The sequence below is a fragment of the Narcine bancroftii genome, chromosome 4 (assembly GCF_036971445.1).
Source record: "Narcine bancroftii isolate sNarBan1 chromosome 4, sNarBan1.hap1, whole genome shotgun sequence".
NCBI lineage: Eukaryota > Metazoa > Chordata > Chondrichthyes > Torpediniformes > Narcinidae > Narcine > Narcine bancroftii.
In genome coordinates this window covers 25,556,655-25,829,501 of record NC_091472.1, presented here as the reverse complement: position 1 = coordinate 25,829,501, position 272,847 = coordinate 25,556,655, and the positions used below count along the sequence as shown (strand labels likewise).

Here is a 272,847-nt window from a genome sequence, read left to right as displayed (position 1 = left end):
AATAATCAACCATTTTACCCATTGGCCAAAAGCCATACCCCTACCCACTTGCGCCAGAGCCTTTTAATCCACTGGGTCACACGTTTCGGAGTCCCAACACCTATCACTTCGGACCAAGGGGCTTAGTTCACTTTCTCGCTCTGGGCTGACCTTACCAAGTTCTGCAGCACCCAGTTGCAGGACACCACGGTTTACCATCCTCAGACAAATGGTCTGGTCGAGCATTTCCACCATCACCTGAAGGCAGCCTTAAAAACTCAACTACAATACCCGAATTGGATGGATGAACTCCCATGGGTGCTCTTAGGCATCCACACAGCACTGAAGGAAGACCTATCAGCCACATCCGCTGAGATGGTGAATGGGTTTCCACTTACCATTCCTGGGGACATTCACTTCAAAACCCCCGCCCCACAGCCTAGTGCCCTAGACATCCTCCAGTTATTGAGGGTTCAAGCAGGTAAACAGAAGCCCCTCGCCATCTTCCCGACATGGCTCTCTACCCTGCCACATCCTCTTGGATCTACAGTCCACCGACTATGTTTTTGTGTGGAGAGGACAGTAAGGGATACCCCTACAAAGGTCCATTCAAGGTGTTGTAGTGGGACAGTGTTATTTTTACACTGGGCATTAGCAGGTGACAGGACAAGTTCACGATCAACCGCCTCAAGGCAGCGCATCTGGACTCAGGACACTCTGTCCCAGATCCCCAGGTCAGATGCAGAGGCCACCCGCCCAAAGACAATAACCTTCTCAGAGGGCGGCAGAGATTCTGGGGGAGGTGGTGGTGTAGCGGGGCCGAGTGACTGCATGGTTAGACGGGCTGAATTGCCGCCCCAGTGGTCCGACTCAAAATGGTGCAGGTCCCCCTTCACTCTTGAGGTGAAGCTTACAGTAAACGACATGTGTTGCCCGGGGACATCACTGCTTCCGAGTGGTGCACCACCGGTCAGGGAGTGACGCTGCAACGTGCTGATGTGACTTCCAGAAGCTGGCACACACTTCACTAGAAGTGGGTGTTTCCCTGCGCGGAGCTCGAGGAATTCAAACAATTAAATCAGTTACCAGTTCACCCTCACACCGTGTGGACGTCTCTTGATTCCGTAGTGCTACAGTGGCATATATATAAAAAAAAATTATTAGATATCAAGAAATTATTCTAAGAAATTTAATAAACGCTCAAAATAATTATTCTGTTTTTGGAAAATAGTTATTGTTTCTTATATTAGCTTTGCAACATTTTGAAGTATATGATGGCATTGCAATGGGATTAAGCATTGTTTACATTGACCATAATCTATGAGTAAAATCAAAAATAAGTACAGATGATTTTAAAAAATATTTTATTTATAAAAGAATCAACCACGGTTACAAAAAATGAAGTATAACAATATATCAAAATTTAAACATGGTTACAGAAATATAAACGAAATAAGAATCTACCAAAAAAACCAAACCCCCCTCCAAACCTAAAACTGCATCCTCGCTCTATCCTACATCTAAACCCCCTACCCACCTAAAAAAGAAAAAGAACACCAAACACAATTCATTTTATATATGATAAGGAGACCCAGCAGCACTCAAAACCCTATCCTAAATTTTCAAATTAAAATTATCCAAATATAGGCTCCAAACCCTTTTAAATGCATAATATTGATCCATTAGATTACAAATTAGGAAAGCACAATCTTAATTCCAAATGCCATCTTTGTAAATGAAGATCCATTTGATCTTTCCATGAAATAGCTATTCGTTTCCTTGCCACTGCTAAAGCTATTCTCAAAAAAAACCATTTGAAATTTATCTAATTTATGAAACAAACCCAATTCACTAATATCTCCAATTAAAAAAATGTTTGGCTCTAAAGAAAATTTTATTTTAAAAATATTTTGTAAGCAGTCTCTTACCCTACACCAAAAACCCCTAAGTTTATCACAAGATCACACTGAGTGTAAAAACATACCTTTCTGTTCATTACAACAAAAACACTAATCAGGGACACTCAGATTATATCTTTTCAAATGTTCTGGAGTCAAATATAATTGATGTATAAAATTATAGGTTACAAGTCTATACCTAACATTTACAATTTTTGTCATATTATCTCTACAAATATTTCTCCAATTATTATTTTCAAAGTCAACACCCAAGTCCTTCTTCCATTTAAGTCGTAATTTATGCAACTCAATTTTGGACATTTTCTGCTGCAATAATTTATACATTTCAGAAATAAAACCTTTCTTCCCTCCATCATGAACTAACATTTCAAATTTCGAGTCTTTAGATCAAATCAGGTGTCTCCAAAAATAATCATACATTGACTTAATTCGATCAGAACAAAAAGATGTGAGTACGTATTTGATATTTTTCCTTCAACCTTTCAAATGATAAAAAATGACTCAATTCAAAGAAGTAAATTTGTCGTCTTAATTCCTTTCTGATCCCAAATTTATTTATTTTTTTATAATTTTTCTCACTGTGAATCATATCAACCAAAATATGTACAAATGTATCTCATTAAATTTACACAGTGGTCTTTTCTCCCCTTTCCCTCCCTCCCCTCTACTCACCCCCCTCCAATACACATATTTAACATATACAATAAAACCATAAAACAATATTTTCACACAAAGGAAAATAAACAAGAAAAATGCGTCGTCTATTTATTACACACTGAATCTAGTCATTTTGTCTTAACATTTTCGTAATCATTTTGGGGGATGGAAGTCACAGGCAAGCTCTCTCTCTCTGATATGTTCCATGTACGGTTCCCAAATTTGTTCAAACATTGTGACTTTTATTTTTTAAATTATATGTTGTTTTTTCCAATGGAATACATTTATTCATTTCCATGTACCATTGCTGTATTCTCATGCTCTCTTCCATTTTCCAAGTTGATTTTTTTTGCTACCGCTAAGGCTATCATAATGAATTTGTTTTTGCACTTTATCCAATTTGAGGCCTAATTCTCTACTTCTTATGTTGCTTAAAAGAAATATCTCTGGATTTTTTGGTATGTTATTTTTTGTAATTTTATTTAATATCCGATTTAATTCTTCCCAAAACGTATTTACTTTTGTACATGCCCAAGTTGCATGTAATGTTCCCATTTCCTTCTTACAGAGAAAATATCTATCCGATAATGTTGAATCCCATTTTTAAAAAATTTTTGAGGAGTAAAATATAACCTGTGTGACTAATTATACTGTAACATGCATAACCTTGTGTTTATTGTATTCTTCATAGTTCCAGAACATAACTTTTCCCATACTTCATTTTTTATCTTTATATTTAGATCATTTGCCCACTTCTGCTTAGGTTTATAGTTTATTTCATTTTCCTTATCTTGCAGCTTAATGTACATGTTGGTTATAAATCTTTTGATTATCATTGTGTCTGTAATCACGTATTCAAAGCAGCTTCCTTCTGGTAATCTCAAGCTGTTTCCCAATTTATCCTTTAAATAAGCTTTCAATTGATGATATACAAACATTGTACCATGAGTGATTCCATATTTGTACTTCACCTTTTCAAATGTTAATAAATTATTTCCCAAAAAACAGATTTCTATTCCTTTGATTCCTTTTCTCTCCCATTCTCTAAAGGAAAGGTTGTCTATTGTAAAAGAGATTAGCGGATTTTGCGTCAATAGTAATTTTGGTATTTCATAATTCATTTTTTTCCTTTCTAAGTGGATCTTCTTCCATGTATTAAAAAACACATATAACAAAGCTCTCTCTTCTTTTTTTTCCCCTTACTCCCTTCCTTCCCTTCTCTTTTCCCTCTTTAGATCTTTACATATACATTGTTTTTACATCTTTATATATACTTTATCACCATTCTTCATTCTTGTTACATCTGTTCATCTCTTCTCCTGTCCTGCAAACGTTCTGCAAATTCTTGCACTTTTTCTGGATCCGAGAAAAGTCTGTTTTGCTCCCTGGGTATAAATATTTTAAGCACGGCTGGATGTCTTAATATGAATTTGTAACCTTTTTTCCATAAAGTTGATTTCGCTGTATTAAATTCCTTCCTCCTCTTTAAGAGTACAAAACTTATGTCTGGGTAAAAAAATATTTTTTGACCCTTGTATTACAATGTTTTATTATCTTCTCTAATTTTATTCCTTGCCCATTCCAGTATATTTTCTCTTGTCATGTATCTCAAAAATTTTACTTAAGATGGATCTTGCTTTTTGATGTGCCTGTGGTTTCAGAGCTAATGCTCTGTGTGCCCTTTCTATTTCCATTTCTTCCTGCATTTCTGTCATTCACAGGACCTTCAGGATCCATCCTTTTATAAATTCCTTCATGTCTGTGCATTCTTCACCCTCCTTCAGGCCCACTATTTTTATGTTGTTTCGCCTACTATAATTTTCCAACATATCAATTTTCTGAGAAAACAACTCTTGTGTCTCTTTAATTTTTTTTGTCACTTTCTTCCAATTTTTCTTTTATGTCATCCACTTCCATTTCTACAGCCGTTTCCCGCTATTCCACACTCTCTACTCTTTTCCCTATTTCTGTCATTACCAGTTCTTACCTTTGCATTTTATCTTCTGTTCTTTTCATCTTCCTTTTAATTGCATTAAACTCTAATGACGACCATTCTTTTAGTGATCTCATTTGTTCCTCAAAAAAGAATTTATCTATATTCTGTTCATCAGTTTTATCTTTTATTTCTCTTTGTCCATCAGTTTTACCTTCTATTTCTCTGTGAAGATCTTGGTCTTCTTCTTCTTCTTCTGTGCCTGTATCTATGTTTGTGTCTTCTTCATTTCTTTGTGTCTGTGTCTCTTCTGTTTTTCCTGATGAGCTGCTTGTATCTCTTTTTTGGGCCTCTTCTTGCTGGGCCTCTTGTTGCTGTTCCTCCCCTCTTGGGCTGCTCGTCTGTTGTGGTTCTTGATGTTGGTCTTCTTGTCGATCTTCCCTCCGTCTGTCTTCTACGTCTGTTTCATCACACCCTCTTCTGCTGTCTTACTTACCCTCCAGCTGAGAGCCCTGGTGTCGGGCGTCTCTCAGCTGCTTGGTGTGTGACAGCCCGCTCCTCTGCTGAGCCTCCCTCCCGCCGGTGTCCTCTTTTCCTCTGATTGCGCACTGCGCACTTTTGTTTGGCTCCGAGAGCCATTTATGTAGTGCACCGGCTGGTGGGTCGTGACTCTGTAGGGCAGGTACTGACCTCGAGGATCGCGCGTTCCTCGTCACACAGCGTCTTGTTCCTTCCTGCCGGTAAGGCCTTCTTTCTTCTTCTCCAGCGTATTTTTAACTTTTTTTCCAGCTGTCCTTGCTTTCTTTCTTGGAAGCCATTTTCTTTCTCTTCTCTGTATCTTTATCTTCTATTTCTTGTACTCTATTTTTGTTATGCTTTGCTTTTTCCTAACTTTTTTTCCTATCAGTGACTCCTGATCCAAAATTTTAAGGTTATTATTAACTGTAAGGTTATTATTAACTGTAAAAGGTAAACATTTATTCTGATACAAAGGAGTATATCTAGACAATATACCTTGATTACCAAGGTCTTTATTTATCCCTTCCCAAATACCTACCAAATGAAATAAAATAGGTGATTTATAAAAACATATTCATTTACCATTCCATTAATAAATAAAACAATCTATTCTATCTTCTCCAATTCTCTTTACTTCTATATCTACCCAAGTCAAAGGACTATCCAAATCAAACATTCTATTTATAATTTTTAATTGAGCAGCTTTATAATAATTTAAAAAATTCAAAAGTTGCAAATCACCTAACTCATATTTCCATGTTAATTTATGCATAGAGACTCTCGTCAATTTTCCCTTCTATAAAAATTTCCTAACCATTCTATTCAAATCCTTAAAAAACTTTTTCGGTCTACTACAAAGAATATTTTGAAAAAAATACTGAACTCTAGGAAATATGTTCATTTTTATACAATTCACTCTACCCACTAAAGTCGATGGTAAATCCTTCCATTTGTTTAAATCTTTTATTATGGAAATTAATGATAAATAATTTAAATCAAATAATTGATCTCTATATTTATTTACCTTAATACCTAAATACTTAATTTGATTTGACCATTTAAAACCTACCACTCCTTTACAACCTGAATAATCAGCTTCAGACAATGGCATAAGGGTCAGTTAAATATATTAATACAACTCCTGCAAATAAACTAATCTTGTACTCCTCCAATCCTGATTTAATACCCTTTGTATTCCTTTCCTGTCTTATTAATTGAGCTAAAGGTTCCGACCACCAATGCAAACAATTTTGGTGATAAAGGGCAACCTTGTCTGGTAGATCTCTCCAAATTAAAAGATTCAGATAAAATTCCATTTGTCATAACTCTAGCTCTGGATTATTTATATATTGTCTTAATCCAATTTATAAACACTGATCCAATGCAAAATTTCTCCAACACTTTAAATTAAAAAAAACCCATTCCACCCTATTAAAAGCCTTTTCGGCATCCAATGATAAGACCACTGGTAAGTTGGATTCCTCCCGAGAAATATTTATTAAACTAATTAATTTAAATACATTATCTGCAGAATAGCTACCCTTAATAAAATCCATCTGATAAATATGAATCAACTTTGGTAAATACTGTGCCAATCTATTAGCCAAAATCTTAGTCAAAATTTTGTAATCAACATTCAATAACGAAATTGGTCTAAAAGAACTAGGATTCAAAGGGTCTTTATCTTTTTTAAGAATCAGCATAATAATAGCTTATGAAAATGATTCTGGAACGGATTGTGTATCTGAAACTTGTTGTAGAACTTTACCAAACACTGGAAGCATAAATTTTTGAAATTTGTTATAAAATTCCACAATAAACCTATCTTCTGCAGGAGATTTACCATTCAGCAATGAATTCAAAACCAATTTAATCGCTCTCAAATTGATTGGTTTCTCCAACTGTTCCCTAGTCCAATCATTCAATATTGGTACCTGCAATCTATTTAAAAACTTCTCCATTTTACCTTTGTCTTGTCACACTTCAGAAGTATATAACTTTTAATAAAATTCTTTAAACTGTTTAATAATATCTGGAGGTCTATAAGAAACTTACAAATTTTACTTAACTGCTTTTATCATTCTAGACATTTGCTCAGATTTCAATTGCCATGCAAAACTTTATGCATTTTTCGCCTAACTCATAATATCTCTGATTGGATCTTTGCAATAAATGTTCAGCTCCATAAGTTTATAATGTATTATATTTCAATTTTTAGAATCCAAATTAATTTTCCTCTCAATTCTAGAATAAGTATCACACTGAGCTGAATAATCTCTTTTAAATTCAACTTCCTCCATACATCAACTAAATTAAGTTCCTTCATCAAAAACAATAATTTCTTAGCCATCTTTTCCCTAAGTATCACTTTACCTGACTTATCAACCAATGGGTCTACACAACAATTAAAGTCACCCCCTATCATAATTTGATCATTAAAATATGACAAATTAAGCAAAACATCCTGAAAAAAACATCTCATCATCCACATTTGATGCATAAATATTCATCAATTCCAAGATTCTGAAAATTGTTTGCAATTAACTATCAAAACCCTTCCAACTGACTCATACACCAACTCTAAAGTAAAAGCTAAGTTCTTTTGAATTAAAATCACCACCCCTCTAGTTTTAGAATTAAAATACATAACTTGTCCAACCCAATCTCTTTTCAACTTTTGATGTTCGCTTTTCATTAAATGTGTTTCTTGCAAAAATGCAATATCAACATTAAAATTCTTAATATACATTAATACCCTCTTGCGTTTTAATCAGATTATTGAGCCCATTCACATTAAATGTAGCACATTTTAAATTGGCCGTCTAGATAATCCCCATAGTCCATGCAGCTGGGTCTCCATCTCAACCAAATAAAACAACATTTCTCCTCAAAGAATAAGAAAAAAAGAATACATATACATGTTTTAAAAAATCCCAACCCTCTTCCCCCCTCCCTTAAGTACCAAGTACTACTCCCCTAAAACATGGGTAGCAGCCCAAGCCACTAAGTAAGTGACAGTTTTGGCTGAGCTACAATGAGATTGCATCTCCCCCAGATAGATTAACCACATTATAAAAGTCCACATCTTCAAGTATGTTAAGCTCCTTCAGTTCTTTAATCACTTGATCATCAACCATCGAAACGTCTTCCGAATCACTTGAATCCTTCTGCTGCACCTCTTCCAACTGATCTTGCTCCCCTTTCTTCTTTTTTCCCTTCTGAAATCCATTTCCATGACCATTTTTCTTCCATTTGAGGTGACGGAGACCGACCTTTCTTAAGATCCGGCAAAAACTTTGTAAAGTCCAAAGCATATCTTTCATCATAAAAAAATTGAGAGTCATACCCCCCATAAATAAACTTCTAGAACTGTAGGAAATCTAAAAACACATCTATAACCTTTCTGCCAAAGAATCGCTTTCGCTGAATTAAATTCTTTACGCCTTTTAATAATATTTGACTGAGATCTGCGTAAAAAGGCTCTTCTGTCTTGAACCATCAAAGGACTTTCATGTTGCCCTGTATTCTGAACTGCCAATCTTAAAATTAACTTCTCTGTCCTGATATCTCAGTCACCTGATCAAAACGGATCGAGATAGTTGACCAGACATCCTTTTTTTTCCCAAAAGCTCCATGTGCTCTGTCCAATTCTAAACCATCTGGAAACATTTCACATCCAGTATCCATTTTTGGAAAAAATTTAACAGTTCTGACCCTTCAAAATCTTCAGGTAACTCCCACAATCTTCACATTATTCCTACGACTCTGATTCTCCACTGAATCTTCAATAAATCCGCTTTTAAATCCTCCATCTCGTAAAAGAAACATCATACATGTCAAAAAATTTTTGACATTGTCCAATATCACTGACACAATCCTCTAACTTATTTTCCATCTTCCTAACTTTTTCTTGAACTTTATCCACTACTTTTGCATATTTTGCCACATCAGCTTTAACAGTTGAAATGTCTTCCATAACATTAGCCAATTTACTGTTAACAGATGTAAAGCCCAATGAAATTTACTGTGACATTGCTTGGAACTGATTTTCAAAATAATCTTTATATTTTGAGAAGTGCCTAACCTGGCCAGCCAGATTTCTCATACATTCCTTCTTCTTGATCACGAACCAGCCCTCAGAGCTGGTCTCTCGCTGCTTCTCCTCTCTCCCTTTACTAGCTCCTTTAATTCTTTCTTTTGCCACTTTGACTCTTCTCTCCTCCTCCCATCGGGTCTGGGGCCTGCTCTCTGCTGATCCAGACTCACTGGACCCACGAGCCTGGTCCCCCCCCCCCCCCCCCCCCGGATGGAAAATACTTGGAATAGTGCACATGCGCCCAGATTCTTTAACTGCTGTAGGAGACCGTCGGACGCCATCTTGTCCAGGACTCCGTGATCTGGGCCCCAGCATCACTGTCAGGGTCACCACCTGTCAACGCTGGGTATGAGGAGAAGGAATGCTCATGGTCCCTGGTTCCAAATCCAAGGTAGGCCAAACTTCTTCCAAACTTACCAATTGTTTTAAAATCGGTTTCTTCAACATTTGAGCTCTAGTTTTCTTCATTCTTGTAGTTAGTTACTTATAATAATAAAACTTAAAAACTTTATATATTTAAAGGGTACCTGAAAAATGAGTTTTTATTCAAATCTTCTGGGAGAGATGTTCAATCACGTCTCTCCTCTACACCATCACGCCATCCCCCCACCCCCACACCAAGTACAGATTATTATTGAACTGGAGTTTAATTTTACAACAATTGCTTAGTTATAAGACATTATAATGACATTGAGATAGTATTATTGTTGATTATTTATTTAGATGTTGAAATTATATATTTCTGTTATATTTGTTTGTATTAAAAAAGTCTTAGTAAATTATATAGTTGTTATTGTATCTGTATTCTTAGTAAGTTAGCTGTGGGTTGGGAAAGGGTCACACACAGGTCATAGGATATTTATAGAGAACCAGCTTTTTATCAGAAGAACGTTCATTCTCGGAGTCCACGTGTCTTGAACAGACAGAGCTAATGGATTTCAAGTAGGTCTTAATTATTCAAGAATTGCTGAGGAAGCCATCTGTTTTTAATCAAAGCCACCTACGCCTCTTGAACAGAGATGAGGTCAGAGGTTGGTACGGATATGGAATGGTTTTTAAAAAGGAATAGAATTTTAGTAGAAATAAAACTGATGATCATGTGGTCTCCAAGAATTGGGAATCACCTTGGTGATGATTTAACTGTCACATGGAGAAATATATTACCAAATTTAGAGGTTAGGTTTGAAACAGTTCAGCTTGGAGTTCACAGAAGTCAAAATCCTATGACATACAGGAGTTGAAACCTTGTGAAAGTCATGACCGGAATTGGTGCTGTTTGTTGTGTGTTTCTCCCGGGAAAAGTAGCTTTTGAAATAAGGAAGATCATTTTGCTATCTCTTTGTAAAAGAGGACAGATTTCTACTGGGGCTAGTTTGGTGTTTGGCCACTTTGTTTATTAACCCTTGTCTGATTTGTGACTTCATCATGGAAGAGGATAACCACACTTGTTTAACCCTTGTTTGAGTTTATGAATTCATCATGGAAGAAAATAGCCATTGTGAGTAAAGAGGCCTGAAGATACAATGTTTAAAAGCACTTTATAATTATTTCTGAACTGAGAATGTAAGAATTTAAGACCTTCAAGCAAGACGAAAATGATGGTGAACTTTTAAAGACTGACTTTTCAGAGTGGGACTTTGAATCATCATACACACACACACACACACACTCTCTCTCTCTCTCTCTTACATTTGCGTATAGTGGGGTTAAACTTAAAGTTAAATTAGAAATGTTATTAATAGTTTTTTGAATATTTTTTTCAAAAAACTATACATAGTGACATTTTAAATATACAATATATTAAACATTTTCTCACAAACACAGCAAACACAAACAAAACAAAACAGTCTCTCACTCCCTTCCATACATAAAGATCCATTCATTGTTAGAGCATACATATATTTTAAGTAGATAGAGTACAGTTGGGAAACTGATTTTATATATATATAATAGTTACTTTTATACGCTTTTTGCTCCTTTTTATTACTGTACCTAGGCCCCTATGGCTTCAGATTTTTATACAAGTGTCATATTTATTCTTTAAGTTATATGTGATTTTTTTTCCATAGGTATACAGCCATTCATTTCCACAGTCCATCGTGCTCTGAATAGAGGGGAGTCAGACTTTTAAGTGATCGTGATAAATTTTTTCACTACCACCAGTGCTATTTTTATAAATGAGATTTGATATTTGGTCAATTTGTCACTTATGTCCATGAAATTATCTAATAGATATATCTCTGGGTCGCCCATGAAGACCAGTCCTGTTATCTTGGTTAATTTTTCTGCAATTTCTTGCCAAAATGGTCTCACTTTCACGCACAACCACGTGGTCTATAGAAAAGTTCCAGTCTCACTCCCACATCTGAAAGACTTTTGATCTGTGTAACGTTTGTGGGATTAGATATAATTGGTGTAAAAAATTACACTGAAGCAGTCCATATCTTGCATTTATAATTGACGTCATGCTGTCCTTAAATCAATCTGACCAAATTCTTTCTGTAATCACCACATCCAAGTCCGACTCCCATCTCTCCCTTGATCTCTGCAACCATGGTTTTGAAATTTCGCTCTGGAGAGCATAGTACATTTTTCTTATAAATTTGGATATATTCCTCATCCAAACCATTTGTTCAGTTTCATTAATTTTAGGGGGTCAACATTGGTCTCCGTCTTTTTGTTATTATGTGCCCAGAGGACTCCAAAATCCAGCAACAAAAGAAATTCACCAAGACAAATGGTTACTTAAACAAAGGTTACTTTTAATTATCTTTAAACATGAAAAAAGAATCAAGCTTTGACTTATTACTATTAACTTAACCTAACTTAACACCCTTCTTATTCAGAAAAGTTCTTTGATTCACAGTCCAATCTCACTTCTCACTCCTCCAAGTTCAATGGTCGCAGGCAATTCTTAAGACTGTGCACAGAATTTAACATTTATGAAGTTCACCAGGCTTTGGTGCTTGAAAGGTAAATGGTTACCACTTAGTAAGGTTCTTATTGGTTTTCAGAGAGAGATTTGTTACTCATTGGACACCCACAACTGATACCTTTCGATCAGTCACTTCTGTGTCTTGCCGAAGAAACTTTCCCCATCAGGGTTTTCCCGATGATAACCTCTTTCTTTCATGTCACCACAGAGTTCATTTTTGTTTTCCTTATTTCAAGTGAAACATTATACAGCCAGTCATCTCCTCTTGCATGGACCACAAGGGCTTTGACCAGACCAGAACTCACAACCCTTCTTCAAAATGTTTTTTTTTCCCACAAGTTTGCCAGCTTGTCCTGTTCCAGTCCCAGCTGCTGCTGCTGAACTGAATTCTCTCTCTCTTTCTCTCTCTCTCTCTCACACACACTCAGACCCTCTTAGAACAGCAAACTGCCCTCAGACTGACTGTGGCTCCGGACCTATTCTTCCAAATTTTATTCATCTGTTGCTTTCCAAAACAGTAACCCATTACTCCACAGCATGTTCAATCAACACCTACTTGTGAAGTCCTTATAGGCATTCTTTAAAGTTTTTGTAAAGGCACCCGGACCCTGGAATGTCTGGCTTGAGCAGAACGCTAGCATTTTAAATGAGATCTGTTTTGAAGTGCTTGTATGTGACATATTAAAAAAACCTGCCACAATTGATTTCCTTTACAAAATATTTATATACCAAATAAAATACAACATAATCCATCACACACCTAAGAATGATCTAAGATGGAGAAAACATAAAAAAAGATCCCAATGGCCACTCTGCATTTGTTTTAATTGTTCAAAGGACATGAGTTCCTTCTGTGTAACAGTCTTTAATATATCTTATATTTTTGTCATACAATGAAGTTAATATTCTGTTGCCCATGTTTATGGGCAATAACATTTTTACACATTGGTGCTTTTATTGATATCTCTTTTTCCAATACATTCATTAATTTCTTGCTATGTTCTAATCATATATATTATAATAGAGTTACCCATCTTTTTCTTTAGTGATTTGAAACTCCATTTGTAGATAATGTCCTTTGCTTTCCCCCTCCTTCACTGAGTACCTTGCCATTTGAACCCATGATGGGGGAGGGGCAGGGGGTGTTCTCTTCAGTGAAGAAGGCTGCAAGAAATCTAGCCTGTGTAGCTAGATAATATTTTTTGAAATCTGAAGTCTAAGTCCTCCAAGCCCATAGTCCCATGTCAGTTTTTTCAATGCCATACTTGGTATCTTATTATTCTATAGCAACTGTCTAATATGGTTGTTTAGTCACTTTAAAAAAAAGGTAACAAAATAGGCAGTGATTGGAAAAGATATTGCAGTCTTGGCATCACTTTCATTTTGATGCAGTTAACCCATCCCACCAAAGTAATCCATAAATCTCTCCATTTCTGTAGGTCTCTTTCTACTGTCCAAGGAGAGGAACATAATTTAGTTTGTACAGATTTTGCAAATTATGGTCAGTTGCCATTCAAAGATACGTTATTCCATCCATATTCCATTTAAATTTACTTCCTTTTTTGGTACCGTTCATATTCAAAATTTGTTAATGGCATTATCTCCCTTTTATCCATATTTATTTTGTAGCCTGATATCCTGTTACTTGTAATTTTTCCATAGATTTAGCTGGTTCTGATAGGTACAATAGCACATAATTGGTGAATAGACTGATTCTTATTGTTCTTCTTGACCAACTTTGAACCCATTTATATCCGGATCCCTTCTTATAATCTCAGCCAGTTGTTCAATTGCTAAAATAAAAAAATGTGCTGGGGACAGAGGGCATCCCTGTCTACTCGATCTACTCAAAGTGAACACTGCCGACATCTGATTATTTGTTATTATTTTAGCTGTGGTTTATGATATAAAGTTTTTATCCAATTTATAAATGTTCTGCATATACCATATTTTTCCAGTGTTTTAAATAGAAAGGGCCATTCCAAACGGTCGAATGCTTTTTCTGCATCTAGGGAGACTATAATACTTGGATTTCATTCAGATTTAGCCATGTGTATTATATTAAATAATCTTCCAAGATTATTTGAGGAATACCTTCCTTTAACAAATCCTGCTTGGTCCATATGTATCAGTTTGGCAAGTATTGTCCTAGCCTTTGCTAGTATCTTATAATCAGCATTTAACAAGGATATTGGTCTGTATGACAAAGTTTTTTGTGGGTCCCTGTTCTTTCTTTGGTAACACTGTAATAATCACATTTGAGAATGACTCCAGGAGGGTCTGTATTTCCACAACTTGGTCCAGGACATCCATTAAAAGGGGCATTAATAATTTTTAAATTGTCTATAAAACTCAGGTGGAAATTCATCCTCTCCAGGTGATTTCTTAGCCTGCAGGGTACCCAGGGTCTTTTTGATTTCTTCCCTTGTATAGGGAGTATCTAATTGTCTCCTTTCTCTCTTTTCCAGCCTTGGAAGTTTGGCATTCCACACAAATTCTTCCATTTTGTTCTCATCTCCTTGTAATTCTGATTTGTATAATTTTGTGTAATATTGTCTAAAGGTGTCATTAATATCTTTTTGCTTATGGTCTGTTTCTGTTTTTAATCGCATTTATCATTTTTGATGACTCATCTGTTTTAATTTGCCAAGTTGAAACTTTGTGCTCCCATTGTTGTTTAGTTTTTAATTAGCCTTTTCTGTCCTATATGTTTATATTGTATTATACCTTAGCTTTTTATTCTCCAGTAATTTTTATTCTTCTTGTAGTCCTGTTCTTTGATTTATTTCCTCTAATTCTTTAATTTCTCCAAACTGTTTACTTCTGCCATATGTTCCCTCTTAAGGTTCTTTGTATAGGATTTAATTGTCCCCTTAAATATGCTTTATGCGTATCCCATATCAGAAAGCTATTATTAGTAGATGGCAGATTTGTTTTACAAAATATTTCTATCTGTCTCTAAAAATTTGCAGAAGTCTGTTCTTTTAAGCAATGTAGTATTGAGACACCTTCTGTACACATTCTCTTGCTTTTCTATTGTTGCTATAGTTAATATTAATGGAGAATGGTCTGATAGAAGCCACTCTAGATATTCTGTTTTTATCACTCTACTTTTTAACTGAGCAGACATTAAAAAAAAAGTCAATCCTTGTATGTGAGTCGTGCACCCTTGAATAAAAATTGTAATCTCTCTCTGTGGGATTTAATTTCCTCCATACATCGATAAGATTTTGATCTTTCATATATGAAATTGTGGTTTTTGCTGCTTTCGCCCTCGTTATTGTTCGTGCTGATTTATCTAGTATTGGGTCCAAGCAGAAATTAAAGTCTCCTCCAACTAATATATTTTGTCTTCCTTCTGCTGTTTTTAAGATGTCCTTCATAAAGGTTTCTTCATCATAATTCGGGGCATAAATATTCATAAATGTCCATGTTTCTCCATAAATTTTACAGTATGCCAGTACATAACTTCTGACTTGATCAATGGTCCATTTTTATTAATTAGAATAGCCACCCCTTTTGCCTTTGAACCAAAGGAAGATATTATTTGCCCCACCCATCCTCTTTTTGATCTATCATGTTCCAATTTAGTAAGATCTGTTTCCTTCTAAAAGATTATATCCACTTTTAATTTCTTTAAGTATTCCAAGACCCAGGGGCGTGGCAAGATGGCGTAGGGAACAGACGTGCCTTCCAGACCTCTCCTGACTCTGATTTATTGTTTTGTCTTTAAGTGCCCGTTAAAGTTCTTTTAAAAGTTTATAAATAAGAGGTGTTGGATTAGTGCCTAATGGTTTATATGCAAAAAAAGAGGTAAAAGAAAACATTAACAGACTGTTAAAAAACTACATTTTCCGAAATTGTCTGAGCCTACTTGTTTACAAGAAGCCAGGACTCAGCATAGAATGGATCCAGAGGAGGACGTGCAGAGTTCGGCATTGAAGCTTCGTTTTAAGCCGGTGAGGCTCTTTGAAGGTCGCATTCAACAGCTTTCGGACCAAGGAGCTGGACGGGTGCCAGTATTTCACACAATGGCCACTGTGGGTGCTGTTACTCAGTCTTTGACAGTTGAATCAGCTGGGGCGCCACCAGCTGGAGAGTTAAAGAGCTGTCATTCGACTGCTACAGTGGTGGCGCTGCAAAATGCATTTTCAATTACAACGGTTTTTCCAGACATCGATTCAGTGAAGATAATTAAAGAGATTTGGCTTAAAGATAACTCTGATCTTCAGTCTCCTGGCATTGCTGGGGGAACTTTGAGAGGGATTTTTTATACAAAGTCAAACTGCTAGAAAAGATACTAAATTAAGGGAAGGGACAGAAGATCCCGTGGTCTCTAAGGAACAGCAAGACCCCATTATGCCTGAATCTACTTCTGTTGAAATGTCTGTTAAGGATCTTGAAGATAAGATGTATTCTGTATCGAGTCACTTAGCTAATTTTGTGAACCTGTTTATTTCCAAGATTAATGTGATGGCGGAAGTCATTAATGGAGCTTTTAAGCTTGAAACCATTGAAAGATTTGAAATGTGTGATCAAGGTTTAGTTGATGCACAGGATCAACTGCAAGATGAAAATAGAATAATTGAAACATTGCAGATCCAAAATAAAAATTTAGCAAAAAAGGTTGATTATTTGGAGAATCAATCTAGACGGAACAACGTGAAAATTGTTGGTTTGGCAGAAGGCATAGAAGGACCAGATCCAAGAAAATTTTTTACTGAATGGATTCCACGAGTGTTAGGACAGGATAAATACCCTGAAAGTTTAATACTGGAATGTGCTTATAGAGTTTTAAGAAGAAAATCTTTTTCAGGACAGAATCCAAGATCTGTTTTGATCCGTTGTTTGAACTATTGTGACAGAGAGACAATTTTACCTACAGTTACTAGAAATGCCCAGCAAAATAGATCTCCTTTGATGGTTCAGAATAATCCTGTTTTCTTCTATCAAGATTTGAGTCAAGAAATTATGTTTCAACGACGCGAATTTAATTCTGTGAAAGAACGGTTGTGGAAAAAAAGACATAAGGCAACATTTAGGTATTCTGCGGTACTTAAGATTTTTTAGGATGGAAATTAGCCAAAGTTCTTTGACAATCCTAAAGAGGTTATGGACTTTGCTCAGTCTCTACCAATCATGTAGTTTCAGGAACGATGTAGTCCTTCAAGGTCTCCAAAGAGAGTAGAGATGTAAGGTGGGATCCAGATTTTTAAAAGAAATGGAAGCAATGGTGACCGAAGTGGTAACGTTGATTTAAAAAAAAATAAATCTTTTATCTTTTTTTTGAGAAGAGTTTAAATAGTTTAAATAATGATGATAGTTTAATGAAATGGGAGTTGGGAGAGGGAACTGGGTGGGCACTAGTTTCCAGAAGTCATCAGCTACCTGTGAGTTATCTCACACCCAATATTTTGGGGGAGTTACCGCTTTGGGCGGTTTAAACAGGAGGAGGTAGTTGTGACCTCCGACCTGTTTTTTTTTCTTTTTAATTTTTGGGTTAAGAAGTGAAGGTTTTTTTAAATTATTTTTTTAAAAATAAATAATTTTTTTAAAACTCTTTTTGTTTTCTGATTGTAATTGAGAGGGAATTAGGAGGTTTTTTTTCTCTCCTTTTTTTCTCTTATTTTTGGGAGTTTTTTTTCTCTTTTTTCTTTTTTAAGAGGATGATGTCAGAGAAGATAATAAGTCAAAAATTGAGGATGTTGAATTAGATGAAGAGGAAGATGAGGGGAAAGGTGATAAGAAGAAAAAGAAGAAAATTAAGTACAAATACATTGAGGGAGAAGAGTTTAATAAAATTAAGTTAATTTCGATAGAGAATTTTGAAGATGTTATAAATGAAGTATATGGAGAATTTTATAAGTGTTTGAACTTTTTTTTCTTCTTTTTTATATAAGGGGAGGGGAAGGGAATAAAAAGTTTATCTGATTGTTTTTCTAAGGGATGTTTTTGTTCTCTTGATGAATTATAAAGGAAACTTTGTATTAATGGAAATTCTGTATTTATGTATTATTAATTATGATTTTTTGTTTAACAGATATGTGGTTGATATATGATTTTAATATTTGAACTTAGTTTTAAAGTGGATTTCATTTGTTAAATACAAGTATTATGTTTGATTTAAATATATGTTTAAGGGTATTATTTTAGTATTGATATTTTTTTTGCTGTTAGTAATTTTTTTTGTTAAGTTTTATCCTTTTTTTGTAAGTGGGGTTTTTTCTATTTTATTTACAACATTTTTAATTAATTCTTCACTCTATTTTGGGGGGAGGGTTGGTCTAATTTTAAATTAGATGATTAATGTTGTGTTATAATTATTGGGGGGGGGATAATTTGTATAGTTTAATGATGTAGTATTCTAATTTTTATTATCTTATTTTTTATTATTTCTTTAAATGTAATTTTTATTTTATTCATGTCATAAAATTTTAAATAAAGTTAAAAAAAAAAGTATTCCAAGACCTGTTTCCTCTTCACTGACCTGTTTTTCCCGTTAATATTAAGACTAATAAACTTTAGTTTTATCCATACCATTTTTCACACAAATATTGTTTAATAATATCTTCACCATTTTCTAAATACTGTTGTAATATTTCCCTATTAAAAGACATTTCCAACGCATACACACACGCACATCCCTATCTCTGACAGTGATGTTGACAGTAGTACCCAGAAGCCTTCTTCCAAAGAAGAAACCCTCCCAGTGCCATCTCCCCCCTCCCCCAAAGTCAGAGTTCCCACCTTGATGCTTTCCTAACCTCCTTTCTGTCTTTTTAGAGCTCTCCATATAAACCAATGTTTATTTTTTCTTTTAACAGTGAAAACACCACAGCTCAGTACATCTTTCAGTTAGTCCCATTTTGAAATGGTCTTTTCAGCCCTTTCAGCTTGTGACTTTAATCTTTTCATAACTCTCTTGACAATTCATCAATAACCTTCTGAGACATCCACCCTCAGCGTTGCTGGATAAATCAATAAATATTTAAAGTTTTAGATCACAGTTGTTTCTTTACCTCGTCAAATTCCTTTCTTTCTTTGACTAAGGCAGGGCTGAAGTTCTGGAAAAATATAACTTTTGCATTGTCCACCACTAATAGGCCATCATTATTTTTTGAATATTCATTTGCTGCTCAAAGATTGCATCTCTTTCCCAGTAACTTAAAAGTCTTATCAAGACTGGTTGTGGTCACTGTTCGCCAGTTCTTCTTGGTCTGAGGGTAGGTGAGCCCTTTCAATTTGCAGCTTTGCTTTCAACTTATTTTGTCCCAGCATTTGTGGGATCCATGTTTCAAAGAAATCCACTGCTTCTTTTCCCTCTATTCCTTCTCTCAGTCCAATGACTCTAACATTGTTATGTCAGCTAAAATTTTCCATATGGTCAATCTTGTCCATCAGTCCTTTCTTTTGTGTCCCATATTTTTGCTTTTTCTTCCAGTGCCTTCAGCCTGTCTTTTTAAGTCTTCCACAACTTCTTTAATTTCCATTACCTTCTCATCACTGATTCGATACTCATAAAATGACTGCATAAAGATTCCAATATATTCAGAATGGAGGCTATATCTTGGGCCAACTCCCCAGCTCTGCAGACTTCAGCCAGTCCCAAGGCCCCTGCTGAGTCCTTCCTCATCAGGCTTCCACTCAATGTTCCTGGCTGAGCTGTCATTTCTTCAGTTTTTGTTCTTGGTTGTCTCAGTCATTCAGTACTTGCTGTATCCATTTTTGATGATAACATTTTGGTTTTTGAGCTTTTATACTGTATTTTTAATACTTTTTGTGAATAGCTCTTTCAAAACACTTCTCATTAGTCTGGCCACATCCCTATGTTATCAATAGTTTAATAAAAAATATTATTTTGCATTTGCCATTGTCTGGTGAATTTTCCATTGCTGTGTTAGTGATAACAAAAACCATTTAGTCCCAAACATAATTAAAAGGGTTATTAGTGCGTAACAATATGCTGTGGGTGAGTGCAGCACAAAAATGTGGTGGAGAAATTCAGCAGATCACACATCTACAAGAAGTAAAGGGTAACCATCATTTCAGATCTGGGCCCTTGCTAGGAAGGAAACATGGCCATGGAAGCGCATCTGGGTGATCATGTAGTTGTAGAGCTCGAGACCATCAGGGAGAAGTAGTGAGAGAGGCACTCACAGAACATCCCTCTGAAGAGGGAGGAAAACTTAAGGATAGGTATACCTCAAAGAAACGACACAGTGGAGCAGCTGAATAGATTGAAACAAGAATGTCTGCAGATGCTGGGGTCAAGTGCAATACACAAACATGCTGGAGAAACTTAGCAGGTCACACATCCTCAATAGGAAGTAAGGGGGGGCGTGGCAAGATGGCGTAGAGTTTAGACGTCTAATCTCAACCTCTCTGGCCAGACTTTTAAGTACCAATTTTTTAACCCTTTGTTTTCAAGTTTAAACTTTTTAAATTTTAGTTTAAAGTATTAAGGAACTATTATGGCCATTAATGGTAAAAAGATTAAACCTCAAGTGCAGAAGAAGTTACATTTTCGAAGTGCTGAAGATTTGGGGCCTAGATGACTTGACACAGCTTCAGGTTTAATCTCTTCAGTGTCTAAACCTCAAAGACTGCCTGTGGGAGCTGAAAAAAAAAATGTCTACTACTCACCAAATGAAGGATGGCACTGGAATTACCCATTCTCTGGAAGAAGGTGCGTGTTCCCAAGAAATGGATCCCAATTTGGAAAGCCTTTCGATTTCAACGGAGGGAGCACGCAGGAAGACGACTCCATTGTTGGAAATACATCACGAAGCATTTCAACCTGAAGATATCACTTTCCTTCGTGATTTTGTGAAAAAGCGAGATGCCGGGGGAGACCAGCGGCGACCCCCTGAGGAAGTCGGGGTGCCGTCGCTGGGAGTCCAGACCCACAGTAAAACTTTTAAAATGCCTTTAGTTGAGTTGCAGCAGGAGCTGCAGTTACCTGGTTCTGCCACTACGTAAGAGAAAGCAGGGCTGAGCTTTTCTGATTTACAGTGTATGCAACTAAATGCAGTCATTTAGCCTTTAATGAATGAGATGGTTCAAATGATAAGTTCAGAATTGAATACAGTTAAAGCACGTGTGGATGCATCTTAAGAAGAATTTAAAACATTTCAGACTGCTTTTTTGGACTGTAAACAACAAGTGGCTTCTAACACAGAAAAAGTGTTGAAGGTTGAAAAAGCAGTCATAGAATTGGGAGAACGTGAGAAGGAGTTAGAGAGGAAAATAGACTACTTGGAGAATCAAAGCAGAAGGAATAATGTGAAAATCGTTGGTTTGCCAGAAGGTATGGAAGGACAAGATCCTCTTTGTTTTTTTTAAAGACTGGATCCCACAAGTATTAGGGCAAGAATTTTTTTCTGGAGGCTTGGTACTGGAAAGAGCTCATAGAACTTTAAGAACACCTTTACCTGGTCAACCACCGAGACCTGTAATAATTCGATGTTTGAATTATTTGGACAGAGAAGCAATACTTCGACTAGCAGTGCAAAATGTGAGACAATGACAAACTCCGTTATTGATTCAGAATAGCAGAGTTTTTTTTATCCTGATTTGAGACAAGAGCTCATTCAACTTCGACGTCGATTTAATCCAGTTAAAGAAGTTTTGTGGCGTAAAGGTTATAAGTCTACTTTTCGCTACCCGGCAGTGCTTAAGGTGTTTTATGGAGACTATCAATTTCGGTTTTTTGAGAATGATCGTGAAGCAATGATTTTTGCTGATTCATTGCCAGATATAAGAGGACAAAGACGTAGTCCACCATTGTCCCCTAAAGAAAAATCTGGTTGTTCTGGAAACAGAAGAAATGGCAGAAATGGGAAAAATGGGAATGGAAAGAGTCCAACTTCTTCTGAAATGGGATCTTCGAGATTGGAATCTCTTGGATGAAAAGAAGAATTTTCTATTTTGTTATTATGATGTTATTCATTGTTTGGCTGGGGAGGGAGAGATTTGCTCTAAGTTCTTTACTAGTCATCAGCCACTGGTGGGTGACCCACACCCAATTTTTGTTTAGGGGATTACTACCTTTTGGTCCTTTTTTTTTCTTTATTATTTTTTTATTTTCATTCTATTTAGTTTTTAAGTTGTGATTTTTTTTATTGGAGGGCCTATATACGTTAATTTGAGTTTTTATATAAAGATATTATTGGTATTTAGTAATTATAGTAGATATGTCGAAGTTGAGGTTTGCTACTTTTAATGTTCGAGGTTTAAACAGTCCGATCAAGCGTAAGCAAGTCTTGGTGTATATTAAGAAAATGAAAATTGATGTTGCTTTTTTACAAGAAACACATTTGAATGTCAAGGAAAGTATGAAATTAAAGAGGGACTGGGTTGGGCATGTATATTCTTCTTCATTTAATTCTAGGGCTAAAGGCATAGCAATTTTGATACAAAAATTTATCTTTTGAATTACAATCAATGGAGGAAAAGGCAGGATGTATTCTTAAATTGAATTGTAAGATTTTTAGTGAATTTTGGACTTTACTTAATATTTATGCTCCAAATGCAGATGATGAAATATTTATTTCAGATGCATTTTTATGTTTGGGTCAGGCTAATGATAATATTTTAGCTGGTGGTGATTTTAATTGTGTTTTTGAACCTTTATTAGATAAATCTCCGAAGAAAGTTAAGAAATCTAAGATGGCAGTTCAGGTTCAAGCGTTGATGAAAGATCTTAATTTAGTAGATATTTGGAGACGTCTTAATCCAACAGAGAAAGATTTCTCCTTTTATTCATTTAGATATGAATCGTTTTCAAGGATTGACTTCTTTTTAGTATCGGCACACTTACAAGGAAAAATACAACAAGCAGGATATAAAAGTAGGGTGATTTCAGGTCATTGTTTGTTATATTTTACATATGCTACTTCTGAGAAAATTCAAGTGGCCTATCGTTGGAGGTTTAATACAATGTTGTTAAAAAATATGGAATTTATTGATTTTTTGAAAAAACTAATTAATTTTTTTAAAAGAAAATTCTAATTCTATTCAAAGTAAGTTTGTATTATGGGATGCTATGAAAGCTTATTAGTTATACTTCTAAAATAAAAAAGAATCAATTAAATCAGTCTTGAATTAGAGAAACAGATTGAGGAGTTGGAAAAGGAATTCCAGAAAAATGCTACAGAAGATCAGAAAATAGAATTATCTAGGTTGAAATTGGAATATAATACTTTGCAATCTTATCAATTTGAATGTGTGATTAATAGGACTAAACAACGGTATTATGAATGGGGAGAGAAAACACATAAGGTATTGGTGTGGGAATTAAAGAAAGAACAGATTTCAAGGACTATTAATGCTATTAGACGGAATTCTCTTATTACTTATAAACCTCGTGAGATTAATGATGAATTTTGTAAATTTTATAAAAAGTTATATGCATCTGAAGGAAAACAAGAAACTGGATCGATTGATTTTTTAAAAAATCACAGTTAAATTTACCGATATTAGAGGATGCAGATATACAGGAGTTAGAAGAACCATTTACTAATTCAGAAATTAAAATGGCTATGATGGAAATGCCAAATGGTAAATCGCCAATCTTTTAAATTGACTCGATCAGCTCGTCAAGGTTGTCCTTTATCACCAGCTTTGTTTGCGTTAGTGATTGAACCTTTAGCACAGCTAAGACAAAATACACAGATACAAGGTATAAAAGTTTTAGACGAGGAGTATAAAATTAATTTATTTGCCGATGATGTATTGGTGTATTTAACAAACCCAGCTCAGTCATTTTTGCATTTGAAGGAGTGTTTGATACAATATGGATGTCTTTCTGGATATAAAGTTAATTGGGAAAAAAGTGAAATATTACTGGTAAGTGAAGGAGATTATTCAGTTTATAAGAATATTATTAATTTGAAAGTGACTGATCAAATTAAATATTTGGGTATAATTTTGAATGTTAATGATCATTCTTTATATAAATTATGTTTCATTAATAAAAAAAATTAAAACTGATTTGATTAAATGGAAAGATTTACCTATTAATTTATTGGGTAGGATAAATACAATTAAGATGAATATTTTTCTGTGTATGCAATATTTGTTTCAATCTATTCCGTATTTACTTGATAATATTTTTTCAAAATTTGAATAAAATGGTTAGGGAGTTTTTATGGAGGTAAATTTTCGAGAGTAGCTTTGAATAAATTAACTTGGAAATATGAGTTAGGGGGAATTACGTTTACCACATTTTCAAAATTATTATGAAGCAGCCCAACTTAAATTATTAGTTCATTGATAGATTTGGTATGGCCTCCTAGTTGGGTCAAAATTGAGATGGCAAATATTTCTGAATTTGAAATACATCAATTTTTGTTTAGATGGAATATAAATTTGTTACAGCAGTATAATGTGCCAATACTAAAACATCTAATGAACTTATGGATAACGAAAAATAAAATGATAGGCTCTAGGGGTGAATTATCGGCTTTGACTCCGTTGTATAATAATCAACTTACTTCTTTTTCAATACATAATCGAAGTTTATTGCATTGGAGATTTAAAGGTGTGAAAAATTTGGGAGATTGTTTTAAACAGGGTAAATTTTTATCTTTTAATCAGATGAGGGACAGTTTTGGTATTGATAAGAACTCTTTGTTTCTCTATTATCAAATTCGATCTTTGGTAAAACGTATGTTTGGTAGAGATATAATTTTACCTAAAATGACTAAATTTGAGACTTCTTATGAAGGTACCAGAGAAGGGTTATATTTCATCTATGTATCAAATATTACAGGATGGTATGGATAGAAAGGGCTGGGATAGATCTAAAAGTAAATGGGAAGCGGATACTGGTTTTAATTTTTCCGAGGATGATTGGTTAGATATGTTATGATAGTGTAACTAGATTGATAAATGCACGTTATGCAATGATTTAACTATAATTTTTTACATCAATTATACTTAACACCTGAAAAATTAAAAAAGTATGGTTTTCATGAATCAGGTTTGTGTTTTAGATGTGGTAATACAGTTGGAACTTTTTTTCATGCTGTTTGGTCATGTATCCTTATACAATCTTTTTGGAAGAAAATTCAATTGTTTTTAGAATACCTGTATAAGATTAAAATACTTTTAGATCCGACAGTATTTTTAATGGGTAGTTTGCAACCTCTGAAAGGCTTGGGATTAGACAAGTTTCAGCTTGCTTTTATATACTTAGCTTTATCTGTAGCAAAAAAATGTATTGCTAGTACGTGGATACAAATATGATTGATATTAATAGATGGCATAATGAGATGAGATATTGTTTAATAATGGAAAAAATTACGTGTTTTGCGTGATAATTATAGTTTTTTAATTAATAAGTGGTTGTTATATTCAGAATATTTACATTTCAATTTACATTGATTAGATATTAATATGTATATTTAATTTTTCTTTTAATATTTTTTTCTTTCTTTATGGCTCTCCTTAGGAGAGTTGGCTGAAGGGCATTTTTTTTCCTATATATAAAAAATAAGGTTCATGTTTATGGTTAATTGTTGTATATGTTATGTACTATTTGTTTTTTGAATGAATAAAGTTTAAAAAAATATAGGAAGTAAAGGGTAACCAATGCTTTGGGCCTGGGCTCAAAAGTTGGTTACCCTTTACTTCCTATGGAGGCTATGTGACCTGCTAAGTTTCTCCAGCATGTTTTGGTATTTTAATGCTGTGTGAATTACCTGCAGGAGAAAACCCAGAATAGGAAAAAATAGAGATGTTAGTGTCTTCTTGATTTTAAAAAAACATCTGCCTGGAAAATTTACAGCACCATGTCACTTATTCATCGGTATGTAATTGAAATGTGCTTTTTCCCTTGGTGAAGCAATTTCATCATTTCCAGATAACCTCACACCACCCTATACTCATCACGAGTCATCTACTCTAATTTCCACATCAGTGAAGACAAGATGTCATTCCCATGCAATGCTCCTTTTGGAGCATTACAGAGGAACTTGGATCACTTTGTTCTAGTGGGGCTATCTGTTGTTAGACACACCAATGACATTATGGTCCTAATGGAAGAGGGTACCTTGGAAGATGAGAAAGGAAGATTGATATTGGGTAATGAGGAAATGGCTGAGGCATTGTACAAATGTTTTGTGTCAGTCTTTATGGTGGAACACATGTCCAGCATGCCAAAGAGTGGTGATAGGGATGCGAAGGGAGGTGAAGGTCTTGATAAAATAATTGTTACAGAAGAGATGATAAGTAAACTAATGCGACTGAAAGTGGACAAATCCCCTGGTCCTGATGGAATGCATCCCAGGGTACTGAGGGAAATGGCAGGAGTTATAGTCGATGTGTTGGTGGTCATTTACCAACATTCTCTGGATTCTAGGCAGGTCCCAGCAGGTTGGAAGACAGCAAATGTCAAGCCACTTTTTAAAAAGGGATGTAGACAGAAGATGGGCAACTATCGACCAGTTAGCTTAACATCTGTAGTCAGGAAAATGCTTGAAGGATGAAACAGCGAGACATTTAAAATGAAGGGGTTCCATCAGACAGATGCAGCATGGATTCAGAAAGGGCAGATCTTGTTTGACAAACTTGTTGGAGTTTTTTGAGGATATAATGAGTACAATAGATAGAGAGAAACAGATTGATGTTGTACATTTGGATTTCCAGAAGGCATTTGATAAGGTGCCGTACAAGAGACTTATCAATAAGATATAGATGAATGGAGTCGGGGAAGTATATTAGCATGAATTGAGGATTGGATAACTGACAGAAGGCAGAGAGTCAGGAAAAATGGGTGTTTTTCTGATTGGTAGACAGTGCTAAGTGGGGGGGCTGCAGTGGTCGGTGCTGGGCCCACAGCTGTTCACCATTTCAATTGATGATATGGAAGAATGGATGGAGTGTAGTGTAGCCAAGTTTACAGATGACACTAAGTGGAAAAGCAAATTGTACAGAGGATCTGGAGAGGCTGCAGAAGGATATAGTTAAGTTAGGTGAGTGGGCAAAGGTCTGGCAGATGGAATCTAATGTTAGTAAATGCAAGGTCATCCACTTTGGTAGGAAAAATAAAAGAGCAGATAATTATTTAAATAGTGAAAAACTGCAGCATGCTGTCATGCAGAAAGACTTGGGAGGGCTTGTGCATGAATCGCAAAACGTTGGGTTGCAGGTACAACAGGTTATTAAAAAGGCAAATGGAATGTTGGCCTTCATTGCTAGAGGAATTTAATTCAAGAGCAGGGAGGTCATGCTCCATCTATACAAGGTACTGGTGAGGTCGCACCTGGAGTACTGTGTGAAGTTTCCATACTTGAGGAAGGATATAATGGCAGTCCAGAAGAGGTTCACCAGGTTGATCCTGGAGATGAGGGGGTTGACCAATGAGGAGAGATTAAATCATCTGGGATTATACTCACTCGAATTCAGAAGAATGAGAGATCTTGTAGAAATATAAAATCAGGAAAGGGGAAGGTAAGATGGAGGCAACTGGTAGGTGAGACTAGAGCTAGGGGACACAGCCTCAAGATTCAGGGGAGTAGATTTATGATGGAGATGAGAAAAAAAACTGTTTCCCCCAGAGAGTAATGAATCTGTGGAATTCTCTACCCAGGCAAGTGGTTGAGGCTACTTTATTAAACATATTTAAGGTTCAGTTAGATAGAATTAAGGGATATGGGGAAAAGGCAGGTATGTGGAGTTGAGTCAATGATCAGATCAACGATGATCTTAATGAATGATGGAGCAGGCTCGATGGGCCGGATGGCCGACTCTTGCTCCTATTTCTTATGTTCTAACAGTGCCAAAATCTGAAAGTTTACAAACTAATTAAATTACATCTATATCCTTTGTCCTTCCTCACATATCACTCTGGGAAGACTTTTCTCCTTCATTCCCTTCCAAAACATCCCCATTTAACAAGTTGACCAATCAACTCAGGCTCCAGATTCAACCATCACTGCAAGCAAAACTATTTTAGTTAAATCCTTCACAAAATGTCTCAGCTTCCATTCGTAATGCACTCTTCCTCCTTCCCAACAGCAGTCATCTTTTTTTTACACTGTGAACCATATCAATCAAAATACATACAAACATTTCCCTCTTAAATATACACAGTGGCATATTTTCCCCCCTACCTTCCCACCCCCCTCCCCACCCACTAAATGTTCAACATATACGATGCAATAAACCCATTAAACAATGTCATCACACAATGAAAATAAACAAGAAAATTGTGTCATCTACTTTTACACACTGAATCAAGTCATTTTGCCTTCTTATCATTTTAGGGGGTGGAGGTCCGAGGCAAGCCTTCTCTGTTTTGTTCCATGTATGGCTCCCAAATTTGTTCAAATAATGTGACTTAATTTTTTAAATATGTTATTTTTTCCAGTGGAATACATTCATTCATTTCTCTGTGCCATTGCTATACTCTCAGGCTCTCTTCTGATTTCCAAGTTGACATTATACATTTTTTTGCTACAACGTCTTTGACCTCAAATGGACCAGCCACATTCTTTGGCTTGGCTTCGTGGACGAAGATTTATGGAGGGGGTAAATGTCCACGTCAGCTGCAGGCTCGTTTGTGGCTGACAAGTCACATACTTACCAGCAAATATGATGACAGCAAAATGTCAGAGAATGTTTTGATGCATGACTCTCCGACTGGCGCGCTTTGTAGATGGTGGAAAAGTCAAGTCAATAGCACTTGCTGGAATACTTTGCACTTGTCTGGACAAGTGTAGCTCCAAAGAACACTCAAATCTGCGCTCCATCCAGAAAATTGCAACCTGTTGATGCAGCACATCATTTGCTAACAGAAGCATTCATTCACTCCATCACCTGCATACTATTCCTGTACTTTATAGAGAATTTAGAATATCATTACCTCTACATCTAGACCATTCAAAGCACACCCAAAACTGCCTCTACTAGCTTGGTAGACCATAAACTGGTTATTCTCCTGACTTAGAAGCATATCACACTTGCTTTATTATCATTAGATCTGCCTGCTCACAGAGTCGCTTTCCCATCCCCATCTCAACAAGTTAGACTGGCACTACCAGCAATGCTCAGAGCCTCAATTGTACAAATAAATCGTCCAGTCATCTCCTCTGTCCGCCACAACCCATCGCCCAAGCTAGGTGAAAGGCTGGTTCGTTTCATTCACTTGAAAACCAAATACAAGGTTAAAAAGGTAAGGGTGCCTCTCAGAAAGTTGCTAAAGACTGAAATTAATTGATATGAAGTAACATTTAATTATTTCAACTGAGACTGTCAACCGTCTGTATTTCAATTATCTCATATTTATCTGATTATCTAAAACATGATGATAATCAGCACAGAATTGCACAGTATAGAACTGCCCGGGGAAGTTAAGGTCATGGAAGGATGTAGAGGGGCTTATTATTGATGTAATTTGTGAAAACTGACTGTTCCCAGCTGATGCAATTGAGAAGCAACCTTTCAGAAAATAATCTTTACAAAAAGATGAGGAGCTGCATCAAAGCAGGAAAGATGAACATTAATACAATGTTTAAGCAATAATTCACTACTTTCCAAATAATAATAATGATTCATATCGACATCTCCAGTCCAAAATAAATTATGAAGTGCAACTTTGAGGTGGGTGTGTCAGCATTAATGAGCAGAGTTAAACCACGTGCAAAGGAACAATACCAGAAGTAAATGTATCAATAGATTCAGCAATGTATTCTATGTAGCAGTAACTATCTGCTCATTAATGCTGACACACCCACCCACATTTTTCTCTAAAACCTTCAACATCCAGACAAATTTATGAATGTAAAAAAGGCAAGTTGTTTATTATTCATTGAGAAGACCATTACTTCACAAAAACAAAAGATGGACTCAAGTGGAAATGTACAAGCAAACAAAACAGGGATGCCAGTTAAACCTCCAAAAAGTTTTCTTTGAAAGTCTTATCACTTGGGAGACACGAGGAGAGTCACTAGTGTTGAATCTGCTCTGTTACATGTGTCATTGTGTGCCTGGTAGCAGCTTTGGTAGTTTCCAAATGAGTTCTACATAGATGAAAAAAAATTGCTTCAGCATTATTATTTGCCACATTACTCTCTGCTCTTGATCACTTCATATTTAATCTGTTTTCCTCTCATACTTAAAAAAAAACGAGCGTTCGGTTGGGATAGCGGTTAGCACAACACCTTTACAGCACCAGCGATCGGGACTGGTCCGGGGTTTGAATCCCACGCTGTAAGGAGTTTGTACGTTCTCCTTGTGTCTGTGTGGATTTTCTCTGGGAACTCCGGTTTCTTCCCACCGTTCAAAACATACCTGGGGGAGGGGGGGGGGTGTTGGTTAATGGGGTGTAAAATGGGGGGCATGGACGCCTGGGTTAAAATGGCCTGTTACCATGCTGTATGTCTAAATTTAAATTTAAAAGATTAAGTTTGAAGTTACAAATAAAATTCTGCTGGAGGAACTCTGGATTGAACAACATCTGTGGGGTAAAAAGGCATTTCAGGACAAAAACCTTCAAGATTAAGTATTAAATTTGGCTGGCTCAGTAACTGCTCAACCACTTTTCCCTAATTAACTGGGCCCATGACATCAACAGCATGTTTTATGAAAATGTGCAGCACCAACTGCTGTAATAACAAAGTGGCATTCATTTCCATGGCTGAAACATTGGGATAGAATACTTACCACTTGCCCAGATGGATGCAGTCCCAAAATACGAGTTCATAATATCCAAGAAAACCAAGCAGTGGAGTTAGGTGCCAGCCTGTCATTTAACACTGCATCAACTCTTTCCACTGCGTAAAATAATGCCAAAATTATGTACTATTGCATGATGACTATTGGTTGACTAATGCATATAGTTTTAATTACAGAAATATTGTTATGTTAATTTATGATTTGTTCCTAAAACTAAATTTACATAACCAAAATGAGTTGACATTTGAATCAGTGCTGTAGATTTATTTTTCTTACAGCGCAGCATGTCAGTGTGAGTGGATTCCATATTCCCAGTCTTTCCTTATAATTGCAGTTCACTGAATCCTGCAACAGGTGATGCTGTTGAACCACGTTTCACAAACTTGGTGTCTTGGTATATTAGTCTACCATGAGGCATCAAAGCAAAAAACTTAAATCGCTTCCCCATTTCCTCAGGGTTCATTATTATATCATAGGCTTCAATTAGGCTTTTGTGTGTGGCTGGGTCAGATGTATTTTTCAGTAGTACCTAAAAAGAGGGATCAAAACAAGGGAAAATAAATCAGTTAATGAAAGACAATTGACTTAATTTCCTCAACTGAATACAAAACGCTAAAAGAAATTAAGGATATTGATGGATGGAGGAAATTAATGACCAGGCCTTAAACAGTGTCCACATGAACTTTAAAGCATTCAACCATGTCCATCACCAAAAGATTAAGGCACATGGGATGCATGGAGACCTGGTAAACTGGATTCAAAATTGACTTGGCCATAGAAAACTGAGAGTAGTTGTGCTTCTCTGGATGGAGCTCTGTGACCAGTGGTTCAACAGACAGAAAAGCTGACATCTCTGTTGTTTGTGATTGTAACAATTTGGACAAAAATGCAGGCAGCTGATCAGTAAGTTTACAGGTTATATGAAAATTGGTGCAGTTGTGGATTAGTGAGGAAGGTTGTCAAAGGAAATATTTGTTAGAATCTGAACTTATTGTCATGAACGTGTCACAAAATTCATTGTTTCGCAGCAGCGTTAACACAGATGCAAAAATTGCTATATATTACTTTTTTTGAAAAATAATCCAGTTAGTGCAAAAGAAGAGAAAAAGTGAGGTAGTGTCTCGAGGTAAATGTCCATTCAGAAATCTGAGAGCAGAAGCTGTTTTTGTACTGTTGGGTGTTCATCTTCAGGTTCTCATTCCTTCTTCCTGATGGTTGCACTGAGAGCACCACCTGGGTGGTGGAGGTCCTTGCTGCTTTCTTGAGACACCACCTCTTTTAGATGCCCTTGATGGAATGAAGACTAATGTCCATGATGGCACTGGCAGATGGAGTTTAATCTGCAAGGTGCGTTATGCTTTGGGAGGTCAAATGCATAAGTGACTAAATATTTAAGCTTCATGGGGTACATGCATAGCTCCCTGAAAGTGGCATCATCTGTGGATAGGGTGGTAAAGAAGGTATTACAGAGGAAAGAATAGTGAGGGCTATAACTAGTAAAGAGTAATGTGAATTATGCTAATATGGTAACAGGGAAACGAAGACAGGCCCGAGCGTAGAACTGTGGAATACAGAGGTGACAACACCCACGTTTCACGAACATCATTATTTTATGGCATGCACCCTTTGCTGGAATATTGTCAAGTTACACTGATAGCATACACCCATTGTTGTAACAGAAACTTAGACTCATTGTTAACCAAAGTAATTGTGGATAATTAAGCATCCTATTCTGTAATCCATCTTTATCTTGCCAGTAATTAGATCTCTGAAACTCCCGTTCTGTAATGAAACCAGTAAAACTAAATCGATCAATTTTTGTAATCATGTCCATTGAGAGTATAAAATCTGTACCAAAATCATGCACAGGAAATCAGCTGTGACTGGCCTGAGGCACATCAGTTTTAAGAAACTGTCTGTGGTTTCGAAAACCAAATCTGCATGGTATTTCTATTTGCTCCTTTAAAGGCATACTTGCCTTTATAGGTCGAAGCTTTAAATATAAAACTTGGAAGGTCATGTTGCAACTGCACTAAACTTTGGTTTGCCGTACAAATCTGCTGTAAGTTTTCCCTCTCTTACCTTAAAACTATATTTTTAGTGTATTTGATATTTCCACACTGTGAAAAAGACTATCTACCCTATCACTGCATCTCAAAATTTTATAAATGCCTTCGATGGTGCATTGAAAAACAATCCAAGTTTGTCAAACCTCTCCTTGTAAGCTAATATTCTCTAATCCAGACAACTTGGTGAAACTCTTTTTACATCTTCTCTAAAGCCTCCTCATCTTATGTTAAATGTGGATTGATAGCTTCGATTAACCTTGACAATTTCCAAGACAAAATAGAGCACTTCAAATAATATTTGTTACATGCAACAGAAATATTGAGAAAGCCAACAAATAACTCAACACGCTTCTCTGAAACTGGATTCTAGACTTCCTAACAGAAAGATTCCAGTCTGTCCAGGTCGGTAGAAGAACGTCAAGAACCTTCATCCTCAGCACTGGCATACCTCAGGGTTGTGCACTCAGCACTCTCCTGTTCACACTACTGATTGTATCACCAGATCCAGCTCCAACAGTGTCATCAAGTTTGAAATGACACTCCAGTAGTTGGCCTCATCAGCAACAACGAAGAGTAGCATGTAATGGAAGATTCTAACCTGTTTTTTTTTTAATTTGCAGCCTTTGCTTCTGCAAGGCTGAGAACCTGCTTGTGTTTTAGAATCAGCAGACATAAGCTAAATTCCACCGAGGGGACAGAGATGCTGTTATCTGAAGAAAGGACATCTGTGTACCAAGAACATTTAATCTTCCTGCTTGTTTTGGTCACAGACTGTCAGAGGCCTAGCCTTGATGCAAAATAAACCATTGTATTCAAAGTGATAAGCTGAAAATTATGTTATTCGATAGAAGCCTAGCATGCTAGCTTGCTCGCTTATCTTTCTTGCTGTGCTGGGAATAGGTGCTTGGGTAAGCAGTTTTTGGGTAATATAAGCCATGGTCCCACTGCTGAAGTTTGATACTCTCCGAGAGGTGGCAACATCTCTCAGCAAGAAGAAGAACTTCTGGAGTCCAGCCAACGTCCCGGTCAGGGGAGGTGGAGAAGCTGCTACCGGCGCCCTGACAACCTACTACAAGTGTGCAGTCGTTGCCTCACTTCGGCAGTTGGGACCAGTCCAAGCGTCGATAAGTATAGTTGGGAAGGGCTTGCATATTGAAGTGTGAAATCAGCTTTTGAATTTGTAATAAACATTTGTATAATCTGAACTGCTCTCGGTGTGTGTGTCTATTTTCTTTCAGTAGCTCAAACACTGTGACCAATCTAAAATGAACAAAATGAGAGGTATAAGTTGACCCAAGACATAGCACTACAGAGTAGAGGTGAAAAATCTCATGAAGTGGTGCAAGAGTAACAACCCCAGTCTCAATGTGGACAAGACGAAGGAGATGATTGTGGACTTCAGGCAGACTTGGAATGACCATCCTTCACAAGACATCAACATTTCTACAGTAGAGAGGGCGGAGAGCACCAATTTCTTTGGAATTTACTTCACTGGTGACCTATCATGGAAGGTGCAACATCGACTATGGTTCCTGAGAAGAACTACCAGCCACCATTATGTCAACCTATCAAGAGCGTCCTGGCCAGCTGCATCACAGTGTGATACAGTTCCTGCAGAGAAATGGATTGGAGGTCGATCCACAGGATCATAAGAGTGGCAGAGAGGATCACTGGAGTCTTGGCACCCCCCCCCCCCCCTCCAAATTGACGTGATCTACTGGCATCATTGTCTGAAGAGGGTGTGCAAAATCATCGAGGACCCCTTCCACCCTGCACACAGCATCTTTCAGCTGCTCCTGTTGGGAAAGAGATACAGGAGGATCAGAGCCAGCACCACCAGGCTGAGGAACAGCTTCTTCCCATGGGCAGTGAGAAAGCTGGACGACCAAAGGAACTCCTCACAGCAACCATCCGAGACTGTCATATTGATGGAGCAAAAATTATTTATTTATTTATTTGTACAGGTGACATACTTGCCCTGCATAAGTATTGTTTGTCTGGTCGTATGTCTGCGTGTTTTGCACTGAGGGCTGTTTCATCAGGTTGTACTTGTACATAATCGCAAGACAATAAACTTGGCATGACTTGAATGTGAGAATTAAATTTAAAATTTTAAATTTAGACATACAGCACAGTAACAGGCCATTTTGGCCTTCGAGCCAGCGCTGTCCAATTTACACCCAGTTAACCTACGCTTCTGGTAGGCTCCGAACAGTGGGAGGAAACTGGAACCCCCAGAGAAAACCCACGCAGACATGGGGAGCATGTACAAACTCCACAGTGTGGGACTCGAACCCAGGTCTCCACCTCTGGCACTGTAAAGGCATCACGCTATGCTAACCGTGCCGGTTGAGAAGATGCAAGAATGGAACAAGTTTGTGGAGAACACTCCGAATCCCCTGGACTTTTCAGAATCACATGTTGAAAATTAAAATCTCGAGAATTGTTAATATAATATTGACAATCCAAAAGCTTAGGAAAGAGGCAAAACAAGAATTTTGAAAGAAAACAACCATTAAAGACTCACCTGGAGTCTTACATCAATGCCCATATTCTTCAGAAACGCCTGCTGTGTAACTGGCCCCAAGGTGGTTACTTTGCCCCTTGTCATGTGCCGAAGGTAGCTGAAATCTACATCTGCTGTCAAGTCTGCTGTTCCAGGTGCCATGAGCACTTCATGCAGTTGATGTCCACGGAAGCCCTTTGGAAAATGATGCTCATTAAATATAATTTTGAAGCTCTTTCTGCACAAAAGTTTTATCTTTTTTAGTGGCAGTGATAAAGAGAGGAGCTAAAGTCACCTTTGAAATGTTTCACAAACAAGTTGAGGGAAACACAATCTGCATCTCAAGGCAGCAGAGAAACTCAGCAGGTCAAACAGTGTACTTTATCATGTAGCAAAGATACATAACCAGTGTTTTGGGTTTGAGCCCTTTATCAATGTATGAAAAAATGTCGAAGTACAATAGACAATAGGTGCTGGAGTAGGCCAATTGGCCCATCAAGACGGCACCGCCATTTATTGGATCATGGCATGATCTTTCTCTTTCAATAACCAATCCCAGCCGTATCCCTATAATCCTTAAGTTCCCAGCCCACAAGAGTCTTAAATCTCTTAACTCTCTCTTAAATCTATCCAGCGAATCCGCCCCCACTACCCTCTGTGGCAATGCATTCTACAGATCCACAACTCTCTGGGTAAAAAAAAAAAATCTCCTCATTTCTGTCTTAAATGGCCTTCCCTGTATTCTTAAACTATGCCCTCTAGTCCTAGTCCCTCCCATCATTGGGAACATGTACTCTGATTTCACCCTGTCAAGCACTTTGATAATCCTAAATACCTCAATCATGTCTCCCCTCATCCTTCTAAACTCTATTGCATATAATCCCAGTCTTTCTAACCTATCCACGTGTGACAATCCTGCCATCCTGGGAACTAACCTCGTAAATCTGCGTTGCACTCCCTCTATAGCACTGTGTGACCAGATGAATTTCTCCAGCATTGTGTTTTTACTTCTACCACAGTATCTTCAGTCTTTTGCGTTTTACTTTAAACTTAAAATCACATAAAAAAAATGAAGTCAATTCTGATGATAAATCATCGACTTTCCTTCACCGAAGCTGCCTGACCTGATATCTTTGCTTTCCAGCATTTTCTGCTTTTATTTCACATTTGGATTACAGTAAAAGTCCTAAAATCCAGAATGCTTGGGAATCAAGTCGGTCCAGATTTTCCAGATTCTTGAGCAGTACATCTGTGGTGTTTATGCATTGTACGTACGCAAAAGAACAGTTTGAAAAGTCTGGATTCTCAGGTGATCTGGATTTCTGGCATCTATATTTTCAGATTTTTACTGAATTTTGCTTTTTGATTTTGGTTCAATAGAAATGATTTAAAAAAAAAATGAGATCATGTTATTAGTACATTTTTCAGAATCCATTCATCATATATTAGGGCAACATGGTTAGTGTTTCAGTTAGCACAACGGTATTACAGTGCCAGTGACCCAGTTTCCTATCCAGCACTGTCTGTAAGGCATTGGTACATTTTCCCTGTGACCTGTCTGGGTTTCCTCCAGGTTTCCTCCCACTCTTCAAAACATGCAAGTTCATACATTGATTTATGTATTTCAGCACCGAAGGCTTGTGGGCCAGAAGATCCTGTTACCATGCTGTATCTCTTCCTAACTCCTATAGATATGCCTACCTCCAAATTGTCATTCAAACAAAGACACTAAGTGTTTTCATAAATTAGTTTTTCTGAAAAACAATTTTGAAAAAAGGAATTATACAAGAAACATTAATCTTTTACCGCCATTCTATTTCCATGCACCAAAACCATATTCATTAATTCATACAACATCCAAAAATCTAGCAATTGAACAATACAGCACAGTGCAGGTCCTACGGCCTTCGATGTTGTGCTGACCAATATATTCCTCCTTAAAAAAAGTACTAAACCCTCCCTACCCCATAACTCTCCATTTTTCTTTCACCAAGTGTCTGCCTAAAAGTCCCTTAAATGCCCCCAGTGTTTCAGACTCCACCACCATCGCCGGCAAGATATTCCAAGAACCCTCAACTCTGTGCAAAAAAACTGACCGATGATATCTCCCCTCAACTTCCCTCCCTTAACTTCATACTTACGTTGTTATGGACCACGGACTGACCTTTTAGACAGTCATGATTTCTGCTAAGAACTCTGTGTAACTTGAGGTATAGCTGAGTGCTGACCTGCCAATTGTTTAGATCTTTCAAGAACAAAGGGAGAATCCAGCTATGAAATAGAGGGCAGCAGAATAGCAGCTGGAGTGGCAGAGGGCAGCTGGAGAGGTGTGTGAAATGCACATGCCTCATAAGTGAAGATTTATGTTTACTGCCATGCAACATTAGTCATTTTCCTCCCAACATTCAATATAACATCCTTTGTTTTCTGTTAAAGAACTGAACTTGAACTGTGAGACTTTTTTTTTGGACTTACTTGACTGACTGACCTGGGTTTTGGGGGATTTTTCCTGTTTGAATATTGGGCACAGACTGTAATGGTCTGGGTTTTTGACATACACATTGTTTATAAATATATAACTGTAGATTTGCTCTGGTTACTTATAATGGGTTAATTGTGTTAAGACATTATATTGTTAATAGTCCTTAATCGAGTTAAAATTTAACCCTTTTGAATTGTGACTTCTGGTGTTTGCTGATCCTGCCCTGGGAAACAGGTGCTGGCTGTCCATCCTATCCATGTCTCTCATAATCTTGTAGCTATCTATCAAGTCTCTTCTCATCCTTCTTAGCTCACGGCTTTTCCCCACAAGCCTAAGTGAGTTTCTTGAGGACATAACACATAAAATTGATGAAGGTAGGGATGTAGACATGGTGCATATGGATTTTTGGGATTTGACAAGGTTGACTCATTCAGAAAGTCTGAGTCATGGGTTCCAAGGAACCTTTGCTCTGCAGATTCAGAATTGGCTTGCATGCAGAAAGCTAAGGGATGTAGTAAATGGAACTATTATGCCTGAAGGTCAGTGACTAGTGAAGTTCCACAGGGATCTTTTGTGGTGACCCCTGCTCCTTGATTTTTACAAATGACCTAGATGAAGCAGAGGGATGGGTCAATGAGTTTGCAGATGACAGAAAGGTTGGAGGTATTGTGAATAGCGTAGGAGGTTGTCATAGGTTATAACAGTATATAGACAGTTTGGCGGAAAAGTGGCAGGTGATGGATTTTGGTTGGTCAAACGAAGGCAGGTTAATGGCAGGATCCTTAAGTTTTGAAAAACAGAGGGACATTGGGTCTAAATCTATAGATCTCTCAAGGTAGCCACGCAGATCGATAGGGTAGTTAAGAAATGTTATGGTATACTGGACTTGATTAGTCAGGGGTCTGAGTTCAAGAGTCATGAGGTAATGCTGCGGTTTTTAAAAAAACGCTCTGAATTTAGACCACACTTGAAATATTGTGTTTAGTTCTGGTTGCCTTACATGCTTACACTGTGTACAGTTTATATTTTGCACGACCACTTAGTGTTAATTCTGCTGCACCTCCAGGAAAAAGGAATCTCAGGGCTGTATGTGATGTCACGTATGTACACTTTTTAGCGCACAAAGTTCTTTGAATCTATGACCTGAAATTTATACTTGCAATCTTCAAGTAATCCCAAATCAAAGAAAGCATATATCTTTGGCTTGGCTTCGCGGACGAAGATTTATGGAGGGGGTAAAAAGTCCACGTCAGCTGCAGGCTCGTTTGTGGCTGACAAGTCCGATGCGGGACAGGCAGACACGGTTGCAGCGGCTGCAGGGGAAAATTGGTTGGTTGGGGGTGGGTGTTGGGTTTTTCCTCCTTTGCCTTTTGTCAGTGAGGTGGGCTCTGCGGTCTTCTTCAAAGGAGGTTGCTGCCCGCCAAACTGTGAGGCGCCAAGATGCACGGTTTGAGGCGATATCAGCCCACTGGCGGTGGTCAATGTGGCAGGCACCAAGAGATTTCTTTAGGCAGTCCTTGTACCTTTTCTTTGGTGCACCTCTGTCACGGTGGCCAGTGGAGAGCTCGCCATATAACACGATCTTGGGAAGGCGATGGTCCTCCATTCTGGAGACGTGACCCACCCAGCGCAGCTGGATCTTCAGCAGCGACTCGATGCTGTCGACCTCTGCCAACTCGAGTACTTCGACGTTAGGGATGAAAGCGATCCAATGAATGTTGAGGATGGAGCGGAGACAACGCTGGTGGAAGCGTTCTAGGAGCCGTAGGTGGTGCCGGTAGAGGACCCATGATTCGGAGCCGAACAGGAGTGTGGGTATGACAACGGCTCTGTATACGCTTATCTTTGTGAGGTTTTTCAGTTGGTTGTTTTTCCAGACTCTTTTGTGTAGTCTTCCAAAGGCGCTATTTGCTTTGGCGAGTCTGTTGTCTATCTCATTGTCGATCCTTGCATCTGATGAAATGGTGCAGCCGAGATAGGTAAACTGGTTGACCGTTTTGAGTTTTGTGTGCCCGATGGAGATGTGGGGGGGCTGGTAGTCATGGTGGGGAGCTGGCTGATGGAGGACCTCAGTTTTCTTCAGGCTGACTTCCAGGCCAAACATTTTGGCAGTTTCCACAAAGCAGGACGTCAAGCGCTGAAGAGCTGGCTCTGAATGCATATATAAACTTTTCTGAATCAAAGAAGATGAGTCTTTAAACCTTTGACACAGATTTCATTGCATCTCACCCTCCCAAATACAACTCATTCAGACATCAGCTGTGGGCTACAAGCTACAACAACGGTTTGCATTCACGTGGCACCTTCACAGTGGTAAAATACCCAAGGGCCCATCAAAAAAAGCTTTAAATATGCCACTTGTACAGGCAATGCAGCATTAGATCAGCAAATGGAGCAAAAGAAATTGTGTAGCAAACCAAAGCCATCTCATCGATGTCTCCAATGACATTTCAAATTCTAGGAGCCGCACTGTTGGTGTAGCCGTTAGCGCAATGCCTTTACAGCACCAGTGGTCGGAACCTGGGTTCTAATCATGCACTGTCTGGAAGGGGTTTATACGTTCTCTCCATGTCTGCGTGGGTTTTCTCCAGAGGTTTCCTCCCACCATTTGAATAGTTCTGGGTATTGGTTAATTGGGTGGTACGGACTTGTGGGCCAAAATGGCCTGTTAAATTAAAATTAAGACTGGTGTTTTAACTTCACTGTATTTTGAAAACTTTTATCAATTCAATTCTAAATGCCCAAAAAAGCTTCGAACACAAAATGACTGCATTCTACCCAATAAATTTGAGAAGCAGGAAAAAAATATTACCAGACTCTGTTTAAAATTCTTAACCATCGTAAAATATTTTGAAAACAAGAATTTTAAAAAAAAATGTTCTCAACAATTATTGGAATCTACTTGGAAGCAAAAGTCAGTAGTCTTTTTTTTGGATAAAGAGACGAAGAAAGTTTTTACCAACAGTAGGTTTCATTCATGAGTGAAATGCTCATTGAAAATACTATAGTTAGCCTGGGGGAAGTAATGAATTTTGCAAAAAATTCTATTAATAAATAGAACAAGTCAATAACCTAAATTAGTCCATCATAACAATGTAACAATACATTTCACTCTCATTGACGATGAGTTTTTTTATTCAGGGCCTATCATAAACCATTCATATTGGGATCAATATTAATCAGTCCATAAGCTGGAGTCAGGAAAAAGTGGAAAACTAAAAGAATAACCTGGAAACATGTATAAACATCTACATTCTGAAATTTCAAGCTGCAAAAGAGGGAAAATGATCGCCCACAGAGGACATGGTGCAGGGGCAGGAAATATGGATTCTCACACAAGAGGCAGACACAGTTCTCATACATCACCAGGCACCAATCCACCTTGGAATAATGAAGGAGTACTACAGTGGTGGAAATACCACAATTTAAATAACGCAATGAAGGATTTTTAAAATTTCATTTCTTGGAGATACAGCATGGTAACAGCTCCCTTTGGCCGAACAAGCACATGTTGCCCAATTACATAATATGACCAATTAACCTATTAATCTGTTCACTTTGGAACATGGGAGGAAACCAGAGCAGCAGGAGGAAACCCACACAGTCATAGGGAGGACACAGACTCCTTACAAATAGTGGTGGATTTGAACCTGGGTTGCTGACGTTGTAACAGCATTGTACCAATCACTCTGCTATCGTGCTGTTGTTTGCTATTTATCCTCAAAAAAAAATTGAAATATTGCTACTTTGCTATATTTCAATTTTTGTTTTGAGGATAAATATTGTGCAGGGAGAATTTCCCCACATTTCCTCAGAGTACCATGGGACCTTTTCCTTCACAAATTCATTGGAGCGACTTCATCTCCAACATCGAAGTACTCGAGATGGCAGAGGCCGACAGCATCAAATCCACGCTGCTGAAGATCCAACTGCGCTGGGTAGGTCACGTCTCCAGAATGAAGGACCATCGCCTTCCCAAGATCGTGTTATATGGCGAGCTCTCCACTGGCCACCGTGACAGAGGTGCACCAAAGAAGAGGTACAAGGACTGCCTAAAGAAATCTTTTGGTGCCTGCCACATTGACCACCGCCACGGTTTGATATCGCCTCCAACCGTGCTTCTTGGCGCCTCACAGTTCGGCGGGCAGCAACCTCCTTTGAAGAAGACCGCAAAGCCCACCTCACTGACAAAAGACAAAGGAGGAAAAACCCAATACCCAACCCCAACCAACCAATTTTCCCTTGCAACCGCTGCAACCGTGTCTGCCTGTCCCGCATCGGACTTGTCAGCCACAAACGAGCCTGCAGCTGACGTGGACATTACCCTCCATAAATCTTTGTCCGCGAAGCCTCTAATAATACCAGCGACTCTGGTTTAGATCCTGCACTGCCTTTAAGGAGTTAGTTTGTTCTCCCAGTGTCCACGTAGGTTACCTCCAGGTGCTCTGGTTTCCTCTCACATGGGACAAGTAGGTTAATTCATCACATGGGTATATTTGGGCTGGAAGGGTCTGATCTTTAATTGAACCAATCAGTTAAAATTTGATTTGTTTTAAAATGAATCTTTCAATCATCTCAAAACAATTTATTTTGAAATCATTTGTAATAAATGATTAGTTGTTTAAGAAAAGGTATGAATGATATGACGATTAGTTAGTAAGCTATTAACTGATATTGGGCTAACATCATTATAAATTGTTGTTTGGTCCACAATCCTATGGATAACAATCTCCAAAAATATAGTTTAGCTATTATCACTAGATTCTCTCAAAATGAGAGGAAGTTTAAAAATACAAAGCTGATCAGTAGTATTGAGCATGAAACAATTCTCAGTTTTTGTTTAAATTCTCTAGCAAGTGTCAGAATGTGATGAAAATACACAGCACATAATTGGTTACAATAACATCAGCAGGCATAAATAATGTCAAGAATCAGAGGATAATTAAATGAGAGAACCATGAAGACTAAATGTATGCTTCACTGAACTTACTCTAAACGTGTCGGTCTTCGTTCCATTATGACCATAGTCAGCTATTAAAGCTGCTCCCCCATCTTCAGCGATTCGACTGGCTAGACTATGGATGATGACACCTGCCTCAGGGCAGATCTCTACATGGCTCCTTTCATCATCTCTCTGTGTATGGAAATATAAATAAAGATTTATATTATTGGAAAAAAGAACAGAAGTACAATTAATCAGTAGTACAGCCACAATGAACTTTTACAGTACAATTAAAAATAAATCAATACACCCAACCTTTTGGAAACATTCAATTATACCAATTAGTTACAGGACATCAAAATTGTATATAGAGACGCCTGACACAATGGGAAGTATAAATAAAAACTAATATATATATATTTTTTCTTCAGATGTGTTTAATGCAAGTTATAACTAAACTATAATAGCGAGGTGGGTTACTCTCAACATGGATCTTTATTAGCAACTTGTCTCATGGTCTTCTTAAATTGTACACATAATGCAGCAGATAAAGAAAAAAGAAACACAAGAGACAGCAGATGCTGGAATCTGGAGCAAAAATAAACTGCTGGTGGAACTCAAAAGATTAACTAGCATTTATGGAGGAAAAGGAATCGATGTTTCAGGTCAAAACCCTGGATCCAGACAGAGAAGAGAGGGACGGCAGCTGATATAAAGAGTTGCAGAGGGATGAGATAGAGGACTGTAGGTGACTGACATACCTAGGCAGAGTAAGAAATGATGGCCAAATGTAGCCAGTTAAGAGTAGTGGGAGGGGAGAAGTTGGGAGAGAGAGTGGTAGGTAGATAATGATTGGTGAAAGAAGACATGGTAAGGAAAATTATGGGAGCCACAGGGAGGAAGGAGAGGGTGAAGACACAGGCTGGAGGTAATGAGCAAGGACACAATAACTACAAGTACTGAAATCTGATGAGTAAGGAAGGTGATGATGGGAACCTTTGAAGGGGGAGATTGGCAGATGGAATCAGATGAGGTTTGGACAGTAGTGTGTGATGTGATGGAATGTGTTGTGTTTTATATTGTTATGGATATGATTTTGGGAAATAAAGTGTGGCAGGTTTTTTTTTAAGCGTAGGTCACATACAAACACTTCAAAACAGATCTCATTTAAAATACTGGTGCTCTGTTCAAGCTGGACAGGCAGGCTCTGAGAGCCTTTGCAAAAACTTTGAAGAGTGCCCAAGGGACTTCGCTGATGGAGTGTTGTTTTGAAAAGCAACAGATGACATAACTTGGAGGATTAGGTTCAGAGCTGAAGTCTGTCTGAGTGCTGCTTGCTGTTCTAAGAGGGTCATGTGGTTTTGCAAGCAGAGAGAGTAAAACAGATTTTCTTTCTGAGAGAGAGCGAGATCAGTTTTGCAGTGTTACAGTTCAGCAGCAGCTGGGACTGGAACAGGACAAGCTGATAAGCTTGTGGCAAAACCCCATTTGGAAGATGGGTTGTGAGTGCTTAGTTCAGCCTGGTCAAAGCCCTTGTGGTTCATACAAGAAGAGAGGACTGGCTGCCTAATGTTTCACTTGAAATAAGGGAAACAAAAAGGAATTCTGTGGTGACTTGAAAGAAAGAGGTTATCATTTGGAAAACCCTGATGGGGCAAGTTTCTTTGGCAAGACACTGAAGTGGTTGGTTACAAGAAATCAGTTGTGGGTGTCTAGTGAACAACAAATCTCTCTCTGAAAACTGACGAGAACCTTCCTGGGCGGTAATCATTCACCTTTCAAACATCAAATCCTGGTGAAATTCATAAATGTTAAATTCTGGGCACAGTCTAAAAATTGACTGCAACCAGTAAACTTGGAGGAATGAGAAGTGAGATTCGACTGTGAATCAAAGAATTTTTCTGAACTTATACACACATTTCATACACGTGCGCATAGAATTAGAAGGGGGTTAAGTTAGGTTACTCCACCAGCGTTGTCTCCGCTCCATCCTCAACATCCATTGGAGCGCTTACACCCCTAACGTCGAAGTACTCGAGATGGCAGAGGTCGACAGCATCGAGTCCACGCTGCTGAAGATCCAGCTGCGCTGGGTGGGTCACGTCTCCAGAATGGAGGACCATCGCCTTCCCAAGATCGTATTATATGGCGAGCTCTCCACTGGCCACCGTGACAGAGGTGCACCAAAGAAAAGGTACAAGGACTGCCTAAAGAAATCTCTTGGTGCCTGCCACATTGACCACCGCCAGTGGGCTGATAACGCCTCAAACCGTGCATCTTGGCGCCTCACAGTTTGGCAGGCAGCAACCTCCTTTGAAGAAGACCGCAGAGCCCACCTCACTGACAAAAGGCAAAGGAGGAAAAACCCAACACCCAACCCCAACCAACCAATTTTCCCTTGCAACCGCTGCAATCGTGTCTGCCTGTCCCGCATCGGACTTGTCAGCCACAAACGAGCCTGCAGCTGACGTGGACTTTTTTACCCCCTCCATAAATCTTCGTCCGCGAAGCCAAGCCAAAGAAGAAAAGAAAGAAGAAGTTAGGTTAGTTAAGTTAATATAGTATTAAATTAAAATGTGATTCTGTTTTCATATTTAAAGATGATTAAAAGCAACTTTTGTTTAAGTAACCATTTGTCTTGACGAATATCTATTGTTGCTGGGTTTATGGATCGTCTGGGCTCGTAGTATATGGGTGGAACCAGGGCAGGGAGGGGAATGTAAATGGGTGACAGGGGCAGGGAACAAAATGAGAAAGAGAGAGAGACACACACACTCATTAAATCTACAGGATCTACATTATTTTAAATTCACCTTAATTAATGCTTTTGAAGCAAAAGTGGCAGAGGGTGCCAGGACGAACCGAAGCTTTTCAGGTGATTGTGGTTCAATGTCAATCAGTATTTCACGCCATCCCTGTTTGGTTTTCTGTAATTTAACAATACAAAAACAAAGTGACAAGTTGAAAAGCTGTAGCACACACATTTTATTTCTAGTCTTTTGAAATGTTACACCTTTCACTGGAGTTGAATCTTATAGTAAATTCCTTTGAAAAGACTTAAAAGCATAAACAAGAAAAATGCTGCAGTAAAATACTTAATGATAATTATTTAACTTGCCTCATAGCTTACAAGAGCATATTGCATGAATGTTATGACAAACTCGATTTTAGCCCAAACACAAGATTGCCCTCTGCCTCCTCTAGTCCAGGAAATTTAAAAAAACCCAGCTTCTCCCTATTACTCAAGCTTTCAAGTCCCAGTAACATCCTGGTGAATCTCTTCTGAACTCTTTCCAACTTAATAATGTATTCCATATAGCTGGTGACTGAAAATGCATTCAATACTCCATGTGAACTCATCAATAACTTGTACAACATATGATGTTCCAACTTTTGTACTCCATACTCTGCCCAATTCAGACAAGCATGCCAAATCCCTTCTTTTCCACCCTGTCCAACCAAGTTGCCAATTTTAGTGAAATATACACCTGCATTCCTAAATCATTCTTCGTAACACCCTTCAGGGCTTTACCATTTACCGTGCAAGTTCTGCCTGTGTTTGACTTGCCCAAGAGCAATGCCTTGCCATTGTCAAGAGCTAAATTCCATTTGCAATTCTTTGGCTCATCTTCCCAATTGATCTTAATCTTGTCCTGAACTTAGACTTCCATTTTTACAACCACTAAACTACAGTCATCCAAATTGTCAATGTCGATAGCAATCAAAAGTCGACCCTGTACCAATCCCCGAAGACAAGCACACCTCTGATCACAGGCCTCTAATCAGAAAAAGCAACCCTACACTAATTCCTTCTGACTCTTTCCTCCAAACCAGTTTTTGATTCAAACACAATATATTGGAGGGACTCAGAGGGAGAAAAAGAATGTTCCACGTTTTGATTTGAAATCCTTTATCGTGACTTGGTTCAAAATGTTGACCATTCTTTTTCTCTGACTGATGCTGCTTGACCCACTGAGTTCCTTCAGCGGGTTGCATTTGGATTCAGATTTTGGCATCTGCAGTCTCCTGTGTGTCTCCAGTTTAGAATCCAAATGGCCTGCTCACCTCGGATCCAATATGATCTAACCATCAGACTACCCCACCACGCTGGACTTTGTTAAAGGTTTTGTTAAAATTCATGCCGACAACACACACGTTGCCTTCATCAGTCCTCTTAGTTTCCTTTTCAAAATGCTCAATCAAGTTTGTGAAACAAGATTTCCCAAATACAAAACCATGCTTACCCTCTGTGATCAGTCCCTGCCTATCCAAATACAGCAGAAGTTGAAAGTAGAAAATGAACAGTTAATAAAATGAAAAGAAATTGCAGCAGGATCCAACCTGATATTTTTACCACGGGATTGGAGGGTTGCGACTGTAGTTCCGTTATTTAAAAAAGGCATTAGGAGCAGGTCAAGTAATTATCGGGCAGTAAGTTTGACTTCAGTGGTGGGGAAAGTTATGGAGGGTATTCTTTGAGATTGAATATATGCATATCTGGATAGGCAGGGATTGATTAGGGGCACCAAGCATGGGTTTGTAAAGGGAAAGTCATGTTTGACAAACCTTGTTGAGTTTTTTTGAGGAGGTGACAAAAAAAGTGGATGAAGGTAGGGTGTGATCTGTTTGGATTTTAGTAAGGCTTTTGATAAGGTTCCGCATGTAAGATTAATAAGGAAGGTATATTCACTAGGGATTAGTAGAGAGATTGTGACATGGGTTCTGAGATGGCTGGAAGATAGACAGCAGAGAGTCATAGTGGACAACTGTCTGTCAGGTTGGAAGCATGTGACAAGCGGGATGCCTCATGGATTGGTGTTGGGTCCTTTGTTGTTTATCATTTATATTAATGATTTAGAGGAGGGTGTGGTTAACTGGGTAAGCAAATATGCGAAAATAGGGGGAGTGGTGGATAGTGAGGAAGGTTTTCTTGGATTATAGAAGGATTTGGTTTGTTTGGAAGAGAGGGCTGAAAGATGGCAGATGGAATTCAATGTAGACAAGTGCGAGGTGCTGCATTTTGGTAAAAAGAACCACAATAGGACATATGCAATTAAGGGGAAGGCATTGAGGTACGCAGAGGGACTTGGGGGTTATGGTACAGAGTTCATTGAAGGTGGATTCCCATGTAGACAGGGTGGTTAAGAAGGCATATGGTACGCTGGCCTTTATAAATCATAGTATAGAGTATAGGAGCTGGGAGCTGATGCTGCGGCTGTGTAAGGCATTGGTGAGGCCAGGTTTAGAATACTGTGCTTAGTTCTGATTTCCAAATTGTAGAAAGGATATAGATAAGGTGGAGAGGGTACAGAGAAGATTTACATGGATGTTGCCTGCCTTACAGCATCTAGATTACAGGGAGAGATTAAGGAAACTGGGACTTTATTCATTGGAACGTAGATGGGTGAGAGGGGATTTAATAGAGGTATTTAAAATTATGAAAGGAATAGATAAACTGGACACAAATAGACTCTTTCCCCTGAGGACAGGGGAGGTTGGAAACTTAGTTAAGGGTAAGGGGGCAAAACTTTAGGAGAAATATTAGAGGATGCTTTTTCACTCAGCGAGTGGTGGCAGAGTGGAATGATCTTCCAAAAGAGATGGTTGTGGCAGGGTCCCTTCTGTCACTTAAGAGAAGGTTGGATAGATATGAGGGGGTTGGAGGGTTATGGGCGGAGAGCAGGAGGGGGGGGAGCTAGTGGAGTTGTTCAAGTGAACTGGTGCGGACTCGAAGGGCCGACATGGTCTGTTTCTGCGTTGTAAATGTTTATATGGAAATGATATACTGCACACGCACCCACAATTGCTGTATGTTAAGTAATTCACAGCTACTGTCAAAGCTAGTCTTGTAAAAGCAGGTTTTCTATGGTGGGCAGAGTAATCAATGTTATTTCTGAATCAGTTTTGTTGTAGACAATTACTTTGTTTTTAATATATTGTCTAATAAAACCAATTCAATTAAAACTTTTCATATACAAATTGAAGTGAACAAAGTCATCCAGTAAATATATAGATTTTTAAAATAAAAGGATTAACAAAAACATTTCCAAATCTCTCAATATGATTTGAAAGATTTTACAAGATCTTTTTAACCAATTCAACTAATGTTTTAAAATTTGTTTCAATGGCCTATGGTTCGGAAGAGGAAACAAGCTCTTTTGGTTTTAAGAATAAATGTTCTTCGATGTGTGAATACATCTTATCTAATTAGCATGCCCCTTGGGTAAATCAGGTCAACAGGAATGAAAAGAGGAACTGAAGGTAAAAAATTTTTTTGCAACTTTAAATACTGATGGTTTTACCTGAAACTTGTGGATTGGAAGCACATCAAAAAACTCATGAGCAAGATAAAAGGCAAAACCTGAAAAAAGAAATGCACATTGTAAAAGTTAATGTAATTATTGAAGCAATGAAATAGATGAAAATTTTATCCAATGTTACTGCTTTAAAGCAAATAAAGGAGCATAAATCACCAGGGCCTGACAAGATATTCCCTAGGACACTGAGGGAGGCTAGTGTAGAAATTGCAGGAGCTCGGGCAGGAATATTTAAAATGTTCTTAGCCACAGGTGTGGTGCCGGAGGATTGAGGTAGTTCATGTTATTTTGTTGTTTAAATAAGGATCCAAAGGAAATCCTGGAAATTATAGGCCAGTGAGCCTGAAGTCTGTAGTAGGCAAGTTATTGGAAGGTGTTCTGAGAGATCGGATGTACAATTATTTGGATAGTCAACATGACTTTATGTGTGGTAGGTTGTGTTTAACCAATCTTAGCGAGTTTTTTGAGGTAATCAGGAAAGCTGATGAAGGAAAGGCTGTGGATGTTATCTACATGGATTTCAGTAAGGTTTTTCACAAGGTTGCACACGAGAGGTTAGTTAGGAAGGTTCAGATGTTAGGTATTCATGGTGAAGTAGTGAAATGGATTTGACAATGGCTAGATGATTGCTTCTCAGACTGGAGGGCTGTGACGAGTGGTGTGCCTCAGGGATCGGTGCTGGGACCATTGTTGTCTAACATCTATATCAATGATCTGGATGATAATGTGGTAAATTGGATCAGCAAGTTTGCAGATGACACTGAGAGTGGTGTCACAGGTGGATAGGGTTGTAAAGGAGAGCTTTTGGTATATTGGCCTTCATAAATCACAGTATTGAGTATAGGAGTTGGGATGCTATGCTACAAGACGTTGGTGAAGCCAAATATGGAGAATTGTGTCAGTTTTTGTCACCCAACTACAGGAAAGATATCAATAAGATAGAAAGAGTGCAGAGGAGATTTACAAGGATGTTCCAGACTTCAGGAACTAAATTACGGTGAAAGGTTGAACAAGCTAGGACTTAATTTGCTGGTGTGTAGAAGAATGTGGGGAGATTTGATAGAGGAATTTAAAATTATGAGGGGGATTGGCAGAGTAAATGTAAATAGGCTTTTTCCAGTGAGATACAAACCAGAGGACATGGGTTACGAGTGAAATGGGAAAATATTAAGAGAAAGATGAGTAGGAGCTTCTTCACACAGAGAGTGGTGGGAGTGTAGAATGATTTGTCAGCTAATGTGGTGAATGCAGGCTCAATTTTAGCATTTAAGAATTTCAACAGGTACATAGATGGGAGAGGTATGAAGGGCCTCTCATTCTTGGTGCAGGTCAGTGGGACTAGGTTAAAAAAAAGGTTCAGTACAGACGAGAAAGGCCGAAGGGGCCTGTTTCTGTGCTGTAATGTTCTATAGTTCTATTTAATTACAATTAAACATGCATTTAAACGTGTATCAAGCTTCAAATTCCTTGGGGTCCACATTCTCACCTGGCCCCTGAACTCCTCCATCCTGATCAAAAAGGCGCACCAACACCTTTACTTCCCATGGAGCATCAAGAAAACTGACCTCTGTCCCAAGATACTGATGGATTTTTACTGCTGTAGCATTGAGAGCATACTTATCTACGGCACCTTAGTGTGGTATGGCAAGTGTTTCATATCAGAATGTAAAGCACTCCAGCGGGTGGCGAAAACTGTCAATTAGCAATATCTATCAGAAAGGCAGCTTGGGCAGGGCAGGAAGCACGATCAAGAATGCATCTCACCTTAACTACGGACTTTTTACCCTTTTATCCGGTAGGCGCCACAGGAGCCTCTGCTCCCGATCAGCAGGCTCAGGAAGACCTTCTTTCCTGAGGCTGTGACCACACTGAGCCTTAAATCACAGCACTGAGTGGTATTGCACTGTCAGTACTTTTATACTTGTTTGTATGCTGGACGCTTGCTTTTATTCGCAATTACTTATAAATAGTACTATTCTTTGTACTTCTGGTTAGACGCTAATTGCATTTCATTGGCTTTGTATCTGTACTTGGCACAATGACAATAAAATCGAATCTAATCTAATTTGCACACATTCAGTTCCAGCTAATAAATGTATACATGAGTCTGCAGGAAAATATGTCTTACAAATTGCAGGCTGGTGATCAATGAAACAGGGTGAAACTAATAAAAGTGAAATCGAAACCAAATTCGTGGAAAAGAGTTCAATCCCACTTGAAGGTATGTTTATGATACATTTCCTGCATCATGCCTCCTTCCTTGTGTCGTACTTTGGTAACAGAAATATCACACACTTCAATTTTCTACTTTAGCCTTTTCTTAAATTTCTATGATTATTTAATAAGGAGATCATCTCACCTTTTGGTACATCCTGTAAATCCTTGTACCAGGAAATTGGAAGCCCTGTTTTGGTAATACCAGTCTTATAAACTGCAGCACTGGGATCATGCAACAAGCAGTGCTCCCCTTCAGTTAAAAGCTGTGCTTGAGTTTCACTGAGGTTTGAACTCACTTCGACCAAATGAACAGAAATCTCACGTGCCCTCAATAGAGAATTGAGTTGGCTGAAGACCTAATTTTCACCAAAAGAAAAAGTACAAACAAGTATTAACTGTTAAAAAAGAGCATTTTAAGAAGAGTGCCGAGAGAAAAAGGCAGTTAGTATGCTTGATGTGGATGGTAAAAATGGCGTTATGAATGCAAGATTGTTTATTTGGTGAATCCATCTGCATAATTTTGTTCCCTTTTTTTGTCTCTTCCACTTCATTGTTAGACCTTTTATTGTTGTTTCCCATTTCAAAGAGACTAAAATTTGACTGCTTCACAGGGAAGGGACCCCATAAACTTTGAGCAGAGACTTATGGGGTCATAGCCAAAAAGGTTGAGAATGGCTGTTCTGGAATATTAATTATCAAATCAATCTAGAAAAATAACATATAGCTAAATTTATGTAGATGCCTACAGAATAAACACAAATAGGAGTATGCTTTACCACAACAAATCACCACCATTTACTAACACAGTAAATGCTACCTAATTCCCTTAATTCTTGAATCCACCCTGTCCAAAATCCACCAACTTCAGCTTTGAATGCATTCACACTTAAGCATCCAGAGATGTCTTGGTACAGAATTCAAATACTCTGGTCCCAAAAGCTACATCCAAAGTCAATCCTTCCTAGTTCTAAATTCTCCTTCAAGAGGAAACATTATTTCATATGTATACAAAATCATCTTCCAAATAAAATAATGTATGAATCTGATTATTTATTTAGTAAAACCCCCGGTATCCAGCACCTAAGGGGATTGTAGATGGTAAGTGTATTTGCTGGCTGCTGAGATTGTATATTGTGTAATTGACAAAGTGATGACTAGGGGGCGCCCATTTTAAACTCTTTTTTTTTGCCTATTTATTATTTTCAATTTTTTTTGCAGATTGCTTGAGGCTGGCTATTGCTTGAATTCTGGATAACAGGGATTTTACTGGATTCATTTTTAAGGATGTCTTCATTCCCACAAAGCCAGCATATATTGCCTATCCCTAACTAGCCTTGAGAAGTGATATACAGGTATACTCCACTTTATGAATACAGTACTTGCTTGATGCAAATTTGCTTTTTTATGAAGAAACCTGTGTTCTCTTTTACAAAAGGATTTTCACTTTTACGAAAAAATGTGGCAAAAACAGCGAGCTGTTTATAGAGGCTGCGCGCCCACCCCAAGCAGCTCCTTCCCCAGAAACTACGATGAGATGTCAATAGATGACCCTCTTCTCTCTCTTTCTTTCTTTTTCAATCTTTTCATTGATTTTAAGAAACAATGGAGGAAGAGAATAAGATTACATTTATAGCAAAATCTCTAAGAATTAAAAAGATTACAATATACAACAATCAGTACATAATTATAGTATCTTCATTGCCCCATACTCAATCAAAGAGAAAAAAGCAAAGAAAAAAAAAATCACATTATAGTAAAACCACTTGTACAAATCTAATGAAGAAAAGAAAAAACAAAAATACTGGAAAGCCTTGGATCAGCATTAATCAAACATAAGAAGGCTGATTCTCATCCAAAAGAGAAACTTAATGGTATCAAGAATGACAATAAATCAAAGATAATGTCTGAAAATATTGTATGATATAACAGAGAAATCAAAAGTAGCACTTTTAAATATCTCCAAGTTCAAACAGGCCATGGTTTGAGAAAACCATTGAATTATAATAGGCAGAGTGGGGTCCTTCCATTTAAGAAGAATTGCTCTCCTAGTCATAAGGGTGGTAAAAGCTATCATCTGATAAGGGATTTGGTTGTAAATTAATTACAAGGAACGCTGAAAGAGTACCAAAGACATCTTTCCAATATCTTTCCAGAACCGGACAGGACCAAAACATATGGGTCAATGAAACCACTTGCAAATTACAGCTATCACAGTTTGGATTAAAATTAGGAAAAATACAGACAAGCTTGTCCTTGGATCTTCTCTCTCCTATACCCCAGTCTCCAGTACCTCCTACCACCCCAATCTTCTAACCACACTGTACATACATTATTTCTACTTTATAGGTTGTGTATTTATCATATCATTCCGGCTTTTAATAAATGTTAGTGTTATTTTAGGTTTTATGTATGGTTTGCTAGGTTATTTTTTGGGTCTGGGAACACTCAAAAAATTTTCCTATGGAAATCAATGGTAATCACTTCTTTCCTTTACACCATTTTGTTACGAGAGACTCCATAGGAATGGTCTAGTTTCATAAAGCGGGGTATACCGTACCTGGGAAACTTTCTCAAATAGTTGAAGCTTTGCTGGTGAAGATACCTGAACAATACTTTGATTAGGGAGTTCTGGTTAGACCCAGTGACAACAAAGGAACATCAATATATTTCCGAATCATGTTGGCATACGAGTAGAAGGAAACCAATTGCTGACAGTGTTTCCAGCGGGCACACACGACGATCAGTGCTGAAATGAATGAAAGTTGCAATGGATGGAGTGCCAATGAAGCAGATTGCTTCTTTCTTAATGGTGTCAAACTTCTATAATGTTTGTTTGGGCTGCAAGTATATACCTTTGTATACCTAACTTGTGCCTTATAAATTAATGCCTCGGGTCTATAGGTGTACGTTAACATGGCAGGGCCAGTGATATTTCTGGTTATCGGTGCCACAAAAAATTGATGATGAAGAAAACATTGAAAACATTACTGAATCTTACGGGTAGACTGTTTGACTCTCTCATTGTAGATGGCCATTGGTTGCCACCTGCATGTCATGAATGTTACTTGTAACATTCCAACCCACAGCTAAAGTAAAAAACACAAAATGCTGGAGAAACTTAGATGGCTGAAGTGTCCTATATCTTCTTTGGCTTGGCTTCGCGGACGAAGATTTATGGAGGGGGTAAAAGTCCACGTCAGCTGCAGGCTCGTTTGTGGCTGACAAGTCCGATGCGGGACAGGCAGACACGGTTGCAGCGGCTGCAGGGGAAAATTGGTTGGTTGGGGTTGGGTGTTGGGTTTTTCCTCCTTTGCCTTTTGTAAGTGAGGTGGGCTCTGCGGTCTTCTTCAAAGGAGGTTGCTACCCGCCAAACTGTGAGGCGCAAAATGCACGGTTTGAGGCGATATCAGCCTACTGGCGGTGGTCAATGTGGCAGGCACCAAGAGATTTCTTTAGGCAGTCCTTGTACCTTTCCTTTGGTGCACCTCTGTCACGGTGGCCAGTGGAGAGCTCGCCATATAACACGATCTTGGGAAGGCGATGGTCCTCCATTCTGGAGACGTGACCCACCCAGCGCAGCTGGATCTTCAGCAGCGTGGACTCGATGCTGTCGACCTCTGCCAACTCGAGTACTTCGACGTTAGGGATGAAAGCGCTCCAATGAATGTTGAGGATGGAGCGGAGACAACGCTGGTGGAAGCGTTCTAGGAGCCGTAGGTGATGCCGGTAGAGGACCCATGATTCGGAGCCGAACAGGAGTGTGGGTATGACAACGGCTCTGTATACGCTTATCTTTGTGAGGTTTTTCAGTTGGTTATTTTTCCAGACTCTTTTGTGTAGTCTTCCAAAGGCGCTATTTGCCTTGGCGAGTCTGTTGTCTATCTCATTGTCGATCCTTGCATCTGATGAAATGGTGCAGCCGAGATAGGTAAACTGGTTGACCGTTTTGAGTTTTGTGTGCACGATGGAGATGTGGGGAGGCTGGTAGTCAAGGTGGGGAGCTGGCTGATGGAGGACCTCAGTTTTCTTCAGGCTGACTTCCAGGCCAAACATTTTGGCAGTTTCCGCAAAGCAGGCCGTCAAGCGCTGAAGAGCTGGCTCTGAATGGGCAACCAAAGCGGCAAAAAGATAATGCAGAGAACGAAACAAAGGACTCTACATCACCTTTGTTGACCTCACCAAAGCCTTCGACACCGTGAGCAGGAAAGGGCTTTGGCAAATACTAGAGCGCATCGGATGTCCCCCAAAGTTCCTCAACATGATTATCCAACTGCACGAAAACCAACAAGGTCGGGTCAGATACAGCAATGAGCTCTCTGAACCCTTCTCCATTAACAATGGCGTGAAGCAAGGCTGTGTTCTCGCACCAACCCTCTTTTCAATCTTCTTCAGCATGATGCTGAAGCAAGCCATGAAAGACCTCAACAATGAAGACGCTGTTTACATCCAGTACCGCACGGATGGTAGTCTCTTCAATCTGAGGTGCCTGCAAGCTCACACCAAGACACAAGAGAAACTTGTCCGTGAACTACTCTTGTCCTATATGTAGCAAAGGTAAAAATACATAACCGTTGTTTTGGGCTTGAGCCCTTCATCAAACTATGAAACAATGTCGGCAGGTGTCCGAACATATGATGGGGGGGCGGGGGGTAAAGTGGGGGCATAGGCAGATGATAGGTGGAGAAGGTAGGGAGGGGACAGCAGTGATCAGGGGAAGGATGGATGGCTGGCTGGTGAAGGGGAGAGAACTGGAAAAACTGAAAAGGGGTTAGGGAAAAAAGGCAAGCAGGGTTAGAAGTCAACGTTATTGGCATCTGGCTAGAGTGTGTCCAGCCAGAAAATGCGTTGTTCCTCCCCTGTGGCCACAGGAGGTGCAAAATCTGCTCTCACACCTCCTCCTTCACCATAGTCTCGGGCCACAAACAGGCCTTTCAAATGAAGCAACACTTCACTTTTATATGCACAGGACTGATTTACTGCATCTGGTGCACCCTATATCGGAGAGACCGGACACAAATTGGGAGTTTGCTTCATTGAGCATCTCTGCTTCAACAGAGTCTTCCCAATAGCCATCCATTTCAATTCAGAGTCACACTCCCAGACTCACATGTCTATCCATGGCTTTATGTACTATCCCACCCTGACCATCCGCAGATTGGAGGAACACCACCTTATTTTCCGTCTGGCCACTCTCCAGCAAGATGGCATTATCATCGACTTCTCTGCTTTCTGCTAAACTGCTTGCCTTTTTTCCCTTTGCCCTTTCCAGTTTTTCCTCCTTCCTTCCCCTTCACCCACCCAACCATCCCTCCTTCCCCTGATCACTGCTGTCACCTCCACCCCCCTTCTCCACCTATTATCTCTTGCCCTTGCCCTCCCCCTCCCATCCTTTTGTTCGGATGCCTGCCGACATTCTTCCATACCTGGATGAAGGGCTCAAGCCCAAAACGTATTTTTACCTTTTCTACATAAAGGACATTGCTTGACTTGCTGAGTTTCTCCAGCATTTTGTGTTTTTATTTTAACCATGGCGTTTACAGATTTTCGTGATTTACTTCGGCCCATGGCTCAATGCTGTCAAGGTCCTGCCGCACATAGGTATGGGCTGTTTTATTTGCCAGAGTTGTGAATCCCACCAAACATTCTACAAAACATTTAAAGACTTATTAATAACGCCCCTCCTGAATGTAATACACCAGATTGATGAGACACAAAACTTACCAGATTCATGTAAAACAGCAATAATTACAGTAATACTAAAACAAGGGAAAGATCCACTCTCACCAGCGTCATATAGACCAATATCTTTGCTAAACACAGATTATAAAATAATAGCTAAACTATTAGCAAACAGATTAGCAGAACAGGTACCGAAAATGGTAAATTTAGACCAAACTGGATTTATCAAAAAAAGACACACAACAGACAATATTTGTAAATTTATTAACTTAATTCATGCAGTAGAAGGGAATAAAGCACCTACAGTAGCAGTTGCTTTAGACGCAGAGAAGGCCTTCGACAGAGTAGAATGGAATTATTTGTTCAAAGTATTGCAAAAATTCAGTTTACCGGAGAAGTAATATTAATTGGATTAAAGCATTATATAAGGGACCGTTAGCGAAATTGACAGTAAATGGACATGTATCAAAGCAATTTAACTTAAGCAGGTCAACGCGGCAGGGATGCCCACTATCACCTTTATTGTTTGCGCTAGCTATAGAACCACTAGCAGAATTGATAAGAATAGATAATAATATAAAAGGAATAAAAATAAAAGACAGGGAATATAAAATCAGTCTATTTGCGGATGATGTTATAGTGTACTTAACAGAACCAGAACTATCAATAAAAGAATTATATAAGAAATTGAAGGAATATGGAGAAGTGTCGGGTTACAAGATAAACGTAAATAAAAGTGAAGCAATGCCTATGAATAATGCGGATTTCTCAAAATTTAAGAAGGAATCTCCATTCAGATGGCAAATGCAAGCAATAAGATACCTAGGTGTACAAATAAACAAAAATCTAGGCCAATTATATAAACTCAATTACAATCCACTAATGAAAAAATTACAGGACGATTTAGAGCATTGGAAAGATCTACCACTAACACTGATAGGAAGGATAAACTGTATTAAAATGAACATTTTTCCAAGGATACTATACTTATTTCAGGCATTGCCAATACAACTGACAGAAAAATTCTTCAAAGAGTTAAAGAAAATAATAAGGAAATTTTTATGGAGAGGGGGGAAACTGAGGATAGCACTAGATAAATTAACAGAATGGTATAAACAAGGAGGCTTACAATTGCCAAACTTCAAAAATTATTATAGAGCCGCACAATTAAGATACCTATCAGATTTTTATCAAACAAGGGAAAAACCAGACTGGACGAGATTAGAATTAGATAAAATAGGGGAAAAGATACCTGAACACATATTATATAAATGGGACGAAAAATTGGTACAACATAGAACTTCTCCAGTATTACATCATCTCCTCAATATTTGGAAGAAGATTCATGTAGAAAGAAATAAAATAAATTATCAATTACCAAAACTTAATATTGACGCAAAATAAGCTACTCCCTTTTACAATAGACAACCTTTCCTTTAGAAAATGGGAAAAAAAGGGATTAAAAGAATAGAAAATTGTTTTTCAGGAAGTAGATTCTTATCCTTTGAACAAATGAGAGATAAGTACAATATAACTGGAGATACAGCGCTGGCATATTACCAACTGAGATCCTACTTGAAAGATAAATTAGGAAGCAATTTGAATTTACCAGAGGGAAGTAACCTTGAATATGTGATTACAGATACAATGTTAATCAAAAGATTTATAACAAATATGTATATTAAACTGCAAGAAAAGGAGAATGAGGAAACAAATGGTAAAACTAAACAAAAATGGGAACAAGATTTAAATATAAAGATAAAAAAGGAAACATGGGAGAAATTATGTTCTGGAACGATGAGAAATACAATAAATACGAGGCTACGTATGATACAATATAATTGGTTACACAGACTATACATTACACCGCAAAAGTTAAATAAATGGGACCCAACAGTATCTGATAGATGTTTTCGATGTAAAAAAGAAATGGCAACAACAATTCATGCAATCTGGACATGTGAGAGAGTAGAAAAATTTTGGGATGATCTCAGTCAGATATTAAATAAAATAACAGAAAACAATATACCAAAGAATCCAGAGATCTTTCTCCTAAGTAACATAACAAACAAAGAATTTGGAATTGATTTGGAGGATGCACAAAAAAGATTTGTTAAGATAGCCCTAGCCGTAGCAAAAAAATGTATTATGTCAACCTGGAAATTGGAAGATAATTTGAAAATACAACTATGGTATATAGAAATGAATAAATGTATTCCATTAGAAAAAATAACATATAGTTTAAGAAATAATATTGAAATATTCGAACAAGTATGGGAGCCTTACATTAAATACAATAGCGAAAACCTACTGGGGACAAACATTAGCTAAGTTGATGGAAGGAGAAGGAAAGAAAAGAATGGACTCAGTAGAATTTCTGGTGTATTTTTGTTGAATGACAACATTGTCTGACTGGCTTAATGCAACCTAGATTGTATACCTAAAATGGATGGGGGGGGGTGGGGGGGGTGGCTTGGGAGGAGGGAGGGGGGGGGAGAAAAAGTCACTGTATATGTGTGAAAAAGTAAAAGTGTATATCATGGCTAATGTGATTTATGGTGTGAAAAATAAAAAATTTTTAAAAAAATTTAAAAAAATCCCACCAAACATCTTCTAACCTTATGATGGAAGAAATGCAATTGCTGAAGCAGATGAAGATGGTAGGATCTTCTAGGACATTGCCCTGAATAACTCATGCATTACTACTCTCAGGTTGAGATAATGGGCTTCAACAAACAGAATTCCAGCAAGCCACCATCTATTTTGGGTGTTTTCCTTTTGATGGCAACCGATTTCCAGAGGCTTCTTCAAGAAACACTCAAATGCTATCATCATGTCAAGGGCTCTCATTCTCTGGAATTCTGCTGTTTGAGCCAGGACTGCGAGGAGGGCTGGCACTAAGCAGTGAAACCTAAAGTGGAAATTGGTGCTCAGGTTCTTGGAGATGTGCCAGTCAGTGAATTCTTCTGTCTATTTGCTGACGATTGACAGTAGACTGGGCAGTCATTTGAAAATTGGCCTTGTTCTGCATTTTGTGAATATGAACTTGGGGAACTTTTTACATTGTCAGGTAGATACTAATGATTGTACCAGCACAAAAAAGAAATTCTCTATAGCTTACCCTCAGAACGTCACTTGCTAAAGTGCCCCTGCCAGGTCCAAGTTCGACCAGATGAAATGCCTTTGGTTTACCAGCAGCAATCCACTCACTTATACACCAAATTCCAAGTAGCTTGGAGAGGAAGGGTAGAAAAAGAAAAATCTAGATTATTCTGAAATTCAAGTTTTGATATCCATATACAGAAATTACTAAACAAATAGCTTTAAAACAAAAGCCTTTATTTACATAGCTACTTTCAGTATATCATTAGGTACTTTAAACCCAATAAACTTTGCATTGACTGTTGTAAGATGTAATGGATCTGTGTTAATATTAATATTTAGGTTACTGTTAAAACTATATTTTATATATATCCATATATCTATATATATCTATCTATAGTAAAAGTTCATTTTGGGTGGACTAAGGATCATTTACATTCTACAGACACACATGGTTCTTTGTAGCTGGCTTCAGCATCAACAAATGCATTTGCATTTTAAACATTATTAACCACAGAAGCCAGTTTGAAAACCGAAGAGTCTGATGTTGCATTGCAAAGAGAAGAAATGAGAGGTTTTTATGATGGTTCTCGAGATAAGTGGATAACCCGAAATATCACTGGCCCTGCCATGTTAACGTATAATGGATTATTTGCTTCAATATACAAGAAGACATTTTGTTTGTAAATTCCAGGCAACCCGGAACCAGGAGAGGACCATCAAGCAAAGTTAATTACTTTGATTCTGTAAGTAAGTAGACAGAGATGTTTTTAGAACACACGTGTCAAGAGTCATTATGAACTTCAAAGACAGAAATGATGTCACATATCATGTGAAATAAGAGATTTGTGAGAAATATATTGTCAAATTCAGACAATTTTGGATCAGTTCAGAAGTCAAGATCCTGTGGGACACACACACAGGTCTTGGACCCTTGTGAAAGACAGAGTTGTATTGCAGTAACCGGATTAAGTGCTGTTATGTGTTACTCCTAATAAAAGAATACAGAAAATTGGATTTCAAAAAGGAGACTACTTTCTGACTGCTCTTTTAAGAAAATAAGGAGTGCAGCCTCATTGTGGATAAGCAAGTTTGCAGATGACAAAGATTGGTGGTGTTGTGGACAGCGAGGTAGATTACCGTAGATTAAAAGGTGATTTAGGAAGGCTGGAGGTGTGGGCTGATGGAATTTAATACAGATAAATGTGAGGTGCTACATTTTGGAAAGGCAAATTTAAATAGGTCATATACATTGAATGGTAGACAATTGAGGAGTGCAGAGCAACAAAGGGATTTAGGAGTTATGGTAAATAGTACCCTCAAGGCTGATACTCAGGTAGATGGTGTGGTGAAGAAGGCATTTGGAATGTTGGCCTTCATAAATCGGAGTATTGAATTCAAGAGTAGGGAGGTTATGATGAAATTGTACAAGGCATTGGTGAGGCCAAATTTGGAGTACTGTGTACAGTTTTGGTCACCAAATTATAGGAAAGATATAAACAAAATAGAGAGAGTGCAGAGAAGGTTCACAAGAATGTTGACAGGATTTCAGGGTCTGAGTTACAGGGAAAAGTTTTGCAGACCGGGGCTTTTTTTCTCTGGAGCGTAGAAGATTGAGAGGGGACTTGATAGAGGTGTTTAAGATTTTAAAAGGGACAGACAGAGTAAATGTGGATAGGCTTTTTCAATTAAGAAAGGGGGAGATTCAAACTAGAGGACATGGTTTAAGATTGAAGGGGAAAATTATAAGGAGAACATGAGGGGAAATTTCTTTACGCAGAGGGTGGTGGGGATGTGGAATGAGCTTCCGGCAGACGTGGTCAAGGCGGGATCATTGGTTACATTTAAGGAAAGACTGGATCGTTACATGGATAGGAGGGGACTAGAGGGGTATGGACCGGGTGCTGGTCAGTGGGACTAGGAGGGTGGGGATTTGCTACAGCATGGACTAGTAGGGCCGAACTGGCCTGTTCTGTGCTGTAAGTGGTTATATGGTTAAAACTGAAGACAGTAGACAGAAGACAGAAGATCTGAAAACTTGACCTTCTGGAAAGACAGAACTTGTATTATCCTATTCACAGGAAATAACATTAGTGGCTTTTATATAAGATGGGTTCTCATTTACGCCAGAAAATGGTCATTCCTGTTTGAAGAATATTTCTATGAAAGACAGCTCATCAAGAGAATCGTAAGTTGAAAGAGATCTGAAAATATAATGTTTAAAAGGGCTTCATTCATAAATTACTTCTGAACTTCAATAAAAAGAATCCAAAATTATAGGCCGAGGACCCCAAAACCCAGCAGCAATAGAAATTCTTCAAGACAAATGGTTACTTAAATAAATATTGCTTTTAATTATCTTTAAACATGAAAACAGGACCAAACTTTAACTTATATAACTTAACCTAACTTAACTCCCATCTAATTCTAAGTGCACATGTATGTAATGTGTGTATAAGTTCAGAAAAGTACTTTGATTCACAGTCCAATCTAACTTTCTCACTCCTCCAAGTTCACTGTTTGCAGGCAATTCTTCTACTGTGCACAGAATTTAACATTTACGAATTTCACCAGGATTTGGTGCTTGAAAGGTAAATGGTTACCGCTCAGTAAAGTACTTATCGGTTATCAGAGAGAGAATTTTTGCTCGTTGGACACCCACAACTGATTCCTTCCGATCAGCTACTTCAGAGTCTTGTTGAAGAAGTTTGCCCCATCAGGGTTTTCCAGATGGTAACCTCTTTCTTTCAGGTCATCACAGATTTCTTTTTTGTTTCCCTTATTTCAAGTGAAACAATATACAGCCTGCCATCTCCTCTTGTATGGACCACAAAGGCTTTGACCGGGCTGAACTAAGAACTCACAACCCGTCTTCCAAATGGGGTTTTTCCACAAGCTTGCCAGCTTGTCCTGTTCCAGTCCCAGCTGCTGCTGCTGAACTGCAAAGCTGTAGAACTGAACTCTCTCTCTCTCTCTCACTCACAGAAAAGCCTGTTTTACTCTCTCTGTTTGCAAAACCACATGATCTTCCTAGAACAGCAAACTGCATTCACACCGACTGCAGCACTGGACCCAATCTTCTGAGTTCAAACATCTGTTGCTTTCCAAAACAATAATCCATTTCTCCACGGCATGTCCAATTAACACCTACTTTGAAGAATACCTATAAGGACTTCACAAGATTTTGCAAAGGCACTCGGACCCTGGACTGTCTGGCTTGAGCAGAGCTGCAGCATTTTAAATGAGATCCAACTAAAAACAATTTATCTCCTTTAAAACATATCTATATACAATATAAAATAAAATACATAATCCGTCACAGAAGTCAACAAGATATTTGAAACTGGACTTTTGAAAGTGACTTTTTCAGAATCAAGTTTAAATTTTGGACTTTAATACACATTTGTGCATAGGAGGGTTAAGTTTAGAGATAAGTAAGAAATGTTATGTTATTAATGGCTTAATAAAAATTATTATTTTTTTAAAATTTACCATTGTCTAGTGAATTTTTCATTGCTGTTCCTGTGTTAGTACTAAAAAGGGTTTATTAATTAGTAACAAAGGTTAGCTGGAAGCCAATTTGAAAATTATAACATCAGTAGAATATTGATCTCTTTTACTCATGCTGACTAAAGAAAAAATACTGGCCACATTATTGGAATAACACTTCTGCTCTATGTTAGAATAGGCTCGGAGATCAGAGCAAGAAGACAGTCAAAGTTTGAAACTTCATTCTGACAATGCAGTACTACACTGCATTCAATCACAGGAGAGAGCACTACCAAATAATAACTAGCTGTCGCTAGTTACAATGAAATCTTATAATGCATGTTTACTGGATCAGAGAAAGATAAAAGCACGCAGAAAGTGGCACTTTTATTTGTCAAGTTCATGCAGTTAATTTTTAGAGTAATTCAGCTTGTGCCACTCGCGTCTCCCTTTAGCTCTCAAAATTATTCACCCCCCATATACTTATGCCATTGTCTTTTGAACACTACAATTAATCTGCCTCCACCAGTTTCCAACCACCCAATGTGTATAAAAGTTTTACTTCTTTCACAAAGTGCTTTTGCTAATCACCTTCATTCCAACTAGTTTGTCCCTGATTCATGGAAACACTTTCCCTTTATCTTCTCATCACAATTTATCAGATTACCTCCCAACTGCTACTGTTCCAAGTAGAAAGTCCCAGCTGCTCCAATCTATACACTTAAATAAAGTCTTTCATTCCTGCAATTATTTTGACAGATTTGTTTACACCATCTCTAATATCTACATTTTTCTGAAAGTTTGTTCGTAACTCAGTTGTAATCAAACTTCCTTGCTTTGGTACTCAGACTCCATTTATAATGATCAAGATACCATCAATTTTCTTAAAGACAGTATCACATAATCTTCCACTTTTAATCCACTCTGGACATACATCTCCACATCTTTGTTCTTGTAACCCTTTTAAGAATATTTCTGGTTTATATCACCTCTTTCCCCCCCAAAATATTTCACTTCCCATTTATCAACATTAAGTTTTATTTAGCTTCTTTACCTTAAATCTGCTGCAGATTCCCAGTCAGAGATACATCTGTCCATCTCTTACCTGTGAAGGAGCTTGACAAAAGTTTCTGATGTCCACGCAAACCACGACTACTTCTCTGCCTTCAGCATTTTCAAATTTAATTTTTTTTTACATTTTTCGATTTTATTTAAAGCACGGTAGAAGCTGATTCCAGCCATTTAAAACCGTGCCACCCAATTACACATAAATTAACATTTTGGAGGGTGGGAGCACCCAAGGAAACCCCAGACACTGGGAAAGCATACGAACTCCTTACAGATAGCGCTGGATTTGAACCCAGTTCACTGGTGCTGTTCTAGCATCACACTAACTGCTGTGCTAACCTTAAAAAGACTTGGTCAGATTTGTGAGACCAAATCTCCCCTGCATAAAGTTCCTCTTATTCAGTTCAGAAGCTTAAGGAAATTTGCCATGTGTTAGACGTCTCTCACCAATTTTTAAATGGATACAACATAAAATGCATCCTGGCTAATACATCAAACCCTGATACAAGAGCTTCTCTGTTCAAGACGACAAGAACCTCCCCTGCATTGACTCTAGCTACTTCTCCTGCTGTCTCCAGACAGGTGCCAACATTTTTTCTTCCACTTAGGCATACAGCACAGTAACAGGCCCTCTGCCCCACAAAATTGTACAGCCCAAATACTCCAATTAACCCATGACCCTGGTATGTTTAAGGGTGGGAAGAAACTGGAGCACCCAGAGGAAATCCATGCAAACATAGGGAGAACATACAAATTCCTTACAGGCAGCACTGCATTCGAACCCAGTTTGCTGGCACTGCAACAGTGTTGCGATAACAGCTTTGCTAACTGAGCTGCTAAAGGATCCATTCTAACATATTCACACTCTCTTCTCCCCACCTCCATCAGGCAAATAATAGATGAGCTAAAATATACGAACCCCCAGACTGAAGGACGATTTCATCTCTGCTGTTATTAGACCCAAATAGACCTCTCATTGGTGAAAGATAATGCCATTGAACTGCTTTAATGGTAATTTTCTCCATTCCAGTAACACTATATCCTGCATTCTTTGACTTACCATTACACTGCACCGTGCACTTTTGTTTTATTGTTACACTACATGCAGTACTTAAGTACAGGTTTACTTGCCTGAATAGTATGCAAAACAAATAAAGCTTTTAACTTTATTTCCTTATGTAACGATAAACAATAAGTCAACATTTACAGTCCTGTCTTTCCAAGTGAGAATAAACTTTGGCCCTCAGAATCTTTTCTAATAAATTCCCTGCCAGTGTTGCAAGGCTCACCAGGCTACAGTATGTAGGCTTATCCTATTATTTGAGCAAGTAAACATTAACTATTCTCCAATTTTCTGGTACCTCATCTGTGGCTAATGAAGATGCAAAAAAATCCATCATAGCTTGAGCAATATTCTCCCATGCTTCCCTTAGCATTCATGATAGATCCTGTCAGGGCCTGGTGATTTACCCACTTAATAGCTTATAATATTTCTAACACTCTAGAATATTGGTGTATCTCTCCCTCAACTCTCCAACTTCCACAACTCTCTTCCTTGTGAAGACCAGGAAAGTATCCATTTAGAATCTCACTTTCTAGCCTTTGTGCAAATTATTTTCCCTTGTACTTTCTTGTTCTAATCTAATATCAACAAGTTATAGAAAGCAGCAGAATTTGCCCTGGTATCCTGGCCAATACACATTTCTCAAACATCATGACTTTAGGAAGCAAATTGCATATCTGGCAAATATGACTTTGCTGCTCAGTTATTCTGGTTATACACAAGCTTACTGTCATTTTGTTTAGATTATTACAAAGTACATCAAAAGTACATCATGAGGTGGAAAGTGCACTGTGGTAAAATGACAAATGTTATCCAAAATGCAAGAATTTTTCCAAACTTTAATAGACTTACTTCTCCGAAAATCTGACTAATTTCAGGCGATGTAATGAAGTCACCTTGTGGTCCAACAACATCTCTGTGGTAATAATAACCCTGGAATAGATTACACAAAATATTCCGATTTACTTAAATATTCTTGTTAACAAGACATTTGCAGATGTTGGGGTCTACACAAAAGTGCTACAGAAACTCATCAGGTCATGCAGCATCCCTAGAAAGCAGGATTTTGTCAACATTTTTGCCTGATCCCTTCTACAGGTGTGCCATAAATTAGTAAAACACGAAAGTCTGCAGATGCTGTGATTGATTGAAAATGCTGGAGGAACTCAGCTGGTCTTGCAATGTCCACAGGAGATAGAGATATATTGCCAATGTTTTGCATCTGTGTTCTTCTTCAAAAAATAAACAAATTAGGCAGATGCCAAAATAAGAAGGTGGGGGTGTGGGGTGAAATAGGAGAGGAATCATGCCCTAAACATTGACTGCCTTTTGGTTTCCTTGGATGCAACATGATCTACACTTTTATCTACCATTCTTATATATATATATATATATAAATATAAATATATATATATATATATATTTATATAAAAATACGAGCACAGAAGTTATTACACAAAGTTTCCAGAATGTCAGCAAAAGTATAACAAAAGTTGTAGAATTTCATCTAAAACTAAAAATAGCAACTGTGAAACAGATAAAAATGAAATACATACTGCAACAGGATTCGTTAAAACTTCTCTCATGTATTCTGCTACAGAGATGGGGCCTGTTGCTTTGATTTTGGCAACTAGATGCTTTAGCATCAGACTATCTCGTTCTTTAGTGCTTTTTGAAGTTCCAGAGCACAACCTCATCAACTGACCGTCGCATAACCTTTCAGAACCTGTAAGAAATGCAATTCAGCATTGAACCGATGTTCCGGTTACATGCAACATCCATTTCACAATTTAACCCTATATATAAAGTTTCTCGACCATGGGTAATGGGTGAGAAACAAAATCTCAGTTTATCGTTAACTTTATTCTGCTCCAAATCCAATAAATGTTATCATACCATTATTTAGTTGTGATAAGTAGCAACTGAGATTTGATAATTCTGAAGTAAATCACAAACACCCTTAGACACTAGTTGAAGTAAAAACAAAAAAATGCTGGAGAAGCTCAGCAGGTCAAATAGTGTCCTTTATGTAGCAAAGATAAATATAACTGACGTTTCGGGCTTGAACCCTTCATCAAAGTATGAGAAAATGCCAGCAGGTATCGGGACAAAAAAGTGAGGTGGGCGGGGAAGGCAAAGGTAGGAGATGAAAGGTGGAGAAAGGAAGGAGGGGGCAGCAGCAATGAGGGGAAGGAGGGATGGCTGGGTGGGTGGAAGGACTGGAAAGGGGGAGCGGAAAGAAAAGACGTAGGTTTAATGGAAAGCAGTAAAGTCATTGTTAATGCCATCTGGCTGGAGAGTGCCCGGACAGAAAATAAGGTGTTGCTCCTCCAATCTGCAGGTGATGTGGGTGGTATAATACATAAGAGACATGAGAGTGTGGCTTGGAATTGAGCCTGGCTGTGGTTGCAGACGGAGAGGAGGAGCTGAGCGAAACGAGAACAGAGAGGAGGTGCTGAGTTAAGCAAAACGGAGAGGAGAAGCTGCAATCCCACTGAGACCACTCGCAGATTGGAGGAACACCTTATTTTCTGTCCGGGTACTCTCCAGCCAGATGGCATTCACATTGGCTTCACTGCTTTCCATTAAACCTACTTGCCTTTTCTTTCCCCCCCCCCCCATTGCTGCTGTCCCCTCCCTCCTTTCTCTCCCAATCAGCTCCTGTCTTTGCTAACCCCCTCACCTTCCCTTCCCCTCTCCCCCTCACCTTCCCCTCCCCCTCACCTTCCCTTCCCCCTCACCTTCCCTTCCCCCTCACCTTCCCTTCCCCTCACCTTCCCTTCCCCCTCACCTTCCCTTCCCCCTCACCTTCCCTTCCCCCTCACCTTCCCTTCCCCCTCACCTTCCCTTCCCCCTCACCTTCCCTTCCCCCTCACCTTCCCTTCCCCCTCACCTTCCCTTCCCCCTCACCTTCCCTTCCCCCTCACCTTCCCTTCCCCCTCACCTTCCCTTCCCCCTCACCTTCCCTTCCCCCTCACCTTCCCTTCCCCCTCACCTTCCCTTCCCCCTCACCTTCCCTTCCCCCTCACCTTCCCTTCCCCCTCACCTTCCCTTCCCCCTCACCTTCCCTTCCCCCTCACCTTCCCTTCCCCCTCACCTTCCCTTCCCCCTCACCTTCCCTTCCCCCTCACCTTCCCTTCCCCCTCACCTTCCCTTCCCCCTCACCTTCCCTTCCCCCTCACCTTCCCTTCCCCCTCACCTTCCCTTCCCCCTCACCTTCCCTTCCCCCTCACCTTCCCTTCCCCCTCACCTTCCCTTCCCCCTCACCTTCCCTTCCCCCTCACCTTCCCTTCCCCCTCACCTTCCCTTCCCCCTCACCTTCCCTTCCCCCTCACCTTCCCTTCCCCCTCACCTTCCCTTCCCCCTCACCTTCCCTTCCCCCTCACCTTCCCTTCCCCCTCACCTTCCCTTCCCCCTCACCTTCCCTTCCCCCTCACCTTCCCTTCCCCCTCACCTTCCCTTCCCCCTCACCTTCCCTTCCCCCTCACCTTCCCTTCCCCCTCACCTTCCCTTCCCCCTCACCTTCCCTTCCCCCTCACCTTCCCTTCCCCCTCACCTTCCCTTCCCCCTCACCTTCCCTTCCCCCTCACCTTCCCTTCCCCCTCACCTTCCCTTCCCCCTCACCTTCCCTTCCCCCTCACCTTCCCTTCCCCTCTCCCCCTCACCTTCCCTTCCCCTCTCCCCCTCACCTTCCCTTCCCCTCTCCCCCTCACCTTCCCTTCCCCTCTCCCCCTCACCTTCCCTTCCCCTCTCCCCCTCACCTTCCCTTCCCCTCTCCCCCTCACCTTCCCTTCCCCTCACCTTCCCTTCCCCTCACCTTCCCTTCCCCTCACCTTCCCTTCCCCTCACCTTCCCTTCCCCTCACCTTCCCTTCCCCTCACCTTCCCTTCCCCTCACCTTCCCTTCCCCTCCCCCCCCCACCTTCCCTTCCCCTCGCCCCCCCCACCTTCCCTTCCCCTCGCCCCCCCCACCTTCCCTTCCCCTCGCCCCCCCCACCTTCCCTTCCCCTCACCTTCCCTTCCCCTCACCTTCCCTTCCCCTCACCTTCCCTTCCCCTCACCTTCCCTTCCCCTCACCTTCCCTTCCCCTCACCTTCCCTTCCCCTCACCTTCCCTTCCCCTCACCTTCCCTTCCCCTCACCTTCCCTTCCCCTCACCTTCCCTTCCCCTCACCTTCCCTTCCCCTCACCTTCCCTTCCCCTCACCTTCCCTTCCCCTCACCTTCCCTTCCCCTCACCTTCCCTTCCCCTCACCTTCCCTTCCCCTCACCTTCCCTTCCCCTCACCTTCCCTTCCCCTCACCTTCCCTTCCCCTCACCTTCCCTTCCCCTCACCTTCCCTTCCCCTCACCTTCCCTTCCCCTCACCTTCCCTTCCCCTCACCTTCCCTTCCCCTCACCTTCCCTTCCCCTCACCTTCCCTTCCCCTCACCTTCCCTTCCCCTCGCCCCCCCCACCTTCCCTTCCCCTCTTCCCCCCCCACCTTCCCTTCCCCTCTTCTCCCCCCCCACCTTCCCTTCCCCTCTTCCCCCCCCCACCTTCCCTTCCCCTCTTCCCCCCCCCCACCTTCCCTTCCCCTCTTCCCCCCCCCACCTTCCCTTCCCCTCTTCCCCCCCCCCACCTTCCCTTCCCCTTTCCCCCTCTTTTGTTCGGGTGCCTGCGGCATTTTCTCATACTTTGGATGACGAGTTCTGTCTCTTAACCTTTGCTCCATAAAGGGACACTGTTTGACCTGCTGAGCTTCTCCAGCATCGTGTGTTTGATAAAATCAGCCACTTCTATCCTCCAATACCTGGAAACAGTTTTCCGGAAAGGTTGTTATGAACTTGTTTAGAGAGGGACTTCAGACCTAATAGGAAGTTCGTCCTCTTTAACTTAATCATTGCCGACGTCCAACACGAGCCAAGGCTCATCGGCCCCAGATGCCCTTTGACCCCCCTCAACCAGCCAATCACCATCTCGCACAGGTCCTAATCGCTGGGTAAAGCGTGGGTTTCATAGAAAAAGGGGAGATTTAATTATTCCAAGATTGAATTAAAACAAGTATATATTTTTAATGTTAATGTGCAATATGCAGCTCGGTGGATATATTTCATTTTAAAATTCCCGGCAGTTTATGGAGCTGCTAGGACCTGGACTCGGCCGGCGGACATGGCGGCGGCGGCGGCGCGGGAGGATCTCTTTGGAGAGGCTCCTGATGCGGAGGAGGTCGAGCCGGAATGTGATCACGATGCCGAGGAGATGGAGAACAATGAGTTCTCGCTGGACGAGGTGCTGCGGCTCGGAGGGACCAAGGTACGGGATCGGGGGGTGGGGGAGAGGCCGCCCTTCGGGTTGAGGCTTGGCCTAGGCCGGGCTCCCGCATGGCGGCGGCGGCGGCTCCCCACACCCCCCCACCACCCCACCCCACCCCACCCCTCCCCATCCCATCCCACCCCATCCCACCCCACACCTCCCCATCCCACCCCACCCCACCCCTCCCCATCCCACCCCACCCCTCCCCATCCCACCCCATCCCACCCCACCCCACACCTCCCCTCCCCACCCCATCCCACCCCTCCCCACCCCTCCCCACCCCTCCCCTCCCCACCCCACCCCACCCCACCCCACCCCACCCCACCCCACCCCACCCCACCCCTCCCCATCCCACCCCATCCCACCCCACCCCACACCTCCCCATCCCACCCCACCCCACACCTCCCCATCCCACCCCACCCCACACCTCCCCTCCCCACCCCTCCCCACCCCTCCCCACCCCTCCCCACCCCTCCCCACCCCTCCCCACCCCTCCCCACCCCTCCCCACCCCTCCCCACCCCTCCCCTCCCCACCCCACCCCACCCCACCCCCGCACCTTCCTGTACCACATGGGCTTCTTCACCGTGACCTTGGCGGCGGGAGAACGATTTGACCGGGCCTGACTCAAGGAGGTGGCCGTCAACGTTCCTGTCAAGTGTGACAAGGCGGACCTAAGCCTTGAGGCCCTCGGCCCCTTGATGCCCAAAACGTTGGTTTGGCATCTATCTTTGTTTCTCCACCATAGTGTTGTTTCTTCAACCAGGGGGTCTGCAGACTTTAGTTCAGTCCAGCCCAGAAGGAGGACCTCACTCATTCATGCTCACCCAGATGTCTGACTCTATCCACTCATCCCATTTTCCCTGTATTTGGCCCATATTCCTCGGCCCATTTCCTAGCCATGGACCGGTCCAAATGCTTTTTTTTTAAAAAAAATGTTGTGATTGCACCTGTATTCACTGCCATCTTCTTCCTTACGCTCAGCATCCTCTGTGTGCAGAAACTTGGCGGATAAGAAAATTATTGCAAGAAATTCCGACAGCTAGGATTTACTTGCATTTAGAAAAAAAACATTGGAATGATTAAGGATAGTGAGAATGACTTTGCGTATGTGAATCATTTCTTGTGAATTTAATTGAGTTCATTTAAAGAGGCGAACAAAAAAGTTGGCAGGGTGGTAAACATTATCCTTGTCAACCACCACGAAGGCCATTGGAGGACAATGACCAGTGATATGCTGCATGGATTGGTGCTGGGTCCTCTTTTATTTGTCCTGTATGGGATGAAATTGTATATACTATCTTCTTCTTTGGCTTGGCTTCGCGAACGAAGATTTATGGAGGGGGTAAAAAGTCCACGTCAGCTGCAGGCTCGTTTGTGGCTGACAAGTCCGATGCGGGACAGGCAGACACGGTTGCAGCGGTTGCAGGGGAAAATTGGTTGGTTGGGGTTGGGTGTTGGGTTTTTCCTCCTTTGCCTTTTGTCAGTGAGGTGGGCTCTGCGGTCTTCTTCAAAGGAGGTTGCTGCCCACCAAACTGTGAGGCGCCAAGATGCACGGTTTGAGGCGTTATCAGCCCACTGGCGGTGGTCAATGTGGCAGGCACCAAGAGATTTCTTTAGGCAGTCCTTGTACCTTTCCTTTGGTGCACCTCTGTCACGGTGGCCAGTGGAGAGCTCGCCATATAACACGATCTTGGGAGGGCGATGGTCCTCCATTCTGGAGACGTGACCCATCCAGCGCAGCTGGATCTTCAGCAGCGTGGACTCGATGCTGTCGACCTCTGCCATCTCGAGTACTTCGACGTTAGGGATGAAAGCGCTCCAATGGATGTTGAGGATGGAGCGGAGACAACGCTGGTGGAAGCATTCTAGGAGCGTAGGTGGTGCTGGTAGAGGACCCATGATTCGGAGCCGAACAGGAGTGTGGGTATGACAACGGCTCTGTATATGCTTATCTTGGTGAGGTTTTTCAGTTGGTTGTTTTTCCAGACTCTTTTGTGTAGTCTTCCAAAGGCGCTATTTGCCTTGGCGAGTCTGTTGTCTATCTCATTGTCGATCCTTGTATCTGATGAAATGGTGCAGCCGAGATAGGTAAACTGGTTGACCGTTTTGAGTTTTGTGTGCCCAATGGAGATGTGGGGGGGCTGGTAGTCTTGGTGGGGAGCTGGCTGATGGAGGACCTCAGTTTTCTTCAGGCTGACTTCCAGGCCAAACATTTTGGCAGTTTCCGCAAAGCAGGACGTCAAGCGCTGAAGAGCTGGCTCTGAATGGGCAACTAAAGCGGCATCGTCTGCAAAGAGTAGTTCACGGACAAGTTTCTCTTGTGTCTTGGTGTGAGCTTGCAGGCGCCTCAGATTGAAGGGACTGCCATCCGTGCGGTACCGGATGTAAACAGCGTCTTCATTGTTGGGGTCTTTCATGGCTTGGTTCAGCATCATGCTGAAGAAGATTGAAAAGAGGGTTGGTGCGAGAACACAGCCTTGCTTCACGCCATTGTTAATGGAGAAGGGTTCAGAGAGCTCATTGCTGTATCTGACCCGACCTTGTTGGTTTTCGTGCAGTTGGATAATCATGTTGAGGAACTTTGGGGGACATCCGATGCGCTCTAGTATTTGCCAAAGCCCTTTCCTGCTCACGGTGTCGAAGGCTTTGGTGAGGTCAACAAAGGTGATGTAGAGTCCTTTGTTTTGTTCTCTGCACTTTTCTTGGAGCTGTCTGAGGGCAAAGACCATGTCAGTAGTTCCTCTGTTTGCCCGAAAGCCGCACTGTGATTCTGGGAGAATATTCTCGGCGACACTAGGTATTATTCTATTTAGTAGAATCCTAGCGAAGATTTTGCCTGCAATGGAGAGCAACGTGATTCCCCTGTAGTTTGAGCAGTCTGATTTCTCGCCTTTGTTTTTGTACAGGGTGATGATGGTGGCATCACGAAGATCCTGAGGCAGTTTTCCTTGGTCCCAACAAAGCTTGAAAAACTCAAGCAGTTTGGCATGCAGAGTTTTGCCGCCAGCCTTCCAGACCTCTGGGGGGATTCCATCCATACCTGCTGCTTTGCCACTTTTCAGTTGTTCGATTGCCTTATATACTATGATCAATGTAAACATAGAAACATAGAAGATAAGAGCAGGAGTAGGTCATTTGACCCTTCGAGCCTGCTCCGCCATTCAACGAGATCATGGCTGATCTTAAAGTTCAGTACCCCGTGAACAGTGTAGCCTGTGGTTACAAGCTGGTAAAGTGAGTAAAGAAATGGGAGATGTATGTTTAAATTCCTGCACAGTCACAGGCCATTTAGGCCCACGCGTCTGTGCCATCCAATTAACACCCTGTTAACCTACACCCCCGATATGTTTTTTGAATGGTGGGAGGAAACCAGAACCCCCACCCGCTGGGGAAAAAATCCATGCAGACATGGGGAGAACATACAAACTCGTTACAGACAGTGCCAAGTCAAGCATTTTGGGAAGTTTCACCAAGTCAGGACTTGCACGGTGAAACAGGAAGATGAAACCTGATGGACGGAGACACAGGACTGGCAGGTGCCATATAAAGGGAGAAAGAAGCAAGAAAGACAAATGGGCTAGATGGAGGAAGAAACCCTTTGGGAATCCTGAAAGTACCAACAGAGGTAGACAAGGTGGCGAAAGAAGTATCTGGCTGTTGTTTCAGTTGTTTGAAAAGTTGGTTAGCTGTGCTTGGAGTAATGCGTGTAGTTATGGTTACTTCACCACAAAATATAATTAAGATGAAAGGTGCAGAAAAGATTTACAAGGACGTCACCTGGATTGGTGGGCTTGAGATCTTGGGAGAGATTGTATCGGCTACTTCTGTTTTCTCTGGAATGAAAGAGGTTGCAATTGACATGATAGAGTGATAAATCTTACGATAGATAACTAGAGTTTGCGTGGTACGAATGTCTAAAAATTAAGGGCACAGGTTAAAGATATTTAAAGGGGAGACATGTGAGACTACAGATCCTGCAAACTGAAACCAAACCCAATCTGCTGGAGGAACTCAATGCGTCAAACACCATCAGCAGGAGAAATAGAATGGTTGGTATTTCGAGCAGAAATGCTTAATCAGGACTGAGCAAAGTTAGTATATAAGCCAGTGTAAAGAGGACTGGGTGGGAGGGGAGCAATAGGGATTGGCAAAACAGGAACCTGATGGACAGAGGCAGGCAACTAGCAGATGTGAAATAAAGGGAAAGAGAGGCAAGAAAGACAAATGGAGGACAATGAGTGATACAGGATGGAGCAGGTGATTGGAAGACAACTGCTGGCAATGATGGAAACTTATAAATAGAGAGGGTGAGAATGGTGCTATAAAGAGAAATATGATGGAACTAAAGGGGGCATAGGGGAAGAAAGAAGAGTCCGAAAGAATATATTGGGGAGATGAATCAAAGGGGAGGGGGATGGTTGAGAAGGGGAGCAAAGGGGAAGAACAGGGGTTCTTGAACTGAACTAAATTTGGACAATTCTTCTTGAAATACAAAAGTTTTCAGATGCTGTGATTGGAGTCAAACAAAGAAATGCTGGAGGAACTCACCTATTTCTTTGCTTTGATCAGAACGTTCTTTGTTCACACCATTCGGCTGTTAACTGCCCAGATGTAATGTTAGAAATTGCTCTTCTGTTTTATGTTGGACTTCACTCTGGCAGTGGAAAAGGCACAAGTGGGAATGGGAAGGGGAGTTGAAATAGCAGGCAACTGTGAGATTAGGATTGCCGTTGCGGACAAAGCAAAGATGCTCTGAGAAACAGTGGTCCAGTCTGTTTTTGGATGTGAAGGAGGAAGTTTCTCTGGAATGATCTGCCAGGTGAGATGGTGGAGGCAGGAACAGTAATAACATTTAAGAACCACTGGACAAGTATTTGAAAGACTAAGTCATAAATGGATGTGAAATTAATAAAAAGTAAGTGAGAATTTGTTCTAGGAAGGCATAATGGCATCATAGGTTCATGAGCCTGAGGTCCTGTTTTTATACTGTACAACAATATAACTCTGAGATTTTGGAGAAATATTGGAGCCAAGAGTTATGGTGGACTGGGGTGGGGGGTACAACTGGAGTCAAATCAGCTATAATGTATTGAATGGGTGAGGACACTGTCATCATGTAATAAAACAGAAGTGTAATATTACACAAAATTGCATTTAGTCTGCTATAAGGCAGACAAAGATTCACCATTAGCATTGCCCAGTGCCCCTTACAGTCAGAGAAGGAGAACCAACATGGGTCAGTGCTCCAAATGTGGTAGGCAGGAGGACGCTCTGCCTCTGGAGTCTTCTGGAATCTTGTAGTTTCCATTTCTTATCAGGTTTGTATGTAATGTTGATATATTACTGAATGACTAATCCTGGATTCCTGGATGTAATTCAAAACCATTGTTAAAGAAATTCAGCCTTACTTAATTGCTTTTCATGAACTACAGGAATGCTGGATCCTGTTGAAGCTAATGAAGTGTAGTCAAAGGTGCAGGAAATGTGACAATCAATTTATGCTCACAAGAATAAACAAGAGCATCAGGATCATCTGCTTTGATGATCGTTGATAAATACCCTTCAGGATACTGAAAACAACTTCTTCTTTGAAAATGTGGCATAAATACCCCCACCCCCCCCCCCCCCCCCACCCTCAGAGAGATGTGAAATTAGAAGAACCACTTTCTGACCTTGGACGTTTATGAAGATTTGGATTAATAGATCGTAGAACATTAGAGTCCAATGCACAGTACCCATGATATTGTGCTGACCTACTCCACAACAATCTAATTTTTCCCTACCTAACACCCATAACCCTCTATTTCAGATGTGTGCATCCCTAGGGATTCTAAGCTCTTTATTAGAAATCTTTATTCCACTACCTCCTCTCTCTAAGGCAGTCTTTATAATCTAATTCTCTTGTTGACTGAATGATTCCTCATGGTTTGTTCACAAATACCGCTTGGATGGTCATGAAATGCCATCCCTAAAAATCTAGTATAGTTTTCTCTTTCCAGATGAGTAAAATGAGATTATCAATTTGTGTCAAAGTATTTCCCACATTTTAGTATTTAAACGATTTTTTAAAAGTTCTTCAATGTTATTTTGCATCTTCAACCCCTGGCCAGTAGCATTGTGCCAATTTAGCAGCGAATTATAAGATTTTTCCGAGAAGCATTTTTGGTTGCCTTATTTCATTAAAGATACATTCTAATGCATTGTTTTTACTCTCGTATTTAATTCAAGCATTTCTCCCTGAGATTAAAATTGCTTTCGTTTTGCTGAAGCCACTTGCATGATAAACTAGGGAAATATACTTTATGTAGAAAAGGCCATATCACACACTGTTACTGTCTATTTTTGTTTGCAGGCTGATTATATTATGCTGTATCAGTTAAATGAGAATGAAGAATTAGTTGATGGTGGAAAAAAGTCATCAATTGATGATCTGGAAGAAGGTGAATTGGAAGCCTTCATCAAGAAAATAGGCGTAAGGAAATACTCACAAATTCTGCTGGAGGAAAACCAAGAATGTACTAAAAATGGAAAGGAAGACAAAAGGAAGGAAGAAAAAGCTGACAAAAAGGGCAAGAAAAATAAAAATGAGGAACTGAAAAAGAAAATTCAGGATGGAAAGGGTGTTAAACAGGAACAGTCTGACAAGATGGGAAAGGAAAAACTCATTCAAGACAATAAAATATCAAGTACATCTGAATTACCAGGCAGAAAACCTAAACATCAGGACATTTTTGAATTTCGCCCCAAACAATATTTATTGATAAACCAAGGTGGGAAGTGGTACGATGCAAACTATGCAGATGAGTACACCTCTGTGCCACAAGATGAATGCTTGGTCTCACAATACAAAGGTCTTGCTAAACAACTGTATGAGCATGAAACCAATATTTACGCAAATATGAAAAATATCCAAAAAGGAGCAAATTCAGCATGGATGAAAACAGTTGTTACGTCAGGCACATTGGCAGACAGAATGGCAGCCGTGACAGTTCTGATTCAGGATTCTCCTGTGCACACTCTACACTTCGTGGAGATGTTAGTCAACCAAATCAAGAAGAAGGGAAGTAGACGGCAGTGCTTAATGGCTTTGAACACTCTATCAGAACTATTACTCTCTGACTTGCTTCCAGAAAATCGAAAATTGCAAACGTTCTCACAGCATCCTTTTAAAAAGCTTGCCAACGCGAACAAAGATACCAGAGACAAGCACCTAATAATGTGGTACTTTGAACATCTCTTGAAGCACTATTTTGCCGAATTTGTGCAGGGATTAGAAGCTTTGACTCATGACAGTGTGCAGGCAACAAAGGCTCGTGCCTTGGGTATGGTCCATGAGATTCTTTGCAATAAGCCAGAGCAAGAAAAAGCCCTGCTAATTCAGTTAGTGAACAAGTTAGGAGATCCTCAATATAAAATAGCCACAAAGGCCTCCTACCTTTTGGAAACATTGCTTCATAAACATCCCAACATGAAAAATATTGTGTGCTGTGAAGTTGAGCGACTTCTGTATAGACCAAACATTAGTTTAAAAACCCAGTACTATGCCATTTGCTTTCTCAACCAATTAGTTTTAAGCCACGAGGAGAGTGATCTTGCTGGGAAATTAATAACTGTTTACTTCTCATTTTTCCATGCCCATGTTAAAAAGAAACAAATAGATTCTAAAATGCTGAGTGCATTGCTATCTGGTGTCAACAGAGCTTTTCCTTATTCTAAGATGGATGATGGAAAGATAATGGAACAGATGAACACTTTGTTCAAGGTTGTACATGTTGTGAACTTCACCACAAGTACCCAAGCACTAATGCTTCTATATCAGGTGATGGACTCTGAACAGGCTATATCCAACCGATATTATGTCTCACTTTACCGGTAAGATTTACTGTGTATGAATATTTTTGAAAAGCAACCTGCAGAGTTAATGTTTGAGAATTTCAAATGGATTCAAGGAGAGTATGACATTTTTTTTTTAGAATGATCTATGATACACAGAGAAGGGCATTGTTGTAACAATATTGGATCAGAATCCGAATTTATGAAATGTGTTGTTTTGCGGCAGCGTGACAGTGCAATATTGCTATAAAATTACATTTTAAAATAATTGAATTAGTGCAAAAATAAGAGAAAGTGAGGAAGTGTCTGTGGTTCATTGTTCATTCAAAAATATGACGGAGGAGGGGAAGAAGCTGACCTTGTGCTGCTGAGTGCTTGTCTTCAGGCTCCTGTATCTCGTTCCTGATGGTAGCAGTGTGAAAAGAGCATGGCCTGGGTGGTGAGGGTCTTTGAGGATAGAGGCTGCTTTCTGAAGACACTAACTTTCAGATTGATGTTTAAAATTATGAAATAATTCAGGATTGATGGAACCTGCTGTCCTTGGTATTTATAAGTCTATATTAACTACTGACAGGCTTTGGTAAGGAGGGCAAGCCACACTAAGCTGAGGTGAAGGTACCACATGACAGCTCTGGAGCTGCGTATGGATTCATTTTACACCATTGGCAATGTTGTGAATAGCACACAACAAGTTGATAACACCACAGTTTAAGGGCCTAAGAAAGTTAGGTAACCAACAGGCAGGACAGCTGTAGGAAGGTAGCGCAGGAGTCCCCTGCAGTCATTAGGCCATTTCATTGTCAGGCCTCCACCTTGAGGCGGTTACAGGAGCAGATGGAAAACTAAGAACTTGCCTTTCAGACAGCAGCCCTAAAAGGCTGTTCCAGTGTCCCATTCATATCTAGAGATGCCACTCCACGTAGCACCCTCCTGATCCAACGGAGGCGGGGCGACTGGTGCCATAGCGCCACCTGTCACAAAAACAAGGCAGAGCAATGGCCATCTTCCCTACCCATAATCCCCCAGGCAGCTGGAACCGCTCTGGTTCCCAGAACTGTTTCAGCTGCATGGGGCATTATGGGTAGGGAAGACAGCCATTGCTCTGCCATGGTTAGAGCAGCAGAGAGCAGTCCCGAAGGCTGAAGTGGTCTGGTGTGGATGTCCCAGCCCACACTGACTGGCCCCTGACTGTCCCCGCTGATGGCTCCCACTGCCCCAAAGGTTTCCACCACCCCTGACTTGGAGTGAGAGGGATGAGTGTGGAGATGGGTCGCAGGCTGACGTCATCATGACCCGCTTCTAAACAGCCGCTTAGTGCGGCTGTACATTCAGATCGATTGGCGGAGTCCAGCGCTCTTCCGATTATCCCTCTCCCAGAGAGATTGGATTATGCACCTCGGAGACTACCTCCGCACATTCAGAGAGGTACGTGATTATGCGATTTAGTGGATGTTCCTTGCCTTTACATTTGGACTTTTGCCCTATCTGAAAGGGCCTATTCTCTTTTAAAACAGATGTATCGGTTTGGATACTGTTGGGAGATATGATTCCTCAGAGGAAAGCAATAGTAGCATGGCATTGTGGGTGGTTCTACTGCACAGGAGGGCAGAGATGTGGTGGTAGGAGATTCCATGATAAGCAGAATAGATACATGCTTTTGTGGCCACAAACATGGCTGGTGTGTTGCCTGCTGGGTGCAAAGGTCAGGAGTGTCTCAGAGCAGTAGTAGGGCATTCTGAAAGGGAAGTGAAAAGCCAGTTGTCATTGGTAAATGTAGGTACTAACAATTGAGGAAAAAAGTGGGATGAAGTATTAACCAAATTTAGAGAGTGAGGAGGACATTTCAAAAGAAGGATCTCAAAGGTAATAATCTCAGAATTACATCCTGTGCCATGTGGTAGTTAGATTTGGAACAGCAGAATAGAAAAAATGAATACATGACTTGAGCAATGGTTCATGAGGGAGGGTTTTAGATTTCTGTGGGAGATGGAATCAATACAAACCGAACAGTGTACACCTGGGCAGGAGTGGGGTCAATGTCCTTGGGGAATTGTTTGCTAGTATGATTGAGGAGGGTTTAAACGTGTATGGAAGGGCAATGGGAGTCCATGCAGAAAGAAAGAGGAAAACAATGTAGAAACCAAAGCAAAAATTGGGGGGGGGGGGGAAGTAAGAGTGGAATACAGAAAAATTAAATGCAAAAAAAAAACACAACAATTATCATATTCTAAAAGGCATTGAGTATAAGGGCACTTTAACTGAATACCTGTAGTATTCAAAACAAGATCAGTGAACTTGTGGGATAAATCAGACCAAAAGGGTAATGATTCAGTGGCAATGGCAGAAACAAGGTTGCAGAAGATTGGGAATTAAATATCCAAGACTATCAGGTAAATTATAAGGATAGGTAGGAAGATGGTTTATTATTGGTTTCCTGCACATAATATTAATTAATGCTGTATTGAAAATCTATAGCTGGTGGACAAAAGAATTTTTACTGGAATTAAATTTTAGTATTGCATCTTAATGAATATGGGAGGTCTGGAAGAATTATTTTTGAAACAAGTACCTTGATCTCTGTCTTGAATGGAAAATCAATATAATAGCTAAAGATGTAAATAGCAAAAGGAAAGTGAGAGATAAAATTGGTTCATTAGAGAATCAGAAAGGACAAATGTGTGTGGAGCCAAAAGAGATGGGGGAGGTTTTGAACAATTTCTTTTCCTCAGTATTTACTGAGGAGAAGGATAATTGAACTGTGCAGGGTAAAGGAAGCAAAGGGGGTATATATGGAGACTATAATGATTTATAAAAATAAAAAAAAGAGGTAGTGCTGGAGTTTTTGAAACATATAAAGGTGGATAAATCTCCAGGTTCTGACAGGATTTTCCCCAGGACCTTGAGAGAAGTTAGTGAGGAAATAGTGGAGGCTGTGGCAGTGATTTTTCAAATGTCAATAGAGATGGGTATAGTGCTGGAGGATTGGCGTGTTGCACATGTAGTTCCTTTGTTTAAAAAGAGTTCGAGGAGCAAGCCTAACAATTATTGGCCTGTAAGTTTGACGTCTGTGGTAGGTAAATTGATGGAAAGCATTCTTAGAGATAGTATATATAAGTATATGGAGGGACAGGGTCTGATCAGGGACACTCAACACGGATTTGTGCATGGAAGGTCGTGTTTGACCAATCTTGTTAAATTTTTTGAAGAGGTGACGAGGAATGTTGATGAGGGTAGAGCAGTGGATGTTGTTGATATGGAATTCAGTAAGGCCTTCGATAACGTTCTGCATGGGAGGTTAGTTAGGAAGGCTAAGTTCTTGGGTATTAATTTGGAGATAGTCAAATGGATTCAACAGTGGCTGGAAGGAAGGTGCCAGAGAATAGTAGTAGATAATTGTTTGTCAGGATGGAGGCCGGTGACAAGCGGTGTACCTCAGGGTTCGGTATTGGGAACGTTGCTGTTTGTCATATATATTAATGATCTGGAGGGTGGGGTGGTAAATTGGATTAGTAAATGTGCAGATGATACTAAAATAGGGGGAATTGTGGATGATGAAGAGGGTTTTCAAAGATTGCAGAGGGATTTAAACTGCTTAGAGGAGTGGGCAGAAAGATGGCAGATGGAGTTTAATGCTGATAAGTGTGAGGTGTTCATTTTGGAAAGATTAATCAAAGCAAGACAAATGTGGTAAATGGGAGGGCATTGAAGAATGCAGTGGAGCAGAAATATCGAGGAATAATGGTGCATTGTTCCCTGAAGGTAGTAGTGCATGTGGATAGGGTGGAAGAAGGCCTTTAGTATGCTTGCCTATATAAATCAGTGCATAGAATCTAGGAGTTGGGAAGTAATGATGAAACTGTACAAGGCATTGGTGAGGCCAAATTTAGAGTACTGTGTGCAGTTCTGGTCACCGATTTATAGGAAGGATATTAACAAGATAGAGAGAGTGCAGAGAAGATTTAGAAAAATGTTGCCTGGGTTTCAGCACCTGGAATACAAGGAGAGATTGAGCAAATTAGGTCTTTATTCCTTGGAACAAAAGGCTGAAAGGGGATTTGATAGAGGTGTTTAAGATAATGAGAGGGATAGATAGAGTTGATGTGGAAAGGCTTTTCCCATTGAGAGTAGGAGAGATGGATACAAGAGGTCATGGGTTGAGAGATGATGGGCAAAGGTTTGGGAGTAACATGAGGGGGAACTTCTTTACTCAGAGAGTGGTTACTGTGTGGAATGGGCTTCCGGGAAAGGTGGTGGAGGCAGGGTCAATTTTGTCATTTAAGAAAGAGTTGGATAAGTATATGGATGGGAGGGGGATGGAGGGATAAGGGCAGAGTGTTGGTAAGTGGGATTAGAGGAGGGTACTTGGATAAGTGCGGACTAGAAAGGCCAAATTGGCCTGTTTCCGTGCTGTAATTGTTATATGGTTTATATGTTATATGGTTTAAAATATGAAGAGGGATGATTTACAAGAAGAATAATAAATCCCTCAATGCAGAACTGGGAAGGCCTTTAAAAATCAACAACTTGGTGTGTCTGGTCTCTTGGACAGGCTGGATATTCTTTCACTGAAGAGGTTTTTTTTGTATCATTTGGGCACATTCATTGGTGTTATGTCTGATAATAGGTTTTTATTCCAGATTCACTTAATTACTTGAATTTAAATTCCCTGCCTGTTTGGCATTCTGGATGCTAGTCTGTGGTATGCTACAATACGCAACTATTAATAGTTGGGTAGGCATATAATATTCCTAGCTCCTGCCTCTTCTGTAACTCAGTGTACTTAAGACAAGCATTGATGTATTTTTATAACTTTTTAAATCTGTCATTTTGCAGAAAACTGTTGGATCCAGGATTGGCACAGAGTTCCAAACCAGCTATGTTTCTGAATTTGTTGTACAAATCTTTAAAGTCTGACGTCATGCTTCATCGCGTTAAAGCATTTATAAAAAGAATCTTGCAGGCCACTTGTGGCCAGACACCTGCGTTTATATGTGGAGCCCTCTATCTTATCTCTGAAATTTTGAAACTAAAGCCAGGCATTCAAGTCCTCTTACAAGAACATTGGGTATGGCTCCTACTGCTTCACTAATCCATTGTGTTCCTTAATGTGATTTTCTATTTGGATATGAAAAGCATCGGCTTACCCCTTGTAGAAATCCTGTAAATAACTTAGAGTGGAGAAATAATTGATATGACAATTGCAGGTTTAACTTAGAGTGGAGAAATAATTGATATGACAATTGCAGGTTTAAGTACGTTGCAATGTAATTGAAACTGTATTCAATGCTGCTGTTGATGAAGTAGAGTTCAGATACACTTTGGGAAAATAGCAGATTACTTTCTGGGCAAGTCTAAGAAGTAATCCAAATATTTTGATTCATGTATGTCGAAATTTTATACTGTGTTATGAATAATCTTAAACTCTAATGCCCTCTAAGAAAAGTTGGTTGCGATTCTTCCACTATACTGAGTTTACTGATCGTGGATATGTAACTTGGTTCCTTTCTCGCTTGTGATCAGAGTTTCAGTGTAAAGAGTTGGAATATTGGGCTGATGGAAATGTAACTGCAACATTTTAAAAAGGGAAAGATACAATATCCTGGGTAGCAGCAGTTCGTTTGGAGTTTGCATTTCAAGTGCGATAGTTAAAGTGATGACTGAGTCGGTGATGTCTGTGTTTATTATTTTTTTATATATGTCGACTATATTCTGCAAAGGAATCAGATGAAGAAGAGCATTTTAATGATGTTGATGACAGTGATGAAGATCTTGATAAAGAGAAGAACAAATCACATGAAGGAAAGGAGCGTAGAGATGATGACAAGGTACAAGAAACGGTTGTTCAGAAAATGGAACCTAAATCAACAGTGTCTGGATCATGGTTACATTACAAAAATCAAACAGGTAAACTATGTGGATAGACAAAATGTTGTGTATTGCAGAATTTTACCTTATTTCTCTACAGTAGAATCCCCATGATCCAGTATTCAAACAACTGGAAACTCAAATAACCAGCAAAAAAAAATTGAAGAAACAGACAGACAAATTTCAAATGAATAAGATTATCTGGATCTATCCCATGGGGGACCACTGAGACTTCATTAAACATTCACAGGTTTGCCCCACTGAACTAGCAATGAACCTCCATGCGCGCACACTTTTTTTGCTGTTGTCACTGGAATGGAGGCGAGTTGGGCTGTCAGTGCCAGGAAGGTCCGCCAAGGGCCCGACTGGGACACTTGGCAGAGGCGAGTTGGGTTGTCAGTGCCAGGAAGGTCCGCCAAGGGCCCGACTGGGACACTTGGTGGAGGCGAATTGGGCTGTCAGTGCCACGAAGGTCCGCCAAGGGCCCGACTGGGACACTTGGTAGAGGCGAGTTGGGCTGTCAGTGCCAGGAAGGTCCGCCAAGGGCCCGACTGGGACACTTGGTAGAGGCGAGTTGGGCTGTCAGTGCCAGGAAGGTCCGCCAAGGGCCCGACTGGGACACTTGGTAGAGGCGAGTTGGGCTGTCAGTGCCAGGAAGGTCTGCCAAGGGCCCGACTGGGACACTTGGTGGAGGTGAGTTGGATTGTCAGTGCCAGGAAGGCCCGCCAAGGGCCCGACTGGGACACTTGGTGGAGGCGAGTTGGGCTGTCAGTGCCAGGAAGGTCCGCCAAGGGCCCGACTGGGACACTTGGTGGAGGCGAGTTGGGCTGTCAGTGCCAGGAAGGCCCGCCAAGGGCCCGACTGGGACACTTGGTGGAGGCGAGTTGGGCTGTCAGTGCCAAGAAGGTCCGCCAAGGGCCCGACTGGGACACTTGGTGGAGGCGAGTTGGGCTGTCAGTGCCAGGAAGGTCCGCCAAGGGCCCGACTGGGACACTTGGTGTAGGCGAGTTGGGATGTCAGTGCCAGGAAGGTCCGCCAAGGGCCCGACTGGGACACTTGGTGGAGGCGAGTTGGGTTGTCAGTGCCAGGAAGGTCCGCCAAGGGCCCGACTGGGACACTTGGTGGAGGCGAATTGGGCTGTCAGTGCCAGGAAGGTCCGCCAAGGGCCCGACTGGGACACTTGGTAGAGGCGAGTTGGGCTGTCAGTGCCAGGAAGGTCCGCCAAGGGCCCGACTGGGACACTTGGTGGAGGCGAGTTGGGCTGTCAGTGCCAGGAAGGTCCGCCAAGGGCCTGACTGGGACACTTGGTGGAGGTGAGTTGGATTGTCAGTGCCAGGAAGGTCCGCCAAGGGCCCGACTGGGACACTTGGTGGAGGTGAGTTGGGTTGTCAGTGCCAGGAAGGTCCGCCAAGGGCCCGACTGGGACACTTGGTGGAGGTGAGTTGGGTTGTCAGTGCCAGGAAGGCCCGCCAAGGGCCCGACTGGGACACTTGGTAGAGGCGAGTTGGGCTGTCAGTGCCAGGAAGGTCCGCCAAGGGCCCGACTGGGACACTTGGTGGAGGTGAGTTGGGTTGTCAGTGCCAGGAAGGTCCGCCAAGGGCCCGACTGGGACACTTGGTGGAGGCGAGTTGGGCTGTCAGTGCCAGGAAGGTCCGCCAAGGGCCCGACTGGGACACTTGGCAGAGGCGAGTTGGGTTGTCAGTGCCAGGAAGGTCCGCCAAGGGCCCGACTGGGACACTTGGTGGCGGCGAATTGGGCTGTCAGTGCCAGGAAGGTCCGCCAAGGGCCCGATTGGGACACTTGGTAGAGGCGAGTTGGGCTGTCAGTGCCAGGAAGGTCCGCCAAGGGCCCGACTGGGACACTTGGTAGAGGCGAGTTGGGCTGTCAGTGCCAGGAAGGTCCGCCAAGGGCCCGACTGGGACACTTGGTGGAGGTGAGTTGGATTGTCAGTGCCAGGAAGGCCCGCCAAGGGCCCGACTGGGACACTTGGTGGAGGCGAGTTGGGCTGTCAGTGCCAAGAAGGTCCGCCAAGGGCCCGACTGGGACACTTGGTGGAGGCGAGTTGGGCTGTCAGTGCCAGGAAGGTCCGCCAAGGGCCCGACTGGGACACTTGGTGGAGGCGAGTTGGGCTGTCAGTGCCAGGAAGGTCCGCCAAGGGCCCGACTGGGACACTTGGTGGAGGCGAGTTGGGTTGTCAGTGCCAGGAAGGTCCGCCAAGGGCCGGACTGGGACACTTGATGGAGGCGAATTGGGCTGTCAGTGCCAGGAAGGTCCGCCAAGGGCCCGACTGGGACACTTGGTAGAGGCGAGTTGGGCTGTCAGTGCCAGGAAGGTCCGCCAAGGGCCCGACTGGGACACTTGGTGGAGGCGAGTTGGGCTGTCAGTGCCAGGAAGGTCCGCCAAGGGCCCGACTGGGACACTTGGTGGAGGTGAGTTGGATTGTCAGTGCCAGGAAGGTCCGCCAAGGGCCCGACTGGGATACTTGGTGGAGGTGAGTTGGGTTGTCAGTGCCAGGAAGGCCCGCCAAGGGCCCGACTGGGACACTTGGTAGAGGCGAGTTGGGCTGTCAGTGCCAGGAAGGTCCGCCAAGGGCCCGACTGGGACACTTGGTGGAGGTGAGTTGGGTTGTCAGTGCCAGGAAGGTCCGCCAAGGGCCCGACTGGGACACTTGGTGGAGGTGAGTTGGGTTGTCAGTGCCAGGAAGGTCCGCCAAGGGCCCGGCTGGGACACTTGTGGAGGTGAGTTGGGTTGTCAGTGCCAGGAAGGTCCGCCAAGGGCCCGACTGGGACACTTGGTGGAGGTGAGTTGGATTGTCAGTGCCAGGAAGGTCCGCCAAGGGCCCGACTGGGACACTTGGTGGAGGTGAGTTGGGTTGTCAGTGCCAGGAAGGTCCGCCAAGGGCCCGACTGGGACACTTGGTGGAGGTGAGTTGGGTTGTCAGTGCCAGGAAGGCCCGCCAAGGGCCCGACTGGGACACTTGGTAGAGGCGAGTTGGGCTGTCAGTGCCAGGAAGGTCCGCCAAGGGCCCGACTGGGACACTTGGTGGAGGTGAGTTGGGCTGTCAGTGCCAGGAAGGTCCGCCAAGGGCCCGACTGGGACACTTGGTGGAGGCGAGTTGGGCTGTCAGTGCCAGGAAGGTCCGCCAAGGGCCCGACTGGGACACTTGGTGGAGGTGAGTTGGATTGTCAGTGCCAGGAAGGTCCGCCAAGGGCCCGACTGGGACACTTGGTGGAGGTGAGTTGGGTTGTCAGTGCCAGGAAGGTCCGCCAAGGGCCCGACTGGGACACTTGGTGGAGGTGAGTTGGGTTGTCACTGCCAGGAAGGCCCGCCAAGGGCCCGACTGGGACACTTGGTAGAGGCGAGTTGGGCTGTCAGTGCCAGGAAGGTCCGCCAAGGGCCCGACTGGGACACTTGGTGGAGGTGAGTTGGGTTGTCAGTGCCAGGAAGGTCCGCCAAGGGCCCGACTGGGACACTTGGTGGAGGTGAGTTGGGTTGTCAGTGCCAGGAAGGTCCGCCAAGGGCCCGACTGGGACACTTGTGGAGGTGAGTTGGGTTGTCAGAGCGAGGAAGGTGATAGAGCACCTAGGACCTGACCAGGGCACTTGATTCAGTCGGTAGGATGGGCGGCGCCCAGGATGAAGAGCTGGCTGATGTTCCCGCCACTAGGGCAACTCTCCCAAAGTGTCTCCCTGTCCCTGCCTAGTAAGAGTCTTTATCTTTACTTGTATTGGGTATATTAGTATGGCTTTATGTGTAAACCTGGAGGAGAGGGTTAATTATGATGACAGCACTGTGGCTAGTGCAACGCTGGTACAGCGCCAGAGATTGGGGTTCAAATTTAAATTTTGTAATTTACGGGAATTACCTGATTAAAGTGAACTTTACATAATTAAAGACTACAATACTGATTATTTTCAAATTACATTTTGCACTGTCTTTTAAACTGTGCATTCTTAATGCAGGTGTATTATTTAGCATTGGAAGAGTGAGCCTCAACCAGAAAATTTGAGTATCTGACATCTGTGATCCCCATTGGCATCGGATAATGAGGATTCTACTCTATCTATTATTTTGCTGATTTTGTCTGTTGTAGACTTTTCATGATTTTACATAGCAAGGTACAAGAGAAAATGTACTTCCGTGCATCTCACAACGAGGATTCACGTTACTGACCAATGACCCTCTACTCAAAAGACTTTGGACGAACTGGATTGGACTTGACTGCAGAATCAGTCACGTGATTGCACTTGTACAAATATTCTCTTGGTTGAGTTGTTGTGTCAAAACTATCTTGGTTAGACAAAATCCAATCAAGGCTTACTTATTGATAGAGAACTGTATAAAATTCATACCATATTTTGAAGACCCCATCTAAATTTCAATCTCATTTGTTGTAAGTGGGGGGAAAAAAATATTTTACATTTGAAATCGAATTGTACTCGAGCAAAATGTTGCATTGCTATTAAGCTCTACTTTTTGTTTTAGGTGGAAAGTGTCTAAGAACCTACGATCCACTCCATAGGAATCCTCTGTCTTGTGGAGCAGACCAAGATGGTCTCTGGGAATTGAAAAAGGTAAAATAGCTTAACAATAATTGGATATGTGATGCAAGGTAATTAATTGTAAAATTCTAAGCATGGGGGCCCATGGAATTATGACAAAACTACATTTTCTTATTATTCTGATGTTCTGCTTTGCCTCTTAAGTTTATATCTCAATCACTTGGAGAAGTCATCATATTACTTGTATAATGCAGTTTTTTAATGAGCAGAACAAAGGGAAGTTTAATTTTTAATCATAGCATTTTGTTTATCACATTTTCTTCCATGCAGTTGAGTGAACATTTCCATCCATCTGTGGCACTCTTTGCAACAACTATCCTGCAGGTAAGATACATGCAATTTGTCATAGAATTATGCAGTGTAGAAACCGGCCTTACAGCCCATTTCTTCCATGCCGACCAATTTGCCTTCCTGAATTCCTCCCATTTTGCCCATGTCCCTCTAAACCTTATTGTAATGAAATTAATTAAATATAATTGTACCTGCCTCAAAAGCTTCACCTCGCACCTTGTTCCATGTGCTCATTTCCCTCGTGTGAAAAAGGGTTTCCCGTCATCTCATCTTAAATCTATGTCCTCGTGCTAGAGTGCCCTACCTTGTGGGGTGGTGGGGGAAAATAATGTCTATCCCCTCATAATTTTACATAACTCCGAGTTATTACTCAGCCTCCTATGCTCTGGTGGTCAAGAGGAGGGAAAGGTGTGTTGTGTGGGGAAAAGTCTCACCCTGTCCTGGCTCTCCTGATAACTGAAGCTCTCCAGTCTGGTAAACTCCAAGATCTGGGTGAAGAAAGTGCCCCTCATGTCCCTTTTAAATCTCTTCCTTCTCATTTTAAAATCTATGACCTAAATGCCCTCTAGTTTTAGATTCCTTGACCTTGAGGAAAAGATTATAACTATTTCTTATCTGTGTCCCTCAGATTTTATAAATATATGTAAGGTACCCCCTTTGCCTCCAATGCTCCAGGGAGAAAAGTTCTAGCTTCCCCTTATAATTGAAACCTCCTAGTCCTTCAAGAAAGATCCTCATGAATTAACTGCCAGTTCTATATCTGCTTCCTCACCTTCAATAGTTGTGGCCAGAGTTACCCTTTCATTTCTAGCTTAATAATATCTTTCCCTTCTCCTATACTTAATGCCCTAACTAATGAAGGCAAGTTCCAAATACATTTTTCACTATCTTTTTTACCTGCATGCCACTTTCATGGAACTATGTACCTGTACTCCCAAGATACTCTCTTATACAACATTTCCCCAGGGTCATGTCATGTTATTCACTGTGTAATTTCTGCCCTGGTTTAATTTACAAAAGTGTAACACCTCATTCTTGTCTGAGATAAATTCTATCTGCCATTCCCTGTTTCACTTTCCCAATTCATCTGGATCCTGTTGTAATCTTCAATAACCTTCTTCACTGTCCACTATAACCCCCAAATTTGGTTTCATTAGCCAACCTACTGAACATGTTCTAATTAGCACAGATTTCTGTTCCTTCCAATTTGAATAACAACTCTCCACTACCACCCTCTGTCTCAATCCATCAAGCCAATTCTGTATCAAACTGGCCATCTCCCTCTGGATCCCATTGCAACATGGCCTTGTCAAGGGTTTTGCTAAAGGCCATGGAGATAACGTCTACAATGCTGCTCTCATTAATCTTCTTGGTCACCTTTTTTAAAAAAAACTCAAGCATATTCAAGAAACTGATTTCTCACACACAAATCAGTAAATATCAAGTAGAACCTAATATAGATCAATTGAGTGGCAAAGATTTTGCAAATGAAATTTAAAATGGGGAATTGTGGGTTGAATACCTCAGTAAGATGAATAAAAAAGCCAAACTATCTAAATGGAGAGAGATTGCAAATAAGGGATCTAGGTGTTCTTGTGCATGAAATGTATATTTTTTAAAAAGGGGCAGTTGCAGCAAATGATAGGAATGTAAGTGGCACATTGGCCTTTATTTCGAGGGATTTGAACGGAGATGTGTAATTGATGAGACCGTACCTGGAGTACGATGCATAGTTTTGGTCCACTTATTTAAAAAAGGACATAGCTGTGGAGGCAGGATAGAAGAAATTCACTTTGGCATTTCCTAGGGCAAGAGAGTTGTTCTATCATGAACAGCTAAAGAAAAGTTGGATCTACATTATTTAACATGAAGAAAAATTAGAAGTGATCTTATTGATTGGAGTACGCTGTTTCGTCGGGTTGTACTTGTACAATCAGATGACAATAAGCTTGACTTGAAATGTACAAGATCCTAAGTGGGTAGAAGTTGAACTGTTTCCATTAAGTCTCTTATGTGGGTAGGTAATTACAACTGGGGATGATCATTTAAAAGTGAGGAGTGTAGGAAACTCTTTGAGAGAGGGGTGGGTGTATGGAACTTTGAGGGTGTGGATATAGATAATTAGAGTTATTTAAATAAGGTCATTTGGCATTTCAGAAAGTGAGAACTATATTAATCTGGTACAGAAGAGGAGTCATGATGACTGGGGGCAAATTAGCTATTATTTTATTGAATGGTCTTGAAATCTCAAGGAGCCATGTGGCCTAAACTTGAATCTTATTTGCATTTTTTTTGGGAGTTGAAATAAAACTTATTTGTTGCAGGGTAGTCACATTCAATATTCTGGAGACCCCCTGCAGGATTTCACGTCAATGAGATTTCTTGATCGTTTTGTGTACAGAAATCCCAAACAGCACAAAGGCAAAGGTAAACATCATCTGTAATTGAAACCTGTTAGTGTTTTCTAAAGATGTTGCTGTTTTATATTATTGCAATTATTTATAATTTGGATGTGTATGAGCTTGTGTCTATCGCTGTTTAAATAAATGCATACATTTACGTTAGGTGGATCTTGTTACACACTTCATCAACCTTAGGATTGATTCTTTGTTCTTATTTCAGCTATAAATTTTCATCAATGCATTCTAAGTGGGGGTGGGGAGGAATGTCTGATTTTATAAAGAATCTTTGTTAATTAACCAAAATTACATAGTGAAATAAGGTGCACCATATAGTCCTGATATCTTGCAGCATATTAAAGGTCGGCCAGTGGATCTTGCTTCTGGCAAGATGTTATAGGCGATTACAACAAACCTTAGAATCAGTTACCAAGTGATCATTGAACTCATAATTGCATTTGGACAGAAGGGTGTTTAATGAAGATAGCTAATTTTGAAAGATGCTATAAATTTGGTTTTTATTTAAAATTGTACCTGCAAAGTTTTTGTCTTGTTGCTCTATTCAAAGCCTCACCTGGATTCCCTTCATTTGCACTAGTGGTGTCCTTTAATCTGCTTAACTTGATAAGGAATTTCTTGAACTTTTATTTTTTTTTTAAAAATGTCCTGTTTCCAACTTTGTTCCCAAGTGATTGGTTGGAATGTGACTCATTATTACACTGTAGTGACATGGCATGATAGGACATGTGTTTTTTTCTATCCTTTATTTTGTGTTTCTTCTTCAGAGTATAATGTTCTTTTGTATTTTTGCAGGCAACACTGACAGCATTGTGATGCAGCCCAAGCACAATTTTCTATTGAACAATCCGTATAAACTGCCAGGTAATTTAAACAGTAAATTCGTCGAAGATGTGCATATGTGGTTTGTGTTTATTAGTCTCAATGCATTTTCTTCCTTTTGTATCATTTTCCATTCCAAATTTTTGAAAAACACAACTCCCTGAGATGCTGTGAATGATTATTACCACTATTTTAATGTAGCTGCATGAATGGGTACCAGTGTTCAATTAATGTTAATGGATTAGTGACATGATCCAGGCACATCATTGAATCTCAATTTGAAAGATTGAAAATAGATTTTTGTCTTCTTGTTTTCAGACCGATGAAAAGATTGCATGGGTGCAAATTGAAATGAGTAAAATAGGAAAAAGTAATTCTGAGTATATTTTATATAAATGGCATGAGGGATTATTAAAATGAAAATCAGATCCACCAGTTTTGAAGCATATGATTGAAGTATGGAATGGAGAACATGTAGAAAGAGGAATAAAGAATTATCAGTTGGCTAAAATGATATCAAATCAAAATCCTTTCATTCTTTTTACAGTTAATCGTTATTTCTATATTTGGTATAATTGTGGAATTTAAAAAAAAAAAAGGGATTGTTTTATGGGATCCATTTTTTTGAATTTTGACCAATTGAAAGTTAAGTATAATATACCACATAATACTGTTTTTTCTGAGAATCAACTTAAATCATATTAGGGAGGAATTTTAAATTATCAGAACAAAGTCTATTTGAATATTCAATAACAGATGTTTATTGAAATATTTATTACTAATATGTATATTAAATTACAAGAAACTATTAAAAAAAAAAGATTTATTCAAATCTAAATCTAGATGGGAAAAAGATTTAAGTATACAGATACAAGAAGTATGGTCAAAATTATGCTATGAACGGAGGGAGTCATGTGATAGAGTAGTGGCTGGTTGAGTGGAACCAGCCCTCTCCAGAGAAAAGAAGTATGGAAAAAACAGAGCTCAATAAACATTAAATACAGGAAGAGAAAGAGAAAGTTACAGAGAAGAGACAGAAGATGGCACCAAAAGAGAGAAAGTAAAAATAACAGTGAAAAGGGAAGAAGGAAAACTACTGGAGAAGAAAGAAGAAGGCCTTACCTGCACGTCGGAGCAGAGAGCCACTGTGGAGAGGAGTGGCCGATCTCCGATGTTGGTGAATCCCCAGAGGAGCAGTGTCCTCCCGACCGGCGGACTTCAAAAATGGGTCTCAGAGCCAAGAAAAGATGTGCAACTGTGCATGCGCGAGGAGTTGCACATGCACAGTGCGCAAGTCAAAGAAAAGGTTAATGCCGGCGGGAAGGGGACCAGCTGAGAGATGCCCAGAATCGGGGCAGTTGGCTGGGGGAAGCAAACAAGAAAGAAGAAGAGTGGTGAGAAAGAGAATGAAGGGCGTGAAGAAGATGAGTGGCAACGGGGTGACCGGCAGGGGGAACGGCCTGCGGCAGGGTGTCCAGCAGTGGGTCAGCCTGCGGCAGGGTGTCCAGCAGTGGGTCAGCCTGCGGCAGGGGGCCCAGCGGCAGGGGGCCCAGCGGCAGGGGGCCCAGCGGCAGGGGGCCCAGCGGCAGGGGGCCCAGCGGCAGGGGGCCCAGCGGCAGGGGGCCCAGCGGCAGGGGGCCCAGCGGCAGGGGGCCCAGCGGCAGGGGGCCCAGCGGCAGGGGGCCCAGCGGCAGGGGGCCCAGCGGCAGGGGGCCCAGCGGCAGGGGGCCCAGCGGCAGGGGGCCCAGCGGCAGGGGGCCCAGCGGCAGGGGGCCCAGCGGCAGGGGGCCCAGCGGCAGGGGGCCCAGCGGCAGGGGGCCCAGCGGCAGGGGGCCCAGCGGCAGGGGGCCCAGCGGCAGGGGGCCCAGCGGCAGGGGGCCCAGCGGCAGGGGGCCCAGCGGCAGGGGGCCCAGCGGCAGGGGGCCCAGCGGCAGGGGGCCCAGCGGCAGGGGGCCCAGCGGCAGGGGGCCCAGCGGCAGGGGGCCCAGCGGCAGGGGGCCCAGCGGCAGGGGGCCCAGCGGCAGGGGGCCCAGCGGCAGGGGGCCCAGCGGCAGGGGGCCCAGCGGCAGGGGGCCCAGCGGCAGGGGGCCCAGCGGCAGGGGGCCCAGCGGCAGGGGGCCCAGCGGCAGGGGGCCCAGCGGCAGGGGGCCCAGCGGCAGGGGGCCCAGCGGCAGGGGGCCCAGCGGCAGGGGGCCCAGCGGCAGGGGGCCCAGCGGCAGGGGGCCCAGCGGCAGGGGGCCCAGCGGCAGGGGGCCCAGCGGCAGGGGGCCCAGCGGCAGGGGGCCCAGCGGCAGGGGGCCCAGCGGCAGGGGGCCCAGCGGCAGGGGGCCCAGCGGCAGGGGGCCCAGCGGCAGGGGGCCCAGCGGCAGGGGGCCCAGCGGCTGGGGGCCCAGCGGCTGGGGGCCCAGCGGCTGGGGGCCCAGCGGCTGGGGGCCCAGCGGCTGGGGGCCCAGCAAGGATATAGAAGCAGCTCACCAGAGAAGTATGAAGATACACAGATACAGAGAAGAGAAGAAGATGACACAGACATAGATACAGACACAGAAGAAGAGGAGGAAGAAGACCAAGAATTTCAAAGGAAAGAAGAAGGTAAAATAGATGGACAAAGTTTAGATAAAGCCTTTTTTGAAGAACAAATGAGGTCATTTAAAGAATGGCCATCATTAGAATTTAGTTCAATCAAAAGAAAAATGAAAAGAGCTGAAGACAAAATGCAAAGCTTAGAGTTGGTTATGACTGAAATAGGGAAAAGAGTAGAAATGTGGAGGAATGAGAAGCTGCTGTAGAAATGGAGATAAATGATTTAAGAGGGAAGTTGGAAGAGAGCAAATTTTTTTTTTTAAAGAGGCAAGATTTATTGTCACAAAAAATTGATGTATTGGAAAACTACAGTAGGTGAAACAACATAAAAATAGTTGGCCTGAAAGAAGGAAGAAGGGTCAGATATGAAGGAATTTATGGAAGGATGGATCCCGAAGGTGCTGGAAATGACCGGCAAGAAAATATGTAAAAATATAAAGTAAAGATAATATATATATATAAAGATGGATAAGAGAAGGGGAAGAAGGGGGTAAAAAAGAGTCACTGCGAAATGGGTTGACGCTTGCGAGTAAGTTCGCAAACCGAATGGAAAGGGGAGTTGTGGTTGCTGTTAAGGGACGAGGGGCAACCCAAGGGGGCGGGGGGTACATCTGGGGTTAAAGGGTTATTGCTTGTGGGATTCTTGGGGTATTTCATGTCTTAAATGCATTGTCATACATTGAGATTAAAAAGGAAAACTTAAAAAAACAGTAATGGAAGGTGGTGAAGAGGCAGAAAAGAAGTGAAAATAAAGATACAAGATGGCCACATTGGACTATATGACTATAAACATGATTGGAATATGTAACCAAATTTAAGTGTATCCCATGGGGGAAAAATAAATCACATAATTTAAAAGACAAAGTTACAATGTTTGGAAAAACCTGGGAACCATATATGGAACATAACAGAAAGAGCAGGCCTCGGACCACCACCACCTAAAATGATGATAAGATAAACATGATCAGATTTAATCTGTATAAAAAGATGTGACATCTTTTTTGTTTGTATTCCTTTTGTATAAAGATATTGTTTTATTGCATTTTATATGTTCAATATTTACTGTTTTTTGGAGGGGGGTGGGAAGGGGGAGGGAGGGATGGGGAAAAAAAGAGAAAATGTCACTATGTATATTTAAAGAGATGCATCTGTAAATATATTGGTTGATATGGTTCATGGTGTGATAAATAAAGAATTACAAAAAAAATTATGCTATGAAAGTGTAACTAATAGTTAATATTAGATATCAAATGATACAATTTAATTTCTTACATCAGTTATATTATACTCCACACAAATTACATGCACTTCATTCAAAAATTAAAAGAATGGAATCCCACATTGTCAGATAAATGCTTAAATTGTAAACAAAAAATTGGTACATTACCACATTCAACTTGGACATGTGAGAAAGTAAAATTTTTCTGGGATGAATTGAATCTAATATTAAATCAAATAATAAAAAATAAAATACCTAAAGATCCAGAATTTTTTCTATTAAGTAATATAAATGATAAGTACTTAGTTAAAATTGGATAGATCTCAAAAACAATTTATTATGATTGCTGTAGCAGCAGCAAAAAAATGCATAGCAACAACTTGGAAAATGGAAACATCGTTAAAAATACAGTGCTGGTATATAGAAATAGATAGCTGTATTTCATTAGAAAAAAATACCTATAATTTAAGAGATGATTTTGGACAACTTCAACATATTTGAAAACCATATATAGTTCATTGGTGATAGCCAGATTCAAACCTACAACTCTTAAAGGGATAGTATAATGTATGTTACTGAATATATGTATGATTAATTGAGTCAATAAAAATTGGATAATAACTAGATGACACCCTTTCTTTTCTTTGTCTTTCAAACACACACATTTTTATAAGTCTTAATAATAATTTGAATTTGGAATTTAAAATTGTTACTTTGTAAGCCTAGTTCTAATGTAGGATTTGAGACTTATTGACATCTATTTGGTTTTAAAATGTTCACAGTAAATAGTCAGAAGTTTATTGAACAAGAGGAGAGCCAGATCCCAGTGGATGAAATATTTTTCCACAGGTGAGGATAAATTATTTTATGTCTTTTGGACTCGTGTAATAATACAATTTTTAACTAAAAAGAATAGTTCCTACACAGCATATTTTTAGTACAGTTGCCTAACCTTTTCTCCAAGATCGTTGGGACCAGATACTTGCCATTGTTTGGAATCTTATGGATTTTGGAATCATTTTAAAATGGCGGTCTCTTTAAGCAAATGCGACGTTTCAAAATCGTTCAAAATGGGGTGTTAAAATGAATTTAGATAAGAAAAGACAATAATATGACTAGTATGTTTTTTAAAATGTTTTTTTAAGTAAAACTGGCTCATACCCCCACTCCTGTCCCTGTCCCCGCCCTCTCTAACCGAACACTTGGTGGAAGAGAAGCAGGCTGTGGCTGGCTCAATGCAAGAACAATGGCTGTCTTTCTTACCAATGATCCCCATGAAGCTGGAGCTGTTCTGGCGCAGGCAGATACCCATTGCTCTCACATTGAGCTGTTGCTGCGAGTGAACTCCAAGCTCGGCAGCACTGCACCCCTGCTGCCGTGTGGGGAGTTAGATGGGGTGGGGGGGGGGGGAGAGGAGGGAGGTCGGTGGCGATGGATGACTCATTACCAAAAAAAGGTGCAATTTTTTTTGGAGGTTGCCAGTGTTCAGAATCCCAGATAAAAGGTTAGGCACCTCTATACCATGACTTAAGCATTTCATGAAATTAATTGCATCTATTAAGACCAAAAGCATAGGAGCAGAAATAGGCTGTCTGCCCATCTAGTCTGCCCTGTCATTTAGCTGATCCATTTTCTCTTGCCACCCCATTGCCCAGCTTTCTCCCTATATTGTTTGATAGCCTGGCTAATCAAGAAGCTATCAATCTCTGCCTTAAATACACTCAATGACCTGACCTGTGGCAACATATTCCTCTGCATCTTTGTTCTAAGTGGATGGCCTTCAATCCTGAAGTTGTGCCCTCTTGTTCTAGACTCTCCCAACATGGGAAACAACCTTCCTACATCTACTCTGTCCACATCTTTCAACATTCAAAATATTTCAGTGAGATCCCCTCCATTCTCCTAAATTCCAAAGAGCACAGGCCAAGAACAGTGAAACACTCCTCGTATTCATTCCTAGAATCATCCTTGTGAACCTCCACTGAACTCTCTCCACTGAACTCTCTCCACTGAACTCTCTCCACTGAACTCTCTCCACTGAACTCTCTCCACTGAACTCTCTCCACTGAACTCTCTCCACTGAACTCTCTCCACTGAACTCTCTCCACTGAACTCTCTCCACTGAACTCTCTCCACTGAACTCTCTCCACTGAACTCTCTCCACTGAACTCTCTCCACTGAACTCTCTCCACTGAACTCTCTCCACTGAACTCTCTCCACTGAACTCTCTCCACTGAACTCTCTCCACTGAACTCTCTCCACTGAACTCTCTCCACTGAACTCTCTCCACTGAACTCTCTCCACTGAACTCTCTCCACTGAACTCTCTCCACTGAACTCTCTCCACTGAACTCTCTCCACTGAACTCTCTCCACTGAACTCTCTCCACTGAACTCTCTCCACTGAACTCTCTCCACTGAACTCTCTCCACTGAACTCTCTCCACTGAACTCTCTCCACTGAACTCTCTCCACTGAACTCTCTCCACTGAACTCTCTCCACTGAACTCTCTCCACTGAACTCTCTCCACTGAACTCTCTCCACTGAACTCTCTCCACTGAACTCTCTCCACTGAACTCTCTCCACTGAACTCTCTCCACTGAACTCTCTCCACTGAACTCTCTCCACTGAACTCTCTCCACTGAACTCTCTCCACTGAACTCTCTCCACTGAACTCTCTCCACTGAACTCTCTCCACTGAACTCTCTCCACTGAACTCTCTCCACTGAACTCTCTCCACTGAACTCTCTCCACTGAACTCTCTCCACTGAACTCTCTCCACTGAACTCTCTCCACTGAACTCTCTCCACTGAACTCTCTCCACTGAACTCTCTCCACTGAACTCTCTCCACTGAACTCTCTCCACTGAACTCTCTCCACTGAACTCTCTCCACTGAACTCTCTCCACTGAACTCTCTCCACTGAACTCTCTCCACTGAACTCTCTCCACTGAACTCTCTCCACTGAACTCTCTCCACTGAACTCTCTCCACTGAACTCTCTCCACTGAACTCTCTCCACTGAACTCTCTCCACTGAACTCTCTCCACTGAACTCTCTCCACTGAACTCTCTCCACTGAACTCTCTCCACTGAACTCTCTCCACTGAACTCTCTCCACTGAACTCTCTCCACTGAACTCTCTCCACTGAACTCTCTCCACTGAACTCTCTCCACTGAACTCTCTCCACTGAACTCTCTCCACTGAACTCTCTCCACTGAACTCTCTCCACTGAACTCTCTCCACTGAACTCTCTCCACTGAACTCTCTCCACTGAACTCTCTCCACTGAACTCTCTCCACTGAACTCTCTCCACTGAACTCTCTCCACTGAACTCTCTCCACTGAACTCTCTCCACTGAACTCTCTCCACTGAACTCTCTCCACTGAACTCTCTCCACTGAACTCTCTCCACTGAACTCTCTCCACTGAACTCTCTCCACTGAACTCTCTCCACTGAACTCTCTCCACTGAACTCTCTCCACTGAACTCTCTCCACTGAACTCTCTCCACTGAACTCTCTCCACTGAACTCTCTCCACTGAACTCTCTCCACTGAACTCTCTCCACTGAACTCTCTCCACTGAACTCTCTCCACTGAACTCTCTCCACTGAACTCTCTCCACTGAACTCTCTCCACTGAACTCTCTCCACTGAACTCTCTCCACTGAACTCTCTCCACTGAACTCTCTCCACTGAACTCTCTCCACTGAACTCTCTCCACTGAACTCTCTCCACTGAACTCTCTCCACTGAACTCTCTCCACTGAACTCTCTCCACTGAACTCTCTCCACTGAACTCTCTCCACTGAACTCTCTCCACTGAACTCTCTCCACTGAACTCTCTCCACTGAACTCTCTCCACTGAACTCTCTCCACTGAACTCTCTCCACTGAACTCTCTCCACTGAACTCTCTCCACTGAACTCTCTCCACTGAACTCTCTCCACTGAACTCTCTCCACTGAACTCTCTCCACTGAACTCTCTCCACTGAACTCTCTCCACTGAACTCTCTCCACTGAACTCTCTCCACTGAACTCTCTCCACTGAACTCTCTCCACTGAACTCTCTCCACTGAACTCTCTCCACTGAACTCTCTCCACTGAACTCTCTCCACTGAACTCTCTCCACTGAACTCTCTCCACTGAACTCTCTCCACTGAACTCTCTCCACTGAACTCTCTCCACTGAACTCTCTCCACTGAACTCTCTCCACTGAACTCTCTCCACTGAACTCTCTCCACTGAACTCTCTCCACTGAACTCTCTCCACTGAACTCTCTCCACTGAACTCTCTCCACTGAACTCTCTCCACTGAACTCTCTCCACTGAACTCTCTCCACTGAACTCTCTCCACTGAACTCTCTCCACTGTCAGCACATCCTTTTTTCAATGAGGAGCCCAAAACTGCTCATAAGACTCCAAATGATGTCTCACCACTGTCTTATAAAGCTTTACATCACAACCCTCTTGTATTCTATTCCTCCTGAATTAAATGTCTGCTTTGTTTCCTTTTCACCACTGACTCAACATGCAAGTTCACCTTTAAGCTGCCCTGCATGAGGACTCTCAAGGCCCTTTGCATCTAAGTACAAGTAGTCCTCAACTTACAACTGTGTTCCATTCTGACCGACTGGTCATATCTCAAAATGGACGGAAGTTGGAAATTCGCTGTATCTGTTTTATCATTCGTCAAATACAGCATGGCGGCCACCAAGGCCAGCTCTCGTGAGAGGTTGGCCACCCCTGCCATAGGCACTATTTTCGATAGATAGACCCCTACTTTCACCCCAAAAGCATGATTTTTATATTTACACGCATTTTATTTTAAAAATTTCCGGTTGTATGTACCAATGGCCACAAGTTGCATGGATTAAGTCGGGGACTACCTGTATTTTCAATTTTCTCCCATTTAAAAAAAAGTCTGCCCATTTTTTTCTACTAAAGTGCATGACTGTAAAGTTTCTTACATTGTATTTCATGTTACATCTCTGCCCATTCTCCTAATCTAAGTTCTTCTGCAGCCTCCCTGTTTTCTAGCACTACCTGCTCATCCATCTACCTTCATATCATCTGCAAACTTGGCCAGAAAGCCATTCATTCCATTATACAAATCATTAATATACAACATAAAAAGAAGTGGCCCTAACACTGACCCCTATGGAACATCAATAGCAACTGGCAACCAACCAGAATATGATCCTTATCTTCCAACTCTCTGCTTCCTGCCTGTCAGCCAATGCTCTCTCCATGCTAGTATCTTTCCTGTTATACCATGGTCTCTTGTCTTAAGTAGTCTTATGTGCAGCACCTTGTCAAAGGTCTTTTGGAAATCCAAATGCACAATATCCACAGCATCTCCTTCATCTTGCTTGCTTGTCACCTCAAATAATACCATTATATTTGTCAAGATTTTCCTTTAAGGAAAGTACTCAGTAATCTTCTCCTTGACAAACCAACTTCTTCCCAGTCACTGATGTCAGGCTAACCGGCTTATAATTTCCTTACTGATGCCTCTTTCCCGTCTTGAATAATGGGTGCCATTTATGATTTTCCAAACATATGGGACCATACCAGAATCTATTGATTCCTGAAAGATCATTACCAAAGTCTTCACAATCTCTACCGCTATTTCTTTCAGAACATGAGAGTGCAATCCATCTGGCCTGGAAGACTTATCCATCATTAAATATTCAGCTTTCTGAACACTTTCTCCCTTGAAATAGTAACTGCACTTCTCTTTTAATCTTTATAAATTTGGAAGCTTTATGTATTATTTGATATAATTGCTAGCTTACTTTCATTCTTCATCTTTTCCCTCCTTATGAGTTTTTTAGTTACCTTCTGCAAGTTTTTTTAAACTTCTCCATCCTCCTATCTTCCCACTATTTTTTGCTTCCTTATATGCCCTCTTTTGCTTTCGCATTGGCCTTAACTTCCTTTGTCAGCCACAGTTGACATTTTTCCATTCAAATATTTCCTTTTTTTTTGGATATTTTTCTTGCAAAAACTCTATTGCTGCTCTGCTGCCTTCCCTACTAATGCCCCTGTCAACTTACTTTGCCAGTTCCTCTTTAATTCCTTTATTCCACTGAAATACAAACACATCTGACTTTAGTTTCTCTTAGTTAAATCTCAAATTGAACTCAATCATATTGTGATCACTACTCCCTCATGGTTCCATTACTGTAAGCTCTCTAATCACCTCTAGTGCATTACACAGCATCCAATTCAGCCCAGACATAGTAGGCTCATCAACAAGCTGCTCCAAAAAGACATCTTGCAGGAATTCTACAAATTCTCTTCCTTGGGATCCAGTCCCAACTTGTTTTCCAAATCTACATGCATGTTTAAAACCCTGCATGTGTACCTCAACATTGTCCTTTGGACATGCCTTTTCTATTTGTTGTTGTAATTTGTTTGGAGGTCTGTATATAACTGTTCACTGCGTCTTTTATCCTTGTCATTTCTCAATTCAACTCACACGAATTCTATATCTTCTATCCAATGCCACTTCTTTCTCATAATTAAGTAGGTTCTGATGTGTAGTTTTCCTAATGTAGGAAAAGTAGTCAGTTTACATTTTGCCATAATATGATAGTACCCTGACAATTATTTTGAAGCTTTTTTTTGTGAGAGATAACTATTTGTCAGGGCAGGAAGAAAAATTATTTTCTTTATTGAAATAATAATAACATGGTTTGGTACCTTACCTGAACGGCCAATGTAATGTTCCCTTAGCGCAGCCCTGAAGTTCAAGCCTAAATTTCTGTACTTTCTGGAATAGGAATCAAACTCAGCCTGCTGACTTGATCATTACTTTTTTTACCTGTGTCTCACAATCGACAAGATTATTACCTTGTCTGCATTTCACAGTACTATGATCACCCAACCTTTACATTTTATCATGGTTCTTTTCTCATGGAAATTCAAGTCCTTTATTTCATTCCTAATTCTCAATTTCTATTCTGGTGAACTATTCCTTGTATCCTAAGATGTAGAAGCAGAATTAGGGCCCATATGGCCCATCAAGTCTCCTCTTTCATTCAAATCATGACTGGTGCATTTTTCTTCTCAACCACACCCTGTCTTTGGCTGGCCACTGTTGACACCCTTGCAAACCTCTGCTTTAAGAATACGTCCTGCACAGCCACCCTCTGGATTAAGAAATTTCACCTCCTCTTTGTTCTAAAGGGACGTCCTTTTATTCTGAACTGTTTGTGCATATTGAAAAGGCTGAATTTTGAGATAATTGGAAAGCTTTTTTTATTCTAATCACTTGTAACTAATTTTATTTAGCTTTTAAATGCTAATAATTAACACCAATAAATGCATTGTATAATTGGGGGTTAGCAATAAGGTGAACATATTAGGATCTCTTTGAATCTGAATTCTTTTTGATTCTAGTAGCAGAACTAAAGATAATTTTATTGTGTTGCCTGAAAAATCTAATTAATTAACCTTATTTAATTCAGATATTACAAAAAACTTGATGCATCACAGAAAAATCGAAGATTTCATAAAGGTCAAGAAGACGTGGATGATGACGAGTTTGAGCAAGTGCTTGGTAAACTTTATTAATTTATATCATTAAATATGAAGAATTTTACACATTGTGTACTTATGAATAAGAATTTGTTTATGTATAAAATAATGTTAGTAATCAATTGCTTCCCTCAAAGTGATGAATAATTTGTTGATTCCCTGAAATATGACATAAATAAAATATTTTTAAATCTCTTGTGTTGTTTACCATTTGCAGATTCCATTGAAGGAGAGAAATATTTTGAAACCATCGATGATGATTTAGATTTTGCAAGGTAATATTAGATAATTTAATTCATTCTCGCCTTTTTATTGTGAGTATTTCTCCTGTTACATAGTTAGTACTTTTGGTACACTCTTCTGTATTAACTATACATTGAGACAAAAAAACTGCTGTTTTTAGAAATCCAAAACAAAAACAGTAAATGGCAAGTGGAATCGGTGGGGAGAGTAATGGAATTGACATTTTGAGTCAAGGGCTAGAAAGAGCAAGAAAAGTGATAAAGCATGTTAAGCTGCAGAGTGGAGACAGAATAGAGAGAAAACAAGGAATGTTTAAGGATGCAAACCAAATTTGTCAGGGTAATAATTACTTTGAAACATCTGGAAATTTTAGACCGTAAAGAATCATATTGAAACATTAAGTGGAGAATAAAAATGAGGTGGTTACCTGAAACTATTAATATCCTAAAGGCTTCAAAGTATCCTGAGGGAAAGTGAAATGTTATTCCTTAAGCTTTAGATGGATATCTTGAAGCAGTGTAGCTGGAGCGAGTGGGGAAGGCAAAATAAAGTGACATCGAATTGGCTGTTCAGCATTGCCTTTTCTAACTGAAAAGAGGGGTTCTGCAAAGTGGTCACAGGAACTGTTTGTTTTCCCCAGTGTCGAGAAATCACACTGTGAGCATCAAAAGCATTTGAGTAAATTGGAAGAAATGCACATGAATTGCTGCTTTGCACAGACTGTTTGGTCACTGGAAATGAGAAGGATGCAAAAAAAAAAAGACGAGTGTTGTATTTCCCATAGTTGCATGGGGAAAGTCCCCTGAGAGGGAGCAAAAAGGATATTAGTTGATGAGGTTGAAAGAGTAGACCAGGAAGTTGTGGAGGGACTGGTCCCTTCAGAATGTTGAAAGTAAGATGCTGGAGGCGGCTTTCTCCGCAGCTGGTTTTAAAGTAATCAACTTGACAACTTTCCTCAAGACTCGACATTCAAGATTCCACATTTTCATGTCCACAAAGTCACTGTATGCCATGTACACAATCTCTGTTCTTTCCAGTTCACTGCTCCACCCCTTCAACTTACTAGATTTAATTTATTTGATATCTGCTTATGGATAACTCAACAACTCTTTCTTTCCCGAGAAAAGGACACAAGTTGGGAGCAGGAATAGCCTTTTTGGTCCCTTGAACTTATCATTTCCAATCTGATTGTACCCCAGATTTTTTTATCCTGTCTTTTCATCCACTTCTGTCAAAATATTCAAAATTCTGTTCTCACTACTCTTTGAGAAAGAGCGATCCAAAGACGAATGAACCTCAGGATAGAAGATATTTTCTCACAAGAGGAAACATCACCTCTGCTTTTAGCCTGTCAAAAGCCCTTGGGGTTTGTATTGGATAGGGAAAAGGGTTTAAATACAGGTGCCAATTTGCTTAACCTTGAATTTGAGTTCAGGATGTTGGGAGATAATCTATTGTGTTTACATTGTAAGGGATTCAATTGGATAAGTATAGAATTTTTTTCCTTTGAGTAAAAACCTGTAACACCATATTATGTATAGAATATTACTTCAAGTAAATAAGAAGAGCAGGCAAGGCATCAAACTAATAAAAATTGAAAATGGGATATTTTTGCAAAATTCACTGTGCAGAATAACTGATGTGATTTTAAAAAAAAAGTCCAGATAAAGAAGTAGAGGCAAACCTTCATAAGTGTGGAAACAAATAATTGCTGCATTTATGGTTTTTTGTTTGGAGAGAGTAAGGGGAAAACTGTGGAATCTGCAGATGGATAAATTGAGCGTAGTTGAAAGAATTCGCTTATTATTTTAGTGTCTTTTCCAGCATAGGGGATTTGAAAACTTGTTCATAGGTTTAAGGTGAGAAGAAAGAAATTAAGGTCTGAGGGGCAATTTTTTTCACTTAGAAACATTAGTTTAATGGAATGAGTTCCCAGAGAAGATGGTGGAAAGGTATACGATTACAGTGTTTAAAGGAATTTGAAAATATTTGGAACGAAGAGCCTAATGCAGACAAATGGGAGTTGTGTAGATACTGTTAACATTTTGGTTGGCTTGGACAAGTTGAGCCAAGGAGCCATTTTAAGTCTTCAAGGATATTTAAAAAGGCATCAGACTATGAAATTATTAATGCAATAGTGTCAAAATTTAACCATTTTCCTGCTGAGATGCATATATTTGGGCCTTCTATTTTAATTTTGTCTGTTAATTAAATGAAAAATTCATATAACTGATGTGAGTAAGACGGTAATTTAATCATAATGCAAAAAGTGGAATATCAATAGGGTGAAGGATAAAACTGACATATTAGCAAATACTTAGAGGTACTGAGGAAATGTGTTTTTGCATAACTTAAAAGTACAGTAGGTCATCAATGGCAAATTGATTTCTAGTTGTGCTATTTCCTAATTCTTATTTCAGAACTTTGTGGGTATCATTATTGGTTGAGGCAATAGAGATGAAATGGGGGAGGAAAAAAATCACTAACCGGAAAAAAAATCTCTACTATTTTCTTAGTAATATGAAACCGAAATCATCAAAAGAAGTTGATAAGCAGTTTAATTCAGATCTGGATGATGAAGAAGTAACATTGGGAAGCTTGGATGAGGAAGACTTTGATGAAGACGTGGGAGAAGACGGTGGTGTATTCATGAATTATTCAGATGATGAAGGTACTATTTGTATAATGTGAACAAATGAATATTTATCAGCTTTAAATATGAATACTTTGAGCGAACTGTAAAAGAGAGTAAAGGATGTTTCCCAGGGCAGGAATGGCAAACACCAGAGGACATTGGCACAAAGTTAGGGGAGACATCAGGATAAGTTTTTTTGTACAGAGTTGTGGCTGCCTGGAATGCGTTGCCTGGGATGGTGGTGGAGGCTGAAACATTAGAGGCATTTTATAGACTCGGGCACATGGCTGAAGGTAAAATAGAGGGTTACAGGTTAGGAAGAGTTTAGTATTTTTTTAAGGATATATGGGTCAGCACAACATCAAGGGCTGAAGGGCCTCTACTGTGCTTTAGTGTTCTAATTTTCTAAATCAACTGAAATATTTTCTTCGACTCAAATTTTGTCTTCCCTTTAAACTGGTGGACACAAATTTTGTATAATTGTTTAGAATGCTCAGGAGCTTCATCTGTTGACAAAGCAACAAAGTAAATACCATTTTTTTTTCAATTCTAGTAATTTTTATCAACAATTTTAAACTTCCTTGATGGCTATAGTGGAGTACCTTTTGGTGCAATCAGGACATACACTTTGTAATAGAAAATTATTTAAATAGAAACACTATATAATGCTTATGTTCATCTACAGAGATTGACAGTACAGCAGCAATGAAAAAAAATAAAACTGTTAAAAGGAAAAAAACTGAGGACTTGGACTTCTCAAAACATGCTACAGGTAAAAAAAATACTTTGTGGAACAAGATTTTGAGGTTTAAAGAATTTTCCTGGGATGTATACTATTTCACTAATTTCATTTCTGAAATACTGTTTCATCAATCCCACAATGGATATTTATGGACGTGTTCTGACATGTTATTTGATTATGTGGTTTATCGACACCAAACTTTATTGGTCCTCACCAGCTGCTGAATTGCCACCTGAGGCCAGAATCTTGAAGTTAACACTTTTTTTGAATACTTTAGTTCAATTTTGTGGTCAACATGTATCAAGAAATAACCATTACTTAAATACATAAATTGAAATGGAAAAAAAAATCAATGGTATAAGTTGTCCAAATCTCCAAACAATCCCATCCCCCCCCCCCCTTCGAACAAAGTCCCGAAATAAAAATAGAAAGGAAAGAAAAAGAAAAGAGATAAGAAAAGAAGAAACAGAAAATCAAGAAAAAAGGAAATGTCAGGATCTGGAATCCACTTCAGAGGATCTAATTCCTTTACTTACCTAGATCTCAAATAAGGGAAAAAAAACAGAACATAGAACTCAGGAACAGAATAAGTATCCCTAAATATTCAACCCTGTGTTCCGCAAGTATGACTGCCATACCTAATATTTGGGTGTGGCAGCCATACTTGCAAACTTCTAACCTGCCATAGTTAACACTTCAAGAAACTATGGAAAAGGAAGAGGCTGTAGAGGGAGTGCCCACTGAGTCAGTGAGGGTTGAAGTCAGAAATAGGAAGGGAGCAATCACTGGGCTGGTAGTAGTCTATAGGCTGCCAAATAGTCCTCGAGACACGAAGGAGCAGATAAGCAGGTAGATTTTGGAATGGTGCAGGAAATACAGGGTAATAGTTATGGGTGATTTCAATTTCCTTAATATTGACTGGCACCTCTTTACTGCAAGAGGGAGAAATGGAGTTAAATTTGTCAGACATGTCCAAGGATTCCCGACACAGTATGTGGATAAGCTAATGAGAGGAGAGGCCATACTGGATCTAATTCTGGGTAATAAACTTGGTCAGGTGGCGGAACTCTCGGTGGAGGAGAATTTTGGTGAGAGAGACCTGAGCTTTAGCTGGAAAAGGGTAAAAGCGGACAAAATGGGAAAGTGCTTAATTGGGGAAGGGCTAATTATGACAGGATGAGGCAGGAACTAGCGAAAGTAAACTGGAAACAGATGTTCAAAGGTGAAAACTTGGAACTAATGTGGAAGAATTTTAGGGACCACTTGTGCTGGGTTCAGGAGAGGTTTGTCCCACTGGGACAAGGAAAAGATGGTAGGAAAAGAGAACTATTGAAGAGGACTCTTAAGAATAGGATCTATGAGCATTTGGAGAAGCAAGCCTACTCAAGGATAGTCAGCATGGCATTGTGAAGAGAAGGTAACATAAGCCTCATGAGTTTAATTGAGTTTTTTTGAGAAGGTAAAAGAAATTGCTGAGGGTAGGGCAGTAAAAGTGGTCTGCATGCATTTTAATAAGGCATTTGACAAGGTCCCGCAGGAAACCATGATGAATGGGATCCATGAAACCTCGGCTGTGTGGATAAAAAAAACTAGCTTGCAGGTAGAAAGCAGAGTCGTAGTGAAGAAAAGTTTTCTGCCTGGAGGTCACTGACTAGTGGAGATCCTCAAGGATCTATTTTGGGACCCCTGGTCTTTGTGATTTTATAAATGACCTGCATGAAGAGGCAAAAGTATGGGTCAGGAAATTTGCAGATGATACGAAGGTTAGTGGAGTGGTGAGTGGAGCTGAAGGTTGTCGAAAGTGACAAAGATCTAGTCGGGATGCAGAATTGGGCGGAGAAGTGGCAGATGGAGTTCAATCTGGATTAAGCATCAATCTGGTGATGCATTTTGGAAGGACAAACCAGAAGGCTGAGGACAGGGTTAATAGTCCGTTACTTAAGTGTGTGGATGAACAGAGGGACCTTGAGTTCCAAAACCATACGTCCCTTAAAGTCGCCACACAGGTTGATAGGATAGTTAAGAAGGCCTATGCGATGCTGGGCTTCATTAATGGAGGATTGTATTTGGGAGTAGAGAGGTCATGTTGCAACTCTACAAATCTCTGGTGAAACCACTCTTAAGAGTTTTGTGTTCAGTTGTGGTCACCTCATTACAGGAAGGATGTGGAAGCTATGGTGAGGGTGCAGAGATTTACCAGAATGTTACCTGGATTGGAAAATAAGTCTTATGAGGCAAGGTTAGCAGAGCTGGGACATATTTCTTTGGAGCATAGGAGGATGAGAGGAGACCTCATAGGGGTCTACAAGATTGAGAGGCATAGATAGGGTGCACTGCCAGCACCTGTTTCCCAGGGCAGGAATCGGAAACCCTGGAGGATATGTGTACAAAGTGAAGGGAGGAAATTTAGGGGAGATATCAGGGGTGATTTTTTTTTATGCAGTGTGTTGTGAGTGCCTTGCCAGGGATGGTGGTGGAGTCTGAAACATTTGGGGCATTTAAGAGACTTGTAGACAGGCACATGGATGGAAGAAAAATAGAGAATTACAGGGTAGGGAAGGTTTAGTACTTTTTAAGGAATATATGGGTCAGTACAACATCAAGGGCTGAAGAGGCTGTGTTCTATTATTTGTCCTTGTGATTAAGATGAGCAATTAATCTGTTTTTCTAAAATCTTAATTTATGACTGAACCTTTATCCTTGCGCATTCCCAGATTAAAGTCAGTAGTGGTGTGTGGTTAAAATTAAATGCTGTAGTATTATCCTAGTGAGTTTGTAATAGTTGATCATTAGATAATTCAGAAGTATTTGAACTATTAGGAAAGTGTGGTAACCTAAATATCTCTCGTTTATGGAACCAAGAATAATCATGGCGAAAAGAGATTGAAGAAAAATACAAATTCTTCGGTGGTTAGACCAACTATGGATTAGCTGTTGTTTTTTTTAAAAAATCACTTACATTGTGAATTTAAATTTATTTCTTGAGGTTATATTGTTCTTTGATAGATGCAGTGGGGGAAAGTGTTACTTTTGCAGTGAGGCAAGAACTGGGTAATTGTCTATACATGTACCAGGTCAACACAAATTATTCCTTACTTTGTCCTTTTGTTAAACTTATTCATTCATTTCATCTTTGGTTCTGTACAGTGTAAGTAAGAAATTTAAATATTAATTTTTGTGATGTAGTCGCATATGTAGACTATAATTTCTGTATCTGAAGCTAAAGTCTTTATAAAGAACAATTTTCACAACATGACGTATACATCATTGCAGGAAAGAAACAGAAAAAGGGTGTGAAGAATGATGCTAACATGTTTGCTGCAGCAGAAGAGGTCAGTACTAAAGGCATAAAGTGACAATTATTGCTGCAAACTTTACTGAGTTTAGACATCTTTTGCATGCATGTGCAATTCTGATCTAGGAGTTGCATAAGAATTTGGCACCCTTTAAAAATAAGGAACATACTGAAGAAATTTGGTGGTAGGTGTGAAATAGTTTTGTTGCACATGTTTATTTGAAGTGACTGACCATTTCTGTTCTCTTTCTAAAGTTTGGTTGTTTACTTGATGAAAATTCAGGATTGAAATATGACAACATTGGAATTAATGCAATGGCAAACAAAGATAAAGCAAGTAAGTAACAGTATTTAGTTTAAATTGTCTGCATTGTATTTAGAAGACCCGGTAAACTCCACATTGATCACACCATGCACCTGACTACATAAATAGACTTATTTATTCAATCTCACCCACTATTTTTTAACCTGCTTTAAGTTTCAGATACTTAAACAAGTTTATATTTATGAAAATCAAAATTGTTTTTGTATTAAATACTATTTATCAAGTGAAGAGATCTTCCCACTTGGGTATATTTTAGCCACGTGGATATGTTGGGGTATCATTGCCATTTGACAAATTTTGTAGTTCACTACTGAGTTTCATACATGTTGCTTGCTTGCCCAGGTATAAAGCAGCTACAGTGGGAATATGAACGTGATGCTTGGATTAGAGGCAAAGATCCACATACACTCCGAAGGCAGAAGAACAGATTCAGGGCGAAGAAACTGAAAAATAAACAGAAACAATCTTTTAAGAAGAAGAGATGAACCATGTTTACTAGATCAGATTAGTAAAAGTTGAATGTTTTATAATAGACTTCGTACTTACATATTTACTAGTTTTGTCTGCTCGACCAGGTTTCCTTATCCATTTCTCTAGTTCCATAAATTCCTGCCCATTCATTGGATTTATAATAAACTGAAAATTGTAAACAATTTTATTTAATTAATAAACTTCTTAATGAACTTGTCTGCATTATTTAAACTGCCCATAACCATTATATCTCTACCAGATTTCATCCTTTAAATTAGCACGATAGCAGAGTCAATGGTAAAGGAACTCAGCAGGTGTCACCGTGTCCATAGAACTCGATGTTTTAATCAGACACCTGCTTGCTTTTTACTTGTATCTTGAAGGACTCAGACCCAAAATGTTGAGTCCTGTGGATGCCGAGAGACCCGAGTTCCTCCAGCATTTGTGTTTTTACTACAATTATAAAGTTTAGACTTTGGTGTTTCACCACAATGGTAATTAGTCCAGGACCTCAATTATACAAACATTGTAGGTTCATTGTAATAAGGACAGATGAGAACAATGCACATTTTGTCTATAATTTTTATATATGAAAATTTTACAAGCATGTGCACTTTACGTTAGGATTATTTTAATTTTTTAAAATAAAATGTAGAAACACAGCACAGAAAAAGACTATTTCAGCCAATTAACCTACAATCCCTGGTACATTTTGAACAGTGGGAGGAAATTGGAACCCTGAAAACATACAAACAACTTACAGACATGTGGGATTCTAACCCCTATAGTGCTGCGCTAACTGCTAAACTAACCATACCACCCCAACTAGGAGCCTTTATTTTTAACCAAGAATAGCCAAATGTCTTCCATGCCATGCTGATTTTTAAAAATTAATTATTTTAATCTCTATGGAAACATAATATGGATATAACTCCAAATTAAAAATTACTTGGAAACCTCCAAAAAAGCAGAAATGTGTATCAATGCTCACCTTCCAAAATGGAGGGAAACCTTCCGTTTACTTTATATCTGAACTCTGGAAAATAAATACATTAACTACTTTGTACAATATTTTAATTGCAGTTTGAAGTAAATTCATATGAGCATAATTTCTTTGTCCTTTTATTTTGAGTTTTTATTACTTAAAATATCAGCATTTGTTCACGTTTCACATTCTAAATTTGAATTAACAGTTGGGAAGCAACAAGCCTTATTAACCCCAGCATGAAATGTAAATACATCTTTCTTAGTAATTCCGATAAATGTTAGGTATGGCCTTAGTTAAGTCTCTCTTAACTCAAAAGAAAAAGTAATGTACCTTTCATATTGAAATGAATTACTATTTTAGCTTGGAATATACATTTAACCTTGCATGTGAATTGTATTTGAACTAGATTCTTAACAGATTGATAGTGAATTCAACTTTAATGATTAAACTAGAATGAAACATGTTGTGGTGCTTTTAGGTAAACAAACCAGACATCTTTACCTTGACTGGTATTCATTCTATGGAACAGCCAGTATGCTCCAATTACTCCTGCAACTTCCAGGAGTACAACTCCTTTAAAGAGCCGCCTTGCTATTGGTTCCATAGTTTTTGGTGCCATTCTTTAAAAAAAGAAAGTTTAAAAAAAAAAAGGTAAGATTATGTATTAGCTTGGGAGAATACTTCAATAGTCATACATCTTGCCTCCTCTTCCCCATCACATAATTACAGCTCACCTGTCACAGGATTGCCAATACTCAAAGTCTAAATCTTTATTAACAGATATTTTTCATGGTGTTACATTTCACTAAACTACAACCTTTTCAACCCCTGACATTTTACCTGATTTTTTTTTGTGCATTTTCAACAAAATCTACAAAATGTACAATATGACCATTCTGTGGCTCACCTTACAACTGATAAGACATTCTCACATTTCTATCCTCATTGTATATAATCTACTCTCAATATAATAGAATAACTACAATTTCACCCATTATACATTTACACCTCAAGTGTTGTTAAACTGGTTATTTAATGTTTTGGAGCAGGTTCAAAGATGTAATGAGAATGCTTGTTTTGTGAGCAGTCCAGCTTGTCAATCCATAGATGCAATGCATTAACACCAAGTGCATAGACAATTATTATTCAATTATCTAGTACAGTGGTTCTCAACCTTTTTATTTCCACTCACATACCACTTTAAATAATCCCAATGCCATCGGTGCTCTGTGATTAGTAAGGGATTGCTTAAGATGGTATGTGAGTGGGAAGGTTGCTGTAGACCCAATTGTTACTGAAATTTTTTTGCTTGAGAAAAATTGTTATTGGCCCATTTCCTTTGGAGTTATGAAACTGTACACATAACGAGTCAATTAGGTATGATTAAAACAGTAGCTTTTCATCCCACCTTAAGCAATCCCTTACTAATCACAGAGCACCAATCGCATAGGGTATGTGAGTGGAAAGAAAAAGATTGAGACTACTGATCTAACTAGTCATGCCCCTGTGATTAATTAGGTGATTCACTGACAGTGCCCGGGCAATCTGCACCACATAGACACAAACATAAAATTATTTATGGCTCTGCCTAATTTAATTCAGTTTCACCTGTTACTATGTTAATCTTTAATAATCTGTATCCACTAATACAGAACAAAAAGTTCAATACCTGATGGGCAATGCTAAAATAATCAAACTATAGTGAACCACTAGCATCCAGCTTTAAGCCTGAAACAATAAATCTTTGGAACACAAGATTGAAGCTTCTCTATCCCTCCCTCCCGCTCTCTCTACCCAGATGCAGGGTGGGTGCAGTGCTGCCTGAGCTCCACAGAAGGCTGCTCCAGCACCTAAACAATTAGCACCACACCCTCTACCTGAAACATGGGCTATTCCCTTACCTCTACCTGAAACATGGGCCATTCCCTTCCCTCAACTTGAAACGTGGGCTATTCTCTTCCCTCCACCTCACACATGGGCTATGCCCTTTCCTCCACCTGGAACACGAGCTATGCTCTTCCCTCCTCCTCCTGAAACAACGGCCATGCCCTTCCCTCCACCTGAAACACTGGACATGTCCTTCCCTCCACCCGAAACACCGGCCATGTCCTTCCCTCCACCCGTGACACCGGCCATGCCCTTCCCTACACCCGTGACACCGACCAAGCCCTTCCCTCCATCTGTGACACCGGCCAAGCCCTTCCCTCCACCCGTAACACCAGCCATGCCCTTCCCTCCACCCATAACACCAGCCATGCCCTTCCCTCCACCCGTAACACCGGCCATGCCCTTCCCTCCACCCAAAACACCGGCCATGTCCTTCCCTCCACCCGAGACACCGGCCATGCCCTTCCCTACACCCGTGACACCGACCAAGACCTTCCCTCCACCCGTGACACCGGCAAAGCCCTTCCCTCCACCCATAACACCGGCCATGCCCTTCCCTCCACCCGTGACACCGGCCATGCCCTTCCCTCCACCCGAGACACCGGCCATGCCCTTCCCTCCACCCGTGACACCGGCCATGCCCTTCCCTCCACCCGTGACACCGGCCATGCCCTTCCCTCCACCCGTGACACCGGCCATGCCCTTCCCTCCACCCGTGACACCGGCCATGCCCTTCCCTCCACCCGTGACACCGGCCATGCCCTTCCCTTCACCCGAGACACCGGCCATGCCCTTCCCTCCACCCGAGACACCGGCCATGCCCTTCCCTCCACCCATGACACCGGCCATGCCCTTCCCTCCACCCATAACACCAGCCATGCCCTTCCCTCCACCCGTGACACCGGCCATGCCCTTCCCTCCACCCGAGACACCGGCCATGCCCTTCCCTACACCCGTGACACCGACCAAGCCCTTCCCTCCACCCGTGACACCGGCCAAGCCCTTCCCTCCACCCATAACACCAGCCATGCCCTTCCCTCCACCCGTGACACCGGCCATGCCCTTCCCTCCACCCGAGACACCGGCCATGCCCTTCCCTCCACCCGTGACACCGGCCATGCCCTTCCCTCCACCCGTGACACCGGCCATGCCCTTCCCTCCACCCGTGACACCGGCCATGCCCTTCCCTTCACCCGAGACACCGGCCATGCCCTTCCCTCCACCCATGACACCGGCCATGCCCTTCCCTCCACCCATAACACCGGCCATGCCCTTCCCTCCACCCGTGACACCGGCCATGCCCTTCCCTCCACCCGAGACACCGGCCATGCCCTTCCCTCCACCCGTGACACCGGCCATGCCCTTCCCTCCACCCGTGACACCGGCCATGCCCTTCCCTCCACCCGTGACACCGGCCATGCCCTTCCCACCACCCGAGACACCGGCCATGCCCTTCCCTCCACCCGTGACACCGGCCATGCCCTTCCCTCCACCCGTGACACCGGCCATGCCCTTCCCACCACCCGAGACACCGGCCATGCCCTTCCCTCCACCCGTGACACCGGCCATGCCCTTCCCTCCACCCGAGACACCGGCCATGCCCTTCCCTCCACCCTCCAGCAGACACCGCCCGGGAGAACCGACCCCTCAGGTCCCTGGCCTGAGACACTAACATTTCACACGACCCCGTTTAAATTCGCCTCCCCAGTATCCAGAGTGAAGCGTCGGCAGCTTCTCGCAGCAGGTCGACGATTTAATGGCGCCGGACCCTCAGGACGTGGGGGGGGGGGGGGGGGGGGGGGGCCGGCCCGGAGGACGGCGCGTCGCCCACGTGTGCGGGACACCGTCCAACCGCAACGCGTTCGCATATTTCGAGTCTATGTCGGTCCCGATCCCCCCTCCCCGCTCCGTCTCCGTCTGTTCTGACGAAGCCTCTTCGTTAATTCCTCCCTCGAACCCCCAAGGAAAAATCCGTGACATTTTCCAGAGGCGCTGTGTAAAATGCAACTCTTGAAAGAAAACATTCGTGTAATTCAATGCTGAGGGACCATCGGCCCATAATGTGTATGCTGGCCACCAAGCTCCCATCGGTCTCTCTGCATTGACTGGTGCCAGGAATCTGAAACACTTCTGTCCCTTCAGGAAAGTCTTGCACTGGTGTGGGGTCTTTCGCGCTCGACGGAGAGGGTGCTTGCCTGGGCGTGCACGACCGGAAGGCTGGGCGTGCGCGACCGGAAGGCTGGGCGTGCGCGAGCGGAAGGCTGGCCGTGCGCGACCGGAAGGCTGGGCGTGCGCGACCGGAAGGCTGGGCGTGCGCGAGCGGAAGGCTGGCCGTGCGCGAGCGGAAGGCTGGGCGTGCGCGAGCGGAAGGCTGGCCGTGCGCGACCGGAAGGCTGGGCGTGCGCGAGCGGAAGGCTGACCGTGCGCGAGCGGAAGGCTGGGCGCCTTTTAGGGGCGGGCGTCCAAGATGGCGGAAGACACGTCGCGGTACCTGAATGGGGACTATTACCCGCGCAAGTTCGGGCCTAAACCCGACGTGGTGCCCTCGGGAGTGACCGAGAGGAAGATGTCCCCGTTTGGCATCGGGCTGGATAAACCGGACATGGTGGCGGTGGATGTGGTGAACGTGAAGGAAGAAGAAGGTGAGAGGAAGCGGAGGCCTCCCCCCCCACCCCCCCGACCCTGCCCCTTCCCACCACCCATCCCATCCCTTCACCCCACCGCGCACCCATCTACCTCCCTCCCTCACCACGCCCCATTACCTCACCCCCCCCCCCCCCGACCCCATGCCTTAAATCCTCCTCTCATCCAGCGACTGGCGCATCTCCTTCCCACCCACCGCCTCTGTCCTATTTCCCCCATCTCCACCTCTCATCCAGCGACTGGTACAAACTCCTCCTTCCCTCACAAGCTCCCGCCCCGACCCGATCCGATTCACTCACCCCACTGCTCATCCAGCGATGTGCAATTCCCCTCTCCCTCCCCACTGCCCCTGCTCTGCTCCAACCACTTGGCTTCAGTAACTTCTGCTCATTCATCCTAACTCAGAACAAGTAATTTCCTAGTCCTGGCCACTTCGGCCTATCTTCCTTTCCCAGAAATCCGTGTGATCTTCTGCCATCTTGGCACCTTCCCAGCTCCATCAACTTCCTCCCCAATCCATTCAGGTCGATCCCCAGTAAATCCTTGCCACTCCAGTACTGTCAGTAAATATCCTCCCCAACTAATCAAGATTCCACTTATTGCCATGTAATAAAATTGCCTTTTGTCTGCTGTAAGGCAGACAGAATTTCTGTTGGCTTGAATTGCCTCGTGCAGTCAGAGAAAGAGAAGCAAAAAAGAGAGTTCTTCTTCCCCTCCCCCCCCCACCTCCAAATCACTGAGGGTCTGTGGATTTGCCTCCAGCACTCCCTCACCTTGTGCAAACATTGGCAACCTGAACTCCAGATCCGGACCTCTGAAACGATTAGGAACCCTTCAGTTCCCTTGACACCCTCTCACATTCCAGTTCTGATACCCCTTCAGCCAGTTTTAAGCCAGTCTCAAGCAGTCTGCAGCCTGGTGTAAGACCCTTGACCACAGTCTCCATCAGCCCACAAACTGCATGGATTCCTTGCCTCGAGTCCCCAACATTCCTCCACCTGCGTGGATCCTTCAGCTGCAAAATCCATCACTGGTCTGCTGTCATGGTCATTGTCCTGTGAGGTAATCTCTTCTGCTTCTCCATCTCAGACGGTGGGTGGTCTCCCTGTTTTCTGGTGCCCTGCACCAGTCTTTTGCTTCCCTGGAGTCTGTAACCCCTCGTGGCTGCTGTCAATCATAAGTGTCGCCATCTTGATGCAGAAACTGCAGTCACAAGATTTTATATCAAACTGCTGTTGGCTCCTTTAACAGACTGGTCAAAGTCTGTATAGAGCTGATGGCAGTCAAACTTGGCAGTTGGATCCCATAGGAGTGCTGTGTCTCCACTCTCTGCTCTCCTAACCCAGTCTCTGTAATCACCTCCTTCACTGCCACCTTCTCAGCCTCATTCCTTCCCCATCAAATCTTGAGGTGATCAATAATATTCCAGTCCAAAATTCTACTAGTCCCAGGAACCCACTAACCAATCCTGGCCCACCATTCAGACCTAATAATTTCTTCTCCCTTCTCCCTCAACCTTCCCTCACCCCCCCCCCCACCCCTCCCCCCACTCAATATGCTCTTCAAAATGAAGTATTTTCTAGATGAAATCCTTTTGGAGGAAAGGAACTTTTAGGTAAAGTAATTAAGCTCCAGATCAATGTGAGATTTGATTAGGATCTATTGTTTTGAGAATGAGAAAGACTGGAATGAGGGTGTCTATTTACTTTTGTTTTCAGTGAGAGTCTGTATAGAAATCACTAGGCTTTAGCCCTTTAGTGTTGTTGAAGGAATAATGGGTTAGTGAAGATGTGCAGTTGAATTTGTTAGATCATGTTTCAAAATTTAAAGTTCATTTGCAGAAAGTCTGTAAATTAGCTCAAGAGAATTTGAAAACGGCTTAAGACAAAATGATTCAGAATCAGATTTTATTGTCATGGACAAGTCATGAAATTCGTGTTTTGCAGCAGAATCGTAGAGCAAACATTCATATTATAACTATCCTACAACATTACTGTAAAAAAATTAAATAATAGCACACGAAAATTAAGGCAGCTTCTTTGGCTCATTGATTATTCAAGAATCTGATGGCAGTGGGGAAGAAGCTGTCCTTGTGCTGTTGACTGCACGTCTTTAGGCTCCTATACCTTTTTCCCGATGGTAGCAGAGTGAAGAGAGCATGGCCTGGGTGGTGGGGGCCTTTGAGGATAGAGGCTGCTTTTTTTTAAGACACTGCCTCATGTAAATGTTCTCAATGGAGTGAAGTCTGGTGCCTGTGATGTCTCAGGTTGAGTTAACAATGCTTTGGAGCTTATTCTTGTCTTGAGAGTTGGTGCATCCAGCCAGAATACTCTCCACAGTGTGCATGTAGAAGTTTAAGAGTCTTTGGTGACATACTGAATCTCCTTAGAAACCTTATAAAGTATAGCCACTGGCGAGTCATCACCACGCATCAACGTGGAGGCTCCAGGGCAGATCCTCAGATGTTGATACGCAGGAATTTGAAGTTCTTGACACTCTCCACAACATTGTGTTCCCCTGAAGTCCACAATTATCTCCTTGGTTCTGCTGACATTGAGTGCAAGGTTGTTGTCGTTACACCATTTAACGAGCTGATCTACCTCCCTCCTGGATGCTTTCTCATTGCTGTTTTTGATTCTGTTGACAACTGTGTCATCGGCAAACTTGTAGATAGCATTGGAATTGTTAGAGTAGTGGGCTAAGCATGGATCCTTGGGGTGCACCTGTGTTGAGAATCAGTGAGGAGGAAACATTGTTTCCAATTTGCACTGGCAGTGGTCTTCCAATAAGAAAGTCAAGGATCCAGTTGCAGAGGGGAGTATAGCAGTGGTTCTCAACCTTTTTCTTTCCACTGACCCAATTGTTACTGAAATATTTTGCTTGAGAAAAATTGTCATTGGCCATTTCCTTTGGAGTTTTGAAACCATGCACATAACTAGCCATTTAGGTATGATTAAAACAGTGGTTTTCAACCTTTTTCCACATTCCACCTTAAGCAATCCCTTACTATGGCATAGGGAATACTTAAAGTGCTATGTTAGTGGAACGAAAAAAGTTGAGAACGACTGTTTTATAGGTTCCTGACCAGCACTGAGGGAATAATGGTGTTGAACGCCGAGCTGTAGTCGATGAAGAGCAGCCGTATATATGAGTTGCTGTTTTCGAGGTGATCCAGAGCTGAATGGAGAGTCTGCGATGTTGCATCTGCTGTGGAGCGAATGTGACGATAGGCAAATTGCAGCGGGTCCAGAACTTTGCTTAGATACGTGTTAATTCTGGCCATGACCAGCCTCTCAAAGCATTTAATCGCAGCAGAAGTTAGTGCTACTGGGTGGTAGTCATTGAGGCAGCTCACACTACTCTTCTTGGGTATTGGGATGCTTGATTCCCTTTTGAAGCAATTGAAAACCTCTGACTGCAACACTCCAGCTAGTTGGTTGGTGCAGATTTTCAGTACCCTGCCAGGTACGCCATCAGGGCCTGACGCCTTGCGAGGGTTCACCTTGTGAGAACTTGTATGATAAAAAAGGCAAGGATGAGAACTTTTAAACCAAGAATAAAGTGTTAATCCTATTCCCAACAGATGCCAATCCCCTTAAGGCAAAATTTTCAGGTCTGTATGAAATAGAATCAAAGGTGAATGAAGTCAGCTATGTTGTTAAAACACTTGATGGGAGATGTAAAATGCAAAGTTGCCATGTCAACGTTAAAGCCTTATTTGGAGAACTACTTGGCTTTTAATATGGAACAGCTTTCACTGGTGGTATACTTTGATGAAGAACTCAAGCCCAAAACATCAGTTATATATTTCTACCTTCGCTACAGAAAGGACATGTTTGACCTGCTGAGTTTCTCCAGCATTTTGTGTTTTTACTTCTACCTTTACTTTACCAGTGATATTGGTTGTTGATAGAACTAAGGAGTCTAGCGACCTTGAGACAGCACAAGCTGACTCTTGTGAGGGTCACATCAAATAAAACATTGTCCCAGTTCTTCTGTCCATTTCGATTGTTTTGCAGAATTTGGATGTTAAATCGGCTCATCTTCAGCCCCAGTTAAAGGAGTAAATGAAACAGCTACTTTTAAAATTTACGAACCTGTTTCCAGATGTGCCTGAGAACTCTAATTACTTGTCATGATGTTGGAGATGCCAAACCTATCAAACAACATCCATATCGAATCAATGTTGAAAAGTACAGACTAGGAGATCAAGAGATTGAATATATGTTAAGGGATGATATTATTAGACTTTCTACCTCAGTTTGGAGTTCACCTTGTGTCCTGGTGTCTAAACCAAATGGGATGGTTAGATTTTGCCCTGATTACAGAAAAGTTTATGAGGTAACAAAGACTGATGCTGATCCTATCACAAGGGTGGTGATTGTGTGGACCAAGTTGGAAAGGCTAAGTTTCTCACGAAGATGGCTTGTTAAAAGGTTACTGGTGTGTTCCCTTAACAGGCAGAAGTAGGGAAATTTCTGCATTTGTAACCTCAACAGGGTTATATGAATACTATGTTTTACCATTTGGAATGAAAAATGCTGCAGGGACATTCCAAAGAATTATTAATTCTGTGATTCAAGGTTTAGAGCATTCATATCCTTATGTTGATGATTTAGTTTTGGGGAATGACACCTGGGAGAAACATATTTGAGTTAGAGAAATTGTTTGACAAACTTTCAAAAGCAAATTTTACTCTTAATTTAGCTAAAAGTGAATTTGGCCATGCTACCATGACTTAACTTGTTTATGTTGTTGGTCAAGGCAAGTTGCTGCCTGGTCAGGCGAAAGTTCAGATGATTTTTGAGTTTCCTGTTCCCACAGCCAAGAAAGCTGTTAGAAATTTTTTGGCAATTGGTAAGGTATTATAGAAAGTTCTGTTTTTAAATAAAATTGCTGATATCCCCCTTCCTTTGACTAACCTTCTGAAGAAGGGTGAAAAGTTTGGGCAGAACTTTGACAGGAAGCATTTGACAAACTGAAAGCCATTTTATGATAGCAGCCTGTGCTTAAGTCACCTGATTTTGAGAAGCCATTTTCTTCAGCAGTAGATGCTAGTGATGAAGCTGCCGGAACAATGCAATTAGAAAAGAAGAATTGTGATGATATTGACCATCCAGTGGTTTACTTATCCAAGAAATTCAATGAACATCAAAAGAGTTATTCTACTATAGAGAAAGAATTATTGTCCCTTGTACTGGCTTTGTAGCATTTTGATGTTTACATCTGCACATCTCAGGGACCACTTGTTATGTATACTGACCATAATCCCTTATTGTTCTTGAGTAACATGAAAAACAAAAATAGATGATTGTTAAACTAGAGTCTAATTGTGCAGGAATGTGATTTAATGATAACTTGTATTAATGGCAGGGATAATGTAATTGCTGATTGCTTTTCAATATGTTTGCAGTGTTTCGCGACATTTAAACGAATTATTTGTATTCGTTGCTGAAAAATTTTATATTTGTCTATTATATCATGTAACAGTAGTGAATGTATTATTTCAAACATAGTAGTTTGCAGTTAAAATTTTGCTTTTACAGCTCAAAATTTCCTTTGTTGGGGAGATATTATGAGTTCATGTTTCATTTAGTGCAACTGTCACTTTCAGGATTAGTACAGGATGCAACCATTCACAGTTGTGGAGAGACTGGATGGCAACATCAAGTAGAGACTATACTCAAAGGTGGTACTCTGGAGGAAGAGAAAGAACAATGGTTGTCCAGGAACACAGGTGGTGAGAGAGTCATGTGAGTGGGACACTTAAAGAAATAGCATCATTATTGACCACCAGCCAGCTGATGAACTTTGAGGTGGAGAGACTCTGTGTGAAATGGACAAAATTCAGCTGATTTTCCCTGTCAGGGGAACTATTGAACCACTTTGACCAAAGGAAAGGTCACTTTGTTTGACCCAAATCTGCATAAAGGAAGCAGGAGAATTGGTGCATTGATCATAACCAAGGTTATTGTCATTTCAACTGACTCGTGTCTGGGTTTTGGAAGCATCGTGGAAGTCGATCATCTTTTTCCCTAAGCAAGGAAAACGGCAGTTGTGACACTAAAAGGATATTTCTCAGTGAGAAAGTTGAAAAGGAAATGTGAGTTTTCAACAGTCCAGTTACTTAGATGTTATACTATTAGTAGTTGTTAATATATTGTTTTAAAGAAAAACAATATCAGTGAATTTCTATTGATGCTGGTTTGAGAAGTGTAGTAGAACAGAGATCTGGGAATACTGATGCATGATTCCCTGAAAGTGGTATCACAGGTGGATAGATTTGTGAAGAGAGCTTTTGGAATATTGGCCTTCATAACATCCCAACTCCTGTACTCAATACTTGGATTTGTGTTAAAGTTGTATAAGACATTGGAGAGGCCAAACTTGCAATATTGTGTGGAGTTTTAGTCACCTAACTGCAAGAAAGCTATCAATAAGGTAGAAAGAGTGCACAGATTTACTAGGATGTTGTCCAGACTTTTGGAACTGAGTTATATTGAAAGGTTAAACAGGTTAGGACTTTATTCCCTGGAGTGCAGAAGAATGAGGGAGATTTAATAGAGGTATTTAAAATTATGAGGGGGATAGACAGGGTTAATATAGGTAGACTTTTTCCACTGAGGTGAGATACAAACCAAAGGACATGAGTTAAGAGTGAAAGGGGAAAAGTTTAGGGGGAACATGAGTGGGAAGTTCTTCACACAGAGGTATGGGGTAAGGAACGAGCTGCCAGATGAGGTGGTGAATGTGGGCTCAATTTTAACATTTAAGAAGAATTTGGACTGATACAAGGATGGGAGAGGTATAGACTGGGTGCAGGTCAATGGGACTAGGCAAAATAAATGGTTTGGCAGAGACTAGAAGGGCCAAAGGGGCCTTTTTCTGTGCTGTAATGTTCTATGGTTCTTATAAATAGTTTTAGTAAAGGAGCACTGGGTGCAATTTTGGATAAAATGTTGAGAATTAGGATGCAGAAGGCAACTGGTACAAGAATCAAATAATGTGAGGTAAAATTTCACAGTTGTGATCTGAGATCTGTCCAAAATAGTAAGAGTCAGCTAATTCCCAGCTTTCCAAAAGGAAATAAAGTCATATAACAATTACAGCATGGAAACAGGCCATCTCGGCCCTTCAAGTCCGCACCAAACCAAGTACTCTCCTCTAGTCATATCTCATTCATTCCTTGTTTCTTATATTTATTGTAGGTCTCCCTCGTTTTTTCGAACCAAGTTTCCAATATCCCTTGAAAACCATGGATCTCTCAAACTTTTGACCCTGCCTTTTAACCTAACTAGAACATAAAAGATTTTGTACCCTCAAGATCTCACGTTTAAAAGACCTCCATTTCGCTACTACATCCTTACCATAAAACCAATTGTTTCAATCCACTCCTTATAAATCCTTTCTCATCTCCTCAAATCTAGCTTTTCCCCCACTCATAAACCTCAACCCTAGGCCCTGACCTATCCCTTTCCATAATTACATTGAAGCTAATGGCAGTATGATCACTGAATCCAAAGTGCTCCCCAACACATACCTCCCAACAGTAGATCCAACACCGCCCCTTCTCTAGTTGGTACCTCCACGAACGAAGTGCTCTAAAAAAACTATCCTGCACACATTTTACAAATTCAAATCCATCCAGTCCTTTCACAGAATGAGTTTCTCAATCTATATTTGGAAAATTTAAATCTCCCACTATCACAACCCTGTGCTTATTATGAATATCTGCTCTCTCCCAATAAATTTGCTCCTCTCGTTCTCGCTCCCCATTAGGTGGTCCATAATACACCCCTATAAGTGTGACTACCCCTTTCCCATTCCTCAATTTCACCCATACAGCCTCCCTGGACAAGCCCTCTAATCTATCCTGCCTAAGCACCGCTTAGCAATGCTACACCACCCCCACTTGCCCGTCCAATTCTATCACACTTAAAGCAATGAAATCCAGGAATATTTAGCTGCCAATCACATCCCTCCTGCAACCATGTTTCACTAATCACTACCACATCATACTATCAAGTGTCTATCCACACCCTCAGTTCATCCACTTTCCTTACTATGCTCCTAGCATTAAAGTATATGCATTTCTGAGATTTCCCACTACTTATTCTCTGTTTGCCCCTATCTTAATAAAGAACTCTATTATGTCCTTTTTCTATCATCTCCCCTCTATCTTTATACAGAACATCTTCCTTCTCTATCACCTGCCTATCCACCCCAAAACTTCGTCTACAAGCTTTCACTGTTTGCAATTTGCAATCTAACCTTCTCCTTGCAGTTCACCTTTGCTTGGTTCCCTCCTTCGCCCCCCCCCCCACCCCCCCCCCACCATTCTAGTTTAAAGTCTCCTGAGCAGCCTTAGCAAATATCCCTGCAAGGATTCTGGTCCCCCAGGATTCAAGTGCAACCTGTTTTGTACAGGTCCCACCTTCCCTAAAAAAATCCTAATGATCCAGAAACTTGAATCCCTGCCACTTGCTCTATCCCTTCAACCATGCATTCATCCTCTACCTCATTCTGTTCCTGCTCTCACTGTTATGTGGCACAGGCAGTAATCCCAAGATTACTCCCTTCGCTGTCCTTTTCAACTCCCTGTACTCACCTCTTCACTCTTCCTCCCTACGTCGTTGGTGTATCACCACCTCTGGCTCATCTCCCACTTTAGGGTATTTTGGACATGAGCAGCAACATCCTGGACCCTGGCACCAGGGAGGCAAACCACCATCTGGTTCTTCTTACTGTGTCCACAGAATCCCCTACCTGTCCTCCTAACTATGATTATTGCCCTCCTCTTCCTTTCCTACCCTTCTGAGCCATAGGGGCCGATCCTATGTCAGAGGTATAGCCACTGTTGCTTTCTCCATCTAGGCTGTTTCTCCGCCCCCCCCCCCCCCCCCTCCCAAACAGTACTCAAAGAGGAGTACCTATTATTGAGCGTTACAACCACAGGGGTCTTCTCTAAAACGTTACTCTTCTCCATCCCTCTCCTAACTGTGACCCACTTACCCTCCTCCTGTGGCCCTCGTGTGACAAATGCTTGCAGGTAAGAGGGGTGGAAAGATGTGAAGAAAAGGATATTAATTTGCTACAAGAAGCAGGCCTTGGTTAAGAACATTAAATGGCAACTTCTGGTGTTGTTGCAACTCCCTGGCAGAGGAAGGGGGCATTTGTTAAATATTGTTATTGTTAAATATCAAGCCCCAATGAAGAATCTTGAAGGACATCATCTGTATTTTAAAATTTTACAATGACTGTGGTTGGCTATTTCCTAAAAATTATTTTGAGTGCTCTGACTTTTAATCAATTGTTGATCTTTAACATTGGTGATAAGGGGTTGTCAAATTTTTTTGCTTTGGTGGGAAGATTTGTACTTCATCTCATGAAGCTTTTCAAAATGTAATATTTTTCCAGTTGAAATCCTTTTAGGAAAAAGAATCCTTTTGGGTAAAGAAATTGAGCTCCAGATCAATATAAGATTTTTAGGCTTATAAATGTTTAAATATTTTGAATATTTGTAGAGAACCAAACATGAATAGTATCATGGCAATACTTTTTCCTGTTTCATTCTATCCAACCTTTAATAATTACTTAACTACCAATGCAATGAAGCTTGAGAGCGACAACCAAGTGTGCTTAATCTATTGGACAGAAAGGTGAATGAGTAACGAATTGAGTCATGGAATTGTGTGGCCCAGTTGACTATCATTCAGCCATAGAACATTCAGCTAGTCCTTGTATTTGTAAGCCATCCGAGGGAGAGGGAAATAGATTGGAATTTAAAAAAAATAAGAGTGAGAAATAAGAAATAGGTTGAAAGGTGAAAAAGAAAGTGCAGGCTTAATAAAATACCATACCAGTCTTGCAACTGAATCATTGTACAGGTAGTTTGCCATGAATTTTAAAAATACTAGACATGGAATATTGTATCAATTTTTTATGTTCATTTTGGAATTATCTGTGTGATAACTTGTGTAATGAAAAGAACAGCACACAATATTACTACTCGTATGTCAAAAATTGCTTGAAAGATGCTTTCTCTTCCTCCTTTGGCTGCTCTTCTTAAGATAGTAAATGAAGTAAACTGATAAAATCCATACATGTGTAATATGCTTTGATAAATATGAAGTAGCATATAACTGGGAAGAAAAATCCATCTCTCTGAAGAATGTAACAGGCCATTTTTGGGGGGAAGAATGTAACAGGCCATTTTTTGGGGGAAGAATGTAACAGGTCATTTTGGGGGGAAGAATGTAACAGGTCATTTTTTTGGGGGAAGAATGTAACAGGCCATTTTTTGGGGGGAAGAATGTAACAGGTCATTTTTTGGGGGGAAGAATGTAACAGGCCATTTTTTGGGGGGGAAGAATGTAACAGGCCATTTTTTTTGGGGAAGAATGTAACAAGCCATTTTTTGGGGGGAAGAATGTAACAGGTCATTTTTGGGGGGAAGAATGTAACGGGTCATTTTTTTGGGGGGAAGAATGTAACAGGCCATTTTTTGGGGGGAAGAATGTAACAGGTCATTTTTTGGGGGGAAGAATGTAACAGGTCATTTTTTGGGGGGAAGAATGTAACAGGTCATTTTTTGGGGGGAAGAATGTAACAGGCCATTTTTTGGGGGGAAGAATGTAACAGGCCATTTTTTGGGGGGAAGAATGTAACAGACCATTTTTTGGGGGGAAGAATGTAACAGGCCATTTTTGGGGGGAGAGGGGAGGATTGATAGTTTTCTTTTGAAAGTAATCTACTTTTCTGTTTGAAGTTTAAAAGGATAGTTGTTTTGTGTATTTTATGAAAACTCTCATATAATAAACCACTTCACACCTTCCTTGTTCTTCTAGTGCACAGAAGAAGACCAGACATGAGTACTTATCTTTTGGTGAGTACAATATTAATACCATACAACACTTTTCCTTTTCATTATTGTGAGCCAAAATCACAACATCTGCAGATTTTTGTGTTTCATCCAAAAATTAAGATTTATTTTAGGGGAAACAAAACAGCAGAAAGAGTCAACGAAATATTTTGTAATTTCATTCTGTCCAGCAAATGTGAACAGAAAGAAGGTAATAATTTGTGTAAGTGCACTTTTAAATGTTTGTGGCATTGAATTGGGATGGGGAAACAAAGTTTTAATCTAAAACCAATTGTATTAGAAATGAAAAGTGCAACTTTTTGAGCATCAAAAATTCAAGATTCAATTTATTGTCATAGTAATAAAACAGTGTCCTATTACGTGAAATTCTCTTTCCCTGCTGAAAGGCAGACAATTTGCCACCAGCAGAAATTGCCAAAGCGCCTCTTACATTTCTTACAGTCAGAGAAAGGGAAGCAGAAGAGAGACCCCCAGAGTGACCATAGATTTGACTCCAGCACTTCTGCAGTCTCCGCAGCCACCCAGAGTCCAATCTAAACTATTGGCAACCTGAGCTCCAGATCTGAACCTCTGACGTGGTCAAGGACCCTTCGGTGTCCTCACATCCTGGTTCCAAGACCTGGTACCCATCCAGCCAGTTTGAGCCAGTCTCCAGTAGTCCGCAACCCAGCGTGAGTCTCCCGACAGCTGCCTGCAGCTTTCGTGGGCCCTTTCCCTTGAATAACCAGCAGCCTGCCGCAGAGTCCTCTCACTGGTCCACCTCTGTGGTCGCAGTCCCATTGGTTGTCCCTTCTGCTTCTCCTTCTCAGATGGGGGGGGTGGGTTAGTCTTCCCGTTTTCTGGTGCCCTGCTCCAGTCCTCCGCTTCCTCGGAGTCTGCAGCCCCTTGTGGGTGCCACCATCTTGGGCACAGACCCCGAGGTCACAGGATCTCAAATAAAAACCATCGTCGGATCCCTCAACGGGCCGCTCAAAGCCTGTGTGGGTCTGCACCAGCGGCAGTGCTGCCTTTGCAGCGGCTCCGGCAGGGCTGCCACTTCCATTTCCTAAACCAAGAAACCTAGTGTGATTAAATGGCCATGGGCAGAATTGTTTAAAAGTACTATGTTAATAAAGTTGGTCAGAAGCCTGTTAGTACTCCACAGATTAAAATTCTTGCATGTGATTGTTAATTGCACACGTGACATGCTAGGCCACCATGTATTTGCTCCTGAATGATGGTTCAAAAGAACATTTATGAATCAATTAAATTGCTGTGGATCTAGAATCACGTATAGACGACCAGATAAGGATGGAAAATGTCATTGGCAAATGGATATTAGTTTTTTTTTTACACAGTTGGAGGTTTTGCGGTCACCTTTACTGATATACTACCTTTTCATTTCAGATTTATTTAATCATCTGAATTTATTTTTCAGATTGCAGGTGGCACGGTTACTTTAGCAGTTAGCGCAATGTTGTTAATAGCGTCAGCCGTTCAAATCCAGGGTTGCCTGAACTGAGTTTGTACATTCTCCCCATGTCTGCATGGTTTCTTCTGGGGGCTCCCACCCTTTCAAACGTACTGGGGGTCGTCGGTTAATTGGATGTATTTGGGAGGCACTGTTACCGTGCTGTATGTATGTCTAAATTTTTTTTTTAATTAAATTCTCCACCTGTTGTGTTTTAACCAGTATTTCCTGATGAATAGTCTTGGACTCAGAATTTATTGTTATGAATGTCAAAAAATTTGGTGTTTTGCAGCAGGATCTCAATAGCACAAAAGTTCATATTATGAACCATCTTGCAACAATGATATGAAAAATAAAAATAATAGTGGATGAAAAGTAAGGCAGTGTCTTTTGTTCATTGATTATTCAAGAATCTGATGGAAGAAGCTGATCTTGTGCCACTGACTGCTCATCTTTAGGTTCCTGTACTTTTTCCCAATGGTAGAAGAGGGCATGATAACTAATAACCTAATCGCTTAGTTCACCTAACATAGTTCTTGACTCTTTGCCACCTTGACACAACTAAATTGGTACAGTAGAAGTCCTAAAATAGGTTCCTGTACTTTTTCCCAATGGTAGAAGAGGGCATGATAACTAATAACCTAATCGCTTAGTTCACCTAACATAGTTCTTGACTCTTTGCCACCTTGACACAACTAAATTGGTACAGTAGAAGTCCTAAAATCCAGAATGCTCGGGGATTGGGTCAGTGTGGATTTTTGGATTTTACAGATTGTCTGGCAGTATTTTTAAAATTCACATTTAAAAAGGAATAAATAAGAGATGAACAGGTACATTTTGATAGTATATTCATTAGCAAATACAGCATGCTTTTTTCAAAATGAGCAGTTTTAAAGAAAAATAAAATGGTCACTTGTTGCCGCTGTGCATCTGTGGCATTTATGCATGCTTGCACTTGCACAAATGCCCACTAAATTTCCTGGTCAGGCGATGAGCTGCCTGATGAAATGGGATCAGGCAAGATCAAGGCTTCTGTTTGAGGGGTAGGCGTCTGGGGGAGCTGCATGGAGTTGCGACTTACTACTTTCTTGTTGGGCATCTCAGATCTTCAAAATCAACAGCCGTAACTGCAACGCACCACCAAACATACACAAATGGTAGAACATTACCTAGAGTGCCGCTTAATTATACTTTATAAAAAGAGATCACAGGAGCTCTGAAATGTGCATCATACTCCATTAACTGCTCACTAGCACTCCCACCCCACCCCCCCAAGCCCTCTAAATTTAAAAACTTCAAGAGTTTTTGAAAAGTCCGGATTCTTGGGTGGTCTGGATTTCTGGCATCCAGATTGTTGGGGTTTTACTGTATTTTAATCTGATGTTAAAGAAAAGAACCGAGAACTTCGAACAATAGAAGACGGGAAACAGGCTCTACACTGACTATGGCTGAAATAAATCTGCTGCTTGCACAAGCTACAATCAAACACAGCAGGTTAGGAATTCAAATTCAGATAATTAAATATATCAGAACTGGAAAAAACCTGGTATCAGTGAAGGTGACTGTGAAACTATTGTTTTAAAAAATATGCTTTTTCACATTTATATGTTTTGATAACAGCACATTCCGACTGCTCTCCATGCATTCTCAAAATGGTACAGATTTCAAAATTGTCTCAGAATTATTAACTTGGAAGTTCAGTTTGTGAACACATATGAAGCACTTTTAGGTAAGCGATATCCCTCTATCCCCTGCATATTCATGTGTCTAACAAGAAGCTATTTAAACACAATTTGATCTGTTTACACCACTACCCACTACGGTGCCTCATGGCCCCTTCACTCTCTGAATATACCAAAAAAATTGTATTGCTAATTTCAATACAAATTCATCATCACTTTTATTTCAAGAGAAAATGTCAAGTAACTAAAGTCAGTGTATACTTTCTCTGGCTTCTGTTGATACTGGCTGCTTTCACTGAGGCATCTGATGTGTTGTTACCTCGGCATTGATTGAGAGTCAATAAATTATCCAGGTTTTTTTGTTAATAATCTATATGCATTTACATGCACCTGCCATTAAATGTGTAGTTGTTGAGTTATGAAGTTTGGTTGGGCTCAGCTGCAGCTTCCCCCAGAGTCAAGTTGACCGTGCTCAAGGGTCTTGCACATCAGAAATGGGAACTTGAATAAGGACTTCCGATGTGAGAATGGAGTAGTGCAAGACTGGAAAGGCAGAAGGAAAGTGCAAGCTTTACTTACTTTTTTAAAAAAAAAACACCTAACCTGCACTCACACTGCAGAAACGAGCGACAGAGTGGTCCAGATTAATCCAAGTATCCAGAATAGTGCAGCGTGGAACTGGCTCTTTGGGCTAATTTTCCATCAGAATCAGAATTTGTCACAACATTTGTTGTTTTCGCAGCAGTACAAACATTTACATAATTAACCCTGCCTTACAAAATAAATTTTAAAAATTTAAATTTTAAAAATAGTTCAAGAAAAATTCAAGGCAAGGTTCATTGGTCATTCAGGGATCTGATGACAGCAGGGAAGAAGCTGTCCCTGTGTCACTGAGAGCTTGTCTTTTCCCGATTAGAGCAGAATGAAGAGGTCACGGGCCTGGGTGGTGGGGGGTCCTTAAGGATAGAGGCTGTTTCCTTAAAGACACTGCCTCTTGTAGATGTCCAGGCAAGTTTATTGTCACCTGAGCACAACCTGACTAAACAGCATTCTCTGATCCTCGGTGCAAAGCATGTAGACACACAACCAGACATGACTCATACAGACAAACAATATATATGCAGAACAAGTATTTCATCTGTACAAATAAATAAACAAATAAATAAATAGATGTTGCTGTTTACATGTGAGAGTCTCGGATGGTGAGTTTGAATGGTTTCTTTGGTCGTTCAGCATTCTCTCTACCTGTGGGAAGAAGCTGTTTCTCAGCCTGATGGTGCCGGCTCTGATACTCCTGTGTCTCTTCTCCAATTTGAGTAGCAGAAAGATGCTGAGTGCAGGGTGGAAGGGGTCCTCGATGATTTTGTGCACCCTCGTCAAACAACGATCCCAGTAGATCACTTCGATGGGGGGGTTTGAAGGAAGGAGACTCTACACTCTTATGGTTGTGTGGATTGACCTCCGATCCACTTCTCTGCACAACTGTACCACACTGTGATCCATCTGGCCAGAACACTCTTGATAGAGCTTCTATAGAAGGTTGACATATTGGTGACTGGTAGCCTTGTCAGGAAGTGCAGTCGCTGTTGTGTCTTCCTGACAAATGAGGAGATGCTGAGTGTCCACAATTGGTCATTGGTTAAGTGAACTCCAAGGAATTTGGTGCTCTCTGCTCGCATTAAAACAATATTGTTGATGTGTAGTGGAGGTGGTCGTTCCTGGTGCTCCTGAAGTCCACAATCATCATCTTTGTCTTGTGCACATTGTGAGTCGGGTTGTCACTTGCATCATTTTTTATAACAACTTTATTTATATTATTAAGAATTTTAAAAATATATGTATATCAAAAAGCAAAATCCCTTACTCCAAAATTATATTAATAAAGTACTTAACCTTAAATTAGTAGTGTATTTATCCCCTTCCCCCTTAAAAAAACCCTAACTACCCCTTCTTCTTTGGCTTGGCTTCGCAGACGAAGATTTATGGAGGGGGTAAAAGTCCACGTCAGCTGCAGGCTCGTTTGTGGCTGACAAGTCCGATACGGGACAGGCAGACACGGTTGCAGCGGCTGCAGGGGAAAATTGGTTGGTTGGGGTTGGGTGTTGGTTTTTCCTCCTTTGCCTTTTGTCAGTGAGGTGGGCTCTGCGGTCTTCTTCAAAGGAGGTTGCTGCCCGCCAAACTGTGAGGCGCCAAGATGCACGGTTTGAGGCGATATCAGCCCACTGGATATAATGGAGCCTTTTACAAAAAAACCTTAATATTACATAAAAAATTAAAAATATAATATTTAAGATATAGTAATATCCATACATTTTAAATATGGTTCCCACACTTTAGTAAAAAAAAGAATTATTGTTATGCAAGTTATGTTATTTTTTCCTAAATGAATACATGATTTCAATTCATTATGCCATCTTTGAATATTAATTACTGCATCGTCCTTCCATGTTACTGCTACACACTTTCTTGCCAAAGCCAAATGAATAAGTGCAGTTTTATCCAATTTCAAACCCCTTAAATCTTTCATAAAACCCCCCCAAAAAATAAAGGATCAAGTAACAACTGTATATTATACAAACGTTCCAAAATTTGTCTAACTTTTAACCAAAAATTCTGTACCTTAAATTTTTTCAATTTCTCCAGTGTAAAGTATAATGTTGAAAATTATAATTAACCAAACTATACCTCACATTAAATAATCTAGTCATTGTATCTTCACACATCTTTTGAAAGGGTCTGTAATTAATATTTGAAACCTAGTTAAATTAAGAAGTTTAATTTCTTGCCCAAAACTTTCTCTGAATAAAGCTCACATCTGATAATAAGCAAACAATGAGTTCGATGATTTTTTTTTTAATGTTTCTTGCAACTGGACGAAGGAAAGAAAAACACCTTTTTCAAAACAATCTTCTACCCTTCGAATACCTTTCAGATCCCATTCTTTAAAATAACGACTATCCATCGAAAATGGTATAATCCTATTTCTATATAATGGAATCCGCCCTTAGATCCAATCATAAGATCTCTTTTATACCACACTTCTAATAAATGTCGAAGTATGGGAACATTATAATCTTTCAAAAAAAAATCAGTTTCCATTTATATATAAAAGAATTACATATTTTATGACATCTTTCTCTGATAATTGGGACAGTTAAATTTTAGCCCATATTGAAACTTGTTAAGCATCCAACATTCAATTAATAAATTTCAATTGAGCTGCCTCATAATAATTTTGGAAATTTGGTAACTGTAAGCCTCCTAATGCATATTTCCATGTCAATTTTTGTAATGAAACTAGATGATTTATTCTTCCATAAAATTAAATGAACTGCCGCATTTAGTACCTTAAAAAAAGACTTTGGTAAAGACTGAAAAAGATATTGTATACCAGGAAATATATTCATTTTTATACAATTAACCCTACCTATTAAAGTTAATGGTAAATCTTTCCACTTGATTCCTTGGGATTTGTCAATAAATTAACATATCATCTGCAAATAAATTAATTTTATATTCTTCCTCTCCCACAATTGTACCCTTAATATTAACATTCTGTCTAATAAATTGTGCTAAGGGTTCAATTACTAAACCAAATAAAGCTGGTGACAATGGGCAACCTTGTCACTTGCATCATTTCAAGAGATTTTTCACCTCTCTAGTGTGACTTATTGTTATTGCTGATGAGACCAACTAATGTGTCATCTGTAAACTTGATGACACTGTTGAAACTGGATCTGGTGATGCAGTTGTGGGTCAGTAGTGTCAACAGGAGTGGCTGAGCACACAGCCCTGTGGTGCGCCAGTGCTTAGCATGGTTGTATTCAACATTCTGCTACCAACCCGCACAGACTGCAGTCTTTCCATTAGGAAGTCCAGGATCCAGTTACAGAGAGGGCTGTTGAGTCCCAGGGAGGACAGCTTCTCCACCAGCCTCAGGGGAATGATCATATTAAATGTCAAGCTGAAGTCGACGAGCCTGGTTTATGAGGCGCTTTTCTCCAGGTGGGCCAGAACAGAGTGAAGCGACACAGTTTCTTCTATAAGTGAATTGAAATGGGTCCAGTGTTCTGGGAGGTGTGGTTTGATGTGTTCCATCATTAGGCACTCAAAGCATTTCATATGGTGGAGGTCATTGCCACTGGGCAGTAGTCATTGAGGCCTGTTATTGTCGCCCTCTTAGGTACCGGGATGGTGGTTGTTGAACCCTGCATGAATGATGGATTATTGCAGTAAGGTGTAGATCTCTGTGAAGACTTTTGTCAGTTGGTCTGTGCATTCCTTCAGTACCTGTCTTGGTCATTGTTCTTAGTTCGCAAGGTTGACTTGTGATCCTTTGCCACATGTGCCTCGTGTCACTGGTGTTGCACAGCTGTCTGTGGAACTTCTGTGCATACCCCTGCTTTGCCTTCTGGATTGGATGGGTATGTTCAGCTCTGGATGATCTCAGTACCATCCTACACCCAGGGCTGGTGCTGCGTTTAGGCAAACTAGGCAGCTGCCTAGGGTGCAGTCCTCAACGGGGCGTTGTTGAAAGAGAGCAAATTGTGCCCCACAGTTCAGGTAGACCAAGGGGAAGGTTCAGATTCGGCATCAGGAGCTCCTGTGTGTGCCTGTAGACTGAATTCTGAGGGCAAGGTTTGGAGTCAGGCATCAGGAGCTCCCAACTCCAATCCCTCCCCTTGGCCTACACAAGAGCTCCTGAAGCATGACTCCAAACTCTCCCTTTCTCCTTGGCCTATCCCATACGCACACCGGAGTCTGTTGTGCGCATGTGGTTGTAGGCTGAGGGGAGGGTTCTGAGTCAGTGACGGGAACTCCGGTGTGCGCCTGTAGGCCGACTGCCAAGGGGTGAGTTCAGAGTCAGCATTGGGAGCTCTGGTGTCGGCCGAGGGGAGGAGTTGGACATAGGAAGGTCCAGTGTCTGCCTATAGGCCAAAGTAGAGGGGAGTCTTATGTAAGCCTAAATGTCTATTTGGCTGTTTGAATAAATGAGATATTTACATTTTTTGTTCCAATAATTCTAACATTGATTTGAGTAATTTATTAACACTTCATCAAGAAAAGTCAGTCAGTCCATGACTGGACCCTTTTTAGAAGAACACAATTCATGAGAAGAGGAACCAAGCAGATTTGAGGCCAAAATGGTCCAGGGTAACTCGTTAAGGACAGCTCAGGACAGGTACTAGCAGAATAATTACAGTACAACTTCAATTATCTGAAATTGGATTCTCCAAAATCCTCATTTATCTGAAATTTATTTGGAACCAAACTGACCTCGCAGGTTGGAGGAAAAACAAATTCACTCGACTTGAAATGAGAACAATGATTTTCCTCATTTTCAGGTAACTCCCTCCCCTCTCTCTTTCCATTTCTTTACCTTCTGCTATTGACTTTTATCACCAACTGTCATTCTCAAACTGCATGTCACTGTCTCCCAGCTGCAAGCAGTCTGAAGAATCCCTTGTCCCAGCGTCATCAAGGAGAGTGGCTTCCCAGCAGCAGTGGGACCCTATGGCTCAGTGGCATTCCCTCCCTTCCCCTTCCCTCCCTGGCACACCGAAGTTCCTAACACCACCTGCCCTCAGCCGACTACTGCACACTGACCGGGCTCCCCGATAGGCTTAGGGGAGGATTCAGAGTTGGGACTCGGGTGATGGGAGCTCTGGTGACTGGTGTTAGGTCTGCTTTGTTCATGAATGAGTGAGACAAACACCAGGCTGAGTCGAAATCAGGGTTCTTTGTTCTTTATTACCGGATTGTAACACTTGCGACCAACCAGGTTAGTCGGAGAATGCATTCTGCCGTTATCAGCAAAATGGTGATTTTTTATACCCTTGGATACATGCTTAGAACATCATCATATCATTACTTGTCCAATGACTAAAACTGTTGCTATCCTTTCCCTGCTAGCTTCCTGCCTCTCAATCCATCAATGTCTCTCTTATCTTGTAAGTACAAGGATGCATTTACATCTTGTTACAGCCCTGTACATTCCCATCTCATGATGTTTTACCTAACAGGAGTACAAGGACACCTCCCCTTCTTGTTACTGCCCTGTACAGGGTAACTCCCTACACATTCCCATCTCATGATGTTTTACCTTACACTGGGGAGACACAGGAGCCCACCGACTCACCTGTGAATGTTCCACTGGCCCAGGAAGCCTCCTCGCGGATCAACAGCAGAAGTGGGGAGGTTTCGGGGATCAGTAGTGGCGGTTGGGAGGTCTCTGTGATTGGCGACAGTGTTGTGGCCAGCATTTTTTTTTTGGTGAAAATGGAACAGTATTTTAATGCTGACAAAGCCTTGTTGCTTGTTGTTATTTAAACATTGATACAAGAGATTTGCTGTTGCTATTAGGCTGTTTTTTTTTAAATTACCAATTATCCGGAAAAAAATGTTCATCCGACATATGGTTCCGACTGTTTTGGATAATCGGGTCGTGATGGGTAGGTTTCTCCATCTGTTTAAATCTCTTTGATATTTTTCAAGGAAAGGGGTGTAGTCAAGTTTGTACAAGTTTCCCAACTCTGTCCATTGTTATCCCTAGATATTTAAAATTACCTGATTGCCACTTGAAATGACTCTACTGTTTATATCTTTAATAGTCTGAATCAGTAAGGGGGATAATCCTACTTTTTTCCAAATTTACATTATATTCAGAGATTATGCCATAATCTTCCGGGGTGGCCTGCAATTTGGGCAATGACTCAGCTGGTTCCATCAAGTATAATAGCATATCGTCTGTGAATAGGTTTATTTTATGTTCAGCTTGGCTCACCTTGAATCCCTTTACGTGTGGGTCCTTCCTAATACAGGTACACTATCCTTTATCCAGAACCCTTGGGGGACAGTATGTTCCAAATTTCGGATTTTTCAGAATTTCGGAAAGCCCACCCGAATTGTGCTGCCATATCCACCCCCACCCTCTTCCAGTCGCCCGGCCATCTCCCCCGACCGACCGCTGGTACCTCGGCTGCTTCCCCCAACTGCCGGTCCCCACTCCTGGATTTTGGAGCTTTCTGGATTTTAGATGTCCGGATAAAGGATTGTGTGCCTATATATTCTGCTAATAATTCAGTAGCTAATTCAAATAGCACAGGACAACCATGTCTGCTAGCCCTTCTAACGGGAATGTTGATGAAATTTGGCCATTTGTTATGAACCTTGCTTGTGGTTTAGAATAGAATGTTTTTACCCAATTAATACATGTTTATCCCAGTCCAAATTTTTCCATTACTTTAATAGATATGGTCATTCCAATCTATTGAAGACCTTTTCTGCATCCAGAGATATTGTTACTCTGGGATCTTCTCTGGATTGTGCCAAAAATATTGTATTCAATAATCTTCCTAAGTTGTCAGCAGAATGTTTTTTTTTATAAAACCTGCTTAGTCCGGATTTATTAATTTTGGGAGATATTGGCCCCATCTCTCAGCCAGTGCTTTGGCTCTTATATTGTAATCTGTATTTAATAGCGAGATGGCTCTGTAAAATGCAGGTTTTAACGGATCTGTAGATAGCCGCTTTTAATGGCTGTCTGCACCCGCTGCAGCCACTGTACTCGCTACGATGCTATTGCTCATGCACAAATCCCCACGAAGCGTGCTTGTTGAAAAAGGAGACGGAGCTTGGTTGGTGGCAGAGGGCATTTCCATGGGCTCCTGTATTGTTGAATTTAACAATAAAGCATTCGTCAGAGGTTGCCATTTTGTGTTATCTGGTTATTCATTGCATCAACAAGCAGGATCTTTATTCTCCTTGGGCAACATCACAATTATTGCTGTTGAAAAGTTGTCCAGGAGAGTCTTTGCCTCTACCGCTTAATTAACCACACCCATCGTGAGTGGCATCAACAAATCTTTAAATTTTTTGTAAAACTCAGGCAGGATACCATCCTCCCCCAGAGACTTATTAACTTGTAATAGTCCCAAAGATTTTTCAGTTTCCTCCCTAGTGAAGGGGGTGTCTAATTCTCAGCTGGTCCTCTTGACTCAATCTCAGTTGCTCAATTCCATTCAGAAAGTCATCTATTTTTGTTTGATCCTATGGTGATTCTTAGTTCTGTGTAGTATTGTCTAAAAATATTGTTAATTATATTTGGATCGTGAGATAGTGTTTCTGACTCCAGTTGAACTGTGTTGATCATCCTCGAGATTTCCTCTGTCTTTAGCTACCAAGACAAAAATTTATGTGCTTTTTCTCTCAGTTCGTAACATTTTTGCTTCGATCTCATTGTCTTTTTCCATTTTGTATATATGCTTGTATTGTATTTAAGTTTTTTTACTTATTATAGTTTGGAAGTTGTCCTTTGAGCCAGATTTTTGATATTTCGTTCTCTAATTCGCTAATTTCTTTTTCCAGATTGTTAATTTCCGCCAAATGTTTTTTCTTGACATTTTTAATGTATGATATTATCTGCCCTTTCAAGTAGGCCTTTAATGTGTCCCATATCAGGAAAATGTTGTTACTAGATGGGGAGTTAGTTTCAGAAAAAAACATTAATTTGTTCAACAGCATAGAATTTAGTTGTAACCTATACATTGATACTGGATCCTCCAGCATCATTATCATCAATACCAAAGGAGCATGGTCCAATAATAATCTAGCTCATTACTACAATTTGACCATCCTGCATTCCAATTGTGCTGACATTAGGAAATAGTCAATTCTGATTAAAGGGGTTTTGAGTAAAAGGACTAGTCTCTAGCTTGGGGATGTAACCATCTCCAGGCGTCTATTAGGTTTAGATCCTTCATATATGCTATTGTGGCTTTTGACACCTTAGATTTTGTCACTGTCTGTGTGGATTTATCCAATATAGGATCTAAACAAAAATTGAAATTAAAACATTGTTTTGTCCTCGAGCTATTTTAAGAAAGACCCTTTATATAAATGGCAGTGTTTGGTGCATAAAGGTTCATAACTGACCAAGCCTCTGAGTAGATATGACAATGTGCTATTATATAATCATCCATTCAGATCCACTACTACCTCCTTCACCACCTCTGGAACATTTTTATTTCACCCCCGGCATGTCAATTTGTAATGTTGCTGGCAACAATATGTCAAATCCAATTTTTTTTTTGTACGTAGAGTTCTTTTAATGGCATCTCATTCTTTCCTCTTCTTGACCAGTGCTGCACTCAAATCAGGGAAAAAGCTGATCCTTGTCCCTTCATCTATCAATGGCCTGTCATGTTGCCTGGCCACATGGAGTATCATCTCCCTGTCTTTATATTTATTTAACCTTATCAATACCGGGCATAGGCATTGGTTCGGCCTTGGTCAGGGACCGGAGGTTCGATGGGCCCACTCAATTACAATTACAGGCTCACTATGCCTGTTAATTCCCAGGATCTTAGGGATCCATTTCCCCCCAAAAAAACATTGATTCTTGTCCCTCCTCCCCTTAGCCCCACAATCCTTACATTCTGCTGCCCGTTACAATTTTTTAGCAAATCCAGTTTCTCCAGCAGTGTCTCTCTTTCCACTCTCCAGGTATCTGTATAGTTTTCAATTTTCTCCAGTCTGTCCTTCAAGTTCTCCATTTTGTCTTTGGCAGTTGCCATGTGGTTGATTAGAATGGCGAGTGGAATCTTCATTTCGCTCACTCCTTCCATTATCTTTTGGCCCTCCCATCTGGAGTCTCAATTTTATTAGCCAGCGATTGTACGATGCCTGTCACATTGCCAATTGTTGGCGCTGGGGTCTGCTGCTTGCCAGCCTTGGGCTCTTTGCTATCATTGCCAGGCTCTTCCTGCATTCCATCTCTCTCGTGTGGCGGCTCCAACAGCATTTGTTTCTGGCCATAGGTCTCCTTCATTTCCAGGAGGGATGCTCTATGCTTCTTGCCCATGCGGTGGTGCTTTTTGGGCTTTGTTCTCTCTTTTTCCAGCATTTTTCAGTAAATTTACTAGATTGTGTTGAGGAGCTCTTATGGGATCCATCCATTAAACTCCTCCACATCATGTGACCTCAAAATTTATAACTTCTTAAAATAAATCAACTCCACAATTACTCCTTGCTATTTTTGTCATTATATAAATGATTTTGTTTATCCTAGTTGTCAAAGTTTCATAAAACATGAGAACTTCAAAAGGCCGACTAACAGAAAAGCATTCTTGAATTCCCATGTGTAAAGCCATGCTGAAATTTTATAGTTACATTTTTCTCAGGGTTCTCTATTAATGCATTGCAAGTTCTCACAGTTGTTGTTGTGTAATATGGAGATACTATCCTTCCGAGCAGCTCTTAAAGAGACATGTATGTAATCAACTTTATTATTGCTATAGTTGGTGCTGTCTCGCAATGGTGCAATCAATAGAGCTACTACCTCACAACTCCAGCGGTCTGGCTTCAGCACTGAACTCTAGCACTGTCTATGACCCTGTGACCATGTGAGCTTCCTCTGGATGTTTCAATTTCCTCTCTAATCTCAAAGATGTCGGCAGGTAGATTATTGGCCATTGGTGAGGTGTGTAAGTGAGTTGTAGAATCTGGTGGGAAATGATAGAAATGTGGGGAAAAAAAAGGAATACCATAGATTTGTAAAAATGGTTATGGGAACTTTAGAGCAAACTTGATGGGCCTAAGGGGGATTTTCATACTGCATCATTAGTGGAAAATTCTTCACTCAGAGTGGTGGGAGTCTGGAATGAGCTGCCATCTGATATGGTGAATGTGGGCATGACCATGTGTTTTAAAGACTAAATTGGATGGGAGAGACCTGGAGGGTTATGGAATGGGAACAGGTCAGTGGGACTAGGGAGATGGTGGATGGCCTGTTTTCTATGCTGTAGTGTTCTATCATTTCTTGTGGAAAAATGGACACTGGAAGGTATATAGACTTGTGAAGGAAAAGGTCTTAATGTTGTGTCGCCCTTGGCGGCGGTATGCATTCTACTGAATGCCCTTTAGTTCAGAATGATTTGTGTGCCAAAATATTTTCTTTTGTATTTGAGAAAGATGATCAAAGATTGATATATTTCTTATTCTTGCAATCTAATATGTATGTCCGTTTGTCTGTTCTCCATGCAAATCAATATGGAGCACTCTAGAAATTATCAAGGAGGTTCAGTAGGGGTAACATTTGATGCCCACTGTCACGACCACATTGAATTGAATCTTTAAGGCTGTAGGAAGTTCCGAAGTGTTTTGTGACCAGCTTGCACTGATTTGCATTACTGTTTACTATAATTGTGGTAACATGATGCTGACATGACCTTTACTACCATCTGAAGTTCAAAAAAAGATTTTGAACTTGCACCAGGGACAGCTCAATTAGTTACATCAATGTACATTCAGAATAAAAACAAGTGGCCAAAACCCAGTTCAATATGGGCAGCTTTTGCAGCAGCTACTTGGTAATGCTCATTGCTACAAGTCAGTTAACACTGTTCCTAGTCAGACTTGAGTGGTTAACTATCGCAAGAATTTCAAAATTCACTGGACCCTCCAGGAGTCCCACCACATTGTCTCATTCTAAAAGTAGTTGCACCAGTCATTCTCCTTCGTAACTTGGATCCACTGTGCCTGTACAATGGAACAAGACTGGCTGCTAGGAAGCTTCTGCCTCATGTTATTGAGGTGGAAATACTTTCTGGATGTGGCAAGGGAGAAGTTGTACTCATTCTGAGAATTCCCATCATTCTCACTGATATGCTCTTTGAGTTCAAGAGACTTCAATTTCCCATTCGCTTGAGCTTTGCCATGCCCATCAACAAATCCCAAGGTCAGATGTTGAAGGTAGCGGGACTACAATTGGAAGAGCCCTGCTTTTCCCATGGGCAGATCTACATTAGATGTTCACGTGTTGGAAGAACTAGGAACATTGTTTATTATGAAGCCTTTAGCTGAGAATTGTTTGTCTATGTTTTGCCAGAGGTCAACTTTGTTTGAACCTTGTTACAAAGAATATTAATGTTGTGTTTGAAAAAATATATTTATGCAGAACTACCATGAAGATTTTTTTTTGTTTCAACCATGTAGTCAACAACTGGGTGTTTTATTTCCCGGGCAATGCCAGGTATCCTGCTAGTTTAAAATAAATTTAGCAGTTTCAAGTTTTGTCCTTTTCATTTTTTCCATAAAACATCTGTTTTTGAAAATCAAAGTTGGCAATTTTTTTTGGTGGGGGGGAATGCAAGTCGTTGGCCTTGCCTAGGGCGCAAAATAGTCTGGCACCAGCCCTACCTACATTCTGTCCTGAAGGCAGCATCACGACCTCTGCATCCAACCATGATTTCTGATTAGCTCTGGTTGTGAAGCATTTGATCTCACTGACACCCTCAATGCACTGAGCTCATACACTTGCTAATGTAGCCAGTCACTGAGCTTGTGCGCTTCTCTACATTTACATGATCGTTGAAGGTGGCTACCTCCCTGAAATAGCTCCAATCCATGGTCTCAAAGCAGGCTTGCAGTGCTGCTGTGCCCCCCACCCCCTCCCCTGCTCTCTGGCCATGTCCTGATCTCACCTCCGAACTAACCTAGTTTGCCTCTCTGGCAGACTGTACACCATGTTGAAACCATGGTAAGACCGTTTTCAAGTTGGCATGATCAAACTCACTGTCACGGTGGGAAGTCTGGGCTTCATACATGGCACCATGAAGCTCTTTAATGGCTTCACCTTTATTAGCCAAAGGCAGAACATAGACTGTGGCAATCAGCATGGCCGAGAATTCCCTGGGCAGGTAGAAAGGACTGCATTTCACCAGGAGGTACTCTATCTCTGTTGAGCAGAAGGTCTTCACAACATGTCCTCGATGGAGGGAAGACTGGTGCCCGTGATGTTGCAGGCTGAATTAATCCCCTGGATCCACTTAGGACTTTTCCTGTCCTAAGTGTTGGCACGTTCGAACACCTATGTACCAGACGGTGATGCAACAAGTTGGAATTCTGTTCATGTTCGCCTGCATTGATCCATTAAATCCTACCTATCCATAAATTTAGATGGCATGATTAGAGTAGCAGCGCAATGCTAATACAGCGCCAGTGACCTAAGTTCAAATCGGGACTATCTCTAAAGAGTTTTAACCTGCATGTGTTTTTCCCCCCCCCAAGGACTTCTGTTTCCTCCAAAATGACTGGGGTTGTTAGGTTAATTGTGTGGCACGGTTTCATGGGCCATACAATTAACACATTGTTTTTAAAAATCTCTGTAAATGTCTTTTGGATGACATAATTGCACTCGCTTGTGTAGCTTCCTCTGGTAGCTCATTTCAGATCCAGACTAACCTTTGAGTGAAAAAGTTTCTCCTCAGGTTCCTCTTCAATCTCTCCCCTCTCTCCTTAAACCTAGAATCAGCTACATTGGGAAATAGACTGTGACATTTGCTTTAACCATGTTCTTCATGATTTTATGGTTACCCTTAGCCTCCTATACTCCAGAGAATAATGGCCCAACGTATCCATCTTTGACCTCTAACTCATGCCCTCTAGTACTAGCAGTATCTCCATGAATCTCCTCTTCACCCCCTTCCAACTCATTGCTATCCTTCCTATGGCTGCACACAGTTCTCCAAATGTAATCTCACCAATATCTTGTTCAGGGTATTGTTCAGATTCCAATTCTGACCATATAGAATTTATATGTTCTCTCTGTGACCTTATGGGTTTCCCACTGTTCACTTTTTTTCTCAAAGATGTAGGATCTACCTTGTGGTAGAATTTGGTTGAAGTTGAGGGAAATGTGGAGAAAAAGAAATAGGATTTGAGTAAATTAGTGGTGGGCTTAAGATCTTATTTCCACATTATAGAACTTAAGCCTTTTTGACTCCATGTCTTGGTTTTGAGGGGCAGCAAAAAATGCATTTTCTCTGTCCCAGTTTTCCAGGACTGGTTTTATATCCAATCACCAGCTGGTTTGTACTGGTGACCATTTACCCATGGATACAGTCTAGAGTATATATTATGAAAGGTTAAAAATCGCTGGAGTCCAAAGGGTTAATAAAATATTTCACTTGAGTTGTTCAGGAATAGATCTATTTTACAAAAAAAAATGTTCTTTGGAAAATTTGGTATTGCCAAGACAAAATGTGTGCAGCCACCCTTCAAAGTAGTCTAAATCCTTGGACAAACTTGCAATACAAGTTCAGCTTTGGGCCCAAGTGGTGCATTTATTTTTCCGTTTTGGGGTATCATTCAGAGTTCTGCTCTTGTGGGATTTTTATTTTATGAATAATAAATCTTCAGTCAAGAAGATTCAAGATTCCTTTATTGTCATGAACATAAATACTGTATACAAAATTGGTCAACTTTTGATGGCTGCAAAGGCACATGAAGAGGTGTCACTAGCTTGGTGCGCCCATCAATAAAAGAGGGAAGCAAAAGAGAGTCCCTTTAGGGAAGGCAAGTGTGGATTTGCCTCCTGTGCCCCCACTGTAGCTGTTCAGTTTCCTGTCTGTTCTTGAGGTGAACCTCAATTCAGGTAACTGCCAAAACGCAAGGGCCCTCGTGAGACTCATCACCTGGGCACCATCATGAATTCTGATCCCGATACCTTGTTGTCATGAGGCAGTCTCTAGCAGCCTGATGATAAGTCCTTTGTCTCTGATTCCTGTTACTGGTCTGCTGCTGTGGTCACCTTCTCTGCAAGGTCCTCTCCCAGGCTTCTCCTTCTTGGCAGGGTGGTGTTCTCCCCCTTTTTTGGCCCTGTTCTGAACTCTGGAGCCTACAATCCTCGTGGTCTGTGGTAATCACTGGTGCTGTGAACTTAGGCACTGACCTCCATGGGTTCTCAGATTTTAATTTTAAAAAAGCACACTGGCAACCTTTTCTACAGCTGTTCAAAACTTGTATTTGGCCATTAGTGTAATGACCAAGTCAAGTTTAGTATCATCTGATTGCACAAGTAGAACCTGACTAAACAATGTTCTCCAGTCCTCAATGGAAAACATGCAGACACACAACCAGACGTAGCTCACATACAGACAAACAATACACATGCAAGACAAGTATTTCATCCATACAAATAAATGTTACTTTGTGAATATAAAAGTCTCAGATGGTTAGTGTGAGCAGTTCCTTTGGTTATTTAGCATTCTCACTGCTTGTGAGAAGAAGCTGTTCCTCAGCCTCGTGGAGCTGGCTCTGATATGCCTGTATCTTTTTTCCTGACAGGAGGAGCTGAAAGATGCTGTGTGCAAGGTGGAAGGGGTCCTCAGTGATTTTGAGTGCCCTCTTCAGACAATAATCCTGCAAGTATAGCTCACTGTGAAGATGCGTAGAAAGTTGACATGATGGTGGCTCTGTCTTCTCAGGAAGTACACTTGCTCTTGCGTCTTCCTGACAAGTGAGATGTGTGTCCACGATAGGACACTAGTTAAGTGAACTCTTAGGATCAGGCAGCAGGATCTTGCAAAACAGCACTGTATCTCTGCTCCTCTGGGTTGACACCAGAAGCAGACCTGCCATTACAGCACCTGCAACAGCTTGGATTAGCTGCTGGGGAAAGCTAGCTTGTGGTTACTTTTGCCCCCCACCCCACTCTACTCACAAATTCAGTTGCAAAGTTATGTTGCACCTTTGACATTTTAAAACATTCCTTCAAAGGCAGTTAACTTGCCTTGTCAATGCTGCTTGTTAGTGGGATGTGAATGGGAGAATTCTCCCCAATCTACGTGATCTACCAGGATCGTTTTCTGAAGAAGACGTGCCAAATCATTGAGGACCCCCTTCCACCCTGCACACAGCATCTTTCAGCTGCCTCCACTGGGAAGGAGATACAGGAGGATCAGAGCTAGTGCTACCAGGCTGAGAAACAACTTCTTCCCACGGGCAATGAGAATACTGAGTGACCAAAGGAACTGCTTACATTAACTATCCGTGACTCTCATTCACAAAACTATATTTATTCATTTGTATATATGAAGGTTTGTCTGTGTGTTGTGTTTGGTTGTGTGTCTGCCAGTTTTGCACCGAAGGCTGGAGAATGCTGTTGCGTTGAATTGTATTTGTGCAATTAGATGACCATAAACTGGATTTATGATTTTACATCTGATACAACATAATCAAATATTGGAGAGTGGTTTGTCTAATGCTGTCTTCTTCCCAACATGTGAATACTCTCAACATTTAGTTTGAAAAGGGGAATTCGGCCACCAGGTGGAGTCATTGTAAAACTAATCTGCTTCATCAATCCTAATTTAATTAAAATGAAAAGATCAACGTCAAAAGGTAATGTGTTATGATATATCAAGTGTAATGAAGTGAATGATTACACAAAAAAAAGTGCATAGGGAAAAAGAGATACTGGGCCATGCAGCTACCCTCTTATTATGGAAGCTTTTGTGCATTTTCACTCTGGTACACTTACTTCTCAAAGCATTTATTTATTGTAGTTAAAAAAAATGGTGATCTTTATCTTTTTTGTCAGCCATCATTTGAATGTAGGCAAAAGAAACTGTAGATGCTAGAATCTGTACAAAAATCCAACTGTAACAGTGGGCAAAGCAGCATCTGTGGATTCAAAGGGATAGTTGACATTTCAGACTGAGACTGCATCAGGACTGACAGTGAAGAAAGGATGACATTAATGTGCCCTGCTAGCCTCTAATTTCCACCAAACACAGCCCAATTCTACCACCAGGGCCTTTTTCCCTGCTCTTCCCTATCAAATACTCTGCAAGGACAAGCACTGGGTATACTAGTCTGAATCTCTTTTCCTCCTTCACCAAAGCCCCGTCACCTTTTCATTACATCTTTCCACACAGCCAAAGGAGATAGTAACAAATGGCCTTTTATCTCTTCCCTTCCTATCATCTCAACCAGCAGCCAGAACAGTGCTCCTACGTGAGCCAGTAATTTATTTATAGTGCTGTGCATCTGCCAATCATGATGTAAAACAAATAACTTCAGATGTTGGACTCTGCAGCAAAATGAGAAATGTTGGAAAAGCTCATAATTTTAAACAGGATTGTAGGAAAAGAAAGCAGACTCTGTTTCAGGTTGAAGATCTTTTATCAAAACCCATTTGTCAATGTGATGGATCAATTAATTTTTGTCAGAACTGAGAAAAGTTGTAAAATATATTAAGTTGTAGAGAACGGAAGGGGTAGAGAGAACAACTGAAATGCCTGTGTAATCATGAAATCTAGTGAACTAGTGGTTCTTCAATCTAAGACCACTGATCACAGGTGATTTGCCAGGCTGAAATTTAATAGAAGGATATGTATGGAAAAAGTAGAAAAAAAGGAAAAAAATGTTTGAAGTTTTATATACTGGAAAAACAGTACTATTGACATTCCAAGTGTAAACTAAAATTGGAATGCAGAAAGTACTCATTAGGCCAGATAGCATTTGTGGAGATTGAAAGACGACCTGTGTTGTAGTACCCGGTGAGCCATTCACACTAGACCATGAATTACCTGGTTTATGTGGATATTGCAGATCTAATGGCACCAGGTATAGCAGGTTGGTTGTTCACATTGCAGCTGAGTCAACTTGGCTGGGCTCTGGTACAACCCCCTATCAAGAATCAGAGCCTGTTTGATTTTTACCCCCACCCCACCTGATTGGGATTGTTCTCACTGCCATGTGACTCACTAAATTGCCTGTTTCAAACCATGTTATTTGGCAATGTGAAAAGGGCTATTGTCTCAGGCTGATACGCCCTCAACAGCTCAGGAAAGATTGTTTATCCAAAGTTACTCAATATTTTCTTTAATCCTAAAGGCTGAGAGATGTAAAGTCAGATGAGACCCAGTTCCTCCATCTTACTTTATGTTAAACATTGTTTTTTAAAAAAAAAAATTTAATTTTGATTTTCCACAGACACGTAAATCCAATAAACAAAATATTTTCAAACCAACTTTTTAATTATTTCCCAAAATATTCCTACACCCCACTAAAATATTCTTAAGCCCAATGCCCCACCAGAATATTCCCACACCTACTGGTGGGGCGTATGACCCACCCTGAGAATCTATGTTCTTTTCGATAACTCATATTTAATCCTCAACTGCTCAAGTGACATGAGCTGGCCTCGATGGTAACAATCCTCCACACCTGATCCCCTTCCGGCACCAGGTGTCCAGGATCTTAATGCCAAGAGTCATGGGTATTAAATTGTTCTAGGTCAAAGGCATTTTAAGAGATAACCCCACCTTCAATCCAATACATCGATTTATTCTTTGCCATGTCTGGCATATGTTTTATTATGGGGTTATCTATTTTTTAAAACTAACTCCTGCTATCTTTTCCCCTATCGCATGTAACACAATTTGAGCCCAGGAAGGGGGACACCCTCCCTCAAAAAATGAGGCAACAAACCACTCCTGAGATGCCCAGTAGTATTTTTTAAAATCTGGCAGTTTTAAGATCCCCAATTTATATTCCCATGTCAACTTTTACATGGAGACTCTAGACACTTTACCATTTCACAAAAAGTTTCTGACATGTCCATTAAGCACTTTAAAGTAGTACTGGGGCAACAAAATGGGCAGTATTTGAAAAAAATAATGTAGTCTTGGCATCACCTTCATTTTTACACAGTTAACTCTGCCCACCAATGTTATGGGGAGAGTTTTCCATTTAGCCAGGTCCTCCACCATCTTCCGGAGCAAAGGGAGATTATTTATATATATATTGTGTAGGTCTGTATCCACTCTTAACCCTAAGTATTTATTGCCTTCCTGTAGTCACATGAATTGGCTTTCCTGTTGGTAGGGTCTAAAATCTCCTTTCAACAAAGGCATGATTTCACTTTTATCCAGATTAACCTTATACCCAGAGAACTTCCCGTAATTCTACAGTATGGTCCTCATTCTGGCCAACGACCCACCCCCAAGGTCCTGTCAAATACACTAACACATCGTCCGCAAATAGGTTGTGTATTCCTGTGACAAAATATAGATATGTTTTTGGGAGATAAATTGGAGGCGGGTTTGTTAGTTTAGGACACATACAAACACTTTAAAACAGATCTTATTTAAAATACTAGAGCTCTGCTAATGCTAAACATGTCAGGGCCTCAGAGCCTTTGCAAAAGCTTTGGAGAGTGCCCAAGCGACTTCACTAATGGATTGTTGTAAAAAAAGGCAACAGATGAAAGAGCTTGTCAGAGCCACACTCTGTCTGCATTGGAACTTGCTGTTCTAAGAGGGTCATGTGGTTTTGCAAGCAGAGAGAGTCAAGCAGGCTTTCTCTCAGAGAGACAGAGATCAGTTCTACAGTGTTACAGAAAGTAACAGCAAATGGGACACTGGAACAGGACAAGCTGGCAAGCTTATATAAAACTCCATTTGGAAGACGGGTTGTAAATGCTAAGTTAAGCCTGGTCAAAGCCCTTGTGCTTCAGGCAAGAGGAGAGGACTGACTATCTATGTTTCACTTGGAATAAGAAAAACAAAAAGGAACTCTGGTAACCTGAAACAAAGAGGTTATCTGGAGAACCCCTGAGGGGCAATTTCTGTCAGCAAGACACTGAAGTGGCTGATGGAAGTAAATGAGTTGTGGGTGTCGTGGAACAACAAATCTCTCCCTAAAAACTCACAAGAACCTTCCTGAGCAGTAACCATTTACCTTTCAAGCACTAAAGCCTGGTGAACTTCATAAATTTTAAATTCTGGACACAGTATAAGAATTTCCTGCAACCAGTGAACTTGGAGGAATGAGAAGTAACAATTTTCAAAGAACTTTTCTGAACTTACACACACATTACATACACGTGCGCTTAGAATTAGAAGGGGGTTAAGTTAGGTTAGTTAAGTCAATAGTGATAAGTTAAAGTGTGATTCTATTTTCATGTTTAAAGATAATTAAAAGCAACTATTGTTTAAGTAAGTAACCATTTGTCTTGGTGAATATCTATTGCTGCTGGGTTTTGGGGTCCTCTGGGCTCGTAACAATTCCACCTGCCCTACCTTGAGCCCCTTTATATCTGGATCCTGCGGAATGGTTTCCACCAGCGGTTCAATGGCTAGTATAAACAGAGCTGGGGACAGTGGGCAGCCTTGCCTACTAGATCTACTCAGCAGGAACACTGGAGGCATCTGTCTGTTTGTGATGAATTTAGCCTTGAGTTTATAATACAATGTATTATAAATGATAAATGTTTGACCCAGTCCAAATTTTTCCATTGTCTTAAACAGAAAATCCCACTCCAATCTATCAAAGGCCTACTCCGTATCCAAGGATACGGCTACTCCCAGGTCTTCCCCTAACTGTGCCAGGTGTATTATTTTGGGCAATCTAGGTACGTTATCTGCTTATTGCCTCTTTTGAAAAAATCCAGCCCGATATGGCTTTGTTAATTTCAGCAAATGTTTCAACAACCTATTGGCTAATGTTTTTGCTATAATTTTATAATCTACATCCAATACTGATATAGACCTAAAGGAGGAGGGCTTCAATGGATACCTGTCTTTTTTTCAGGATCACTGTAATGATTGCTGTTGAAAAAGACTGTTGGAAGGTATATGTATCCACTGCCTGATCCACCACCTACATAAGCAGGGGCATTAAAAGGTATTTCAATTTTCTATAAAATGCGAGGGGGAAACCATCCTCTCCCAGTGATTTACCTGCCTGCAGAGCACTTAGAGTATGTTCGATCTCTTCTCTAGAGAAGGGAGCATCTAGCTCCTCTTGATCCTCCTGATCCAAATTTGGTAGTTCCAACAAAAGCAAGAAATCATCTATTTTGTCAGGGTACCCCACCCCCCACCAGATTCTGATTTATATAGTTCTTTATAGAACTTACTAAATGTATCATTTATTTCTTTTGGCTTATATGAAATCTTGCCTTCCCTATTTGAATCACATTAATTGTCTTCAAGACTTCTTCTGCCTTCACCTGCCAGGACAAGACTTTATGGGCCCTTTCCCCCAGCTCATAATACTGTTGTCTTGATGTTATGATCAGCTTCTCTGTTTTGTATGTCTGCAATGTATTGTATTTGAGCTTTTTATTCATTAAATCCCTATATTTTTCCTCTTTTTTCCAATTAAGCGATGTCCTGTTCCAAATTATTAATTTCCTTCATATATACCCTTTTTTAAAATCCTTTTAATGTATCCAATTATCTGTCCCCTTCAATAAGCCTTTAAACATTGTTGAAGAAGTTCAAGAAGTCAAACAAAAAGTTGGTGATAGTAGGATGAGAGTTAGTGACAAGTAACTGGAGGCCAAGGGACACCTGTGCACACTGAATAGAGATATTCTGTAAAGTGGTCACCCAATCAATAACCATTCTCCATCGATAAAGAATATTTTTAACAACTATTTTATTTCAGATCCAGCATGTCTTTTTAATTTCATTACTTGTACTAATTAGTGAATTTTCTTTACATGTCTTTTAATATTGATGATGTATCAATTTTATCCACAGTACGATAAAATAAGAAAGGCCCTTAATATTCTCACTTTTATCTTTCAGGGCACCATGATCTTCAAATTAGTATTTTTAAGAATACCCTTCTCTGATGCTTAGATAATCCCGTGATCATATCCATATTCTTTTCCTTCCAGCCAAGAGATTTGAACCAGTTATTGTACTTCATTACTAAAATCTGTCATTTCAAATGTATAATAATCTTTGAACAGTACAAAGATCTTTCTGTACTTGAAAGGTTGTTAAGGGAACAACTGCCCTCAATGAGAAACAAAGTGTAAACAATGCCCCCAGACAAAAGTTGTGAAAATAATACATCTCCTATTTGTTGTAAAACCTAATAATTTGTGTCAACTTCTGCTTGAGTGAAAGGACATGTAAACTGACAATAAAATAACTACTCCAAGTGCAACAAACTGAAATGTTACTCAAAAAAAAATCTCCATTACCAGTATTGCCAGAATGTTGCTTGCATATGTTGTACAATGCAGTTCATAACTGTTTGACTTTAATGGATATAGTGTTCTGTTATAGCAGGATACTGTTTCAGTTAATGACCACAATTTTTCATGCCTTCTAGTAATCTCTCCGGTTGGTATAGATTTTCAGTAATAAGTGAACACAATTTGTAACTTGGAAGACTCTGAAATTTTTTTTTCAAGTATGTATTCAAATGTTCCATATACAATATCTTGAGTAAAACACAAAAATCTGCAGACACCGTGGTTGAAGTAAAAACACAAAGCTGGAGAAACTCAACTAGTAAATCAATGTCCTTTATATAGCAAAGGTAGAAATACATAACCAACATTACGGGCTCGAGCCCTTCATCAAGGTATGGAAAAATGTCATAATTGTTCACATGCAGAATAATTGAGTTAGAAAATGTTTTTCTTTATTATCAGATTTCTGTTGCTCAGTTTTGTCTGTTTTCCTTGCAAGTGAATGTAGGAGGAAGGATGAGTAAATTTGCCGATGTCCCATAACTTGGTGGTGTGGATAGTAAGGAACATTGTCTAAGGCTACAACAGGAAAGTTGGAAGGAGCATTGGCAAATAAGATTTAGTCCTGACAATTGCATTGTGATGCATTTTGTAAAGTAATATAAGAGTAGGATATACAGGAAAACTGTATCTGGTGCCGATGGAGATTCGTAGATGCTGGAGAGGGGAATTTTCCAGTTGCTTGAGACTGCATGTTGCGTGATTGGCGAACTTATTGCTGAGATGGGGGGGGTGGGGGTTGGCAGTTTTAGCCCTTTGGACTCTGGCCATTTTTAACTTTCCGTAATACACACTACGACTGTATCCATGGTTAGGCTACAGTATGATCACCAGTGTGAGCCAGCTGGTGGTTGGGTATAATACGAGTCCCGGAAAACAGGGACACAGTGTATGTGCACTTGTTGGTAGTCCCTGATACCAGGACATGGAGTCCAAAGGGTAAAACTTTCGTATTTTTTAACCTATTTATTTTTTGTAATTTTTTTTGCCATTTTTTTGAGGCTGCCTGTTGCTTGAATTCTGGATAGCAGGGATTTTACTGGATTATAGTAAATAATATTGTACAGAGGAATATTAATGAACAGAGACTTGAGCTACCAAGTTCATTATTTCCTGACAATGGCGATGCAGGTGGAGTGTGTATTGAAGAGAATTCAGCTTTATAAAACACCACTTGGAGAATTGTGTGCCATTCCAGTTGTGACACTTTTGCGATTGTGCTGGAGAGTGCTGAAGAAATTCACATGGATTTTGCCTGGATATTTTGTATTTTTTATTTTTTTCCTGAGTTTGTGAAGACTGCTATCCTTTCTAATGTCAGTTTCTGACACTCAGTTGCAGTTTATATTTAAGGGTAATTTAATCTCGGGTAAGGTATTACATAATTTAGTGAATTAGCAGTAGGATCAATGTGTAGAAAATGTGTGTGTTTAGAGCAGAATTTGACTGTCGATTGAAAGGTAGGGGTTGTGTGTTGTATACATCTGCGATAATGGCTGCAAGTTGGGCCTGAGGTTGCATTGGTTGGGTTATGTTTCAAGTTCCCAATAAATCATTTACATAGTAACAAATGAGACCTCTTCCTTCAGCCAATATGATGGATGAATATTTTTCTTTTGTTCCATTAAAGTATTGAAATATTTACAATTGGCAATCTGTTGTAGTTTTATTACTTTTTGGAAATAATACTCCATTGTAAATTACATGGTTTTAAATTAATAATATTGAGAAATATCAAGTACATTTAATATCCATGAACACATTCTTTAAATTTATTCTTGCTCTCTCACTTAAGATGATGAATTCAAATCGAAGCTGTGATGAGTTGTATTATATTTTGTATTATATATTAATGTTTTTTTTTAAAAGAGATAGATTGTGGGGGGGTTTAGTATAGGTCACCACTTCACATCTCATTTAAAATGCAAGAGCTTTGCTGAAAATGAGCCATTGAGGCACCGAGAGTCTTTGCAAAGACAATAAAAGCCATTTTGGAAATGCTTTGCTAAGGATCTTCGAAACAGGTGCAAATGAAATAGTCCGTGCTCAGAGGCTGATGAGATCTTTCAGAGATTGGGTCTGGAGCCCTGCAGGAGGGTCATGTGGTTTAGCAAGGAGAGAGAGAGAGAGAGAACTGACTTCCGCAGTGGCTTTTGGAAGCTTGTGGAAAACCCCATTTTGAAGACAGGTTGTGATTTCTGAGTTCAGCCTGGTGAGAACCCTTTTGGTCCTTACAAGAGGAAATGGCTGGCTGGAGTGTTTCACCTGAAATAAGGGAAACTAAAGGAACTCTATGGTGTCCTGGAAGAAGAGGTTATCACTTTGAAAACCCTGATGGAGTGTTTCTTTAGCAAAACGCTAGAGTGACTGATGGAAGTAAATCAGTTTGCTGCTGGGTTTTAGGGTCCTCAGGGCCTGTAACAATGGCCTGAAATTAGTGGTTCAATCAATGGAAATTTGCTAATCATTAAAATGTAATCTTTGTTGTGGTGTAATGAATTTTAAACCATCCTTCATAACTTTGGAAACTGTATTTGCTGTAACATTTATTTCAAATTTTTTGATCTTGTGCATTAGTTCTGCAGAATTTTCAAAGTAGATAGATCTAACAATATCTCTCTGGGATACCAGAGATAATAAGTTGCACTCCTTTTCTTCCATGCCACGATAATACCCTGTATTATCATGAGGTCTTTAGGTCCACCCAACAAGGTAGCAAGTCTCCATTTAATACCACTGCAGTTGTACAATCAACAAAATTTGGTGCTTAAATGAGTTGGGATTCATTTTTAGAAAAGAAATTTTTAAAAATGGTCGAACAACATGGAAACTGTCCATTTGGACCACCACTAACAGGCTAGCCAGTTGGAACCCACCCATATTAATCCCATCTTCTAGCACTTGTAACCTTCTATGCCAAAGCACGTCTAGATACTTAAACACTACTTTCATCGCTCTATCTAGTACTTGCTATGCTTGTCCCCCTCAAATCTCATCTCCCTTATTCAAAATCTATGTCCTACTGAATACAATGTTTAAAAGTGAACTTTTGTCTCATCTTTTACAGGGTACCATTCATCCATTCCGCAAAACACACAGGTCTCTAGGTGGAAAGTTAACACAGGAGTTTCTGCTGGTTGCAGCTGACAGACGGGTAAATACACCCAATTAAGTTAATGCTAATTTATGTCATATTAATTTAATTTGTTATTAATCAAATTTCAGTCATAAAGGGCAACTTGTCATCAAGGCAGCCAACATACTATAGGACCTCTTTCATCCTGGCTACACTCTCTTCTTGATTCCTCTACCAAGGAAAAGGTTCAAGACCGAAATCCAGCACCAATAGGTGCAAGTTTTGCAGAAACTTAACATGCATTTAAAAAATATCGTCAGAATGGCATGTGACAAAATGAATAGGAATCATCTTTGAAACTTCTGTTTCTTTTTACACTTTTTGAGGCTGCCGAATAAACTTCACAATAATGACCTTTGACTGCCTTTGTAATTATGTTCTTGGTCTTTGTAATGCTTTATGCAAGATGGAGTTGATTTGCTGGCAAAACAAAAACTTCTCACTCTACCATCTATAATATGACAATGGACTTGAACTTGAGAGATTAATTTCATTCATGGTTAATATAGCAGAAGTTTGAGTTCTAATCAATTTGGCAACTTTTTATAATGATGCTTTCATCATTTAAATATGCAAGTTTTGGTTTTTAAACATGTTCTATACTAATTTTTTTCTTTAGATATAACATTTAAAAAAAAAATTTCATGGTTTCGAATGGTCCAAATGTCCTTGCAATTTTTATTTTAATTAGGGTTAAGGAAGACTTAAATCTTGACTGATTATGTATTTTGCATTTTTTTTCTGATGCAACCTTTTTTCCACATAAATATTTCAATTTGTATAACATAATTCTTATCCTGTTTAATGGCACGTTGACTGGTTCACTCTTGCACAGTAGGATTACTCCTGTAATTGAAAATGACTGTGGAGTAAATTAGTGTAGAGATTGCAATGTTGTTAATTCAGTGTTTCCACTTCACAGTCCTGGAAAATATTGCTGTTTGCATTATCAAACTTGATTTGCACTGGCTTTCTGTTGATGTGGTGCAGTTCCACAAATAGTATGGGTAAGTGTAAATATTTGTTTGCTGATTTAAAAAAAAAAAATTATTTTAGAAAACCAGATTTTAATGTGACCTCATCCAGTTGATCAGTCTCCATTTGTCAGCTTGATTTTTAACTTGATAAAATAACCTTATCAACCTAACTGCTGAAACATGCAGAATTATGGTATTGGAAGCAAGCTTTATTTTTTCATTTCTTTATCCTGGAATCTTCTATTTTTGAAAGGATAATTAATTTTAATTTAGCCATGTGGCCCACAAGCCTGATGTTGCCCAATTACTCCCAAATGACCAACTCCCCCAGTACATTTTGTTTTTTGAACAGTGGGAGGAAGCCGAAGCATCTGGAAGAAACCCATGCACAGACAGGGAGAATGTACAAACTCCTTACAGACAGCACCAGATTCAAACCCCGGTCTGGCACTGTAACAGCGTTGGGCTAAATGCTATGCTAACCGTGCTGCCCGATTGTTCTATTGAATTGGTCTGAATTCCATTAGCCTTTGAGATTAGCTTCAACTGTAATAAAACAAGGCTTTAGATTGAGAAACACAAAAATTAAAATGGTTGAAGTTTAAGACTTTGCCAATAGAATCAATGAGATACAAATATAAAGTAAAAGCAATCAATTCACTTAATTGAAGTAACCCTGATGTACACAGCATTGACCATTGGAACAAGCCTGTTGTCTATGTGTATGTAGCCAATTGTGCTATGTAAAAGACTGCAGATTTTTTTGTTGTGAAGAGTATATAACAGGAATATTACTTATTTTACATTTGTCTATTAAATCTGTTAACTTAGCTCACCATACATTTTTTTATTCAAATGTTTCTCAGCTGTGCTTGATCAAAGACTATTATAGAATGCTCAGGTTGGCAAGAAATTTTTCTGGTCTTTGAAATGTAGTTTTTTTAATATGTTGCAAACATTTTTCTTTATTGCTCTCATTTGTTTTTATGATATTCATTTTTATCCATTAACAGATTCAGATTTGTTGTCAGAGTACATACATGATGTCACTTACAACCGTTAGATTCTTTTTCCTGTGGGCAAGGCAGAATTATTACTTATGTTTAGTGCAATAAAAAACTGTGCTCAACATAAACAAGTAAGCAGATAAAGAAATGTAAACAAACTGCCTGCAATACAGAGAGAAAACAATTCAATAAAGTGCAAAAGTAGGAGTTCTTAAATGAGTCCCTGATTGAATTTGTTGTTGAGTCTGATGGTGGAGGGAGAGCAGCTGTTCCTGAATCTGGTGGTGCGAGTCGTGTGGCACCTACACCTCTTTCCTCATGGTAGCAGCGAGAACAGAGCATGTGCTAGCTGGTGTGGGTCCTTGATGATCCAAGTTGTATTAAACACTGAAAGAGTTCTCCAATGTTCTGCTCTTAAAAATGTGCACAAGCAGTAGGAAAATAAATGTAAACTTTTTCTTTGAAGAAGAATTTTAATAGAATACACTTGGCTTTTGCTTTGGCCCCTGATTCTCGACATTCATTTATCTTTATTTTAAATGAGGACTCACTGGATGCATTTTGAGCTTTAACTTCAAAATCAGAATCAGGTTTATGGTCATGAACGTGTCACAAAATTTGTTGTTTTGTGACAGCAGCATTCTGCATTACGGGTGCAAAATTGCAATAAAATTTAGTTTCATAAATACGTCTTTTGCACTAATTATTTATTTTTAAGTATTGTAAGAAAAGTGAGGTAGTGTCCATTCAGAAACCTGATAGCAGTGGAAGAGCTGTTTTTGTAAAATTTGGTGTTCATCTTCAGCCTCCTGTACCTCCTTCCTATTTTTAGAATTTTTTTTCATAAATATGCATATAAAAATTTTCCTTTTAAAAAATATATATAAAACTTTTTCTATCAAAACACAACAATCCCTTCCTTCCCACCCCCTTCACAGTATAAATCCGTACACCCTCAGGGATTACAGTTGGGTTTAAAAAAAGACTTTGGGGAGGTCACATTTTTATAATAGTAGCACTTTTATTATTATATTTGGGCCCCTATATAATCCAAACATTGTTTCCATATTTTCATAAATAAGTCATAAGATTGTATGTGATTTTTTTTCCCACATAGGTATACAACTGTTCATCTCTGTCTTCCATCATGCTATCTGTAGAGGGGAGTCGGATTTCCAAGTAATTGCAAAACATTTCTTAGCCACAGCTAAAGCTAATTTTAAAAAGTCAATTTGGAATTTAGTTAGTTTATTACTTATTTCAATATAGTTGCCCAAAAGATGAAGCTCCGGGTTGATTGCGAAGGCCACCCCTGTTATCCTTGTTAGTATTTCAGTAATATCCTGCCAGAAAGGTCTCACCTTAACACACGACCATGGAGAATGTACAAATGTTCCTATTTTCTATTCCACATGTAAACCACATCTCCGATATTTCTGATTTTGATTTATGTAATTTCGGAGGTGTGAGGTATAATTGGTGTAGGAAATTATATTGTACTAATTTATAATTCATTTATAATTGACGTCTGCTATCCAAACACCAATCAGACCAACATCTTTCCATTATTGCAACTCCTAACTCCGACTCCTCTCTCTCTCTCTCTCTCTCTCTCTCTCTCTCTCTCTCTCGATCCCTGTAAACCTGGTTTTGCACTTCCATTTTGAAGAGCAAAGTACATCTTAGATACAAGTTTAGGTGCATTCCCCGGCCAAACCGTTCGTTTCATTTCACTAATTTCACGTGGGGTCAAGTTTAGGTGTATTCCCCAGCCAAACCATTCGTTTCATTTCACTAATTTCACGTGGGGTCAAGTTTAGGTCTATTCCCCGGCCAAACCGTTCGTTTCATTTCACTAATTTCACGTGGGGTCAAGTTTAGGTGTATTCCCCGGCCAAACCGTTCGATTCATTTAACTAATTTCATGTGGGGTCAAGTTTAAGTCTATTCCCCGACCAAACAGTTTGTTTCATTTCACTAATTTCACGTGGGGTCAAGTGTAGGTGTATTCCCCGGCCAAACCGTTTGTTTCACTAATTTCACGTGGGGTCACGTTTTGTCCCCATCTTTCTCTTAAGATCTGTCTTAAATGGAGAAAGCAAAAGAATGTCCCATTTGCTACTCCATACTTCTTAATTGTTCAATAGACATGAGATCCTGTCATATAATAATCAACAACATCTCTTATTCCTTTATCATACCATGAATTCAATATTTTGTTACTCAGATTCATGGGCTGCAGTACATTTTTACATAATGGTGTCCTCAGCGATAAACCTGCTTTTTTCCCCGTTTCGTTTATTTCTTGCCATATTCTAATCATGTGTATTAATATAGGATTATCCATTTTTTTTGTTACTGACTTAACATTCCACTTGTAGTGGGCCGAGCGACCACGCGGTGAGACATGCTGAATCGCTGCACCAGTCGGCCGACCCACGATAGCATGGGCCCCCCTTCACCACCGAGGAGAAGCCCGTGGATAACGTCACGTGTGGACACGCTGTCGTCATTTCTGGAAGCTGGTGCACATGTCACTGGAAGTAGGCATTCTCTTTGCGCATCGTGGTGAATTCAAACAATGAAATCACTTTACTGATTCACTCTCACTCTGGGTGGATGTCTCTTTATTCTGTAGTGCTGCCATAGTAGACACTACACACTTATAAATAAAGCCCTTCATTGTCTCCTCTTTTATTGAATTCAGTCCCATTTGAATCCACGAAGGGGGCCTGTTTTCTTCAAAGAAAGATGATAGAAATCTTGCTTGTGCTGATATATAATGTTTCTTAAAGTCTGGATCTCTAAGTCCTCCTAATTGATAGTTCCATGTTAACTTTTGCAGTGCAATTTTTGGTACTTTGTTATTCTATAAGAATTGTCATATACAATTATGTTGTACCGTTCGCACTATGTGAGCTTTGAAGTCGAGACTGGTTTATTGCACTGGCAGTAGCGCTTATATAGGCCCCAGACGCTGACATCAGGGCCCCGTGCCATCAGTGTACCAGCCTGGGATTGGCCAGCATTCAGGCCACAGTTCCCCATCTTCCCGCTGTGCAGGAGGTCGCCAGGGACGACAGCCAGTGTCGCCACCAAGTCCGCGCAGTTTCCGCGTTCATTGACCATTTTGTGGGCTGGGGTTAGGGCCGCTACACGATCCCTGCCCCCAGAACCGACAATAGGGCCATTGTCCACTTGCTTGGGGGGGGGGGATCTGCTCCTTGTCGGTGAGGAACGGAGACCCGCTTGTTAGAGTTCAGATGTGCCGGTTTCAGTCAGTCAACGGTAAAAGTCTTCTTCTTATCACTGTCGTTGAGGAAAAAAGTGCAGCCATTGTCCTTGATGACCCTGTAGAGTCATTGTATAGGGGTGGGCAGTGTACGCTCCTTCAAACAAACATGTACTGACAAGTCTGTAAGTACCTGGGGACTTTATGTTTGGGCTGGCCATGTGGTTGGAATTGCCGCAGAACCAGGGACCCCTGTTTTCACCGTGGGACCAGAGACCCCAGTTTTAGCCGCAAGTTCTCAAGGACCCATTGGCCTGAGTGTGATGCACCATGGTGTGATGGAGTGGTGTCCCCAGGAAATTAGCCAGTGCTGCCCAGAGGTAAATTGTGGCATCCTGTCTGAGGTTAGGTGTTCTGGGACCCTAAATTTGGACACCCATGTGTCGATGAATGCCCTGGCACAGGTTTCTGTGGTGGTAACAACCAGCTGGAATGCCTCAGGCAGTGGTCAACCATGGTCAAGGGGTATCTCACCCCATGGGAAACTGGTAACGGCCTCACTGTGTCAATATATGCATAGCTGAACCTGCATCGTGCTGGTTCACAGGTATTTATGGGCGCCCTCTTGTGAATCTGCACTTTGTAGGACTGGCAGATCGTGCAGGTTTTGGCCCACTGGCTGACCTACTTACAGAGGACGTGCCAAATAAACTTTCTTGACTGTGGCTTGGATTGCGGGATGCGCCAGGTTGTAGATGGCATCGAAAACCTGGTGCCTCCAATGGGCCGGAATGATGAGGTGCTGGTCGAGACGTCGCACAATAGTGACAGGTTACCTGGGCCGATGAGGACATCTTCCACCCTGAGATTGGAGATACCTGTCCTATGCGTGGGGATCTCAGGGTCCTGCTTCTGCGTTTTGGTGAGAGCTACGTTCTCGACTCCCTGGGACAAGGCATGTACTGACTTGATCACTGGGTGTGACAGAGTGTCTGCTACCATGTTGCTTTTCCCTGCAATGTGCTATATGTCCATGGTAAATTCAGATACGTAGGACAGGTGTCTCTGTTGTCAGGCTGACCATGGGTCCGATACTTTATGGAAGGAGAAGGCTTATAACCATGTACAGCACAGAACAGGCCAATTTGGCCCTACTAGACCATGCCGGAACAAATCCCCACCCTCCTAGTCCCACTGACCAGCACCCGGTCCATACCCCTCCAATCCTCTCCCCTCCATGTAATTATCCAGTCTTTCCTTAAATGTAAATAACGTCCCTGCTTCAACCACCTCCGCCGGAAGCTTATTCCACATCCCAACCACCCTTTGCGTGAAGAAATTTCCCCTCATGTTCCCCTTATAATTTTCCCCCTTCAATCTCAAACCATGGCCTCTGGTTTGAATATCCCCCACTCTTAATTGAAAAAGCCTATCCACGTTGACTCTCTCTGTCCCTTTTAAAATCTTGAACACCTCCATAAAATCCCCCCTCAATCTTCTCTGCTCCAGAGAAAAAAGTTCCAGGCTGCTCAACCTTTCTCTATAACTCAAACCCTGACATCCTGTCAACATTCTCTGCACTCTCTCTATTTTGTTTATATTCTTCCTATAATTTGGTGACCAAAACTGCACACAGTATTCCAAATTTGGCCTTACCAATGCTTTGTACAATTTCATCATAACATCCCAACTCTTGAATTCAATACTCCGATTTATGAAAGCCAACGTTCCAAATGCCTTCTTCACCACTCCATCTACCTGAGTATCAACTTTGAGGGTACTATTTACCATAACTCCTAAATCCCTTTGTTGCTCTGCACTCCTCAATTGTCTACCATTCAATGTATATGACCCCTATTTAGATTTGCCTTTCCAAAATGCAATACTTCATACTTATCCGTATTAAATTCCATCAGCCATTTCTCAGCCCACTCCTCGAGCTTTCCTATATCTCTTTTTAAGCTACGATAATCTTCCTCACTGACCACAATACCACCAATCTTTGTATCATCTGCAAACTTACTTATCCAATTCTCTACCCCTTCTTCCAGATCGTTAATATATAATAACAAACAATAGTGGACCCAGGACCGATCCCTGAGGAACTCCACTAGTCATTTAGTCACCGGCCTCCAATTGGACAAACAATTTTCTACCACTACTCTCTGACATCTCCAATCCAACCATTGATGAATCCATTTCATTACCTCCTCATTTATACCTAATGCCTCCACCTTTTTTCCTAACCTCCTGTGGGGAACTCTGTCAAAAGCTTTACTAAAGTCCAAATAGACAACATCCACAGCCTTCCCTTCATCAATATTTTTTGTAGTCAAAAGCTTTACTAAAGTCTAAATAGACCACATCCACAGCCTTCCCTTCATCAATATTTTTTTGTAACCACCTCAAAAAACTCTATAAGGTTTGTTAAGCATGACAAGACCAGGCTGACTGCTACGGGCGAAGATCTTGAATTGTCGACCACACAAAATATAATGGAAATGTCTTACCAGTAAGTATAGCACCAACTCTTCTCGTTTGAAAGCGCTGTATTTGAGTTCTGGGGGGCAGAAGTGCCTGCTGAAAATGGCCAGGGGTTGCCACTGGCTTTCTACGTGCTGTTCCAGTACTCCTCCACTGTGCTGGAGGCATTGAATGACAGAGCAGTAGGTTTCTCCAGTCTGAGGTGGATCAGGAGGGTGGTGTTGGTCAGCGCATCTTTGGCATTCTGAAATGCCCTTAAAGACTCATCATCACAGGTAATGCCCTTTGACTTGCCCACGGTCAGTGTGAAGAGGGGTGCATGATGCATGCCACTGCCTGTATGAACATGTGATAAACGTTTATCATACTGGTGAATTCCTGTAACCCTTTTACTGTGTGTGACTTGACGAAATGCCAGATCGCCTTGACCTTCTCGGGCAGGAGTGTAGCCCTGTGTCTGTTTATCCTGTGCCCAAGGAAGTCATTAGTGTCCAGACCAAATTGGCCCTTTGCAGGGTGAATTGTCAGCCCGAACTCACTCATTTGGGTGCACACTTGTGTCAGGTGGGTGGCGTGGTCTTTGCGGCTGTGACTAGGATATTGTCCAAATAGATGAACGCAAATGGGAGATCCCAGCACAGTACGTCCATCAGCTGCTGGAAAGTTTGTACTGCATTCTTTAGAACGAAGGGCATGTGGAAGAATTCAAACAAACCAAAGGGGGTTATAATCGAGGTCTTGGGGACGTCCTGGGAGTGAACTGGAATTTGGAGGTACCCCCGGATCAGGTCCACCTTGGAAAACACCTGTGCCCCTTGCAGATTGGTGACCAAGTCTTGGATGTGGGGCACAGGATATCTGTCGGGCGTGGTGGCCTCCACCTCCCACCTCCCCACTGTTTTTGGCACCATGTGCAGGCCCAAGGGACTGTAGGAGTGTCGCACAATCCCCAGTTCCTCCATTTTCTTAAGGCTGAGCTTTTCAGGAGTGGGTCAGTGTGCCCTGGCGTGGAACAGGGTGGGGAGGGGGGGGGGCTCTCGGTCAGAATGTGGTGCCTCACTCTGGGCTTTGGCTCGGCTGCGGAAAACTGTAGCACCACTATCGAGGGGAACTCTGCCAGGATGCGGGTGAATTCATTGTGTGAAAGTGTTATAAGAGTCAATGCTATAGAAGGGTAGGTTCCTCCAGAGGTAGTGCCTGCACCAAGCACCATCCCTTGAGGTTGACAAGCAGGCAGTAAGCATGAAGCAGTTGGTCCCCAGGAGCGGTTTGTGCAACTGCCGCGAGGGTGAAGGTCCATGTAAAGCGGCGGTGGCAAACCAAAGGGTAATGGTACGGGAACCAAAAGTCCGAATGGAGGAGCTGTTGGCTGCCCTCAGTGCTGAACCCTGCTTCCCATTGCAGGTGTGAAGGCCTGTGGGATGCGTATCTTGGCACCAGTGTAGACCACGAAATGCCTGCTCAACAATGAGTCCCAAACATAGAGGAGGCTATCACGTGGGCCACTCGCTGCAGCCATCAACAATGGTTGGCTATGGCATTTCCTGGAAACCTGCAGGGTGAACAGCATCGACAGGCCTCCACACACCTTTGTTGATGATAGTAACAGTCCCGGGGTATTAACTTGCCTCTCTACTCATCTTGGTCTCGCAGGCAGTTGTTCGTGGGGCTTGCTGATGTGGTCTACGACGGCACCGGTGTCCTTCTTCGCTCTCCAAAGCATGTCTGTCTGGGACGCAACCCACTGAGGATCCGTGAAGGCCTCGCTCATGAGCAAGAGTCGGATATCCTCAGGCAGATGCTCCAGAAAGATCCGCTCAAAGAGCAGGCAAGGCATGTGGCCCTCAGTCAAAGTGAGCATCTCGTACATTAGGGCGGATGGGCCCTATCTCCCAATCCATCATATGCAGCAATTGGGTGGCACGCTTGTGCCGGAAGGGCCTGAAATTACGGGTTAATAGCTCTTTGAGGGCCTCATATTTGCCTTTCTCTGGAGGCTGCTGTTGTGAGTCTGTGTCTTGATCGAGAGTGCTCACAGCATAGAAGTAGCAGGTTTTGCCGGCGCTCATGTGTAAAAGCTGGAAATGAGCTTCAGCCTGCTCGAACCACACGTGTGGCTGCAACACCCAAAGCTTTGGGAGCCTGAGTGAGACCACGTGGATGGTCACTGGCTCTGTCTGCTCCATCATATTTGGTTCCAACTGCCGTTTGGACCTGTTGGGGTTGCCAGTGTAGCGTTTACACTATGCGGGCGTGGAGAAGAACGGCACACCCACCAAGCCTTGAAGTTGAGACTGGTTTTAGTGCACTGGCTGTTACATTTATATGGGCCCCAGTCGCAGATGTCAGGCCCCCGCATCATCAGAGTACTGGCCTGGGATTGGCCAGCATTCTCACCACAGATCCCCATCTTCATGCCGTGTGGGAGGTCACCTGGGCCGACCCCCCCCCCCCCCCAGGTCTGCACGGTTGCCGTGTTCATCAGCCATTTTGTGGGCCAGACCACATATCCGTGCGCAGGACGGTACAATCCAATAATTTTAAGAAACTTTTAGTTAGTACAATAGGCAATAATTGTAATCTTGGTATTATCTTCATTTTTATACAATTGATGTAATCGGCAATTCTTTCCATTTCTGTAAATTTTTTTCTAATAGAGGGATATAATTAAGCTTGTATAAATTCTGTAAGTTATTATCTATCATTATTCCCAAGTATTTACTTCCATCTTCCATTTAAATCTACTCTTTTTGATATCTTTCATAATCATTTCTGCAATGACATTATCTCATTTTTATCCATATTTATTTTATATCCTGATATTCTATACTTTTCTAATATTGTTTTGTAATCTTATCAGTGATTCAGCTGGGTAAAACATATATAATAGCACGTCATCAGCTAATAAACTAATTTTATGTTCTTCCTGTCCAACCTTGAAACCCTTGATATCTGTATCTCTTATAATCTCCGCTGGAGGTTTAATAGCTAGGATGAATAATGGTGGTGATAGGGGACATCCCTATCGATCTACTCATGGGAAAAATAGATGACATTTGGTTATTAGTTATAACTTTAGCTTGTGGCTTATGATAATTTATCCAATTTATAAATTTTCTACCTACACCAAATTATTCCAATGTTTTATATAAGAAAGATCATTCTAGTTGGTTAAATGCCTTTTCTGCATCTAAAGAAATAATTATGTTTGTATTCAACCTTGATTTTTCCATATGCATTATATTGAATAATCAACCGAAACTATTTAAAAAATGTCTTCCTTTAACAAATCCTACTTGATCTGGATATATTAATTGTGGTAAATACTCACTCAGTCTGTTGACTAGTGCCTTTGGTAGAATTTTATAGTTTTCATTCAGAAGTGATATTGGTTTGTATGATGAGATTTTTAATGGATCTCTACCTTTCTATAATTATAGCAGTTGAAAAAGTTTCCAGAAAAGTTTGAGTCTCCACCGCCTGGCCTAATACATCCATTAAAAGAGGCATCAACAAATCATTAAATTGTCTATAGAAATCAGGAGGAAACCCATCTTCCCCCGGCAATTTATTAGCTTGTAAAGTACCAGAGCTTTCTCTATTTCTAACTTTATAAAAGGTGCATCTAAATAATCTTTTTCTCTCTTTTCTAGTGAAGGAAGTTCAACAATATTTAAAAATCCTTCCATCTCGTTTTCATCTCCTACTAAATCTGATTTATATAGTTTCATATAGCATTGGCAAAATTGTATTATTTATTTGTTTTTGATTATATGTTATTGTATAAGCTTCTGTTTCTATTGCATTTATCATTCTGGATGACTCCTCTGCTTTAACCTGCCAAGATAACACTTTGTATGTCCATTCTCCTAGCTCATCGTATTTTTGTTTAATTTTTAATATTTTTTTTTCCTTCTATTTGTTGTAATGTATTATACTGTAACCTTTTTTTGTTCTCTATTATTCTATATTTTTCTTGTGTTCCTGATATCTAATATTCTTTTTTCAATTTTGTTATATCCTTCTCTATACCTTCAAAATCTCTCACATGTTCTCTCTTAAGATTTTTAGAATAGTAAAACCTCATTAGAATGCAGTAGTTGGGGTCCAAGATTTCATACCATGTTATAGCTGAGTCGTGGAACACATATGTCATGATTCAGGAAGCATGAAAACAGAATACTGTGATTCAAACCCTATAATAAGACCTTTCTTTTTCTTTGGCTTGGCTTCGCGGATGAAGATTTATGGAGGGGTAATGTCCACGTCAGCTGCAGGCTCGTTTGTGGCTGACAAGTCCGATGCAAGACAGGCAGGCACGGTTGCAGCGGTTGCAAGGGAAAATTGGTTGGTTGGGGTTGGGTGTTGGGTTTTTCCTCCTTTGTCTTTTGACAGTGAGGTGGGCTCTGCGGTCTTCTTCAAAGGAGGTTGCTGCCCGCCGAACTGTGAGGCGCCAAGATGCACGGTTTGAGGCGATATCAGCCCACTGGCGGTGGTCAATGTGGCAGGCACCAAGAGATTTCTTTAGGCAGTCCCTGTACCTCTAAAGAATTCTCTTTGTGCTTTTAAAGACCTTTAAACTCCACATATTAACATCCACACCTTGTAAATGAGTCACAAGAGACCATTTTTGAGTTTGTGGCTGTTGGCCACTGTTAGCCTGGCCTCCTGAATCAATGTTTGGGTTCTACAGACACCCGCGCTATAAACGATTTTGCGGATTAATGAATTGCATTCTATTGAGGTTTCACTGTATATGAAATAATTTGTCTCCTCAAATAAGCTTTAAGTGTATCCCATATTAGAAAAACTGTTGTCAGTGGAAGGAAGATTGTTTTCACAGAATATATCTGTCTCTTAATAAATTCACAAAAATCCTTCCTCTTTAATAATGTAGCATTCAGGTGCCAAATGTACATACTTTCTTGTTTTTCCATTATCGTAATAGTTAACGTTAATGGCAAATGGTCTGATAAAAGTCTTGCCAAATACTCCATTTTTACCACTCTATTTTGTAACTGGGCAGACATTAAAAATAAGCCAATCCTTGTATGTGAATCATGTACCCTTGAGTAGAATGAGTCGTCTCTTTCTAATGGATTGAGCCTCCTCCAAATATCAATTAAATTTAAATTCTTCATAAATGATAATATAGTTTTTGCAGCTTTCACCCTTGTTATTGTTCTTGTTCATGATTGGATCTAATCAAAAATTGAAATCTCCACCAATCAATATATTTTGTCTTCCCCCTGCAGTTTTTAAAAAAGATATCCTTCATAAAGACTTTATCATCGTAATTTGGGGCATAAATGTTTGAAATCATCCTTGATTCTGCATAAATTTTGTAGTATGCCATTACAAATCTTCCAGCTTGATCAGTTAAAGTTTCTTCATTAGTATTGGTATACTTTTATTAATTAAAATTGCTACACCTCTTGCTTTCGATCCAAATGAAGAGGATATTACTTGCATGTTCCAGTTTGGTAAGATGTGTTTCTCGTAAAAAGACTATATCTGCCTTTAATTTTTTTTTTTAGATATGCCAAGACCCGTTTTCTCTTCACTTCCCCATTAATCCTGTTAATAAATTTTAATGTTCTATCCATATTCCTTTAAAACAATATTTTTAACAGTAAAATCTCTTTGACTCTTTAAATAATAGTGATTCTTCCCCTTTATGAAAAACACACAATATCCCAGCCTGATGGTGAGATTTACGTAGAGCTCCGAAAACCTGTGAAGAAAGGCCACGGAATCTCTCGAGGAAGAAGAATCCCTCCCTTTAGTGTCACCTTTTTTTACTACTCCTTTCCAGTCTCCATTCTCCCCCTTAGACTGCTACCACATTTCCCAGATTTTTTACCCCTTCACTGAGCTCCATAAGCATTTCTAAACACTTTTAAACAATAAATACAAAAATGTTTAACGAAAATTTTTAAAAAACACAACTTTTACTATTTTTACTTAGTTAACATAACATAACATAACATAACAATTACAGCACGGAAACAGGCCATTAGGCCCTTCTAATCCACACCGAACCAAACACCCCTTTCTAGTCCCACCTCCCTGCACAATGCCCATAACCCTCCATCTTCTTCTCATCCATATACCTGTCCAACCTTTTCTTAAATAATACAATTGACTCCGCCGCCACTATTTCTCCCGGAAGATGATTTCACACAGCTACCACTCTCTGAGTAAAGAAGTTCCCCCTCATGTTACCTCTAAACCTCTTCCCCTTAATTCTTAACTCATGTCCTCTTGTTTTAATCTTTCCTCCTCAACGGAAATAGTCTATCCACATCCATTCTGTCTATCCCTTTCATAATCTTAAATACTTCTATCAAATCCCCTCTCAACCTTCTATGCTCCAAAGAATAAAGATCCAATCTGTCCAATCTCTCCCCATACTCCAGATGCTTAAACCCAGGCAACATTCTGGTAAACCTTCTCTGCATTCTCTCCACTCTGTTTATATCCTTCCTATAATTAGGCGACCAGAACTGCACACAGAACTCCAAATTAGGCCGCACCAACGTCTTATACAATCTCAACATCACCTCCCAACTCCTATATTCCATGCAATGATTGATAAAGGCCAGCATACTAAAAGCCTTCTTCACCACCCTATTCACGTGAGTTTCTACCTTCAGGGAACGATGTACCGTTACTCCTAAATCTTTCTGCTCTTCTGTATTCCTCAATGCTCTCCCATTTACCACGTATGTCCTATTCTGATTCTTCTTACCAAAATGAAGCACCTCACACTTATCAGCATTAAATTCCATCTGCCATTTTTCAGCCCACTTTTCTAAGCAGCCCAAATCCCTCTGCAATCCTTGAAAACCTTCTTCATTATCCACTATTCCACCTATCTTGATCATTAATGTATATAACGAACAACAATGGGCCCTATACAGATCCTTGAGGCACACCACTGGTCACCGGCCTCCAACCTGACAGACAATTATCCACTACCACTCTCTGGCCTCTCCCATTCAGCCAATGTTCAATCCATTTGACTATCTTAAAATTTATACCTAAAGACTGCACCTTCCTAACTAACCTTCCATGTGGTACCTTATCGAAGGCCTTACTGAAGTCCATATAGACAACATCCACTGCGCTACCCTCATCCACATTCCTAGTCACCTCTTCAAAAAATTCAATCAGATTGGTCAAACATGACCTTCCTCCCACAAATCCATGTTGAGTGCTCCTGATCAGACCCTGTCTATCCAGATGTTTATAAGTACTATCTCTAAGAATTTTCTCCATTAATTTACCTACCACAGACGTCAAACTTACAGGCCGATAGTTGCCAGGCTTCCTCCTTGAACCCTTTTTAAATAACGGAACCACATGCGCAATGCGCCAATCCTCCGGCACTATCCCCATATCTAATGACATTTGGAAAATTACCGCCAGAGCCTCTGCTATTTCCTCCTTCACTTCTCTCAATGTCCTGGGGAAGATCCCGTCTGGTCCCGGAGACATCCACCTTTATATTCTTCAAAAGCCTTAAAACTACACCTTTTGTAATCTCTATATTCCCCATATTTACCCAATTTGCTTTTTTTATCCCACATCTCCCAATATCCTTCTCCTTAGTGAATACCGAAGAAAAGAAACTGTTCAATATCTCCCCCATTTCTCTAGGCTCCACACACAGTTTTCCACTCTGATTTTCTAAGGGACCAATTTTGTCTCTAGCTTTCCTCTTACCATTAACATATTTGTAGAACTCTTTTGGATTAGTTTTCACCCTGCTTGCCATAGTTTTCTCATACCTTCTTTTAGCTTTCCTAATTCCTCTCTTAAGATTCCTCTTACATTCAATGTATCTTTCAAACATCTCCTTAACTCCATGCTTCTTATATCTAATGTACGCCTCCCTTTTTCTTCGAACCAAGTTTCCAATATTCCTTGAAAACCACGGCTCTCTCCAACCTTTTGCCCCTCCTTTTAACCTAACAGGAACATAAAGCTTTTGCACTCTCAAAATCTGATCTTTAAAAGACTTCCATCTCTCTACTACATCCTGCCCATAAAACAAATTGTCCCAATGCACACCCTGCAAGTCCTTTCGCATCTCCTCAAATCTAGCTTTTCCCCAATCAAAAACCTCAATCCTTGGCCCTGATTTCTCTCTTTCCATAATGACATTGAAGCTGATGGCATTATGATCACTGGACCCGAAGTGCTCACCAACACTAACCTCCGTCACTTGACCCATCCCATTTGCCAACAGTAGATCTAACACTGCTCCTTCTCTGGTCGGCACCTCTACATATTGTTGTAAAAAACTATCTTGCACACATTTCACAAACTCTAACCCATCCAGTCCTTTCACAGAATGTGTTTCCCAATCTATATGTGGAAAATTAAAATCTCCCATAATTACAACCCTGTGCTTATCACAAATATCTACTATCTCCCTACAGATTTGCACCTCTAGGTCTCGGTCCCCTCCGGGTGGTCTATAATACACCCCTACAAGTGTAACCTCTCCTTTCCTACTCCTCAGTTCCACCCAAATAGCCTCCGTGGATGTGCCCTCTAATCTATCCTTCCTAGGCACCGTTGTAATATTTTCCCTGACAAGCAATGCAACCCCACCTCCTCTTGCCCCTCCGACTCTATCACACCTAAAACAACGAAACCCAGGGATATTCAGTTGCCAGTCACATCCCTCCTGCAACCATGTCTCACTAATCGCTACCACATCATACTTCCAAGTATCAATCCACACCTTCAGCTCATCCACCTTTTTTACAATACTCCTGGCATTAAAATATATGAATTTCAGGGATTTCCCAATTTTTAATCCCTGTTTTCCCTCATCTTTAAGAACAACATTATTTACTTTTCCTGCCAATTGCCCTTCATCTTCTTCCAGAGCATTTCCCTTCTCTATCACCTGCCCATCCATATTCAAATACTTACTACAAACTTTCTTTGTTTGCATTCTAACCTTCTCCTTACTGCTCTGTACTATTTTGTTCCCTCCCCCCAACCATTCTAGTTTAAAGGATCCTGAGTAGCCCTAGCAAATACCTCTGCCAGGATTCCATTATAAATATTTTCACAATTTTCTCCCTTGGCAACCTTAATTTTTTTTTTTCAAAAAACAAACTGCAGAAAGTCTTCCACCTTGTTCTTGGTCATGAAAAATCACCAGTTCCTTTCCATTATTTTGACCCTCAAAGTCGTGGGATATAGCATTGAGTATTTCAAGTTTTTAGAACATAGATGTCTTTTTACATCTTTAAATTCTTTTCTTTGTTTAATCAAGGTCAGGCTAAAGTCTTTAAAAAAAAAAGTACCTTTTCGTGCTCAACCTCAGCAGGCAATTATTCAGCATTATTCACCTGTTGCTCCAAAAATTATCTCCCATTCTCTGTAGCTTAAAAGTCTCACTAGAACTGGTCTTGTTCACTGGTCGCCGGTTCTTCTGGGTTGGAGTGTTCGGTGAGCTCTCTCGATATGCAGTTTTTCTCCAAATTTATCTTCTCCCAACACTTGTGGAATCCATTTTTGAAAAAAGGTTCACCAGGTCTCTTCCCTCGATTCTTTCTTTCAGTCCAATAATTCGGACGTTATTCCATCGACAGAAGTTCTTCATATGGTCAGTTTTGAAAAGCAGTCCTTATTTATCCGATTCCCATTCTTTGACTATTTTTTTCCACAAAGTCTCAAATTTTTCCATGCGTTTTCATCAGTTCAATCTCTGCTCAACCCATTTTCTACATCAAGTCTTCAAAAAATCTCTTTTATTTCGGTCATTTTCTCTGTCATATATCTCATCACGTTTCAACACTTAAATCGGTTACTCACATTCTCCATTTTTTCCAGGAGGATGCTCAATTCTTGACCCGACTCCCCAGTTTTACCTGGTTCTGCTGGTCCCATCATTTTTGCACCGCTCCCTTTTAGACTTGCACCTGATGTTCCTGGTTGAATAGGAGCTTCTTCAAATTTTGTTCTCGGCTGTCTTGGTTTCTTCATGCTAATTTTATTCATTTTTGATTAAGAAAATCTTGATTTTTAAGTTTTGACTTGTTTATTTAGTATTCTTCACAGAGAGCTCAACCAACTCATGCCCCTATGTACCTCCTTCCTGATGGTAACAGTGACAAACAGTCACTGGGTAGTGAGGGCTTTCTTGAGTTGTGTGTCTCAAAAATGTCTTTAATGGAGTGAAGACTAATAACCATGCTGGCCGAGTTTACAACCCTCTGGAGCCTTTGCTCATCCCAAGGAGAAATTTTAAAGTCAATCATAACGAATAGAACTCTGACAAAGAAAACAAACCTGGACATACTCAAGTTTGGCAGGGAAGTTAAAAATGAATTGTTACTTCTCCCAAGCCCCTACCTCAATTAGGATTGCTATCACTGAGTTAAGGAAGTGGTGAAGGTGCTACTAATATAGATCTGTTAGTTTGGCTGGTAAGTTCAAAAATGTTTTATTGGCAAAAAAAATATAATTCTTGCATTATTTTGAACTAGGATATTTTATACAGTGTACCAGAGAATTTAAGTTACAAATTATGTGGACAATAAATTGCAAAGTTGTTTATAATCTGAATAATAAAAAAAATACTACTGCAATATTTTGCTAGAAATCTGGTTAGCAGATGTATTTCCACTTCAACATGACAGTATTGCTTTAACCTATGTTACTCATTGTGGCAAGTGTGCCCACAAAAATGCTTCTGTTAATTCAAGAGCCAATCTTGGATTTTGAAGCCCCATTGCACATTTGACAATCTAGCTTTATAGAACAAAGAATGAGAGAAATGATGCAGGAAGCAAAAACTTTTTTAAAAATATGGTGCATTCCCTGCCAAATGGTTGGTTTTAATCAGTTTAATTTTTTGAATTTTCCTGAAAATGACCTTTGTCCCTTTTATCCTTAAAAGTTCAGGAGGCAGGTGTAGGAAGGAGTGAAAATGGAAACTGATGCTCTACAGGATATTTCAATTCCCATCATTTTCTTTTAATAGTCATAAAACCGTGCTTTTATTTATCATGTGATATTATTAATTTGTTTCCTATCACTTTGCTGAGCAAGATTGAACTGTACAAAGCTAATGATAGATTAGACTTAATCTTTATATGTTTTATCAAGGAAATATGGCATTGAAATAGTTGAGTTGGAGAGTTTATGTGTTTAAAAGAAATTGTGGAGGGCCCAGGTCACCCTAAATGACTTTGTCCCTTGTATGTTATAAACTTTAAATATGTACACATCTGCCCTGTTGCTCCATCCTCACTATATTCAGCTCTTTCACCATATAATCTTTCCTAATGTAATATTTCTTTCCAGAAGTGCAATTCAGATAAATTCTTTGCTTCTCGTTTTTTTAGTTTGTGCAATATCATATAATCATCTTGTTTTCTGCATTTATTTTTCTTGAAAAGGTTTATGGAGATTCTCCTTCATGCAGCATTAGAAATTCTAAAGGGGGAAATAACTAAATAATAGCTACATAATATTCAGTGAGAAAAGAGTTAATGAAAAAAAAATTTTTTTAAATAGCATACTGGAGATATGAAATTGACAAATGTGACTTGTGAAGTAGACTGTAACATTTTTTTAAAAATTTACCTCTTATATTTTCTGCCTGAATAGTTCAGGAAAACCAAAATGCTCTTGAATAAACAAGTGGCTGAGCTGTTATTATGCAATTATGTTAGTGGAAGATGCATTAAAAATATGAATAGAAAACTCTAGGGGTAAGAATATTAAGTACTGAACTCTCCAGAGATGTCACAGGTGTGATAGATTTAATGAGATTTTGCCTAATAATGCTTTTTAAAAAGAATTTAAATTAAAAGTTAAAGAATAATCACATATATTGATTTGTCTAATGTCTACAGTATTTATTTCTCATTTTACTCTGTTAATACTATTGTCCTTCTTCAAGCCCTGCCACAATGTTTGATTTAAAATGAATCGTGTTTTTTTTAAATACTGAGAACATCAAAAACAATATGGTATGAATACGTGATATTTTTGGTCTTGATTTTAGCAATGTGTAATCTTGGAAGATTGTAAAGAATCCTTGAATCAATGTGATTTGAGGTATTGAAATCAGATGTTGTTCAAATTAATTATTATTAAATATGACTAGTAGGTTGCATTGTAACCTGTTTTCAAACATCATTGCAGAATCAGGGAGAAGAAAGATGATAAGGTGCGATGTATATATATAAAAATGTATATCATTATGGATTTGGATAAAAAGTAGGATGTTCAGTTACAATAATGGTCTATTTCGGGAAGCGTGGATTTGGATGCATGTGCATTCCATATATTCCAATGGAAAGCTGCCGGTTTAAAAAGGAAAGATAGTGCCTCTTTTACAAACACTTTAACTACTATAGGATCAACAGATGTACCTACTTCAGACAAAAGTAATAACTTTAATTAGGTAATTAACTAAGCACACTGTATGAATGATGATTAGGTGTTCCATGAACAAAACAAACGATAAAATTTGGCATCGCTTCCTCCTGTTGCCAGACAGAAGAGAGTCCTAAGAGGCATCATTCTGCTTTCACACAAACTTAGATGAGAGGTTATTTTCCACTTCCAAAATGTCTATCGATCATTAAAACTAATTTCTCATTGCCCAGCACGTGTTAGGTCTGCTTTGTTCATGAATGAGTGAGACAAACACCAGACTGAGTCGAAATCAGGGTTCTTTGTTCTTTATTACCGGATTGTAACACTTGCGACTAACCATGTTAGTCGGAGAATGCATTCTGCCGTTATCAGCAAAATGGTGATTTTTTATACCCTTGGATACATGCTTAGAACATCATCATATCATTACTTGTCCAATGACTAAAACTGTTGCTATCCTTTCCCTGCTAGCTTCCTGCCTCTCAATCCATCAATGTCTCTCTTATCTTGTAAGTACAAGGATGCATTCACATCTTGTTACAGCCCTGTACAGGGTAACTCCTTACACATTCCCATCTCATGATGTTTTACCTTACACACGTGATTGATTTAAAGAAAGGCAAAAAAATGATGTTTTCATGCTACCAGGGAATGGCGTTTTGTTCATTTTTTTTCATAGTGAACTTGTGAGGGTCTTTAACCAATTGCTGTCCAGCTACACAGTCCAGTCATTGAATTACCAGATGATGACAATCCCTTGGGGACTGTCATCCTTTAGGATGATGGGACAAGTAAATTAGGAAATACCTTATGGCCAAAATCACTGGCTAACTGAGTGTGCATGCAAGTTTGGATAGGTGGCATCCCCAAATTCTAGTTGATAATTATCCAGTTGTCTGTGATCACTAATGGAGTCTTGAAGAGTAGATTTGTCATTAGGGCCTGAGGTCTTCCCATTTGACCCCACTCTAATCTAGATAATCTTGCCAGTCAGTGTACCATCAATCAGCAGTGTAATTTGAACAAACAGTGGGAAGTCTGTGTGCTCAATGTGTAATTTGTGGTCTTTTTGTTTAAAAAAAAGCATCTTAAGGTCCAGAATTCACAACCTGTAGCAATGATGGGACAATTTATGATCATCCGATTGCACAAGTACAACCGGACAAAGGAGCGTTCTCCTGTCCTTGATGCAAAACCTGCAGCCACCCAACCAGATATAGCACACATACATACAGACAAGCAATAAATATGCAGGGCAAATATGCACGTATAAAAATAAATATTGTTTCGTTAAGATTGGGGTCTTGAATAGTTAGTGTGAGGAGTTCCTTTAGTCATTCAGCATTTTCACTGCCTGCAGGAAGAAGCTGTTTTTCACCTGTTGCTGCTGGCTTTGATGCTCCTGTACCTCTTTCCTAACAGGAGTAGTTGAAAAATGCTGTGTGCAGTGTGGAAGAGGTCCTCAACGATTTTGCGCATTCTGTTCAGACAATGAACCCAGTAGATCACGTCGATTGGGGTGGGGAGGGTGAAGGAAGACCCAGTGATCCTCTCTGCCATTCTATGGTCCTGTGGATTGACCTCCAATCCAATTCCCTGAAGCAACCGTACCACACTGTGATGCAACCAGCTAGGATTCTCTTAATAGAGCTCCTGTAGTAGGTTGACATGATTGTGGCTGGTAGCCTGCTTCAGTCTTCTCAGGAAGTGCCATCAATCTGACAAATGAGGATATGTTGTGTGTCCACAATAGGTCACTTGTTAAGTGGATTCCAAAGAACTTGGTGCTCTCCACTACGGAGTTGTTGATGTGCAGTGCCAGGCGGTCATTCCTGGTCCTCCTGAAGTCCACGATCACCTTCGTCTTGTCTATGTTAAGACTTGGGTTGTTACTCTTGCATCATATCATGAGATATTCAACTTCTTCTCTGCAATGTGACTCATTGTTGTTGCTGATGAGGCCAATTACTGTTGTGTCACCTGAAAATTTGATGACCCTGTTGGAGCTGGATCGAATGATGCAGTTTTAGGACCTCTTGATTTTCTCCAGCATTTTTTTGTATTGATCAAATTCACAGTGTCTGCGGACTTTCTTGTTTCACAAGTTTCGTGAAAGTTTGCTGATAGTGTAAAATGAACGCTAAAATGTAAAGAAATGATACAGTGCCTTCCATATTTGGGACAGACTTTTTTTTTCCTTTATTTGCCACCATTTTAAATTTGTAATCAAACATTTCAGATGATTAAAGCTTTTATGAAAGGGTATTTTGTGAACATTTTGGTTTGACCATGCAGAAATTACAGTACTTACGCCTTGTCCCTCATTTCAAGGCACCATAATATTTGGGACATAGCAATGGTATGTATATCAAAGTGGTCGTGTTTAGTAGTTTGTGCATATCCCTTGCATGCAATCTATGGTGCTGAGTATCTTCTCTGGTGGTGCTCTGCCAGGCTCTACTGCAGCCATCTTCTGCTCCTGCTTGTTTCAGGGGCTTGTCTCCTTAAGTTTATCTTTTCAGCATTTGGATTTAGATTGGATGACTGTCTTGGCCATTCAAGAATTCTCCAGTTTTTCGGTTTGAAAAACTCCTTTGGCTTTAGCACCACATTTGGAATCATTGTCTTGCAGTAGGATGAAGTGCTGTCCAATGAGTTTGGAGGCATTTGCTCAAACTTGAGCAGGTAAGTTGTTTCAGAACACCTCAGAATTAATTTTGCTACTGCCATCAGCAGTTACATAATTAATGAAGATAAGTTTCCCAGTACCTGTAGCAGTCACATGTGCCTATGCTATAACAACCCACCACTGATGAGGTGAAATACTTTGGATCTTGAACAGTTCCTTTATTCATCCACACTTTGCTCTTGCCATCACTCTGATACAGGTTAATCTTGGTCTCATCTGTCCATAAGACCTTTTTCTTTCAAATACTTTTTGGCAAATTAATCTGGCTATCCTGCTAAATAGTAATGTGCATCTTGCAGTGTAGCCTCTGTATTAACACATCCACGCCTGGCTTCTGAAGAGTATTTCTGATCTGACAGTGTTTGGGGATTTTTCTTCATTATGATGAGAATTCTTCTGTCACCAGCAGTCTTCCTTGACCTACCAGTCCCTTTGTGATCACTGAGATCACCAGTATGTTCTTTCTTCTTAATGATGTTCCAAACAGTTGATTTTGGTAATTCTAACATTTGAGTGGTGTCTTGTACTGTTTTATTCTTGTATTTCAGCCTCATAACGGCTTCTTTGACTGTCATTGGCACAAACTCTGGTCCTCATGTTGAAAAATGGCCACTACAGACTCTAAAGGCGATCAAAAGCTGAGAAGTAAGCCATGCTTGCTGTCTTATACCTGAATCAATAAAGAAATTAAACATACCTGAGTAATCAGACATCTGTGAAGCCAAATGTCCCAAACAATATGCTGCCCTGAAATGGGGGAAATATATAAAAAGTGTTGTAATTTCTACGTGGTCAAACCAAAATGTATACAAATACCGTTGAATAAAATCTGGAATGTGCACTTTGATTACAAATTTAAAACTATAAAGCACAGGGGCTAATGAAGGAAAATAGTGTCTTTGTCCAAACATTATGGAGGGCACTGTAGGTATGGAGTATAGTTATCAAAATTGCACAATTCAATCCATGTGTTGTCAGCAGAGAATATTTAGATAAAATATAATTCTTGGTTTTGGAATGCTTTAATATAAAGATAATGTAATTAAGATGAGGGATAATAATCCGAAAGCAAACCTTACAAGTCTTTTTGAACTAGTTTTTTGAAAATTAATTTCCTTGTGTTTTCAATTTGAATCTGCCAGTGTAACAGTGCAACTAGACTATAGACTATATTTTGTCCATTTGTTTTAGGAAATGTTAATTGGTGCATTTAAGATGACAACTTGATAGAGTTTGATTTGCACTGATGAAAATGGATATTTGTCACACAAACATTCTTAAATCAATGTCTGTACGTTGTACTTGTGTATATGAGAACAAATTTCATTCTTTTATTGGCTTCATTTATTATTCATTCTACTTCAGCACACTTGAGTAACCTGATTAAATTGAAAACGTTTTAACTAACAAAAGCCTTTTGATGTAAATGCACGATTGTAATTTCCTTCCGAGATTAAAATGATGTATGTCCAGCAGTTTTAAATTAGGCATGAAGCATCATGGTGCTCAGAGGGGAAAAAAAACCATTATTTTCTCAAAGTCCTGCAAAGAAGTGGCCGAGAAATACATAATATGATTTAAGTCCGGAGACAATGTCAATTTTGTGAGTAGGTGCAGACTATTTTTTAACTTTGTAAATAAAAACTCATTTGCATTCCATGATATATATTCTCTTTGGAAGAATTTTCCTGCAGAGATTCAAGCTTTTTTTTTTCTCTTAATGCTAGAGACCTGTTGATACAGATGTTTTCAAAAATGTAATGCTGCATGGTTAGAATAAATTGAATTTGAACACAAAATCAATGCAAAAGTGTTTATTGTTTCAATCCTCTCAAAAATGTAACTTGTGGTGTGTAGTTAACCCAAATGAATAAACCGAGACTAATGTCTTGAGATGTGGTGCCTTTTTGTCTGGATAAAGCCATTTTATTCTGTTCCAATTCATACATCCCAAAGCTATTTTGTGAAGGAAGAAGATTGTATGACAAATTGTTCATGCTTGCTGAAACAAAAAATCTTTTTTGTATAACAGTTTTTGTTGACGAGTTATTTTTGCATGGTTGTGAGTGTTCCTTCCAAAGATGTTGATCAATCTCAATTTAACACCATAGACACTGTAGATAGAACTGAAATAGTGACTGACCAATTCATTAATGTCAAGGAGCATCTTGACTTGATTTTGCTACCTTTGTCATTGCTGCTTCTAACAAAATTAATATTGCTAAATGTAACATTTGGATTAGAAACCAATTCAGTATTTATTGCAATAATGGACAGCAATTTTGAAACTTGTCCATCATCCAAATTTTATTTTTAAATAAGTAGTTGTAGGTTTTCAGCTTCCACATTCCAATATTTAATCATTTAAATTCAGTGTTCAAAGCAAGTTTGTCATGTACATTGTACAGATGCACCAATTTTTTTTTTTCTTGCTGCATCCAAACAGGTGTGTAAGATGTAAAAATGGTAAAATTTTAAATTGCCATAAATGCAACAGAAAAAGGTTTTAAAAAAAACAAAAATGTAAATAAATATTTATAGTTAATGCAATAAAAAAGTGATGTTTCAATAGTGCCAACTGATTTTTTTTTCTTGGTGGTGGTAGTTCGTGGCTAGCATACTACAGAGAAGTTCAAGAGCCTGATAGCTGTTGCATATAAACTCTTCTAGAACCAAGAAGTGCTGGATGTCAGGCTTCTGTGCCTTCCTGAAGGTAGAAGCAAGAAGGGGTTGCGACCAGGGTGATGGAGGTCCTTTATGATGGTGGCAATCCCCTTGAGGCGCTGGCTTACTTAGGTGCTTTCAGTGGACTGAAGGTTGACACCTGTGATGGATATGGCTAGGTTTGTTACCTTCTTCGGCCTTCTGCATTCCTGGGCACGAGTTTCTAAACCAAAGAATAATCGTACTTTCCACGATATTAGAATATACAATAATATTTCAAATCTCCTTTGAGATTAGTATGCTTCTTCATGGTGCATGGATGTGCTGCCTCCAGGGCAAATCCTCCTGATATGTGGACTCCCAGGAACTTGTAAATACTAATCCTCTGCACTGTTGCCCCGTTAATTAAACACTTCCCTTCCTAACGTAGAATGCTATAGCACAGTTCAGGCCCTTCGGCTTGCTATGTTGTGCTGACATATATCCCGAAAAATAAGTACTTAATGCTCCCTATCCTGTAACCTTTTTATTTTTCTTCCATCCATGTGCCTGTCTAAGAGTCTCTTAAATGCCTCAAATGTTTCAGCCTCCACCACAATCACTGGGAAGGCATTGCAGGCACCCACAACTCTCAATGTAAAAACAAAACAACTTACCTGTGATGCCTCCCCTAACCTCGTGCATATATCCTGAGGAGTTTGTAATTCCTGCCCTGGGTAACAGGCGCTGGCTGTTCACCCTATCAATGCCTCTCATAATCTTGTAGACCTCTATCAAGTCTCCTCTCTTCCTTCTATGCTCCAAAGAAAAAAGACCTAGCTCTGCTAAACTTGCCTCATAAAATTTGTTTTCCAATTCAGGCAACATCCATGGCTTCCACATCCTTCCTATAATGAGGTGACCAGAACTGAACATAATACTCTCACCAGAGATTTGTAGAGTTGCCATATGATCTCTCTACTCCTGAATTCAATCCCCCTTTTAATGAAGCCCAGCATCCCATATGCCTTATTAACTATCCTACCAATCTGTGCGGCGATCTTGGGGGATGTATGAATTTTAACCCCAAAGTCCCTTTGTTCTTCCACACTTTTAAGTAAGTGACCATTAACCCTGTACTCAGACTTCTGGTTTGTCCTTCACTTGAACAGATTGAAATCCATCTGCTACATTTCTGTGCAAATCTGTATCCTGTCTATATCCTCTTTTAACCTTCGACAACCTTCTGCTCCATTCGCAACTTCTCCAACCTTTGTGTCATCGACAAAAGGATGGGTCACATTCTTCCACCTCTTCATCCGGGTCATTTATAAAAATCACAAAGAGAAGGGGTCCCAGAAAAGATCCCTGCAGCACTCTACTAGTCACTGGCCTCCACGGAGAATACTTTCCTTCCATTAATACTCTCTGCTTTCTTCCTACAAAACAATTTTTTATCAACACAGACAAGGTTCCACTGATCCTGTGCCTCATGACTTTCTGGATGAGCCTCTCATGAGGGACCTTGTCAAATGCCTTGCTAAAATCCATGTAGTCCACATCTACTGCTCTACCCTCATCAATTTCTTTTGTTATCTCACTCAATGAGGCTCTTGAAGTATGACCTTCCCTTCATAAAGCCAGGATTCTCCCTATTATCTTTTTTAAACAAGGAGACTACTTCTGCCATTCTCAATCCTCCGCACCTCCCCTGCGGCCAAAGAGGATTCAAATATCATTGCTCCTGCCCCAGCTATCTCTTCTCTCACTTCCCAAAGCAACCTGGGGTATATCTTGATGTTTCTAAGAAGATCCAACACTTCCTCTTCCTTAATCTCCACACTTTCAGCATAGAGGCGTGTTCTATTCTGACCTCAGCCTAATCAAGGTCCTTTTGTGAAGCAAAGCATTAATTTAGGACCTCCCCAACCTCCTCCATCACTAGGCACATTTCACCTCATTTATCCTTTTTGCGGCTTCACCCTCATTCTCGACATCCTTCTTTTCTTCACATACGCATAGAATGCCTTTGAGCTCTCCTTTATCCTACATGCCAAAGCCTTCTCATGGTCCCTTTGAGCTCTCCGAAGTCCTTAAGCTCCTTCCTGACAACCATATTTTTCATGAGCTCTTCCCGATTCCTGCTTCCTCTATCAAACATATGTTTCCTCATTCTTCTTGACTCGTTGCCTATTTCCTACCATCTTTTCCTTGTCCCAGTGGGACAAACCTATCCTGAATACAGCACAAGTGCTCCCGAAACTTCTTCCACATTACTTCTGTGCTTTCACCCTTGAACATCTGTTTCCAATTTACTCTCTCTAGTTCTTGCCCTTTCCTACTTTGTTTTTATCCTTTTCCATAGCTATGCTGAAGCTAAGGGAATTGTGGTTACTCTCACCAAAATGCGCTCCCACCAAGAGGTCTGCCACTTGACCAGGTTTATTACCCAGAACTAGATCCAGTGTGGCCTCTTCTCTTGTTGACCGGTCCACAGACTATGTCAGGAATCCTTCTTGAATGTACCTGACAAATTCAGCCTCATATATCCCTCTTCCAGTCAGGAGGTGCCAGTCAATATTAGGGAAGTTGAAATCACCCACAACTACAACCCTGTATTTCCTGCACCATTCCAAGATCTGACTGCTTATCTGCTCCTCAGTGTCCTGAGAGCTATTTGAGGGCCTGTAGACTACTCTCAGCACAGTGATAGCTCCCTTCCTATTTCTGACTTCCACCCACACTGACTCATTGGATAATCCCTCTCATCCTCCCTTTCTATAGACGTGATACTATCCCTGACCAGTAATGCTACTTCACTCTTACCTCCCATCCAATTCTTTTAAAACACCTAAACCCCAGTACCTGCAACAGGCATTCCTGCCCATCCTCCAGCCTAGTTTCTGGAATGGCCACAACATCATAGTTCTACGTACTTATCCATGCTTTAAGTTTATCCCCTTTATTCCTAATACTCCTAATGATGAAATAGGCACATTTCAAACCAACCTCCCCCCCCCCAAAAAAAAACTGGCTACCATTATGTTTTGTCCCCTGCCTGGCCTTCATCATCAACTCAGAGTGCATAGCTTCATGCTTTTGTCCTTCTACTCTAATCTCTGCACTGACATCCTGATTTCCACCCCTCTGCCAAGCTAGTTTAAACCCTCCTCAACAGCTTTAGCAAACCTACCTACCAGGATATTGGTTCCCTTTCCAGTTCAGGTACAGCTTGTCCTTTTTGTGCAGGTCAGACCTTCCCCAGAAGAGATCCCAATGATCCAGAAATCTGAACCGTTGCCCCCTGCACCAACTCTTCAACCATGCATTCATCTGCCATAAATTACTGTTTCTACTCTCTAGTGCATGGCACAGACAGGATTCCTGAGATTACCACCCTCGAGGTCCTGCTTTTTAACTTTCCTGATTCCATATACTCCCTCTTCAGGACCTCATCCCCATTGGTCCCCACATAGAAGGGCTGCTCACCCTTCCCCTTCAGAATGCTATGAACTCAATCAGAGACATCCCTGACCCTAGCACATGGGAGGCAGCATACCATCTGGGAGTCTTGATCTCTCCCACCAAACCTCCTATCTGCTTTCCTAACCAATGAGTCCCAAATTCCTATGCCAGAGACATAACCACCACGACTGGATCCAAGTAGTTTGTTTCCACCACCCCCTGCCCCCACCACCCCGGCAGTATCCAAAACAGTATATTTATTGTTGAGAGAAATGGCCACAGTGGTGCTCTGCACTATCTCCCTATTTCCTTTTCCACTCCTAACAGTCACCCAGTTATCTGTCCCCTGACTCTTTGGGGCGACTATCTCACTGAAGCTCTTCTCTATCACTGCCTCAGCTTCTAGTCTGAGTTCATCCAACTCCAGCTTCCTAACACAGTCTCCCAGGAGCTGCAGCTGGATGCACCTCTTGTAGCTATAGTCATGAGGGATATCTGAAATTAAAAATAGCATTTTATTTATTTTCTTTTTGACAGTAGTTTGGCTTTACCTGATACACATAAAGTTTCATTTAATGGAGTTCTTGTGTCCTAGTCCTATTTTAGAGGCTTTGCTAACATTGTCAAGAATTTCTCCACTTTACCAGTATGTTTCATTTTAATTTTCAACTGCTTAGGCTACCATATGGTTGGTTTTGATTTATTGTATCAGACCTGCACTCACATTCTGATCACTCACTTTTTGATAGTTGTGACTTTCTACTTTTAATAAAGGATGTTCTTTTGATAGCTGTAACATTTTTATTTGCTTCCGTGTGCATTAACGTGGAGAAACCACAACTCTCCATTGGCAAAATGGATGTGATGTTGCTGGATGTGGGAATAGCAGGACAATGATCTAGTGTGAGGGAAGTACAGGGTTCTCTTAAGAAGATTGATACTAATGCCAGATTGTGAATATGCTGGGTACATTTGAAAGCTCGAGGTGCAAGCTGTGGTTATTTCCTCTGTATGTTAAGATGCTCCTGAGGTTGAATGATGCTATTGAGGTTCCAGCATAAAGATGCTCAAGAAGTAGAAAGTAGATCTGCAATTGGTAGATTGTAATGGAGAGGCAGCATCCACCACAGAATGGCGCTGCTGCGCTCCTGTTTGGAGGACACACTACCTGCCAATTAAGGTCAAAGATTCACCCCAAGCCATCAAGGTGACCCTTACGATTGGCCCACCTAAACCACCAGGTGCTGCAGTCCAGGCAGCCCGCCCAGACTCAGCCCTGACCTTCACCCAATTGGCCCAGGAGAATCACCTCAGTTCACCCCTGCTAAGCACCAGAACTTGACTTTGAACCATTGGCCACAGCAACCAACGGGGCCCACTCTGACCCTTACGATTGGCCCACCAGCTTTGCCCCCAGAACTATAAAGGACCAGGTGCCCCTTTGTTCTGCCTCTTTGGACTCCTCGTGGCATGTAAGTATGACCTTCCACACTGGGTTGGGGTGAGTCTCGAGGCTAGGTAGCAGAGCTGTGTCGGTACCGGTCAAGGGGTGGGGGCACGTAACATCACCTTGATCTGATTGTTCAATGTGTATGCTCTTGTAACTTCCCCAGTTTCTGTCAGTTTCCCCCTCGTCATCCGAAAGTGTATACCTACACCCTGCGTATTGTAGTGTATGTGTAGAAGTTTGCTTGACGTATCGACTCTGTTGTCTCAATTCCATCCCTGAAATAAACGTGTGCTTTGTACCTGCACTTTGGTCTGGTTCTTAACCTGTGGGACCCACACGAACCCGAACTGTGAGATTATTAAGGGCTACAGAGTTAGAACATACATTAGGCAGTAGAAAAAACAATTGGATGAATAGGGGGTTGGTAATTGTGGAGCAGTTCCCATACAGGAGCTCTTCTCAGTGAAGGCAGACATAGTGAAATTCACCGTCACTTTCATTGTGCTACTTCAGCCTTTGTTCATCAATTCATGCTCTACGGGCATCACCGATGCTTGAAAATGCTAATCTAATTTCACGTACTTGAATCAATCTTGCACATAAAGAAAGAAATGAAATCTTTCATCAGCCTACCAGCGAAGTTGTCCCTACACAAGGGGAACTACTCTAACCAAATACAAGTATTGCTGGCTCATGCAGATTGACTCTTTTGGAGTTTATATCAACAGTCAAAAGTAAGTCCATTCAACTTTACGATTTTGAAGGCGAGCTAATATTATTGTGCTGTCAATGCAGCAAAGAATGTACCACAACATTGCCTGCTGATTAAATTCCTGGCACTGGAGACAGATCCCAATGTTGTATTGGAAATAATGTGAATAAATGAGCAACTCTTAGCTACTAGCAATATGGAAAATGCTGGTAGATGTAAAACAGAAAGGAAGTTGATTAAATAAACTTGAAAATTTAGAAATACACAACCAAATTTTGAACACCCCAAGGACGAATAATGTGACAAACTATAATCGTAGTCTGAAGAGGTTGCTTTCAAAAGAACATGTGGCACCCAATTCAGAACCATTAACCAGCAACCACAGTCATTGATCCCAAGAGATCTTTGACAAAAGAGCATCTAGAATATCATCTGGTAATGGTTACCTGCAACATGTGCACAAGATCTTTTTTGACATGGTTTCAATCAGCTATTGACACTTCATCTCTCCAAACACAGTAACATTCCTGAGTGATGTACAAGATAACTTGAAACCCAGTAAGATTGTTCAAGAATTGAACAGTGAGACAATATTCCAGAAGAGCATGTATGCAACTCTGAAGATGAGATTACAAGTAATTTTCACCTTGAAGGGTAGAGTTACTTGCTTTGCTTCCTCTGGTGAGAACATTTATTTCCAAGAATAGATGATTGTAACAAAGGTAAATGCCTTTTATTTTAAAAAGAATATTTGTTCCACCATGCATTTTACACTATTAATTTTCTAACCCTGCTGTACCTTATGTTTTCATGTGTTTAAAGAATAATTTGATTTTAGTGTTTCCTATTTGTCTTGCTGTTCAACATATGTGGGCAAAACACACTGAACCTCCACTAGATTTCATTAGATGCTCATGTTTGTATTACTTGTCCAGTGTTTTCTCCCCATTGCATGTTTTTTGATATTTGTGCTTTCGACTTGTTTCTGTTGTGATTGCAGTTTTCCTTTGTGCATTTGCTTTAAATTAGTTTCACTGTTGTTGGCTGCTTTTTCTTAAGTGCAATTGCTAACATTTATACGTGTTTCTTCTATATTTTTATATTATCATTACGACCTTGTCTCATTCACAATTTGTTTTGCACTGCTGGTGAACCTTTTCCATGTATAGTTTCTCACTTGCATGTTTATTTATTTTTTCTTTCATAATCGTTTGTTTTCATGACTCATTCCACATTATTCTGTTTTATTCTCTATAACTTTATTTTCTTTTTGCTACTGCCATTCTTCCTTCATGGACTCACCATTCTTCCATTATCGAACAGTTCACATCCAATCTTTTCCTTTTCCTTGTGTTTGCTTTATCTTTGTCACCCCCTGCTTTGTTGGTTTGTTTTAATTGGCTGATGAATTTGCCACTGCAATCTTTTCATATGTCTCTCGCTCTCCGACTCTTCCAATTCATACCCTTTAATATACAAATTAATCAGGAGAAGGCCGAGAATCCCTCGATTTTTCTCTACAATTTACTGATCCATTTGTACCTTCAATTCTATATTCGACCTTTTTCTTTTCAAATATCTGTTTGCCTTAAAAAAAATTTCAAAACTCAGCTTACACCACCCTTTTGAAGTTCTGAAAACTTGCAACTTTCTGAGAGAAAATCAATTCCCTTACCTCTTTCTGCATTGGGTGTCCCCTAGATTTGAATTATTCCATCATCCTCTCAACACCCTATAGGATCTTTCATGTTACAATCAAGTCCCCTCTCTCACTTCTAACTTTGTGCAAGCCAGTAAAATGGCATCTTTCATTGTATGAAAGCCTTTCTTTTCAAGGCATTAGTCTAGTAAACTTTTACTGAACTGCTTCTAATGCCTTTGCATTCTTCCTAAAATATGGAAACAAATACAGTGCACAATATTCCATTGTGGACTCAAAAATGGCCTACAAATTGGAGGAACAATACCTCATATTTCATCATGGCAGTCTCAAACCAGAAGGCATTAATATTAACTTTTCTGATCTTTGTTAATCCCCTCCATCTTTCCCTCTGTTTCCTTTCCTCCAACTCCCCACCATCTTCCCTTCCTTCTTTCTCTTTCCCTACCCTTAGCCCTCTGCCCTCTTCCCCATCTCCTGAATCTACCTGTTAACTCTTATCTGTTAGTCTGTGCTCCTTCTCCTTTCTTCCTTCCACCTCTTTTCTCCCCCACTTTCTTCCTTCCATCTCTTTCCTTCTCCCCTCCCCCTTACATCTTTTAATTCAGGCATCAACCTGTTTTTATCTTATTCCTGATGAAGGGCTCAGGCCCAAAACTTTGGTTACCATTTTACTTCCTCAGGATGCTGCGAGACCTGAATTTCTTCAACACATTTTTGTATCCTTTTACAGATTTTTATTTTGTTTTACTCTTAACTGAAGCACATCTTCCCTGGTTTTATATTAGTCTCTCTTAGCAATAATCAGTAATCTTATTTTGACTTTCCTAATTACTTTTGGAACTTCCTTACAAGTATTTTTGCGGACCTTGTATTCAGATAGCTAGATATCTCGGAGTTCTGCAAACTTTCACTGTTTGAATTTTCATTTTCAGCCAAACTAGGCAGTTTAATATTTTTCCACATTCTACTCCATTTGTCAGTAGTTTGCCCTCTCACTTGACCTATCTGTATCCTTTTGTTGTCAACTTCGCAATTTAATCTCCTTTTGAGTCACCTAGACCCCACAAACAGATGAAATGGTTTTGAATTTAAAAAAAACTTTAATGTACAATTAGTACAGCAAGCATAAAAATGTTAAAAATATGCTGTTATTTGTAACACCAATTGTTTAATTATGAAACTTTTTTTTATTCCTTCCACTTGCATTTTAAGGGATTTATGTTTGAGCCCCTAGATGTCTCTGTTCATCCAGGTCCTTTATTGCCCTCCCTTGCTTTAGTTCTGAGCATTGTCCACATTAAATTTAACGATTCTAACATTTCTTTCTTCTTTCTTCCTATTTTGCTCTGTTCCCTTTAAGTCTTCAGCTAATTTTTTTTTTGTCATATATCAACCCTCTACATTTATTCTAGCAGATTTTTAAGGTGTATTCTCATACCTAAATTTGACCCATCTCGAGATACTGGGGGAAAAGCTAGACCTGCACTGACCTCTAGTCTTCCACCTCTAGCCATTTTACAATATCATCGTTTAACTCCAGCTGCTTCTTTGCAATTTATTATTATTTTTAAATTGATGCAGGTAAATATCTTGAGGCACTTTCATTTGAAATTTCTCGGGTCCTTTTATCAACTTAAGTTTTACATGCAGTGTAAACAATCTAATGTTTAACATTGTAATATAAACATTAGCAAAACTAAGGAACTGATTGTAGACTTTAGGAAGGGGAAACCAGGAGACCACAAACCAATCTTCATTGAGGGGTCAGCACTGGAAAGGGTTAAGAACTTCAAATTCCTGGGTGTCATCATCTCTGAAGATCTGTCCTGGGGCCTCCATGTCGATGTAATCATGAAGAAGGCTCGCCAGTGACTACTCTTCATTAAGAGTTTGAGGAGATTTGGTACGTCACCAAAGACTCTTGCAAATTTGAGCAAGTATACCGTGGAGAGTATTCTGACTGGTTGCATCACTCTCTGGTATGGAGATGCCAATGCACAGGACAGCAAGAGGCCTGCTGAGAGTTGTGAACTCAGCCAGTGACACCATGAACATTAGTCTTCACACCATTAAGGACATCTACAAGAGGCAATGTCTCAAGAAAGCACCCTCACCCAGGCCATGGCTTCTTCTCGCTGCTACCATCAGGAAGGAGGTATAGGAGCTTGAAGACACATACCCAATGTTAGAAAATCACCTTCTTCCACTCCATCATCATATTTCTGATTGGACAATGAACCACAGATGCTACCTCACTTTTTCCTTCTTTTGCACCAATTTATTTATTTTTTTAAATGTAATTTATAGCAATTTCTGCCACAAAACAACAAATTTCGTGAAACATGTTCATGACAATAAATTCTGATTCTCAATTATTCCACCTTCTTAAACATTAAATTGGCCAATCATAAGGGGAAAAGTTTAGGGGGAACATGAGGGGGAACTTCTTCACACAGAGAGTGGTGGGTGTGTGGAATGGGCTGCCAGCGGAAGTGGTGAATATGGGCTCTGTTTTATCAATTAAAAAGAATTTGGACAGGTACATGGATGGGAGAGGTCTGGAAAGCTATGGACTGGGTGCAGGTCAGTGGGACTAGTCAGAATAATGGTTCAGCGCAGACTAGAAAGGCTGAAGGGGCCTGTTTCTGTGCTGTAATTTTCTCTGGTTCTATGACATCATATGACATCAAGTTTGTGTTACTTTAAAAAATTGAAAATCTTTCGCCAGGTGACATTTTAATATCTGCAACGGCATTCTAATGGTCTAACCTGCAGAATGTTTTACACACTGAATGCCCAGATAAAATGTAATGGATATAATTTGGGTAATAGTTTAATGTAATTATTTTTCTTTATCTTTAAATCACATCTGCCAAAGTCCTGTATGATTAATAAGAACCTTGCTGCATTTACTGTAATTCAGTACCACAGATGTCAGAGTAGACTAAAGACATTAGAGTAACTAAATGGCAATTAATGAATGGGAATGAGGAGCTGTCAGAACTCAAACTCGTATTACAGCCTGAAACTGAGGTCACTTTCCCAGGAGGATTAATCCCTCACATAAATGATACAACCACTGCTGGGCATTACTGAATCCTGAAGGAGGATAAACATTTATGTTCTCTTAGAAGGCTTTGTTGAACAATTTGCTCCTCCCTACCTCCTAACCCGATAAAGGGGGCTGGAGGTATGAATGGAATTGTCAAGTAGGTATTTTTGAACTAGAATTTGCAAACAATATTGAAAGCAAGGACACAGCTGTATGAGATGACTAAGAATTATCAAGCTTAATAGGAAATGATATAGGGAAGGACAGAAATTAAATGGTGCAATGCAAGGTAGACAAATCACCTATTTTTGAGGGATTCTTGATCTATTGAAAGAAATCATGAGACAAGACAACCACAGGCCAAAAGTTTTTAATTTACTTCTAGGGAATAGCATTCAGGGTTGGAGTGAAAGATCAAATGGTTTCGTCATCCTTGTATCAGTAAATTTTAAGTATTTACCCAGATTCAAAGCTAGAGGTACAATAATAAAGATTTTAGAAATGTACTGGTGACAGCATCTTCCTCGAACAAATCTGGTAAAGCCATGTATTTCCAATTCAACAGAGCCTTGAGACAAGATAGAGGAATTGAAAGGGAAGGATCTAAAATTTAATTTGATAAAAAGACCCAACAAGAAATTTCAAATGAAAGTGAAAATTGTGCCTCAAGATAGGACAGTAGTTTCCCTACCCTTAGCCCTTTAAAGTCTGTGACGCTTTTAAAAGTATACAGAAGCCAATTAAGAAGGTCATTAGGAAGGACCTTCCTAACAAGTGAGGAGATGTGTGTCCACAATAGGCCACTAGTTAAATCAACTCCAAGGAACTTGGTGCTTTCTATTTTCTCTATTCCAGAATTTTTGAGGTGTAATGGTGGATGGTGGTCATTCCTGGTCCTCCTGAAGTCCACAATCATCTCCTTCATCTTGTCCACATTGAGACTCAGGTTGCTACTCTTGCACCATTGAATTCCACCTCTTCTCTGCAGTGAGCCTCACCATTGTTGCTGATGAGGCTGGTCACTGTTGTGTCATCTGCAAACTTGATGACGCTGGAGCTGGATCTGGTGATGCAGGTGTGGATCAGTAGTGTAAAAGGAATGGGCTGAGCACACAGCCCTGAGGTGCGCCAGTGCTTGACATTTTGCTACCAACCCGGACAGACTGATCTTTCTGTTAGGAAAGCCAGAATCCAGTTACAGAGAAGGGTGTTGAGTCCCAGCGAGGACAGCTTCTCCCTCAGTCTCTGGAGAATGATTGTATTAAACACCAAATAGACTCTCTGATTTTAGTTGCATCCTGCATGGAAGAGTCTTTTTAAAAAATTTTGATTTTTTTTCTGTATTCTCTCTTATAATCTAGTCACTTTCTCATTTTGCAGCTGATTTGATTTAATTTCACTACCTTAATCATTCCTGTTTCTTCCTTGATGATTAACTCTCATCGATAAATGAGCTATACCGTTGGCCTTGCTGTTATCTAAGGGTATAGGTGCACTTTTGTCATATTGGTATCAATTCACACTTCCAGCATACAAGCTAGTTAAACTCGGGAAATACTCTCATCAACATCGCATACCACACTGGCAATATCTGGCTCAGCTTTTTCTGCCGAACATCTCCTTCTCATGGGAGTACCTCAAGGATGCATGCTCAGCCCACTGCTTTGCTATTTCTATACCCATGACTGTGTGCTAGCCACAATTCAAATGCCAGCTACAGTTTTGCCAGTGACACCATGGTTGTGGGGAGCATTCTAACTGCATCACTATCTGGTATGGCAAAGCCATTGCACATGACAGGAAAAGGTTCCGGAGGGTTATAAATTGGCACACACCATTATGGGCATTAGTCTTTAACTTAGTAAAGAACATCTACAAGAGGAGGTGTCTCAAGAAAGCAGCCTCTATCATCAAAGACCCTTACTACCCATGCCATGCCCTTTTCTTAATGCTAATTTTTAACATTTTAAATGTAGACATACAGCACGGTAACAGGCCACTTTGCCCCACGAGTCCGTGCCGCCCAATTTACACCCAATTAACCTACACTCCTGGTTTCAAACGATGGGAGGAAACCGGAGCCCCCGGAGAAAACCCACGTAGACATGGGGAGAATGTACAAACTCCTTACATACAGTGCAGGATTTGAACCCCTGTCCCGATTGCTGGCGCTGTAAGGGTGTTGCACTAACTGCTGGCAATGTAAAGGTGCTGTGCTATCTGCTGCACCAACCGTGCTACCGTCAGGAAGGATCTTTTCCTTCCTAATGACCTTCTTAATTGGCTTCTGTATACTTTTAAAAGCGTCACAGACTTTAGAAAATTTTTGGACATATACACGGTAACAGGCCCTAACGGACCAAAATCCCAAGCCGCCCAATTACACCTAATTGACATGGTGATTCAGTCATGGGTCAGTAGTGTGAGCAGGAGCCCTGTGTAGTGCCAGTGCTCAGTTTTTTGAATGGTGGGAGAAAACCAGAGCACCCAGAAGAAACCAACACACATGGGGAGAACGTACAAACTCCTTACAGATAATGTGGGATTCAAACCCAGGTTGCTGGAGCTGTGACAATGTTGAGCTAAACACTACACTAATCGTGCTGTCCTATCTTTCCACTAATTTTTCTTCCTTTTATTTGTTTTTAACTTTGGCTTTAACTTGTCAGTCACACTTGTATAAGTTTTCCATTCAAATACAGTACGATTATCTGAAATGGTCAGGACTTGGCCTATGTCGGATAAAAAAAATTCTGGATAACTGGTCAATTTAAAAACAGCCCAGTAGCAACAGCAAATCACTTGTAACAGTGTTTAAACAACAACAAACATTTTAAGCATTAAAATAATGTTTAATTCTCACCCAAAAAAATGCTGGGTGCTGCCGATCTCTGATACCTCCGCACTGAGCCCCTGCTCTTGCCAGGATCCAAAGGTCCTGGCTCCTGCCTGGGATCCCGATGTCTCCCTCCCGCCTAATGAGGATTTTGGAGAACCTGATTTCAGATAATCAGAGTTATACTGTAATTATTTTTTTTGGAATATACCTGTTGTGCACCTTCCTTATTTCTCACGGAAACCTCAGCCATTGCTGCTCTGCTGTCCTCCATGCTAGAGTGCCTTTCCAATCAACTTTGGTCATTTCCTCTCTCATACCTCTGGTGTCCCCTTTATTTCACTAGTACACTGACACAACCAATTTTAGATTCTCCCTCTCAAACTGTAGAGCAAATTCATATCAGGAAACCCTTACCTTCATATCCCTTTATCAACTCTGGTTCATTACACAATACTTAATCCAGATTTGCCATTTCCCTGGTCAGCTCAGTCACAAGCTGTTTAAAGGTTCCTTTTATTGTCATGCATTAATATAGAAGAAGTCCAAAATCCGCACTGTTCGTGGATTGGTTCAGTTTGGATTTTCCGGATTCTCAAGTGGTCAGGATAGGAAGAGTATCAGTTTCAGTGGATTCACGGAGAGACGAGTCCAGACACAATTATTACAATCACACGTAACTTTAATTAATGCACAGGAGACAAACGGGGAGAATGTTGAATGGTACTCGATTACTATTTCACTTAAGCAACGATATAAACAGTCACCTCCGACCTAGGTTGGACTCCGACAATAATGACATGCCCACACATTTGAGTGCACGCACTAGAGAGTGTGTGTGTGGGTCTATTACACACACCTGGTTCCCTGTACCATCAGCAGGTATTGATCAGTTTCACCTTACCTGCAATACTTCTAGCGATGTCCACAGTAGCAACCTGATGTGGAGCAATGTCCTGAGCTTGGACCATGAGACAGAGAAAAAGAATGTGCTATGCACTGGTGTTATATACAGGGCTAATCTATGTTTCTAGCCAATAATGACCCAAAGTGATTTAAATAAGCTAACAGCAAAGTGTGTATTAATGGGTGGCTGGAGACCAACCTTGAATGGCAGATGATGTGACTTCTGAATAAGGGTGCAGTGGTGCCGGAGCTCACTGGAGCGCCATTCTGGCATGAGTCTAATTGAGTTTTTTGAGGAAGTAATAAAAGAATTGATGAGGGTAGGGCGGTAAATGTGGCCAAATGGATTTTAGCAAGGCATTTGAAAAGGTCCCTCATGAGAGACTCATCCAGAAAGTGATGAGGCATGGGATCAGTGGAACCTTGTCTGTGTGGATAAAAAATTGTTTAGTAGGAAGAAAGCAGAGAGTATTAATGAAAGGAAAGTATTCTCCATGGAGGTCAGTGACTAGTGAATTGTTGCAAGGATCTATTCTGGGACCCTTGCTCTTTGTGATTTTTATAAATGACCTGGATGAAGAGGCAGAAAGATGGGTCAGTAAGTTTGCAGATGACACGAAGTTTGGAGAAGTTGTGGATGTAGCAGAAGGTTGTCAAAGGTTACAGGAGCATATAGATAGGATGCAGAGTTTGGCAGATGGATTTCAATCCGTACAGGTGTTTGGAAGGACAAACTAGAAGGCTGAGTACAGGGTTAATGATCAGTTACTTAAAAGTGTGGGGTTAAAATCCATACATCCCTCAAGATTGCCGCACAGATTGATAGTATAGTTAAGAAGGCTGGGCTTCATTAAAAGGAGGATGGAATTCAGGAGTAGAGAGGTGAGACCACACTTAGGGTTCAGTTCTGGTCACCTCATTATAGAAAGAATGTGGAAGCTATGGAGAGGGTGCAGAGGAGATTTACCAGGATGTTGCCTGGATTGGGAAACAAGTTTTGTGAGGCAAGGTTCTCTTTGGAGCATAGAAGGATGAAAGGAGACTTGATAGAGGCAGCACCTGTTTCCCAGCGCAGAATCAGCAAACACCAGAGGACATACATACAAAGTTAAGGGAAGGAAGTTTAGGGGAGACATCAGCGATAAATGTTTTACACTGAGAGTTGTGAGTGCCTGGAATGCCTTGCTGGGGATGGTGGTGGAGGCTGAAACATTGGGGGCATTTAAGAGACTCTTAGGTACATGGATGAAAGAAAAATAGAAGGTTATGGGGTAGGGAGGGTTTAGTTTTTTTTTAGGAAGGAATACATGGGTCGACACAACATCGAGGACCAAAAGGCCTGTACTGTGCTGCATTGTTCTATGTAAAAGAGAATCTTGTAAGAGTCATTGAGTGTCTGTGGATTCATACCCAACGCTTTTACAACCATATAGCTCAAACCATCGTCAAACCAAGCACCAGGTCTAAACCTCCGATATGATTAGGAAGCTTTCAGTACCCAAGGAAGGCCCTTTGTGATTTCCTCTTGCCCACAGCACCCTCTCAAAATTTGGTTCTGATACCTGTCTTTAGCTGCCCTCAGCCTCTTTGACTGCATCACCCGCAACCCGTGTGGATCCTTCAACCGCTGAGCCCTCACTAGTTGCATCCTATAGGATCATCTTCTAAGCTTCTCCATCTCAACATGGAGTATACTCCCGTTTCTGGTGCCCTGCACTGATCCATTGCTCCCTTTGAGTCTGCAACCCCTCGTGGTATGCTGCCCAGCACAGGTACCGCCATCCAAGGATGGAGGATTTTTAAAAAAATACATCGTCAGCTCCTTTAACAGACTGTTTAAATCTGTATGGAGCTGGTGTATTAAGATCAGGTGGTAGGACCCTGCTGAGCAGTATTGTGTCTCCACTCCCTGCTGTTTGCCAAGCAGCTTCATGGGGTGGTTGGGTGGATGTGGCAACTGTACCCCTTAGGCTGAGCCTCGCCACGAGGCCTGATCGTTACCTGTCCCTCTTACGCTGCTTGGCTGGCTGAGTCCTGTCAGCTGGATGACAGGCAGAATGGCCTCTACCCACCAGTTTCCCTCCCCATGGCCCTCTGTTCTTTGGCAGTACTGTTATGGGCCCAGAGGACCCCAAAACCCAGAAGTAATAGAAATTCACCAAGACAAATGATTACTTAAACAAAAGTCATTTTTAATTTTCTTTAATCGTAAAAACAGTATCAAATTTAACTTATTACTATTAACTTAACTTACCCAAACTTAAGCCCCCTTCTAATTCTAAGCACATGTGTATGTAATGTGTATAAGTTCAGAAAAGTTCTTTGATTCACAGTCCAATCTCACTTCTCACTCCTCCAAGTTCACTGGTATCAGGCAATTCTTATACTGTGCACAGAATTTAACAGTGATGAATTTTCACCAAGCTCTGATGCTTAAATGGTTACCACTCAGGAAGGTTCTTGTTGTTTTCAGAGAGATTTGTTGTTCATTGGACACACACAAACTGATTCCCTCCGATCAGCCACTTCAGTGTCTTGCTGAAGAAACTTGCCCCATTGGGGTTTTCCAAATGATAACCTCTTCTTCTGCAGGTCACCACAGAGTTCCTTTTGTTTCCCTTATTTCAGATGAAACACTCTAGCCAGCCATTTCCTCTTGTATGGACCACAAAGGTTTTCAACAGGCTGAACTCACAACCCGTCTTCAAAGTGGGGTTTCAACAAGTTGCCAGCTTGCCATAACTGCAGAAACCAGTTTTTTTCTCTCTCTTTTAGAGAAAGCCTGTTTGGTCTCTCCCCCCTCCCCCCCCCTCTCTTCTTGCAAAACCACGTGACTTTCATCGAACAGCAAAGTGCAACTAGACAGATTGTGAAACCAGACCCAAACTTCTGAGTCAGTTCATCTGTTCCTTTCAAAACAATAATCCATTTACATCTGCTTTTGAAATTCTTTAGCAAAGCAGTCTCTTTGTTTCATTGTCTTTGCAAAGGCAGTAAAGTTCTTGCATTTTAAATGAGATCTGTTTTGTGAAGTGTTTGTTTTTGTTTGTGACCTACACTACACAATCTTCCTTCAAAAACTTATCTATATACAATATAAAATATGATATCCATCACAGTACTCTTGGAAGTTTGCCTCTCACTAGCTGTGCGACAGCAGCTGCCAGAGCACCCGGCTCTTCAGCTGCCAGAAGAAGCCATCCTGAAGGCATTCTATAAACTCCTTCTCTTGGGATCCATCACCAACCCAGTTTTCCCAATCAATCTGAATACTGAAATTCCCCATGACTATTGTAACATTGCTCTTTTTTTATACCTCTCTGTCTCCCTCTGTTGTTTGCTTGCCACATTCTGGCTACTGTTTGGATGCCTGCATGCATTCTCATCAGGGCCTTTTTACCCATAGTTTCTTAATTCTACTTACGGGGATTCCATATCTTCTGATCCAATGTCTCACTGAAGATTTGATTCAATTTTTAACCAGCAGAAAGAACTACTTCACCTCCTCTGCCTACTTTCATGTCCTTCCAATACACAGTGAATCCACAAATATTTCATTCCCATCTGTAGTCTTTCAGCCACAACTAAGTGATAGCATACCAGCTGTAGTACAGTATCAACCTTATTTCATATACAGTGGGCATTTAAATACAAGACCTTCTGTGCTCTATTCATCGCCCATTTCATCTGTGTTTCTAAATTACCCCAAATTAAATCCTTAATCTTGCCCTTGCAATTTTGCCCTATTGATTGCCGATCCTTCCTCACAATCTTGCTTTATAGTACATCATCTTATGTATCTTCTGTCTTATTCAGTGGTTCACATCCCCACGCCAAACTAATTTTAAACCCTCCCCAACAGCTCAAGCAAACCTGACCATCAGGAAGTTGGTCCCCCTCCAGTTCAGGTGCAACATTTATTCTTTGAATGAATACTGAGCTTCTTGACAAAATGATTTGTCATAAAACATTTTCTCACCAGGTTGAAATTTAGTGCCTTATTGTTTGGTTCTCCATTGTGTTTAAATATGAGATTTGTTAATCTTCTTCCCATTAGAGAATAGCGCAAGAGGCCTTTGTTCCATCAACCTTTTCTGAATTCAAAGTGAAAGAGTGAGCTGGAACTGCATGACAAATGGGTATCTGCTCTCAGTAAACGGATGTGAATCTTTGTTAGGCTGTGCACATCTTTGAATGTTAAAAGATTACTTGAAGTTTATATTGTTTATAGTCAAGAAGGGTAAGCTGTCCTCCTTGCCATTGCTGAAACTTGGACTCTCTTTACTTGGTTTCAAATAACACCATTTTGTGAGAGAGGCAGAAATTGTTAGCTATTGATTGCTCCCATCAACATGACTTTCGAAGCACTGCTGTTCTTTCTCCCAATCTTTGTTTGGCACTCCACATACCACTGCCATTTCAATTGATCTCCAAATTCAAACACCCTATCCTCTCTTCTCCCGACCAAGCTTTGCATCTTCTTTGTTTGCCCTAGATTTGGGCACCTTCTAACTTCTCAATCGTTCATTCACCAGTTGCTACTAATGCATTTTTTTTCCTGCCTTCACCACGCCGGCAACTACAGACTGCATTTTTTTTTTTCATTTTAAAAATCCATTTTAAAAGAATGATTCAAGTTTTGTCAAATGTGAGCCCTGTCTTTGTTTTAATATAAAGAGGATGAAGAAGTTACAAGGTCAATGTAAAAAGATAGTAAAGTCAGACAGTGTACTCAGTAAAGAATGAGGCAAATGGCTGAGGAGTGAATACCAACGAAGAGATCATAAGAGACATAAACCTTTTGAATGAGTGGTACCCTGGGATATCAAGTAATACATATTTAAATATTTCTGTACAGTTGTGCTAAATTTTCTACATTAACCTTCAAACCCAGTCTGGCAGAACATAGTAAACAAACTTAACTTGCTGGCTGTGCCATGAAGCAGCAAAGTAGAAGTCTCAGATGAGGTATGAAAACTGTACAGCCGAACTGACAGTATCTGCTGTAATGTTATGACAGCTCAATCCATCTGGATGTCTGGAGTTGGTTAAAGTGGAAAGATTGTCTTAGTGCCTGGTAGGAGACGGCTGCCTTTATCAACCTAAATCCACAGCCACTAATGGTAGTTTTAGAGGGACGTATTGACGCAAAGCTTCCTTTTAAAGTCTTAAATTTCTTTTCAGAATGTACCAAGTGGATTCTTGTTTTCAGTCAATAAAGCTTTTAGTTTACTTATTGAAGAATTCTCTTTTAATGCAGAGCATTTTACGACATCCGACACTGAGTGGTCGATATGTGTTTCTTGAAGCAATGACAGCAGAATGCTGTAGTTTGCAAATCTCTTCTCCAAGTCTGAAAACTGGCTAAGATTTCGGTATCGGAAATCGAAAATTTCTACACCATTCTATTGGCTCAGTTGCTGCTATACCAGGGGAATGGGCTAAATGTAGCATAGGTGGATGGGAAAGTGCAGCGCCTTTAACATTGCTGATCCCATGGTAGCAGGCCTGCAGTTATTTAGGAAATCTATCTGTCCCCAGAGCAGAAAATAAAATGGCACAAATAAAATGAGGGAGTGGAGTATATAAATGTTTGTCTTATGTTCTGCAGTCCGCATTAAAAATTAAATTGCAAAGATGGATTAATTTACCTTTATTGTTCTTGTTTCTTTTATCTTGATTGGCCACTTCAGTAAACATACACAGCTGACCTTATCCTGCTAATGCGATGCTGTCCTTGGACATCAGAGTGGCTACCAAAGGGCTTTAATGGAGCCTGAACCTTGTGAAACCTTACCAAATCTTCAGTGGCTGGTATTTTCACTGTATTTTCTTTTTTCAACAGATCTGCTGGTTTTAGCCATGTCTGTAATCAATAATATTAGACTTTTGTGCTAGATATTTCAGAAAGATGGTGAATTCATGTGCTGATCTGTTAAGTATTAGAAACCATGTTGAATGATCTCACTACCCAATAAGCTGGATTGTAAGGTTCACCGCAGAGCTCTGCATATTATTTTGAAGGGTGGGGGAGCTGAGGCTCGTTTCAATATTATTATTTTCTGTGGTTTTTCTCCAACTAGATTGTCATTTGGAATGATCAACAAAATTGAAATTGAAAGGATCATTTTAATTGCTGCAATCGTGACAATTTATACAGAAATTCAACCCCAGTAAAAAAAATTGTTGCACATTTAAGCCAAGGCACAGAATACAAACTGGCCATAAAAAAAAGGTATAACAAGCAGTTTAAGCCTTTTACTTTCAGTGAAGTCCTGGTTATTTGTAAAACAGTAGGGCAGAGAAGCACTTTCGTCAGAACTTCTGGCATCGTAGAAAGAAGTTGTCCTTTGCAGGCCACCTTGTTGTCCATATTACATCTGTATCCCTCTTTTTTCTATCCAGGTCCCTGTCCAAACACTGTTATATTTAATCTGCCTCTTTTACTTCCTTCCTTTAACATCTCCTTCCAATTTGCTATCAGATCATGCCTTGCATTGAAATCTACCTTCCCCCAGTTTCCTGAGGGTCAATAGTGAACGATGATCACCGTTCCCAAAAAGTTCCTTTACAGATACTTTAATGATTTGGAGCCAAATGAGAAAGACAGCAGATACTGGAAAACTGGAGCAACACACAAAATGCTGGAGGAAATCACTTGCCTGTCCTTGATTGCTAAAATGGATCAAGTGCAGTCCCTTTCCCAGTAGGGCACACAGCATACTACGACAGAAAAACCTTGTGAATGCTTTTTCTAAATTCTTCCCCACCTGAACATTTTGTCTCAAAAGTTAATCCAGTTATCTTGAAGGAATACTCTATGACCCCGTGACTGCTATTCTTCAATCACCTCCACCTTTCCACTCTAAATTTATGCTAAAGGTTTCATGATTGTCACTTAATACGACATTTAGAATGTAAGAGATGCAAAATTCTTTAACTTTGCCTACCATAAGGCAGACAGAGAGTCACCACGTTGTCCTTCGCCCCTTACAGAAACCTGAAGCACCTGCTGTTCCTTGGCAATCTCCCCTCCCAAGTCCTGAGCCTGCTTAGCTTGCACGTTAACCTATTGTAGAAGCCCTCCTGCATTTCACAAGGATCCACCTTCCTGAGAAAAGAAGACTAACAGCTAGTTTGAATTATAATATATTTAAACAGTAAAGGGTCAGATAATTTTGGTGATAAATGGAGTAGAAAGGGGGAATCCACCAAATTAAGTGGTCATATGAAATATTTCTTCACAGTTTATTGCCAGGATTTTTTAAAACATATTGCAAGTCATAACTACAGATCCTTGATAACTTGGTTTTAAAGAATGATCACTTATTAATGGATTTTACTAGTGACAAAATAGTTTCAATTTGAGATGCATTTTTTGAACATATGATGCTCTAGCTATTAAATTTTACATTGTAATAAAATCAGCACAAATCCATGCACATACAGTATCAATCCCTTCCTGTACTCATCTGAGATTCATGTAACTGCATTGTCTTTCAAGCTCGATGAGCTTTTAAACTGCCATTTTTGGCCTTATTAGCCATGTTGGTAAATTTTCATTTGGTCAACATAAGATTGCTCTCTATATTTTGGAAAGATCTATGCTATTTGTATATTTCTATAAGCTAGCCACTCAAAGAAATAAAAATGATCTTAATATGCAAAAATAAAATGTGTTGGGTAATGGAGGAAACAGTTAGGGAAGTCCAGTGTTCCGATTGCAGGATGTGGGTAGTCGGGGACAACACATTTGTTGCTGATGACTACACCTGCAAGAGGTGCATCCAGCTGCAGCTCCTGGTAAACAGAGTTAGGGAACTGGAGCTGCAGCTGGATGAACTTTGGATCATTCAGGAGGCAGAGGTAGAGAGGAGTTTTAGGGAGACAGTTTACTAGGATCTTGCCAGGGCTTCAGAAGTTGAGTTACAGGGAAAGATTAAGCAGGTTAGGACTTTATTCCTCCAAATGAAGAAGCTCTGCAACAAAGCATATGGGATGGAGATTGTAAACCTGGCTGAATGGTGCACCAACAACAACCTCGTACTCAATGCTACCAAAACTAAGGAGCTGATTGTTGACTTCAGAAAGGAAAGCCAGATCACTGGGGGAATCAAAGGTGGAGAGGGTAAACAAATTTAGGTCCTTGGCAAAACCGAAATCTGGATATGTTTATCAATGCATCAAAAAATTTCAACCTGAACATCACGTGGCGGTGAGCGGGAGGTTTGAGCTAGTGGAGTTGTTCTAGTGACACGGTGCGGACTTGAAAGGCCGACATGGCCTGTTTCTGCTCCGTAAATGGTTATATGGTTAATAGGGGATGATTTGATAGAGGTTTACAAAATTTTGAGAGGTATAGACAGAGCAGGATCTTTCCATTGAGATTAGGAGAGGACAAGGCTTTAGGGTGAAAGGGGAAGGATTTAGGGGGAACATTAGGCTGAATTTATTCACTCAGAGAGTGGTGGGAGTGTGGAATGAGCTGCCATCTGATGTGGTGGGTGCAGACTCGATCTTGAGTTTTAAGAATAAATTGGATAGATACATGGATGGGAGAGATCAGGAGGGTTATGGAATGGGAGCAGGTTATTGGGACTACGTGGCACAGGTTAGAAGGGTCAAGTGGCCTGTTTTCTATGCAGTAGCTTTCTTTTGATCCTATGGCTGGTGTGTCAGCCAATGCAAATGACAGACATGTGACATCATGTTTGAAAGTGTGGAAAGAATAATCTTGCCTTCTTGGTAAAATAAATACATTCAGAATCAGAGCACTAATCAGAATTTTTGAAATTAAAATAACACCAACCTAGATTACAAGTTTTATATGCATCTCTAAACCTCAACAGTGCACTCAATGTAACCTTGAAGAACAGATACATGGATGGGAGCGGTCTAGAGGGTTAAGGAATGGGAGCAGGTTATTGGGACTAGTTGAACAATTGTAGGCACAGTCTAGAAGGCCCAAATGGCCTGTTTTCTGTGTTGTAGTTTCTATGGTTCTATTAATGCCTCTTCTCATTTTTCCTGACACTGGTGTCCGGTCAACGCGGTGGAGGGTGTATAGCGCTATATATGGAAAGTCTTCGTTCAGCCACCGTAGATGTCACTCCACATCTGTAGAAATTTGCCAAGGTTTCCGATATCATTCTGAACTTTTGCAATTTCCTGAGTAAGTAAAGGCATTGACGTGCTTTCTTCACAATGCCATATTGGGTCCAAGAAAGATCCTCTCAGATAGCGACTCCCCGAAATTTAAATTTTCTCACCCTCTCCACCTCTGATCCACCAAATATCACTGGATCGTATATCTCTGATTTTCCCTTCGTTAAGTCTACCATCAGCTCCTTGGTTTTAGTGACATTGAGTGAGTGGTTGTTGTTTGTAAACCTTTCAACCAAGTTTTCTTATGTATGCTGATCCATCGCCCCTTTCTATGCATTCCACTACAGTATGTGTTCAGCACATTTGTATTTGGTGTTGTGGTCATAGCAAGCCACACACTCATGGGTGTAAAGCAAGTAGAGCAGGGAGCTAAGCAAGCAGCCCGGTGGTACTCCAGTGCCGATGGAGATTGTAGAGGAGATGTTCTTGCAAATCCCCACTAATTTGGATCTGGAGGTGAGAAAATCCAGGATCCAACCTGTATGCATGCACTGACCACTGCATTCTGGGTTAGTCCCATTTGTCTGTTTTTGCCCCATATCCTTTTAAGCCCTTCATACCCATATATCTGTCTAAATATATTTTGAATGTATAATTGTACCTGTTTCTATCGCTTTCTATGACAGCTTAATCCATATATGGACTACCCACTGAGTAGAAAATTTTGTCCTTCAGGTCCCTCTTAAATCTTCATCTTAACTCTATGCCCTTTAGTTCTAGAATCATCAACCCTGGAGAAAAAGACTGAATGTTCACTTTAATCTATGATTTTATAGCCTCCATTGTTTTATCAAGTAAAGACCCAGCATATCCAACCTCTCTCTTTCACTCAACCCTTCTAGTCCCAGCGACATACCGATGAATCTTCTTTGCATCCCTTCCAACTTGATATTCTTCCTACAGCTGGATGGCCAGAATTGCACACAGTTCTCCAGGTAATTTCTCACCAGCACCTTGTACCACTGAATTACAAGGTTCAAATTTTTGTACTCAATAGCTTCCCAATGAAGGCAAGCATGCTAAACATTGCCTTCACCATCCTATCCACCTGAGTTGCCATTTCCATAGAACCATGCGACTGTACCCCTAGGTTTCTCTGTTCTACATCACTTGGCAGGCCTCTGCAGTTTACCAAGTAAAATCTACCCTAGTTTGACTTACCAAAGTGCAACACCACTCAGTTTGCTGAATTCTATTTGATATTCCTTAGTCAAGCTTTCCAGCTCATTCCATTGTAAACTTAGTATCCTTCCTCATTGCCCACTCTACCACCAATGTGTTGTCATTCACAAAGTTACTAATTACACCAACTATATTGCAATCCAAATGTCTACAGATACAATCCTAATAACCTAGGATTTTGTCTTTCCTCTAACCATCCAATTGAAAATCATGGGATAAGAGTGGTTCCCCATTCAAAACATTGTTAGGGATGTACTCATTTATAATTTTTCTAAGAAAATAACTGAAACTTCACCTTAAGGTTAATTTAGATTTTAGTTGTACATTCATTATCCTGCATAATGATGTATGGTAAGGCTAAAATTTAATATCAAATGCTAATGTGTGAATTTAAAGAAGAACTTATCAGATGGATTTTTGGTTAATTTGGGGAGTGCTCGACACTGGATGTAATTTTTACTTCTGAAGAGTGTAGAAAGTTGTCAATCAGTCTTCCTTTTTGACCGAATGTTGATTGCTGCGTAAACATGTGTGTAAATGTGAGATTTTAAACGCCACAAAGTTTTGCTAAAAGTCCTTAAAACAATGAAAGGTTTAAATGGAGAAACTGGTTTCTCAGTTAATATCCATGGAATAGAGATTTACAATAACTGGCAAAAATAAACATAAAGTAATCAAGATGTAAAACTGCAAATATCCCGGAATGAAGCAGCTATGTGAAAAGCATATTTGATGCGACAAGTACTTATGGTCTGTATTCATTTGGCACCAGATCGATAGGATATAATTGTTGGAGAACCTTTTAGGTGGTAGTTAAATAAAGAGAAAATAAAACACGCAGATGCTGGAAATGCGAACATGAAGTCTCCTAACCTCTCGACCCTACTCCACCAGTCATGATAGAGGTTGATCTTCCCCAGTCTTGCTGCGCAATTTCCCCATCGCCCTGAATTCCAAGATCTTTCCAAAATATACCTACAGTAGTACCCCTGTTTTCCTGAATTCAAGCAACCGTCAAAAAAATCGAAGAAAAATATGTAAGTTTAAAATTGGCACGCCTCGCCATTACTTCACTGGCACACAACACACAGTCTCAAGCAACCGGAAAATGCGAATATTTGACATCTATCAATCCCCATTGGTGCCTGATACCAGGGGTTTTACTGTACTTTTTTAAAAAATACCTCCAGTGATCTGTTCTTCCCAACCATTCAGGGTAAAGAATTCTGGCGATCTACCATCCTCAGAGAAGTTCTTACGCCTATCTATTTTACATGATCACGCCCCGATTTTAAATTTAGACATACAGCACGGTTACAGGTCCTTTTGTCCCACGACCCTCTGCCACCCAATTGACCTACAGTCCCATATGTTTTGAAGGGTCAGACCACTTGGAAGAAACCCACACAGACATAGGAGAACATACAAACTTCTTACAGACAGTGTGGGATTTGAACCCCAGTCCTGGTCGCTGCTGTTGTAACAGCGTGCCGCCCTAGTTAGTGCCACCTTGGTCCTTGAGGCATCTTTCCATCTTGAAAAAAGACCCATTTAATCTGGCTCTGTGAGATTCAATATGAATTTAAGATTGGTGATCATCAATCTTAACTCCATATTTAAGATTAGATATCATGCATCAAATAAAATAAAAGCAAATACCCCTGAGTATTTCTGAGCACTTTCTGCTTTGATTGCTGCCTCTACTGTCTCCTTTGTACTACTGTCCAAATGGGGAAAAAAGTACTCAAGTAGTTTTGTTAAAATTCTCTTTTGTCTTTGTTCATTTCATTACATTGTTGTTCCATTGAAGAATTTGTTATTTTAATCTGGATTCTCTGTGACTGCTTAGATAACTTTGAGCACACAAAAAATGCTGACACCTTCAGGCATGATAAGCACCGAGAGGAGTTTCGTGGAACTCTTTTAAGAAATTTCATTGAAAGGCAATGTGAAAATCCTTGGATTAGCCCAACCTTGCAGACTGCGTCAGTGAGAGAGTAATCGCCATCAGACTGAAACCCGATATACAGATTTGTGACCCTTTTGCTATTGCAAAGGACAATCACAGGACCTTCTGTGCTGTTCGATGATGAGATCACAATGTTTTCCAGTATAATACTGTAACCTTTAATTTCCCTTTGCATGTTGTGATAATAAGGGCCTGCTTAATGGTTTTTTTTCTGAAGTAAAAGAGATTAATAAGGACAATGTTTAACAACTGCAGTTCCTCTAATATTAATGCCTTCCATCGTAATGAACTTTCTCATCAAAATGTGGTATTCTAGATGAATAGTCCAAAGGTAAAACAAGTCCATTTTACTCTGTGACGAACAAGCTGAACACAAAGATGTAATGCAGCAAACTAGTGTCAGAAAATTATACATAAAGTCAGAGCAAATGGTAAACGACAGAAGAAAGTGTGATGTTGCAGTAGAGTTCAGTTTTACCAATTAAATTTCTTTGCAGAACAATTTTTAGATGCTTTGAGGGAGAGTTAGTATTTTTAATGATAAATTCCAGTATGTAAGCAAACATGAAATAGTTTGAATGAAAAATTAACCAGATTGAAGAGTTTCTGGAAAATTAGTGTTTATGTCAGGTGGACAAATTTCATTTATTTTCCATCAGTCAGAGGAAAAAATGTGCTGGACACAAAATAAGAATGTTTTTTTTCCCCCCTTTTCTCACAGCTTTGACTGCTTATACGTACCTTACTATCTTTGATCTTTTCAGGTAATTCTTTTAATTCAAAGGCTAAGTTTAAATGCATGCACCAATAAGATTAATTAATGTCAAATGTATTTTTTGCTGAATAAAGCACTGCAGATGCTTGAAATCTGAAGGAAAAAATTACATTTGTATATTCAGCATATGAAATAGCACCTATGGAGGGACAGAAACACATCGAGATTTAAGGGTGATTGCTTTTCACCTCGCCATTTCTAATGAAGGGGCAATAACCTAAAATATTAATTTTGCTCATTTCTCTTTGGATGCTATCTTATCAAGTTCAATACTTTCAGCTATTTTTCCAAATTGCACGAATAGCTGGAGCAAAATATATTTGGAATTTTTACTTTCTGCCAGACTTGTCAATGACCACTTAAATGTGGTTTATAAACCATTTTTTTTGTGTCTGGTCACTTAAATGTGGTTTGTAAACCATTTTTTGGTGTCTGGTCACCCTCGCCCGGTAATGCCCTTCTTGTACTCAGCAGCATTTATTGTATTTGCTTCAATGAGCATGAGCTATTATTGGGAGCCCTTTTTTTTTGAAAACTTATGTGGTGGGTTCTGCTATTTTTGCTATTCTGTTATTTTTGATACCCTGTAAAACTGATATTATTTCTCCACTGGTGGTAAAAATGGAATGTGATTTTTGTTTCTGAGAAAATTGTTATAAATTAGCTCAAGGTGTGGTTTGTTCGTCTGAATCTTGACTGAGAATTCAGCGTTAGAATCAAAAAGTTCTGTTCAAATCATCTCTTTGAAGATTGCATTTTTTTAGTTTAGTTGAGGGGATATTAACCAAATCCCACCCACTTAATGAAATTAATTGAAAGGGGAGAAATATGATTAAAGAGAACTGAAGGTCAGTACGAATTTGGAAGAGATAGGTAGATTAAAATTTCAGAAAATAGTTCAAAAGGACGTTTTCTGATTTTCAGGCTTTTGTTTTATTTCAGTTAAACACCTTTTGCCCTTTTGTGAAAGAGAACAGATCAATTAGTCATATCGGTGATGATGTCATTTGATTCAAAATTTGTAGCAAAATATCTACTAGATATTTGTAATATTTAAATCGAAAACATGATTGAGATTTTTGCAATACAAAATTAAGCATTCTCTTGTTAGGTTAGCTTTTAAAAATGTTTTTTTTTTCTGATTTCCCCAGTATTCCTTTGACGAATATATTGTTTTTGTTAAATCCTATTTAAGATTATCTGATTAATTATCTGTTAATGGTGCCCACTGACTATTATTTCCAACACTTAAAAAAAAATCAAACCAACCTTTTACCTGATTAGATGGGTTTATAACATTATAGTATATGGTGAACATAAATACACTAAAACCCCTGCATGCAATTTTTTCTGTGAAACATTTGGAGTTTTAAACAGATTTATGAAAAGTTATTTTTGATTCTTTCAATGCATTCAATCCATCTTTTTGACATTCATTTGTTTATTTCACAGTCTGCTATCCTGCTTGATAAGTTTCTGGGTGACTTTGAAGAAGCCTAGTCCAGGATACTCTTTTGGGTAAGTCTATTTTCAGTGTACAGTGAACACTTAAATTTTGCACGTGAATTTAGGAATTCAGGAAAGGATACTGAACAATTTTGGGTTTTTTTGAAGAAGAGTGCAGCCTTTGTTTAGCATTTCTTTACAAAAATTCATAAATGTAAATGTTCAGGCCAGTTGGTTGTATATCACAACCCAGGGTTGGCTGAGTGTCTATCCATCCTCATTTAAAGAATTGTACTCCAGAGAGATGTACTGTTTTACTAAAGATAAGATTGAAGACAATATTGGCTCTGGTGCCACATGCTCTTCCACAGCCAATATGCTGGTTACTTAATCGTACACCAGACTCACCAACGTGATACCTCCACTAGAAATGGATGCAAATCAATGCGATATTGATAATTAAATGGCAGCCTGACTCATTAATGGAATCAAGCACTGAAACTTAGGATTTCATCCTAATGGCTCTTGATTACCTGACAACTTACTATTCTCCTTTATCGAGTGGTTTTTTTTGTGTGCAAGGAAGAAATCGATTAAATTCCATAAACAATCACAAATCTGAATAAGAAGTATTCCAGATTGCTTTGCCAAGTGGGGTTGCAAAGAGAATGCCGTCATTCTCTTGGGAAGTCCCTAGAGAGCTAATCAATCAGGCAAAACAATAACTTCAAAAATATCTTGAGTTGACCTAGCACAGATTTGTTAAAAAACAAATTGTTTTATGACCAACTTTATTACATTTTTCAGTTGTAATCAAGAAAGTTAAAGAAAGGAATGAAAAGATAATGTCTGTGAATTTTTAGATGCTGTTTAATAACATCACACACAGTAGCCAAGTTAGCAAAATTGATACCTTTGGAGTTAAAGGTTTACAAGCTGTATGAAAATAAAATGTTAATGACAGAAAAGAGAGTGTTGTAGATAGGGTTATTATTTAGAATTCCAGGAAAACATAGATGTGGCACACAAAATTTAATATGCAGAAGTATAAAGTTGCATATTTTGGCAGAAAGATTATAAGGACAGATAATATAGAGTAAATAGCAAAGCATGAGCAGGAGTTGAGACATCTGGGTAGGCCCCCACCAACACAAGCTGAGCAAGTTGAATCCCTATGCACAAAAGCCATCCCAAAGGCAGGTGGGCTTGGTGGAGCTTGTGCTTATCATGAGCTTATTTCACCGTCTGTTGGGCATGTTTCTGGGTGGTGCTTCTATCAATGCTGTTCATTTGCCTTGCAGGCCATGAATCTGAATTTATTGTCACGAACAAGTCACGAAATTCTTTGCTTTGCAGCAGCGTCGTACAGCAAACATTCATATTATAAAACAATAATATATAAAACCATAGTACATGGAAAGTAAGGCTCTGTCTTTGGTTCATTGATCATTCAGGAATCTGATGGCAATGGGAAAGAAACTATCCTTGTGTCTCTGAGTGCTTGTCTTTAGGCTCCTGTACCTTTTTACCGATGGTAGAAGAGGGCATGGCCTGGGTGGTCCTTTAAGGATAGAGGCTGCTTTTTTAAGACACCGCTTCACGTAGATATCCTCAATGGAGTGAAGTCTGGTGCCTGTGATATCGCAGGCCAAGTTAACAACCCTCTGGAGTGTTTTCTTGTCCTGAGGCTATAAAGTTTATGAATTGACACTATGGGCCATTGAAATAGGCACCCTGCTTCTGGTTTGGGTATGTATGGGGAGGCAACAATCCAGACCTAACCTGCATGATGTCGTCCCTGAACTCAGTTGTGAGGACGTGATATGATTCAGTTTCATATCGGACCTGGATATGTAGATGGAGACCACAGGCTGATTACCATAAGAAAGAAAGATAGCATCTTAATTTCTGTCTACAGCTTAACCAAGGAGTTGAAAAATATATTCTTAAACAATCTACATCCATATTAGCTACTCCATGATTAAATGTGAGTGCCAATTTCAGTGTTTTATTGGATAATTCCAAGCTTTGATTATTTTGTTAACAAAAGCTATTTCTTTCAGAAAGATCAGAACTCATCACAGACATGCTGTGGGCGGCATGGTTCATGCAGCGGGTAGCACAATGCTATTACAGCACCAGTATACTGGGTTAGAATCCAGTGCTATCTATAAGGAGTCTATACGTTCTCCCCATGTCTACGTGGGTTTCCTTTGGGTTCTCTAGTTTCCTCCCATCTTTCACAACATACAAGGGTTCAAGATTATTTTATTGTCATGTAATAAAACAGAAAATGTGATTTCAGCAAAAATTCCCTGTGGCCCTTACAATCAGAGAAAGAAAAGCAAATGAGAGTCTCCCCACAGTCACTGAGAGTTCATGGATTTGCCTCCAGTGCTTCCGCAGCCACACAACCTTCAGTTCAACTATCAGCACCCGATCTTGAGCTGCACACTTCTGACACGATCTGTAAGACTCCAGCACCCTTGGCACTTTCTAGCGTCTCGATCCCAATACCTAGTACCCCTTCAGCCATTCTCGAGTCAATCTCTAGCAGTTTGCAGCCTGGTGTGAGTCCCTTCACTGCGTTGTAGGCTAATTGGGGTTTTTGGACGGCACAGGCTCATGGGCCTGAAGGGCCTGTTACCCTGCTGTATGTCTAAATTTAAAAATTAAAATGAAAAAATACAACACAGAGACAACATTGTATAAATTTTAAATATTTTATTTCCAGGGACTATTAATGGAAAGAGAAGCCAGTAGTAGAATATATAATGGCATGCTTTTTGATGTCCATAATTTTATTTTGCCTGACTATTCCTTTCATTTTTTCATGGAAGCGCTTTCTATGGAGCTGTTATTTTCTTCCATTTTAAACTACTGACTTTATGTACATTTTCTGTTTTGAATACACAAGGAAAACTAATTTTTTTGTCTTAATTTAAATAAATGGCTTGAAATAGTGTATTCATTTTTTTTAAGAGAGATACCTCATGGTAACAGGCCCTTCCATCCCAAGAGCCCACACCACCAAATACACCCAATTAACCTACCAACCCAGTACATCTTTGAATGATGGAAGAAACTGGAACAGCCAGGGAAAACCCATGCAGACAAGGGGAGAATATACAAACTCCTGGACATTGCCAGCCAGATTCGAACCTAGGTCGCTGGCATTGTAATAGCATTGCACTAACCACTCCACTAACCATGCCGGTGGTTCAATAGTAAACTGCAATCTCTTTCACTTTCCTGGTTTCCATCTCTGCACTTTGCAGCATGGAAATCGAAATGTACTAAGGATGAACTTGATCCCTTGCTCTCCATTTGGACTCAGTGCTGTGGATCCAGATAAAAAGTATACCCAGCCCCTCAACTTACTGTGATTGAGTTCCATCTCTAGATTAAGAGCTCAGAGCCAGATAACACATCATATCTGCTTGGCTTAATGACAACCTTGCTTTTGCATATAATGTGGCCCCATGCAAATGAATGGTGTCATCGATCTAGATTGGAAAGTGGAACTTTTTCATTCTAATCAATTAAAACAGGAATAAATTATTAAATGTGTTAAAGTATGTTTATCTTTTTATCTATTTAAATATACTTAAACTGTTTTAAAATATTTCTGTCTGTGATTATCAGACGGTTTTCACAGAACAAGTTGTCAAAGGGCTGTTGTGGGCATTAGGAGGCAGAACCTCTGAGACCGACAAAGTGGTCACCCAACCACTCTACTTCACATGACATTGCTGCAGCAGTGAGGCTTGGAGCTGCAAAAGCTAATGGCTACAGGGATAGTAAATGCAGCTACATGATCTTCAAAGAAAAATATTACCATAGAATTCAGATTAGACCTTTTCCATGTTCCTGTAGATTCATGATTTTAATCAAAATATCCACAACTGTTGTTGCTTCATTAATAAATATATTTATTATATCATAAATTTAGTATTTGGTTGAGGAAAGTTTGTGCTATGTAAGAATTTCATTGTGAAAAATTCCTTGTTAGTCTATAAATCAAAACCATTGTTTGAGATGGTTCAAGAGAGCTATTTTGCGATCAGCCCAGCAAGTCGACTCTTAAAACATTTCAGCAGTAGAAAGTGCAAGAACACATTACAGGGTTACAGTGAAACAATCAACTAGTACATAGCATGAGCAGCTATTTGTGAGGTTCACTCAGGAGTTTGATGGCTGCAGGGTAAGAACTGTCTTTGAGCCTGTTTTTCACATGTTTGAACCTTGTCCCTGTCAGGAGGAGGGAGAAAAGAGTGTGTCCAGTGTCAGATGGGTCCTTCAGTGTGTTGGCTGCTTCTTCAGGGCAGCAGGTAATGTAGATGGAATTTATGGTTAAGGAGGAGGTTTGAGAGACATTATGAGCTGCATTCACCATCTTCTGCAGTTTTTTCGATTCTGGCAAAGCAACTCATACAATGTGCTGTGATCTATCCAGATAGAATACTTTCAATGGTTTTAGCTGATATAGTTGATAAAGGGAACAGAAGAACTTCCTTAGCCTTTTAAGGGAGAAATGTAAACAAACTGACTGCAATACAAGATCTTTTTTTTTAATCAATGAAGTGCAAAAGTAAGAGTCCTTAAATGAGTTCCTGATTGAGTTTATTGTTGAGTCTGCTGGTGGAGGGATAGCAGCTGTTCCTGAACCTGGTGGTCCGAGTCTTGTGGCACCTAGACTTTTTTTTTTATGGGGTTGAGTATGATAAAATTATGAAAAATAAATTTTTGAACAGGGTTTGCATAATGCAATTGAAAGGAAGGTTAAATGTATTTGACCAATTTTATGAACATAAAATACTGCAGATGCTAGATATCTGAAATAAAAGCAGAAAATGTTGGTAATGATCAGTAGGCTGGGCACTTAGAACAATTTTACTTTTATCCTATAGCTCTCTATGTGTGGAATAGATAATGCATTACTGAGATCCATGCATGGATTGTTTTACAATTCTGACACTTCTTTTCCTGCCCGATGCTTAAATTTCAGATTTGAGAGGTTTGAAGTATTAGCAGTGTTTGCTGCCACTGTCCTGGCTCAGCTTGGGGCTCTCTTTATACTCAAAGAAAGGTAGGAATGTGGGCCTTTTTTTTTTGATTGACACTTAACATTTTACCATGAAAATTTATCTCTGTCTGACATGCATCAGGCTAATCAATATTTTACAAATGCAATGAACACAATTGTCCTTTTCAGCCTTAGAGCAATAATTGAGGAATTTGAGAATATTTTAGAATTGTGCCAATAAATGGATGGGGGTGATGGAGCACATTTTCAACGTGCATTAGTGTTACTTTAAGGTCATGTTCAGGTTTAATATAATTGATAAGTGTAACCCAAACCAGAGATTTAGGAAATACATAACCCAGAAATTCCATTTAATGTGCATTATTATTTAATAAAATTGCAGATATTCTAAAGTTAACTTTCAAAGTAATATCAAGTTATTTCTTGAAGATGTTTCATTGTGATTAATCTAAATGTGAAATATTGTGGTTTTAAATCTATGAATAGTCAAATATATCAAATCTTATTTGTCATTGCAAGGTGACCTTGCCTTCGAGAATAAATTTAAAAGAATATCTCCTAGTATATTTCAAACATTTTTTTCTTCCTGAATCCTAAATTTTCACCTTGCATTAAAATTTCTTATTCCAAGACATAGTTCCAAGCAATGAGGGTAACTTGGCCTAAAGTTATTGTCCTGTGTTCTGCAGTTAACTGTGTGTAATAGGGATGCAATTATAATATTTTACCCATTTTTTTAAACCTTTTCTTTGTTCCTCCTTTTTCTTTTAAATTCTCTTGACCAAAATAATAACTTGAAATTTGCTCCTGTGTTCAATTATATCTGTTATATAGAAAACTGCTAGGGACGTTCAGATTACTTCGATTATTCCCTATTTCACCTTCTTTGTTATAAAATCAGAAAAAGCTGGAAATACCTATTAGGTTAGGTGAGTGATTTTCAAACTACCCCCCAAACTCACATTCCACTTTAAGCTCTCCCTATGCCATAAGTGCTCTGTGATTAGCAAGGGCTTGCTTAAGGTGGTATGTGAGTGGAAAGAAAGAGGTTTGAAAACCACTATTTTAATCGTACCTAATTGACTCGTTATGTGCGCAGTTTCATAACTCCAAAGGAAATGGGCCAATGACAATTTTTCTCAAGCAAAACATTTCAGTAACAATTGAGTCTAGATCAGTGGTTCCCAGCCTTCCCTTTGACTCCCATTTTTTAAGCTGTGCAATGATTTCATCATTTTTTTATTAACAGTGTCGAGCGATTTCTTGAACAGCCCGAGATTCATACGTAAGTTTAGTTTGAGTTCTATAAGAATACGCATTGAAATGTTGTCAGTTTTTTTAATAAATCCATTTGTTAATTTGTGAGCCTATACTTACAAAACAAAATCTTGACAAATACTTTCTTGATTCTCTTCAAATTAATTCTCACTTTAGTTGCAAAGACTAACATGGAACATTTCCTGTTTAAATTTCTCTTAAGTTTTACATGGAAGGATAAAAACTGGGTACCTGCCCATGGCTTGGTTGTATTTGTTAACAGATCCTCCAGGTTCAGGGGCTACTTAGGCCTGTCTATAATTATGGCCACAGATTTTGTTTTGGCCTATGAATAGTGAAATGTTTCTGTCACGTAAAGATCTTGTTATCGAATAGTAAAATAGGATAGGCACCGGAAGTGCTCATCAGGTAAGCCAACATCTTTGGAGAGAGGGAATGATGAACCGCATTGAGTCCAATACTGTATTTTTTCTCTCCACACTTTTTAACTGACCTGATGAGTATTTACAATATTTTCAATTTTAAAACTTTGTAAATGTCTATATTTTGGTATTAATTAGTTCAATATTGCATGTTCATCAAATTCAAAGATGACTCAATTTTTAGAAATAATTACAAAGTATATAATTATTAAGATTAATATAATTTTCCACGATTTCCTTAAAATTTCTACTCTGTAGGGGGCGTCTTCTTGTTGGCACCTTTGTGGCCCTGTTCTTCAATGTGATTACCATGCTGTCTTTGAAGAACAAGTCTTTAGCTTATGTCTCTGAAGGTATGTTACTGAGTCTCTCATCAATGCTGGCCTTGCTGGGCAAAATGTGATAGACATTTCCAAATGACCTAACTATTACTCTCTTTAATGAGATATCGTGGAATCTAGAAAATCACTTCACCTGCAGCATTTTGTCATTAAAAGTTAAAGTGGCCTTAAAATGTAAATTGATGAGAAAAAGTTTTTTTTTCTAGACTGGATGTTATCACGTAAACTTCTTAACTCAGACATTTTGGGTTTTCTTGTAATTATGCACAAAATATAGTCTGCACTTCATGACAAAAGCAGAAAAGTGCTGGAATTACTCAGCAGATCAGACAGTAGCAATGGACAAAGCAGCGTGTTTCAGATTATGGGCTTCCATCAGAGCACATCTCCTTGTTTGCATCTTTTGTGGTTCCTGCTCAGATGAAAGGACATTGAATTGAAAAGTCAACTCCTATTTACCTCTCCTGAAGTGTATTTACATAATTTTTTACTTACATTTCAGATTTTAAGTTATGTACATTTCTTATTTTGTATTTCTGCATTCTATACTCAGTCTATTCAATGATTTTTTTAAAAATTTGAGTAGGGATTCCCTGTCAGGTATATCTGCTTGTTAGAATATGTTACACTTGCAACCTGCTGCATCACTTCCATCCTTGCTCCTCAATCCCCCCCCCAGCCCCTAGATCACTCTTTGCACATTTCAACTTGCTGTCAAATATGGAAACTGGTTAAAAGAGAATCTTGATCTCAGTAACCAAGGGAAGTAAATCAGCAAGTGTCTGATTTAGTGTCAGCAAATTAGTGAAAATTTTCATTCTAACTGTGAATTGTTAATTGAATTCTGTCATTGCCTTGATAGTGTGCATTCCTTGAACCCGTAATCATTATCTTTTTAAATTCAATTCATAGCTTTAAAGGGGGTAGAATAACCTCTTGCCCACAAACGTTCACATAGATGATACATTGTCGTCTTCTGAAAATTCAAAGGATTTTAAGTGGTTATAAACTTAGAATGTCTTTTAGTTTCTCATTAAAAGGATTGAGTCTTGTAGGATGCACCTAAACAGTCAGTGTATCTTTTTGTAAGCAGTAGAAACTTTATAAATTGTTTCTCCCAATTCTTTATCATACAGAAATGGAAGCTTTATGGATAGCTGAGTTAGTGTCCTATTCTGAAAGCTCCACAGATAAATGATAAATGTTGATTTTTGCTGAGATTCCATCTGTACCGGATTGTTATAAAATAAATTGATAGTGAGAAATGGGTACAGTCCTATTGTGAAAGTCATGATGGGGGCTTCTCAAGCATACCTCCTGGAAAACAGTGAAAATTGATATTTGACGTTTTGGCAAAGGGAATTGAAAAAAAACAAAGCAATAAATCTCAGAACAAGCAAGCTATTCAATGCTTTGAATTGTGCTTTTTAAAATGTTTAATTGTTTATTGTTTTGTGGACTGAGACCACAGTTAGCAACTTTGTTTTGCATTCCATCCAACCTATAGGTGCACAGCAGGTACTGCAAGAAAACAAGCAAAGCAAAAAACAATTAAAAATTTGTTTGGCCACACAGTTGAGGGTATGCAGGGAATATAGTCGGAGGTTAGGTTTGCAGCCTTGTGGGGCACTTGTGTCAAGATGATTGTGAAGGAGAGGCTGTCATCCATCTTCTGAGATGTGCAGAAGGTGCTGTCATCAATCCTCACTAATGGTATGGAATTAAAGTAGTTTCTTTACACAGTTCAAGAGAGAGGTTGAAGAACTAGCGTATTGTTGCTCTAAGAATTATTTTGTAAACTGCATATGCTGGAAATACAAAGTAAAAATGGAAAATGCCTGAAAGAAAGCAGGTCAAGCAGCATCAGTGGAAAAATAAATGGTTGACATTTCAGGTCAAAGTTCTGATGAAGAGTCTTTGACCTGAAATGTTAATTATTGCTTCATCATTCTGCTTTCTTTGAATTGAATTGTTTTTAAAGAGGTAATGATTACCAAGAACCACACTTATGAAATTATCAGTTAATTTCTCTCCAGTCAGCAATATTAGCTGACTATATATATATATATATAAAAATAAAAAGTGTTGTCTTGATGAAGCTCGAGTGCAGTTTCTTAGAGACAACCCACAGAATTTCATAGTTTTTTTTTGTAGTATGAAATAAGAGAAAGAATCTAATGAGCCTTCCTGTTGTCTTTGCAGCTGCCAGTACAAGTTGGCTCCAGGAGCATGTTGCTGATCTAAGCCGAAGGTGAGAGTGATTCAGAAATGTTGATTGATGCAGTCTGTCATCGACTATATTTAAAACAAAAAGTTGTTATGGGATAGAATCAAAAAGTTACAGCACCATTGTGTCTGTGCAAAGAAATAACTCTGTCTAATACATTTTATTGCCACTAGGTCTTTGCTCCTGTAGTGGACATCAGAGTTGTTTTTAAATTGTTTCCCTCTTTCAGACAGTACCAGGCTCTGAGTGAAAACTTATTTTCTCATCTCTCAATCTCATAAAAATCGATGCTTGGCACCATTTAAGTTGCCACACAGTCTCATTTGTTTAAAGGAAAACATCCAATATTTCCTGACAGCTCGATTGTTTTCTCCAATCCTGGTTTTGTCCTTGTAAGTAACCTCTGTAAATTTTCCGGTGCAATCATATCTTCTCTGTAATGTGATTAAAAACCCATATGCAGTACCCAATCTGTGATCCAGTTAATATTGTACACAATTGTAGCATGACCTCCAGATTTTATGTTCTACATCATAGTTAATAAAGGCAAATACTTTCGAGGGTATGCCTTCTTCCACATTGAGTTTCATTTGCTATACTTACACTGTCAACCAGACCAACCAAATCTTCCCATTGTCTAAAGCTTTCCTCCTCACTGCCAACCACAAGACCAATTTTTGTATTATCTACAATCATGTTTCTCATGCCTCCTACATTTAAAATCAGTCGTCATTGTTAATTTAATAAAAACAAGGTTCTGAATACTCGATATTTTAGCACCCCATTGTTAATCTTCCAGTAACAGTAATATCTGTCAAACATTACCATTTATGGATCCAGATTTTCTGTTGGATTCAGAATGATATTTTAGTTTTTTTGATCAGCCGGCCATGAGATATGTTATCAAAAGCCTTGTTAATATCCATATAGCCACACCAATAGCACTGGCTTCTCAGTAAGCTTGATTAATGTGTGACCTTCCATTAACAAATGCATGCTATTTTTGATTAATGTCTACCTTTCTAATGAAAGTTTACATAGTCCCACAGAATTGATTCCAATAATTTACAATTTCTAATTTGAACAAACTGGCTGGTCGCAACACAGTTTGTCCTCCCTCCCTTTTTAAATGATAGTATAACATTAGACTCCTATCCTCTGTTATCAAGATAGTTAGGTTGCTAATGCAGATAATTTGAATAGTGTCTTCAGCCATTCAAAGCCTGGTGTAAAGTCTCTGTACCACAAAAGAAGTCATTGTGCAGATGAGTGAAATTTGATCCATCTTCAAAACCTATATTAAATACCTTGATCTCCGTACAAGAAGCCAAATTAGAAGTTTTTGAAGTAGCTTAAGGGTAATTGTTGCTCTAATTTGTTCTTTCCTCACAATCGGACAGATTGATGTGATTTAGATAAAGGTTAACCTTGTTGAGTAGGGGCATACCACCTGATCACACAGAGTCCCAGTGGACTGCACTTTCACAAAACCACCTGCTAAAGATTAAACATTTGAGCAGTTTTTGCTGTAATCACAAACTACAGGAAGATAATCCTGTAGTTTGGAAAATGATGTTTTTCACATCAGCTTTATTTAATGTATGTAAAGTGCATGTATAGGTCACTAAATATTTTCATTTCTGCAAATTTTAATGGGTTTTACAGTTATTTACGATTGATGTCAGGGATCGGAATTGTTATTTGCACTTGCATTTTAAGTGAAAGGACAAATTTGAATATCTAAAAGCATAATATATATAGTGTAGTATATTATTTAATGCACAAAATAAATACCCTGGAGTAACAACAAGGCTGTAATTTCATCATTGAACTCCGATAATTATAGAGCACTAAAGCTGCACTCTTGAAGATAATTACATCATCTTCAACCTTGGATCAGGTTACTCAATCACACCCAGGGATTCACTCTATTATCATGTGAGTGGATTGGAGAGAGTTGTTTCACAAATGGAGACCTTTTTGTTAGTTATTTCTGTCTAATTTATTCTTCACTCTGTGTGGCTTGACATCCTTAAAAATAGTTGAAAGTTAAAACTAAGATCAGTTCAGACAATATTGACAGAAAAAAATGGAGCTACAAATATTTTTGGCGTGGCTTGTGATGTATCGACGAACAGTTTGACTGATTATTGTTGCCCACACTGGATTATTTAATTTATTTGCATGGGAAATAAGCAGTTTCGTCATCAGAACATACTGTATTACATTTCTCACTGTATTAACAGAAACAATTTATCTTTGGTTTACTGACCTCCTAACAAGAGTTGCCGAGTAGTTCTCCTTGCAGGCTGTTCATCCATGACTCCTGAGATGAGAACTATCAGGATGGTAGTTCTTTGGTAATGCTTGATTGGGATAACAGGAAAAATCAAAATGCCTTCAGAAATTTTGTTAGTATGGGCTTGTGAGATAAATGATTTTATATCCAAAATATTGTGTGATAATTGCAGAGTCATGGCTTGAAATTACAAAATGGATTCAGAAAAGGATTGCTTCTAAAAGTCCCAACTGTATTTGACTTTCAGCTTGTGTGGAATAATTCCTAGTTTAAGCAGCATTTTGCTTCCTCGTATGAACCCATTTGTCCTCATTGACCTTGCAGGAGCATTGGCACTCTGCATCACCTACATGTTGATTGAAATCAAGTAAGTGGTGGACATGGCATGTTCTGTAATTTGTTTGATCGGTGATAAATTTGGAAGTGAGACAAAGATGTAGAAAATGCAGTTAAATGTTCAAAATCAGAAATCATTTCTCACAGGAAGATTCATTTTGGGTTTCCCTTCGCCACGTTATTAATCTGTCTCTTCTCTGCTATCTCACTGCATTCAACTATTCTTGCCTGCTGAGCTAGCCCACTTTGAGTTTAAATATGTTTTCTGCACTGACCCATTGCCCCCAGTGTTGTCCTCGACTATCCTCTAGTTACTCTCTGGTATTTACACACATTACATACAATGACTTCATCTTTCGGCACATCTTTACTCATCCCTAACTGCTTGAGAAATTGGCAGTGAGATAACTTGTTGAAGTGCTGAAGTTCTTTAAGTATGGGCATATCCGCCATGCTGTTGGGGAAGAAGTTCCAGGATAGTGACCCAGCGATTATGACCCACTATGCTTATAGCACCCAATACTAACACAATTTCTCTAAACCCCATGTGTGCTCTTAGACTGCTTAACTGGCACCATAATTAAATCAGAATTTCCCAAGTGAACTTTGGAAAGCTTGATATCCCTGCCAATTAATACAAAACTATGACATCTTTATCTTAAAAGAGCCTTGAATCGAGTCATTCACAATAAATGATTTAAGTAAAAACACAGAAGAGCAGGAGGAACTCAGCAGATCTTGCAGCATCCATAGGAGATAAAGATATACAACCAGCATTTTGGGCCTGAGCCCTTCTTCAAGGTACGAGTAAAAATCAGGCAGGCATTTCAATTCCCCATCCCATTCCCTTGCTGACATGTCTGTCCATGGTTTCATGCACTGCCAGACTGAGACCACCAGCCAATTGGAGGAACACCACCTCATATTCCATCTTGGCACCCACCAATTAGATGGCATCCACATCGACCTCATTTCGTTTAGCCACCCCCCCCCCCCCCCCCATCTACCCTGAAGTTTCCTCTTCCCTCTCCCTTTTTCTCCTCTGAACCCATACCCACTGCTCTGTACTCAGAACCATATACCCCTCCCACAATCAATTCTTACCTTTCCTTTGTCCTTCCTCCTATCCATATCCAATTAACACCCTTTATCTACTGGTCTGTGCTCCTCCCCCTGCCTTTCTTTACTTCTTCCCAGCCTGCTTTTGACTCCTTCCTCGAAGAAGAGTTCTGGCCTGAAACGTCAGTTGTATATCTTTGCATCTGATGGATGGTGTGAGACCTGCCGAGTTCCTCCTGCTCTTCTGTCTTTTTACTACTCGCACAACGTCTGCAGGCTTTCGTGTTTCACACAATAATTGATTTTCACATTCTGCTATTGTCCACTAACATTCAAGCCTCAACTTCTTCACAGGCATGTCTCCATTGCTGAAACCCTTAACCCCTAACTCGCTCACCCCAAGTTACTCCAAGATTTACTTGTAGGTCTCACATTCCTCCTTTTCTAGTAACCCTGACTCAAAATATGCTGCTTTCTCGCACATGTTAAATACTTCATCTTCGATCCTTCCTGGCCCATTACTTCATCTTCGATCCTTCCTGGCCCATTACTTTATATCATAAATCCTAAGTATCTTTAACAATTTCCTTCATCTCCTTACCCCATCCTATCTCTGTTATCTTCCTTTGTACGACAGTACATTGAGTATACAGAGCAGGAACATTCAACATAATGAATAAGATGATATTTAAATTTGTCTTCATTTTCTCCATTGCAACATTTCAGCATTATATTTCTATTTTTTTGTGTTTAACTGATCTAGTTTCCTTTAAAAGAATATAATCCATCCACCTTGGGAAGCCAACATCACATTCTAACTTTTCAAGTGAAGATACTTCTTATTGAATGGATTGGTTTATAAATGTATTTGTAGCTCATGGAGGAAACTATCTTTGCTTTTCCATAAGTCATACTTTAAAGATCTCTACCATGTCGGCTCTTGCTTTTTCCTCTTTTTTTTTTAAAAAAAAGTCCATTTTGTTTGCTTTTTGCAGTATTTTCTCCCTTTTATAACCATCCTTGTATTGGTAGTTTCCATAACTGAAGTTTTTATAATTACATTGTGACCTGTACAATATATATTTGGGCTCCCAGGTAAATTTAACATAACTTCTAAAAATAAAAAAGTGTTAGTGCCCTGTTGAGATTTTTAATTTCTTACTGACCCCTTTGACCCCAGCAAGCTCTTAATTTTAATAGTAAGCTTTTATTCACCTGTATTCCTAGATCCCTTTGCTTGTTTAGCCCTATTCAGTTTACTTAAAGCAATCTTTCTATTTTTTCATATCGAACTGCATCAATTCGTATTTAACTGTGGTAACATTCATTTGCATTTTATTGCACAATCTGCAAATTGTGAATTTCAGTGGGGCCAGGACTAATCATTCCAAGTTATTTTCTGAATTCCAGGAATCTAAATAACCACATTTTCCGCCTCCTCCTCCTGTTTTTATCCAATAGGTTATGGTTATCCATGACCTCAGGCACTGACCATGTGTGCTTTCCACCATCTTTGTCTTGATGGAACTCCTTTCTTAAACCTCGCTCCCTTTTCATTTCTATCACCACATTCAAAACACTCATATCCCATAATTCAGTCAAGCATTCTAAACAATATCCTTTGTGGCTCTATATCTGCAAAGAATTGAGTTATTTTAAGGTTAAACTTGCTATTGAGATATTTTTATTGTTGACCTTGCTTTTTAACGTTAAACTTGCTAACCACAGTTGCAAATGGATAACATCTTTTAACTAGATGTGGGAAGAGTAGGTCTACTATTATTCTTTACTCACCAACTACTTTTCTTCTCCATTCCCAGTAATTATTTTGCAGTGGATACAGCATCAGCTATAGCTATTGCAGTTATGACATTTGGCACCATGTATCCTATGAGTGTCTACAGTGGAAAAGTGCTACTCCAGGTAGGAGTTCTCTATCAATAGTCCAACCATGCTACATCTGTGCTTATTAGTAAATTAAGTTCTGACTAGAATTGTTCTAAAACAATTTTTCAAAAGAATGCTCTTAACGCATTATGAGCAAGTGTGTAAAATGTAAATACTGAATCCATTTGATCTTTATATTTGGTATCCTTAACACATCTTGACAGAAAAATTAGCATTTTAAAACACTTTTGGTTATGATGGAATCAGTTTTTACATTATGAATTAAGATTATAGTACAAGATTATGTTGGACAGCAAGAGAAACGGTTGCTTTCGTTATATATTGGTGTTGAGAATGAGAACGTGGAAACAAGGAAAGAGTTGAAAATAATGAGGGAGAATCATTTCATGAATAGATTGATTTTTTTTTTAAAAAAGATGCTTCAGTTTGTGAGACACCATTCAATTTATTTTTGCAGACAACTCCTTCGCATGTGATTGGGCAGTTGGACAAGCTTTTAAGAGAGGTATGTATTGAAATGAAAGTTCTCAAGGATCACCCTATTTTACTTTGTACATGGTTTAATTCCTTTCTATCACATGGTACAGGTGATTTTCCTCAGTACAAGAAGCCAATCTTTTAATTTTAACTAAATAATTTACTTTGAAAATCACAGATCCATTTTTTAAATTACTACATTAATGAGTGTGGCTGTTCCCAATCACCCCAATTTGAATATTGTACCAGTTGAGAAAACAAATCTCATCATTCACTAAAGGCAAGATAAAAATTACTGAAAGCTGCTGGACTTTTATTCTTAATGTAAAAAGATAAAGATGTTAATAGCGACGTCCAGGGTTACAGTTTTTTCCATACTTTCTCTGCTGCTGTATTTCCTTTTTGTTGCTTCATTTGAAATATTTGGAGGACCTCTTAACCGTCACAGTGCATCTTCTTTTATTGGTCAGGTCTTTGACAATACTATTATATAAAATTTCTTTCATTTTCTTCACTAATGTTAGTCCCTTTTTCAATGGGGAGAAATTTGTAACAGTAACACATTGTATCATCTTTCCAAAATGGTAAAAGGTTTTTTTACTCAAAAAGCAAGTTTAAAAATCCAGAAATGATAATACAGGTACAAGATCATTTATCTGGATATCTAAAATCCGGAAAGCTCCAAAATCCAGCAATTGGGAAGAGAGACAGCAGCGTGGGTCAGTCAGGTGGGGGTGAAGATCAGCAGCACGACTGGAAGGGGGTGGGGGTGGATACGGCAGCACAATTTGGGTGGGCTTAAATCTGGCTTTCCAAAATCCGGAAAAATCCGAAATTCAGAACACATTGTCCCCCAAGAGTTCTGGATAAAGGATCGTGTACCTGTACTCAACTATCCAGCCAACATATATGAGAAACACTTGAAGCACCTGCTCCTAAAAATATTAACTTGTAGCGGCGCTATGGCGGCACTACAGCTTCCAGAAGGCATCAAACTAATTATATGACGGCAGTGTGTGACGACGTCAACGCATGTCGGGTGCGTGATTCATGCTTTTAAAAGGTTGTGCACGTTCTGAACAGAAAATCCGTTTGATTCATTGAAGAAACGCCTTTGTGTGGTTATTTCATCTTGTCCACTATGATTTCAGTGGCCACAATTGATCGCAGCCAACACTGTAAAGCTACCACCTTTCTGGACAGCTCAGCCTGCACTGTGGTTCCAGCACAATTTCACCTTTGCAGAGTTTAGTTGGACACCACTCGTTATTACCATCTCTTAAGTGCCCCGGACCAAGCCGTTGCTAAGAGGATTGGCGACTTCCTACAGGATTCATCACGTTCCAGCAAGTATGACTCTTTAAAAGCACTTTTATTGTGGGTATATGGTATGTCCCGTAGGGAAAGAGCAGCCAAACTACTACACCTTGATGGATTGGGAGACCGCGTACCTTCAGAACTAATGAATGAAATGTTGTTCCTTGCGTCTGGTGAAAGTTCCAATCTGCTATTCGAGCAGCTCTTTTTAGAACAAATGCCAAACAATATTAGGATCTCGTTATCCAAGTGTTCATTTGAAGACTCAAGAGCTGTAGCAGCAGAGGCAGACATTCTATGGCTGGCTAAAAAGGTCAACAAGGGAAAACAAGTCTACGCAACCAACCCCTCCACTCTTGACCCCATGTCATATTCGAGTGCTCTTAACACAGCACTCCCTACAAACTGCGCCCAAAAATGGGTGTTGGGGAGCAAATGTCCACAAGCGCCTTCCACCCTGCTTTTTTGCAGGAAACGCTCAGGCCAACCACCAGTAAGGGCTGCAGCGGTTAGCAAAAAAGCTGCAAACCTATTGTATGTATGGGACCAACTGTCCCAGCGAAAATTTCTGGTGGACACGTGTTCAGAAGTTAGTGTAGTTCCGCCCACTGGATTTGATACACGCCATTCTACCCCGGACCTTCAACTAACAGCAGTTAACAGTTCCAACATTCTGACCTTCAGCACCAGGAAGATGAATGTCAAGTTCAAGAATCATCTTTACACTTAGCCATTCATTATAGCAGCAGTATCCTGATCTTTGCTTGGTGCAGAATTTCTTCAGGCTCGTTCATTCCTCGTCAACTTAAAAGGGTGTTGGATAATAGAAGGAACTACTTTTCAGACTATTCCTCTGGCAGACGCCTATACCCCTGCTCTGTGCCTCCAAACATTAAGTACTCCAGTGGATGAATTCTCCAAGCGGTTGAAAGATTTCCCTGAAATTACTACTCTACAATTTTCCACCTCCACTGCAAAGCATGGACAGCATACTCACAGCATTTGTACTAAGGGCCCACCTATCCATGCTAAAGCGCATAGCTTGCTGCCAGAGAAACTACATTGAGTTAAGGACGCATTTGCCAAGAGGGAGGAACGTGGCATAATTTGTAAGTCCGATAGGCCCCGGTCATCCCCATTACACATGGTCCCAAAACACAATGGAGGTTGGTGACCATGTGGAGATTACAGGCAGCTTAATGATGCCACCATTCCAGATAATTATCCGATACCTCATATTCAGGATTTCTCGGCTAATTTGCATGGAGCAAAAATCTTCTCCAAAATAGACTTGGTGCGTGGCTATCACCAAATATTGGTAGAGACATTTATGTGTCTATTCAACACTTCTATTATTTTTTGGAGGGCAGAGAATTTACTATATACACTGACTACAAGCCATTAATATTTGCGTTTTCCAAGGTCACAGAGCCTTGGTCATTGTGACAACAATTATCATTCACTTCAGAATTCTCCACAAAAATACTACATATTTCCGGAAAAGACAATATAGTAGCTGATGACTGTCCCCTTCTGCTCCATTCAAGGTTTCATCCGTAGATCAAAGTATTGACTACGCAGCTTTGGCCATGGCCCAAGAACATGACAATGAGACAAATGCCTATCGGACTGCAATCACAAACCTACGATTAAGGATGTCGAATTAGGAGTTAATGACAAACTACTTCTCTGTGATGTATCAAGGGGACACCCATGCCCAGTAGTTCCGTCATCATGGAAATGTCGAATACTCGACTCTGTGCATGCCCTCTCACATCCATCAATTTGATCGACTGTTCGTATGGTTTCCCACAGGTTAGTGTGGCACCGTCTTAAAAAGATGTTACACAAATGGCAAGGTAATGCATTGCCTGCCAGGAAGCAAAAGTTCAGTGACATACTAAGGCACCACTGCAGTCCTTCCCAACAGTTACTCATCGTTTTGCTCATGTCCACGTGGACATTATTGGTCTCCTTCCTGTTTCAAGAGGATACCATTTTTTTTTCCACAGTAATAGGCAGGTTTACTCAATCGCCTGAGGCTATGCCTGTTGTAGATGCTACTACAGACACTTGTGCTCGGGCATTCCTCAGTTCCTGGGTGTCTCGTTTTGGTTTACTGGAGCATGTTACTTCAGATAGAGGACCACAGTTTACTTCCTCGATGTGAACGGTCTTGTCTCACTTACTCGGTACAACAATTCATCATACAAATCCCCAGGTTAATGGAACGGTGGAAAAATTTCATCGACATCTCAGATCGACCTTGATGGCTCGGTTAGAGGGCCCAAACTGGGCTGATGAGCTGCCCTGGTTATTACTGGGCATTACAACAACTCCAAAGGAGGACCTCCAAGCTTCATCTGCTGAACTTGTGTACAGTACACCTTTGATGGTCCCAAGGGAGTTCATCCCCAACCATTCCAACTCCCAACGATGATGCTAAGGAAATGTTGACTAGACTAAGGGAGACTGTAGAAAAATTGACCCCATACCACCATCTTCGCATGGAGAACACTTCCTTCATGCCCGAGGACCTCAAAAACTGCAAATATGTATTCAAAGTTATTATTTCTTCTTCCCACATTTTGAATCTATTTTAACTAATTATTTTTGTTCACTTGTGTTTGAAATTAGCTTCTACTGAAAACAGGACTTGAAATTTATAAATTGAGAGATGTACCCAAGAATTATGTAGATTCCATGAAAAAGAACTTACCTCTGGCCATTGACACATTGATCACTTAAATAACCATTTGATTAACTATTTACTGCCAAAAATAGAGCTTCATCTTCAATTCACCAGTCATTGTCCAGCAGACTTCCAAGGCAAGGGGTTAGTCAAGTGAAAAATTAAACTAATTAAATCAAAAAGTGTCTTTGCTCAGACAAGAGAGGAAGCAAATCAAAACATTGTGGATTTCAGACCAATTCACAAGCACATAGAAACATAGAAGATAGGAGCAGGAGTAGGTCATTCGACCCTTCGAGCCTGCTCCGCCATTCAACGAGATCATGGCTGATCTTAAAGTTCAGTACCCCGTCCCCATCTTCTCTTCGTAACCTTTAATACCCTTATACTGAAGAAATATATCTAATTCCCTCTTAAATATATTTAATGATCCTGCCTCCACTGCCCTTTGTGGCAATGAATTCCACAGATTCACCACCCTCTGGGTATAGAAATTCCTCCTCATCTCGGTCCTAAATGGTTTGCCTATTATCCTCAAACCATGGCCCCGGGTTCTGGATTTTCCCATCCTTGGAAACATCCCATCTGCATCCACTCTGTCCAGTCCTGCCAGAATTTTATATGTCTCTATGAGATCCCCTCTCAATCTTCTAAACTCCAGGAAGTACAATCCCAAATTACGCAATCTTTCCTCATAAGTCATTCCTGCCATTCCAGGTATCAGCCTGGTGAATCGCCTCTGCACTCCCTCCATTGCAAGAACATCCTTCCTTAGATAAGGTGACCAAAACTGCACACAATACTCCAGGTGGGGTCTCACCAAGGCCCTATACAGCTGCAGTAAGGTATTCTTGTTCCTATACTCAAACCCTCTTGATATGAAGGCCAACATACCATTTGCCTTTTTAACCGCCTGCTGTACCTGCATGCTCGCCTTCAGAGACTGAAGTACAAGTACCCCTAGGTCTCTCTGCACTTCCCCGTCTCTTAATCTATTGCCATTCAAATAGTAATCTGCCCTCCGGTTTGTATTACTAAAGTGGATAACCTCACATTTATCCACATTGTAGTGCATTTGCCATGTATCTGCCCAGTCCAAATCACACTGGAGCTTCCTGACCCCCTCTTCCGTGCACACAACCCCTCCTAACTTAGTGTCATCTGCAAATTTGAAGATATTACATCCAATCCCCTCATCCAGATCATTAATGTAAATTGTGAACAGCTGGGGTCCCAGTACAGATCCCTGTGGTACCCCACTGGTCACCGCCTGCCACTCAGAAAACGAGCCATTTATCCCAACTCTCTCTCTTCTACCTGCCAGCCAGTTCTCAATCCACATCAGTACTTTGCCCCCCAGTCCCATGAGCCTTGATTTTGTTTATGTGGGACCTTATCGAAGGCCTTTTGGAAGTCCAGGTTCACCACATCCACTGGCTCTCCCCATCTATTTTACCTGTCACCATCTCAAAGAATTCCAATAGATTTGTCAAGCACGATTTACCTTTCGTAAATCCATGTTGACTCCGTCCGATCCCTTCTCTGCTAGTCATATGCTCCGCTATTACATCCTTAATAATGGATTCCATCATTTTGCCCACTACTGATGCAAGGCTCACAGGCCGATAATTCCCCGCTTTTTCTCTACCCCACTTTTTAAATAGTGGGGTAACATTAGCTACCCTCCAATCCATGGGTACTGATCCTGAGTCTATCGAGTTCTGGAAAATAATTCTTAAAGCATCTGCTATCTGAATGGCCACTTCCTTGAGTACCCTAGGATGTAGATTATCAGGCCCTTGGGATTTATCTGCCTTCAATCCCATCAATTTCCCCAAGACCATGTCCTTAGAGATACTGATTTCTTTCAGTTCCTCCCTTGCATTAGTCTCTATGTTTCCCAACATCCTTGGGAGGTTATTTGTATCCTCTCTTGTAAAAACAGAACTAAAGTAAGAATTTAATTGGTCTGCCATTTCCTTATTCCCCATTATATATTCCCCTGATTCTGACTGCAAAGGACCTACTCTGGATTTCACCAATCTTTTCCTCTTGACATATTTATAAAAGCTTTTGCAGTCGGTTTTTATATTTGCCGCAAGCTTACTTTCGTAATTTATTTTTGCTCTCTTGATTAATCCCTTTGTCCTTCTTTGTTGCATCTTGAACTGCTCCCAGTTAGGCTAACATTTTATTATGGTATTGAAGGAGGTCAACATTGTTTAGGGTGTTGTCAACATTGTCAAGAGGCATTACATCAAGGTGGATGCAAAATATTTAATACACTATTTGGGAAAGAGCAGGGTATCCTGACCAATATTTATCTTTCAGCCAATATCCTTGTGTTTTTTCATGAACTTCAAACTTCACATTGTTCAGTCTGCCTAAATGATTTGTTGCAGGAACAGAAACATAGGAACAGAGAAAAAGTTAATATTTTGGGTTAAGGTCCCTTCCTCAGAACTAGGAGGAATGTGGAGGGGTGTCTATTTCCACCTCTGATACTTGTTCAATCTTTGACCAGTTGAGAAGAGGTTAACTGGTTTCTTTGTCCACTTGTCTTTAAGCAAATTTTTAAATGTTACTGCAAATTAATATTTTTGGTGCCAACAGTGAACAAATTGCTGTATTAAAAAAAGGAGTGATGAGTCAGAATACAGGAGGGAGATTGAAAACTTGGCTGAATGGCATGCTAACAATAACCTCGCACTCACCGTCACCAAAACCAAGAAGCTGATTGTGAACTTTAGGAATGGAATACCAAAAGTGAACAATCCTGTGATCACTGGGGGATCAATGGTGGTGAGGGTGGAGCAACTTTAAATTTCTGGGAGTCACTATTGTGGAGGAAGTTAACCATGCAAGTCTGCAGACACTATGGTTGAAGTAAAAACACAATGCTGGAGCAAAGATAAAAATATATAACCAGCATGTCGGGCTTTAGCCCTTCATCAAGGTATGGAAAAATCTCAGCAGGTGTCTGAATAAAAAGGAATGGGGAAAGCAGAGGAGGAGGAACATCATAGCAAAGATAATAGGTGGAGAAGCGAGGGAGGGCACAGCATTAAGCAAGGGGAGCAGGGATGGCTAGGTGCATAGAGAGGGAAGGAGGTGGACAGCTGAGGGAAAGAAGACATCGTGTTGAGAAGAGTATCAGATTCAGTGGGTTCACAGAGAGACAAGTGTTACAATCATATGTAACTTTTATTAATACTCAGGAAACAAACAAGGGAGAATATTAAATGATAAGAAATACTAATTCATATAACCAACAATACAAACATTCACCTCGGACATCAGTTAGATTTCGACAACAGTAAACATATATTCAACTCTGCTCACACATGACACATACGGTTTCACTTGAACAATGATATAAGCGTTGCCCTCTGACATCAATTGGACTCCGACAATGGTAAACTTATTCAACCCTGCTCACACAGTATAAACAGGGGCGTATACACATACTCCCATTTCCCTGATGAATGGGGGGGGGGGGGGGAGGTGTGGCTGTACTGCAAGTATTGATCTATCACAAAACTACTGCTCAGCTTCAATGTAGTGCACACCTTACCTGAGACCCTTCCAACGACGTCCACAGTAGTGACCTGACATGGAGCAGTGTCCAGAGCTTGGACCACGAGGTAGGGAGTGCAAATATGCTCTGTGCTGGTGCTAAATACAGTGCTAATCTGTGCTGCTAACCAGTGATGACCCTAGGTGATTTAAATTAGGCATTGGTAAGGTGTGCATTAATTAGTGGCCGGACTCCAAGCTTGACTGACAGGTGATGTAACTTCCAAATAAGTTTCAGATGGGGAGGACATGTGACCACCTGCAATGCACACATTCCAGACAGGCAGGGAGGCCACTCTTCCTTCACACACACAAAACAGAAGGGAAGGGAGGGGGAGGGTAGGTTTAACAGAAACTGGAAAAGTCAGTGTTAATGCCATTAATGTTGCCCCAGAACATCTCACCTCCGATAGTGGAGCGCAGTTTACCTCGGGGCTCTGAGTGGTGCTTGCCATACTGTTGGGAACCTAACTCCACCATACCATGGCATATCACCCGCAGATCAATGGGTTAACATGGCGGTTCCACAAACACTTAAAAGCAGCCCTGATGGCCCAGATCAAGGGCCAACTGCCTTGGGTCCTTCTGGAGATGTGCACTGTGCCAAAAGATTACTTTAACGTATCCGCAGCAGAAATGGTCTACGGTGCACCCTTGGTAATCCCAGGGGAGTTCTTGGCTGCCACCAGTGGCACTGAAACAGCTGAGAGAAAGACTGGGTACCCTAGGCTCTCCACAGCCCCCACTGCATGCCAACCCAAATCCTTCATCCCCAAAGACTTGCATACCTGAGAATATATTTTTGTGTGAAGGGAGCCCACCAGGCGCCCCTCCAGCTGCCAACTGAGGGGCCGTATAGGGTTGTCAGGCATAATTGGTCGACATGTGTGTTGGACATTGCCGGCAAAGAGGAAACATTCACCCTCAACTACCTGAAACCAGCCCATGTAGACATTAGCCAGCCGGTCAACACTCAGCCCTGTGACACAGATGTAGGCTGCCCAAAGCAGCAACGGACACTTCGATTGCCGGTTCTGAGGGTGGGGGTTGTGTAGCGGCCCATGAACCGAGTCGCGATCCAGCTCACAAAATGGCTGGCGATCGCGAGGGCCCCGCAGGGACCAACAGTTGTCATTCCGCGTGACCTCCTTCAGGGCAGGAATGCCAGCAGGTCAGAGGCCAGTGCTGCAATGCCATCACTCCAATCGTCAGAGGCAGGGGGTGAATATAAATAGAGCTGGCAGAGCAATAAATCAGTCTTCGACCTCGACTCGACTGTGTATGAATTCTTACTCCACACTTCGCATAGTGTTCATGCTATAGCTGAATATTTTTTTTCAGTACTTGCACAATCAGTTTGTTTACATTTCTCTCTTTTGTATGGTTTAAACAACCGATAAGTAGAAATTCTGCCTGGCCTGCAGGAAAAAGACCCTCAGGTTGTACAGTATGTGTTGTAACTCTGACAATAAATTTGAACTTGAAATGCTAGAGGAACTAGCATTAGTCAACATTTCAGGTCGGGATCATTTATCCAGATTCGTAAATTTTAATGACAGGTCCCAACTAGAAACCTGCTGGCTGGCCTTCTGTGTTCTTCCATCATTTCATTCTTTGCTCAAGATTCCCATCTGCAGATCGATGTTTCCTAAATTTTTTTGTCATCTCTCTTGTAGGTCTCCACACTGGATGGCGTTCTTGAAGTGCGGAACGAACATTTTTGGACCCTAGGATTTGGAACTCTGGTATGATCCTTGAATGTGAATTTAGTTGTATGGCAACAAACCAAAGTGCTTTGATTTGATTAGTATATTACCTTTTTAAAATGTCTTCTAGCATTCCATTGTTGTAATAAAATTCAATGGATAAATTACTTGCAACATTGGTAAAAAATTATAAAACAAATTCCCAATAGATTTTTAAATATTTATTTGTCCTGTTGTTCCTTTTCTCGTCATTCTTCCTTGCTTTTTTTCTTATTTTAGACATACAGACATACGGTAACACGCTCTTACAGCTCATCCCACCCACTTACACCCAGTTTGCCTCACATACATTTTTGAACAGTGGAGGAAACTGGAGTCCCCTAGGAAAACCCATGCCAACACAGGGAAAACGTTACAAGCTCCTTACAGACAAAATTACTCCTTATCAGTAATTTTATTTTGGTTTATTACTCTCCGAAATCCTCCAGATTCTGACATTGCATTGTTATTCTCAATATCTGGAAAAAAATATATACTTTTAAGGTTCAGCTTTCATTTTGGAAGTGGGAGAAAGTCATTTTAGAGAATTTCTTTCACCTGAGTTCAATAATGAGAAAATGGAAAAGTGTGTGTCCATCATCCTTGTGTAAGATTGATTGAAGGTTTGTCTCACAAAGACCTAGAGAAGCTTGCAAACAGCTTCACACCTGCTCAATCTAGACATAGCCTGAGACATGATTTTAAGTTTGGCAAAAATAAAGCAAATTGGGGAGTGATGTCAGGGAATTGATTATACAAGGAATGATTAATATCTGAAATGAGCTTCTTGATTGGATCATAGAGTCTACAATGCAGAGAACCATATTTTATTTAAAATTGAAGAGCATTATGAAATGTTGAGGGTAATTGTGTTATTGAAATAAAACTGATGATCTGCAAATTTGATTCCAAAACTTCAGTAGTAAATATTTGACCATTGAGTAACATTGTGAGGTTCAAATTGCTTTGAAAGCAAATAAAGCACTTTCCAAATCAGTCAATTTTTTTTCCCTGTTGTGTATTTTCCCATGTAATTCTATCACTTTTGTTTATGTTCTAGCTTGGTGTCAATAAACCATTAAATGTCGCTGTTTCTCCTTGCAGACACTTTGGTGCAAAAATAGATCTTGCAACATTTCACTTAAATTCACTTGGGAAATATTTCTAAACAAACAGACTGCTTTGCAAAACATATTGTCAGTCTGTATTCGCAAACATCGATAAACATGACTTTTGTGTGTGGCAGTCATCAATGTGCATTTGAATGCATTCTTTAATTACTTTCATAAATACATGAATAAGGTTTTCATACTTTTATCACTTATGTGTAACACATGATGCAGAACTGGCTATAAACAAATAGTTGTGTTTGGACCCGATTGGAATATGTTTCTGGAGAGCAAAATGTTTAATTACTTGTTGCAAACAATTAAGCCCAAGAGAGCAAATCAGCATTAGAGAGATTAGTCTCAAGCCACATCAAGTGCGAACATGCCACACACTCAGAAGACACAGTAGAAGTAACAGGTGTGAAAATAGATTCTGGATCCATTCAGTTGTTATATTTGTAGCACACGTACTTTCCACTGAAATCCCTCTGCACTTCTTTATACTTGCCCTAAATGAGTTTTCTGCTGCTGTTTGCTGATGCATAACCTTTTTTTTAAACTCTACTACTTTATTCCAAGTGTATTTTTGAAGTTGCTATTTTATAATTTCTCTCACACCCGTAATGTGTATATTTAATATTTGTGATGCTGAGCGGAAGTTTCATTTTCTATCTCTGACGCCACCTGTATAAATGAACCAAGACTTACTTCATTCATTTGCATCTCACCTCCACTTTTCACTGATAGTGGAATCCAGAAGGGCTAGGTGACATGGTGTGATGGATGGCTGGAATTTACACATTAAAATCGCAGCTCCTATCATGGCACCTTAGTGTAAATGGAAACCATCAAAGTGATATCGCTTACACTGACATTGCCATGTTAAACCTGTGGCATTCTAATATCTGCTATCTTTGTACTGTCGTGCCCATTGGTTATTTTGTTTGTAGAATTATCCTTAAAGTTAGCTCTCCTCCATTGTAGTTAGCATTACTCATGTGAAGTGGCATTTGGTTGTGAGTCAGAAATTTTACTCAAGTCCATTTGAAATCCATGAGCAAGTAACTTAGCCTGGCCATTATTGTAGGACAGTGGAAGCTTTACTTTGTTGAAAGATGGACAGAATCAGTAGCCCATTTGCATACAGCAAGATCTGACAAGCGGCAGTGCAGTTACGGTCAAAATAACATAGTTTACAATTGTCAGTTGAGATACAAATATCAGCCATGACACTCAAAACTCTTCCATTCTTCAGTGTTATAAGATCTGTTACTTCCACCTGAGAATGCAGACAGTGTTACATCGAATCACTCGCCTAGAAATGTTATTCCTCTTTGTGACCTTGAATAGTCTTCTGGTTATTCGTGCTGGACTGAGGTCTAAGGGTAACTGTATCTTTTGTCATCTCACTTTTACAAAATTGTTTGCAAAGAATTTGACAAAACTATGAGGTTTCTACTTTTTAATGAAGATTTTGCTGTTTAAGTTTGTAATGCTGTTAGTCTTGTATGTAAACCAAGAAAGGATAGTTAATTAGATGCCCGGATTCTTGTTCCTGTTAGAGTACATCTCTCAACCGGACAGGAATTTCAAACAGTCTAAGAATCATTCCATTGCTTGTATTTGCATATACCTTTGCATACATCCTTGAGTACCCTACTCCAGATTCATTCAAGGCACCTTTAGTTTACAATAACATAATTACCATGCATTATGCTCTTTTAATCTCTCTAAATAGTCCTCACTACCATTGCCTAGATAAGTTGTTTCTTGAGTATAAATGATAGCAAACATAGTATCTATTCACTGTGTGCCCATCAAGACATAGAGTGGAACTGAGGTGTTTCTTATCCTTCAAGCTATTATTTTCTCCAATCAGAATCAGTCTCATGGAAAACAGTAAGTAGTTTTCCAATGCGAGATCCACCAGGAAATGCTTGGTAAAATATAAATTGTGAGCCATCACAAAATTATGTTTTTAACTAACGAGTCTCGCGGCACAGAAACAAGCCCTTTGGCTAACCATGTCCTTTGGAGCTTTTTTGAGTCTACATTGACTCAATTTACCACATTGGGTCAGTATTTTTGTATAGAATTCTCTCTTTACTACCCTTGATGAATCCTACAGCCCACCCTCAACTTGATGCCCCATACCTTGAAGAAGACCTGAACTATATTTTTACCTCCTATGGACCTTGCTAAGTTCTGCCATCCCTCTGTGTTTTTACAGTATTTTTTTATGTCTTGCGATGAGGAGGCAGATCTGTCAAAATATCTTTTAAGCCTAGTAATTGTGTCTGATTCCACCACCAATTCTGGCAGCAAATTCGAAATAGCATCCATTCGCTATTGCAAAGTTTTCCCCTCGTATCCCTTTTCAAACTCCTTTCACTCACTTTAAATCTATACTGCCTTGCTTATGATACTCCTGCCATATGAAAAAGATTCTATATCTCCAATCAATAACTCATGAATTTATATCTATCAGGTCACCCTTCAATACCCTTCACTTCAAGGAAAACAAATACAACCTTTCCAATCTTTCTCCTTAACTAAAGTCTCCCAATCCAGGCAACATCCTGGTAATTCTCTAGGGCAACTGTTGTGTGGTGAAATCAACTTTGCACAGTTCTCCAAATGCAGTCTAACTGGTATTTTGTAAAGTTGCAACATAACATCTCAACTTGTATATACTGTGGTGGCTTGCCCATGCAACAGGTGAATTGGCTCATGGAGTTGAGGGCAAGTACGCGGCAGATCTGACTGTGAGAGCTCCGGGTGAAAGGCGAGTCCACAGCCTGGAGGCTAACATCATAAAAGTCCTGGGAGTTGCAAGCATCGTCAGGTTCCGAGGGATTTAAGCGCATGTGAGAGTTCTATTAAAGTCAGTTGGTTCAACTCACTTTCAACTGTGTGTGGTTCTTTTGCTCATTGTGTGCCTAGTGCATCTATATTGGTGGCCCTGAGAGTCCAAACGGCATTTGGACCCAACGATGACTGACTCAAGCTCGCAGAATGTAGTTTCACTGAAACTGCTGACTTTCGGGACTTTGCAGGTCTGGTTTGAACAGTCCGAAGCCCAATTCCAGGTCAGGTAAATCATCTCGATGCCATAAAGTACGACTATGTGGTCGGTTCATCGACTAGGAAACAGCAGGCTGAATCATCAACTTCCAACACCAGCCACTGGTTGTGGACAGGTATCAAACAATCAAGGCACTACTGATCCGTACTTTTGGCCTCTCCCGCCGTGAGCGCACAGCGCAGTTGCTCCACATGGACGGCCTAGGTGACGCGCGGCCATAATGAACGAGATGCTGGCACAGCAGATGGCCATAAGTCATGTTTACTGTTCGAACAAGTCTATCTCAAGCAGATGCCAGAAAATATCCGCCTCCTCATCGCTGACAATAATTTCAGTGACCCACACAAAAGAGCAGCCCTTGCAGATATCCTGTGGCACACCAAGCAGAATGGTGGGGCCTCCATTGACCAAGTTGCTGCATCACGCCCTAAGACTCAGGCCTTCCCGTGCCACCAACTAAGCCAGTGACGCCTGCAGCAGGGAGTGACCCCAGTTCGGACCATATGTGTTCTTACCACCAAAAGTGGGGTGTTCAGGAGCCCACCCTTGCCTTCCACCCTGTTCTCTGGGAAACATGGGGCTGGCCGTTGCTAATGGCTGTGGTGGCTTGTCACCATGATAGCCTCCTTTACTTATGGGTCCAACACTCCGGGCAAAAGTTAGTATCTTGCCCCCCTCGAGCTATGACACCCACGCTGGAAGTCAGGATCAGCGCTCACAGCTGCCAACAACAGCAGTATTCGCACATATGGCACACGAACCATCCCACTACAGTTTGGTTCCAGCCGTTTCACCTGATCATTTACGCTGGTAGCAGTGTCGCAGCCTTTGTTGGGTGCAGATTTCCTCTGGGCTCACTGCCTCCTAGTGGACCTCAAGGGACGGTGCTTAGTGAATGCCAAAACCTTCCAAACTATCTCACTCAGAGAAGCCAAGTTACCAACCCCACACTGGACTCTTAAGACTTGAACAGGCAACAAATTTGCCAGAGTTCTAGTGGAGTTCCTGACACTTACACCACAGTTCTTCACAGATGAACCTGAGCATGATGTATAGCACCACATTCCCACTCAAGGACCATTGCTATATGCCCAACAAACTCCACCTCGCCCAGGAGGAGTTCAGGAAAATGGAGGAGATGGGGGTCATCTGGCGTTCAAACAACCTGTGGGCCTCTCCTTTGCACTTGGTGCCCGTCAGCTGGAGGATGGAGGCCATGCAGCTCAACAATGCCACCAGGGCTGACTGCGACCCAGTGCCCAACATTTGATCGATGCACTGTCTTGCACCTGTGTCCAATAGGTGCTTTCCCTGTCCCCAGGGTTGGACTACACAGCACTCACTGAGACACAGCAGCTGGATGAAGAAATGCTGGCCTACTGCACTGCAATCTCAGGCCTGCAACTTGAGGACATCCCCATCAGCCCAACAGGCAGGAAGCTCCTCTGTGACATGTCCACCAGCCAACCCTGGCCCATCGTTCCAGCTACTTGGAGGCGTCATGTTTTTGACACACTGCATGGTTTGGCAAACCCGTCCATTCAGCCAACCATCCAACTGGTGGCAGATAAATTTGCTTGGCATGGCCTATGCAAGCAGGTAGAGGACTGGGCCAGGATATGCATGCACTGCCAGACCTCCAAAGTCCAAAGGTACGTGAAGGCCCATCCCCCTCAACTCTTCCAGCCGAAGCACAGGAGGTTTGAACATGTCAATGTGGACATTGTCGGTCCGCTGCCAGTCTCCCAGGGGGCAGGGTACCTGTTCACCATGGTCAGCAAGTTTACCAGGTGGCCAGAAGCCATACCACTTGCCAACGCATCCAGAGAGTCCTGAGTCAGATCCCTCATTGCAAGCTGGGTTCCACATTTAGGCCTACCTGGGAGGGGGAATCACAGTTCACATCCAGCCTACACTTGGAGCTGACTCAGCTACTTGGGGCCCAATTGCACCACACCATGTCCTAGCATCTGCAGTCCCACAGCCTTGTAGAGCGTTTCCACCAGCACCTGAAGTTGGCCCTGATGGCATGCCTCCAAGGCCCAGATTGGGTGGATAACCTCAACCGGGTGCTTCTTGGCACCCACACAGCTCCTAAAGAAGACTTAGCCATGTCTTCAGCAGTGTTATTATATGATGCCCCACTGGACAGTTTCAGGTGAGTTTGTGCCAACGGCCTATGGCACGGCAGTACTCTCAAGACTCCAAGAGAAGGTAGGAACACTAGATCAACAGCCACAGCCCAACACCTTCCTTTGTCTCCAAGGACTTCTGGGACTGTGACTACATCTTCGTCCACAGGGGCCTGCACCAGACTCCACTCCAGCAGCCACACGAGGGCCCATACAAGGTGGTACATCAGAGTGGAACCATGTATGTCCTCGACGCGAGCGTCCATGAGGAGCCCTTCACTGTTGACTGTCTCAAGCTGGTGCACCTAGACCTGAAACGCTGTGACTGTACCACCCCCATGCCGACGAGGTCGACCACCCAAACAGACTAAAGAGTTGCTGGCCGTGGACTCCACACCTCCTAACGCGGGTTCTGGGAGGGGTCATGTGGTGGCTCGCCCACGCAACAGGCGAACTGGCTCACGGAGTCAAGGGCAAGTCTGCCGCAGATCTGACTGTGAGAGCTCCGGGTGCAGGTCAAGCCCACAGCCTGGCGGCTGACATCATAAAGGTCCCAGGAGTTGTAAGCATCATCTGGTTCCGAGAGATTTAAGTGTACACGAGAGTTCTATTAAAGGCTGTTGGTTCAACTCACTTTCAACTCTGCGTGATTCTTTCGCTCGCAGCGTGCCTGGTGTGATCACAATACAATGTATACATTATGTATATACTAGGTCCCACCTTGTGAAGGCAAGGATCCCAAATGCCTCCTTAACCACCCTACATACCTGTGTGGCCACTTTCAGAGATCTATGGATTTGATCCCTCTGTTCACCAACATTTCTTAATTGCCTTGCACCTACTATATTTGACTTCCCAAAATACAGCAACTTCTCCATGTCAGGATGAACTTTCATCTACCAACACTCTGTCCAATTTTATATAAGGGCGGCACAGTTGGCGTGTTTACAACACCAGTGACCCGGGTTTGAATCCAGTGTTGTTTGTAAGGAGCTTATAGGAGTTTGTACATTCTCCCTGCATCTGTAAGGCTTTCCTCCGGGCGCTCTGGTTTCCTCCCACCATTCAAAACGTACTGGGGCTGTAGATAAATTGGGGGAAATTGGGAGGCACAGTTCATGGGCTGAAATGCCCTGTTACTGTGCTGCATGTCTAAATTTTTTTTTTAAATGTTCAGTAGTTGTAGATTAATTATGGTATTTGGGTAGCACAGGCTCTTGGGGCGGAAGTACTTGTTACTGTGCTGTATGTCTAAATATAAAATGTTTTAAAATATAAATTTAAAATGTAAAAATATATCTTATCAGCATCCCACTGTAGATTTAATCAACCTTTCTTAAAGTCCACACCACCACCAAATTTTGTCCCATCTGCAGACTTAGTAATGTCCACCTGCATTCACATTCAAGATGTTAATATACATCTCAAACAACAAGTCTCAGCACTGATCCAAGAAGTAAACTAATGGTCACAGACATCCTTCTACCACTATTCTCTCCCTCCTAGCCAGTTTTGGATCCATTCAGCCAGCTTGCCTTGAATCCCATTCGCCTTAATTTCTGATCCAATATACCATTCGGGACCATGTCATATATTTGACTGAAAACCATATAGACAATATCCACCACCTTACCATCATAGTCTTAATTACCTTGTCAAAAAAACTCAGTCAAATAAGTGATACTGGATTTTCCCTTGCACAAAGCCGTGGTGGCTTTGCTGACATTTCCAACATCCCTTTCCCTCATTAGTTCCATCTGCTCCCTTTTTTCCTCTTCTTATCTGTCTTTGACTCTCAGCCCCCAGCCACTGTCTCCTAACCCCTCCCCTCCCCTTCCCCCCCCCCCACCTGCCCTTCATGTGGTGGAGACCCGCTATTTTTCTGCCTGTTTCTTCCCCCTGATGCACATGCAGACCACTATTGCTTCATCTAAATGTAGTCCTTTCTGCCATGACTTTCTAAATAGAGTTGTCAATTCAATATTTTTAACATCATTAAACATCATCCTACAGAGATTTCGCTATTCCTTAACATTGGCAGCTAACTTAAGAACTCAAGACTATTATTGTACCTTTTCCACTTCCTTTTTTTTATGTTTTGTTTTATTTTCTAACTTAAACAATTTTGAGGTTTAGGAAACTACTTGGTTTCACGTTACTATCTATATGCATAGAATAGGTCCCTGCATATAGGTTACGGTTTGTAGAGTGCTTTGTTGAAACTGTTGTATCAGCTGCATTCAGTGGATTTGTTTACTGTTTTTGACTCTTATATTTGCTATTTCACTATTTTGTACGCATGTATATGCCATATACTGGAAATTTGTCCCAATGGGTTAAAAAACAAAGTACATAACATGTTATGCTGATTTAAAAAATATTATGAGCCCATTATAGTGGAATGCACTGATACAGAAACATTAACGAACCATCAGGGTCATTCCTCTTTCACAGAGATTGGCTTCAGAAAAATCTGTTGCTTGGTTTTGTCTGAAAGTGGAACTGTCCATTCTTGGTAATACAGTGGCAGAATTATGAAGTGGGATTGGAAAAGGAACATGCAATCATTTAATTATAGTATAGGATGTGAAGAAAAGTTCCTGAAATGCTTAGTTTTTATTTTAAAATAAGAAGTACTTTGAATGTATAGTAACGAGGTTTTTTAAAGGAAGAGAAGGGCTGATAAGAGACCAGACGTAAAATCTTCCTGGAGAGGTGGAGGAATCAAAGGAACATTGTCAGTATTTTACATCCGTTTTGTGAGAGAGATTGTTGCCAAGATGTTAGGAAAGGATAGGTGAAAACTAAAGTTGGAATTCCTCTAAATAAAGTACAGTACGAGACACTTTGGACCGTACTTTTTTGGGGTTTTCAGTTTTTGGAACAATGGAACTAAGCAGCGCAGGAGCATCTGTATCAGCGATTAAACGACAACAATGGCAGGCTTTTTTGAGTGCCAACATGACACCACAAGTGGAAAATTCACATGTAATAATGTACAATACCCAAAAAAACAATCTGCTTACAAAAGAAGATAAATGCAGCATCAAACACTAGTGCTATAGTTCCGACACCTCCCCACTACCGCCTATGGTCCTCTCTCCTGCCCGGGAGCCCGAGGTCCCTAAGACAACTTCTTCGATGCAGATGGCACTGCACCCGATGTTGAGAATGAAGTCACCATCACCGGCTCCGGCTGCAGCCAACGCTGAAAACTTGAGCCCAGCTCCGTTTGGCATTTTCCTGGCCAGAAGCAAAGGTTTTTTTTGTGTACCACAGAGCTCTGTTGTAACCAAATTGGTGGCAACAAAGTGTCAGAGCCCCACATGGGCAAGTCACGTGGTGAATTTTTTTCTACTTGTGATATCATGCCAGCACTGAAGAAAGTTCTTTTTTTGGGTTTTTTTCGGTTTTCAGAACTTTGAATACAGGGTGCTCAATCTGTAGTAGAAAATTAATTGGCATTTGGAAGAGTATGACATCACATGTTGTGTTTCTTTGAATTGACAGCAAGGGCTGTTGTGACTAGCCTTATTATGTGTTACCATATAGCCGCACGTTACTTGAAAGAAAGCACACACATGTAGTGTAGTCAGGTTAAGCTCTGAGTTTTATTAGAGCTCAGGCCCGACTTTTACACTTGCACTGTTCCTGCCATGGCCCCTCTTGGCTGGCGTCACAACATGCATAACCAAAGAGGGTTTCCCCACGAGCTCCATAACAATGTCCTTCTTCCTTGTGCGCCGTCCCTGTCTGTTGGCTGCGCAGCAAGGGCAGTGCCATTTTGGGGTTGCTGGTCTTTAAGTTGCTCTTGCCATTCACCTGCCAGTTCACTTGTTAGGGCCAGTGCTGTTGGCCTTTGGTTGCGCTCACTGCCTAGAGCACTGGCTTGATTGCCACGACGACAGGCCGCCACATGGCCCCCCCCCAACCCACCCATCCCCCGCACCCCCCAGATTGTCCTTGGTGCCCGGAGGCAAAGTCTCTTCAGTCTTCGGTGACCTGCCTCTTTGGTGTGGTGCTGGTTTCTCGACTGGGCACACCGGGTCCAGGTATGCCGGCTTCAGCCTTACTGTGGTGAAGACCTCTGTCTTGCCTCTGACCTCCAGCTCAAACGTGGCCCCGTTGTTGTTGATGACCTGGAACAGACCCTCGTATGGCCTCTGAAGTGGTGGACAATGTGGACGCCTGTGAATGAAAATATACTTGCAGTCCTGCAGGTCTTTGGGTATGTTGGTATCGCGTGTCCGTGCCTGGAAGTTGGAATCGGGTCCAGTTTGTTGACTCTTTCCCTTAGCCTGGAGAGTTGTCCGGCTGTCCACCTGGCGAATGGTATGAATTCTCCTGGGACCACCAGTGGAACTCCGTAGAAAAGTTCAACTGAAGATGTGTTGAGGTCCTCCTTGGGTGCCGTGCAGGTGCCCAACAGTGCCCATGGTATCTCGTCTACACAGCTGTGTACTTGGTGTCCTGGGTAAACTTGTACCTCTCACTTTGTTCCTTTTAGATTGGTCACAGTGTTTGAGCTACCGAAAGAAAACAGACACACACACACCGAGAGCACTTCAGTTTATACAAGTCTTTATTACTAAATCTAAAGCTGAATTCAAACTACAATATGCAAACCCTTCCCAATTATACTTATCAATGCCTGGACTGGTCTCAACTGCCAAAGCGAGGCAACGACTGCACACTTGTAGTAGGTTGTCTGGACGCCGGTAGCAGCTTCTCCACCTCCCCCGACTGGGACGTTGGTTGGAATCTAGAAGTTCTTCTTCTTGCTGAGAGATGTTGCCATCTCTCGGAAAGTCTCCAACTTCAGCAGTGGGACCATGGCTTATATTACCCAAAAATTGTTTACTTCATAGCTTATCTCTTTGAATAAATTATTTAATTATCTTCCAAGGTCTCCTGGCAGTCTGCGACCAACAAAAGAAAACTGCATCCCTGGGCCCCATGGTGGAATTTAGATTATTTCTTCTGATGCAACTGCATCCCTTCTTGCATAAGGTGGTCTAATTCCTCCATTACACTTGAGGTCTGATCATGAGCATGGTTTTGAGGTGCCTGTGGAAGTGCTCCACCAACCCATTGGACTGTGGGTGGTAGACTGTTGTGTGATGCAGCTGGGCAGCCCACAGGCTGGCGAGGTCGAACCACAGACTGGAGGTGAACTGGATCCCTCTGTCGATGTGATGTGGGATGGTAACCCGAATCGTACCACCCAGGAAGAGATGAGGGCCATGGTGCACGAGGTTCTGGAGGTGTCTGTCAGTCAGACTGCTTCTGACCACCTGGTGAAGCAATCAACCAACGTGAACAGATAACGGAAACCCTGGGATACTGGCAAGGGACCTACTATGTGGTTGAACCTTCGTTCTGTGGGCTCGAAGTGCTGAGGTGGGGTCTTAGTACGCTGCTGTACTTTGGTTGTTTGGTACTGTGTGTGCGCCTTTGCCCACCCGCTGACATGCTTCTGCAATCCATGCCACATGTATTTGTTGGCCACCAACCGGACCGTGGTCCTGATGAATGGGGGAGCCAGTTTGTGGATGGAGTCGAAAACTTGTCATCTCCAAGCCAGCGGGACAATGGGTCTGACTTGTCCGGTGGCCACGTTGCACAGGAGGATGGTGTAACCTGTGCTAACTGGGATGTCCTGGACCTGCAGTCCCAATATGGCAGTCCTGTATTGGGGCATCTCCTCGTCTTTCTGCTGTGCCTCCGCCAGTGCCATGAAGTCCACTCCACTTGATAGCGCGTGGATACTTTGCCTGGACAGTTCATCGGCCATCACGTTGTCCTTGCCAGACACATGCCTTACATCTGTGGTGTACTCTGAGAAGTAAGATAGGTGTCGTTGCTGGCGGGCTGACCAGGGTCGGAGATCTTAGCCAAGGCGAAAGTCAGGGGCTTGTGATCTGTGAACGCTGTGAAGGACCTTCCCTCTCGGAACTATCTGAAGTGGCAGATGGCCAAGTACAGTGCCAATAGTTCTCTGTCGAAAGCGCTGTACTTTAGTTCTGGAGGCTGCAGATGTTTGCTGAAGAAAGTCAGCGGCCGCCAACTTCCTTCGATCTGCTGCTCCTGAACTCCATTCCTGAGGCATCCACCGTCAGGGCCATTGGACTGTCTGACCTGGGATGGCCTTCAGAAGGCTTCTGCTGACTCCTCATTCCAGGTGATGTCCTTCGTCTTGTCTACCATCCAGGGCAAACAAGGGCTGCATGATCCAGGCAGCTGCGGGGATGAACCTGTGATAGAAATGTATTAACCCCACAAATTCCTATAGTCTCTTGGTCGTGTTGGGTCTGGGGATCTTCCGGATGGCCTCCACTTTACTGGATAGCGGTGTAGCTCCTTCCCTGGTTATCCTGTGGCTCAGGAAGTCGATGGCCTCCAAACCGAACTGGCATTTGGTTGGGTTGATCGTCTGTCTGAACTCGCTCAGTTGGGGGTAGAGGTTGTGGAGGTGCACTATATGCTCCTGTTGGTTCCTGCTCACCACCAGGATGATGTCCAGGTACACAAAGGTGCCATCCAGGTCTCGGCTCAAAGCATCCATGAGTCACTGGAAGGTCTATGTGGAATTCTTTAGCTCGAATGGCATTCAGAGGAATTCGAAGAGGCTGAACGGGATGATGATGGCAGTCTTGGGGACATCATCGAGATGTACTGGGATCATATGATATCTCTGCACGAGTTCTACCTTGGAGAAGACCCTTGCCCTGTGCAGGTTAGCTGCAAAGTCCTGGATGTGCGGTACGGGGTTCTATTCCAGTGTTGTGGCCTCTTTCAGCTGGTGGTAGTCACCGCATGGTCTCCAGTCCCCAATTGCTTTGGGTACTATGTGCAGGGGAGAAGCCCATGGGCTGTCCAACCGCCATATGATGCCGAACTCATTCAGCTTCCTGAATTCCACCTTCGCCAACTGGAGCTTCTGTGGAGGAAGGCATCTTGCCCTTGCATGGAGCGTCAGGCCCTGGATCAGTATGTGGGGCTGTATTCCATGTCAGGGCATCACTGTGGTGAATTGGGGGGTGAGCACTGCAGGGAACTCGGCCGGGACTCGTTGGTGTACTCATTGTTCGATCTCTGTACAGAGTCCAGGTGGAGTGCTGGGAGCCTTACATCTTTGAGGGGGAAGGTTTGAAAAGTCTTGGCGTGGACTAATCTCCTTTCCTTGAGATCCACTAGTATGCCCCAAGGAGCGGCTGTTCCAATGCGGCCAGCGTGAACATCCACGAGAAGAGGCTGCCTCCCAACTGCAGTTGGATCTTGCGGGTACCGTAGGTCCAAATCGTGCTGTTGTTGACAGCCCTCAGTGTGGGGCCTAAATGCCTGTTCCTGGAGTCCTGTCCTGATGGGGGCAGGATGCTAACCTCTGCTCCTGTGTCCATGAGGAAGCTTCATCTGGATTGGTGGTCCCAAACATACAGGACGCTCTCTTGGTGGCCAGCTGTCGTGGCCATTAGCGACGGCTAGCCCCAATATTTCCCTGAAATGTGTATGGCAGCCTGCACCGGTGCCCCATCTCTGGTGGTAGAAGCACCGCTGGTCATCTGGATCACTTCTGCTGCTTTCTCAGCGGCTCTGCACAGGTCTAGCTCGGGGTTTCGTTACGAGTCCCACAGATGCTGAGCACTCTCTCTTCTGTTTCCCTAGAGTGTCTGCTCATGCTGAAATCTGCGTCAGCGGGAGCCATTGGCCTGATGTCCTCAGGCAGTTGCTGCACGAATTCCTACTCAAACATGATGTTGGGCTCGTGTTTGCCCAGGAGGACCAGCATCGCGTTCATGAGGGCTGATCGGGGTCTGCCCCCTAGCCCATCCAGGTGGAGCAGACGTGCCCCTCTCTCATGCTGTGAGAGCCCGATGGTCTCGATCAGCAAGTCCTTGGAGGCGGTGTATACGTCTTCCAGTGGGAGCTCCTGGATGAAGTCGGCCACCTGGCCTGCTGTGTCCTGGTCCAGGATGCTCACCAGGTAATACCGGGTGGATCCTGCTGTGATTTGCCAGATCTGGAACTGTGCCTCAGCCTGGTCAAACCTCACACATTGTTGATTCGTCCAGACGGTCAGCAGCTTGAGAGAGACTACATTGACTGCTACCTGTTCGCTCATTGCTGGGTTTAGATGCCATCTAAACTGTCGGGGTCACCGATTGTAGCCGCACACTACTCGGAAGAAGGCACACACATGTCATGTAGTCAGGTTAAGCTTTAAGTTTTATTAGAGCTCAGTCCCGACTTTTATACTTCCACTGTTCCTGCCGTGGCCCCCCGTGGCTGAAGTCACAACATGTATAACAAAAGCGGGTTTCCCGCGCGCTGTTACTTTCCTGCATAACAATGCCCTTCTTCCCCGCGCGCTGGCCCTGTCTGTTGGCTGCGCAGCAAGGCTAGCCCCATTTTGAGGTTGCTGACCTTTAAGCTGCCCTTGCCGTTCAACCGCCAGTTTACTTGTTGGGGCCTGTGCCGTTGCGCGGGCTGCTAGCCTTTGGTTGCGCTCGCAGGACGCCACAACAAAAATTAAACTCGGGAGAAAATGGATAATTAATTAAGGGACAGAAAGCAGAATAATCTTTCACACCGAAGTGAACGTATATGGTTATATTCCCCAGATGTTCACATAAGAAGCCCAGTTTTCTTTGAAATGTAAGAAAAACAGGAGTATGTCACTCAATAAAACCATGGCCGATCTTTTTTTTTGCCTTGTTGTCACTTTGCTGCGGTAACCCCATATCTCTGGATTCCCTGCGCATCTAAAATAATTTGTTTGTTGATCGATATCTGTCCTGAATATGCACAGCAACAGTCTTCTTAGCTCAGTTGAAAAGATTCAACACCCTCAGGGAAGAAATGTCTTCCCATCCTTGAGGCACGTGATTTCTGGTTCTTGATGCCTACTCATTCAAGGAAAATATCAACTCTGCACCTGCCCTGTCAAGACCCCTTTTTAAAAATTCTATTTCATTAGAATTACTTTTCATTCGTCTAAAATGAAGAAGGACACTTCGTTTCCTCTATCTTTCTACATGTGACAAATGCATGTTTCCCAGAAACCTGGTGAGCATTCCCTATAGGAACATAGGAAGTAGGAACAGGAGTAGGCCAAAAATGGCCCATCGAGCCTGCTCCACCATTCAATACGATCATGGCTGATCTAATTTATGACCTAACTCCACCTACCTGCTTTCTCCCCATATCCCCTAATTCCTCTATCATGTAAAAATTTATCTAACTGAATTTTAAATATGTCTAATGAAGCAGCCTCAACCACTTCCCTGGATAGAGAATTCCAAACATTCACTACTCTCTGGGAAAAACTATTTTTCCTCATCTCTGTCCTAAATCTACTCCCCCGAATCTTGAGACTGTGTCCTCTCGTTTTAGTTTCCCCGGCCAACTCAAAAAACCTTCCTACATCTATCCTATCCATACCCTTCATAATCCTATATGCTTCTATAAGATCTCCTCTCATTCTTCTGAACTTGAGCGAATACAATCCTAAACGATTTAATCTTTCATCATAAGTCAACCCCTTCATCCCAGGGATCAACCTAGTAAACCTCCTCTGGACTGTTTCCAAAGCCAGTGTATCCTTCCTCAAATATGGAGACCAGAACTGGACACAGTACTCCAGGTGCAGTCTCACCAGTACCTTATACAGTTGCAACATTACCTCCCTACTCCTGAATTCAATTCCTCTAGCGATGAAGGCCAACATTCCATTTGCCTTCTTAATAACCTGCTGCACCTGCAACCTAACTTTTTGCGATTCATGCACAAGCACTCCCAAGTCCCTCTGCACAACAGCATGCTGTAATTTTTCACCCTTTAAATAATATTCAGCTCTTTTATTTTTCTTGCCAAAGTGGATAACCTCACACTTACTAACATTGTACTCCATCTGCCAGACCTTTGCCCACTCATCCAGCTTAACTATATCCCTCTGCAGACTCTCCACATCCTCATTACAATTTGCTCTTCCACTCAATTTGGTGTCATCCGCATCCCCTCCTCCAGGTCATCGATGTAAATGATGAACAGTTGTGGGCCTAGCACCGACCCCTGCGGCACCCCACTTACCACTCTCTGCCAACCTGAAAAACTCCCACTTATCCCCACTCTTTGCCTCCTGTCAGACAACCAATTTTCGATCCAGGCCAATAAACTTCCCCGGACTCCACTTTCCTGTAACTTACTGAGAAGTCTCTTGTGCAGCACCTTATACTTATTCAATCTCACATTTTTCCTTCTTCGTCTTGGGAGACTAAACCTAAACACAATATTTCAGGTGCAATCACACCAGGGCTTGATATAATTGTAGTAAGGTGCCCCTACTTACAGACAGTTTACTTTCTTAAGTGTCTGCTGAACCTGCATGTTAACTCTCACTGATTTGATTACAAGGACTCCCAGGTTCCAATGAAAATCAATCTCTCACTGTTTTATAAAATTACTTTGCCTTTCTCTTTCCTATATCAAAGTGAAGGATTGCACATTTCTTCACGATATTCCATCTCCCATGTCCTGGCCTACCTCGGTCTCCCTAAAGCAACTCTGCATATCCTATTACCATGTGATTTGTAACATTACCAAAAAAAAATACAGATAGGTCCAACAAGAAGGCAAGTGACCTTCCTGCAAAGGGGTTGATGTTAAAAATAGAGAGGTTTCCAAGGGAAATTCACCTCACTAATTCCTGGACTACACGTCCTCACACCCTGTCCCCTACAAGGACTTCATCCCCCTTCTCTCCATTTCTCCGTCTCCGCCTCATCTACTCCCAAGATGAGGTCTTCCAGTCCAGAGCCTCTAAAATGTCTGCCTTCCACAAATGTGGCTTCCCCTCCACCACTATTAACTCAGCCCTCACCTGGATTTCCTCCATTCCCCGCTCATCTGCCCTAGCCACCCCCCCCCCCACCCCTAGAAACAATAAACACAGAATCCCCTCTTCCTCACCTACCACCCCACCAGCCTCTGCATCCAACACATTCTCCACCGGAATTTCTGGTACTTACTACAGGACCCCTCCATTTTTCCTTTTCCTCCCCTCTCAGCCTTCCGTAAGACCGCTCCCTCCATGACTCCCTTCTGCACTCTTCCCTCCCCACCCATCGCCCCCCCCCCCCCCCCCCGGGACCTTCCACTGTGGTCGTAGGTGTAATACCTGCACCCACACCTCCTCCCTCACCACGGTCCATGGTCCCAAACAGACACTTTACCTGTACCTCCAAATAACTCATTTATTGCATCCGGTGCACCCTCTGTGGCCTTCTCTACATCGGAGAGACTGGTCACAAATTAGGAGATCGCTTCGCCCAGCACTTCCTCTCCATCCGCAACAAAAGCGACCTCCCTGTCGCCAACCATTTCAATTCTGAGTCTCACTCTCAAGCTCACACATCTGTCCATGGACTTTCACACTACCCCACCCTGACCACCCGCAGATTGGAGGAACAACACCTCATTTTTCATCTGGGCACTCTCCAACCCTAGGGCATGAACTAATCCACTAATCAGCTTGCTTATCACTCCCCTTAACTAGTCATTCCAGTTCCTACTTCCTTTCTCTCTCCACTTAGTCTAGACTCCTCCCCCCCCACCTATCATCTCCTACCCTCACCATTCCCCCCCCCCCTTTTGTTCAGATATCTCTCATGTCCCCCCACATCTTGATGAAAGGCTCAAGCCCGAAATGTCAGTAATGTATCTTTACCTTTGCTACATAACGGCACTCTTTGACCTGCTGAGTTTCTCCAGCATTTATTTGATTTTTCATGCTAATTACTGGGATGATAGGGGTGTCCTATCAAGAATAGCTAGACTGTTTGGGTCTATATTCTTTGGAGTTTATAAGAATGAGAGATGATCTTATTCTGATATGCAAGGTCCAAAAGGGGGTTCGGCTGGTTAGATATTCTCAAGTGGAAGTTACAAACAAGGAGACAATGGAGCAATGGAACTGAGCAATTTAAAACTGTGGAAGTCTCTTTTCTGAGAGCAGTGAATCGTGTTATATGGTGAGCTCTCCACTGGCCACCGAGACAGAGGTGCACCAAAGAAGAGGTACAAGGACTGCTTAAAGAAATCTCTTGGTGCCTGCCACATTGACCACTGCCAGTGGGCTGATATCGCCTCCAACCGTACATCTTGGCGCCTCACAGTTCGGCGGGCAGCAACCTCCTTTGAAGAAGACCACAGAGCCCACCTCACTGACAAAAGACAAAGGAGGGAAAACCCAACCCCAACCAACCAATTTTCCCTTGCAACCGCTGCAACCGTGCCTGCCTGTCCCGCATCGGACTTGTCAGTCACCAATGAGCCTGCAGCAGACGTGGACATACCCCTCCATAAATCTTCGTCCGCGAAGCCAACCCAAAGAAAAAAGAAAGAATCTCTAGAATGCTCTCCCCCAAGAGTGATGGAAATCAGATAATTAGAAATATTTAAAGTAGAGATGGATAAATCATTGAAAAATCAAGGAACTGCAGACTATGAAGGTCTCTGAAGTAGAAAGTTGAGACCAGCAGAGGTTAGCTATGATATTGAATGGTAGTACAGGCATAAGTGGTCTTCGGGCCTACTCTTGCACCTGATGTTTTCCTGTATCTGAAGAATCTGACACACATGACTGCTCATGTCTTGAAAGTAGGATCCTTAATTACTTCGGTACTTTGCTAACTCCAAGTGAAATTTGTATATGATTCTTCAATTTGGCAGTTCTACAGTTGATTAGCTACATATATGTTGTCAGCAGAACTGCACCTTGCCAGAATAGTACGAAAGGGAGCTGAATGGGGTTGTCTTCAGTGATGAACAGGAGATGTATACTGCTGTAGGAAATCCTTAATGTTCAAGCCTCAAAACCTACATCCTTAACCAGGAAACAGTAGAAAGACCACTTTGGCTGAACAGTAGCTTACTTGGCTCTGCACCAGCCATTCCCAATATGGGCCTAATGCCAAACCCCCGCCACCCCGGGGCCACAGCACGTTGAAATAAAGGCCTTGTGTTCTTTTCATTTCACATAACAAATATTTTTTAATGTTGTGTATGTAGTGGGTAGGAGAAAAGCACAGAAGAAACCAAAACTTGACTGTTTCACAGGGAAGGGAGACCTTAAACGTTTAGCAGAGTCCTGGGGGTTGGCCATAGCTGAAAAGGGTTGAGAATGGGGTTAAGTTTTGACAAACCCATCACATGTCAAAAAAATTGTACGTCAATAAAGCATACTGCACCCACCCATTTTTTTATAATTAAATTTTGAATATCTTTATTCCACATAAAAAACCATTAATGTACACAGCTGAAAGCACACTGGGCAAGAAGAATGTTTGAAGTATGTTGTACTATACTCTTGCGCAATGCCCAGCATCAAGAGAGAGTAGCGTACTGCATATCGCAAGCATGGGAACAGATTGGAATTCGAAATTGAAAGTTCGAATTCGAACCATCATAACTGAAAAATCATAAGTTGGAACACTGTAAGTAGGCGAGCACCTGTACTGCCTAATGGAGTGAAATACAAAAGTCTGCAGACTCTGTGATTGTAGTAAAAACACAGAAATGCTGGAGGAACTCAGTAGGTAAAGAAATATTACCAACATTTCGGGCCTGAGCCCTTCTTCAAGGTGTGAGAAAAAGCAGGCAGAGCCTGAATAAAGGAAATGGCAGGGGAGGAGTATGGACCAACAGGCAAAAGATGATAATTCAATATGGAGAAGAGGCCAGGAGAGAGGAAAGGTGGAAATTGACAAGGAGAGTGGGGGAGGTTCTCTGTGAATGCAGAACTAAGGTAAAGGAGACAGGGAAAAGGAGAGAGACAGAGCTACAGGAAAGGAGACAAGGGGTGGGGGAGGGGTGTGTGGAATGGGGCCCGCTAGAAGCCAGAGAAGTTGTTAATGCCAGATGGAATATGAGGTGGTGTTCTTCCAATTTTCTGGTTGTCTAATCTAGCAATGCATGAGATAATGGATACACAAGGGAATGTGGCAGAGAATTGAAATGGGTAGCCACTAGGAGATCCCTGCTATTGCATCAATCAGAGCCGAAGTGCTCATTGAAGCGATCTCCCAGTCTGCATCTCTGATGTAGGGGAGACCACACTGCAAGCAACAGATGCAGTAGAAAATCCCTGCAGATTCACAAGTGAAGTGTAGCTTCACTTGGAAGGACTGTTTGGGTCTCTGAATGGTGGTGAGGGCGGACGCATGGGGACAAGTAGAGCACTTTCTGCGGTAATGGGTAAGTGCCAAGGGGGTGATTGGTGGGAAGGGATGAGTGGAAGAAGGAGTCACGGAGGGAGCAGTTGCTGGGGAAGGCGAAAAGGGGAGGAGCAGGGAAGAAGTTTCTGGTGGTGGGATCACCTAGTACGTGGCAGAAATGACGAAAGATGATATGTTCGATGCGGAGACTGGTAGGGTGGTATGTGAGGACAAAAGGAATTCTGTCCATGTTATGTGTGGGGGTGGGCAGAGCCGGGGGGATATGAGGGTGAGGGTCAAGTTGATCGTGGTAGAGGAGAAGCCACGTTGTTTGAAGAAGGAGGGCATCTCTGATGCTCTGGTACAGAAGATTTTGTCCTGGGAGCAGATGCGACAGAGACGGAGGAATTGAGAGAAAGGAATAAGATCCTTACAAAGGACACAATCTGAAGAGGTGTAGTCGAGGTAACTGTGGGAGTTGGTGAGTTTATAGAAGATGTTTGTCAAGTTTGTCTCTCGAGATGGAGACAGAGAGATAAAGAGAACAGTGTTGCTAGAGGTTGGGATGGAAGTTGACAGCAAAATGGATAAAGTCGACGAGCTCATCATGGGTGCATGAGGCAGAACCAGAGCCGGAAGAATTTAGGGGATGTGCCTAAGAAGGCATGTAGCTTGGACTGATCCACATAGCTATCAAAAAGGCAGGCATAGCTGTACCCATGGCTACACCTTTGACCTGGAGAAGGTATGAATCAAAGGAGAATTTATTGAGGGTGATGACAAATTCTGCCAACTGGAGGAGGGTGGTGGTAGAGGGATACTGGTTGGGTGTTTTGCCGAGAAAGAAACAAGGCTTCAAGGCCTACATTATGGTGGATGGTGGTGTATAGTGATTGGATGTCCATGATAAATATGAGGTGATTGAGTTCAGGCAACTGGAAGTTGTTGAACTGATGGAGAGCATGTAAAAAATTGTGGATATAGGTAGGGAGAGACTGGACCAGAGAGTTGAGTTAAGCAGGTACCAGTTTGGTGGGACAGGAGCACGTCAGTCTGCCAATTGGGTTTGAGGATCTTGGGTAGCAGATTGTCTAATGTACTGGGATGGAATTTACTCGTGGTAGGAGGAAGGAATGTTCCTGATTTACCGTTGCAAATGCACTTCAAGCCCCGGAGAAAAATGGCAGACCTGGCTGTTTATATCAATTATGGAGGTTTCCAGCATCCTTCCTCTGAACTTGCCACAGCTATCAGGAGAACTCTTGTGCAGGTAGATTTGGTGTTTATATAAATACTGCATTATGATGCTGCCATAGAATAATTAATTTCCTGACATGTTTGTGACAATAAATTCAGATTCTTATTCAGTACTATTAAGATGCTCATGTGAGGTATTGTTTCATTTTTTTTTCCCTCTCTCTCTGTTGACGCTGGTCACCTCGTCTCCAGTTGCTTTAATTGTATAGTGTAGGCTTGTGCAATACTGCACTTAAATAAAAGGTACTCATCATGCTGAAAAGAAATAAATATTTCACTTTTCAGAAAAAACTCCACACATTTTGTAAAAGATTAATAACAGGGGCATAATTAATAAAGAAGATCAACATGACAAAAAGCTCAAACCACTTAGTAAGTTAACACAAGCACAGGTTGAAAGAAAGTAAACAAATAATTGTGCCTTTGGGGGATTTTTACAGATTTACTTGGATCTGTCTGGTCATGTTCTACCATTTGGATACAGTTACAGCCACATAAAATAGTCTGCACAGTGCCAGTTAATTCCGTCCCAAATGGGCGAGCAGAGCTGCGCTTCAGATGGGGAAATAGCTCTGTTGGCCTCAGGTGTGTTTAGCCCATCAGCAAACACTTGGGATAATGCATGTTGAAGCACTCAAGGGAAGCCCTACACAAACACATAATTTGTTTCCAGCCTTTAAGCAATGTAGCATTCTAACAAAACTGCTCTCTTAAGGGGACAGGAATCCCCACGTGGCTGAGGTAACCGTTTCTTTTTTTTTTCACTTTTATTTTGGATTTCTAGAGCAAAGGAAAATTGTTTCCTCAGCAATATTACTGAGTTTAAAATAGCAAAGATGTTTTTTTGACACCTTACTTATTGGCTCAATTAAAACCAGATAAGTTTATAAATACACTTGTTTTGGCTTCTTGCATGCCAAAATGATAGTGACGTTTAATTATACATGTCATGTGTAAATCACAGGTAGTCTGGGACAACCAATTCCACACCAATGAATAATTTTGCATGTACTCTAGATGCATACCAGATGCAAATCATTTAATTGTGTATGTTTTAGAGATACTGAGAGTAATCTTCATGTGGTGGTTAAGAAGGAGGTTCATCACCTCAAGGGCAGTTAGGGATAGATACTAAGGGATGACCTTGCCATCAACAACAACCTGTGAAATTTTTTTAAAAAGCTGAAAAATGATCTGCTTGATTCATAACTTTCTCATGCTACAATATTACATTATCATGACCTGGTATCTTGGTGTCTCCTGTAGGAAACGGTGGTGTAACCGCTTAATGTTTCGCTGATGAATGTGAAATTCTCCAACACAAATTGTATTATGTACACTGTGGAAAATGTAATTGATAAGGCTGGGCAAGTCATTGTCACCCTTCCCTCCACTTCTATGATTTATAAGGACACTACTTATTCTGGATTGCTGTTCAATGAAAGGTGTTACAACTTTTAATCAAATGGCTGCTCTGAATTTAACAGAGCCAACTTGTGAAATGCTGAGCTGGAGATAGGGAATTGTCCGTGTGAAGTCGTGCTTACAGCCTGATTAAAAACATGCCCACTCATTCACATGATTTATCCCTCCCAACATTGGCTACACATGAGATCATGATTCATTCTTGGCTAAGGTTGGGGATCAAACAGTAAATTTCCATAGAATTCAGAGAAGAGAAACAGACCAGTCAACCTGGTTCCACCAAAGCTTCCTCCTGACTGAACATAAAAAAGTGAAGCTTGCATCTTGTATTCTGCTTGCGTCCTCCGATCATCTCACTGTTGGGAATGAATGGGCTTTTAAATGTAGTTACTGTAGTGGCTGCAACCGCTGGAGAGGTTCTGCTCAAAGAAGAGACCCACACTATGGGAGTGAATCCAACACTTCTTTATTGTGCTGTCACCTCCTGTTTATAAAGGGCTCAGAAGGTCATCTCCGACATCATCATACCACCCGATTGGTGTCATTACGATCCGTTTCCTGGGATTGGTTGCTGGGGAGCGGCCAATCAGTAAGCCCCTCTCAACCCCGAATGTTGCTGCTTCTCTAGTTCCACCCATCGGAGTGGGGCACTGCAGCCACGTGCTGCTGAGTGGAGTGCCGACTTCGAAATCCAAACCCGTCTCGGACGGCGGTGTAAGCCAAGGGCTCCCAGTGTTGGGTCACAACTTCGAACGTGGCACAGTTGGTGGCCCACTACACAACCCCCCCCCGAATCAGCACTAGGTGAAGCCTTGTGCTTGGGAGGCCTGCCCCTTCATCTTGGGATTGGGTCAGGTATTGGGTCAAGGAATGCCGGTTTGAACCAGTCCAGGATGCAAGTCTAGTTTATCCCCCCAATATCCAAAAGACATGTTGACCTGTTGTGTTGTATAACTTTGTATGGGCTTTTGTAAGGTCTCTGTAGTGGGGGTCTGTGTGCCCCGCATCTGACAAATACATATTTATAAGTCTCGAGTTCTTTAGGCACGAATGAGCCATGCTGCTTTGGCTGTGTCGGGGTGAGGGCCTAGGCTGTCCCGCAGGCGGGACCAGGCAGCCACAGGGAAATCATCCCCAGTGTTTCTGGCGGCCAGGAATTATCCCAGAATCACTAATGGTGTGCCGTACACTATTTCGGCTGCAGAAACTTCTCAGTCCTCTTTAGGAGTGGCCCAGATCCCCAGGGATCTCATATCTCATCCACCCAGTTAGGGCCATTGTCTGGCCATGAGAGTTGCTTTAAGGTGTCGATGGAATCGCTCCACCAAACCATTGGCCTGAGTGTGGTAAGCCAGAATATGGTGGAGCTGAGTACCCATGGCGTTAGCAAGATTAGACCAAGGGCTGGAGGTAAATTGGGTGCCCCTGTCCGAAGTTATATGGTTTGGAATCCCGAACCTAGCCACCCAGTTATGCAGAAGGGCCCTGACGCACATTTTCGTAGAGGTCTCTGGCAATGGGATGGCTTCCAGCCATCTGATTGACCTGCCTACTAGGGTCAGTAAGTAGCATGTGCCTCTGGATATTGGTAGGGGACCCACCAGACCCATGTGGACATGGCTGAAACGGCGGAGTGGTGGTTGAAATGATTGTGGCAGGGCTTTAGTGTGGTTAGGGGTTTTCAAGGCCTGGCACCATGTACAATTCCTAGCTCACTGGCAGACCTTTTTGCAGAGACCATGCCAGACAAATCGACTAGCAACCATTTTGATGGTCATTTTGATAGCGGGGTGTGCCAGGTTGTGTATAGCCTCGAAAATGTGCCTGCTTCAGGTAGTGGGAATGATCGGACAAGGCTTACCTGTAGACATGTCGCACAGGACTGTCTGCTCCCCAGGACCAAGCTGTACGTCCTCCAACTGGAGGACGGTAATTGCAGTGCAATGTGTCAAATGTCCTTGTCCGCTGCCTGTGCTACAGCCAGAGCCTTATTGTCAATGCTTGATGTTGAGGAGTCTACCATCGGTATTGTGGGTCGTGACAGGGCATTGACCACCATGTTGGATTTTCCCGCAATATGCTGAATGTCAGTAGAAAATTCTGAAATATATGAAGTGTGCCTTTGTTGCCTGGCTGACCACAGGTCGGAAACCTTAGTGAAGGCTTGTGGTCTGTAAAAATTTGAAACTTCCTGCCCTCAAGGAAGTATTTAAAATGTCTGACTGCCAGGTAAAATACCAGGAGTTCTCTATCGAAAGCACTATATTTCAGTTCAGGCACCCGCAAATGTCTATTGAAAAATGCAAGGGGTTGCCAATGTCCATTCACCCGCTGTTCTAAGACTCCCCCTACTGTTGAGTGGAGTGCCACCGTGAGAGTGGTGGGGGAATCAGCTTTTGTTTGGATCAGGAAGGTGGTGTTAGCCAGGGCGCCTTTTGTTGTCTGGAATGCCTCGGATGCCTCTTGGTTCTATGAGGTCATCTTCTTCGTACCTGTCATGAGGAAGAATAAAGATTTCATGGTGCGAGCTGCCCCTGGCAGGAATCTTCAGTAAAAATTTACCATGCCAGTGAATTCTTGTAGTCCCCTTACTGTCGTAGGCTTTGGGAATGCTCAAAGTGGTCTCTACCTTGTCGGGTAGCGGTTTGGCCCCGTGGCAGTCTATCCTGTGACCTAAAAAGTCAATCGAGTCTTTGCCAAACTGACATTTTGCTGGCTTAATTATCAGGCCAAACTCACTCTCAATCTGTGGCACAACTGTCTGACGTGAGCGGTGCATTTGGCACGATTACGACTTACAATCAGAATGTCATCGAGGTAGATGAACACAAACTTCAAATCCCTGCCCACAGCATCCATAAGTCTTTGAAAGGTCTGCACAGCATTTTTTAGGCTGAAGGGCATTCTGAGGGATTCGAACAGCTGAAATGGTGTAATAATGGCAGTTTTTGTGATATCCTCAGAGTGGACAGAGATCTGATGATAGCCACGGATTAAGTCAATTTTGGAAAATATCCGTGCCCCTGTAGGTTTGCGGAAAAGTCCTGAATATGTGGGACGGGGTACCTATCTGCCGTGATGGATTCACTTAGCTGGTGGTAGTCCACACATCGTCTCCAACCCCCTGATGCCTTAGGGACCACGTGGAGGGGGGAGGCACAGAGGCTGTCAGAGTGGCGGACGATGCTGACTTCCTCTATTTTAAAAAATTCATCCTTGGTGAGGTTGGGTTTATCTGGTGGGAGGTGGCAGTGTGAAGTGCAGGGCCTTTAGTGAGAATGTGATGCCTTACCCAATGCTCAGTGGAGTTAAAGGATGGCATCACGATGGAGGGGAACTCATTGCCTGAACTTGCCACCGAGTGTAGGTGGGGAGTGGTCAGTTTGGTGCCTTTACTAGCCGGTGGCCTTTGATGTCAACCAGTAAGGAGTTGGCCCCCAGGAGAGGCTGGTGGACATCTGCTAAAACAAATTGCCAAGTGAAGCAGTGGTTGCCAAAATGGAGAGGGATGGTAGAGGTGCTGTAAGTCCATATTGAAGAGTTATTGACACCCTGTAACTCACGCTCTTCCTTCTGGTGATATGCATCGGAGGAGGGGATGAGAGGGGGAGAGCTCTGAGCTCGGCCTCTCGTGTTGACCAATCATCATTGACCTGACACTGAATCCCAGACGTGGAGAAGGCTGTTGTGTAGGCCACTAACAACAGCCAGCGTTGGCGTTTCCTGGTAACCCGCAGGGTGATTGGCATTAGCGGGTCTCAGCACCCCATCGCTGATGGTAGAAGCAATGCGGCTCACTGGGGTTTGCAGGCTTGGAGGCAGACTTGCTGCCTCCTGGTAGGCAGAGAAGAGGTCACTTGGTCTAAAAAACACAGGTGTCCCTTTTTGCTGCCCAGAGCAGATTGGCTCTGCCGGCTACTTTCCTGGGGTCCACGAAGTCCTCTTCGGCTGTGAATAGCCTGATGTCCTCTGGTAACCTCTCCAGGAAAATTTGCTCAAATAGAGCACAAGGGCTATGGCCATCATTCAAGGTGAGCATGTCGCTCATGAGGGTGGATGGGGCACTGTCCTCCAAACTGTCCATGTGTCGCACCATGAAAGCCCGAAAGCTTGAGTTAGTAGCTCATTGAAGGCCTGATACCACCCCTGTTCTGGAGAAAGTCGGTAATATGTGCTGCCGTATCCTGCTCGAGGGCGCCGACCGCATAGTAAAAGCGGGTTTCATTGGCGGTGATTTTTCATACGGCGAACTGCACCTTGGCTTGCTGGAACCACACCCGTGGCTGTGATGTCCAGAAGCTGGGCAGCTTCGATGAGACCATGTTGATTGCAAGCTGGTCGCTCACTCTTTAGGACCACGATGCCAGTTGGACCAGTCAGGATCACCACTTTACCAGCTGCTACTGCTGGAGGGATTATGTTCAAAGAAGAGATACACACTCTGGGAGTTAATTCAACACTGCTGGCAGCTCTGCTTATACAGGGCTTGGAAGCCCATCTCTGATATCATTATGCCACCCAACTGCTGGCATTTCGAGCCACTATCCAGGGTGCAGCCAATCAGTAAGCCCCTCTCATCCCGGGTATGGCTGCTTCCCTAGCTCCGATTGGCTTCCGCTGGCCAGCCCATTGGAGTGGGGTGCTACAGCCACTTGCTGCTGAGTCAAGCGCCAATTTTGAAGTGCGTAGCCCATCACAGCTGATGGTGTAGACCACGGGCTCCTGGTGTCGGGTCGCTGCTTCAAGCATGGCGCGGTCGGCGGCCCGCTACATTACTACTGAAATATAGAGCAATATGGCAACCATTCACTTGTAACAGACACCACCCCCCCCCCCCACCACCAAATAAGGTGAATAGTTAGATAATCATTTATTTCATGTGTCTGTGAAGAATATTCCCAAGGTTAATGGAGGAGCTAGAATCTACTCTTGGAACAGTATAGTGGTATTTTTGGAATATTTTGTGCAGTTCTGGTTACCTAACTACAGGAAAGATATCAATAAGATTGAAAGATTGTAGAGAAGATTTACTAGAATGTTGCCAGGTCTTCAGGAGTTGAGTTACCGGGAAAGATTAAACAGGTTAGGACTTTATTCCTTGGAGCAAAGAAGAATGAGGGGAGATTTGATTGAGATTAATAAAATTATGAGGAGATAGACAGAGTGGATGCGAGTAGGTGTTTTCTACTTAGATTGGGGGAGATAAATACGAGAGATCATAGTTTTAAGCTGAAAGGGGAAAGGTTTAGGAGGAACACTAGGGGAAAGTTCACTCAGAGAGTGGTGAGAGTGTGGAATGAGCTGCCATCTGATGTGAATGCAGGCTTGATCTTGAGTTTTAAGAATAGATTGGATAGATACATGGATGGGAGAGATCTGGAGGCTTATGGATGGGAGCAAGTCAATGGGACTAGCGGAATAATGATCAGCTCATAATAGAAGGGCTGAATGGCCTGTTTTCTGTGCTATGGCGTTATTTGGTTCTATTTTGTGACAAATTCAAGAGACAAGTATTTGTAAATCAGTATTTACAAATCGTATAAAATTAGAAAATGTTGGAAACACTCAGCAGATCAAGCAGCGTCTATAGAAAGAGAATCAGTTCATCTTTCAACTTGGCCCCTCATCATCAGTTGTGACAAAAGGTCTTCATCCTGAAACGTTAACTCTGTTCCTCTTTCGTTAGCTGCTACCTGACCGACTAAGTTTTTGCAGTGTTTTCTGTTTTTTTTCCATATTTGTAACTTGCATTTCTTTTTAACAATTAATTTTTTGACAAGGCCAGCTTTGGTGTTTTATCGCTTGTTGCATCTGGATGGGTTTGGTGACCATTCTTCTGAAATTGTGGTTGGTGAAGATGTATTCAGAACTGGCACTGAGCAGTGAGAGGAATGTTGTCTCACTTCAAAATCCAGTATTTACAAATGCACTTTTTATGCCTAGCTTTTTTTCCCTCGAGTTTTGGATCTCAACAAAAATTAAAATTTGCCTGCCTGTTGGAGATTAAAAATGTTTAAATTCCATGAGTTTTGAGTATATTTTATAGGGAGAGAAATGCTATTGATCAATGGAGTCTCCCTTTGCCCCCTCCCACGTCGACGTGATCTACCGGGACCATTGCCTGAAGAGGGTGCACAAAATCAGTGAACCGGTGTGGACTTGAAAGGCCAATATGGCCTGTTTCCGCTCCGTAAATGGTTATATGGTTATATGTGGATTGTTGTAAGGTAAATGGTTTTTCTCCAAAAATTGTCAGTGAACCCCATCATGCTTTGATCTTTCCTCTTAATTATTTTGTAAAATAAAGGAATAACAGCACCTAACCAACTACTAATGAAGCCCTCTATATTTTGTCTAGTTTTTGAATTTCTTTGTTACCTTTCCTTTAAGCATAGTGCGCAGAATCGTCTGAAAGTGGTGAGAATGACAGGTTAGATTAAACTTCACTCTTAATAAGAATAGACCCGAGAGAACTAAGCAATTTTAAATAGTTCCATATTGAAGCAGTTCCATTCTAAGCAGAGGACATCTGAAAAGAAGCATCTTGTCTCCAAATCACCGTTGCTTGCTTGTGTGAAATACATTGTGCTGACAGTGGAAGGTGTGTAATCCCCACAGAGAATTTAATTCAACAAGCATAAAATGTGGTTTAAGACTGTGGTGTATATGAAGATGTATCACAGATCTTTTTTTAATCATTTTCATGGTCAGTTATTTACCACCTGATACCACCTCACTGCTTTTTAATTCAATCATTTAATGCCTTTTCCTCGTAGTGAAGGTATTAATTATTGATCAACACCCCCAAATGTTGTGGTTTATGTAAAGGATAATGACACTGGAAATGATTGCCAGGCAGTAATCTGAGTCGATATAACAAATCATGAGAATGAAACTCAATCGGATATCGGAACTCTTTAGATGAAATTACAGCACAAAATCATTCCATAATATTCATTCGCCTATTAATAACTGATTTTTTTCTTAATTTTTAAGTCGATTTGGGCAATTGTGTGCATACAAGCTTGTTTTGAACTTGTTGTAATTAATCATTTAATTTAAGGGAAATGGAATAACCAGCCCCCATATAAGTAGGGATAGTATAATAGGAAATTAATTGTTTGTGTAGTATATCAACTCAAGTAAAATCTGATGCTGTTAACTTGAGGTCTGATCTTGGAAACAAAAGAAAGCAAATTTTCAATATGCTCATCTAATCTGCAAAATTTCAACAAAGTGTGAGATGGCAGGTGCGGGGCACGACACAAGTTTTGTGAGGGGAATCTGACTTGGCCTGATCATAAACATTTTTTTAAATTTCAGGAAGATTGTGACATTTAAAAATCTTGCAGGCTGAGCTCATTCTGCTTGATTTACTTTAACGTTGCAGCACAGAACAGCAGAGTCAGTCTTGCCATTTTCATTTCCTTACCTTAACAAAATTGAGCATTATGATTTAGACCTTCCAATAGTCATCTTGACATTTTTGCCAATATTGTCTCAGTCTTGACCCATCAGCTTGAAGATTAGGCCAAACCATTTAAGAAATGGCATATTGATTCCAACAGTGGCCACACTTCCATGATCATACCATTTATTTTGTCCATGTCACATCATTTTTATATAATATTTTAAAAGCCAGAAACTTGATTGTAGAAGCCACCTCTGTTTTTTTATTCAATTAAGTGATGTGTGAGTACTTAATATGCTGCACTAAGTCCTGGATTTAATATTTACAACAGTATAAACAACAGTCAATTCTAATGACTTCTTTGTTGAACAGCTGGAGCTTTATTCAGAAGACGGACATGGATCAGCTGGATGTTCAAGATTGTTGGGCAGGATGATTTCATCCGTAGACTAAAACTTGGAATGAGTCCAGTTTTGAAAGGCTTTTGTCAGTTTCAATTAACGTCCAGGTCACTGACCACAATATAGTCATTAACACCTACATGCCACTTATTAGGATGCTTTCACATTTATTGGGAGGAGAGTTGGGTTCTTCATGTTACTCTCCTGTTTCAAATTACTTTGTCAGGACAGAAATTCTGAAAATAACCATAATTTTCATGAAAATGTATCCATATCCAGCTATTGTACAAATCCCCTAATCAGTTGCTGAACAGTAAAGGGACATCTGTGTCTCAAGTCTAATGTCGATAAGTTTGGGTGCATCTGAGGTATTTGAACACAATCTTGGCTGTTTTCTCTAGTCACCTCTCGAATCAAGGAAATGCAGCATTGCCTGAAGAGTATTTTGATTAGACATTTTATCAAGTTCCACGTTCATTAAAAAAAACCTCAAGGCAAAATTTTAAGAAAACCAACTCTGGCCTCTATATGCTCGTTCAACGGTTATCTGAATCTGAATATTATCACGTTGTTGTTTGTGAGATTTTACTGAGTTTTGCTCTTTACACCAGTGATTATCTTTAGAGCTATTGGCTTAAGAGTGATAGATATAAAGAGACTATGAAAGATTCTATTTAGATGTAACCCTTTATTTGTAAAAGGAGGACAATTCTGTCCATAAAGGAGTGCCATTTTTTGAGAAATGTCGCAGTAAGTAACTCAAAAGCATAAGCTACTAAATGCCAAGGATACTGGCACGAGAGTCACGTTCTTCATTTTATTCTCACCCTTTTGTACTTTTGATAGACGTCTTTGCCTTTACATTTCTGTACAGATTTAATATTTAGCAACTCCTCAAGCTTAAACAGATATCTAACGCTTAAAATCTTCAGCTTAAATATGTCAACAATGGTGATTTGCATAAACCTTCACAATGAAATCTTGAATGTGGTAGGTGTTGCTAAAGATGTTGAGTTGCAAAAAAATGACAAGATATCCATCTGACGATAAAGAATAAAATTTGTGGGGATAATTGTATCTAAGTGAGCTGCTGGCTTCCTGGAAACGAGGCATAGTAGTCTATTTATCTACTAGTTTTTAGTTAACTGAATATTTTCTGTTGAAGTACCTTGAAGAAAAAAACAGGACACTCCAATTTCTATAGACACAAATCTAAAGTGTTATTAATTTCCCCTTTATACCCCCCCATGCATTACATTTCTCATAGAACTTTAGATAATATGTGAAATATATTCCTATTGACTGATTGATTGTCTTAAATTGACTATTAACTCAAGAGTGAATTCCAGCATTTTCCAATGACTGACATTCAGCTAACTGGCCTATAGATTCCTTCTCTCTGCCTCACTCCTGTCTTGAAGGGTAGCAATTGCCTTTATTTAAGTTGAAGACAAGTTTTTCATGAAAATATTTCACCTTTAAATTGGATTTGAAATTCTGTTGTTCTAGCATTTTCTCAAAAAGTTCATTGACAAGCATTTTATTCAGAATCCGTTTTCATATCTGATTTGTAGTATATGAAACATTCATTGACATTGCATGTTGTTATGTAATATCACTGTAAAAGTCTTTTGTTTTTAATCACAGGTTGGTTCTATACATGTTCGGATCAGGAGAGATGCAAATGAACAATTGGTGTTGGCTCATGTGACCAATCGGCTATCAGCACTTGTTAAAACTTTAACTGTTCAGATTTTTAAAGATGATTGGGTTCGACCATCATTAGTTACAGCATCAATCCCAAGCAGCATATTAAACCCACTGGACAATACTAATATTGCACCAATTTCTGCTGTCAAGCCTTTGGGTAATATTAACCCCATTACCTCCACACCAGCAAAACCAGCCACACCCCCTCCTGAATTCTCCTTCAACACACCAGGTAAGCACATCAACCCAGTCATCCTTCCATCTGCCCCAGCAACTCGACCTTACGGCTTGGGACTCAATTATGGGGTTTCTCCATATGGAAGTGCTTTTAACCATGGCATCGGAAGACCTGCAACTGGTATGACTCAGGGATACAGATCTGGATTGATTAATATTCCAAGTAAATACACAACAGGTACTCAAGGACACGTCAGTCAATTCAGATAATAAATGCAACACATTGCAACGTGATATAAAGATGTTACAAAAGATTTCTACAATTCAATTTCTCTTAAAAAGAGCAGCTGAATAAAATATTTTAAATATGGAATGTGTAATTTGGCGCTGTTACCTCAATATTGTATTTTTTTTTTAAATTTTATGTATCTACCATTTAAATTACCAGACCTTTTCAAAGTGCTTGACAGAAGCCACACCTTTGGCTAAGGAATTATTTTGGCTGGGAAGTTCAAGTGACCTTGTATGTTTTGTATCTGACCATCAAGCTGCACTGACAAATTAACAGATCTCCGCTTTTGTTATTGCCTCACTAACCATCAGAAATCCTGCAATTTTCAGGTATGACTGTAAAAATAGACACTGAGTGAAAAATTTGGAGTAACTTAATTTATTAGAAAGTCAGTTCAACTTGCAGCGTCAGTTTAACTGCTTGGAAATTCATTTTGCAGTAATGCAACTAGTGCTGGAAGATTGATTTCACCAATTAAAAAAACCCCAGCATGGCCATTAATCTTAAATCACAATGTTTTCTTTTTGCAAATTCCTTTCAATTTCTGGATTTTTTTAAGCAAAGGGATGTAATTATTGATATCAGTGTTAAGAAACTTCAGAATTACTGTTTTGGAGATGGTGCAATCTTCCACAAGGTTAAATAGACAGTCTTTCTCTAGGGAGCAGGGTCTATTTAGCTATCTCTAAATCCATGCATTGTATATAGTGATCCTTCAGGTTTTCAAGTATAGTAAGTCATTTGCAATTATGCAATCTAGTTGAATTCATTGTGGGCTAGGTTGTCACAGTAAATATCACCTGGGAAAAAAAAAGTATGACTTCCATGTTCTGAGAAATGAACTGTACATTTGATACTTTGGTTCAGAGGGTTTACAAGGAAAAATATGGAAATTATTTAAAATTCTAAAATTCATCGATAAATTAATGCTGTAGTTTGTACTATAGGTATAAATTTGATATATTTAGTATCAGTGTATATAAACCAGATTTTTGAATAACTGGATCAATTATGACAGAAGCAAATTCAGCCTGTTGTGAATATGTTAAAGAATTGTGTTTGGTTTTGCATAACAGTTGTAATTGACCAATAAAGTGAGAACCAAAATGACAAACGTTGTGGAATCTATAATTTAGTATAATTTTGAACTTGGCATTGCAAATGATTTGAGATAAATGGATGGGACGAGGAAGAATAATGGTTCTAGATGGGTTGAAGGGCCAGTGTCTGAGCTGTAATGTTCTATGGTTTAATAATGCATTTACTCTTTCAAGTGGATTTAGATTGAATAAATTATGATGCCATGATGACATTTCCAGTAATGTGGCCAGTGCTCTATCAGAATCTATTATACAAGAACGTGGATGCAGGGGTAGGCCATCAGGACCTTCAAACCTGCCCCACCATTTAATATGAATGTGGATGATCTGTGCTGGCCTCAACTCTTTTGTGCCATTTTTTAATACCTGCTATCCAGAAAATACTTGTAATGATCCAGCTTCCACCAACATTAAAAGACATTTCTTGGGTACCTCAATTTTAAATGACCAGTCCCTGTTCTTGTACTTATGCTCTCTTGTTTAATCTCCCACTAGTGAAAGCATCTTAACATCTACCTCATCAAGCCACCTAAGGATCCTGAACACTTTCGCTCTATCCACATTGTGACAGAGATCTTCTAGTGACAGGGATGTTCCAGTAGCCAACCACTTTAATTCTGTGCCCCACTCCCATGCTCACATGTCTGTCAATGGCCTCATGTACTATCCCATTTTCCACCTGGACACACCAACCGGATGGCATTAACATCGAACTTCTCTGGTTTCTGCCAGCTTACTCTTCCCCTTTGTCTTCATTCCTCCAGCTCCTCACCTCTTTCCCTCTCCAGTAACAGTCATTCTCCTCCCCCTGTTTGCTGTTGAGCCCTCCCTCCTTTATTCACCTATTACCTCCTGCCTTTGGGACTGTACTCCTCCCCCTGCCCCTTCCCTCTGCCTCTGCCAGCATGTTTTTAAATCGTCACCTTTATTTATCGTTCGAACCACGCTCACATGGTAAAGACGAGATAGTGTTTCTCCAGGACCACGGAGCATATTTACATAAGTATAAGTTAGAATAGAAGTTAAACACATTGAAATATTATCCATATATGTTCTTGGAATTCAGGAGCCTGATGGCTTGGAGCAAAAGACTTGCCTAATCTGGATGCAAGGGCCCGAGTGCTATGGTACCTCCTACCAGATGAGTTTACTTGAGGGGTGAATGGAGTCTTTCACAATGTTAATTGCCTTTTACCTGCATCGAATGTTGTAAATGTCCTTCATGGTCGGAAGAGAAGCCCCAATGATTTTTTTCCACTGATCTCACTATTGTCTGCAGGGTCTTGCAGTCTGAGGAGATGCAGCTTCCAAACCAGGCGTTGGTGCATTTGCACAGGATGCTCTTGTAGAATGTAGTGAGGGTGGAGGGTGGGAAATGAACTTCCCTCAGCCTTCGCAGGAAGAGGAGGTGCTGCTGGGCTTTCTTAGCTAAGGACCAGGTGAGATTCTCCGCCAAATGCACTTGAAGGAACTTGATACGCTTGACGACCTCAACAGTGGAGCCATCAATGGTCGCCAGTCCGTTAACGACTGCACCTCGCGTCTGAATGCTGACTCCTTATTCTTACTAATTAGGCCCACCGCGGTAGTGTCATTTAGCAAACTTGGTTCGAGCTGTGTTTAGCTGCAGTCGTGGGTCAGCAGAGTGAATAGCAGTGGCCCTAGATGGCCCCTGTGAATAGCCCCAGTGATGGCCCCTGTGAATAGCCCCAGTGATGGCCCCAGTGAATAGCCCCAGTGATGGCCCCAGTGAATAGCAGTGAATAGCCCCTGTGATGGCCCCAGTGAATAGCAGTGGCCCTAGATGGCCCCTGTGCTCAGTGTGATGGGCTTGGAAGTGCTGTTACCAATTCAGACTGCTTGAGGTCCCCCAACAGGAAGTCAAGAATCCAATTGCAGAGGGAGGTGTTTATACCCACCAGGCTCAACTTTCTGACCAGGTTCTGAGGTATGATTGTGTTGAATGCCAAACTGAAGTCAATAAACAGCATTCGAACATAGGAGTCCTTATTTTCCAGGTGCTTGAGGGCTAGATGGAGGGCGGTGGCAATAGCATTGTCCATAGAGCAGTGGATCTGTATGCGAACTACAAGGGGTCCAGTGACAGGGGCAACAGGAGCTTGGATGATGATCCTCTCAAAGCACTTCATGATGATGGATATGACTGCAACAGGGTAGTAGTCAATGAGGCAGAACACAGACGACTTCTTCATACCTTGATGGACTCATGCCTGAAATGTTAGTTATCTATCTTTATCTTTGCAACATAAAGTGCACTGTCTGACCAGCTGAATTTCTCCAGCATTGTGTTGTGTTTGTACTTAAGATCCTATGTTTGAATAAGGTCACCTCTCATTCTTCTAAACTCCAGTGCATACAGGCCAAAACTGTATCATGCCTGTAGGACAACCTTTTCATCCTAGGAATTAGCCTGGTGAATCTCCCTTGAACTGCTAGTATATCAGTGTTTAGGTAAGAGGGCCAAAAATAAATGTCGTATTCTTGCTGAGGCATCACCTGCACTGTATATAATTCCACCAAGACCGCCTTGTTTTTAAACTTCAATCCTTTTCACAAGATCACAAGACAAAGGATCAGAGCCAGGCCACTAGGCCCATCGAGTCTGTTCCGTAAATCTACACTTTTGTGATGAAGCCAAAATGCAGTTTGCCTCCTTTTTATTCATGGACCTGCTGCCTAGCTTTATGTGATCCATGCACGTATATATCTCTACTCTTGACTCGCTTGCAGTGTACCTCCATTTAGATAACAATCTGTTTTGTGATTTCTCTTTCCAAAGTACACGACCCCACACTTCCCTATCTTATACTTCATTTGCCAATCTTTTGCCCATTCACGCACTCTATGTTTTTCACAATATCACAACGTGTTCTTCCACCTATTTTTGTATCATTTAGCAAATTTGGAAACCTGACTGGCTATTCATTAACGTGAACAATTACAGGCTAGGAACTGATCCCTGCAGTCATCCACTAGTTTCCTCCTTGTGGTCTAAAAAGGACCCATTGATTTCCAACTCTATGTAATCCATACCAACATTTTCTCCAATATTATAGGCTTTTAATTTTTAATTTAAATTTTAAATTTTGTTTTACTTTTTTAAAATTTAGACATGCAGCGTGGTAGCAGGCTCTTTCGGCCCACGAGCCCGTGCCGCCCAATTAAACCCAATTGACTTACGACCCCCCCCCGAATGTTTTTGAGCAGTAAGAGGAAACCGGAGCACCCAGAGGAAACCCACGCAGACAGGGGGAGAACATGCAAACTCCTTACACATAGCGCAGGATTCAAACCCTAGTCTCAATTGCTGGCGCTGTAACAACGTCGCGCTAACTGCTGTGCTAACCATGCCCTCCAGCCTCCAATGTGGCACTGGGTCAAATGCCTTTTGGAAATCTAACATCACTACATGTACAGGAAGTGAGGTTTGTG

General features: G+C 41.0%; 5 protein-coding genes across 12 annotated transcripts; 3 read left to right on the top strand and 2 right to left on the bottom strand.

Moving 5' to 3' along the window:
* Nucleotides 1-29,813: 29,813 nt before the first annotated feature.
* On the bottom strand, nucleotides 29,814-70,619 carry ndufaf7 (NADH:ubiquinone oxidoreductase complex assembly factor 7). Of its 6 annotated transcripts, XR_011355587.1 has the most exons (11): nucleotides 70,439-70,619; nucleotides 67,207-67,376; nucleotides 66,503-66,583; nucleotides 60,050-60,160; nucleotides 51,392-51,605; nucleotides 49,018-49,076; nucleotides 45,529-45,642; nucleotides 42,764-42,907; nucleotides 35,313-35,486; nucleotides 30,705-31,245; nucleotides 29,814-30,061 (listed from the first exon to the last, which is right to left on the bottom strand). XR_011355587.1 is itself a non-coding variant. In XM_069930963.1 (10 exons), exons 1-10 carry the CDS (start codon nucleotides 70,602-70,604, stop codon nucleotides 31,039-31,041), a joined length of 1,440 nt encoding a protein of 479 aa, XP_069787064.1. In that variant the 5' UTR covers nucleotides 70,605-70,619; the 3' UTR covers nucleotides 29,814-31,038. The 6 variants fall into 6 exon arrangements, 5 of the variants coding, with proteins under 5 accessions (XP_069787064.1, XP_069787065.1, XP_069787066.1 ...); XM_069930963.1 differs by having other exon boundaries at nucleotides 29,814-31,245; XM_069930964.1 differs by having other exon boundaries at nucleotides 29,814-31,245; nucleotides 70,496-70,619.
* Nucleotides 70,620-70,750: 131 nt separating this feature from the next.
* Nucleotides 70,751-111,991, top strand: cebpz (CCAAT enhancer binding protein zeta). The gene is made up of 16 exons (XM_069930961.1): nucleotides 70,751-70,941; nucleotides 77,296-78,815; nucleotides 83,610-83,841; nucleotides 84,494-84,680; nucleotides 89,127-89,215; nucleotides 89,474-89,527; nucleotides 91,819-91,921; nucleotides 92,707-92,775; nucleotides 97,315-97,381; nucleotides 103,999-104,090; nucleotides 104,286-104,343; nucleotides 106,828-106,982; nucleotides 107,632-107,718; nucleotides 110,962-111,020; nucleotides 111,239-111,320; nucleotides 111,651-111,991. The coding sequence occupies exons 1-16, from the start codon at nucleotides 70,798-70,800 to the stop codon at nucleotides 111,791-111,793; spliced, it is 3,141 nt and encodes a 1,046-aa protein (XP_069787062.1). The 5' UTR covers nucleotides 70,751-70,797; the 3' UTR covers nucleotides 111,794-111,991.
* LOC138760405 (protein CEBPZOS-like) lies at nucleotides 104,358-116,901 on the bottom strand. Of its 3 annotated transcripts, none has more exons than XM_069930970.1 (5): nucleotides 116,850-116,901; nucleotides 113,269-113,387; nucleotides 112,771-112,815; nucleotides 111,855-111,944; nucleotides 104,358-111,773 (listed from the first exon to the last, which is right to left on the bottom strand). In XM_069930970.1, exons 2-4 carry the CDS (start codon nucleotides 113,384-113,386, stop codon nucleotides 111,862-111,864), a joined length of 246 nt encoding a protein of 81 aa, XP_069787071.1. In that variant the 5' UTR covers nucleotide 113,387; nucleotides 116,850-116,901; the 3' UTR covers nucleotides 104,358-111,773; nucleotides 111,855-111,861. The 3 variants fall into 3 exon arrangements, with proteins under 3 accessions (XP_069787071.1, XP_069787072.1, XP_069787070.1); XM_069930971.1 differs by lacking the exon at nucleotides 116,850-116,901 and adding an exon at nucleotides 116,328-116,453 and having other exon boundaries at nucleotides 104,358-111,751; XM_069930969.1 differs by lacking the exon at nucleotides 116,850-116,901 and adding an exon at nucleotides 116,328-116,452.
* Nucleotides 114,749-116,326, top strand: LOC138762352 (uncharacterized). Its single transcript, XM_069936121.1, has one exon. It carries the CDS (start codon nucleotides 114,749-114,751, stop codon nucleotides 116,324-116,326), a length of 1,578 nt encoding a protein of 525 aa, XP_069792222.1.
* A 152-nt stretch (nucleotides 116,902-117,053) lies between the features above and the next one.
* On the top strand, nucleotides 117,054-269,408 carry slc30a6 (solute carrier family 30 member 6). Its single transcript, XM_069930962.1, has 15 exons — nucleotides 117,054-117,296; nucleotides 128,145-128,182; nucleotides 156,220-156,306; nucleotides 157,211-157,295; nucleotides 208,859-208,901; nucleotides 210,365-210,430; nucleotides 215,367-215,447; nucleotides 216,655-216,690; nucleotides 217,364-217,458; nucleotides 219,649-219,697; nucleotides 222,220-222,339; nucleotides 225,188-225,290; nucleotides 225,733-225,780; nucleotides 235,014-235,082; nucleotides 267,763-269,408. The coding sequence occupies exons 1-15, from the start codon at nucleotides 117,122-117,124 to the stop codon at nucleotides 268,270-268,272; spliced, it is 1,605 nt and encodes a 534-aa protein (XP_069787063.1). The 5' UTR covers nucleotides 117,054-117,121; the 3' UTR covers nucleotides 268,273-269,408.
* The last annotated feature ends 3,439 nt before the right edge of the window (nucleotides 269,409-272,847 follow it).

Bases quoted from the DNA above. Each gene is read 5' to 3' on its own strand.
- ndufaf7 (XM_069930963.1), bottom strand. From the start codon at position 70,604: ATGGTGATTGGCTGGTTGAGGGGGGTCAAAGGGCATCTGGGGCCGATG. The intron at 49,077-51,391 runs GTGAGATGATCT...TTCTTTTTTCAG, and splicing joins TTTACAGGATGTACCAAAAG to GTTTTGCCTTTTATCTTGCT. The intron at 42,908-45,528 runs GTGAATTTAAAA...TTCCATACACAG, and splicing joins CTTCAAAAGCATTAATTAAG to AGAGATGATGAAAGGAGCCA.
- cebpz (XM_069930961.1), top strand. From the start codon at position 70,798: ATGGCGGCGGCGGCGGCGCGGGAGGATCTCTTTGGAGAGGCTCCTGAT. The intron at 92,776-97,314 runs GTAATTTAAACA...AAATGTTCACAG, and splicing joins CAATCCGTATAAACTGCCAG to TAAATAGTCAGAAGTTTATT. The intron at 97,382-103,998 runs GTGAGGATAAAT...TATTTAATTCAG, and splicing joins GATGAAATATTTTTCCACAG to ATATTACAAAAAACTTGATG.
- LOC138760405 (XM_069930970.1), bottom strand. From the start codon at position 113,386: ATGGCACCAAAAACTATGGAACCAATAGCAAGGCGGCTCTTTAAAGGA. The intron at 112,816-113,268 runs GTAAAGATGTCT...TTTATTTTCCAG, and splicing joins TAGAATGAATACCAGTCAAG to AGTTCAGATATAAAGTAAAC. The intron at 111,945-112,770 runs GTGAGCATTGAT...TACAATTTTCAG, and splicing joins GTTTCCCTCCATTTTGGAAG to TTTATTATAAATCCAATGAA.
- LOC138762352 (XM_069936121.1), top strand. From the start codon at position 114,749: ATGCCCTTTCCTCCACCTGGAACACGAGCTATGCTCTTCCCTCCTCCT.
- slc30a6 (XM_069930962.1), top strand. From the start codon at position 117,122: ATGGCGGAAGACACGTCGCGGTACCTGAATGGGGACTATTACCCGCGC. The intron at 215,448-216,654 runs GTAGGAATGTGG...TTTTATTAACAG, and splicing joins CTCTTTATACTCAAAGAAAG to TGTCGAGCGATTTCTTGAAC. The intron at 225,291-225,732 runs GTAGGAGTTCTC...TTATTTTTGCAG, and splicing joins GTGGAAAAGTGCTACTCCAG to ACAACTCCTTCGCATGTGAT.